At 51.2% G+C, this 255,917-nt stretch overlaps 11 protein-coding genes across 24 annotated transcripts; 4 read left to right on the top strand and 7 right to left on the bottom strand.

Moving 5' to 3' along the window:
* Nucleotides 1-18,716: 18,716 nt before the first annotated feature.
* Nucleotides 18,717-24,047, bottom strand: TRAPPC3 (trafficking protein particle complex subunit 3). Its single transcript, XM_079325615.1, has 5 exons — nt 23,876-24,047; nt 21,387-21,484; nt 21,148-21,247; nt 20,729-20,911; nt 18,717-20,309 (listed from the first exon to the last, which is right to left on the bottom strand). The coding sequence occupies exons 1-5, from the start codon at nt 23,915-23,917 to the stop codon at nt 20,190-20,192; spliced, it is 543 nt and encodes a 180-aa protein (XP_079181741.1). The 5' UTR covers nt 23,918-24,047; the 3' UTR covers nt 18,717-20,189.
* Nucleotides 24,048-26,144: 2,097 nt separating this feature from the next.
* On the top strand, nt 26,145-30,141 carry LOC306811752 (uncharacterized protein). The gene is made up of 14 exons (XM_079325734.1): nt 26,145-26,477; nt 26,546-26,706; nt 26,803-26,962; nt 27,105-27,275; nt 27,356-27,447; nt 27,537-27,694; nt 27,778-27,881; nt 27,976-28,200; nt 28,299-28,384; nt 28,570-28,706; nt 28,868-28,957; nt 29,071-29,279; nt 29,413-29,619; nt 29,737-30,141. The coding sequence occupies exons 1-14, from the start codon at nt 26,259-26,261 to the stop codon at nt 30,022-30,024; spliced, it is 2,307 nt and encodes a 768-aa protein (XP_079181860.1). The 5' UTR covers nt 26,145-26,258; the 3' UTR covers nt 30,025-30,141.
* A 3,128-nt stretch (nt 30,142-33,269) lies between these two features.
* Nucleotides 33,270-48,034, top strand: MAP7D1 (MAP7 domain containing 1). 2 transcript variants are annotated; one of them, XM_079325476.1, is made up of 18 exons: nt 33,270-33,427; nt 39,473-40,132; nt 40,232-40,300; nt 40,977-41,140; nt 41,472-41,586; nt 43,250-43,360; nt 44,741-44,863; nt 44,992-45,134; nt 45,255-45,388; nt 45,477-45,826; nt 45,903-46,077; nt 46,143-46,302; nt 46,568-46,672; nt 46,796-46,849; nt 46,938-46,995; nt 47,077-47,194; nt 47,268-47,458; nt 47,531-48,034. In XM_079325476.1, the coding sequence occupies exons 1-18, from the start codon at nt 33,376-33,378 to the stop codon at nt 47,539-47,541; spliced, it is 2,793 nt and encodes a 930-aa protein (XP_079181602.1). In that variant the 5' UTR covers nt 33,270-33,375; the 3' UTR covers nt 47,542-48,034. The 2 variants fall into 2 exon arrangements, with proteins under 2 accessions (XP_079181602.1, XP_079181603.1); XM_079325477.1 differs by lacking the exon at nt 43,250-43,360.
* A 453-nt stretch (nt 48,035-48,487) lies between these two features.
* THRAP3 (thyroid hormone receptor associated protein 3) lies at nt 48,488-74,094 on the top strand. 7 transcript variants are annotated; one of them, XM_079325473.1, is made up of 14 exons: nt 48,609-48,718; nt 53,408-53,466; nt 56,619-56,841; nt 57,124-57,223; nt 60,774-60,912; nt 63,782-64,681; nt 66,042-66,782; nt 67,333-67,505; nt 67,916-68,027; nt 68,286-68,370; nt 70,681-70,865; nt 71,426-71,618; nt 72,220-72,369; nt 72,610-74,094. In XM_079325473.1, the coding sequence occupies exons 5-14, from the start codon at nt 60,776-60,778 to the stop codon at nt 72,829-72,831; spliced, it is 2,898 nt and encodes a 965-aa protein (XP_079181599.1). In that variant the 5' UTR covers nt 48,609-48,718; nt 53,408-53,466; nt 56,619-56,841; nt 57,124-57,223; nt 60,774-60,775; the 3' UTR covers nt 72,832-74,094. The 7 variants fall into 7 exon arrangements, with proteins under 7 accessions (XP_079181601.1, XP_079181595.1, XP_079181599.1 ...); XM_079325472.1 differs by having other exon boundaries at nt 48,610-48,718; nt 57,124-57,205; nt 60,752-60,912; XM_079325475.1 differs by lacking the exon at nt 56,619-56,841 and having other exon boundaries at nt 48,488-48,718; nt 57,124-57,205; nt 60,752-60,912; nt 72,978-74,094.
* Nucleotides 74,095-75,324: 1,230 nt separating this feature from the next.
* Nucleotides 75,325-77,242, top strand: LOC306811678 (uncharacterized protein). Its single transcript, XM_079325606.1, has 6 exons — nt 75,325-75,402; nt 76,102-76,151; nt 76,291-76,402; nt 76,517-76,578; nt 76,656-76,974; nt 77,092-77,242. Exons 3-6 carry the CDS (start codon nt 76,311-76,313, stop codon nt 77,237-77,239), a joined length of 621 nt encoding a protein of 206 aa, XP_079181732.1. The 5' UTR covers nt 75,325-75,402; nt 76,102-76,151; nt 76,291-76,310; the 3' UTR covers nt 77,240-77,242.
* Nucleotides 77,243-77,423: 181 nt separating this feature from the next.
* EVA1B (eva-1 homolog B) lies at nt 77,424-80,606 on the bottom strand. The gene is made up of 3 exons (XM_079325610.1): nt 80,385-80,606; nt 78,886-79,002; nt 77,424-78,803 (listed from the first exon to the last, which is right to left on the bottom strand). Exons 1-3 carry the CDS (start codon nt 80,461-80,463, stop codon nt 78,391-78,393), a joined length of 609 nt encoding a protein of 202 aa, XP_079181736.1. The 5' UTR covers nt 80,464-80,606; the 3' UTR covers nt 77,424-78,390.
* Nucleotides 80,607-81,016: 410 nt separating this feature from the next.
* Nucleotides 81,017-102,574, bottom strand: STK40 (serine/threonine kinase 40). Of its 3 annotated transcripts, none has more exons than XM_079325563.1 (12): nt 102,428-102,574; nt 97,200-97,322; nt 95,224-95,345; nt 94,180-94,265; nt 93,611-93,754; nt 92,278-92,505; nt 91,454-91,506; nt 88,549-88,664; nt 84,524-84,668; nt 84,194-84,313; nt 83,839-83,923; nt 81,017-83,213 (listed from the first exon to the last, which is right to left on the bottom strand). In XM_079325563.1, exons 3-12 carry the CDS (start codon nt 95,333-95,335, stop codon nt 82,995-82,997), a joined length of 1,308 nt encoding a protein of 435 aa, XP_079181689.1. In that variant the 5' UTR covers nt 95,336-95,345; nt 97,200-97,322; nt 102,428-102,574; the 3' UTR covers nt 81,017-82,994. The 3 variants fall into 3 exon arrangements, with proteins under 3 accessions (XP_079181689.1, XP_079181687.1, XP_079181688.1); XM_079325561.1 differs by having other exon boundaries at nt 95,224-95,343; nt 97,210-97,322; nt 102,428-102,573; XM_079325562.1 differs by lacking the exon at nt 102,428-102,574 and adding an exon at nt 99,508-99,698 and having other exon boundaries at nt 95,224-95,343; nt 97,210-97,322.
* An 897-nt stretch (nt 102,575-103,471) lies between these two features.
* LSM10 (LSM10, U7 small nuclear RNA associated) lies at nt 103,472-105,184 on the bottom strand. Of its 3 annotated transcripts, none has more exons than XM_079325451.1 (2): nt 105,139-105,184; nt 103,472-104,059 (listed from the first exon to the last, which is right to left on the bottom strand). In XM_079325451.1, exon 2 carries the CDS (start codon nt 104,052-104,054, stop codon nt 103,683-103,685), a length of 372 nt encoding a protein of 123 aa, XP_079181577.1. In that variant the 5' UTR covers nt 104,055-104,059; nt 105,139-105,184; the 3' UTR covers nt 103,472-103,682. The 3 variants fall into 3 exon arrangements, with proteins under 3 accessions (XP_079181577.1, XP_079181576.1, XP_079181575.1); XM_079325450.1 differs by having other exon boundaries at nt 105,135-105,178; XM_079325449.1 differs by lacking the exon at nt 105,139-105,184 and adding an exon at nt 104,188-104,930 and having other exon boundaries at nt 103,472-104,127.
* Nucleotides 105,185-105,780: 596 nt separating this feature from the next.
* Nucleotides 105,781-116,650, bottom strand: OSCP1 (organic solute carrier partner 1). 2 transcript variants are annotated; one of them, XM_079325709.1, is made up of 11 exons: nt 116,470-116,650; nt 114,191-114,220; nt 110,775-110,929; nt 109,489-109,656; nt 109,039-109,119; nt 108,388-108,491; nt 107,916-108,044; nt 107,480-107,549; nt 106,865-107,004; nt 106,277-106,340; nt 105,781-105,956 (listed from the first exon to the last, which is right to left on the bottom strand). In XM_079325709.1, exons 1-11 carry the CDS (start codon nt 116,579-116,581, stop codon nt 105,840-105,842), a joined length of 1,170 nt encoding a protein of 389 aa, XP_079181835.1. In that variant the 5' UTR covers nt 116,582-116,650; the 3' UTR covers nt 105,781-105,839. The 2 variants fall into 2 exon arrangements, with proteins under 2 accessions (XP_079181835.1, XP_079181834.1); XM_079325708.1 differs by lacking the exon at nt 114,191-114,220 and having other exon boundaries at nt 116,470-116,649.
* Nucleotides 116,651-118,095: 1,445 nt separating this feature from the next.
* Nucleotides 118,096-124,189, bottom strand: MRPS15 (mitochondrial ribosomal protein S15). The gene is made up of 8 exons (XM_079325604.1): nt 124,065-124,189; nt 123,350-123,412; nt 122,673-122,748; nt 121,896-121,944; nt 121,284-121,368; nt 120,311-120,369; nt 118,994-119,185; nt 118,096-118,280 (listed from the first exon to the last, which is right to left on the bottom strand). Exons 1-8 carry the CDS (start codon nt 124,138-124,140, stop codon nt 118,140-118,142), a joined length of 741 nt encoding a protein of 246 aa, XP_079181730.1. The 5' UTR covers nt 124,141-124,189; the 3' UTR covers nt 118,096-118,139.
* A 687-nt stretch (nt 124,190-124,876) lies between these two features.
* Nucleotides 124,877-131,328, bottom strand: CSF3R (colony stimulating factor 3 receptor). 2 transcript variants are annotated; one of them, XM_079325593.1, is made up of 16 exons: nt 131,043-131,328; nt 130,162-130,328; nt 129,566-129,865; nt 129,357-129,480; nt 129,094-129,263; nt 128,248-128,402; nt 127,910-128,069; nt 127,697-127,779; nt 127,390-127,603; nt 127,018-127,206; nt 126,699-126,800; nt 126,282-126,428; nt 125,951-126,091; nt 125,734-125,824; nt 125,507-125,588; nt 124,877-125,407 (listed from the first exon to the last, which is right to left on the bottom strand). In XM_079325593.1, exons 2-16 carry the CDS (start codon nt 130,214-130,216, stop codon nt 125,030-125,032), a joined length of 2,391 nt encoding a protein of 796 aa, XP_079181719.1. In that variant the 5' UTR covers nt 130,217-130,328; nt 131,043-131,328; the 3' UTR covers nt 124,877-125,029. The 2 variants fall into 2 exon arrangements, with proteins under 2 accessions (XP_079181719.1, XP_079181718.1); XM_079325592.1 differs by having other exon boundaries at nt 130,162-130,242; nt 131,049-131,326.
* Between the last annotated feature and the right edge of the window lie 124,589 nt (nt 131,329-255,917).

Genomic DNA, 255,917 nt, shown 5'->3' with positions numbered 1-255,917 from the left:
TGGGTCTTGTAATGAAATCTGAAAGCAGGTGAATTGGCTTCAGGGCTTGTGTGTCACCACAGATGAGTGCATGGAGCAGCCTTGGCTGCTCTGGACAGCCCAATCCCTGTCTGATGGGTTCAACTATCCCACAGTGATGGGGCACAAGCAAAGCATCTTCCATCTTCTCTCAGTATCCAAGGACAGAAGAGTCTGAGTGCTGCCCAATCCCTGCAGCACTGCTGAGACCTTCCCAGCCCTGGGGGCATGGACACCACTCTGACAGCTGGGACAGGACAGGGAACACCCCAGCAATGGGATGGGCAGGACCTGCTGCCCTGCCCTGCCCTGCCCTGCCCTGCCCTGCCCTGCCCTGCCAGGAGAACGGGCATGGGGAAAGGGGTAAATCCCCGTGTGGCTGCAGGGATGGGGGCAGCTCCCTGAGGTGGTCTGGCCTCAAGGCCTTAGGTTTCGGTACAAAACAAAGTGAAGGCTCTTATTTGGCTAATGTGCCTCTGAAGAAAGGCTCTATCCTTGTTTGCTCCCACTGCTGCATTGTCTGTGGATAAAGACAGGGATAGTTCTCATCTGATACGGCAATATCATCTCGCCCATCTGGACAGGGTTCTTTACAAGACCCTGCTTTAGAATTTAGATCCCTGGGAACTTGGAAGGCAGCAGTGAAACAAAACCCTCTGCCAGAACAATAAAGAGGCTCTCAGCAGCAGCCAGAGCTCTGTGGGGCAGGCACAGGAGTGCTGCGAGGTCCCAGGGGTCCAGCATTGCCAGGCTGCTCCGGTGTGCAGCAGGTTTGCAGAAATCTGCTCATTTGAGGCAATTTCTGAGGCCACATCCTACCTGGAGAAGGCAGAACTTGGGTTGGGAGTCCTGCAAGAAATAAGGAGTCAGGTTTTTGGTGCAAAACAGCCAAGCTGGGCAAGGCATTGCACTGACTACTGCATTCATAGCAGGTGGACGTTGAAGTCATTGTCCTTCTCCCTGACTGCTCCCTGCCAAGCCTTGTCCTGGATGGAGGTGCCTGGAAGAGCCCCTGAGGACAAACATCTCCAGATGGGCCAGCAGGATGGACTCAGCCCCAGGGAAGGTCACAGAGACCAGACCTGACTGCTCTGCAGATTTTGGATGCAGTTGCTGCCTGTGATCTGGGGCTTTGCTCCATGACAATGGGGCCAGAGGCCATGGGAGCACCGGGCTGAGGGGACAGCAGACACCCTCACGCTGCCACTTTTGGTTCCTTTTTAATCCCATCCCGTTTCTGGTAGGTCTCATCTCCCACCTGCAGCCCCCAGCCAAGCTCGGGAGCGCTGCAGGGAGACTGCAGCCGCCAGGAGCTGTGGGGTCTCTGCTCCTGGGATGCTCCTGGGAGAACACGGGAGAACAGGGCAGGATGTGGCTTTGGTGCAGAGCCCAGCTCCTGCAGCTCTTTGGGGCAGAGAAACAGTGCCCAGGGGTGAGCCAGGCTTTTGGGGAGCAGAGTATCACATGGCAGCAGCCGCGCCAGCCCCGGCGCCCCTCCCGGCCCCGTGCAGATGTTCCCCGGAGCGCTGCCATCCCTCCAGCCCTTCCCGGCCGGGATGCATCCCATCGCTTTGAAGTCTGCAGCCGATGTGCAGGGTTATGCAGCCAGAGCAGACAGCCCTGGGGAAGAGCCAGGCAGCCAGGGATGTGACTCAGGAGCGGCTCCGGTGACAGGGGGAAAAGGAAAAGCGGTTTATTATGTCTGTGCCGGCGTCCAAGTCGCCAACGCAGGGAAGCAACGTGCAGCTGAGCCCTGAGCAGGAGGGGAGGGCTGGGGTGGGGTGGGTGTCACCCCTGCCTCAGCAGCCACCCTGAGGGTCCCAATCCCACTGGATTACTGCAGGACACAGCCAGGTTCCAGCAGCATCCTGCCCTGCTCCCCAAATGTCCAGGACAGAGAACCCTTGAGTGCAAGAGAGGGAATAGGCACGTGTCAATGTCATTCCCCTCTCTGCCCTTGTTAAAGCAGTTAATTACCCTCTCTAATTAGCTGTGACAAAGTGCACAGGGGACTGGGGATGCTAGAGTCCAGCACGTGCCCAACAGAGTCGATGGCCTGCACCCTCTCCCAGAGGGAAAAAGGTGGGATTGAGAAATTTAGGGAAGACTAATGCAATCTAGTGTCTTTTTATCCCTCCTCTTCTGAACTATGAGATTTTTATTGTCACAGACATTTTCTTTAGTGCAGAGAAATGGAAACTCTGCTCCTTCCTGGGCTGTGGACAAGATGAAATAGGAGAGAATAACAGAGGGGTGTGTGGGGACAGACGGGACCAGCCCCACACCCTCCCCACCGGGTTAATGCCTTTTGCAGGTGCCACTGCCCAAATCCCTTTGATCTGCTCGTCACAGAGTGTGAGGAGCCCGGCTACTGCTGGCCATGGCACCCAGGGCCCGTGGAGGAGGTTTTGTCCCTCACATCACAGATCCAGAGTGCAGACAGAGCATTAAAACCAGGCAGTTTCATCTCCACCTTCCCAGGAAGAGGCTGCACTGCCCACCAGCAGCTGAGCCCTTGGATGCACCACGCAGTGCCGGCATCCCCATGATGGATCAGCACTGAAAACAACACCCTGCTAATCTGCCTCCCCAGCAGCCATAAAACTGTCTTCCCAGTTCCTTCAGAGAGGATTTACAGTGGTTCAAAGCATCCTGGAGCAGCTGGCAGAGGCGAGAGTTCCCTGTGGGTGTTGCCCCCCACACCGTGGCATCGAGGTGATGCCCCCATATCTTGGCCCCCAGCCACTCCACTTGATTCCCCCCAAACTAATGCTCCTCAACAGGGACTTGGCAGCCCCCCAGAGCAGGTCAGTGACCCCAGGGTCATGCCTGACCCCAGAAGCCACTCACCAAGATCCCAGCACCTCCCAAAAAGGCTCCTCTCTGAGCTGTTCCTGTGCCCTGTGCTGAGGGCAAACAGGACAGGGTCTGCCCTGATGGGGACAGCTGGTGGGTAGCTGTGGTCACAGCCTTAGTGACCATCACTCGAGGGACAGCACCTTGGGGCTTTCTGCTCATGTGACCCCGAGGAGTCTGAGCTGAGACCCCCAGCACAGCCCATGCCAGGCCCCTGTGGCACCAGGAAATCTTCCAGCACTGGGCATGGGGAATGGGAGCGCTGCCCCTCTGCTCCCCCTGCTCTGTATCCAAGCGGGAAACCAAAAACCCAATGCAAGGCGAGCTGTGCTGAGCCCCTGCCAAGAGCCACGGACAGAAATATCCTTGATTTCACCAAGGTGTGAATAACTTTTGACACTTCTAGGGCTTATTGCCTTAAAAAAAATCCCCCCTCAGTCCCCATTCACACTCGGCAGGACTGTGTTTCATATGAATGGAATATATGAATCACTGCAAAGAATTTAAATGCTTCCCTGTACAAAGAAACTCTCCCTCCCCGCCTCTGTGGCCGGGCTCTGCACAGCCTAAAACAAAGGCATGGCAGGGGACGGGACAAATCCCAATCACCAAACTGCTACCTCCTTGGACAAGGGCAGCCTGGCCTCTCAATTTGCCCCAGTGAAGTGGGGCACCACCTATTTCAACCCACCACCAACTGCCCTGGCCACAGCCCTCGTGGTTTCTGAAATCCCAATGAGCCCCTGACAGCTGCTGGATTTCCATCTCTGTGTGCTGTTCGCGTTCTGGCTCTGCTCCTGTTTCTAAACCCCAGTTCTGAGATTGGAACAGGCAAAGAAAATTGCTTTATTGCCATTCCTCTGCCCAATCTGGGATCCGGGACAATCCACCGCCCCACTGCTGGGAGATGGGGTCAGCTGGGCTGGCGGAAACAGGCGAGTCTTCCTGCAAGAACCTCTCCCATTTTTTAGCAGTTTGGGTTTTGCTGCTTCTTTTCCCTTTGGACAACAGGGCAAAGAAGAAAAATGTAACTGGAAGCCTGGTGCAGCCCTGCTGCATTTCCAGCTGTGATGTTTCCCCTGGCATTGCTGCCTCGGCTCCACACACACGGTTGTGTCCAGAGCCCCAGTGGAGTGAGGAAAGCCAAGATGGGACTTCAGGCACCTGGGTTATGTTGGTCCCTAAAAGAACAGGGACAGGACAATCACCACAGCACTACCCCTGCCCAGGGAGCTCACAGCCACCAACCCTGCTGCCAGGTCTATGTCCTAAATTCGTAGGATCCGGCTCTGAAAGGAGCTGCTTTGTTTCCCAGTATCCCTCGCAGACGGATCAAAACTGCATTTTTATAGAAGCAATAAAAATCCCAGGAATTCACCGGCCTTATGATTTATTAAACATGTTCCTTATAGCAAAGCTGCCCATAGATGAGAAATATCTCCGGTAGGTTATTGCCTGGCCTGGGGCTACTGTACAGGGGGGATCTTTCCTGGCTTATTGGGAATGTTCAAAGCTGGAGAACCTGGTAGCTCAGGAGCCAATTAGCAGTAACACTCTTAAAAAAATAAGCACCTTGTGTTTCCCAAAGATTTTGTGGAAGGCGCCACAGTGCCAGGACCCGGGAATGGTGCCGGTACCCGGCTGCAGATGTTGGGAGCTGCGGGAGGGGACAAGGCAGGGCTGGAGCAGTGAGTGCCAGCAGTGGCTGTCCCAAAGGTCACGGCACTTTCCCCAAAACACTTTTGTTCTCACAAACATATTTCCTAACAGCAGAAAGTAAGAGCTGGGCACTGGGAGACGGCAGGGAGGATTCCCTGGGAACGGGACGTGACCGAGGTGGGTCAGAGCACGGAGAAAGGATGAGAAAGGTAAAGTAGAGGAAAGCGAGCTCAGACCTGCCCGAGGAGGGATGGCTGAAGCGTCCTGCGGTGTTCCTCGGGGAAAAGGCACCAGAACAGCGGGACTCGTGACTGGGAAATCCACGGGATCAACTCCTGCCCGAGCCCGGCGCAGCCCGTGGGATGCGCAGGCGAGCGGGACCGGGAGCGGCGGAGCCCCGACCCGTCCCGGCGGAGCGGCGCGGACCTTACCTCAGCTCCCGGCGGCGCGGCGGAGCGGAGCAGGGCACGGGCGGCTGCTGGCGGCAGCGGCGGGCCGGGCCGGGCCGGGCCGGGCACCCCGCGGGGCGGAGCGGGGCGGGAGGGAGGGCGGAGCGGGGCCGGGGGTGCGGGAGGTGCGGGGGTTTCGAAGCGGGATGCGGAGAGAGGGATGCGGAGCGGGGTCAGGGGTGCGGAGGATGCAGAGCGCGACCAAAGGTTGCGGAGGGTGCGGAGCGGGGCCGCGTCGGGGCGGCTGCTGCGATTTCTCTCTTTTTCCCTCTTTTTTGCTCTCTCCCCTCGGCGGTCCCAGCGCGCTGCTCGTTCCTCAGGCGCAGGAGGGAGACTGCGCGCACCGCACCCCCGAGAGCGCGGCCCCTGCCCCCGCCCCCCCCGGCCCCTCCTCGCCACCCCACGCGGGACAGGGGCCCGTGGGCACAACCCTCCTCCCCAGACCCGCCTTTTGGAGCAGGGATACCCTGTGCCCCGGGGATGCTGATACCAGCAATAGCAGCCACAGGGTGGGAAAAGAGCCCGCACTGCCCCAGAACTGGGTGCTGGGATGGGGCGCAATGCGATCCAGCCTTTTTTCCCCTTCTTGCCCCCAGGCAGCCCAGGGCTGGAGCAACGTTGTCCCCACGCTCTACCAAAAGCATCACCCACTTCCTTTGTGGACGTAGGGCCGCAGTAGGAGGCGATCCCCATTTCTACGGTTGGACAACTTCGCCACCCTGAAAATCCTGTTGCCGTGGGCAAAACATTTTGGAAATACATGCCAGCGCAGCCGGGTCCTGCTGCCTCGTGTCTTGGCACAGTTCAAAATCACACACCGGGCACGGAGGTGCCTGCAGCCCCCAGCTCCCGCTCTTCCCAGCCACCTTGCCCATGGCCAAGGCGGAGGAGCCCTGGCACCCCGCTGGCAGCCGCGTGCCAGGCACAGCCGGGACAGCGCCGGCACCGCCGCAGCTGCCGGGGTGCAGGAGCCGGGGGTGCAGGGCCCCGGTGCGCCCCGGGAGGCAGATTAGGGTTGCTCAGGCAACGGGCAGGGAGAAAACCCGTCGGGATGGAGGCCGCTGGGTGCACAAGGGTGTTTGTTTTCTGTATTAAGCGCCTGAGCAAGGGGGGCATCAGACAGTTAATCCCCCCTCAATGCCTTCCCCCGGAGAGCAGCCGCCGTGGGGCCGGACCCTGCTCCCAGGAATGCTGATGTGCTGTGCCCTGCGCGGGCAGGGCTGGGGGTCCACCCGCAGCTGGTTCTTTACAGCAGCCCCCACTGCAGGCCACGGTGGGCAGCTCAGAGCGGCCCCACGGCTGCTCCAGGCCAAGCTGAACCTCGGCACATGGTGGCCGTGCTCGGGGAGCACAGCCCCAGCGGGATGCGGGCTGCAGCAGCTGCTCTGTCATCACCTCAGCACCAAGAGCACAGTGCTCCGGCAGCACCAGCTCTCCTGGCCACGCCCTTGTCCCACCTGCAGCACCCGGGCACAGGGCAGAGCATGGAGGGGCCTCCGTTGGCACGGCAGCTCCGGCAGAAATGAACCAGCCTTGTTTAACTAGAGCTCTCACTGGCAAAGCATTTCCTCTGCTCAGAGACTCATTTGCCAGCACAGACCTTTCTCTGTCCCACAGAGCAAACCATTGGCTGCAGGCTCGCTCCGTGCTGGCCTCTGCTGCCTGTCACTGCTCCTGTGCTGGCTCGTTCCTCCCAGCCTGTCCTCTCACCAGGATGGAGCCTGGGGTGCAGCCATGCCACCTTGGCTGTGCTGTGCCACTCCTGGCCATGCACAGGCTTCTTCCTGCTGCCCAGCAATGGCCATATTTGCTCTGGAGTCTTCTAACCCCTCACTGGGTTCTTTCTTTTCTTTTATATCTTGTGGAGTTTCAGCTGCTTCTGACTGCATCCTCTGGTTTGGGTGCTGGTGCACCTGCTCACTGGCAGAGAACAAGGAACTGGAAAATATGCAGAACTTGAATAAACATTTCCAAGCACCACGTGACCCATCAATGCATTATCAATATCCTTAAAGGTAAAACCCAGGTCTGTATCAGCAGCTGGGAAAATTACTATGGAATTAACTCTATTTCCAGCCCAAAGGTATCCAAGTGTAAACTCACATCTCACAGCCCAAAGCCGCAACAATCTCAGCTCCTCGTGCTGAGCAAGGGAAGAGAACAACATCCCAACTCACCCAGGGCCATAATTCTGAGTAACTCATCCTACTTAAAATTTATTTATTTGAGCTAAACAGCTGATACCTCTGAGCACTGTGCTGAGCCACTGCTGATGGCTCTGCTTCCCAGTGGGAGAGGGAAGCCAGGCTTAGGGTGGGATTTAGGGGCTTTGCTGCCTGTATCTCCTGGCAGCCCTGCACCCACTGCTGTGCCAGGGCTTCACAGTGTCCCCAGCACTGCACTGGTCCTGCCAGGCCCACACCTGAACCAGTGAGAGCTTCAGTGCCACAGCAGCCCTGGGCATTGCTGAATCTCAGGGTCCCAGGCCTCCCAAAATCCCCGTCCCAGACATCCAGCTGCTCCACACAGGAAGAACAAGAGAGAGGGAGGAGACATAATTCAATCTAGGGCTGAAAAATGCCTTAACTTAATTTCGGTGGGTCACGGACATAATCTAATCAGCCCCGTGCATTGGAATATCGTTTCCATGTTTCCACAAAGATGGATAATTGTGCTCGGAAAACCAACCCTTGGTGCTCAGTGGGAAAATGTGCCATGGGGGTGGGAGAGGGACAGGAGCTGGGCTGGCAGTGCTGAGCAGAGCTGTGCCCGCTCAGGGTGCTGGCATGGGGTGACAAGGGCAGGCAAGGGGCTGGGGCATTGCCCTGAGTGTGCCAGAAGTGCCATGCAGGTGGAGGTGGCCCGGGCAGGAGGACAGCAGGCAGGGAGCGGCGGTGTCGGCGCAGTGCGGGGCGAGCCACGGCTCCGTGTGGAGCGTGGTGCCAGATCCCAGCCTTCGGGAACATTCAGTGATGGATTAAATGCAATCTGACTACCACTGTGGGAGGTTGGAGAGAATTACTTCATACAAATGCACTTCGGAAAGTATTTAGAGTCAAATTTTCAAAAGCCCCTGAACGATTTAAGAGCCAAAATCCCATTTTCCAAAGTCACTTAAATGAGCAAGAAAAGATCGGTTAAGAAAACACGCGAGCAGCCGGGGCCTGGGGGGACGGGCTGCGGGTGCAGCACCACGCCACCATCAGCACTGCAGCCAGGGAGAACGGGGATGCACCGGCCTCACAAAACATCCCTGTGCCTCCTCCTGAGCAATCAGCCCGGGATGGGTCGGACTGAAGGGAATGGTCCCCGCTGTGGGGCCAGCACTGCCACGCCCGGCTCCCTCCGGGGCAGGAAGGGTCCCCGGCTGTAACGGGAGAAGGCAGGGCGGCAGCTGGGAACCGCAGCGCTCCTTCCCTTACCCCACAACCGCTGCTGCCTCCTAAAAGCATCTCCAGTTCCCCGCTCAGCATCCTAATGAACCGCAAGGGCAGCTGGGACCCTTTGAGGCAGCAACCATGGAGACTCAACCCCCCCCAAAGAGCAAATCCCAAAGCAATTAGCTTTGCAAGGCTCGGCCGGGCTGGTGGAGGTTCCACATTCCTCGGTGGCTGTAAAGCTCTTTACTGGGATTGTTTTCCTGTGTGAGCCCTGCCCGGGGTACACATGGTGGCTCAGGCTCCCAGCACCTTTGGTGCATGCTCTAAAAAAACACTCTCACGTTGCCTTTGCTCGGGCTGAATCGAGTCAGTTCGTACACTTCCCCCAATGGAAAGCAAAAAGGATCTGAGACAGAATTCTTGCTCCAGGATCCTTTACAATTCCTGGAGGACATTTTTGGAAAGGGAAGGGTTGTATTTACTTTGGCAGCTGACTCTGCTCCTATATACAAATGCATGGAAAAACTGCACTCACCTACGGTTTCCAGGGCTCCCTTGTCTGGAGAGCACCAGCCCAGGTGGTAGCTGGTGGCCCCGGACCTCTCTTTGGAAATGGCACGTGGAATTGGAAGCTGAAGTTTAAATCTCTCCCCAGGGCAGCCCTTGAGGCTGCTGGCCCTTCCCAGGAGCGCTGGAGGGGATTCAGCAGCCTCGGAGCTCATCGTAGCTCAACACACCATCCCTGTGATGCCCCCATGTGCCCCCACCGCCCCCCTCTCCCCACCTGCACCTCCAGCCTTCCCGTGGCTGCTGTGATTAACTCACTGACAGTGGGGTTGGAATAAATCCACTCGTTGGCACGTTGTAAATTCATCACGTGCTGGGGACGCGCATTCCAACCCACCATAAACACCCCTGGCTATGAGCTAGTAAATCTGCCCCAGAGCTGCTGGATGAATGGAGTCCCTGCGTCCTGGGGGCTGCTCCAATCTGAGCTGGGGTGACCCCACAGCATCCAGCTGTCTCTGGAAGGAGGTGGTGCAAGAAAGGGGCTGTCAGGAGCATGCTTGCCCAGCTGCTGTCACCATCCCCGTTTGTATCTTCCCTCCCTGTGCCATTCCTGCACTGGAGGCTGGGGTGGGTGCTCCCATGAGTATTGGTGACCCATCCCATGGGATCAGGGCAGGGTGCTTCAGCCTGTCTGGGAGCTGCCCAGAGACACAGAGGAAGTTTGCTGCCCTGGTGCTCTGCCGAGCTGCTGAAACGTTTAGGCAGTAAACTAGTTGCAAAACAGAAAAAAAAAAAAAAAAAACAAAAAAAACCAACCCAAAACATTTTATTATCCACCAAACAGTTGCTGCTTCATTTTATGGGGGTCATTCTCTGAGGAGGTCAGGCTGGCAGAGCAGAGACATCAGCCCAGGTCTTGGCAGGCTCCAGGCTCCTGGCACCCCCAGCTCAGCTCCTCCAGCCCCATCCATCCCCCAGCACCAGGCTGGCACTGGGGCCACCGTGGGCACGGGCAGGGAAGGGCATGTGTGGCTGTAGGGTTTTTTCAGCTGCACTATTGTTGGGTCTGTCAGCAGGTCGCCCTGGGGAGGGGGCGTGGGGGGCTCTGCTTGGCGGGTGCTGCATCCTGAGGCACCCTGAGCTCTGTCTGCAGGGCCAGACAGTGCGTGAGCAGCTGCAGGAGGGAGGGCAGGGAGCGGGCACCAGGGCTGGTTCCCATCGCCTTCCCCGGGACAGGAAGCTGGGGCAGAGCTCAGCATCCCTTTCCCAGAGGAAACCAAGTGCTTGGGATGTGACATTGCCACAGGATGCAGGTGCCATGCACTGCACAGAGCCTGTTCCCCCTGGAGAGCTGAATGCAGGGCTGGGGGTCCCTGGGCACCACCAGGATGGTGTCCCCATGGAATGATGAGCATCACCAGACAATCATGAGGGCATGTCAGATGTTGCTCTGCTCCCTTTTCTCATTCTCCATCCCTTGTGCCTCCATGCTGGCAGGAGCTGTGTGCTCCACATGAGCCCATTTTGGGGACCCTGGGACATGGCTCGTGCCAGCACAGGGGAGGGGGGCCTGGGAGCCTGTGCCTGCCCCAGTGCAGCCCAAGAGTTCCCAGCAGCTCCAGCCCTATGAAATAATTGTTATTTTAGTTGTAAAACAGTAAGTGGCCCCTTTCCAGGAGCAGAAGGGAAAAGCCAAACAGCCCCACTCCTGCTAATGACTGAACCAGTCAGTCAGCAGGGGCAGGACTGGCATGGGAGCAGGACCTGCCTCTCCTGTGCCCCCTCTGACACTCCTGTCCCCTCTTTGAGACCCCTGTGCTCTCTCCATTGCCCTGGAGGGTCATAAGGTCAGAGCTCATGATTAATTACCAGTGCTGCCACCTCTCAGAGGAGCTGCTGTTCAGGGCCATGCTGCCACAGTGCTGCAGTGCCACAGGCTGCAGGGACACAGCTGCCTCACCATGGTGTTCATCACAGGCTGCAGTGGATCCTCTGTTTCAGAGGTGACAGTGGAGCTCCAGTACAGCATCAGTGCCCAAGCCATTCCCAGCCATGGCTGTCACCAGAATGTCCCCAGGCACAGCAGTGAGATGACAGCAGCACAGCAGTGAGGTGACAGCAGAACAGCAGTGAGGTGACAGCAGCACAGCATAAGCCAACCAAAGCTGTCACAACCTCAAACCCTTTATCCCTCATGTTGGGTGCTGGGACAAGTTTCCCCATCTGAACTTTAAAGGGGATGGGAAGCCCCAGGAGGGAGGTGGGGATGGATGGGACCGTGTTGTTCCCTAGGCCAGGTGTGGGTATCATTTGCTCTGCTCAGGGATTTGACCCCCCAGCAGAAACAGTGCCTGCTCTGGGTGCTGAGTATGGACAAAGAACCCAACAGCATTTCCTCATGGTCAATCCCAGCACTCCAGGGATCTCACAGCACTGCCAGGGCAGCCCAGAATCACTCCCAGAATCTGGCAACACCATGCAGAGGCTCCAGGGCTGTGCAGGCAACACCCCTCCCACTGTCAGGTTATAGACTCGAGTCCTCAAAAATGCAAAAAATGCACCGGGAATCAAGGTTGGCCCGAAGAGTTTTGATCTTTCGGCAATTGCTGCAGTATTGCTGTAAGTGCATCCAGATGGCTCAGACCACACAGACACAGCGCCCACCGTCACCTTCAGCCACCTGCCCCACCCCCTGCCCTGCTCGGGCACCTCGGGGGCTGTGCCAAGGGGGAGCCCTCAGGGGACACAGCAGCTCCAGCTGTGTCATTAAGGGGTGGCACTGGGGGTGATGGGTCCCTAGGGCTGGTGGTTTGTCACATAGCTGACAGCGTGGCAGGGTCATGGTCCCAGATTGTACCTGGGTGAGGAGATGTGACCTCCCATTGTTTTCTGAATGTAACAGACCTGAGCACCCCTGCAGCTGAACTTCAGAGCAGCTGTTGAGAGGTGATGCTGAACTTGTCTCACAGCCACTGGCTTTGAGAGGCTTTGTCCCTCAGATTCACTGCAATCCTGTGTGGCCCTGATGGGCTCCTCAGAGTGCCAGGTCCCTGCCTGGCTCTGTGACCTCCACCATTTCAGTGAGCTGTGCCATTGCCAAATGTCCAAGACGGGGGGAGAGGGTTGTGGTAGTGTACAGCAGGTGAATATTGTGCCTACAGGAAGCTGGGGCAGGGCAGACCTGAGCTTGTTTTAGTGCTTTGACTGCATCTCAGAGCAGTAAGGAGTGAGAGATGGAGGGAATGGAAGGATAAAAGAAGGCTGGTAGACACCCTGGCCTCAAGTTGCTCCCCAGAGATGCCTGGTTCCAGCTCTGTGCATCAGTTCTGGCCCCACTGAGGGCACTGCTGCCCATCCTCCTCTTCCTGCTCCCCAAGATCTGATGAGCAGATGATGCTAAATCAGACAAAGGCTCATTTTGACCCACCAATCACATTACTCATGCTCAGAGCCACAGTGGGAAAAGGGTTGGCAAGACAGTGCAGGTGCTTGGAGTCAGCCAGAGGTGCTGGAATGGGCAGAGTGGCACAGGCAGGGCTGGGGGTCCTTTCTGCCCAGAACACCCTGGTGCTGTTAGTGCTGACTCCTGGTCTCATTCCTTACAGAAGTGGGAATGTGTTTACCCAGAACTTGCTCCTTAGTGAGCAAACCCGCGGTGGCTTTTGTCAAAAAGCAAGAGCATTTCTAGGGAGTTTGGAATTTCCTTTCCTGAAAGCCAGTTCCCAGGAAGGAAAACATGTTTTGACCAAAAACTGATGCCCAGTTCTGTGTGGTTTAGCCAAGTACAGAAGACAAAGTGTCAGCAGTGAGAGTGCCTTGCCCAGCTCTGTTCCTCCCCACCGAGGACTCCAGGTCCCCTCATGCAGGGGACAAGAGGCTGCCCCCAGCTGGAATCACCCCAGTGCCAGCCCAGCTGCCAGCCGGGGGCTCACGAGTTACCTGCTGGGGATGCTCCCAGCATCCAGCATGTTCCTCTTCCATCACCTGGAGCAAGGTCCTGCCCATCCCTGCTGGCCTCTTCTGCCCTGGCCTCAGCTGAGCCCCCCAGGCCGGTGGCCGTGCTCCCCCTCCCCTGCACTGCCCACCAAACCGAGGAAGTCGCAACCGCAGAGCTCTTGAAAGCATTTTTTTGGTGGAGACCACCGGTACTGAGAGATTAAATTGCTGTTGTTTCTCCATTACTCAGCTTTCCTGATTATGGGGTGTAATACTCAGGGAGTGGGAATAATTAGGGGAGAACAATGGCAGGCTTGAAGGCCTTAACTACGCCTGTTGTGGTACTGCCGGCCAGGCCAGCCTGCTGTCACATTTCTCTAGGCCTCCATTTTCCACAGCCCGTGCCAAGCCCTTTCCACTACAGTACCCACTCTGGCTTCCTCATTCCTGGGCTCTGCTCTGTCCCCTCTAACACTCAGTTCCCAGGTCCAGCACCCCCAGCACAGTGCTCCGTGCCCTGCCTGGTCAGGATGGGGGACAGAGGGATGCTGAACCCTGGATAAAGGGATGCAGGAGTTCAGGGGATGTGGGAGAGCAGGAGGCTGGGGGGATGTAAGAAGCCAGGACAGCCCCCTTGCCTTTCTGTCCCCTCCAGGCTCCTCAGCACGAGGCAGGCAGAGGTCCCACCAGGTCATTCCAGTGTTCCATGCTCAAGGAAGCCGCCGAATTTCTCCCCTTGGCAGGGAACACCCTCCAGCTCCTCGGTGGCATCTTGCTCAAGAGCCTTCCCAGCAATGGCTCAGCACTGCAGGGCCTGGGGAGCAGTGACAGGCCTGGCCCAGAGCTTGGGCAAGAGGCCACAAGGCTGGTCCCAGCCCCGGGCAGCCGCTGGCTCCAGCCGGGGCACGCGGGCGGCCGTGGGGGGCTCTGTGCCTGCCATGGGACAGGGACAAGGAGCCACAGCCCAGGGCAGAGCCAGCCCAGCGCCTGGCAGCTTCTCCCTGAGCTCTTGGATGTCAGCGCTAGCACTAATTAAAATAAAATCAATATTTTTTTGCTGTAAAAAGAGACATTGTTCTGGCAAGCACTTTCCCCGAGTCAGCTCCTGTGTCTGTGTGACAGGCAGGGAGAAGCCAACGGGATCCTGGGGCTGCAAGGAACGTCTGGGGCTTTGCTTCATTCAGGGAGGGGACTGGTTTTAAATTTTCAATTTGTTTTCTCGTTTCTCTATTGACTGAACTGTTTGGAAGTCTTGAGTGCAGCCATCCCTGGCTATTCAGGCATCTGGCTCAGTCCTGCTTGTGGTGAGCCACTTGCCATGGCAGAGACAGGATGGGGTTGGGGATGGGATCAGGGTTGGGGGACAGGATTTGGATTGTCCCTGCTGCCAGGGACAACTTGGCTCATTAGGTCTCCACTTTAATTAAAGTTTTCTGGGCAGGTGGCTCCCCTTGAGCTTATCAGAAACTCGCTCTGGTCCCAGAAATTCTGATCCCTCAGGAGCTCCTGTTTTCCCTCACAAACAGCCTCAAGACTTTATTTTTCTGCTCAAAAACAGTGGAATCATATTTTAGTTATTGGACACTTCGAAGAAAATTCCCATAGCTACCAGCTGGGATTGTGGCTAGGATGGGAATTCATTGATGCCTGAAATGAGTCATCTCACAACCCTGTAACCAGTGGTCCTGAGTGACACCCTTGGAACTCTCCTGGGCTTCAGCAGCTGTGCCAGGATCTCCCTCTGAGCAGAATTCCTCTTGGAGCTCATCCCATCCGTGATACCCAGAGGACCTGGGCTGATACCACCCACCCCACAGAGCTCTACCCTTCACCACTGAGAAGATGCATCACTGTGAGTATTTTGCTGAACTCAAAGGGAATTTCTCACAGGTCTGTTCCTTTGTTCAGGCTCTTTATGTCCATGTGTGTGCACGTTATGGATGTTGCTACTTTAGATTTCTAATTCAATTACAGTGATGGTTATAGAAAATTCCATTTGAGTCATTTTGTGTGAGTTAAATTATTCAATTGATCAAGTGCTGCTATTTCTTGTTAATGAGGTATTGTTATGATTAAGTGTTGATAAATCCTTTAGACTTAATCCACTGATCCAATCTGAGGCTAAATTTAGTAACGGGATCCTCTCTGTGCCTGGTGACTCAGCTTGGGAGTGTCCTTTACCCCCTTGCATTCCTGACTTTTTCCTCCCTTCCTTTTTCTCTCCCATTTCCACCTAAATCACTGCAGACCATTTTAAATCCTATTTTTCTTGGTGTGATTTATCTACATCATAAGAAATAGAATGACAAAACAATATCAAACCTGCTTTTTGCCAGCAATTCAGCCCCAAACCCCTCATTCACCAGAGGCTCAGGGAAGGAGCGACCATTCCAGAGGCTCCCTTACCCAGAAGCCACAATTAAAACTATTTTAAAAGAAAACAAACATTTCTCATCGAAATTCCTGGCTCTCGTTGTGGGCCAAGGCTGCTCAGCACCAGCAGCTTCCCGAGCTGCCTCTGGGCAAACCCACCATGCTGGGCTCTTGGAGTTGAAATTGAAATTTTCCTGAGGAAATTCGGGAAGGCTGGAGCAGCACTGCCCTGGGGTTCCGAGGGTCCACTGAGCTCAAGGCTTTGGTGTTAAAGGTGCAAAAGCGGAGCCTGAGCTGTTCCCACCCCATTGGCACTCCCGCACAGCTTTGGGTGGATCCCAGTCCCGCAGGACACTGTCCCCGTGTCACATCCTGCACCACCGGCAGCTGAGCGGAATGGAGGTGCTGCTGGTGGGACAGCGGTGCTGTGGTTTGAATTATTGGGGTTTGGGGGTGTGGGGGAACTGGACGGTCCCACTGGGCTGGGAATGGTGGCGTGGCCGATGTCACCTTCCCTCCCTGCGGCTGGATCGCCCCTTCCCAGCTGCTGCTCCCTAAATGGCTGCAGAGGAGCAGAGCACCAAGGACACCGAGAGCACGGACCTGAGCAGGGCAGGAGCACACCGAGATGAGTCCTGTCCCTGCTGCAGCCACTCGCCATCCCTGCACGTGTTTCTGGTGGCCTGTCTGTGCTGGAGTCAGGACGATTCTCCCGAGTTTCCCTTGCCCAGGACTCAGCAGCCGCCTCCGGCGCAGCGCTGCCTTTCGCAGGGCTGGATCCGCTCCGCAGCCGGGCAGAGCGTGGGAGGAGGGTGCCGATCCCGCTTAGGAAACACAAAACAATAAAAGAGGAACAATGGAGCTTCCTTCCCGTCACCCCAAATACCAAACGCCACCAGAATGTGGCTCAGCTCCGAGCAGCGCTGCCGGGGCTGCTCCTGCGTCCCCGGAGCCGAGGGAGGAACTGCAGACACCTCCTCCTCTTCCTCGCCCTGGCAAGAGATGCTGCGGGAGGGCGGGTGCCAAGGAGCATCGCCAAAGGGCTGCCCTGACCCCGCGATGCTGCCAGAGGCATTCCCAGCTTTGGAAACTGCGTTTGGGTCAGGGCAGGGGGTGCAGCGTGGCTGTGATTTGCGAGAGGATTTTTGTCAGCTGCCTGTGCTTCCAGGGTAGCCAAACACGTGTTGCAGCCGGCCCAGGGGCCCAGGAAGGGTTATAAAAACATCCAGGTACCCAAACTCGCCAGATCATTATCAGCTAGAGAATGTTCTCATGGATTTGGTGCCCGTGTGGTGCCAAGCATAGGGAGATTCGCCAGGCAGGTCAGCCACAGCTGGACATATGGGGGAGCTGCATCCACACTGGAGTGGTACCCACGCCCCGAGTATCCCACAGCTGGATGTGCAGGTGCTTAGGGACATGGGGCCAGAGCCCCCTGAGGGGCTGGTACCTGCCTGCCCTGCTGCTCCACCCGCAGCTTGGCTGGTTGGGGCCACCAGCACCGTGCCAACCCTGCCAACGAGCCCCATCCCCAGTGCACGAGCCCTTGTGGGTGAGACATCCTTTGCATGGCCTCTGTGAGTGCCCTGGCCAAGCACATCTGGCTGAAAGCTGTGGGAGCTGCCCCAGCATGAGGACACAGCCCGGAAACACTTCTTTCCCTGAGAGATTCTCTTGTCCCATCCAGGATCCTCTCCCAGCACCATCCCTGCCCCCTCAGCTAGTGCTGGATTCTGGGGTCTGGAGAGTGCCCAGGGATTTCACTTGCCCTATTTGGGTGACAGGAGCAGGGCTGGTCTCTGCTTCCCTGGAGAGTAGAGAAAGCACCACCTGGCTCGTGGCTGGTGCAAGAGTGGGGAGTGTGGCTGGGGCTCTCCACCAGCCAAGAGCAGCAGCCAGCTTACCCAAGTTTTCCAACACTGGCCAGGTTGTCCCGACACTGGGGACATAAACTAGTTTAAACCCTCACTCTGGACCCTGTGAGTCACACATTCAGCTCCTGGCAGCATGCTCCATCAGGACACCAGCCAATGCCCCACTTTCCTGCAGGAGGGGACAAAGGCTGGAAAGCTCCTTCCACCTCTTCAGGCACTCAACCAAACAGAGCTCTTGCAGCCTGCTTCTGTGACAGCCTGGGATGTGGCTGGGACACAGTGCTGTGGCCAAAGCCATCATGGGGTGCTCAGGCTGGTGAGGGCACAGGGGGCTGGATGGGGAGCTCACCCCACAGCATCACTCATCCCCTCCCTCGACTTGTTGCTATTGTCATCTCCAATATCACGCAGGGATGTGAGAGGCTGGAAGTCTCCTCTTTTCCTGCCAGGTTAAATCTCTCACTAGGAATGTCTATTATTCCCACAAGTCAACTTTCCCCTCTGTGGTATGTGTCAGGGGTCAGGGCTGGCACCACATGAAAGCGACGGGTATTCAATAACCGAGAGCCGTGGAAAGGCTTCAGTCCAAGCCCAGCCACGTTGGGGTTTATTGATGCAGATGCCTTTCCCCATTTGTTTCCTATAAACAGCACATGGTAATATTTAGTAGGTTTCAAACAGAGCTTTTTGCATATTCTCCCTGGTCTGCAGCGAGCTGCTCAGTAGTAGACAGTTTTAATTTACTTAATGCAATTTCTGCTTTTTGTTCTTCCAGAAGGTCTGGGCTGGTTTTGACCCTGTCGCCCCAGCAAATTACTGTAATTCCCAAGGGGCTGGGGGCAGGAGTCTGGGATCCACTCACTGCAGGGGTGAGGACAAGGGATCTCACTCCCCCCAGACCCTCTGGGACAGCCTCAGGAGCCGGGAGTGTGCTGGGGCTGTTTGGGGCTGCCCTGGCTGGCTCCCACTCCTGGCCAGGATGGCAGCACGTGGTACACGCCAGCTTGAGAGAAAAAAACCCACTTTATTGCAAAAGCTGCCACTTCCCCATCCTTGGGACTGGCAGAGATCAGGGCACAACCCTGGGCACTCAGTGCCCGGGATGGAGCGTGACTGCAGGGTGACCCCAGAGCAGGGAATGTCTGTGATCACAGAGCAGGGATCCCACCAGAGCTCCTGGGGAGCACTTACACAAGAAAGGGAAGCATGAACTGCTCCTGGAGAGCAGCTCCTGCTGTTGTCTCCACACTCCTGGCAGCTGCATACATGGCTGATGCCATGGAACAGCACAGAGCTGGCAGCAGAGGAGGCTCAGATGCCTCTCCAGGTGATTTTTTGCCACTGCAAATGCCCAGTCTTGGCTCTGCAGCAGCTGCCTTGGGCTGGCAGCAGAGTCCCAGCCACTGAGCACACAGTGGATTCACAGAGCCACTCTGAGTGTCTGCCCCCAGCCCCTCCGTGTTTGGAATACTGGGCAGGTTCCTCCAGGCAGCAGCTTCCAGGCCCAACAGCAGCCAGGAATTCTTGGTGCTGTGCTACCATCACCCTGCCAGCCCTGGGCACCCTGTCACCACTGTCACCTTGCCAGCCTCAAAGTTTGAGCCCCTGATGCCACTCCCCACCAGCACCCACCACCAGAACACAGGCAAGAGACCAAAGAATTGACACCGTGATTATTTTAATGCAATTGCTTCTAAAATGCAGCTTTAAAGTGACTTGGAATGGTCAACAACGAGAAATAAGGGATGGTTTTGAGCTCTGTAATGTGACCATGTGGCACCTCTGCCACCAACAACCCACCTGCCACCACTGGGCCACCACCACACCTCTGACTGCTCTTACAGCCACTCACTGTCCCTTCACAGGGCACATGTTACACAGGGCATCCAAAGGGACTTTTAGGGGCCAAAAGAGGGACAGGGTGAGCCATCCAGTGCCAGATGACCCAACAGATTCCTCCAGAAAAGCCAAAAAACAGCAGCAGCACAAGCACTGCTCCCTCTCACCTCACATTCGGGCATCAACCGAGACAAATTCTGGAGCTCACAAAGACCTCGAGGGCTGTGCCTTCATGCTATGTAAAGTGATTTGGGAATCCAGTGCCTGACTGTGTTCTCTGGCTCTGGGGGCAGAGGAAGCTGATGTTCCAACCTCCTGCTTTTTGTTATCTAATACTTCTTTATGTATTAATTTTTCAGAGCAGCAAGTGCCACAGGTCAAGTCACTGGGAAATTCTGCTGTAGCCTGAACACCAGTGAGAACAAACCCCTGCACCACCTTCACACCATGCAGCCTTTACATCCCCCAGCAGCAGAACAGAGCCTGAAATGTCTTTAACACCTCCCAGGCCTCAGCATGAGTTTGGTTCTCACTCTGTGACTCCCCTTGCAGCCCTGGGCTGTGCCCACTGTGAAGCACTGATGCCCTTTTACCCCACTCTTTCTCCATGTAAAATAGTTCCTACTGCTCCACTGGAGTTTGACCTCCTCCCCTCCCAAGAGGGGAGTGGTGAGGCTTCTGGAAAGGCCATGGGATTCCCAGATTTCTGTGGTTCCACAGCCCCCTGAGCAGAGCAGCCCCCACCCTGGTGCCAGCACTCCAACAGCTCTCCCCAGTCACCCCTCTGGATCAAGCCTGGCATTTGCCAGTGATTTCAGAATCAAGTGCAGGAAGCCAGTTTGATCTACAGAAACACTACACACATCTCCAAATGAATTTTAAACACCTCATTTAAGAAAGGACAGGGTTTAGCAGGGAATTAGTGGGCTCTTGTAGCTTGGTCTCCAATTCTGGCCATCCAACACTGATGTGAAGGGACTGGAGCTTTCCTGGAGTCTGAGCAGTTGTTCTCACACAACCCAGGTACAATTGGAAACTGAGCATAGGAAGCCTCCAGGGGGAGGGAAAAGGACAGCACCTGATGAAAAAGCTTCAGAATGAACCTGGGAAATAAACACCAACCAGACAACCATCTTCTACAGAGGATGGAAGTGAGAGTAGAAGAAAATAACATCTGAGACAGTCAGTGAGTCAGTCTGAGTGTGCAGGGGCAGGAGATCCCTGTGGATCTGGCAGGAAAGCTAATGGCCAAACCCAGCTGGTCCCTCCAGTCCCCATGGAGCTGGGGCTGTGGCTCACTCCTCCCCAGCTGGAAGGTTGTCCTCAATCCTCCTGATGAACTTCATCCGTATTTCTGTGACGCTGTCGCCCTTCAGCGTGTCCTGGACAAACTTCACATCAACAGCCATCTGCACCTAAGTGAGGGAATAGAGAGCAGCTGGTAACTCCCTCTTCACAGCAGCTTCTCCAGGGACTGAATGATCCCAGAGCATCAGCTTAAAGGCTTTAAGGGCATGATGTGACATACAGGGTTCTATACAGTCCTAAATTTGAGACACAGCTGTTCTCTTGTCCCAGCCAATTCCCAGCTAAGGCTCACAGCAGTTGCTCACAGAGTGAGGATTTTGGAGCTTCATACAAACTCAGGGAGATGCAAGTCCTTGAAGGGGCTCAGGCACCACCTCTGGGCCTCAGCTGCCACACATGACAGCAGCTCTTCCCTTCTCCTGGGAATGCTTTTCAAGTCCAAAGGAAACCCAGAAGTCATGAACACGGACCAGATGACACCTGGCTGTCCTTACACCCATCCCAAGGGAAGAGAGTTGTGCCTCACCATTTCCAGGGCACCTCGCAGCACCCCACAGAGCAGGTTGGAGTAGATGAGGGTGGAGTGGTTGTCAGGGAGCTCCACAAAGTCCACCAAGGGATTGTTTTCTAAGATCAGGGAGAACTCATCACCCCCAGGACTCCAGTTGGTGATGCTTGGAGTGATGCCCAGGTACATCTTAAATGCAATCTGTTGTGGCAAACAGGAGAAACAAGAACAGGTGCAGCAACAACACAGCTTTGATCTTTGTAGAATTACTCAAGGGGTTTGCAAACATCTCTCCTTTCTTCCAATTCCCACCAGCCAGCAGTACTTGCACTAAAACTTTTCTTTTCCCCTCCCCAAAATCAAACTCTCAGTACAGTCCTGTGAGTAGCTAATATTCCATCCTCACATGCAAAACCCCCCAAAAATCTGACATTTACCTTTGCAATAACATCAGCAGTTTCACGGAAATCATGGCATCTCCCAACATTGGAACGAGCCAGGAAATCCTCAATGAGCCTGACACCAATATTGTAACCCCTGTGAAAGGACCAGAGCAGTATCTTTAGAATGACAACAGAAAAATCTAATCAAGTCTCAGCCTGACAGGATTTTGCTCCTGGAGCAGCACACAGGGACGTGGCTGTGATCACAGCTCTGGTGTGACAGATACACTCACATTTTGTCCAGCTGCTTGTTGACATCGTCGTCGTTCTCGTAGTCCTTGCAGAGCTGGGTCACCAGGGCTCCATAGGTGAGTGTGAACAGCTCTGAGTTCTGCACACAGGAAAAGGGATTCAGCCAACAGAACCTGCCCAGGCTCTGCTGCCTCCGTGTCCAGCACTGCCACCCTCGGCAGGCACAGGGGAACAGGGACCTGCTGTCTCAAAGGAATCTGCTGCTTAACAAGGAGAGATCCCAGATCCAACTCTGGCAACAGCTTCATTCTCCTCAGAGCAGGGCCTGGAGGAACCTGGTCTACTGAAGGTGTCCCTGCTCTTGGCAGGAGGTGGAACTGGAGGAGTTTTAAGATCCCTTTCAACCCAAACTCTTCTGGGATTTTGGGAAAGAGACAATGCCAGGGCCTTGAATTTACCTCTACCACTGGCCTAGAGCTGAGATCTGACTCAAACTCTTCCCTCTGTTTCATGAACACATTGCAAGCAGGCAGTGCCCATTAGACTCCAGTTCTGGTCCTTTTAACAGGCTCAAAATGCTCCTCCAGTCACAGATTTATGAAATTCTGTACCAAGAAAAAGGACTCATCTGGTTCTGGAAAGTTGTCCAGGCACAGAATTTGTTTTACAGATTGAAATCAGCTCCTCAGACCCAGAATAGGCTCAGGGAGGGCAAATCCAGGCCAGTTCAGCACTCAGGTGCTGTGCATGTCCACTCTGGGACTGGCCAGGACCAAAGTAATTCATGTTTTCTCTGCACAATTATCAGATTTGCTGAAAATTTGTGAAAAAAGGGAAAAGTTCTCCTCTCTCATCCACCACCTTCAAACTTCACACTTAAATGATGTCTAGGAGCATTTTTTGGGGAGCCATTAAACCAGACCAGTGATTAATGAGGTCATTACAGGCTGCAGAACAAAACTCTGCAAAAGGAAGTGTTTTGGGGAACAAACAAACCCCCAGCACTGGTTTCTGCTGTCAGTTTTGGCATGCAGAGGGATCACAGGGGCTGACCTGGGATCTGTCACCTACCATGAGCTGCAGAGAGGCAGAAGGTGAAATGAATGGCAAATACCAATACTAGAGAATGAAAGCAGCAGCAGGCAGGGAGGGAAAAGAGACAAGATCAGAGTTAAGTGACAACACAGATCACCATAAGTTCACACAAAGCCACAACAAACACACAGAGGAAACACCCCCAAACAAATAGAAACTGAGTTTGTAGAGGACACAGGGAATTCCACCTTGTCTTGTTCCTGCATTAGGAAAAAATTCTTCCCTGTGAGGGTGGTGAGTCCCTGGCACAGGGTGCCCAGAGAAGCTGTGGCTGCCCCTGGATCCTGTGAAGTGTCCAGGGCCAGGCTGGATGGGGCTTGGAACAACCTGGGATAGTGAGAGGTGTCCCTGCCCATGGCAGGGGGTGGAATGGGATGAACTTTAAGGCTTTAGGTATGAAAACAATCAATCAGGCTGGCTGGAGCTATTGCCCCACTTTGGATCTAAAGAACTGACACATTCTTTGAGGGTTTTATTTGAGAATTTGCTTTCCCCTCGGAAAGCTAAAGGTTGGGCAATTCACACCATCAGAATGACAAGGTGGAAGCTCCTTTGGCTCAGCTGGAGTCAGAGACTTGGCAGAGAATTTAACAGACATGCAGAACAGGTAGTGTTTCAAGGGTTTCAGTCGTTTTAGTAAAGACAGAAATGGAGAGGGGATGGGGATGGATGGAGGGAATCCAGCTGTCCCCAGCCAGAGGTGCTGCCACCGTGTGAGGCCATGGCAGTGTCACCTGCCACCATCAGCCCCCACACACCCAGAGCTGATCTCACTTATTGCTGAGACATTGTTATTAAACACAGCTTAAGCTGTTACAACTCTTAAATTCAAATTTGGACCTTTTTTCCCCCCCGTTTTCAGCCCATCTGAAGTGCCCAAAGCTTTCCCAGTATTTTTATTATTTGACACAGCAGAGCAGAGCAATCTTCCCACTATCCATCTGTTCAAAGGCTACGGAAGTGTCAGAACTGCAGCGAAATAACACAATTCTTCACATTGTATTTAAGGAGTTGAATCCCTAGAAAAGAATCCCCTGGGGCGAGGAGAGGCAGGAGGGAGCAGCTAAGCCCGACCCAGCCCCTCCTCACGGCCAGAGAGGGAGAAAACCCCAGGTTTTATTTTTTATTACTTATTTTGCATTAAAAATTAATGAATTCGACCCGGTTTGACCCAGCATTCGAGCTCAGCTCTGGAGCTTTGGGCTCCATCTCTCATTTCCTGACTCAGCCGGGCTGATAACGCGGAATGTGTTGGAGAGGGGAAGCGAAACGCCAGAGAAGCGTTCGGGGTGCGAACTTCCCACAAACGAGAGCGCCCGGTGCCGCTGATGGCCGCCCGGCCCCGCCGCACCGGGCCGGCCCCGATCACCGCCGCCCCGGGCCGGTTCCCCGGGTGCCCCACGCCATGCGCTCGCCGCGCTGTCCCCGCCGTTACCATTTTCTTGTTCTCGGTGCCGCGCCCGCCCTGTCGCGACATCGTGTCCGCCCGGCCCGGCCCGGCCGCTCCGTCCGCCGCGGGGCACCAAGGAACCCCCGGGACACCGCGGGGCACCACGGGACACGCAGTCCGCGCCGCGCCGCCGTCCGCACCCCGCCCGCCCGGGTGAACTACAAATCCCAGAGTGCATCGCGCGACCACAGGGTGCGCCTATCCCGCGTCACGTGACCGCCAGGCACCGACCAATCCCGCCGCGCAGAGGGGTCAGGTGACGGTCGCGGTGCCCGCCAGGGGGCGCTACCGCCCGCCGCAATGTGGCGGCGCCGCCGTCGAGGCCGCGCTGGGCCCGGGCCGGGATCGCCGCTCCCGCTCCCCTCTGCCTCACGTCCCCGGGTGTCCGCCGCCACCGTGCGGCCCCTGCCCGGCCGCTGACGGAATGGTGGGCACGGTGCTGCTCCCTCCGGTCGCTCCCGGTGCTGCCGGTTTCCTGCAGGCCGCCCCGCGGCCCCCCAGCCCCGTGTCAGTAACGCCTCAGGAGCCGTCGGCAGAGCAAGGTGTAGCCATAGGAACGAGGCCTTTCCCCGTGCGCCTGGGCTGGGCTTCTGCTCCCACCTTGGTCTCACAGTGCCACCTTGGAATCGGAACAGACTCGTGGAATATCCTGAGCTGGAAGGGACCCACAAAGATCAAGTCCTGGCCCTGCACAGAGCACCCCAACAATCCCACCATGTGCCTGAGAGCATTGTCTGAACGCTCCTTGAGGGCCAGGCCTCAAGGCAGAGGCCTGAAGACTGTTTCTGTGCCTTCCTTGCCCGTCTCCAGGGGCTCAGCAGAGGCTGATTCCTGGGAAAGGGCAGCTGGTGTCTGTGGGTGGATGAAGCAAGCCCTGTGCTGGCAGGATTGGACAGGCTCAGAGCTTTAGGCTGTGGCTCAGTGTGGAACACAAGCAGGTTTCCACCTTGTGAGGCCTGCAAATGGTCCCACAAAATTAAGGCAAAGGTGTCACAGAAACCACCCTGGCTTGGGGCTGCAGGAACTGCAGGGAATATTCTCTGGAATAACCCATCCTACCTTAACAAAGCCAGCATGGCCCCTGGTGCACCAAGTTCTGCTCCCAGACAGACTGTGCCTGGTAATTGTTACTTATTTATTTTATCTTCTGTTGTTTGTTTATTTATCCCATTATGTCCCTGTCCTGGACTTGTCACTGAGTGAGTGCTGAGCCTTGACCCAGCTGGGGTGATGTGCTGGGGGAAAGACACACTGGGCACAGGGCACTCCCCACTCCTGCTGGCTGCTCGGGAATCCAGCAGCTGGGAGCTCCCTGTCACAGCCCAGCAGGAGCGTGGGGACCAGGGGCTGCTGTCACCTGCTGGCATTGCCTTGCATGGCACCCCGGGACACTGCCAGCTCAGAGGCACCGGGCTGGCCCGGGCTGGGGGGCTGCCAGCAGCACCTCCATTGTGCCAGTCAGCTGATGGGATGTCTGTGCTCCCTGTCTGCAGCTCTGCAGTGCCTGGCCCCTCCTGCTCCAAGTCCCAAATGCTACCTTGTGCTCTCTGCCACAGTGGCACCAGTGTGCTGGTGGCCAGTGGAGATCATTGAATCCTAGAAGACTCTGAGTTAGAAGGGACCCACAAGGACCATGGAGTCCAGTTCCTAGCCCTGCAAAGGATACTCCAACAGTCCCGCCGTGTTTCTGCGAGTGTTATCCAAACGCTTCTGGAGCTCTGGCAGTCTTGGAGCTGTGGGAGCCTGGTCAGTGCCCAGCACCCTCTGGGGAAGAACCTTTTCCTGCTATTCAATCTAAGAAGACGCTGTGTCCGTGATCACCGCAGTGTCCCTCCGCTGAACTGGCGGGCACGAGTGGCACACAGCACCCGCGCTGGCACCGCTCCGTGTCCTGCCAGAACGCGCAGTGAGTGAGCACACGGAGATCCTTCCCGGGTGGAGCCGTTACTGCTCCCCGGCCCCGGGAACGGGCCGAGCCGGCCCCGCTGCAGCCGAGGGCACCGAGAGCCGGTCTGACGGCGCCGGGCGGCTCTGCCGGTTCACGCCCGCACACGGGAGATGCTCCGAGGGACGGGTGGAACCGGAACACCGAGACCTGTCCCCGCGGCGGAGCCGGGCTGCGCGGGGCTCGCCGCCCCTCGAATACAGACCCCCGGTGCACGGGGTGAATCTCGCAAATCGGCCCGGGGGGGCGGCAGGGACCGGGCAAAGCCGCCCTTCCCCGGACCCGTCCCGTCCCACCGCGCTCCGCCCCGTTCGGTGAGCGCAGGACCGGCTGCAGCGCGCTCCGCCCCGCCGCGCCCACCGCGGGGGCTTCGCAGCGCCGGAACGAGTCGTGCTGTGCAGATCCCGGGAGCCCGGCCGGGCCATGCCGTGCGGATCGCGGGGGCCGAGCCCTGCCGTGCTGCGAGGGGCTCTCCCAGCAGCGGCGCTGGGGCTGCGGGTCCTGGTGCTGAGCGCGGCGCTGGGCGCGGGGGCGGTCCGGGCTCAGCCGCCCCCCTTCCCTTTCTGGGACCCCTCGCTGCCCTGGCACCGCCGTCTCGACGACCTGCTGGGCCGGCTGAGCCCCGCCGAGCTGGTGCTGCAGGTGAGGGGGCGGCGGGACCCCCCCGGGGGCCCCCGCGGGACTCCCCGCTCAGCGCCGCTGCCCCGCAGGTGGCGAGGGGGGGAGCGATGGGGAACGGTCCCGCGCCCCCCATCCCGCGGTTGGGCATCGCGCCCTACAACTGGAACACGGAGTGTCTGCGGGGGGACGGCGAGGCGCCCGGATGGGCCACGGCTTTCCCGCAGGCGCTGGGGCTTGCCGCCGCCTTTAGGTACCAGCACCGGGGACCGGGGGTGTGGGATGGGACCTTGGGAGACAGGTCCCCCCTTGCCTACGCCGCCCTGACGCGCCTGTGCTGTCCCCACAGCCCCGAGCTGATCTACCGTGTGGCCAACGCCACGGCCACCGAGGTGAGAGCAAAGCACAACAGCTTTGCTGCTGCTGGCCGCTACAGTGACCACACCGGGCTCAGCTGCTTCAGCCCCGTCCTGAACATCATGAGGCACCCACTGTGGGGGAGGAACCAGGTGCCAGCTTGGGCGGGTGATCCCTTGCTGGGGTAGGGCCACAATGGACCATGGCTGACCAGCTGGATGTGGCCATGGCTTGCTGAGCTGTGGGGGTGTGGGGACGGGGCTCCCAGAGGTGACCTGCCTGTGCCCTGGACAGGAGACCTATGGGGAGGACCCATTCCTGAGTGGGGAGCTGGCCCGCAGCTTTGTGCAGGGGCTGCAGGGCCAGCACCCCCGTTATGTCAAGGCCAGCGCTGGCTGCAAACACTTCAGTGTGCACGGAGGCCCTGAGAACATCCCCGTCTCCAGGCTAAGCTTTGATGCCAAGGTGAGCACAGCAGGGGCAGGGGGTGTTAAGAATGCAGGGACACTGCAGGTGCTGACCCCACTCTGCCATGGTGCTTGCAGGTGCTGGAGCGGGACTGGCGCATGACCTTCCTGCCCCAGTTCCAGGCCTGTGTGCGTGCTGGCTCCTACAGCTTCATGTGCAGCTACAACAGGTGTGGAGCATGGCAGGGGCCACGTGGGCCAGGCTGCCCTGGGCATGGCCAGTGCCCCACTCTTGGCTGCCCCATCCCTTCTCCCACAGGATCAACGGCGTTCCCGCCTGTGCCAACAAGAAGCTGCTGACAGACATCCTGCGTGGCGAGTGGGGGTTTGATGGCTACGTGGTGAGCGATGAGGGGGCTGTGGAGCTCATCATGCTGGGGCACAACTACACACACAGCTTCCTGGAGACGGCCATTGGTGAGCTCACGGGCTGGGCATGGGGTCAGTCCCCAGGCATCGTGCAGCCATGATGGGAGTTCTCCTTTCTCCTGGCACGGCAGCCTCAGTGAATGCTGGCTGCAACCTGGAGCTGTCCTATGGCATTAGGAACAACGTCTTCATGCGCATCCCTCAGGCTCTGGCCATGGGCAACATCACGCTGCAGGTGAGCTGAGGGGAGTGGGACCAGGGGTGTGAGCAGAGAGCTTGGGCTGTCCCTGCCAAGCACAGCTGAGATGTTTGGGTTGGGGTCTCTACAGATGCTGCGTGACCGAGTCCGGCCCCTCTTCTACACAAGGATGCGGTTGGGGGAGTTTGACCCCCCAGCCATGAACCCCTACAGCTCCCTGGACCTGAGCGTGGTGCAGAGCCCCGAGCACCGCAACCTCTCACTGGAAGCTGCTGTCAAGAGCTTTGTGCTGCTGAAGAATGTGCGGGGGACGCTGCCCTTGCGGGCCCGGGACCTGTCCAGCCAGCGCCTCGCGGTGAGCTCCTGAAAGGTAGCAGGCAGAGGGATGTGCTGGCTCTGTACCAGGTGTCACAGGGCTGCTGGTGCTCACCCTCACCCATCTGCCCTCTGCAGGTTGTGGGTCCCTTTGCTGACAATCCTCGGGTGCTGTTTGGGGACTATGCACCAGTGCCAGAGCCTCAGTACATCTACACTCCCCGGTGAGACAGCGTGGTCCCACCAATGTCCCCTTCCTCTGGTCACTGTTCCCCTCTTCTGGCACAGTCCAAGGCTGCTGCTGGAGCTGCTTGGCCCTTGGCTGGTAGCCAGGGCAAGGGGGCTGTCCCATTATGCCCTGACCCTGAGGCACAGTTGCCCCTGTATCCTCTGCTCTCCCCTGGTGCAGGAGGGGGCTGGAGATGCTGGGAGCCAATGTCAGCTTCGCAGCGGGCTGCAGCGAGCCATGGTGCCGGCTGTACTCACGGGCACAGCTGGTGAAGGTGGTGAGGGCAGCTGATGTGGTGCTGGTCTGCCTGGGGACAGGTAGGTGGGAGCGGGAGGGCACTGGATGGGCACTGACAGGGGAAAGGGAGTGCTCTGGGAGAAGGGAGGTACCCATGAGCTGCCTCTGAGGCAGTCAGTGTCCCTCTACCCTGTCTGCCCACAGGGGTGTAAGGGGCTCTCCCTTGGCTGTCCCCACCCAGGGGTAGATGTGGAGACAGAGGCAAAAGACCGGAGTGACCTGTCCCTGCCAGGGCACCAACTGGAGCTGCTGCAGGATGCTGTGCAGGCAGGTAGGGGCTCTGTGGGACCTCAACCCACCCAGGTGTTCCCCATCCATGGGACACCCCGGGGCCATCCCAGCAGTGCCACTACAGGGCTCTCAGTGACAGCCACTTCCCTGCAGCTGCTGGGCGTCCTGTCATTCTGCTGCTGTTCAACGCGGGGCCTCTGGATGTCAGCTGGGCACAGGCACACGACGGCGTGGGGGCCATCCTGGCCTGCTTCTTCCCTGCCCAGGCCACAGGCTTGGCCATTGCCAGGGTCCTGCTGGGCGAGGCAGGAGCCAGCCCAGCTGGCCGGCTACCAGCCACTTGGCCTGCAGGCATGCACCAGGTAAGGCCAGGGCTGCTGGTTGTACCCTTAGCCTTTCCCTGCCTTGGTGGCTGGAGCAGTTGGGTGATGCAGGGCTGGTTCTTGCCTGTGCTTACCCAGCCCTGCTGTGATCCACTGGCACCTTGTCCCACAGGTGCCACCGATGGAGAACTACACCATGGAGGGACGGACATACCGGTACTATGGGCAGGAGGCCCCGCTCTACCCTTTTGGGTATGGGCTGTCCTACACAACCTTCCGCTATCGGGACCTGGTGCTGAGCCCCCCAGTGCTGCCTGTCTGTGCCAACCTCTCCGTGTCTGTGGTGCTGGAGAACACAGGGCTGCGGGACAGCGAGGAGGTGGGCACAGCTCCTCTGCCCTGAGCTGCCTGTACGGGGTACAGACACGCCCAAGCTCTCCCCTGCAAGGGGACTGCTGTGGAGTCCTGTTGTGCTGACTCCCATCCCTCTGCTCAGGTGGTGCAGCTGTACCTGCGCTGGGAGCAGTCGTCTGTGCCGGTGCCGCGCTGGCAGCTGGTGGCTTTCCGCCGTGTGGCTGTGCTGGCCGGCCGGGAGGCCAAGCTGTCCTTCCAGGTGCTGGCTGAGCAGCGCGCGGTCTGGGTGCAGGACTGGCGCCTGGAGCCCGGCACCTTCACCCTCTTTGCTGGTGGGCAGCAGCCGGGCCAGAAGACACGAGCGCCGTCGGAGGTGCTGAGTGCACGGTTCAGTGTCACCGGCACAGCCCGGCCCCTACGTGGCTGTTAGTGGCAGGGGTGGCCATGGGGTGCTGCAGAGGAAAAGGGATGCAAGGTGCTGTGTGTGCCGTGGGCAGTGTGGTGCTTCTCTGCCCTGCAATAAAGTGCTGGTGCTCCGTGGCAGCTGTGTGGGGCCTCCCCTCCATCCTCTCTCCCAGGGGCAGGACCACACTACGTTTGCCCTGCTCAGTGCTTTCACCCTCCTCCGTCTCTGTCCCACCCTTAGGTGCTGCTGCAGCCCCACACCCTGTCTGTGCCCCACACTGGCCACAGGGCAGTGGCTGCCAGGACCCACGTGTGCTGTGGCCACACGTGCCTGCGCCTCCTGCTCTATTTATAGCTGCTGGGCTGCTCCAGCACATTCCCAGTGCCGAGGGAGCGGGTGACTGGCAGCCCTGGGAGGCTCAGAAGGGCAGGGACTGGCCCTTCTCCTTCCCAGGAAGGATCCAGGCAGTGGGCAGGATGCTGCAGGGAAGGGGGCAGAGATGCAGTGGTTGGTGTGACCAAGCCCTGCACCGGCCTGAGGGACAGATCCAGCCGTGCAGCAGCTCGGGGGCTGTGGAACAGCACTGGGATGTGATTCTGGCAGCAGTGCTGGCAGGGAGCCGGAGCTGGGCAGGAACTCCTCCGGATGGTGTTGGAAGACTGTGATCTCCTCCAGCCCTGAGGCCGGAGGCCAAGGTGGGGGTGGCGGGGAGCACGTGGGGCTGCCCAGGCCTGACCCCATGACATCAGGACACTAATTACAGATGCGGCTTGGGATAATTACAGAGCAGGCACGAGCTGTGGCAGGGCAGGGCGCAGCCTGCTGTGGCTCAGCCCATTGCTGGCCCATTTGTCTGACACCCACAGGGGATTGTCCTGCAGCAACTGGGTTTACCATAGACTGGTATAGCCCCGTGGCAAGATGCTGGGGGTCTGGTTGTTATCTTGACATGCTGCTGGTGATGGGCACCTATTGCATCCATCCAGGACAGGACACAGGCACAGACACTCGTCCCCAGGATCCTGTTGGGTCATTGCCCCACGGCTAGTGGGAATCAGCTGGAGTGTTTTGGGGACAGGGATTTAGATCAGCCCTTGCAGGCACCATGTCACAGAGCAGCACAGTGGGAGCAGCCTGGGGCCAGGGCAAAGTCCAGGGGCTGAGGAGAGAGGTGGGAGCACAGGGATAGGGAGCAGGTGGAAGTGGGTGGGATGGGGTGTCCCACACGGTACTTTGCTCAGAGGTGCTGGTGGGGTTTGTTTGCCATCCTTATCCCTGTTTGCTCCCAGACTCGCACAGCATCAGCTCCTGCTGGCAGGGCTGAGCTGTGGCTGTAGTTATCCTGTGACTGGGGTGCTGATCCCTTTAGGTCCCTACAGTCGGTGTCAGGGTCAGATGCTGAGCCTCAGGGTGCAGCCCCCTGCCCAGACTGTCCCGACAGAGCCATGGCATTGTTGCACCCCATGCTGCAGGGCTGAGGAGCACAAGGAGTGCTGGGGCATGCAGCAGCCAGGGCTGGGTGCTGTGCTCATCATGAGCTCATCGGATTTTCCATCAGCTCAGGGAGGGCAGCTGTTCCCAGCACCACGAGAATGGCGGGGCTGGGCTCAGGAACCCCAACAGAGCGGGGCTGTGCCTGCAGCAGAGTGATCGATCAATCCCTGCTTGTATAAGCCCATCGACTTGGGCTGGCATGGCATTCATGAGCCCTCTCATGTTGTACTGTTGGAGCATGTCCACAAGCCCTGTACACCCACAGTTGCCCCTTCCTCACCATGCCCCCTGCTCCAGACTGACCCCACTGCAGGGAGAAGGACCATGGATGTGGCTGGATCCAGTACCAGGCTGTCCCAGAGCCTTCAGGTGCTCATCTGCTCCAGGTGATGCAAAGAGGTTTTGGAAGCCACCCATAGTCACCCTTGGAACATGTCATGGTGTGACTCCAGTCCTGCTCTGCCAGATCCCTTGTGTTCCATGGAAATATAGGACTGGGGACCTGCTTGCAGCCCCTTGGAGGCTCAGCCATGCAACACTGTGAATAGGGCTGTTCCTCTTTCTTGTCCCAGGGCATATCCTAGCTTTGTGAGTTTGCTGGACATTGCCGTCCCTGCCATCCTCGTGGGGTGCCCAGCTCCCAGAGCTGAGGCTTGGCCATGCAGCATTCCCTGGTGGGGAGTCAGCTGACAGGTGAGTTCTGACTGGGAGTTTCAGGAAGCCTCTGCTCTGTCTGAGCCAGGTGAGAGGGTGCAAGGCTGGAGGCTGTAGGAGGATGATGACTTTAGGGTGATTTGGGGTGTAGGGCTACCCCTGCAGCATCACAGAGTGGGGCCGCCCTGTCTGCTGAGGAGCTCCCCATCCGAGTCAGAGGAATGCAATTCCCAGGGAAAGGGCTCGGATTTCGGTAAACCTGTTTGCCTGGTAGGTGAGGGAGAATGAGTAGCAGGGGATCTCCTGGCCTGCGGTGACATCATCCCCAAAACAGGCACCTCTAATGGGTGCTGCCCGCAGAAAACTAATTTTGTTCATCCACACACCCAGAGCCGGGCACTCTGCGGGATGCCTGGAGCAGGCTGGCCACGTGGTGGACAAGGACATGACCCTGCCTCCCGGTGCCCCTGCAGAGCCTGGAGCTGTGTTCCTCCCACTGCTAGTGCTGCCCACTTGTCCCCCACCCTGGCCGTCCAAGCAGGGCCGGAAGGGGTTTCAGCGCTGAGCGGGGCCGCTGCTCGTGCCCGGGGAGCGGGAGCGGCCTCTGTTGTCCACCGGTTACCGGGGCAGGGTGGGATGCGGGGGGGGAGCCCCGCGAGCGGGGGCGGCTGCTGGCGGTGACTAAGGCTCACGAGTGACGGGGAGCGGGGGAGCAGCAGCTCCAAGGCCTCTCCAACAACTGAGGTGGGGCTCGGAAACGGGAAATCGGTGTCTTTTTGGGGTGCCTGAGGCTGGGGGAGCAGGTCCGGGTGGCGCTGGCTGTGCATCGCGGCGCTGCTCGCGGCGGGGCGCGTTTGCTGCGGAGCCAGCGCTTCGCGCGTGATCGGAGCATCGTAAAATGTGTGTGCGAGCCCCAAAATCTAGGGGAGCAGGGGCTGGAGGCGGGCGAGTGGCCGAGCAGAGCTGGGGGATGCTGAGCAGTGCGGGAACAGGCAGAGGGGCAGGCCCGACACGGGGGTGACGGGCGTGGGGTCCCAGCCGCGGCCGCGGGAGGAGCGGCGCCGGGTCGGGGCTGCGGGGCCGCGTCTGGAGCCGGGGCGAGGCGGAGCATCCATCCCCCGGCCGCTCCCCCCGGCCGGGGCCGCGGGGCCGGGGCGGGGAGCGCTGAGCGTCCTCCCCCGCGGGCCGGGGGGAGCGGGGCTGGGCCAGCCCCTGCGCTGCCGCGCCATGGAGCGGAGCTGCGCCGGGCGGGAGCCGCAGCCCCGGCCCCAGCCCCTCGGTAAGGATCCGCGGCGGCACCGGCGCCGGTACCGGCTCCGGGGAGCGCCGGGCCCCCTCCCGCATCGCGGGACCGCAGCGGGTCAGGGTGCGGGATGCGGCCGAGGGCTGCGGGATGCGGCCCGGGGGTGCGGAGTCTGCCGGGGGTGCGGGATGCGGCCCGCAGCGCCGGCGGAGATGCGGCAGCCGGGTCGGCGGAATGCGGCGGAGAGGAGCGGGGCGGCGGCCGGGGAGGCGGCGGAGGAGCCGGGGGGGGGCGAGGGGGGGAACGCGCTGCCGGGGCCAGGGCGGCTTCCCGGGAGGGACAAAGCCCGGGCACGGCCCTTCCATCTTGGGGAGGGCCGGAGCGGCCCCGGCCCCGCCGCCGTGGGGGGGGGTGTGTAAGGGAACTGCCCTTGGGGAGCCCCGGGGGTGGCGGCGCCGGCGCCGTCCCGGCTGGTCCCCGCCGGCTGGTGGGCTGGTGGGCTGGTGGGCTATGCCCGCTGTGGGAGGCACCCGCTGCCCCCCGCCCGCCCGGGGCCGCCCCCGCCCCGCCGCGTGGATCGCGGCTCGTCCCGGCAGCGCCGGTCTCGCTGCCCCGGGATGAACCGGGGAGGGCGGCGGCGGCGGGGCCGCGCTCGGGGCCGGGGCCGGGGTTGGTGCTGCCTCTCGGGGCTCCAGCGCAGCGCTCGCTGTGACTAAGCAGAGCTCCGCGGCGGAGCCGCTTCCCACCGCGGGAGGAAGAGGAGAGGCGGCTCCCCTCCCCCCCGGCCCCTGTGTTCCATCGCCCGGGCCCGCGGAGAGGGAGGGATGGCTGCGGCTCCCGGCGATGCTGGAAACCGGCGGCTCCTTCACCAGCCGGCCGCGGGTCCTGGCATCGCTGCCCGAACGTCGCGTTCTGTGCCAGACATGTTGTCTGAGTCCTGCTCTCTGCCTCTGCCGCCTTCCCTCCTGCCGTGGCCTGGCTTCTCGGTGCTGTCGCTGCCTGGGGACCAGGGCTGGCTGGTCCCGGCCACCCTGGGCACCCTGCACACCCGGGTGGGTCATTGGCTGCTCTACTGTGAGCACAGAATGGTGCTGAAGGAGCAGGGGCAGTTTTGCACCATGTCCTCCTTCAAGGACCCTCCCTGACCTGTCCCATGTGGGTGACCTGTGTGATTGGGCAGCCTGGGCTGCTTCTTGTCTTGCTGCCTAGAGCAGGTCAGAGCCACCAGCTGGGATTCAAGGGGCCAGGAGCCACCATGTATGGGGCAGCCAGTGGCCCTGGATGCCAGAAACTCATGAAGGGCAGCCAGGGCAGGGTGTGACCTGCAGAGCTGCCCAGGTTGGCAGAGGGATGCAGCGGACAGAGGGACGAGGGCCAAGGCAGGGAGCAGGCAGAGGTCTGTCCTTATCCAGCTTTCCCCCAGCTTCTCCAGCCCTTCTCCCTTGGCACAGCGGAGAGGGAGGCTGAGCTGGTTGCCCGCCAGTGCCTGTGTTTGGGAGCAGCAGCTCCGGAGTTCTCCCAGTGCAGGAGCCACTGCTGTGAGACCGTCAGAGCAACGTGATGCGACGTGCAGAGTGGTGATGTGACAGTCCCGTGGTGCCATGTCCAAAATAGTTAGCACAGCTTTCTCTCCTTGGAGGGCTCTGAGCAGGGTTGGGCAGCCCCACAGGCAGCCTGCTGGGAATGGAGCTGGATCCTGCACGGCCCCAGCCCTGGCAGGTGCCGCATACGTGTAGTGAGGCACAGGACCTGTTTTTTGGGGGGCACTGACGTGCTCCCCAAGGGGCTGGATGCTGGTAGGCACGGAGCCCCATGCCCTGCCTTCCAGCCAGGTTTCTGTTTCCCAGCGTGATGCTAGCAGACAGGTTTTTGGGAACGCAGCTGGGCTGGCTGCCCTGGGCACTGGTGGCGCCAGATGGGTCGCCCCAAGGACGAGGGCATCTCCTGTTGCTGCTGCCAGTGCCAGATGGATGGTGGGCAGGTGTTCCTGCCCCTGCCCTCGGGCTGTTTGGGGTTGCACTGTGACCACAGCCACAGTTTGCTGTGGGACTGCTGTGGCCAGCTGCAGCTCCAGCTCTTTCCTTTGCGTGTGTTTTAAACCCTGGAAACCCCCTGGCTCTGGCCTCGCTCTCGCCACAAGATCCCAAGTTCCCCTTGTTGCTCTGCAGCTCGGCACATCACCGCTGGCTTGGTGGTGCCGTGGGAGCTCAGTGACCTCTGCCCTGGCCCAAGGACTGGTGCAGTTCCCCCATGGCTGCCCCCCATACCCCTATCCTGGAGCCTTGGCAGGATATGAGCCCTGGAAAAGGGGGCTGGATATGCCTCTTTCTCCTTCCTGGCATCTGGTTGTGGCCTCCCCAGGGGCCCTGCTGCCTGTCCCCTCCTGCCCAGCTCCAGCCTGTCCCCTGAAGTGGGGCTGGGGGCTGTGGTGGAGCATGGTGGGCTGAAGCCCATCCAGATCCCAGCTGTGTTTCCCTGGCTCCAAGCTGGTGGGGATAGGAGCCAGCCATGGGTGACAGTGGCTGTGTGCCTGGGGACAGACTGCAGTGGCTGTCCCCATTGGGGACAGGGTGTCATTGCTGATGGCGGCTGCCAGGGTGGCACTGGGCACCCCTGAGGCAGGGTCTGCTGGCACTGCCCATGTCTCCCTGCCCAGGCACGTGAGCCAGCACTGAGGGTGCGTGTCACTGCTGTGCCTGCAGGCAGGACACAGTGGGGACGTGTTGGGAATGTGCTGTGGACGTTCCAGGGATGTGTCAGGAGCACTTGCTCATTGTCCCTGTCATCCAGGTGTGAGTGTTGCTGCAGCGACAGGGGAATCCCAGGAGCTGGGTGGGACAGGGCAGGGCTCAGCCCCAAGGCACATCTGAGTGTTGAGGTGGGGGTGGGATCAGGGGCAGCACTGGGGCTTGGAACACCCCCAGGGCGTGGAGCATCCCGAGGCTCTGGTGGCCTCAGGCAGCGTGGACACCAGCACCCACAGAGCTGTCCCTGCTCTGCAGCCACGGCTGCCTTCCTGCTCTGCACCAGGACCTGCTGGCAGCGAGAGACCCGTGCGGCTGCTGTCAGCAGGGGAGGCAGCTGGCAACAGCTGCACCAGGGAGGCTCTGAGGGTGCATTGCACACATGGACATCCCCACGGGCTGTGGGGAGCAGCCCTGCAGGGCCAGCAGCAGCTCTTTGGGCTGGCCTTAGGGTCTTGTCCTTGGCACAGCAGGGACTGATATAATGGCCAGGGTTGCTGGTGTGACACCTTTGGGTGGCTTTCCAGTGCTCACCAGTGACCTCCACTGCAGCACTAGCCCTGCTCTCCTGGTCCTCCCCGGGCAGGGCAGCCCTGGTTGGTGCCCCCTGCCCTGCTGGGCGCTGCACGCGGAGCCGCCTGTGGCTGCTGCTCTGGCTGTGCTGCGGAGCGGGAACACAAGGATACGGAGCTGGGGGGAGCTGAGGTGACATCGGGGGGTGCCCCCCCGTTCTTACGGGCAGTGCCCTGCAGGGGTGTGCGGCGGACAATTAACGAGCTGGTCCGAGCCGCGCCCGCGGGCCTCGATGTGCTCTCGCTTCACAGCACCGGGGATGTGCCTGTGCCTGCCTGAGCATCCCTGGCCATGTGCTGCCCGAGGAACTGCACTGCACCGGGCTCTGCCGGGCTGGAGGTGCCGCTGGTGCTCAGTGGCACAGGCAGCAGTGCCAAAGGGACCCATGGGAGGAGCGGGATGGGCTGGGTGATGCAGCACCGAGGGCAGCACCTCGCCCTGGGCTGGGCACAGCACTGTCCTGGTGGCAGCAGTGTGGCTCGTGCCATGCAGGCTCACTCAGGCTGGGCACAGTGCTGTCCTGGTGGCAGCAGTGTGGCTGGTGCCATGCAGGCTCACTCGGGCTGGGCACAGTGCTGTCCTGGTGGCAGCAGTGTGGCTGGTGCCATGCAGGCTCACTCAGGCTGGGCACAGTGCTGTCCTGGTGGCAGCAGTGTGGCTGGTGCCATGCAGGCTCACTCGGGCTGGGCACAGTGCTGTCCTGGTGGCAGCAGTGTGGCTGGTGCCATGCAGGCTCACTCGGGCTGGGTGCTGCAGGACAGCCATGCCTGCGTGTCTGGGGGGACGGGAGCTAATCCGTGTGGAATGCCCTGGCCGGGGGAGAGGGGACGCCTGCCCCGCCTGGGCGCAGGCAGCGTTGGGTTACAGGGCAGCTGCCGTGCTGGAGCAGCGACAGGGACAGATGGCAGCAGGGCCGGCCCTGCCCCACCTTGGGGGTCTTGGCTGGGCTGGAGGTCTTGGCCAGCCCTCCTGGCCACAGGTGCTGTTGTCTCTCTGGCTGGTGGGGCAGGGCAGATCCTGCCCAGGGCTCTGTGCCTGGCTCTGTGGGGTGGCAGGAGGCACCCACTGTCCCCTGCCAGTGCTCCCCACATGTCCAGGGCTCTCCTGAGGCATTTCCATCTGCTCAGGGGATCAGCCTGGCCTTGACTTGACTGGCTTGGCTTTCACTCAGCCCTGTGGGCAGCACTTGGCTGTGCCACCACAGTGTTCCCAGGGTCACCCCTCCCAGCATGATGGCACTCTAGATGCCATCCTGAGGTCTGGCAACTGAGGGCTGCCCAGCCCTGCTGCCAGAGCAGGGGATCCCCCAGTCCCAGTCCCAGTCCCAGTCCCCCATCAGACCGATGGTGCCTCGCAGGGCGCAGTGCTGGAGACATGGGATGTGCAGGATCGGGGCCAGGGGATGGGCCGGCTTCCTGCAGCACAAAATACCCGGAAAATCTGCGGGGGGGGCCGGGGCTTGCTGTGTCCCCTGAGTCCAGGGTGGGGGAGTCCTGTTGGCACAGCCCTGGCCTGGGGGGCTGCAGCAGCACCCCCAGCTCCTCTCTGGGGACCAGGAGACCTGGGGTGTGTCCATGCTGTCAGTGCAGGGGGGCTGGTAATGCCTTTTTGGGTAGCCTGGACTGACCTTGGCTCAGAGCGCTCCAGCATGAAGTGGATGAGAGCGTGGGGTGGGAGAGGAGCCGTGGAGTGGGATAGGAGCCATGGGGTGGGAGAGGAGCCGTGGGGTGGGAGAGGAGCCATGGGGTGGGTGAGGAGCCATGGGGTGGGTGAGGAGCGGCGCCAGCTGTGTTTGCAGAGCCCACACTTTGCCCCTTGCTGAGGGCTTGGAGAGCTCTGCAAACACGGCTGAGCCGGTGTGTGACATCAGCTGGTGGTGGGTGCTGGTCACTGGGGCTCTGCCATCCCTCCTGTAGTGGGGGCTCACTCTGCAGTGGTGCCCATGGGGCTGGACCTGTGTGTCCTGGGGTGGGTCTGGCATCATTCTGGCCAGGGGTGGTGGTGCTGCTGTGTGGGAGTTGGAGTTGGGATCCTGGCAAGTACTAAAGGGTTTGTTTGCAAAGGACTGATAATGGGGGCCGGGGGAGTCAGCACCACTGTTGTCACTGAGGACATTTCCAACACCACTTCTGCAGAGGGCACGTGCCATGGCACTGCCAGGTGCTGGCACCGTGTTGGGGTGTGCTCAGGTCTCCCTCGGGGTGCCCAGGGGCCATCCAGAATGGGGGAGATCCCCCGGGCTGCCCCACGGCCGGCCCCACGCGGGGAGGGGGCTCTGTCTGGCAGCCTCGAGTGCATTCCTGGGCCATGAGTTCATGGCTGCGGGTCCGTGGCATGGGGGCCATGGCTGTCACGGTGACGTCAGGCCGCACCCGCGCCCATCCTGCCTCTGGCTGTGCTGCGGAAGCTCTCGACATCCTCGTCCCCTCAGGGAGAGTGGCAGGGGGGTCTGTGGGTCCCTGTGCCCTTGGGGGGTCTCTGGCCCCGTGGCCCCCCACGGCAGGGCCGGGCGGCAGCTGCCAGGGGATGAAGGGCAGCTTTGTGGTGGCAGTGCCTGGTGGAGCCCGGCTGTCCCTCTGTGCATTGTGTGTCCAGCGCCTGGCACCCGCTGGGGGTGCCCCCAGGATCGGGGCAGCAGCAGGGCTGAGGTGGGGTCCCACTGCCCTCCCCAGCTTTGCTCCTGAGGACTGTGTTTGGGGAGGATGGATCTTCCACGGCCTTCCCCAACTGAGTGACCTTGTGTTCTGCTCTGCCCCTCTTGCAGGGAAGCCACCATCCCCGATGGGAGACAGCATCCCCCCGCCCTCCGTGCCACCCCCTTCGCCTGGGGATGCCCTGCAGGGAGAGCGCAGCCTCCCCCAGCGTGACCGACCCGGCCCTCCGGATGTCATCCCCTCGGAAAAGACCGTCCCACCTGTCCCTTCAGCCATCACCCCCTCAGACAAGATGGTCTCTCCTGTCCCTGCAGCTGTGCCCCCCTCCCAGCAGCCCGTCTGCCCCCCAGCTGTGATGCGCCCCTCTGAGAGCAGCCCCCCACAGCGTGACCAGCCCGGCCCTCCGGCCGTGGCACTGCCAGGACAGCCCGTGTCCCCCAGCCCTGCCACTGCGGCCCCCTCAGCACAGAGTGCTCCCCCACAGTGTGACCCGTCTCCCCCCGGACCCCCCAAGCAGCCTGGGATGGAGCCCCCCAAAGAAGAGGCATTGCCCCACACCCCTGGCCAGCCCATCCCCGTGCACGCTGCTGCCCCTCTCTCCGTGGAGACGCTGCCCCATGGCAGCCAGCCCCCAGCCCCAGCTGCCTCTGAAGGGGCCCCTCCTGATGCCAAGAGCCCCCTGGGTGCCACAGCCGGGCCCTCAAAGGACGTGACCCCCCGCAGCAGCCGCCCCTCGCTGTCTCCTGCTGCCAGCGCCCGGCCCAAGCAAGGTGGGTGCCAGGAGGTGCAGTGCTCAGTGGTGCTGCACCCTGTGGGCACCAGTCGATGCCTGATGCTGGTGCTACCCTGATGGTGTTTCCCCTCTGCAGATGCCCAGAAAGCCCAGGCAAGGCACAAGCAGGCGAAGGAGCGGCGCGAGGAACGGGCCAAGTACCTGGGTATGGGGCTGGGAGGGAAAGTGGATGTGGGGGGAGGCAGGGGCTAAGGAGCTTTGCCGGGTCATGGGCAATCCCATTAGCTGTGGTGAGCTGAGCCTGGGCGGGAACTGCAGTGCTGGCAGCTCTGCCCACCAGGCACTCAGTGATTCCCCAGGACACTGCTGACCCCTGGGCACACCGCTGAGCCCCAGACACACACCTGACCCCTAGGCATACCAGTGACCCCCCTGCACACTGTTGACCCCCAGGCAAACTGCTGACCCCCGGGCATGCTGTTCACCCCCCTGCTCACTGTTGCTCCCTGCCTTGGACACTCCCCGGGTCTGTGCAGGTGCCACCAGCCCCGGTGCCCGGCTCTGCCGTGTGCAGGCAGCCCCAGAGCCCCAGAGTGGCTCGGGGCAGCGGGCGAGCGGGGCCCCTGTGCTGCGCATGGGGCCTCCTTGTCCCCGCGCTCTTTCCACCCTCATTCCCCCATTGTTCCCCGCGCGGCTCGGCGGGCTCCCGGCGGCTCCCGGCCTCCCTTTTGTCCTGGCCCAAACCCCTCCCTCGCCGTGCTGCTGCCTGCCCCGCCAGCCCGGCCGCGTGTCCCGGCCGCAGCCAGCCGGCATGGGCACTGCCCAGGGCATGGGCACTGCCCAGGGCTGCGCCTCCGGTGCCACCCCGCTGTCCCCCGCAGCTGCCAAGAGGGTGCTGTGGCTGGAGAAGGAGGAAAAGGCCCGGCTGCTGCGGGAGAAGCAGCTGGAGGAGCGACGCAAGCGGCTGGAGGAACAGCGGCTGCGGGCGGAGAAGCGCCGGGCGGTCCTGGAGGAGCGGCAGAGGCAGAAGCTGGAGAAGAATAAGGTGAGGATGGGAAGGGGTGTCGTGGGTGCAGTGGACCGTGGGCTGGATGCAATCCCTGAGGAGTTCTCATGGCTCCAGCAGCTCTTCAGGAGATGCTTCATGAGCCGTTCAGGAGCTGCCCACTCTGCCTGTCCTCTGCTGCCCCTCCTTCATGCTGCACAGCCTGTGCTGTGCCCAGCCTCTTGGCATATGTGCCTTGGCCAGGGCAGGCATCACTGTCCTGTCTCCCTCCAAGCACCCCATCACTTTGATGGCCTCGTGCTGGGGAGCTCTGCTGGCCCCAGCCCCACTCCTGCTCCGCCAGGCTCAGCCTGTCCCTCTCCCTCGGCAGGAGCGCTATGAGGCAGCGATCCAGCGGTCGGTCAAGAAGACGTGGGCAGAGATCCGGCAGCAGCGGTGGTCCTGGGCTGGGGCCCTGCACCACGGCTCCCCTGCACACAAGGATGGTGAGTGCTGGGCTGGGCACAGGCCTTGGGACCCCGTGCCTCTGACAGCAGTGGGGGCAGCTGGGCATCGCTGTGCCAGCCCTCAAACCCAGCTCAGCCCCTCTTGGGGTCATGCTGCTGTTGCTCTGGGCTGTGCTGGGGACTGGTGGGGTCCCGTGGTTGTTCTCTGCTCCTGTGGGGCTGGGTGTAAGCTGGAGTCTGTGCGTCACAGTCCCACTCAAGAGACCTGCCTGGGGGCAGCCCTGGCTGCCTTGGCATGCTGTGGCCACTCTGCCAGGTCTCCAGCAGCCATGAAGAGCCCCTGGCCTCAGGGGCTGTGGGGCTGCACGAGGCCTCTGCAAGCTGTGGCTGGGGTCTGTGCTGTGGTGCGTCCCCTTGTCCCCCAGCTGGTTGGGGGCAGTGCTTGGCCCCTCCAGGTCCAGTATGGAGGTGACTGTGGCTGTATGTGTGGCTGCAGAAGCTGGTCCTGCTCCTTGGGGGCTTCTTGGGAACATGCACAATTCAGCACTGGGACATGTGGAGGTCTCCACTGTCTCCTGACTACTGTGCTGTGCTGGCAGGTGCTAGCACTGTCTGGCATGGATGGTGACATAGAGGAGAGAGCTGTGTCCCTGGGAACTGTTTTGCCTTCTTGTGCCATGGGGCAGCTGTGCTGGCCCTGGCTGTACCTGGCCAGGCTGTGTACGGGTTTTGTGTTCCTGGCTGTACCTGGCCAGGCTGTGTACAGGTGTTGTGTGCCAGGTTGTGTGTGCTGGCACCATGTGCCCAGTACCGTGTGTGATCAGGTGTTGGGTGCCTGGCTGTACCTGGCTGGGTGTGCAGGCTCCCTGTTCTGGGCACGTCTGTCTCAGTGCTGTGTGTGCCACTGTGGCTCGTGGCACACTCGGGGTGTCTGTGGTGCAGCACACAGCAGGATGTGGCAAGGGGACACCTTCCCCTGCCACTTCCCATCGCGATGTGCTGCTGGAGCTGCTGCCAGCTGTCACTCACAAATCTGCCTCCATCAGCCCTGAGCTTCCCTGGCTGTTTCGTCCAGAGGAACCCAGCCAGGGTGGGGAGATCCCAGCTACCTGTGGAGGTGCTGCCAGCCACCAGCACTGTCCTGGCAGTGCCATAGTGACCCAGCACCAGTGTGATGTTGTCTCTTGTCTGTCTGGACCTGCTGCCCCCACCCTGCTCCCCCAGGGTGGATGCTCACCTGGTGCTGCTGAGGTCCCCAGCCAGCTGCTCTCGATTCCCAGGACTGTGTTTGGGAAGACTGCTGGGAGCCGCCCTGGCTCTCTGAGGATGAGACCCCTGCATGATCCCAGCATGACCCTGCAGGGTTCAGACACTGCCATACTGAATGCCAGTGCTGTGTGTTGTGTCCCCAGACACCAGTATCTCCTCTGCCCCCACTCTATGCCGTGTCACTGGATTCCAGCATCTCCTGTCCCACTCTGTGCCGTGTCCCCTGACTTCAGCATCTCCTCTCACATTCTGTGTCATATCCCTGGATTCCAGCATCTCCTACTCCATTCTGTGCTGTGTCCCTGGACTCCAGCATCTCCCCTGGTCCTTCCAGTTCCGCCCCAGTGCCTTGGCACATCCGTGCATGCTGCATGTGGGGGGCCCGGCCCCAGCCCCGGGACCTTAATGCCCTTGTGTCTTTTCCCTCCTCCAGGTGCGAGCCGGTGCTCGGTGTCCGCTGTAAACCTCCCCAAACACGTCGACTCTATAATCAACAAGCGGCTCTCCAAATCCTCCGCCACCCTCTGGAACTCTCCCAGTAGAAGTAAGAGCCCTTTGCGTTTGCCCCAGCGCAGGGGGCACAGCCCAGCCCCTCCCAGTGCCAGGGTCCCCCATCCCCAGGTGCCCGCGGAGAGAGGAGAAGCCGTTTGCTGTTTGTGGGAGGAGGCTGGAACCGGCCGGTGGCTCCTTGAGGCTGTGTCGGCTGGGAGGAGAAGGAAGAGGAGGAGGAGGAGTGGCTGGGTGGTGGCAGCCCCGTGGGGCGCCAGGATGGGGATGGGAGCCTGGCTCCCTGCCCCAGGGCAGCTCTGGTGGGTGCTGTGCAGCCACAGAGGGGCTGCCTGTTGTCACTCTCCTGGGGCTGGGCACAGTGTCCATGTCCCCACAGGCTCCTGGGGCTGGGTGCCATGGAGCACCGTGCTGCTGCAAGGTCATCCTGGCTCTGGGAGTGCTGCCCAGGGCTGCAGCCATGCTGGAAGGATGTGTCCAACAGAGGGATGTGTCCAGTGCCGGGGCTGCTGTTGTGTTTTGGGGTTGCCTGGTGATGGGTGCCTTCCCGGACGGGTATAAATAGCCAGAGCAGCTGACGCCGGTGGCTGTGGTGATGCAGGCAGCTCCCACCGCCCTGTGCTGGGGCTCAGCCCAGGGACAGGCACCTGGGGGCTGTCAGCACTGCCCAGGTGGGAGCAGCATCTCCCTGAGCCTGTGCAGACCTGCCACCCTGTCCCCCTGCAGCACCCATGCCTCTGAGCTCTCCTCTCCCAGCAGCTGGTGCTGCCCCTGGCCTGATGTCCAGTGGAGAGAGGCAGAGGGACTCTGTCTCCATGGGTGTTTCCATGCGCCGTGGGGTGTTTGGTGACGTGCTGCAGGGCAGCTGTTGGCAGCTTGGCCAGCTGTGTGGCCAGGCATTGCTGTTCTGTGGGTGCTGTGAGCTTGGCCTGGCTCCTGGGGCACGCTTGGTGATTCAGCACAGCTCCCATGGGATGAGGGCACACTGTGGTGTCCCCCCAGGCAGCTGGCACGTGCCAGAGCCTTGGTCACACAGAGCAGGGGCACAGAAGGGTGCCATTGCTGGGCACAAGGAGAGGGCAGATGGGGAGGCTGCTGTCACCAGGGTGGCACCTGGCACCACTGGTACACGGTGACTGCGGTGTCCACAGGACACAAGGACACCACTGTCGTCGTGCCACAGCGCCGTCCACAGGCTCCCAGCCACTCACTCATACCTGGGCCCACATGGCCCTTCATCCTGCCCAGCCGTGTGGGGCCGTGGGGACCCCTCCCCAGCACGGCCAAGCTCTGGGCACTCCTGGAACTGTGCATGCGCCGTGGTATTGCTGCAGACACACGGCTGCTCCCTCCCAGCGGCGGCTGTGGGAGCAGGACTGGGGTTTGTGGTGCACTAATGGCCCCTCTCCCTCCCCAGACCGGAGCTTGCAGCTGAGCCCATGGGAGAGCAGCATCGTGGACCGGCTGATGACACCCACGCTGTCGTTCCTGGCGCGCAGCCGCAGCGCCGTGACGCTGGCTGGGAACGGCAAGGAGCAGGGTGAGCCCCCGGGGGTCAGGGACACGCGCTCCTGGCACAGGCAGGGGACCAGGATGAGGGAGCCTGAAGCCACTGGGGAGCTGGTGTTGGTGCTGGCTCCATCCTGACCCTGGCCACTCCTCCCCCAGTGCCCGTGTGCCCGCGCTCAGCCTCCGCCAGCCCCCTCAGCCCCTGCCACAACCACCGGCTGCCGCACCGCTGCTGGGAGCGCCGGAAGGCGGCCGCCGCCAGCCCTGACGTGACGCCGCGCCGCAGGACCGAGCCCTCGCCCGTGAGTGCCACCTCCCGCAGGGACCCTGGGGGCCAGGGCAGCTGTGGGGCACGGCGTGGCTGCTGGCCAAGCCCAGCACCCAGCGCTGACACCATCTCTGTCTGTCCTTGGCCGGAGCAGAAGAAGAAGGAGAAGAAGGAGAAGGATCGGGAGAACGCCAAGGAGCGCAGCGCCCTGTCCCGTGAGCGCAGCCTCAGGAAGCGGCAGTCGCTGCCGGCGGCACAGCCCCGGCTCCTGCCTGCAGCTGACAGCAGGTCGGGACCCCCACCTGAGGCTTCTCAGCCCCTGACCCCACCCAGGGGCTGCCCCAGCCTCACTAACACCATCTCTTGCTGTTTGCAGCCCCGGTCCCAAGAACCGTCCCTCATCCCCTGCTGCCCCCAAGAACCGTCCTTCATCTCCTGCCACCCCCAAGAACCGTCCCTCATCCCCTGCCACTCCCAAGAACCGTCCCTCATCCCCTGCCACCCCCAGGGCCCGCCCGGCGTCCCCCAGTCTGGCCCTCAGCTCTCCCCACAAGCCGCCCCTGCCTCGAAGCGCCCATTCCTCCCCCAAGGTGCGGGCCAGAACCCGGGAGGAGCGAGGGGAGCAGGAGGTCCAGGGGAAGGTGCGGGAGAGGAAGGAGGAGGAGCAGGGTCCAGCACCCCCAGCCCTTCCTGAGCTCCCCAAGATGCCCACAGAGCCAGCAGCAGGTGGGTATGGTGTGGCCAGGGAAGCCACAGGGCTGGGAGAAGCCAGCGCAGCCCTGACGCTGCCTGCCTCCCTCAGGCCCCCCAGCCCCTGTGGCCCCCAGCCCTGTGCCAGCCAGCCCCCCAGCCAGACCCTCGGCTGGCACCACGGACCGGGAGGAGGCTGCCCGGCTGTTGGCAGAGAAGCGGCGCCAGGCCCGGGAGCAGCGGGAGCGGGAGGAGCGGGAGCGCCGGGAGCAGGAGGAGCAGGAGAGGTGGGTGTTGTCCCCCTGGCCCCCAGCCCTGGCCCCCTGCCATGCTAAGGGCCCCCTCCCCGCAGGCGGGTGCAGGAGGAGCGGGCGCGGCGGGCGGCCGAGGAGCAGAGCCGGCGGGAGGCCCTGGCACGGCAGCGGGAGGAGGAGCGGCGGCTGCAGGAGGAGCAAGAGGCCCAGGAGAGAGCCCAGGCTGAGCGAGAGGAGGTGGAGCGGCTGCAGAGACAGGTTGGGATGATGGGAGTGTGGGGAAAAGGGGCTGCAGGAGATGGGGGACAAAGGCAGGGATGGAGGAGGAAGGCAGGGATGTTCTCCTGTGATTCACTCTCCACGGGGGGATGAAGAGGTGAGAACCAGGGCAGCCCCTCAAGGCCCAGAGTGGCGGAGGGAACATAGGGCAGGGCAGCACATTCCCACAGTCCCTACCCTGGTCCGTGCCCCGTGCCTTTCCTCCCTGTCCCATCTCATCCCTTCCTGCCCTGCTGTGACACAGAAGGAGGAGGCCGAGGCGCGGGCGCGCGAAGAGGCCGAGCGGCAGCGCCTGGAGCGGGAGAAGCACTTCCAGCGGGAGGAGCAGGAGCGGCTGGAGAGGAAGAAGGTGAGGGTGGGGGGCATTTCCAGGCATGGGGCACGGCAGGTTTTTCCCTGGAAGGGATCCTGCCTGGCACCAGGGGCAGGTCTGGGTGGCCAGGGCTGTGTGTGAGTCCCTCTGTGACTGCAGCGCCTGGAGGAGATCATGAAGAGGACGCGCAAGTCGGATGCAGCAGACACCAAGGTGAGCGCCTGTTCTCTGTCCTGGGGCACTCTAGACAGAGCCCTCCTGCCTCTACCTGCAGACCCTCACAGCTCTCCTGTCCCTGCAGAAAAAAGACGACAAGAAGGTGGTGAATGGGAAAGCAGCCGAGCAGGAGGATGTCCCAGGTGTGTGGGCACCCCAGAAATGCTGCCCCCAGCCATGGTCTGGCCCGACCATGGCTGAGCCAGGTTCTGCCATGTCCTCAGGCCGTGAGAAGCACCTGGGGCCAATCCCCAAGGCAGAGGAGCTCCCGGAGACAGAGACCCCGAGCGCAGGGACGCCGGGGGGAACGAAGGGCTTGGTGGGTGAGGGGCTGCAGCCAAGGTGAGCACAGGGACACCAGGAGGGGCCGGGGGACAGCGGGGCCGGGGCTGAGCCCAGCCCTTCCATCCCACAGCTCCAAGGAGGCGGCAGCCCTGGTGAACGGCGTGCAGCCTGGCAAGCACGAGAACGGCTTCTCCAGCACCGAGGGCTCCAAGGAGCTGCGGGATCTGTCCCACCACGGTGGCAGCCCCAGCAGCATCATCCCCTTCGGCGACAAGGAGCCCTTCCTCAAGCAGGCAGTGGTGAAGCCGCCGCAGGTGACAGGTGAGCAGCGTGAGGGGTGTGGGGGGCAGCACTGTGCGCAGCCCAGGCTCACGCTGCTCTCCCCACCCGCAGAGGTGCTGTGAGGGGCTGGCCGATGCTCCCACGCCCTGACCCCGGCGGCCCACGCAGAACCGTAGCTGTCGTCAGAACACGACCCTCGCTGCTCCTCCCGGGCACCCAGGGGCTGCAGGACCCCGGCGAGGACGCCTGGCTCCTCTCTTCGTTCTCGTTTTTATTTCGTTTTGTTGGGTTTTTTTTTATTTTAAATATGCACCTTATCAGACTGACAGCCCACCCTCGCAGCCTGCCGGAGCCGCCCCAGACGTGTGGTGTAATGATGTAGTTATTTAACTCGCTGGGTACAACGTCTGTGAATACTGTAAATAGAGCCGGCCGGGCGTGGGGATGCTCTGGGGGGCTCGGGGGGGCCTCGTCACAGCTCCCTGTCCCCACGTTCCCCCGCATGTCCGTGTGTCCAGTGTCCCCGGGCCCGGCCGGCACCACGCTGCTCTGTGCCCTTGTGACAGTGTTATGCATCCAGACAACCTTTGACAACAATTAAAAGTGGACAATGCCCTCGGCGTGCCTCTCTGTGTCCGGGGAGGGGACCGGGCGGGTCCGTACCCGCGCTTGGGTGCTCCGCTGGGCTGGGTCGGGTCGGGTTCTCTCCTGGCCCTCACATCAGTGGGGTTTGTCCCCGTTCGCCCCGGAGCTCCCCGCACTGCCGACTCCATCAGCTCCGTCCCGGCGATGGGGAGAATTCCCATCGCGGCGGCTCCACCCGCAAGCAGGGCGTGTCCCCTTCCCTGCCGGGCCCTCAGGAGCCGCACGTGGGACAAACCGGGAGCTTGGAGCCCGAACCATTAGGACTGGCCGGGAGAGACCCCGTCAAGCTCCTCCGGCGAGGGCCGCGCCGCGCCCTGGCCGCCCACAGGGCGGAGGAGCCGGGCCGGGCCCGCCTGGGTGGACGCGCCCCGTCACCGCCCCCGCCGCCATTTCCCGCCCGCGGTCCCGCTCCCCGCCGGAAGGGCTGCGCGCACTGCCGCGCCACGGACGGAGGTGGAAGTGACGGACTGGCGCCAGCAGCGCCCGCTGGGAGCTGTAGTGCGGCGAAGCGCCGGGCAGGCGCTGTCCTGCGTGGGCCGGACTACAGCTCCCGGCGGCTCCCGCGGGCGGGCAGAGCGCGCGCGCGGGCCGGAAGTGCGTGAGGTGGAGGTGGAGGGGGCGCCTGTGCGGAGGGGCCGCGGCGAAGCGGCGCCGGTGAGTGCAGCGGCACCGGGGGGTCCGCGGGGTCCCCGCCCCGCCCCGCCCGCCCTTACCGGGAGCTTTTCTTACTCCTCCCTTCTCCACGGGCCCTCCGCAGCCGCCTCACCCCGTCTCTGCCCACTCCCCTCTCCCACCCCTCCTGGGCCTCACTGCGGCGCTGCTCCCCCCCTTTCCCGCTGCCCTGGCCCCGCGTGTCCCCGGGCGAGGCTCGTTCGCGGCTCTCGGCACCGCTCCGGCCCGGCCCCAGCGGCGCCTCGTGGTGGGCCTGGGCCCGGCCAGGCCTTGGCGCCTCCTCGCGGCCCCGGGGCCGGTTGGGCCTGCCCGGCCCTTTCCCGGATCCGCTCGTGTTACGCCGTGATCTTCTCAGTCTATTCCTCAGTCCCATTCCCGGAGATCCCCCACCTCATCCCGCGTTTCTGGGCCGCGCCCCCTCGGTTCCCCCCGCGTCGGTCTGTCCCGGAGGGCCCGTGCCGGTGCTGGTGGCTCCCGCGCCCGCTCAGCGCCGCCCGTTTCCCGGTGCAGCAGGAAGGATCGGTGCTCTCTCATTGCCTGCTTTGCCTCTTGCTTAAACGTGAAATTTGGCTGAACTTTGGGCGATGTGGTGGAAGGGGTGGTGCAGTGGCTCAGACCCACATGTGAAGCCTGAGCCTTCATTTTCCTTGGACTGATAAAGGCTTTTTTTGCTAGTTCGTGTAGTTTTGGGAAATGAACGTGTTTGAGGTTTCTGCAAATGCATTTCAAAGCCTACCCAAGGTGATTGTCACTGTATTTCCTGCTGGATGCGTTTCTGGGTGTTTTTGTGGAAAAGTGACAGGGTAGGTTTGGAATAGGCAGTTCCATAGAATCACTGAATCATGGAATGGTTTGGTAGGATGGGACCATAAAGCTCATCCTGTCCCTGCCATGTGCAGGGACACCTTCCACTATCCCAGCTTGGACATTTCCAGGGATGGAGCAGCCACAGCTGCTCTGGGTAATCTCTGCTAGAGCCTCACCATTGTCACAGGGAGGAATTTCTCCCTAATCTTCGATCTGAACCCACTTTCAGTGTGAAACCATTCCCAGTGCCCTGCCTTGGCAGGAGCAGGTGAACTCGTGTGTGTGGTGTGTATTAAACAGCATCATCTCAGCACCTCTCACACTTGGGAGACTCCTTGATTCTTATGTGTACAATGATGTGCCAGGTGCTGTGGCACAAGAGCTTGAAATGAACAATTTAAAACCATCTGGAAGGTGGTCTGGGTTTTCTTGTAGAAGGTTTTGGAAGAGATGACCCTGCAGTAGCACAGAGGCTGCAGGGTCACATCAGCAAATGGACATTTTCAGGCTGCTTTTCCTGAGAGTGCAGTGAAATCATCCTGGAAAGATTCCTGAGGATTCCCTCTCACAGGGGGCAGAGGCTGTGTCATTACTGATGGGGTGTGACATTTGGGTGGGCTTTGCTGTGCCCTTGGTGGCTGCTGGGCTGGGAGAGCTGCTCCCAGGGATTGGGTGTCACAGCCTTGGCTCCACTCAATCAAAATGTGTTTCAGAGCTTTGCCTCTCAGGTTCCTTCAAAGGGAGTCAGCTGTAGGCACAGGAAAGCAGTGCTAGGACACAGCAGTGTCTTCTCCTGGAGACTTCTCTGGTGGCTGCTCTGTGTCCTGCTCTGGAACTTCACAGGTGCCCAGCATGGAGTGAGGAAATGGCTGGATTTGTGACCTCTCTTAGGAGTTGCACAATCTCACAGCCAATGAGAGGACAAAGCAAGACAGTTACTATACAAAGCTTCTGCAAATATACATTTTTGTGTCACAAGATCCTCTGGAGGGTCTAGGGCCTTGTGATTTTTGTCTAACATTTCTTTGGGTGCTGCTACATATTTTTGAATTGCATCCTTCCTTCAGCAGGATTAGGGAGGGCAAGTAAGAACTCCAATTGAGCAGTTTCCTGCAATGTCCTTAGGCAGCTGAAGGTTGGGAATGCTGCTCCAGTGGATGGGCCTTGGTGTCTGTTCCACATGAGTGTGATTGGGAAATGCTACAATCTGGTCACAGGGGTTTGCAGAGTTCTGGAGTCTGAGCCCTTCCCCTCCAGGGATCCTGCCCATGGGGTGAGGGAGGTGCAGGGCAGCTGAGGCCTTGCTGCCCCTTATCTCATTTTCACATTCTTTTTGTGCAGAGATCCAAAGAGGAAACCTTCTACTTGTCAGGTTGTTGCAAAGGGTGGTCAAGCTTTGGAAGGGAGGGGCTGCCCAGAGAGATTTGGAATCCCCATCCCTGGAAGTGTCCAGGGGATACCTGGATATGGCACTCAGTGCTCTGGGCTGGGTGATGGTGGACTTGATCTTAGAGGTCTTTTCCAGCCTGAATGAATCTGTAGCCATGAGCTGGCCCTGGGAAGGAGGTGCCTTTGCAAAGTGCTGTAAGAGGAGTGGTGCTCTGGCTGCAGTGCTTGCCCAGACTGTGTTGGCAGCAGCAGGTGGGAGCAGTGATGGATCCCTGCCCCTGCTCTTTGTCTGCAGGAGTCCTGCTGTGTCTCTGCTGAGCCATACCCTGGTAACTTCCTGCTGTTTCCATCCTTCCTAATTCCCTGCCTGTCTCTGGAAAACAGTTCTGCTGTCAGTGCATCAGCAAGGAAAAGGCTTTCTCAACTCCAGGATTTTGGACCAGCCATGTGCCCTGAGCTTGACTTCTAGTTCTTTTTCATGGAAGTAAGGATTTGTCATGTGTATTGTAAATAAAGTAGGTATTCTCCACATGGGGTTATAATAATAAATAAAATTTATCTGTCTGCTGCTTTCTCCAGCTCATTTAAGTTAGGAAGTGTGTAAAGTATTAAAAAAAGGTCATTTGGGTCAGGCCAGGCATGTGGGCTCACAGTGAGGTGTTTGAGGCTGCAGGAAGGCTGATGAACACTTTCTGACATGGGTGTTGCTATTAGAAAACAAAAATGTTTTAAGTGTTATAAAACACCAGCATATAGAGTAAGTGACAATCCATGCACATCAGCAGATTTAAATTAGGTTTACCTGCTCCCACTTTCTCTGCTGTCAAAGAAATGTTGCTTTGGGAGGCCTAGGCAGTGCTGAGCTGGACTGGATAAGCCTGAGGATGCTTTTCATTGTAAGGCCATGGTGTTCCTTAGTTGTATCCCTGAAGGAATAGAGTGCTTTTGCCAGAAGTTTAAGTATTTTTCAGCTCACTTGGCTTTGTCTTTGTGAAATGACAGTTTGTTAATTGTTTGAGCAGCCATGGAGCCCTTGAACTTTTTCTCCATTTCTGGAAAAGTTTACAGTATCCTGAGCTGTGTTTAATGGAATTATGGTAGTACAAGGAGTTCTTCGGTGAGGCAGGAATTTCAGGATATTTAGCCACATACTTAAGGCCATGGGCATTGGAAGAGAAAGGAATGGTGGTGGTTGCAGAAATGGTTCTGGCTCCCTGGGGAGCTTGTGCCAGGTGATGGTGCCAGGCTGGGGCAGTGGGGCTGTGCCAGTGCCCCTTGGGCTGCCCCTGATCCTGATCACGATGGTGCCTGTGATGGGCAGGCTGGCAACAAGACTAAACTGCTGTGGGATTCTATAGTGGGTTCCAAGATGAAGAAATTGTTAAATTTGGCCCTAGCAGCTCATCATGTCTTTGTTCCTGCTGGTGCCAGGACAAATCCATGCCTGGGAAGGAGCCGGTGCCATTTTGTTTCCAGGTGACAGGCTGGGTGTGAGGGTCTGGAGTCTCCTCCTGTGAAGGAAACATCCTTCCCCTCCTCACAGAGAAACTGTGTTAGGAGAGCCTGAACCTTGGAGAAGTGAAGAGTTCCTGCTTAATTTAGCTTTATCATGTCAGGGCTATGAATAGTGAAATCACAGGATCACATTTCGTGCCAGCTGGGAATGGTGTTTGCTCTGTTCACTCCATGGTAACCGGAAGCTGCCAGGCCATTAAAAAAAAAACAAAAGTGAATCTAATGGCAGCAGAGGTGGCACCCAGCTTCACTGGGGATTGTTTCCCACCCAAGGAGGGGTTTTCTGTCCATGCCTTTGCTGCTGTCACATGAGAACACAGCTTGTGCCTCTCTGGTGCCCAGGGGTGAGCCCTGAGCCCTGCTCAGGCTCCAGTGATCCCACAGTGAGTGTCCTGCTCCCAGTTTCACCTCCACATTCGTCACCCGGCCGTTTTTAGCCTGCCATGATTTACAGGCTGAGGTGGGTGTGCAAAGCCCTGCTGGGGCTGCAGGGTGCAGAGCTGGCTCCTGCTGCTGCCTGGGGTCACTCCTGCCTTTGGAGGAGTGAAAGCTGCAGAGGACAGCAAAGAGCCCCCAGGAGTGTCTGGGAACACTAAAGGTGATGGGGGACTGTGGGGTGTCAGGCTGGAATTCAGTCCTCCAGGTGCTGAGGCTCAGCATTAATGATGTTAATTAACCTGTGCCTTAACAGGGGGCTGGACATGTGATACCAGGTGGCATCATGTACATTGTAATTTACACCTGAAATAATGACACTGGTTGCTCCTGTGGGGCTGTGAGTGAGGTTGGTTTCCAGAGTTGAGACCTGTGTGTGCACTGTCTGATTAGATGAGGTTATTTTGGTGCCTTCTTTTACTGAGATGAATGGCTGAAATCACCTTCCTTTCCTGTGCTGCTAAAATAAGAGGATTTGCCATTGTCTGGTTTGGTTTAAATTTAATTTTCTCCTTTTTTATGTAGGTGAATCGCTTCTAAAGAAGCAGTGTTTAGAACCAGATTTGATGGGACACTTGTACAAGGTATGTGAACACAGCACAGAAAATTGTTCTAATAAGTTTATTCCATATGTATGAGATTCCTGTGGACAGGCATTTCCCTCTGTTTTGAAGTCTGGCAGAGTGTAGGGATGGCCTGGTCTGTTGCCTTTTCCTTATAATAATGCCATAATTAAAAAAAAAATAAAATATTTAAAGAACTTTAAATGTTATACCAGGTCATGGAAATCGTTTTTCTTTTTTTCCCCTGAGCTAGTGGGATTCCAGTTAAGGTAGAGATAAATGAAGTGCTGGCTTGAGAATGTGGGAGTAGTTCTGCTTTTTTCAGCTTTATAAATAAAATTCACTGGAGTTTATGTTTTCATAGGTTAAATGTGTGGAGAGTTGCAATCCCTCAGGAGATTCTGTTTTGGCTGTAACTGTTCTGTGTGTTGCAGGAGAAATTCCAGAGTCCCCAATCAAACAATTTTTTCTGTTACTTGCTATTTGTTTGGAAGCAGAACTTCCACGTTTCTAAGTGTGTGTGGAGGCTGCTGGGCTCCAGCTGGCAAACACCTGAGAGGATGGAAATGTCCTCAAGTTCATCCTCCCTATGTAAAGTTTGGAAAGAAAAAGCTGATGAAATAGATTTTTCTTTTTTTAATTTTTTTTTTTTTAAATTATGGATGCTTTCTTCTGCATTTAGCAGGAATTCTGGCTGCCCAGCTTCTGTAACAAAAACACCCAGATTTCTAATCAGCTTTTTCTTGGATTGTTTCCTTGAGCTCCCTGTCACTAAACTGTATTTCTAAAAACTTACAACTTTTTAAACTCAAGCATTTGTAAAATAGTGTCTTTCAAGTAGCCAGTTTCAGAAAAGTCACTGATTGGGGTTTGTAGCTGGTCAAATTATTTGGAAAGGGATTGTTCAGCACTACAATATGCAGAATCAATCCTTTCCAGAAGAACCTGCAAACACTCTTCCAGCCATTTCATAGAACCTTCTTCTAATTATCTGAACCCAGGACTGGAGCTCAGGATTAAACTTCTTTAGGGATTAGTTTATTGGTGTGAAAACCCAAATGTGCTTGAAGGAAAATCTTAATTTTGAAAGCACATAGACTAGAGAGAAATTGAAACTGCTGCTGACAAATCTGTGTTTCTCTTGCTGTGGCACAATAATTCTGGCTGCTTTCCCCTGAGTGTGTTTAGCACATGTTAGAGTAGAACAATCTGTTTTTTGGTCATTTTTTTCAGCAGTGTTGTCTGGGACATTTTTTGCTGAGGAGGTTGGTAGGTGTAGTTGTAGCTGTAGTTAATGTGTGTCATAAATCTTCTGAAAGCACACTGACATTGGATCTGGGAAGAGAAGTAATTCTGCTTTTTGTTCCCCCAATGAAATTTTATTAGAATTAACATTTTAATTTGCTCCTTCTGGCTGGCAGTAGGAACTGTGCAAGTGGCTCTTCCCTCTCCCTCAAAAGCTCTGCTAATATCAAGAACATACTTAAGGTTTGGTCTTGCACCAAAAATGAGCTTGAAAGAAAGAATCCAGTAGAAAGTGAGATGTTAAGAGTTGGGTTAACAAGGATGAGTTTGCTCTCTGCACTTCAGGGACATGGAGAGAGCTGCAGCTTATTTTTGCAGTGATATTTGTTGCCTCATTACACAGAGCACACTTTGTAAGGTGTTTTGTGGGATTATTTCTTTTTTTTTTTAGAATGCACTAATCTTGTTTGGGTTTTGGGGCTTGGGATTAGGAATTGTAGAGCTCACAGAAGGAGAATTAATTTTTTTTTTTTCTTCCCTGATAATGAAGGGTGTTGAGCAAATGAAGGAGCAGTTCAGCTGTTCCTCCCAGCTGAATGTCTGTGCTGGTGACACCAAATGGATGCCAAGAGGCTTGGGCAGAAATGTGCTCTCTAATGAGGTGCCACCTCATTTGCTTTGGGCCTCAGCAAAATAAACCACAACAGCTTTACTCAAATGCTGGCCAGTAAAAAGCAAATTTTTGTTTTCCTCCCACACTTCTAGAGAGCTTTCTACAAACGCTTCTATGAAATATTTAATATTTATGAGCTGAGTGTTTGCAAACACCGTGTTATAAACAGAAACCACTGTAAGGGATTTTCCCACTCTGTGCTTTGTGTCTGAGGCATGTACACAGAGCAGTATGATTTATTTCCAGATGTTTTGGGGTTTATGCTCAGGTATGAGCACCAACAGCTGCCTTGGCAGGGCTGTTCTGCAGCAGCTGGGGAAGGGCTGGAATCCCAGTGCAAGACCTGGAACAAAGGAGGGGAAGATGGAGAGAGTAACAAAGTAACACAGGCCAGTTGGAAACAGGGAACAAAGTCCTGAAAAAAAGCTTTTTGACAACCAGCAGTGTTTTTAATTTGACCCATGACTTGGCACGTGGAAATGTTCTTTACAGTGTTCTGGAATAAGAAACTGCTGGACTATGATTTCCACTGCAGCAGAGAGCATTGAGCATGTTTCCCAATTTCCTTTTGCTGTCTGGAAGAAAGGTTTGCTACTCCTGCCTGTTGTGTGTTGACTTGATTGCTTTTTCTGCAGTAGTGCTCTAAACACAAGAACAGTATTTTTCTCCAAAGGAGAATCCAGGTTTTGGTCTGGATGACACCTCTGGGTGTGGGATTGTAGCAAAACTTAGTGGTAACAATAGTGTTTGGGAAAAAGGCAAAAAAACCCCAAAGCCCAAGTGTTCTGTCACAAAGCAAGAAGTAATGGGTATGGCAAACTCTGTGAAAGACTAGAAGTCAAAGGTAAAAGATAAAAAAGATAAAAAAGATAAAAGATAAAAGTTGAGATTTCTTTTTATGGACATTTAGACAAGACAACAGTAAAAATAATTAAAAAGGTCTGTGGCATGTTGTTCTTTGTGGCTTCCCCCCAAGATTGGTAAGCAGGATTTAAAAATCACTAAACTTTGCACACCACCTTCCCTCTTGGGTAAGAACAGGACTTAATCACCAGTTCATAGAAAGGTTTCAAGGCTACTTGAAAACTGTGCTTTTTCAGTGAAGTAAGAACAAGAAACTAATAGCTTTATTTTATGGCTGAACACAGAGTAAATGACATTCTTGCTGTTAGATCAGAGGTTTAATGACATGCAGCAATTTCTGAGGTTGTGTTTACTGTTGTTTTCTCTTCTAAAACCTCCACCCCTCCAGCAGTGCATGGAAGGATTCTGAAATGTAACTGTAGACCTGTCAGAAAAGCTCCCAGTGGACTGGTGGCGCCCTTGGATGACGGCGATATTCTGATGGATGAATTGTCAGGAAATTCTGTTTCTGTTGGCTTGTGGATTCCTTTAACAATATGGGAAAATCCTTAGTCCTGAGCCCAGTAAGACCATTCAAATGGGCTGAGAGAAATGACTCCAGCACGGCTGTACAGGTGCACTGACAGCAGGTGGGATGGGGCAGGGGAGGTGGAGCCAGCAAGGAAGAAGACTTCAAATTGTGAAAGCATGAAGGTTCATTTTTAAAAGCTACATTTTGCATAAAAGTCCACATTAAAAAAAAAAAAAAAATCCTGGTCAGCTGTGGTGTGTGTGCTCTCTGAAACACTGGGGAGCTGATAAAGCTTTTGGGTGCAGCAGGAGCTTAGGGCAGCCAGTTCACCTCTGGTGGCAGCACAGCAGTGCATGTACAAAGGTGTCTTTTCTTCTCATTTCAGGTTTTCTTCCTGATTTCATAATTGACAAAGCTGAGACGGTGAAATCTGACAGAAGGGTGCAAGGTGTGGCCTGCTCAAGCAGGTAGGCACAGCAAAAAAAGTACTCATGAGAGGTAAAACTGCCTGGCTTGGGATTTGTAATAGATCTTCTTAAATCCCTTCTTTTCTGGGCATGCTGCAAGTCAGACTGATGGTAGAATTCTGCTTTCATTGATAATGCTGCTGTGCAAAAAATATGGAGCAGGTTTAGAAGAAAAAAATCAGCATTGTCTTGGAATGTTTAGGCTTGCCTTCCCAAGTAACTGCAAAATGTAAGGGTAGTGTAGAACAATTTAGTGAAAAAGTCCTGGATGTCCTGGAGGAAGTATTTCCAAACCTATTTTTGTTTTTTTTAATGCTGTATTGACTAATCTTTAGATTTATGTCCTGGTGATTTTTTTGGGAGAAGAGCACTGCTTCCCCCAGATACCACAACTGGCCAGATTGTTAAATGTCACACTGATCTAACTGTTAAATCCCATATATTGTCCTGTGCCCTCCTCCAGCTTTTGTTCTTTGCTTGAGCATTGCAGTGGTTTCAATCAGTGGCCTTAAAAGTTTTCTTTCACTATTGTGAGCATTTAAATTCCAGAGCTCTGGAAGCTCATGGAAGTGCATAGCTGTGAGGAATCTCAATGGTGACCTCTTTTCATTGCTGCAGAATGGAGCAGAGTTGTGCTTCTCTTTTGGGCTCTGTCAGGAGGTAAAACATTAACTTTCCTGCCACTGTTTCCTGACAGTCATTTGCCTTCTGGGCAAAGTCCATTGTGGTGCTTTAGTGGGAGCATTTGCTCCTCTGTTGTTCCCATCAGTGTTCTGCTGGATTGCCCTGAGGATTTGGGAATAGAGAAGGCAAAGTTTCTTCTATGCAGTGTGGTTTTATGACAGATGAACAAGCTGTCAGGTGTCTGTTTCCCAGGGGGTGATGCCTTACCAGAACTTCTAAACTCAGCACACAGATCACATCCAAAACCACACAGCAGATGTTTTTGGATGTGAGACTGCACTCCTTGGGAAGATCTGCTGGGCAGCTTAGAACTGGGCCTGCAGAAGAAACAAACCAAAAAACAAAAGTTGAAAATCCTTGGCAGTGCTTCCAGCAGGACATGCCCTCTGAATGAGTGTAGTCACACTTCCCTGCTGGGAGGGGAGACCTGGATCAGGCAGCAGCATCAGCCTTGTCCCTTCCCAGCTGCAGGAGGAGCTGGTGTTGGGGGTTCTGTAGCTCTAGGAAGGAAGTGGGAATCTGGCAGGGCAGATTGAGTCCCCACAGCACTGTGCAAATGCTTCTGCTTGCAGTCCCTGCTCAGGGGCAGACACAGCATCTCCAGGAGCTGTGTGCTCTAGGCACTGCTCTCTGGGCAGGGGAAAAGTAGGAATTGCAGGGGAGAGATGGGAGGTCAGCAAGCACTGCTGTTCTCAGAGTGCCTTTGCTTCACTTACATATCACCTCTTTATTTAAAACATATAAAATCCTGTTTATAAGAACAAATGCTTTCAGAGCAGAGTATTTTGCTGAACATATTTTATCTGAGTCAGGTATTCTTAACTCTAAATGTGTGTCACAGTAAGTTTACAACTGCAGTTAACTCAGGGGAGCTGACGTGACTCCAGTGTGCAGTTGGTTTAACCTTTTGAGTGCTGATAGAACATAGCAACTCTGTTTCTATCCTAGTGAGGGTTACTTCATATGTTAAGAATGAATCAACTTTAAAATGTTGGCAGAGATAAAGAATCCAAGACTGAGTGTTTGGCACACATTGCACACACCAGGGTGGTTTGGCTGGGAAGTGCTGTAGATCAAAGTGAGAGGCAAAAACTATTAAACAGATCAAAGTGGTATTTTTAAAATCTGTTTTGAGGTCTTCTGGGGATTTCCTGAGAGTTGGTGCCACATCTTCTGTATCTTGCAGCACTTCCTGTCACCATTTCTTTCTTCTCTTCCATGTTTTGGTTTCCAGTGCTCAGCGTTGGATTGTTGTGGGCAGCAGAGTAGGAAGTGTTGCAGGAAGTGGTTCAACAGACATATTCAGTGAATTAAAAGGAAATACATAAAAATTATTCTTTCCCTGTAAAATGACCAAGCACAAGAACAAACCTTTCTTCTCAGAGGCAGTATATTTTGATTTTCATCCCTGGGGCAACAGGGAATAAAACAACATTTATTGTTTCCTAATATAACAGGAACAGCAATTTTATTATTTTTTCTGCATGCTTTCTGATGGGGAATATATTCAAATACTTCAGTTGAATTGATATAATATCTTTAGTATAGTCAAAGGGAAGAACAGGAGCATGTAACTTTTTTTTTTTTGTTTTTAAATAAAAGCCAAATTCCCATTTCTAGAAATTCCCAGCACTGGTGATAAACCACCACCCACTCTCCCAGCAGCTACTCCTGTGCTAGGCATTGTGTTTTTCCTGGAAGTGCCCTGGCAGAAGTTGAAGCCTTTGGTAACCATATATGTAATTTTGGAGAGCCAGTGAAAGTGAAGGCATTGCAAGTCAGTCCTCTGGAATTTCCTTAAAATGGATATAACAGCAGCAGCCTCACTTGATCAGTTGTGTTTATGTACCTGAATGTCTCTATTTTTAATCAGTGGGTAAAAAAAAAAGATCAAGTTTGTACTAACACAGTTCCTTTTTCTTTCTGGCTCTTTTTCATTTAGTCATTTTAGGTGGGAAGTTTGTTTATAATTTATCAAATATGCAATTAATGCAAATTTCACTCATTGGTAAAGGAGAACAGATCAAGGGAGGGTGTAATTGAAATATTTGTGTGGTCAGACTATTCCCTGAACCATCTTCTAAGGGACTTTCTAACCTTTACCTGGATACATGCCTGAAAATAGCCCAGGTAATTCATAATAATGGCTATTTTGAGTCATTTAGTGCTACAGTGTAATCTCTTCTGTCTCTGAGTATTTGGAAGGACATCTGATTTATTTTGGCTGCAATGCAGCTCCTGGCTGGGTGCTCCACACTGGTGACTGATCACAGCAACTGCAGGAACTGCACAGGCAGAGAGGACAGGATTGAACCTGAGCAGAGCTGTGCAAATAGGGTCACATTCCTGTGTCTTGGACTATCAACTCTTCTTTTTTTGTTGCCTCTGAAAGTTTAGATAAAAGTGTACAGGGTGGGTAAGCTTTTTTAATGTCTTCCCTGTCCTTTGAAGCAGTGGCAGCTGGCTGCACAGGCAGGGATGTGGCTGCAATTACATGGAATTTTCACTTCCACGGGCCAGTTTGCCTCTGGAGGTTTCCTTTCCTCAGCCAGCAGCGTGGCTCTGCCTCTTCCCAGGTTTGCATTAACTTGGTGCTTTCAACTGTCACACTCTCACTTGTGATTACTCTGGGTTTACAGCCTTGTACTCCTTTTGCAGTTTTCCTTTTTAGACTGAAATAAGCCTTCTATTCTGAGCCCAGCACCATTCATCCGTTCCTAGCAGACACTTCAAACATTCCTATTTCCAGCCTTATCAAGCCCCACGTTCCTGGAGTCTGTCAGCCTGCCAGGTGCTGCCTGTCCTCTCCTACCAACCACATGCTTCATTTCTCAAACCCTTCTCTTTGCCTGTTTCCCTCAGGTGCACTGACAGGTGCTTGCAGAGATGTCTAAAACAAACAAATCCAAGTCTGGCTCTCGTTCGTCGCGCTCCAGGTCGGGCTCGAGGTCGCGCTCCCGCTCCTTCTCCAAGTCTCGCTCCCGTTCCCGCTCCATCTCCCGCTCCAGGAAGCGCAGGCTGAGGTGAGTGTGTGCTCCAGAGCCTTTTCCTCCCTTGCAGGTGGTTTTTCACTTAGCTGCTTTCCAGGGAAAGACTTGGATTAGATTACAGGAGAGATAATGTCCTGCGCCTCAGGTTGTTTCCTGCCAGCCTGTGCTGTTTGGGTGTTTTCGCTTAGGAGAATAAAGAAATAAATTAGGAGGGTAAGATGTGTGTCAACACAGTCAAGATCTTCCTTTGGAGATTTTGGCTTTTTAAAGGAGGCTTTAATGTAATGGATCCTAGACTTGAGGGGTGTTTGCAAATGTTGTGTGCTTTTCCCCTCTTGAGAAGTGAGTTCAAGCAAGTTTTAGTATCAATTGTAGATATTGCTGTGAAAGATGGAGACAGTTCTTGACATTCCTTTGCCCCTCCCCATGGCATGCAGGAATCATGTAACAGGGAAGATCCTCCTGGAGAGATCAAGTGGATAAAAGATAATTTTGCTGCATTAATTTGTGTAATAATTGTTCCTGTCTCCCTGAATTGCTTCTGAGGAGGCCAGTTACAGGCTTGTGTCTTCCCTGGATATCAATTTTTTCCTTTTCTCTTGGCTAAGCATTCTGCATCTGGCAAAGCCATTCCAGTTGGATGGGGTGTAATGGTGTTCTCCTGCCTTCTCACTCATGTGAGTAACACGTATTCTGAAAACCACTGGGCTGTGAACACATGCAAGTGTTACCAGTTAGAGATTTTTAAAATACAGAAGCTCTTGTGAATGTACAGTTGGAGAAAGAAGGACATGACAAAACTGAATTAGAGGCGGAGACTTGAGTCCAACCAAGCCCTTTGCAGAGGGAAACTGGAGTGCTGGAAGAGCTGTGCTCATTTGGGAATTCTCCTAACTGTGAAGGAGCTTTGGCAGTTGAGAAAAAGGCACCCTGTGCAGACATGATTGTTCCCTCTGTGCTGCTGCTGAAGCTACTTTTGCTTTATAAATAACTCCTTTTTTTAAAAGAAAGTCTGAATGGAGGGGGTCAGCCCAGCCCAGCCCCCCTGCCTGGCTGTGGGATGTGCTCCAAGGTAGGTCTGGTGGGATCTCAGCATAAAAAGCCATTGCTGTTTGCTTCAGGATGCACCACAAATTGTTTTATTCTTCTTTTTGTAGGTTTGCTGTTTCTTCTAAATTACAGTGCTGTGTTGGAGTCTGCCTAACATCTTCTGCTTTCTTTATGACTCTATTTCTTACTTCTTGTAAATGGTGGGGATTTAGCCCTGGAGCAGTGTAATGCCAGCAGTTGTGAGGACTGGCAGAGTTGGGGGAATTATCACTTTTGGTGTTTCTTTTACTGCGTAACTTTTACTGTACTTTTCTAAAAAGATTTCTGGTAAATAGTCTCTGCAACTTTTGGAGTGAAATCTTCCTGCTGCAGCCTCTCTAAAGCACTAGAACAGATTTTGGAAGTGGTGTACAACAGGTCCTTGCTGATAATTGATCACAGATGCAGCACTGTCTGAAAATTGAGCATCTGTGCTCCTCATGCCTTGGACTAGAGCTTGTTGTAACTGGTCCTTGCCTCCAGCCTCTGCTTTTCCTTCTGGTTGCTGTTGTTTGAATTAAGAAGTGTCTCAGCTAAGTTTTTTTTTTTTGTTGTTTGAAGGATTGAAAAATCTGTTAAAATGGTCATTAAGCTGTTCATTAGGGATGATTGGAGTATGACTAAGAGTTTCCTGCTAAACTGTGACCTTGTTTGGTAGGAGGAAGAAATTAAAACAGAACTAAAGTTCATCTCTGACTGCACATATATGCTGTGTAGGAATTCCAAAAGCATGTTGTTCTCCTTTGGTTCTGGGGGTGTGAGAGGTGAGAAGCAGCAGCAAGATCTGTGTGAGGAAGTTCATGTCCATTGGAGTACAGCCAACATGTGTGTCAGAGCCAGAGCCTGGAATGTGAGCAAGGGCTGTGCAAAGTGTTCCAATGGATGTTATTTACTAAAATTCCATTTGGAAAAATCTCTTTTCTGTTTCAACTTCCTAGTTTGGCCAGTCCTTCCTGTAGCTCTGGCATCTGAGCTATGGTGGGACCTTTAAACAGTTACACAACAGCAGCAATTTAATGGGAGAGACTGTTGGGACAATCAGCCTCTGGAATCTGTGTTTTTCCAGGGTTTGTGCATTCCTGGATTTGGGTTTTGTGGATGCAGGCGGGGGCATCCACAGCGGCACCTGGCGGTGGAGTCTGAGCACTGCCCCTGCTCCTTGGGATTGTGCCATGGGATTGTGCCATGGGATTGTGCCACGGGTCACCTTTGGCACCTTAAACCCACAGGACAGTGTGCCCTTCACCCCACTGCTGCCCTGCTGCTCTTGGGATGTAGCCATGGATTGAACTTGCCTGACAAAGAAGTGAGGTTTTCATCTGGATGATCAGAATTTTAAAGTGTATCTCAAGTTGGGACCATAGAGGGAGATTGGTTCCAGTATTCCAATAACAGTAGTTATTTGCATAAAAAATGCTTCTTTGTGAGTGAGGTAAAACCCTGACCTTGAGCTGTTAAGGGCTGGATGCTTGAGATCTGTCACTTTTTCTGAAGCTGGTTAGCAGCCATTTTCATCCCAGCAAAACAGAGAGCAATGTGTGCTTATCATGATCTCTGCAATTATCCTCAAATATTTGACAGTATCACAGGTAAAAGTTATTTCCACTTCTATTTGTTCACAGCAAAGTGTAATACCTCAATCAGATGAGGGTAAACCAAAGGAATTTCTTTTAAAAGCTTAGAAACGAGTTTTTCAAAGTATTTTTAAAACAAGTCGTAAAATAAAAAATCGTGGTAGAAAAAATAAACTCTAAAAATAAATTGCAAAAAGAAACTATAACATAAAATATCTGTGCAATTCTTTTTTTATCAGTTCTAGGTCTCGTTCAAGATCCTATTCTCCATCTCACAACAGAGAAAGGAACCATCCGCGGGTCTATCAGAACCGAGATTTCCGAGGCCATAACAGAGGATACCGGAGGCCGTATTATTTCCGTGGCCGAAACCGAGGCTTTTATCCCTGGGGCCAGTACAACCGAGGGGGGTATGGCAATTACAGATCCAACTGGCAAAACTACCGCCAGGCCTACAGCCCTCGCAGGGGCCGCTCGCGCTCCCGCTCGCCCAAGAGAAGATCTCCTTCCCCACGCTCCAGGAGTCATTCCAGGAATTCGGATAAATCATCTTCCGACCGCTCTAGGAGATCTTCCTCTTCCCGCTCCTCCTCCAATCATAGTCGGGTGGAGTCTTCCAAGCGGAAATCCGGAAAGGAGAAGAAATCATCCTCCAAGGATGCCCGGGCGTCCCAGGCAGCGGGGGATAACCAAGGAGACGAGTCCAAGGAGCAGCAGTTTGCAGGAGCGGGGGCTCAAGATGCCAAGGCGTCCGAGGGATCAAAGCCCTGGCAGGATGTGAGCGGCTATGGCACGGGCTCGGCGTCCCGAGGGTCGGAGCTGAGCCCCCGGGAGCGCAGCCCTGCCCTCAAGAGCCCGCTGCAGTCGGTGGTGGTGCGGCGGCGCTCGCCCCGGCCCAGCCCCGTGCAGAAACCCAGCCCGCCGCGCTCCAGCCCGTCCCCCATGGGCTCTGCTGCCCAGGGCGGCTCCAGCTCCTTCCAGGGGGGCTCCCACCAGAGCCCCTTCGAGCACGGCTCGGCAGGAATGAGCCCCAGCAGAAAGAGCCCGGTGTGCAAAAGCCCCACGCCCGTCACTTCGCTGTACGGTGCCGCTCCGAAGGAGGAGGGCACAGCTCCCGGGGCAGGAGCCTTCTCCAAGAGGCAAGTGATGGGTTTTGTACTGCTGGGTTATTTATTGGGTTGCTTTTGAGGAGGGGAGGTGCACGTGTGAGCTCCCTGTGAGCAGGGAGCAGCTGGGAAGCTGTTCCAGCACCCTGCCAGCTCTGGGACTGCTCCTTTCTGAATTATGGAAAAAACACAGCCCAGAGTTGTAGGAAGTTGGAATTGGTTTTCCAAGTTGCATAGTTCTAAAGATTGTATATATTCCCTGCAAAAATGTTCATAGTCCATGAACACTTGAAGTGAAGATTGCCCAAAGAGGTTTCTTGGCAGCTGGAAGCTCACATTTTCCAGCTGCATACGTGTTGGTTATAGACATTTTTAGTGTTGCCTTCTGGAATTGTTAGGAACTGTAAATTAGAAGAAATTAATTAAATCCTACTGCATATCCTGCTGCAAGCAGCCCAAGGCAGGTGCAGCTGCAGTGTTGGTTGCCTGTGTGTGGGGATAGGATAGAAACTAAAGACCAAATACATCTCTAAAATGAAGACAGCATTCCATGCAGAAGGCATCTGCTTCCATCAGTCTCTTGCAGATTGTGCCCAAAGGTGACACTTTGTTTTAAAAGACAAAGCACATTCACAAAGTGCTTTCAAATCTTTATTGTTTTTAAGGGTGATCTGACTCTATATTAAGGATGTCTGAAATTTAAAAAGAGAAAAAAACCACCCTGTGTTTCTTTGTTTGGGCTTTCCAAAGCACTGAGCTGGTGTCTGTGGGCTTTCCTGCTGCCCTACAGAGCCAGGGTTTTAATTTGTGAATGCTTCAAAACTGTTCAGATGCTATAAACCAGCTGAATTGTTCTCACCAGAAGTGTTTTATCTCTCCCTGCAGCGTATTCTCCTTTGTTAACCTGTTTGCTTTTATTTGTGTTTGCAGTCTGTCATGAAATATTTAGCTTACCTATGAAACTTGCATCCCAAATTTGAAGTAGCTTTTGAGGCTTTTATTTCCAGTGTGTTGTTTAAAGCAGAACAGCCCAATTTGAAAGGTTTGATGTGTTGTTCTCCTGAACCAGGTTTGTAAGTAAATAAATGGAGTGGGTAAGATGTTCCTCTTTTCCTTCCAATGCATCTGTGGGTCAGCTGGGTTTGATTTGTCCTTGAGCCTCATTCCATCAGTTCTGCATATCCATCTCCTTGTGCATTTGCTGAATTTAGTGAGAACAAAAGTATGAATTCAGGATGAGTAATCTGCTTGACATTTTAATTATTTTAGGGCCTAGAGGCAGTTTTCAGTACATGCATAGCTTGGTGTTCTCTGAAGTTTGACTCTTTGAACTGAAGAGTTGACCTTGTTGAGCTCTAATAAGAAACCTCCTTTAATGTCTATTTATGATCAGGTATCTGGAAGAGCAGAAGACTGAGAATGGGAAAGACAAAGACCAGAAAGTAACAAATACTGAGAAAGAAAAAAGTAAAGAAAAAGGGAATTTCTCTGAGTTGGGATCAACAGATGGAAAGGCAAAATCCGATTCATACGGATCGAAAACTGACTCGGAGAAGGGATATCGTGGCAGCCAGTCACCCAAACGCTACAAGTTCAGGGATGACTTTGACAAGCTCAAGGTCCCAGAGTTCCACAAGGAAGGTCATTATGGGAAAGATGAAACAGATGAGCAGGACAAGAAAGACAAGGCAAAGAGCCGGAAAGATTCGGAATTCGATGATGAGCCCAAATTTATGTCTAAAGTCGTAGCGACTTCGAGTAAAAGTCAAGAAGAGGATAGGTCAGGAAAATGGGAGGGTGTGGTGTTCCTACCACCTGGAAAAGAGAAGCAAAGGAAATCTGATGAAATGGAGGAGGAAAGCTATTCTGAAAGATCCAAAAAAGAAGAGAGATCAGGATCAAAGAGAGCTGAATCTGGTCACAGGGGTTTTGTACCTGAAAAGAATTTTAGAGTGACCACTTACAAGTCAAGCCAGGAAAAAAGTTCTTCCCCTCCACCAAGGAAGGCTTCTGAGGTGAAGGAGAAGCAAGGCACCAAAGTAGAGGGGCTAACTTCTGGCAAATCCTCCTTTTCCATTACACGTGAGGCCCAGGTCAATATTCGAATGGATTCCTTCGATGAGGATCTTGCACGGTAAGGATCTCTCAGCTTTTGTGCACTCTCAGTAGGGATGTTTTTTCCTGTTTTTCTTCCTGATATCCCCTTGTGTTTGCCAAGTGTGAGGAAGGCTAAGCAATATTGCATCACAGTTTGTGGTTTTGGAAGCTTGAGATTAATTTTTTCCTAACCTTTGCTATGACTGGATGTAAGATTAGTTTAGGATGCACCAGGCTCTGGGAATAGTCCCAGATGGACTCAGGTACTCAGTGGCTTCTGGCTGAGGGAAGCTGAGTTGTGCAGGGGAACTACTGTGCTGCTTAAATCCATTTGATTCTCTGCCAAGTGCTTTACTACTCTTACTCTCCATGCAGCATTAGAATAGTGACCTGAATTATAACAGTAACCTGGAGCAGTGTGTTTAGGGATATTTAAAGGAGCTCCTCGCTCTTACTTTTTAATGTCATGGGTGCCTCTCTAAGAACAATATAAACCATCAGTGAGCTCCCATCTCCTGCAGAATTAAACACCTTAAATTGCTCCCCTTCACCCCATTCTTGTGTTTCATGGGCTTTTCTTTTTACAGTCCCAGTGGCATATTGGCTCAGGAGCGCAAGCTGTGCCGGGATCTGGTGCACAGCAACAAGAAGGAGCAGGAATTCCGCTCCATTTTCCATCACATCCAGTCTGCCCAGTCCCAGAGAAGCCCTTCTGAGCTGTTTGCTCAGCACATAGTGACTATAGTCCATCATGTAAGAGGTGAGTCAGGAGTCCATGTGTCCTCAGGGAAGGTTCACTCCTCCTTTGCCCAAAATGCATTCAAAATGCCAGGAGTTGTTTTCCAGCAGATATTCCAGAGATGACAGCAGCAGCATGATCATGATCATCTTTATTAACATAAATACTCTTCTGTACAGGCAGAAGGTGTTCTTGTTTTTACCTGAGAAATATTCAGAGTCTGGGACTTGGAATTTTGTGTTTTGATAAATTGGTGACTCACTCGAAGAAATTGTGTTCATTTCACTGGAACAACAAAAATTAAAACTGTAGTTTGTCAGCAGCATTAGAGCTCATCCCCACAGTGCTCTAAGGCTGTGGGATGGGTGGGCTTTGTATTCTTACAAAACTGGCACTAATATTTTGGTCTTGTTTGTTCAAATCCCTGACAGAGCATCACTTTGGGTCTTCAGCAATGACACTGAATGAACGCTTTACCAAATATCTAAAGAAAGGAATGGAACAAGATGCAGCTAAAAACAAAAAGAGCCCTGAAATCCACAGGTGGGTGCCATTTGACACTGTCTTGACATTGCACAAGTAATCCAGATTTCATTTCTTAAATTCTGGAGTCATGCCAGAATAATTCAAGTATATAACTAGATTCAGCCAAAAAAAAAAAAGGAAAAGTATGGGGAATTTTAAATACCTTTGGAAATAGTGGTCTGCTTTAAGGGACATTTGATCTAAAATCTTCATGTTCTTCTTATGAGCAAGGTTATATCTGTGTATTTTTTTTTTTTTTTTTTTTTTTTACTTTAGGAGGATAGATATATCTCCCAGTACTTTTAGAAAACATGGATTCTCTCAAGAGGAATCGAAAAGTTCCAGAGATCCTGGCTTCAAGGTGAACTGTTACTCTGATTAGTTTAATTCAACAAAATGAGTGCATTGGGCATGAACTTAACAGTGATGTTTTTGTTTAAATTACTCTCTACTTAAGTTTGTGTTTTTCTTTTAAGGATGGGCATAATTCTAAAAATGAACTACAAAGGGTTAATTTTTATTAAAAATGTATCAACAACCTTTGTGAAGTGGTTAGACTATGGTAAATGACCCCAAAGTCAATTGAGGTGAGCTTGAGAAAAAAGAGAGGATTTTTGGAACAAGTGCCCATGATGAGAGAAGAGACTTTTTGTGATATTTTTCTGCTTGTAAGTATGATTAACTCCATTGTTACGTGCAATTTTGCCAACCATGTTTTCAAAGACATGCATGTCAAAAAGAGGAAAGTAAAACTAAATGCTGAGCTAAAGCAGATACACTATTAAGCAGATGATAAATTTTGTTCTAACAACTGACTGTACCATTTCTGTTGATTGCTGTTACTTTAACATTCAGCACTTGTCTTAAATCCAGAGCATTTGGGATTGAGTGTTTTAGCTTTGCTGAGTAGATGAATGTTAAGCCATTGCACTCACTGTAAACAATCATAAAAAAAAAAAAAAAAGGCTTAACATAAAGTGTTTGAGATTTTAACCTTTGTTTATTCACCTTCATACATATTTACATTGAAGAGATTTTAACCAGTCCTGCTGAAAACCTTACTTGTTTCATATTTGTTTTCGATTTTTTCCAAACACACTTGTGGCTTGACATGGACGATGGTGAGATGGATTTGATGGGCCTGAACTCTGAGCATCAGCTTGGCAGAGTGTGTTATAAACGTGGTTTCCAAACAGCTCGCCAGCCTTCCGTGAAACAGACGTGCCCTCCCAAACCCAAATAGGTGTTTGCTGTGCCACATAAGGGAGCTGCTGCCGATTTTGTCACTTATCTGTCATCCATCGTGTTGGGAGCAGTTTTATTCTCAGAGTAGAAATTAAAGCTCTTTGCCTGGGGAAAGTAGAAGAGCAAAATACCAAAACAAAATGCCTGCTCTCACTCCTGCGTTATTTGACATATTTATTTAAACAAAAAAGTGGTTAGAAACTCATGTAAGTAAAAAATTTAACAGCTAGAGAATTACTAATCCTTTTGTATTTAATTGAAGACGATTAATTTGATGTATGTTGCATAGCAAGTTGTACAGTTCTCCCAGGATGAGTGTTGTGTAAATGCAGTAGTAATGGCTGAGGCTGGGTGTTGGTACCAACATGGTGTAAGGCTTCCTGCAGCCCTCCTGCTGCCCAGTTACCTGTTTGTCAAACCACAGCCACTGTCACTTTGGGCAGGCAGTAGAATCTCACCCAGGTGCCACAGGACTCAAAGGAGGTGCAGGGAAAACAGCTGCTCCTTTCCCAGAGAAACTCCTAATCCCTTCTTGAAGTACCAGTTTAAATACTGCTCAAAACAAGCATTACCAGGTGTCTTTTATGCTTGCTTTTAATTAGCAATGTAAATTTAGTTTTCATTTTTCATGCAGCTGGTGGGTTTTTGTTCTGTGAGACACCAGCTTGCTTTAGCAGACTTGGCAGGATGTGGGAGACACACAGAGTGTGTCTGTCTGTGGGGCTTTGTGGCACCTGTCACACAGTGCCCTCCAGCCCAGGGGAAGGAGCTGTACTGGCATCTTCACTGAGTAAATCTTCCTGACAGATGTAGTAACTCCTCCCTATCCAGATGTTGACCTTCTCTCAGACCCCTTGGATGGTGCCTTTCACTGGCCTCCTCCTGCCCCTTGCATCACTAATCTTGGGTAGCTCCAAGCAGCAAAGAGCTTTTGCTTCTCCCAGAGTGTCACTTCTAGACCTGGGGATTAAAATCCCTCTGGCCCCTGCCCAGGTGAGACTGTCAGCAGGACCTCAGGTGCACCCATGGGCCATCAGAGAGCTCTGCCACACTGTGATCTTGTGATCCATAATCAGCTGTATGGGATTCCCAAGCTGTTCACATCCTTGCTGGCTGTGGTGTGCAATAAGTGTCAGCTTCCATGTCTCCCTCCCCTCTACCAGACTGTTTGTTTTAATGCTGTTTAAAGAGGAGATTAAAAATTTAAAAAGCAGTGATTTTAAGTGTAGGAAAATTGAATTCTGTCAAAGGCAGTCTTACTTTAATAGTGCTTTATTTGACATCTTAAAGTGGAATATTCATTAGTGCTCAGTTAAACTCCAGTTCTCCAGAAGTCTGTGCAGTCAGTAGCAAAGTAAATGGTGCTGAGCTGGGGCACTGCAGACCTTGTGTTCAACTCTGCCCTCCCTCTCCTCTGCATTTGTAGGCTGAAGGGAAATATAAGGACGACCCTGTTGATCTGCGCCTTGATATTGAACGCCGTAAAAAACATAAGGAAAGAGATCTTAAACGCGATAAATCCAGGGAGTCGGTGGACTCGAGAGATTCAAGTCACTCAAGGGAAAGATCAACTGAGAAAACGGAGAAAAGTCACAAAGGCTCAAAGAAAAAGTATGTAAGAAACCCAGTAGCCATTTCCTTGTGCCTCTCGTGTCTCTGCTGCTCAGGTTGGAGAGGACACCGTGTACAGCAGTTGTGCACACAGTTGTGACATAACTCCTCCAGTGGCCTGAGCTACCCCTCTGCGTGTGGGCTATCATTGTATCTCTCAGAAACACTAAATAATTGTAAAAGGTAGATGGGAAAGCTCCATGTGTCAGGATGGGTGAGTCACTTTTCCTTCTTGTTACTGTTGTGTCAGAGAGAAACAGCCATGTTAAAATGACGTGGCTTTGATGTTCATTTAATCCTTTTCTATTAGCTCAATTTTTGAATTGACTAAAACTCCATGGATGCATGCTAAGATGAGAGTAGATGGTGGAGCAGCAAGTTCCTTCTGGAGAGATCTTTAAAGCCAGAGCTCTTACTATGGCTTTTCCTCTTGGAGTAGGAAAAGGAGAGCATGGCATTGATAAGAAAGTGATAAAGAAGTGGTTTTGTATCAGGTGGGTCACAGCTGAGTTCCTAATGCTGTTGTGTCCCATTCCCCCCCGTTCCCATCACTGGAACAGGAAACACCGACGGGTGCGTGAGAGATCCAGGTCCAGTTCTTCGTCCTCGTGGTCCTCTCATTCAGTCAAAGCAGAGGAGTATCCCGAGGAGACTGAGGAGAGGGAGGAGAGCTCCACAGGCTTTGACAAGTCCAGGCTTGGGACTAAGGAATTCACTGGTCCAAATGAGAGAGGAAGAGCGAGAGGAACCTTTGTAAGTGTTCTCCACCCCTGCCCCAATATTCTCAACCTCTGCCCTGAGGGTTGATTCTCACAGTGGGCAGGAAGTGGCTGTTGTGTGTTGCTCCTTCAGTTAAAGCTGGCCTGGAGGAGAAGCCCCCAGGGTGATGAGCCCTAGTGGAATCTCCCCAGGTGTGGGGCATAAACCAGGCTGCTGGGGGTGTGCTGGGGCAGCACGCTCCAGTTGGGAGGAGCAGAACAGAGCCTGGAAGCTGCTGCGTGTTAGTGATGCTGAGCATCCCAATGCTTCCATTAGGGTTTGGCCACAGTCGTGTTTGCAGTCCATGTGCAGAGGGGTCTCACCTGCTTGGGGTTGCCCTTGAAATGCCTCTACATGGTCTTCATCAGCTTTACAGGAACTGTGATGTGCTGTGTGATCAGATGAACTGAAAACCCAAAACCACGAGTGCAGGGGGTGGCGTGGCCACACTAAAGCTGTGCTCTTGCTTTAGCGATAGGTTTTAAAGGTGTTTTGGATGGTCAGAGAAGGGATGTTGGGTATCTTGGGACCCCTGGGGTGGGAGGATACTGCCTCTGCAGCCGTTCTATTTTTCTCCTGTGTGTTGCTATTGCAGCAGTTCCGAGGTCGAGGGAGAGGATGGGGCAGAGGCAACTTTTCAGGCAACAACAACAGCAACAGCGGCGGCAACAACGACTTCCAGAAGCGCAGCAGAGAGGAGGAGTGGGACCCCGAGTACACACCCAAGAGCAAGAAATACTACTTGGTACGTACCTGGGTGCTGAGACACCCGTGTGCTCCAGGTGTGTCCGGTCTCAGGTGCTTGAGAGGTGAAAGCACTCGGTGTCACTGACACACCAGGTAAGGCTTCGGGCGGCGCCTCACGGGAAGCCGCCGGCTCGTGCCTAAGGAGAGCTTGTTCCCGCTCCCTGTAGCGTGGTTGCCATGAGTGGATGCCCAGGGCCGTGCCACCTGTCTCACCTGCTCTCCTTGGCTTCCCGTGCAGCACGACGACCGCGAGGGCGAGGGCACGGACAAGTGGGTGAACAGGGGCCGCGGCCGTGGCGCCTTCCCCCGGGGAAGAGGCCGCTTCATGTTCCGCAAGTCCAGCACCAGCCCCAAGTGGGCTCATGACAAGTTCAGTGGGGAAGAGGGAGAAATCGAAGACGACGAAAGCGGGACGGAAAACCGGGAGGAAAAGGACGCGCTGCAGACGACGGCCGAGTAGCCGCGGGGTCGGCGCGGTGCTGGGAGCCCCGGCAGGAGGGGAGGGGTCAGGCTGGTGCTGGGGTGTCAGGGTGATCCCCACGTGCTGAGCAGAGCCCTGGAGAGCAGCTCGGAAACCATCCCGACGTTATTTAACTGCATTTCCAGAGTTCAGCCTCCCCAAGCACGGACTGGGACTGATCCATCATTTACGCTCGGATCCGCTCCTGGAGTTTCTCTTCCCAAAGACTTCCCTTCTGGACTGGATACGGTCAAGCACTGGGTGAGACCCCAGATTTTCCCTTCTCTGTGACCTTATGGATGGTCGGTTATTTTTTGGTAACAGGCTTTGAGGACGATGTGGTTTTAGTTTGTGCCCACCCGACCCCACGTGTCCTGACATTTTGTTTCTCTTTTATAATTTGACCCAGTGACAGTCGGGGTTCACTCGCCTGCTCAAATTTTCCTCCCCTATTGTGTATTCAATTTTCTAAATTCTGCTTATTTTAGGCCTTTACATATGTAGTAGCATCAATTCAGAGATAATTTTGGAAACTATTTTTGGTTCTTATAAATAAGAAAACAATGAAGCATGTGAGTAAACATCTAAATGTTCACTTGTTGGGACCAAACTGCTATAATTTTTTTTTTTTAACTTTTTTTTTTATGTAACAGTTGAGTTTAGGGCCTTTTAAAAATGATTGTTTTCCTTTTATGTTTGAAGTTAACAAAATTAGCATGGTTTAAAAGAGAAAAAAAAAAAATACACCCTACTTCTGGCCACTCTTTGTGTTCACTATTAGGCCTGGTGTGTGCTGGACCCCAAACTGCTTGTAGCATTTGTGTCTCCTCCCTGCAGCTGGTTGTGACCCGAGTGCCCTTTCCAAGGTGACACAGTTTTCTAAGGAACTTCCGAATTCTTCTTGGGGAAAAATATAAATGGAGATGAGAATTTTTCAATATTTTTTATTAATCTTTTTATAAAACCAAAAGGCAGATTCCTCCTGAGCTGGTTGAGGACGGCCCTTAGGATGCATTTCTTTTTATCTTCTACTTTAAAGATATTCTGGAGTAGTTTGTGGAGAGTTCCCGGCCAGGTCGTGAGCCTGGGCAGGGAGGCACAGCCATGTCTGTGCTCCCCCTGTCCCTCTCCCCAGGATTGCTGTGCTGTTCCCCACACACCAGCTAGAGTTTGGTTTGTTTTGACTTGAACAGTTCCTGTTTAGCAAAGCCCCGAAGTTTGTTTATGCAAATAAAATACAATAAAATTAAGTCGTAGGTGTAACTCTGCTTGGTTTGTGTCCTGAGTTTGCAGGGGGGAGAGCCTGAAAGGACCAAGTGCCTGGAGCAACAGGGGAGCAGCTCCCTGTTGGGATTTATGCATTTAATAGATCATTTAGCCACTGTTTTGGCAGTAATTGCCTGGGGACAGTGGTGACACAGCCACAGGCCTTTTCCCCACCCTCTACCAGCAGGGATTGTGTCATCTGTGCACAGGACCAGCTCCATCCTTCCCTCACCTGAGCTCCTCCCGGGAGGTGACACGGGCCCATCCTGCTCTGCCCCTGCTGGCTGTGCAGCCTGTGCAGGAGTTCAGCTTTCCTGGCTGCTGTGGGTCATGGTGTTGGCCAAGAGCTGTTGGCCAGTGCTGGGTTAATGGCTGGTGCTTCCCTTCACCCTCAGCCTTGAGCCAGCCCGAGGAAATGGGTGCCCAGTGTTCCCAGTTCCTTGGCCTGAGTGGCCACACTGGGGGAGCACAGCCTGGTCTGCAGTGGAATCTGTTCTGCCATCCTCTGCCACAGGGCTGATTCCCAGCCCCCCTCCCTGCTCCCAGTTTGGTATTGCTGGGTCAGATGCATTTGGCCAAAACTAATATCCACACTGCTGGAGCAGGCAGTGCCCAGGATCCCTGATGTCACACTGACCCTTCAGGCCCTGTGGAGGGACAGCTGCAGCGTGGCTGCGCCGTCCCCTGCACCCTGTTCTGTGGGTTTTGGCCCCTCTGTGGTTTGGGTTTCACTTCCCCTCCAGCCGAGGGTGACAGACCCGGCTGAGTGTGAGCTGTCACCCCGGGCCAGCCGCGCTCCTGCCGGGGCCTGTCCCTGTCCCTGTCCCCGCACTGCGCTGGCCCCGCTCCCGCAGCTCTGGCACAGGGACCCCAGTGCCAGCACCCAGCCCCGGGTGGCACAGATGGCCCAGCCCTGCCCCAGGCCACAGGAGGTGGCTGGGGCTCCACGAGGGGACACACGGCTCTGTGGGGCTCTGCTGTGCCAGCAATCCCTGCCTGTGCTCCAAGTGCCCGGTGCCCTCCAGTGCCACCTTGTCCCACAGCTCTCCCGTCCCAGCACAGGGACATGGCCCTGGTGCCGAGAGCCTCAGAGTCCTGCAGGGTGCCGGGAAGGGCACGGGGCAGGTTTGGGGAGCAGGAGCTCCCGGTGGGGCACAGGGATGCGGTGTGGACCAGCACCAAGCTGCGCTCTGCCTCAACTTCCTTCCCAGCACGGAGCCCATTTCCTCCGGCATCACGTGCGCGGTGTGGGGCCGGGACAGGCTGGCACGGCACGGCTCAGCCCGGGGACAGCCCGGACTGCAGGTAGGAGCAGCCCAGGGTCCTGCATGGGGATCGTCCCAGGGGCAGCACTGTGTGGTCACACTGCTCCGGGGCTCTGCTCTCCCTGGGCTCCAGGAGAGCTGCTGGTGGGGCTGGCAGGATGCTGGGCACTTCTGGGCACCATCACCCCCGAGCCACCATAGCAAAGGAGCACTGGGGCCTTGGATGGGGGTGTGCTCATCCCTGCAGCCCGTGGGGCTTCAGCCGTGTCTTTGGGTGGGTAATGCCAGCACCATTTTTGGTGTCTGCGAGGCCTCTGTGGCAAGGGCTGTGCTGGTGGCAGCAGCAGGGACCAGGCAGCACCGTGGCTGCTGGCCAACCATGGGGACACAGGGACCCATGGCAGTGATGGTGTGGCCAGCCATGGGGACAGGGGGGCTGCCATGGGGACAGGGCAGTCCACAGGCATTGCCTGGTGTCCTGTACCTCACCGTGCCACCAGGCTTGTCCTGGTGTAACCCGGGGTTCAGCAGTGCAGGGATGCTGCTGTGCTGTGCATGGTGGTGGGATGACATCCCGTGCAGCCGAGCTGCTGCTCAGGGGAACTCTGCAGCTGCCGGCTCCGCCACAGGCAGAGGAAGCGCCGACCACAGCGGGGCCGGTGCGGGGCTGGTGCGGGGCTGGAGAGGCTGTGACAAGGATCCTTCCCAGCACCTGCCGAGCCCCTTTGCTCCCCAGCAGCTGCAACCACAGCGAAGGACAAGGAGGGCAAGGACGAGGAGCCCTCCTGGGTGAGTCCTGGAGGACAGGGAAGGGCAGGGATGTGCCTGGGACGGGCGCCATGGGCCAGGGCATGTCAAGCAGGAAGCGCTTCCTGCCCCACTCGTCAGTGCTGATCTCAGCCCCAGCCCTGCTCCTGCCTCTCCCCAGAGCTCCCAGCACCAGCGAGGATGGAGCCGACCAAGATCCCACTCACCAAGAGGGCGGCTCCTGCTCCCCCCGTTCCTGCCAAGACCAAACCAGCCCCTGTGCTGGCCACCAAGTAAGAAACACAGGGCTGTGTTAGGGTGTCCAGGGCCACTGCAGTGTCCCAGTGCCAGCACCATGCTCATGGCTGGCCCTGGCTGTGCCACTTCACACCTCTGCTGTCCCCCAGGCCCAGTGAGCCCCAGCCCAGTGCCTCAGCTGACACGGATCAGGGCAGAGTCAGTGACCCAGGTAGGATGCAGGGGCCTGTATGGGGTGGCTGGGCCCTGCCCAGCACCAGGTGCCGATTCCTGTTCTTTCTTTGGCAGATTCCAATGGCTTCAACATGGTGGCAGTTACCACAGCCAGGCTGAGCCACCCCACAGCCACACGGCCACGAATACCCGGCCAGCGGCCACCCAGCATTGTCCTGGGGAGCACGGGGGGTACCCTGGGGGGAGAACAGCCCCAGGGGCTGCCCCGTGCTGCCCTCTGTGCCCCTGTCCCCAGCACGGGACAGGTGTCTGTCCCACCATGGAGCTCAGAAGGGCTGGAGGTGTTGGAGGGGAGGTCGCTGGCCCTGGAGGATCTAAAAGCTGAGGTCCGGACCCTGCACATCCTCGTGGACCTGATGCGGGTCCAGCACCTGTGAGTGGGGATGGGGCTGTCAGGGAGTCCCCAGGGGCTGTCAGGGAGTCCCCAGTGTCTCCAGGCCATTTGCTGCTGGTTCTGGCCCCAGCTGAGCCATCCTGTCCCTCCCTGCAGGCGGGACCTGCAGGAGCTGCGGCAGGAGCTGTGCCAGGAGCGGACTCAGCGCCAGGCACTGCAGGTGAGTCCCCGGGAGGGGTTGCTGTGTCCTGGGGTCCCCTGTGCCCCCCAGCAATCACAGCCTCTCCCCACAGGCAGAGATTGAGCGAGTGAGGAAGGCTCTGCCCTGTTAGCAGGGGGGGGCTGCAGTGCCCACCCACGGCATGGGGCAGGTGGGTGGCACATGGAGCTCCCCCCAACCTCGCTGCCCCCAGCCCAGTTCTGCACCCATCGGGTACAAATGACCACTCCACACCCAGACACTGCTCCTTCAAGCATAACAGCCCCTGGACCCATAGAAATTGTTTAAAATAAACTATTTTGGGTACAGAGTGCAGTGTGGGGGCTGCTCAGGGCTCTGCTGTTGGCTGCTGTGCCCCTGAAGGGCTGGGCTGGTCCTGCCAGGCACAAAGGGTCCCACCCTGGCTCAAGGGGTCCCACCAGGGCCCGTGGCAGGGTTAGGGCAGGGCCCCCTCTTCCTCCTCCACCCCCGCACAGTTTTCCAGGCCAGCTCCAGTCCCAGCACAACCTGGCCTCCAGCCACGGGAGAACATCTGGAAAACATCTGGATCCTGCTGGCGCTGGCAGCGGGGGGGAACCAGCCTGGGAAGGAACTATTTTTATGAAGTTGCCGGGGAGGGGGCAGCGGGGCCCGGCTCCCCGCGGGGCTGGGCTGGGAGCGGGGCAGGATGCGGCTCAGCCCGGCGGGAGCTGCCGCATCCCTGGGGAGCAGCGGCCGGCCCGGAGTCCAGCGGGAACATCCGCCTTGGCCCGGCCGGAGGGCGCTGGGTCACGGCGGGCGGTGCCGGAAAAGACCCGGCTAATTTTAGTGGGGCCGGGAAGGGAATTGGCTCGGGGAGGGGCGAGACCGGCCCTGTCTGTGCCCAGAGCCCCCAAAACGCCGGACCCGCCACGCTGGGCTCTAGTTCGTGTAGAACAGCACCATGTTTGTGGGGCAGGAGCCCAAGGACAGCCCGGCCCTGCCCCACGGGGCTGCACTGCCCCTGTCCCTGTCCCTGTCCCCGCGTGTCCCGGGGCTGCTCGGCTGCTGCCAGCCGTCGTACCAATGGCTCAAAGTGCGTCGTGTCCCACAGCGAGTCCAGTGACACCGGGGTCCGGCTCTCCGCGGTGCAGGGACAGTTCAAGGCAGCTCCGCCAGCTCAGGGCCGGCGAGCAGCCCCCTGTCCTGCTGTCCCTCCTGGCACGGTGTGGGGCCAGCTGTGGGCGGGCAGGCACCGTGCCAGGGCGCTGCCGGGCTCAGTAGTAGTGGACGCGGCCCAGGGTGCCGATGGTGCCGGATCCCAGGATGTCGGGCTGCCCGTTGCGCCAGATCTCGCGGATGATGCGCTCCCGCTCCTCCAGCCGCTGCGCCCGCTCCAGCTCCTCGGCCGAGGCGAACACGTTCACGGCCAGCGCCCCGTCCCCGGGGCCGTGGCTCTCCAGCGGGATCTCGGTCACGGGCAGCAGCGACTCAGACGCTGCGCGGTCCACGGTGTCCTCTTCGTCCTCGTCCTCCTCGTCGTCATCGTCGTCCTCGCTGATGTCGCCGGGGCGCGGCGGCGGCCGCGGGGCGGGCCGGCAGGACAGGCGCAGCACCAGCAGGCACAGGGTGAGCAGCAGCCCGAAGCAGACGCCCAGCACGAAATAGAGCCCGAAGCTCTCGGGGTTGGCTGCGGGGAGGGAACGGAGGGGTGAGGGAGGGACCTGCCCGCGCCTGCCGGGGACCCGCGGTGGCCTCCCGCTCCTGCTCACCTCGGATGTGGGCGTACGCGGCCATGCTGTTGCTGAGCAGCTCCATGTCCCTCCGGCGACCCTCCATCCTGTGCCTGGCAGTTCTCAGCGGCTTCAGGGACGACACATGCTCGACATCTGTGGGACAGGAGCTGAGCAATGCTCTATAAGGGGCTGGGATCCCCCCCAAGTCCTCTGTCCCTTTCAAGGCCGTGCCTGGGTGCGCCCAGGGGCTCTTTGCGGAGCTCCAGCTGAACAGGGCATCGTGCCTGGGCTGGGCTGCTCCATCCAGGGCTGGAACCCCAGAGATGCTGAGCTGGAGCCGTCCCACTCCTACCGCCCTCCGTCCTTCCTGAGGGACCGGGACGGAAGCGGCTCCTCCTGGACACAGCATGAGGCAGATCTGTGGCACCGGGCCAGGCTTTCTGTGCCGTGCCGGGCCACGGGATGGGGCACGGGGCAGAGCAGGAACGGGGCAGAGCAGGAACAGGGCAGAACAGGGTCCCAGCACCGGGCAGAGGTGCTGCTGCAGCTGCCTGTGCTCGTGTGCACACACGTGTGCTCCACACACACACTTGGGGCAGTGTCCCTGTTCCTGACCCTGACCCTGACTCTATCACTGTCCCCCACTTTGCTCTGGCCCAGCTCCAGCCTTGGCCCTTTGCCGTGGGGCCCTGCAGTGCAGAGGCAAGGCCAGGCACAGTGCAAAGGCCACCAGGACAGGCCAGCGGTCAGGATGAGAGGCAGGACAGAGGGAAGGATGGGCAGCAGGGCAGCGGGACAGATGGGAGGCAGGACAGCGGGCAGGACAGGGCGGGAGGAAATTTGGCCCTGGCAGGGGATGAGCTCGTTCCCAGAAACGGCTCCAGGGAGGGAGGAATGAGGAAAGAAATGCAGAAAATGTGACACATCAGCAAAACCATCCCGGACGGTCCAGAGCTGAGGGTCCGCGGCACATCCCGGGGCTGGGCAGCCCCGCTAGTGTGACACCCCAAAACAAGGCCAGCAGGGTCCCTGGGAGGGCGGGTGCCCTTCTCGTGGAGCAGCACGGGCAGCCCCTGCCCCGGCTGCCGTGGGCTGGAGGGGCACAGCCCAACCACGGAACCCCAGCGATCCCCTGCCCGTGGCGGGGTGCTGAGGAGCGCCGGGCTGGCTCCAGGGCCTTGCGGGTCCCCAAGAGCCGAGCCCCGAGTCGCTCAATGCTGCGTCCCCGAGCACTATTACACCGTGTCCCCAAAGCCTCCTGCTCCGCTTCTTCAACCGCTCGGTCCCCACGGGCCGGGCTGTGTCACCGAGCCCTGTGCGCTCAGCCCCGTGTCCCTGCACGGCGCCCGCGGCCCCAGCCCCGCGTCCCCCAACGCCGGAGCCCCCGAGCCGGGACGGAGCGAGCCGGGACGGAGCGAGCCGGGATAGGACCGAGCCTCGACAGCCGCTGTGCCGTCGGGGCTGGGCGGTCGCGGGTGTTCGGTCCCTCGGTGCCCCGGCCCGAGCCGCACGCGGTGCCCGGGGCTGGTACTCACCGGCGAGGGAAGGCGGCGGCGGCAGAGCCGCTGCACTTTGGTTGGAGCGAGGGAAGAGAGAGCAAGGTCTGTTTAGCATTAACGCTGCAGCAACAGGAAATAGTTCGGAGGCGGCTGGCGGTCAGCGCTCCCGCCGGAGCCAATGGCAGCCCCGGCCGGGCTGAGCGGGGCCGGGGCTCGAACCGCTCCCCCGGGACGCCGCGCTCGGCCCTGCGCTGGAACCGCCCCGGAGCGGGGCCAGGCCCCGGCCCAGCCTTGTCCAGCGCCCATCCGGCCAGGCCCGGCCTGGCTGAGCCCGGCCTAGGCTGGGCTGGCAGTGCCGGACCCAAGGCAAGCCCGCCGGGCTGGGGGGCACAGCTCGGCTCGGCTCAGCCCCGGCGCTCGCCATGGGTTCGAGGGAGCTGCCGGGGCTGGTTTCACGCAGGGTGGCCCTGGCTCAGCCCCACTGGCCAAGGGAGCCCAAGCTCAGTGTCTGACTCAGGGCACTGAGCCGTGGGGCAGGACAGGCCTGGGGGGCCGTGGGGCGCTGTGAGCCTGGCCCCCCTCTCCTGTACCTCTACCAGAGCACATCAGTACCCCAAAACCCTCGTCCCACCCCTCCCTCCCACCCCTGCCCTGTGGGGGCGCCAGGATGTCGTATGAAGTTTTATTGCCGACATGCAGGAGTAGTTTTGATGTAGTACAAAAATAACGTCTTTATACAAATTTTTTTTTCCTTTTTTTTTTCTTTTTTTTTTTTTCTTACAACAGGCTCTGTCCCGCCGTGGCCCTGTGCCCCCCCATGCCCCCTGTACCACTCCCTTCCAGTTTGCCTTAGCACAAGTGGATTGACCGGTGCTGCCACTGCAAGATCCTGGTGTGATACAGCCTCAAGGAGTCCCAGAATATTGCTTTTTGTTTTTAACATGGGGGAAAAACTGTAAAAATAAACAGGGAATGAGGCAGGAGAACCAGGAGGAGAGAACAGGGCCCTGGTGGGGTGCTCAGGGGATTCCCTGCCCTGCTGCTGGTGGCACAGGGGGTGGTGGGACAGACCCACCATCTTCAAAATAAATAAGGCGAAAGAGTTGGGGCTACTGGCTCAGCTGGGGTGGTGCAGGAGCTGGTCTGTGTTAGTGTTCACGAGGCCCTGCCTGGCCACAGGGCCTTGGCGAGGTGCAGGCAGCACGTAATGCCCAATGTGGCCAGGGAGCTGCAGGTCCAGCCCCCTGTCCCCACAAAGCCACTGCTGGGGTGGCCCAGCTTAGACCCTGTCCCCTTCCCCAGCCCGGGGCAAGAAAAGGCAACAACACGCTACAAACATCTGCCACTCACTCCCTGCCCACGCCCACTGTGCTGCAAGAGCTGGGCCAGAGAGCAGGCCAGCCCCAAAAAGCAGGGCAGCCCCCCCAGCTCCAACCCTCCCTGCTCACAGGGATGGCAGGAGGGTGATGCCAGGGCTGGGAGCAGCCAGAGGCAGGGAAGGAGGCAAAGAAGGTGCTGCCTTGAGCAGGAGCCCTGGCCAGGGCACTGGGAGCTCTGTGTGAGAACAGTTCATCTGGCAAGACAGGCATCCAGTTCATAAATGAGGCTCAGAAACAATCGTTCCTGTTCTCAGCACAGGCCAAAGCTCTTCCAGTGGTACAAGGTGACAAACCAGGATGTCCCTCCCCTGTCTTGGCATGAGGGCAGCCCCAGGTTTGGGCTGGGATGGCAAGAAAAGCTGGGAACAAATACAGTAGAGACTTCAGCCAGCCCCTCCTATCTCTAGGCGGATTATTTTGGGAAGCTTTTCACATTATAACTCATATATTACATCTGTACCACAACTGAGGGGGGAAACACTAAATCAGAATTAATGCAACTGTAACTGCACCTGGGATATGCTACTGAAAAATAAGATTAAATCATAGATCCTTATAAACTAAAGGAATCAGTGAGAGGTGGGAGAGGGGGCAGGGGCCCTGGCAGGCCAAGTCCTGTGAAACCTTTGAAGTGGGGACAGGATCTGATCCCTGCAGGTGGTGCTGCCCAGACGACTCCTCAACTCCTGCCCGAGGCGGTGGCCGGGCTCTCCGGTCACAGCAGTGGCCCCACAGGACTGGCCAGCATGGCCAGACCAGGTGGCACGTAAGGACAGAAAGAGATTTGATGCAGATGAAGGGAAGTGGGAGGTTTCAAGAAATTCTGCCTTTCCAGAAACCCTGATAAATCCAAGCTTATTCAAACCACGTGGAGCGGGTGCCACGGGCCGGCTCCGCGCTGCACGGCCACGGCTCTGTGCCAGCAGCTTCACCCTTGGAAGTCTCCTCCTTTCCCACGGGCTTTGCTCAATCCAGAGAACAGCATGGTTAAAAAGACAAGAGAGGTAGATTACAGTCATGATTAAAAGCAGATTAGTCATCTAGGCTTCGATTTTAAAAAACAGATTCCAGAAGATGCCAAGAGGTTTGCTGCTTCCAAAACTTAGCTTTTCCAAAAGTCTTCTCCCTCCGGAGCAGGTGTGAGTGCATGTCCCTGGACAGAGCTTGGGATTGCTACATTATTCCCCGTCGTGGGACAGTGGTATTGCTGTAGGCTGGAGCAGGCAGGTGAGGGCAGGTGCAGGGTGGTGCTCGTGGGGCAGGGGAGCTACTTCCGCAGGTACCTCTGGGCCAGGATGGCCGCGTCCAAGGGGTTCATGGGCTGCGCGTCGTGGCCCAGGCGCCGCACCGGCGGGATGTTCCCGAACTGCCGCTTCTGCAGGAAGCTCTTGGCCTCATGCAAGGTGTTCTTCTCCTCAGCCAAGAGCAGCTGCTGCCTCATGTAGTTCTCGAATTCGTACTGGGAGCACTCCTCTGTCACCTTCACCTGCAGAGACCGACCTGTCAGAGCCACACCTGGCAGCCCCGCGGCTCCTCTGGTGGGCCTGAGCTACTACGGGATAACTGGGGTGCTGTGACAGGAAAGGGACCTGCTGCTGGGCACTCCTTGTGAGCTAGCAGTGCCACCAGGACACAGCTCTGGCCACCACAGCAGCTCTGTCTTCACTTGGCTCATCCCAACCCTGGCAGCACTGAGGCTGCAGCTGCCTGACCCCTGTCCCTGCGGCACCATCACAGATCCTGCATGGCTGTCCCCACGGCCAGCACTTCTAGCATGAAACAAACCGGCAGGAAAACAGGATGTTTGCTCCCATGGCAGAGCTCCCTGGGAGCCAGAGCCAACACTGCTGCCTCCTCCCAGCATTCCCAGCTGTGTGTGAGGGAGTGAGCGCTGCTGGGAGAGCAGTGAGCTGCTCTCATCAGCTCTGGGCCGAGCTCACTTCCTGGCAGCTCAGCCAGCTGGATGTGCCTCCTGGTCCCAGCAGCATCAGCCTTTCCTTCCGTTGCACAACATGAGGGACTCCCCGCCCTCCCCTTCCCAGTGGGGGGGACACAGTGGGTGCCATCACAGACAGACTGGCACAGCAGCACAGAAAAGCAGTGAAACCTACCTCCTGGGGGTTTTCAGGATTAGCCACTTGGTCATCTATGTCCGGCACCACTTGCAGAGGGCCGCTCAGCGAGGACATGGACTGCCTGGAGGAGAGCACAGCACTGGGATCCACAGCATGGCACTGGCTCACCTGCCTTTACCCAACCCCAGGGTGATCCCACTGCGATGGCCATGGCTGCCACAAGCATTTGCACAGGCCTCCAGCTGTATCCATCAGCACACAGCGATGGACACATGGGATTTAAAGGCTTACTGCAGTTCCCAAACCCTCCTCTGGTGAGTGAGCCAGCCACAGCTGGAACAACACAGCCTGTGGCCAGAGACAGTGTGTCCTGTCTCTCCCTTGCACATACCAGGACGCTATGATGGAGCTGAGGGAATCCAGCACTTCAGAAGCCGTCAGCCGCTGCTGCGGGTCCAGGACCAGCAGTTTCCGGATCAAGCACACGGTGTTTTCTGAGACCCGGCCATCCCTGGCAGAGACAACGTGTGGTGAGCCTGGGGTGGGCAGAGTGTGCTGGGAGCACAGGAGCTCCACGAGCCACCACTGCTCTGAGCCTTCCCACAAGCTGTCCCAGCCCTGCTCCCGCTGTCAGTACTGCTGTGACCCTGTGGGTGCTGAGGGGAGCCCCCCAGCTCCAGCTGGCCCCCGTGGGCAGGCAGGAAGGGCAGGCTGTACTCACTCAGGGATGGTGTACTCGGCAGCCTTGATTTTGCGGAAGAGCTCCTGAGGTATGCTGTCGTAGAAGGGGAACTGGCCATAGAGCATGGTGAACAGCACCACCCCCAGCGCCCACATATCGCTGGGCTTCCCGCGGTACGGCCGGCCTGCAGGGACAGGGCACACACAGCCTGAGCACCCTGCAGAGCACAGCCAAACCTGCCTCACCTCCCACAGCAGAGATGCTGGTAACCCCCACACGGGACCATTTTTCTAAGCATTAGCCAAAACACTTAAAGATTCCCATAACATGGCACCAAAACTCTTTGCAAGGCACATGCTCTGCGAATGAGCAAATTGTCCATCTCCACACAAGTGTCCTTCTGTTCCCTATGGAGCAGGAATATCCCTGCTGTGAAAAGGGCATCAGGTAGTTGGAACTGGGGTTGCCAGGTCAGCATCCCTCACACAGAGACATCCAGCTTGCAAGTCTGGGCCAAGGGAGAGGGAGTTCAAAGATCACAGAGCACAGGGCAGGAGGAGGCAGGAAAGAAGCCCAGGAAGGATAAGGCTGAGCCCATGGAGAAGGGACTCTGACCGTGGGATGGATCTAGCACACAGCCATGGAAGCCAGGTGTAAAGCCACTGGGTGTGCAGGAAGGTGCTTTCCTGCACAAAGACATTTAAACAAAGACACTAGACAAACTCTAACCTGTTGCAGCCCCAGGATTCATCTGATGGAAATGCTGCTTCTAAGCCCCTTTGGTCACAATAATCAGCACACAGCAGCATGGACAGGGTCACAAAATCAAACCCCATTGCTACAGCACAGCACAGGACTCAGGGAGAGACTTCCTCTGACTCACACAGTGAGTCACTGCTGCAGCATTTGGTATTTGTACTAATTATTCTTTGCTTTATATGCTCAGAAAAAGGCACCTCTCCCTCCTCCTCCAACTTTTCCTGCTGTGACATTTCAGCAGCCGTCCCTCAGCATAGACAGCTTCTCCTGGAGACCCACAACAATGATTAATTCCTCAGGCGCTCCAGCTTCCCCTGCACAGGAGCACTGGCAAGACAGAGGATGTGCCAAGCCTGAGGGTGGTGGTGATGCCTGGAATGTCCTCAAGTAACTTCCCCCTTGATACTTGAAGGGGAACTGCACACTGAGTAATTTTGGGAGAGTATTTTGGAGAGCACGGGATGGGCCCCATGGGAAGGGCTGCTGGCAGCACTGGAGCTGGGGTGCAGCACAATGGCAGTGAGAGCCAGGCTGGCAGAGCAGGATGAGCTCTGAGCTAAGGCTGCACTTTGCAGGGTCTCAAGCAGCTTCAGGTGTCAGAGATCAGCCAAGACAGCCTGTTCAGTGCCCTGGGGCAAGTTACACCACAAGAGAGCCCTTAGAAGAAACATGAGAAGGTAGTTGGAGGTCTGGATACATCAGCACCCTGGAGCAGAAAGGTGCAGCTCCTTGTAGCCTTCTTTGTCCACTTGGGCCACAACTGCTCCAAGCTCCTGCAGAGCAGTTGGCTTCTATCACCCATCTGGTCACAAGGGCCTCAGGATATCCTGCAGAGCAGGAAAGGCTTGCAAAAACCCCAGGATCCACCTCCTTGCCTGCCTCTGCTCCCTTCCTGGCCAGGAGGGAAGTGCCTCAAACCTGCCCAGCAGATCACAATGGAAGAGCACAGCAACATTTACTGCAGCTGCCTGCAAACCTGACAAAAAAAACCTCATGAGAGGAGTCTACTGGGGATGGATCTTCCAGGACTGGCTCCCTCTGAGGGCATTTCTGTAATACAGTTGCTTGGGATACCAGGAACAAGTAACTCATGCATTAATGCTTGATCTGGATCTACAAGAGGGAGAAGCCTTGTATGCACAGTCCCACCTGTACATGCACCCTTCAACACTAATCTCACCTGCATGAGAAGAAAAAACCCTAAAATGATATCTGGGTCATTACACTGACAACCAGGTCCACCTCTGCCTGCTCAAAGGCTGATACAGGAGCACAGAATCATCAGGTTGGAAAAGACCTTCAAGATCATTGAGTCCAACCCAGCCCTAACACCTCAACTAGACCATGGCACTGAGTGCCACATCCAGGCTTTTTGTAAACACATCCAGGGATGGTGACTCCACCATCTCCCCAGGCAAACCATTCCAGTACTTTATCACTCTCTGTGAAAAACATTTTCCTACTATCCAGCCTGTATCTCCCTTGGTGCAGCTTGAGACTGTGTCCTCTCATTCTGTCAGTGCTGCCTGGAGAAGGAGACCAACCCCACCTGAGCACAGCCACCCTTCAGGGAGTTACAGAGAGTGATCAGGTCACCCCTGAGTCTCCTTTTCTCCAGGCTGAACACCCCCTCACCAGTGCCAGGTACAGGGGAACAATGACCTCCCTGCTCCTGCTGGCCACACCATGCCCTTGGCCTTCTTGGCCACCAGGGCACACTGCTGGCTCATGTTCAGCTGGCTGCTCACCAGTACCCCCAGGTCCCTTCCTGCCTGGGCACTGTCCAGCCCCACCATCCCCAGCCTATAACATTCCAGGGCCTTACTGTGGCCAAAATGCAGGTCTGAGCACTTGGACTTATTAAACTTCATCCCATGGGACTGTGTTCATCCATCCAACTGCTCCAGGTCTCTCTGCAGAGCCCTCCTCACTTCCAACAGATCAACACACACTCCCAACTTAGTGTCACCTGCACATTTACCAATGAAAGGCTCAATACCCTCATCCATGTCATCAATACAACTATTGAACAGAACTGCCCCCAGCACAGCCCCCTGGGGGACACCACTGGTGACTGATCCCAGCTGGATGCAGCACTGCTCACCAGCACCCTCTGCCATCCAGCCAGTTATTAACCCAGCACAGAGTGCTCCTGCCCAAGCCCTGGGCTGCAACTTTTCCAGGGAATGCTGTGGGAGACAGTGTCCAAGGCCTTGCTGAAGTCCAGGTACACACACCCACAGCCCTCCCTGCATCCACCAGGCATGCACCTGATCATAAAAGATCAGGTTGGTCAAACACAACCTTCCCCTCCTAAACCCATGTTGGCTGGGTTTGATACCCTAGCCATCCTGTAAGTGCTGTGTGATGGCACTCAGTGTAAATTGTTCCATAACCAGGTACTGAGGTACTATAATTACCAGGATCCTCCTTCCCACCCCTTTTGTGAATGGGGGTCACACTGGCTAGCTTCCAATCATCTAGAACCTCACCAGTGAGCCTGGACTATAGGTAAATGATGGAGAGAGGCTTCACAAGCTCATCTGCCAGTTCCCTCATCCCCCTGGGATGATCCCATCTGGTGCCATAGATTTATGAACACAGCAGAGATGAGAACACATGGAGAGAAACCTCCTGAAGCAACTGGACAGAAAGCACAGCTGTTCCCAATGGTCCCATGCACTGGGAACAGTTAAAAGCAAGAGGACACCAGGGAAAGCTGCTCTGTGCTAGAGCCAGACTCTGCTCAAAGCCTCTGCTGGAGACAAGGCACAGGCCAGACTGCTGGAGGGGGAATCCAGCCCAGACTGCTCTGTCCTGCTGTCATCATTCCTTAAATTTTAAGTAACTCCTCTCTGTTGGTCCAGAAGCTGCCCAGAGGGTCAGTAGTTCCCTCCTGGAAGCAAGCAGCAGCTGGAGGAACTGGTGCTCTTAGTGCACAGCTGGAATACACTGACATCCATGTGGGATCTGGACTGGCTGCCCTTGGGCCCAGGGTTACACCTGCAGCTTAAGGGAAGCCTCAGGAACTGAATCCTGACACTGGAAACAGAACTTGCTATCTGCAGATAGACTCAGCTTGGAACAGCCAGATTTGAATTAGCTTTGAAGTTCAGACAAGCCTTAAGAAAATAGTTAGGCTCACTCCTTCCCTCCAACATTCCCAGCTGGAAAACCAGCCCAAGTCTCCTAACTGGACCTTAACTAAGAGGCTCTCATGAAGGTACAAATGGGAACACAGCAGCTGGTTTTGTTTATTTCAGGAGGCACAAAGGAGTGAAATGAGTGCCAAGGGGAATTCCTACCACTGAGCACGTCTGGGCTGATATAGGCAGGGCTCCCACGCTGGTCCTTCAGCAGGTCATCCTCACTCACCAGGTGCTTCCCCAGGCAGAAGTTGGTGATGGTGATCCGGTGAGTCCTGGGGACAAGCACAAGGGGTCAGGGAGCACAGGCATCCTGCAAGGGCCATGCAGCAGACAGCAAGCTGACTCCAGAACAGACTGTGCCTGTGGGGCTTTCTGGGGAGCTGGAAGTGCTGGAGAAGACACACAGAGCTGTAAAATGAACTCCATCCCAAAGGGGAGGGATTCCATGCCTGCCAGCAAGGCACTCAGAGGGGCAGTAACAGGGTGTGTGACAGCTGTGACAATGTCTGGGTGGCCTGTGCCAGTGTGGCTGTACCTGGCTCATCTTGCAGCCACACTGTGCCTTGGCCAATGTCCCAGCCTGCAGCACCAGAGCTGCAGGATCTGCCCCAGGTGCTGCCTGACCACTGGAGGGCATGAGTGTCAACAAAACTGAGGTTTATTTTGGCTGCTGATTCTGCCCTGCATTTCCCAGCTGCCATCTTCTCCTCCCAGCATTTTCTGGGAGCTAAAAGAAACACCCTGTGGAAGCTGCCCTGTGCCTGGCCCCCCATCACTCTGTGTTTACAGTCACCAGAGGAGCTGCAGGAGCTGTGATCAGACTCAGCACAGCCACAGCTGTGTCACTCAAGAGTGCCACACAGGAGTCTGGTGGCAGCTCCACCTGATGCACAGGACTGCTCTTCACACACAGGTGTGCACAACACAAAGCCTGAACAACACCCAAAAACCTCACACAGAAAAGGGAGAGCTGAAGGTACACACAATTTCTTCATTAGTTCACCCCTACTTCCCTATGGTACTGCCAACTCCCATTAATGATTTTTTCCATGCATGTGAGCTAATTACAAAACTATTGTTCCATTAATCTTCCCTGTCATTCAGGTAATTTGGATTTTCATTTATAATGTCAAGGTGTGAATACAAAAACACTGTCTGGAAGATTTCTTGGAAAGTATTTCACAACTAGAGCCTGAGAGAATGGATTAAGTCAGTCACAATAACCAAGAAACATTTCCAGCCAGTCTCACAGACAAATGAAATACAACCAAGTGTGGGTTGGCCATGGAGAGATGGTTATTAAAACAGACAGACTTGTGTTTAACAAGTGTTAGCTTCAACTGTCAGGGGACTTCCCTGGCTGAATAACAAGCTGCAGGATTTGTTAAGGATTTAAAAGACTAAGTGTTCTATAGGACACTAAAATATTCAGGGTTGCTTGGTTCTATTTAGTCCCTGAAATTTGATCTAATCTGTAATCACCCAACTCCTCCTGGACTGACTAATGGGGAACCTGAGAGGTTTTAATGTCAGTGGGGAGGTCTGAGGGAGCCCCAGCTGGGAGGTGCCTGCCAGGTCCTTGCAGTGCCACACTGTTCCCTTCATCCCCTGTCCTGAGAAGGGACCTGGCTCTTGGTGAGCACAAAAGGTTCTGCTCAGCCCCAGCAGCTGCTCCTCTCCATGGAGATGGCTCTGACACCTCTCCCACCCTTCCCTGTGACTCACTGCTGCACAGGCTGCAGCTTTCCCTCACCAACGCTCAGCAAAAAGCAAAAGCAGAGATGTAACACAAAGAGTGACTCTGGCAAGTCTGTTCAAAGCTTCAAATACCTCCCCCTGCTAGTGGGATCCTGGGGGTAGCCCCATCAGTGGGGTGCTCCCCTGCACCAGAAAAAAGGAAAAGAAGGGAAGTTCTGCACAGATCCTTCAAAGCACCAACCTTTGTCTGCCTCTTGCAGCAAAGAGGAGAATCAAAGCAGCAAGCAGAAGAGATTTATCTTACAGCAGCTCTACAGAAACAACTTGAAACAACTTAGAGGTGGCCCTGAGAAGCAGCAGCTGCTGTGTGTATGTGGGGAGGAACCAAGAAGTTCAAGCTCTGTAGATAAAACCTGGTTCCTTTCAGTGTTAGGGAGGAGAAAGCAGCAAGCTGTGAGCCCAGCAAACCTGCAAGCTTTGTAGACTTAAAGCCTGCAGAACTCCAGCCTTCCCACTTTTTATTCATTCCACAGAAACCCAGACAGTGTGAAAAGGATGAATTCCACTCATTCTTCAAGTTAGTGCAAAATATTTAGTCAGTAATGTAATCTTGGAGGAGAGAGCAGAGGATCTGAGCTGAACTAGGCTGCCAGCTAAAGAACACAGACCCCAAGGCACTGAGCAGCTCCAAAGAGCCACCAAGCAGAGCCAGACCACCACCCCCTGCCCTGAGCTCCTGCCCCTCTCTGGGCTGGTCCCTGCACCAGCATCCAGCACCTGCCAGGCTCAGGAGGCTCCTGTCAAACCAGCAATGGAACAAGGGAGCCATTTCATACACAAATACACACTGGACAGAAGTGCTTTTGTTTAGATGAGTCAATATTTCACTGCTAGCAAAAACACAGCAGGGCAGCAGTCAGATCTAACACTGCTGTGATTGTAGGACAGCCAGCAGGGCTGGGAATGCCTTTAGCATGATGAGGGTGAATGATGGGAACAGAACCAACCACCATGGCTTTTTTGTTCCTTTTAATATATATAATATCAGTACTTCTCTTGCAGGTTACTAAATTACTATAAAATTCAGTTTTCAGCAGTTAGAATCCAAACAAAAGTCCTGACAAGGGGCCACTAAGATGGGTGGGAAAAGTGAACTACTTAGGTGAGGCTAAATTAATTTCTGGAGATTAATTTATATAACTTTGAGCTGGATTTGTATTTTTGCACAGCCTGCTTCCCTTTCCTTCACCCTCTTGCACAAGAGCACTCAACAAGTGCTGCCTTTGGCTGTGTTTGTATTAGAAATCTGCTTCAAGGAAGAAACAAGACTACTGCCAGGCCAGCAGCTCTCCAGCACACTTACCTTTTGTTTAGCACCATGTTTCCTAGTTTCAAGTCTCTGTGCACAATATTTTTCTGCAAAAAATATAGGAGTATTACATGACCAAAGTATAAATTTCATACTTGCACAAGAGCACTAAAAAGAAATCATGGTATCTGTACTCTCTGAAATAACCCGGGTCAAGATTTCAGGTCAGGTTCCACCCTGAGTACTTTCTGCCCTTCACTTTTGATTGTGATCAGGACAGAACAAACAAATTTGCTACTTTGAACACAGACTTAGTGTACCCAAGAAACCTGAAACTGAAGTGTCCAGGTTTGGTTAGAGCCATCTGATGAAGATTCCTTTACCAGACCCAGGCCCCACTGCCCTGCCAAGGCAGGACACATGTCCAGTGTCACAGGGGATAGAGTCAAAGATCAGCAGAATCCATTTTTATTACAATAGTTTCTACTTCATTGATCTCAAAAATTGTAGCTGGATGTTGTGATCTCCAATCAATTCTTACATTGTGATTTACTTTGCAAGGAAGCAGTTTCTGTTTCCTGTGTTTGATGAGGCTCTGCTCTCCTCTTTGACTGCCCCTGCCTGAGGTTACCACACTGTGGTTCACCTGGCCTGCCCTCAGCCCAGCTGGCCCCTCTCCACAGCCCACAAACACCACATTATCACCCAGAAACGTGAGGAGCAGGGAGGGAGGGACTGCACTTCAGGCCTTGGGGCACAAGGTCTTATGATCCATGCCCTGTCAGCTGGTCACTGCCTGCCCCAGGAAGATTTGAAGCATCAAAATTGGGAAAGCTGCCCCCCAGCCCTGGAAGAGAGCTCTGCTTCCAAGCTCTCACCTTGTGTAATGCTTCTACCACTCGTACCACATCATAAAATATCACCACAGTCTCCCTCTCACTGAGTCTCTTCTCTTTAATGACATAATGCTGCAGATTGATCAGATCTGCTGTTTTGTCACTGAAATCATGAGCACAGAGACAGTCCAACACCAGGCAAATGCGTTTCTTCATCTTTCTGACCATCCTGTTGGCTTCCAGATCTTCTATGATTTCACAAGCTCGGTCCTGTGGGGAGGCAAACACAGCAGCAACCCCTCAGGGGAGCTCCAGGGTACATGCACAGAGCCTGGCACAATAAATAACTGGATAACTGGGAGGTGAGCTCAAAATAAGCAAATGCAATCACAGTGTTTGGTCTTTGTCCCGAGGCAGCATTTCAAAAAGACACAGTTAACAATTCACAGAATCCCAGACTGGTTTGGGCTAGAGAGAACGTGAAGTTCATCTCACTCCATCCTTTGCCATGGGCAGGGACACCTTGCACTATTCCAGACTGCTCCAAGCCCTGGCCTTGAACACTGACAGGGATGGAGCAGCACAGCTCCTCTGGGCAGCCTGTGCCAGAGCCTCCCCACCCTCACTGGGAAGAACTTTTCCTAGGAGGAGGAGTGGAGAAGGCAGGGGAAGTCTCTGCTGTGTGGCTCTTTATGCACACACACCTTGAGCTGAACCCAGGACAGCTCTGCAGTGAAGCAGCCTCTGGGAACAGAGGGATCCAACACACCCTGTTCATAAGAACAGAAATCTCAAGGCACAATTAACAGTTCTTCCATGACAGCAAACAAGACACAGCTGAGCTGGATGTTTGGCTTATTTAGGATTTAGTACAGATGGTCTCAAGTGAAAAGTGTGTTGGCAAAATGCAACCAGCAAGTCAGGCAATACCAACACCCAAAGCAGTAATTGCTATCAGCCCCTCACATCAGTGAACAACACAATCCACTCATACAAAAACTGGCCAGCACAGTGACTGGTTTAACTTGCTGAAACAGTCTCTTGGTTATTTGTCCCCTCTTACAAGTTATACCCAGTACAAAGACCAGAAAGCACAAATTTAATTCTAAAAGGTGCTAATTAATTTGTCAATGAAATAGCTGTTCTGTCTGGAGGGGGAGTGCTGAGTGCCTGTCCCATCTGTGAATATTCTCACATTTCCCAAAATCCTAATGTCCTCTCCAGAGCTCCTGTCTGAAGCAGCACTGGTTAACCTCAGAGTGCTGCAACTTGGACACACAAGAGCAGGGTCAGCACAAACTGTACATTACACAAAAGCAGCTCAATCCATCAGCAGTCCCTGGCATTGTCCCAGCCTGGATGGTGCCAAAAGTACCTGGAAGAGCCCGTGATGATGGACCACTCCTTCCTGGTTGTGGAGCAGGGAGAGAAGAGAATACTCTGTGTGCAGCAGCATCTTGCCCTGTCGCTCCTCCTGGGTTTCTATTCCTTTATCACCTCTTTCTTCTAAGGTGAGAATCTTCAGGAAAAGGGAAAATGCCTTTACAGTTCTCAGAGGCACACAGATGCCCCCAGCCCTCTCTCATTTTGGGCACTCCCATGTGTTGGACAGCTGGTGGTACTGCTCTGATGGTTGTGTCCTTGCCACAGCCTGTCTGAACTTAGAACCACTCGTGCAGAATGCACAGCAGCAGCTTCATTAACATGGAAAGGTGGCTGTTTGCAAATATCCCAGGTGCTTTTCCCCTCCTGGAGCTGCTCCCTTCAGGCACAGACCTGAGGGCTCTGGGAGAGCAGCACAGGTCTCATCTCAGGGCTGATCTGGGCACTGGTCTGTGCCTGGCAGCACTGCCCTGCTTCAGCCCACACCACTCCCTCACTGCCCAAGTGCTTCTGTATGAGAGCTGGAGAGCCCTGAAGGTCTGGGAGCTGCAGTTTGCTTACCTTCAGCTGATAAAAGTCATCTGTCCCATCCTTTCTTGCCAAACACTGAACAATACTTGGCACAGGGGAGTTACCTAAACGTGGACCTACAGCACAAAGCAGAAACAGACTTGTTTTCCCTCCAGCAGCAGTGACTAACCCGGGTTACATCAGCTGTCACCTTTTTTGGTTTGCTTGCACCAAGTTCCCTTTTTTTGCAGGAACTTGAGTGCATTTTCACAAACCTAAAGCCAACAAAGAAAAAGGTCTTGAACTCTGAAACCTTTTGGGATAACGTTTCATTTGTTCCTGGAGAAACATTTATCAAAGCCCACACATGGCCCAGCTGTTTGCAGAAATCCTAATTTCTGCATGCCTGAACCACACAGCTCTTACATTCACAGCAACACCCATGGCAACTGTTACTGCCACACCTGGGAACACAGCTGCCACCTCTGCAGGGATGGCTCAGGGGTGTCCAAATTAGCCCACATTTCAAGTTAACATACAGTCACCAGTCCTAACTTTTAATCAATCAGCTCCAGTTGATTTCCCATTATTTTCCAATGTGAAGTCTATGATTTTTGACAATTTATATAAGCAGTTCTGAACCAACAACTATTCTAGCAACTCCTCAGGCCTGGCAGAGTGGCCTTGTCTTGGCACATACTACTTTGAGTGATCACTACTGAATTATTAAGTTGCCCCATGCTGATGTGACAACACATTCCAAGTCAGCAGGGTCGAACATCTCCCCACAGCTCTAATCATGAATTTGGTATTTAACAAAGTTGAAGAACAGAGTTAAAAAAATAATAAAATAACCAACAAAAATACCCAAGGTGGTAAAATCAAGATGCCACATGTCTCCCCCAAGCCCTGCCTGCCTTGCTGCATTGGCATCCCAGGTCTCCTCAGCCTGGCCAGCAGCAGGAGCTCCAGCGACCTGCACTCTCAGGGAAGACACTGAGTTACACACCTGCTTTCCCTCATTGCACAGCACCTTTTATCTCCAGTTTTGCCACCAGCAGGCACCCTGCCCAGTGCAGAGCCCTCCCTGCTTACCCAGGATGAAAGGACCTGCTCTCTTGGCGTTACTCCCGGCAATCCCGGCGCACAGAGCCTTTGCTTTCGCCGATGTTTCCCCAGCTCCTCTGTCTGATGCTCGCCGCTTCATCCTCGGCTCTTCAAGACAAGACACATCACTCTGATCAGCCACCAAGTTGTTTTATCCCTGATTTCTACTGGAAGATGCACTGTTGGCTCTGCCTACTTGTGTGTCTCCACACAGCCCTGGCTCCCTGCTGACAGACCAGGGGTGGGCTGCAGGCTCAGAGCAGCTCTCAAGGCATAAATCAGCCTCGTTATTCAGGGCAACGTTTCCTACAACAGTTGTTTGAGAGACATAGTGGGAACGAGTCAAGATAATTAAAGCTTGTTTTACAGCAAAAACAAGTTTGCAAATTAACATATTCCCAAAGCTCTGAAAGAAGATGCCCAAGTTAGCCCTGTGTATGGGTGTCTGCTGCTGTTGAAGCCTTTTGGGGGTTCCTCCACAGAGGATCCACTCCAGGCATCACAGCCACCCACTGAGTCCCTCAGAGGCTGCAGTGTGTTCCTCAAACAGCCAAGAATGCACAAAACTGACCACAAAAATTAATATCTTTCACCTTTCCCAACAAGGGCATAGAAAACAAGCACAATAGTTATTGTGAGATTCAGTTGATTTTTTCAAAAATGTATTTTTAGCCTTGAAAAAAGTCTCCTCTCTCTTTGTACCTTGTCAGGCTCTGACCTTATTACATCTCCATCTACCTACATCCAGTGCAGCTGGAATTTGGAGTCCAGCACACAAAACCCTGTCAATTCAGCCTCCATGTGCAGGAATCAATGCTGTATTTAGAACTAACTCACTATTAAATGCTCCAATGGACATTCTGGTGACAACATGTGTCTTCCAACATGATCACTATGGGCAAAAATCCATTTGATCTATTAAACATGAATTGCATGGTTTGCATCCAGGAATTTATTCAAGATCCACACATCATCACTACTGAGCACCAACAACTAAAAACTCAACTACCTCCTCCTTATTCAGGTGCAGAAAGTCTGGTTTCCAATGTCCATTTCCTACTGCTCAGAAATCTAAAGAGCATTTGGGTCAGAATTGCACAACCAAAACCTAAAAGGACAAATGAATTCAAGGTTTATGACTAAAACACTTCCTTCTCTAAAGAAAAGTCTTATTTCAGCTTAGCTGGAAAAGCACTTCTCAGGTGAGCTGCTGGGTGTGGTGTGAGCTCTCCAGCCAATGGAAGCTTTGCTCCCCTGTCCAACCCCTCTTCATCTCTAGCTTTTGGAAAATAGCTTCAAAGACTTTCACAATCATCTACACATTTAATGTTTGTGTTCTCACTTTTTAAAGATACTCTGGGGGGGTAGGTGAGAACAGGAACCAAGCACAGCTCCATATCCTTACTCAAACCCAGTCCTAGGAGTTTTTCCCAAAGAGATTGCTGGAACAGGGTAAAATATTTTTTGGGTTGTACATATTTGCTTTAGAAGATCCTGGGTGTTTCACCACGTAAGAGATTGATAAATCACCTCCCTGTGAGTGAAGTTCACCCTCTGGCAGTCCCACCCTTTCTGTGGACACAGGCTGATCTCACTGCATTGATTCATCCAGCAGCACCTGTCCAGGAGCAGCCACAGCCAGGAGGTGAAGGGAGGAGTCTTGCAGCAGACTTTGCATCCCTGCCCTCCTGACTCCCAGCACCTTCACACCTCCACAGAGCAGTGTCACCATCCCAGTGAGCTGAACAGGACACCATTCTGACTCCCATGTGCTCCTTGCTCATTCTGCATCCCTGACCCAACATCCTTATGAACTCCTCCTCTCCTGGTACATCACCACCTCTGCTGGAAACATATGAGTAACATTTCCACTGGAGAAACCGCCTGCACAGGAGCTCTGAGATAAACTCATTGTGCAATCTGGCTTGCTGGTGCAAATGGAGTTCTTGTAATCAAAACAAGCTGAGGACTCACGTAGTTCAGCATCAACTGTATCGTTACTCTTCTTCCAAACTAGGTTTTCCAACGTCTCAGGAGGCAGGAGTCATCACCTTGGAGAAGGCTGGATGGACAAAAGGTCGAGGACTCTGTAATGTGGAATGAGATACATCTGATGCTGCAGTTCTGGATTATTCTGATTATGATAACACAGGATGCACTGAAGCTTTAGGGCCCCCAACATCTCTGTTTGTTTGGGCTCAGAAAAGGACTGAAGCTGCTGTTATCATGTGAAAGAATAAAATGGCTCTGGAAGTTCAGTCCTTCCACTGCAGGACAAACTCCCACATCACTCATCTCCAAACTGATGCAGGACAGGCTTTGGAGCAGGGACAAACACAGGCACTAAGGACACAACACGAGCTCAGTAGAGGTTATTGGGAAACCCAAAAGTGCTTGACCCTGCTGCTGTGATGAGCTGATTGTGGTGAATAAGGCAGTGGATGAGCTGGGAACCAGCAGCAGGTGACAGAGCCCAAGAGCACCTGCTGGAAATTCAAGACTGCTGAGAAGGAGCTCACACCATTCCAGGGACCTGCCCCTGGAGCCCACAGATGGGAGACATCCCTCCACCCACTGCAGCAGCATTCCTGTCCAGTGTTCCCTCCTGAAGCCAAAAGCTGTAGCATTTGGGATAAGGCTGGAGAGCTGCTCCACAGGTTTTGTCCCTCTCTGTGCAGCCTTGATGTTTGCAAAAATTAAGCTAAAAAATGAAATCCCATGAGCAGCATCAGGCTGCACCTTTTCCCACCCAAACACCACAGTGGACAGTATTTATCAGTGCCAGTTAATCCAAGGTCACATTTAAGCCTGACTCCTGGGAAACTGGACATGACCTAAAAACCTCCACGAACAAAACATTAAATGGGTAAAAGCTTCCCACATGGAACAGCAGCAGGTTGGTGTCACTGCAGGGAGCAGTGATCCCAGTGTTGCCTCACTCCTTCCCGGGCAAACCCAGCCAGGGACAGCTCAGAGCAGAGTCATCAGCACTCCCAGGGACAGAGGCTCAGCTCTCATTGGAAAAGATTCCCTGAGAACAGGCGGAGTTTGGATCAGGCAGCTGCGGAGGAGTCACTGGCTGGGGGATTAAAGGGAATGTTTGTGTGTCAGATCCCAAGGAAAGCAGGCTGTTGCATTAAGTGTATGAAATATGGTCAAAAACACACCCCTTGTGTCCCAGCTGCTCCTCAGAGACCAGGAGCACATCCAGAAACCTCGAAGGCTAAGAAGACATCATCCCACCTGGGAGCAGGGAGAGGAAAGTCACCCATCAAGTGTCTTCAAGGACTTTTTACCTTTTTTGCCTCCTCAAAAGGCAGAATTTCTGCCCCCCTCATCCACAGCCCACCCTTATCCTCTTCCTCCCATATCACACACAGAATGATCTAGGGGGGAAATTGAGCAAGACAGTCATGTGTGGTAGCATGTACTTCATTAAGCTAATATGGATTTTAATATTTAAATGACCCTTAATTAGGCAAAATTTAGGTTCTGAACACAGTGTCCTTCAAAGTTTCAGTCACTTCAGGACTTTTGTTTTGTTCTTCAGGGCCAAACCAGGCCCATCCTGTCTGTGCTGTCCCTCCTCCTGCACCTCAGCCTTCTCAACATCAGCCAGGAACAATTTCATCCCCAAAGATAATGTCAAATGCCCAGGAGAAGCCTCAGCCCTTCCCTGGCTCCTCGCTCATCATCTCACATGGACATGTGGGGATATCAGGGTGGGCTGCACTCCTCTCCCTCTGCACAGCAGGGGGAAGATTCCCAATGCAGCAATGTTAACACCACTGAAGGCTCTGGGAGTTGAACGGTTCTCTAGGAGAAGTAATAACATATATATAAAAAAAGCCCATTGGATGACTCAGTCCAGCCTGTGTTCCGCTGCGCTGCCCTTCCGGGAAGGGAAGCCTGCTCCCGAAACGGAGCCCTGACTCACAGGCTTCTTGGAACTGAGCAGAGACTCATTCAACTTCTTCCCTAAGCAAGAAGTTTGCTCAAAACCAGGCACAGAGTTTCTCTGCCCACAGGAGCAGGATGGATCCTGGGGCACTGGTGCAGCATGAGGGGCTGGGACAGCCCTGTGCTGTCCCAAGGCACCCAGGGAAGTTTGGACTCGCTGAGCTCTACAAGCAGGGAGACAGGAACACCTCTGGTAACCTCAGCTGAACCACCCCACTGGAGATGCTCCTTCCTCAGCCCAACATGCAGATCAGCTGAATCCCAGGCACAGCCAGCACCTGGGAGCCCCTAGGGGAGCTCAGCACACCTTACCTCCACCCACATCCAGCTGTGGTCAGTCTCCAGCTCTTCAGGGACAAAAAAGGCTTCCACAGGCCAAGTCACACATCAGGGAAAGCAAATTCCAGCCCAGCTGCAGCCCCAGCAGCCGGGGAAACTCTGAAGCACAGGGTTCCAGTGCGTAATTACGGCGCGAGCAACAAGCCAGGCTTTCTTCAAGCCTTCTGATGCATCAACACATGAGATAGCCAAGGACTCATCTCTGGGAGTTCCCTCTTTGGTTACATAAACACCAACCTCAGCTTAACCCTTTCGTGCTGAAGCACAGGAATATCCAGCAGGATTTTTTCCCATTTCAGCCCAACACCCTCACAGCAGGAGCCTGGAAATGCAGCTGCAGCACCTGAGGCTGCACTGCTGCCCCAGCATGAGTCCCTGACCTGGTCAGTGCCTTCAGTCAGACTGTGCCCACCTTCCAAAGCCCACCAGGAGTGAGGGGTGGGTTGTATTACAAGGTTTTATTTCTAATTTATTGCTTCTGACACTATCAATATGTCACAAGCCCCTGAGCAGGACCTCTGTGTGTGCACAGAGTACAGTGTGACCCACACACGTGCTGACACTTCCCAGCGAGGTGTGGCTGCAGTTTCTCACAGCAGTGACTCACCAGGCCCTACCTGGAGACAAAGGTGTTGAAGTTACCTGCACACACTGCCAGCCTATGCTACTGAGGTTTGCAGTGTGACAACACACTGACAGCAACTGCACAACTCAAGAAAAAAATATTAACCAAAATAGCCTGTTTCACACAGAAAATGACCATGGATACACAGTGCCTACACTGTCCAGCAAGAGCTCCCAGGCAGGAAGGAGACACACTCTGTACCTGCCCAGAGCACCTGGAGCCTCTGCACAGGTAACAACCCCCTGAGCTCAGGCACAATCCCCAGGGCTGTCCCTGTCCATAGTCACAGAACAGTTTGGGTTGGGAGGGACCTTAAAGACCCTTCCACCCTCCTGCCACGGGCAGAGACTTTTCACTATTCCAGGTTGCTCCTAGCCTTGTCCAACTTGGCCTGGAACATTTTCAGGGATGAGGCAGCCACAGCTTCTCTGTGTGACCTGTGCCAGGGCCTGCCCACCCTCACAGGGAGGAATTTCTCCCTAATATCCCATCTAACCCTGCCCTCTGCCAGTGGAAAACCATTCCCTCTTGTCCTGTCACTCCAGGCTCTTGTAAATAGTCTCTGTCCATCTTTTTTGTAGCCCATCCAGGTACTGGAAGGGGCAGTTATGTCACCCTGAAGGCTTCTCCTCTCCAGGCTCAACAACTCCAATTCTCTCCTAGCAGAAGTGCTCCAGCCCTCTGATCATCTGGTGCCTCCTCTGGACTCACTCCAACAGGTCAATGTCCTTTCTGTGCTCAATCACAGCACAGCTCAGTGGCTATGAGGCTTCTCTTGCCTGTTCCAATTTCTGTAACATCTTGAGGGTCACAGCCCACAGCTGAACTTTGCTTTTAAGGAATACAATGATGTGATCAAACCCTCAGCATAGTTACCACAGAGAAACAATCAAAGGATGCAGCAGCATGAGCCCTCCAGCAACAGGGAAATGTGTCCTGAATCCTGACTGCTGTTAGCCCAGGGCTCCATGCCACAGGTGAGTGTTCCTGTGCTGTCCCTTGGGTCATGCCTCACCTGTGCCCCACTGTGTCCCTGCTGCCTCAGAGGAGCTGGCTGTCCCACAGCACATGGCAGAGGGGTGGTGGCTCAGCCCCACATCAGGCAATGGCCTCTGCTCTGACTTCTCCAGCTCCCTCTGGACATGGGATTGCAGCCCAACAGCCCCAGCACACTGTTCATACCAGCAGGTGTTACTGAGCCCATACACTGAGGCTCTGTACTAGCAAAGCACTGAATCCCCAGCACTGGAGCAGCACATTTCAGCACAGCCTGGGCAGGTGGGAGCAGCTGGCCGGGCACACAAGGAACCCTAAACCCCTGTGTAAGGGGGTGGAGATGCTGTCCCATGGGGTACCCCCCACAAGTGAGACCTTTCTCACTCTCAATACTGCACAGGCAGCAGGGCTCCCAAAGGCCACAACCAGAGAGGGACAGCACCTGGTTCTGAGGGTGGGAGGTCCCCCAGCCCCCTCAGGTGAGCTCCCATGTGAGTGCAGGGCAGGGCTCGTCCCTGCTTCCAACACCTGCTGATGTTACTCACCCTCACTCAGAGGCACAGCCCTCACCTACTCACTGCTGAGGCACACGAGGCTCCTCCTCGGCACAGGAGTCTACATTCAACTGTTCCTGCCCAAACTGGGGGCAAAACCAGCCCCAATCACGGGCTGTGCCTCCTTCGGCCCCCCGGCCCCGCCGCTGTGCCGGGACGAAGCGATTCACCAAGGGGCCTTTTCAAACCCGCCCCCCAGCCTGGAGAACACCGGCACCGAGCCGGTACCTGGGGGGCTCCCACGGCCCGGCCCCGCGGAACGATCGGTACCAGCGGCGCGTCCCCGCAGCGCCCGGCCCGGCCCGGCCCAAGGCGGATCCGGTGCCCGACCGCCCGGACCGGGATGGTGGCGGGTCCCGGGGCCGTGTCCCCCACGCTCAACCCTGATCCCTGCTTCCCCCTCACCTCGTCTCTCACCCGGATCCATGGCCCCGATCCCGCTTCCCGCCGCTCTCTCATTCTCCCCACTCAGTCACGGCCCCGGTCCCGGTTTCTCTCTCACCCCTCACTCCCCCATGGCCGATCCCACTCCCCCCGCTCTCTCACCCCTCACTCCCCCATGGCCGATCCCACTCCTCCCGCTCTCTCTCACTCACCCATGGCCCGATCCCCGCTCTCTCTCACCCCTCACTCACCCATGGCCGATCCCACTCCCCCCGCTCTCTCACCCCTCACTCCCCCATGGCCGATCCCACTCCCCCCGCTCTCTCTCACTCACCCATGGCCCCGGGCCCGGCCCGGCCCGGCCTCGCTCCGCTCCGGCGGCCGCCAGGCACCGGAAGTGACGCGCCGCCACCGCCCCCCGCCGCCAGCCCGCCCCCTGCCGGCCGCTGCCGGGACGGGGAAACGGCGGCGCTGATTGGGCGATGGCGACAGCGCGGGCGGTGATTGGAGCAGAGCGCGGAGGCCGGACCGGGTTTTGCGGCGGGCTCTGATTGGTTGAGGCGCGCAGAAAGAGGCTCCCTCAGCGGAGGCTGATTGGCTGTGGTGCGATGAACCCGCCGCTGATTGGCTCAGAACGGGGCCAGGAGCCCCGGGAGGGTTGGTGAGCACGCGGGAGAGATGAACGCGGCGTGATTGGCCAAGGGGCGGGGCCTGTCGGGATGGCTCCGCCCACAGAGCCCCGCCCAGCGGCACTGGGACCCCCTGGGTTGTGTCCCCCCGACTGGGACTCCCCGGACTGGACTCCCCCGTGCTCTGAGCCCCGGGCTGGAACCGGCGGGGTCGGAAACCTTCGGGCTGGGCCCCCACTCTGCTGCCCAGCCCCAGGCCCGTGCAAACAAACACCCCCCGGGCTCAGCCCCCAGCTCCACTCGCAAAGGCCACACAGCTCCGTGTCCCGAGGGGTCCCTGTGGGAACAGGTTATGGGGGGCTGCAGACTTTGGTAGCACCGCAGTTTATGGTGATGGAGGGGCAGGAAGCAGAGGCAGCAGTACCAGCATTCTGTGTTCTGGGTAAAGCACGTTCCTGCTTTTTGGGGCAGACGGTGCTGCCCCTTCCCCTGCATCTTCACTCCCCTCCATCTTGCTCTCTTCTCCTTGAACTCCTCCAGTGTTCCAGAACCAGCCCCTGCCCAGCTCAGCACCAGTGACTCCAGCTCCCAGGGTACCCATGCTGGTGAAAGCAAATGCTTTGCTCTGTGGGCAGGGAAAGGCTGAGCCAGGGGCAGTGGGATGGCAGCTCTGGTCAAGGCTCCTTTGGCCATTGGAGGAGGGACATGAGCAGCTGCAAACGGAACAGGAAATGAGCAGGGAGACCAGAGAGCATTTAAGTGGTGTTATTCACTACAAAAAACAGTCCTGCTCCTCTGCAGGCACCGGTGGGAGGAACAGCAGAGCCCCAAGTCCCTTGAGGAAAATGTTCCTGGGGGGATGGCGTTGGGCAGGATGACTGGCATGGAAGGAGCTGGCACTCCATCAAAGGGACATGTCCATCTCAGGTCCATCCTGGCTGCTGTGGCAGCAGCAGGTCCTCACTTGTGCTTGGCATGCAGGAACTCCCTGCGGCCCTTGTCTCGGCCCCCGAAGTAGCGCACCCTGTGGATGGCCCGCAGCTGCTCCTCGATGGTGGCCTGGATGTTCACCTCGTCAGGGATGTGCACGTAGCGGATGTTCCTGCCGGTGACAAAGAGCTCGTCCAGGTGGGACACGGCTCCCTTCCTGTCCGTGAAGGTCACCTCGGCCAGGCGCACGTTCATGAAGGCGTCCACGCTGGTGACGCGCCCCGCGGCCGCGCTCTCGTCGCGCAGCTCCACGGTGGTGACGCGGCCGCACAGGCCCTGCAGCAGGATCACCAGGCTGTTCTCGGCGATGGTGCGCTCCTTCAGCGAGTGGCTCACCTCCATGGCGGCTGCGGGGGGACACAGCACGTTCTGGGGCTGGGGACACCCGCCCGCTGTGCCTCACACGGAGCAGAACCTTGCCGGGGGCCAGCTACTGCATGCCCACCTGCCCAAGGACCAACCCCTGCACAAACACCTGCCCACGGACCAACCCCTGCACAAACACCTGCCCATGGACCAACCCCTGCACAAACACCTGCCCATGGACCAATTCCTGCACAAACACCTGCCCACGGACCAACCCCTGCACAAACACCTGCCCACGGACCAACCCCTGCACAAACACCTGCCCATGGACCAATTCCTGCAACAACCTGCCCACGGACCAACCCCTGCACAAACACCTGCCCAAGGACCAACCCCTGCACAAACACCTGCCCATGGACCAACCCCTGCACAAACACCTGCCCAAGGACCAACCCCTGCACAAACACCTGTCCATGGACCAATACTTGCACATTCACCTGCCCATGGACCAACTCCTGCACATTCACCTGCCCATGGACCAACCCCTGCACAAACACCTGCCCAAGGACCAACCCCTACCCACGGACCAACCCCTGCACATTCATCTGCCCAAGGACCAACCCCTGCACAAACATCTGCCCAAGGACCAACCCCTGCACAAACACCTGCCCATGGACCAACTCCTGCCCATGGACGAACCCTGCAGGCTCACCTATGCATGGAGCAGCCCCTGAACATGGCCCTGCACACGGACCAAGCCCTGCACACTGTACCAAACCTCAAACACCCACCTGCACGCACACACACCGCCCCTTGCACTCTCACCTCCACACGTATCACCTGTCACACGGACACGACCTCTTTCACGCTTACCTGCACATTCACCTGCACTCCCACCGCCCCTCGTGCACTCCCCGCACGCCGCCCCTCTCCCCACTCACTCCCATTCTCCTCGCCCACCCCCCTGGCACACCTGCCCCCCCCTCCACGCACACCGGGGTGCTCCGTGTCCCTCTCGCACTCTCCCTGCCCTCACCCCCCCTCCACACTCGCTGTCCCTCTCCCGGGTCCCCGCAATGTCCCCGTAACCCCCCTCTCCCCCCCCCACGCACTCACGCACCGGCGCTTCCCGCGCGCTCGCCCGCGCCCCTCGCGCACGCGCGGCCCCGCCCCTCGCCCCACCCACGGCTGGAAGGGGCGGGGCGGCACGCGCGGTGTCCGCACGTCCGTCTGTCCCATTGTCTCGGTGTCCGAGTGTCCCGCTATCCCCAAGGCCACACCTCGAGTGCTGTGTCCAGTTCTGTCCCCGCAGTTTAGGGAGGACCTTGAGACGCTTGAGCGCGTCCAGAGGAGGCGACGAGGCTGGTGAGGGGCTTGGAACACAAACCCTGTGAGGAGCTGAGGGAGCTGGGGGTGTTCAGCCTGGAGAAAAGGAGACTCGGGGTGACCTGGTCACTCTCTTTAACTCCCTGAAGGGTGGCTGTGCTCAGGTGGGGTTGGTCTCCTTCTCCAGACAGCACTGACAGAATGAGAGGACACAGCCTAAAGCTGCACCAAAGGAAATACAGGTTGGATAGTAGGAAAAAGTATTTCATGTTAAGAGTGATAAAGTACTGGAATGGTCTGCCCAGGGAGATGGTGGAGTCACCATCTTTGGATGTGTTTACAAAAAGACTGGATGTGGTGCCGTGGTCTAGTTGAGGTGTTAGGGCTGGGCTGGACTCTGCTCTTGAAGGTCTCTCCCAACCCGGGGATTCTGTGTGTGTGTCCTGCTGTCCGTGTGTCCCGCTGTCCCCACGTCCCGGTGTCCGTGTGTCCTGCTCAGAGCCCGTCCATCAGTGCCAGCAGGTCCTCGCCCTTCTCGGCGCTGCCCGGGCGCGGCTCCTCCACCTCCAGCTCGCCCAGGATGCGGGACAGCTCCGCCCTCCGCCCCGGCTCCTGCGGGACACACACCGAGCTCAGTCCCGCCGGATCCCCGCGCTGCTACCGGGGCTGGGCTGGGCTGGGCTGGGCTGGGCTGCAACGTGCCCTTTATACACCCAAGTCAGCTAAAAACTTGCTCTGGTATTTGTCAGGGTTCAAGTTTTCTTAGTAAATATTCACCAGTTCCACTGTCTTGGCAGAAAATTGGATATTACTTAGTTACGAGTTTAAGTGAAATGGGAAAAAATGTATTTTTAAATCACTACTCTGGGTGAAACACAGTCCTTAGCAAGGCAGGGATGGTGAGAACAAGTGATATGAAATATGTTATGTACCTGTGTGGCTTCAATGTTGATAATCTTGTAGGACAACTCCTCTGGTCTGGTCTGTGCAGCGTGTCTTGATTAAAATAATGAAAAGAGTGGTTAATCCCATGAAGATGTATAAAGAAATAATAAAAATCAGACTTCATAAGGCTCCTGTAGGCACAAATGATGCTCAGAGGATGCTCACAGGGCCAGACTGGATGGGGCTTGAAGCAACCTGGCCTACTGGAAGGTGTCCCTTCACATGGCAGAGTAGAATTAGAGGAACCTTAAGGTCCCTTTCAACCCAAACCATTCTGGAATTCTATGAAGTTTGGACAATGTCTCTGTTCCTGCTTGGCAAATTAATGTATTCACCCCAGTTTGAAGGCTTATCCCTGTCCTGGATACTTTTGTTAAGTGTAGAAGAGCAGGAATATTCCTGTACCAAGATTAAAAGCAGATAGAAACATCCTGCTAAAATGATTCCTGTCTGTGGCATTGGGAGCAAGGTTGCATCACAGGAAACATCCTGGAGCAGGATAACAAAAGCCAGCTTTGATCTCTAGGGTTTCCACAGGGCACCCCAACCCCAAAGCAAGAAGAACTCCAGCATACTCTTCCTCCTCATCGCTTGTGAACAGATTGAGCCGAAATCCCGTCTCGCCACCAGCAGGTTTCTGGATGTCCAAACCTCCCAGCAGCCGGGCCAGAAAGTTCAGCTCCTCTTTAGCAAAAGGGTTGGGGGCTATGTTCTCCTGCAGGAAACAACAAGGGCCATTACCTGGGAGATTGGGGCTGCAAGGAGCTTTGATATTCCATATATGTCCTTCATATATTTCTGATATTCCATCCATGTCCTTCAGAGGGATATAAACACACCTGCCTGTTATTCCTGGGACAGATTGTGCAGATAACCAGTAATCACCAGCTTGATACTGGAAATGGTTGCTTAAATTTATAGCATGAGATACTTTTCCAGCTAAACTGGATAGATGAGAAATCTGTAAAGCCAACTTTTTGTTTTCTGAGGAGATTAAAATGAAAGCAAACACATCCTTGCATGAGTATGTGGATTCTTTTGGAAAATGTGCACTTCCCCTGGCTTCAAAGGACTGGGGAGAATTGGATGAGGCTTTGAGAACAACTGAAAAGCTTCCCTGAACTTATCCCATATCTAGAGACTAAGAATTTGGCCAGTTTAAGCAGTGACAGGAACAGGACAACACTGACCTTTGCCTGGGATGCCAGGGTTTTGGATGATCCTGACATGTGTGTCTCCACTGGCCTGGACACACTGTACCTAAAGGGAAAGCACACAGGGAAGAACAGCTTGTTCTGGGATGAGGCACAGCAATTTTAGGATATTTTTCTGAAGATTGAACAATTGCAATGAGAAGTTACAGCTCAGTGTGGTGCAATATTGAGACAATAAGGCATGTGAGGGACAAAGCTGTGAGAAGGAACATAAGATCTCTTTGGATGGAAAATGTACATTAAAACAAATATGGAGAATAAAGAGGATTTCCTAACTATGGTTACATTAAATTACATTGCAACCTGATAATTAATAGCAAAGGAGGCCAAAACCATGCCAGGCTGAAGATGTGTTTCTGAACAATCCATCAGCATTTGGTTCAGGTTTCTACATAGAACAAAAATTACTTACATATTTGTTCCAAGTTTGAGGACTCTGTCTCCATAAAGCTCAAATGATCCTTCTCTTTGTGGAGTAACATAATTTCCAGCAGTGGTGAACTCAGCTCTTTTAACTTCCACTCCTTTGTGATTGAATATCCTTTAAAATGAGGCATTATTAAAACATTTAGCAGTTTCAGTCCTGATTTTAGTACCTAGCTCCTCTGCATTTAGCATGAGGGGAATAAAACTCTATTCTGTACATTGCTAAATGTCTCTGTTATGGGATAAATTGCTAACAGCTAATTTACTGGGGTAGAAAACTCCAAAAGCAGCTCAGCATTTCATTGATGGCTGAATTAGTTCCAAGTCCTGCCCTTTAAATGGTATTTACTGGAGGTTCAGCTATCCATGCAACAGGAATGGCAGTTTGAGCTGAATTTCTGAGCCCCCTGGCATGAAATTCTCCTCCCTGAGCAGCCTCACACACAGCACCAGCTCACCTGATGAGCCCTGGCACCTCTGTGCCCCATGGGACAGGCCCTGAGATTGGCAGCACAAAGTGACCATTGGAGTTTTGCACTTTATCCTTCAGGAAGAGGGAGACCTGCAAAAGGACAGCACAAACATCACACCCTGGGGAAATTCTCCATGGACCTCCCCATCCAAATTCCCTGAAATCTGAGCTTGAGCCTCTCTGCCTGCACTGGGAAAGGTTTCCCAGAGCTCTTGTTGTCTGTATACAGGGATGTATTTACAAAGCCAGTGATGTAGAATTGTAGTCCAGAGGATGGGCACACTGATCTAACATTAAAAAAATCATATTAAAAATTATGTCCTGTTTGTGCATGTGAGTGTGACCAATTTGTTTAGAGAAAGGTTTCCTTTCAAGTTTCTTCTAAAAGGAAAAACAGATTTATCAATCAGCAAATCACACTAGTACAGATTTTTTTTTCATCATATTGTAGAATTATTCAGCATTATTGCAGTATATGTGCTCAATTTGTGAAACTTGAGTGCAATTACAAATACACCAAGATGACTGAAAGGCACAAGCAGCAATCCCAAACCTGCAGTGTTTATAAGCAGATCTCTTTGTATTCCAGCCCCAAATTCCCTGTCATTCTCCCTGCCTAGTTGGATTGGGCTCTTACCCTGATGTGCATGTCCTGGAAGAAAATGAGAAGTGTTTGCCTGATGAGCTGGAATTCACCATCAGAGAGACAGGTGTAGGTCTGGAAAAGGAAAATCATCATGCAAGGGTTTATAGATGTTCCATGTCCCACCCAGGGAAAGAAGGAACAAGTACAGCTGAATATTCTGATCCACTTGCAGGGGCAGCAGAGATGCTCTAAGGGGGCTGCTGGTCATTATCAGTAATTATTGTCTGTGACTACAAGTCTGATTTAGTTTCTGCTGAAATCAGTGGAGACTTAAATCAGGCTGAATAAGCAATATATTGATTTAAACTGGCCCAGTAGAAAAACATCACTTGACTCACAGCCCTCTCCAAAGTAGAAATTAATCTCTGAGAGGTAAAAACCAATAAAATAATACTAAAATCAATCCCCAGAGTGTCCCACCCCTTTGCTGAGGATTCTTACTTCAATCAGCCTCCGGAAGGTCTCATCCACCTGGTTCAGAATGCCAAGGGAGTCAGAGATGAAATCCTTGATGGCATCCAGGTGGTTGAATGTGACCAGCAGAATGTCCCTGGGCCGAGGGCACAGCAGCACCTGGTACTTGAAGGCCATGGTCATGAGGTCGTAGAGCTGCAAAGGAACAGGGGAACATTGCTCCTGCCACAGAGGAAACCTCCCTGGCATGGAGAGAGGGATTCAGCCAGGCCAGCACCTGCCTATGGCACAAGGAACAAAGCTTTGGTTTCCTAAAAAAACCAAAACCTCTGCAGTCCCATCCCCAGCCTTCCTGCTGGGTCCCCAGTGTCACCAGTGCTCAGTGAGGTCACACCTCCAGTGCTGGGTCAGTTCTCAGCCCCTCAGTGCAAAAGACTTTGAGGGTCTGGAGGGTGTCTAGAGAAGGAGCTGGGGAAGGGGCTGGAGCACCTGAAGCAGAAGAGGGGGCTCAGACTGGAGGAAAAGAGGCTCAGGGGGGACCTTCTGGCTCTGCACAACTCTCTGACAGGAGGGGGCAGCCAGGGTGGGTCAGGCTCTGCTCCAAGGAACAGGGACAGGAGGAGAAGGAATGGCCTCAGGCTGTGCCAGGGGATGGTCATGTTGGATATCAAGAATAATTTCTGCATGGAAATGTTGATTAAACATTGGAAGGGGCTGCCCAGGGAGGTGGTGAAGCCCCCATCCCTGGAGGTGCCCAAGGAATGACTGGATGTGGATCTCAGTGCTCTGAGCTGGAGACAAGGTGGGAATTTGGTACACATTGGTCTCTATGCTCTTGGAGAGCTTTTCCAATCTCATCATTCTGTGAATTTCAGCACCTAGGTGGAGGGCTCTCTGCTAATCCTACCATTCCTCCAATTTTTTCCTAAATTGGCTGTGGACACACTGTTTGCAGGCAATAACTCTAACACCTGCAGCTGCAAGAGAGTGGGTGTCAGTACAGAATTACAGACATTTATCCAAACCCATATACCATAGATGTGTATCTTTTTAATATGTATGAAAACAACTAATAAACTAAAGGAATGCTTAGTGAACTTATTCAAATCAAACATTTCTTTTCAAGCAGAAACACTCAGTTCTGAAGCAGCTGACACCACCACGGATTTTCTCAGCCGAGAACCATTTTCACAAGGAAAGCTGTTCCCAAATGCTTCAAAATGGTAAAGCCAAGGGTTAAATATTGCAACAGAAACTGCTGAGAGGCAGCTGGGGAGTGCAGCAGAGGCAGCTGGGCAGCAGGGCTGTGTTACCTTGTCCATGCTGGCCTGGTTCAGTCTCATGATGGAGGCGTGAGCCAGCCGGTCGTACACGGTGCGCAGCGCTTTCTTGGAGTACAGATCCTGGGGTTTGAACAGCTCCTCCATGAATTTTTGGTTGAACATGGTGCTGATGATGTCATTCATAACTGCAAAAACAAAGAGGCTCTGTGGTTTGCTCCAGAACTGCCTCAGTTGAGCCAGCTGATGTCCCCCAGGGCACAAATGCCACCTGAGCTGAAGGCAGCAGTCCCTGTTTCCCAGTGGGAATAAGGCTGGCTTTGTTGCCCTGGTTTTACAGCTACAGTTGGCACTTTTCACTTCTAAATAATATTGTTCTGATGTGTTATTATCTAAAAAAGCTGCAGTTCTGCTTCCTAAGGAGAGTGTTTTGCACTGTGGTAGATCTCTGCAGATTGCAGCTGCCTGGCTGTGCCTGCTCCTTGACACCCTCTGACACCATCAGTCTATTTTTTAACTTCTCAACAGAAGCTCCTGCAGGGCTCTCTGTAATCTTTTTTTCCAAATGGATTAACACTGGCAGGTATTTAATAAAGCATTTATATCCCTGGGATTAATATCAACCCATTCAGGGCTCTCACAGCTGAAACACCTGCAGGCCTTGGAGTGTCAAATGCAGAACTCCAAACTTCCTTACTTCTAGTTAATTTTTTAAATTTGTGAACTTAGCCATGGAACTGTTTTATTACTGAAGAATTCTTAGAGCTCAGGAGTGCTGAGTGTGAGGGCTGTGCTCTGCTTAGTGAGCTTTTAATGCAAACAAGATGGAAAACATTGTGCAGTGGTTCAGGCAGATGCAGCATCTGAGCTTTTGTGCTGGATTTTTATTATCTCCCTGATACACTCTAAAGAGTTATCATCAATAAACATTTATTCCTCTATTATAAAGGTAAATTAATACATCAGGTCACAGATTACTGTACAAGCATGGATTTTCCTAAGCAGATGACTGTTAGGAAGCTCATAATGCCAGACAATTCTTGTGGATTAGAAAAATCTCAGAATAAATAATAAAAAAAAAAAATAAAAAAGGAAAAAGAAAAAGCAAACATGCAGAGAATGGTAGTGACCAGTGGTTTGAATTATTGCCCTAATGATTCCCTGGGGGGGGTCAGACACCTGGCTTTTCACACCTATCCCACACCAACAGATAGAACAAAGGTAATTTCCCTGTCACTTCATCTCTTCCTAGAGGATAAATCCCTGGGGACTGCTGGGAGCCTGGGCAGGCAGAGCTGTGTTCCCAGGGCAGAGGACAGAGCAGTGATTCCTCTCTAAACCTGCTGGTTACAGGTTCCTCATGCACTGGTCACACACAGCTCAGCAGCCCCAGTGCTGAACCTGACAGTCCTGGATTAAAACTCCCAAAACCACAGACAGGTCTCAGCTCCTGAGCACTCTGGACTATGAATACACCTAATTACAAACAGGAAAAAAGTTCCTCCTTCCTCCCTTCCTTTCAAATAAACTGGCAATAAAACAATCCCTACTTGTAATCTCAGGCAGAAATCCCCTATTTTTTGTGGAGAAAATAAAATATATTAGTACTAGTAGATATTAGTATTTAGTTAATTTTGCAGGGAATCAATTATGACAAAAATAAGAACTGCTTTATATTGCTATTAAGGAAAATATTTTTAAGGCTGCTTGTGTGTGCTGCCCTGACAAAGACTTCTTCTGTGTTTGGAGAGTCATAAACAACCCAAACCACCAGGAGACAGCTCCCAGTACACTGATTTTTCAACAGAATCAAAGGTCTGTGTGAACCACAGATATAAATTATCTTCTGAAATTAAAACCTCTTGTGTGGGCTATAAAAAGAACTGAGAAAGACATAAAAAGAAAATCATGGTAAAGGGCAAATTGATAATAAATCTCTCACATGTTTGATAATGACACAGAAAGGTCTCAGGGGGGCCCTGGAGTGGCCATGGCAGGTGACACAGGAGCACTGGCCCAGGGACATGGCACAAGCAACACAAAAAGCAACTGAGCAGAGAGAGAAGATCATCAACTGGGATGAGAGGAGGGAAACCAGCACAGCCAGCAATGGACAGGACTGAAGCTGGGGGTGGTGGCAGCTTTCACCTCCCCGTGCCAAGTCTGTGGTGACAAAGAGCACGTGTCACTGGCATGGCTGGGATGCATGGCATGAGACTGCAGCTGTGCCTGGGTGATGCTGGTGATTCCTGGAGGATGTTTGGGCCAGCAGAAGGAACATTCTGAGTTCTGGACAGTCACCCTGTGTGGCTTGTGGTTCCTCAGGGAACCTCATCACAGCTCAATCAGTGACAGCTCCAGGACCCTCCTGAGATCCCCTGGAGCACTGAGCACAGCAAAGTGTTCTCTGTCACAGGAGAAGTGATGGGTCAGCCAGGGACATGCCCCAGAGCCACCCCTGGCTTGCTGTGTCACAGCTCTGGGCAGCTCCTTGTTGTTTGGGATGGGATGGAATCTGTTGCTGCACTGCTGAGTGAAAGGCTGAGAAAAGGGTGTGCTTGGAAACAGGATAGAATGGTAAGAAAACAGCTGGAGCAAACTCCAGGACATCAGCATTTACCTTCAGTAAATATAAAAACCTACTAAAATGATGCTTATTTTGCAAAACATCAATCATAACCTTGATCCCTCTCTAAAAAGGGCTGCTCAGAAGGACCCTGCAAGTTCTGCTCATGCTCACTGAGCAAAACCCTGAGATTCAAGTGATTCATTTCCTCATTCCTTAGCACAGCCCTTGCTGCAGATTCCTGTTCCAGGGCAGATTCCAGAGGGAAAGGTGTTCACACCTTGGCCACTCCCCTGCAGCATCCAGGGACTCAATCCCACCCTCAGGACTGCTCCAGTCAGGATGAGCTTGGCTGAAGTGTGGGCACCTGCTCCTTTGGGATCACTCTGCTAGGTGTGACCACCAGCACAGGTGGGCAAAGCAGCTGGGATGGGAATGCCTTGGATCATCCCTGGAGTTCACCTGTCCAAACCCTGAGCAATGAATTAGATAAAACCTTAGAACAATGGAATATACCAAATATTCCTGCATTGAAGCAGAAAAACAACCTGCACAATGCTCACACAATTACATGCTTGCATGAAAACAGTGGTAAAGAAACACAAATACCATTTTTGCAGGCAAGACCAGCAGGATAAAAACTTTCGATCCATTTACAGTCTTGCTTAAATTAACAGCTGATTTTTGAGGCCATGTGACTGTAAGATATGGTCTGTTTTTTCACTGATTTACAGTCAAAAGGGCATTTAAGGACCAGGTGAGTGTTACAGTTGATTTGTGACACTGACTGAAGGCTGCAGAACAGCCTCAGGTGTTCAGGCACGATGAGCCCCAGGTGTGCACGTGGGGTTGGACTGGTGCATGCAGCCAGCAGTTACTGTACCTCGTTTCCTGTCCACATCTGTCCATTCATCTACACGAAGCATATAAAACAAAACAGCAGTTCAAGATGTAAGAACAGGAGTTGCAAGGAGAAGAAAAGAAATAATAAGAAATAAACTTAAAAGAAAAAGCTAACTAATGGATTTTTGCCTCTTCTCATCAGCATTCAGCACTGAATGAGAACCTCACCCTCCCCTTGGATAAAATCCTGCTGCTTCAGTGCACATCAAATTTTACCCTTTGCATGAGCTTGGGTAGTTTTCAGCTGTATTTTGCACTTACAAGTAACCAACATTTGAGTGAACAGCTTTAAGCATCAACAAACACCTCAGTGTGGATGAACCACATATCAGTTAAATTAACACAGTTTTTTAGAAGAAAAAAAATCCATGTGTGGACAAACTGAAACAGCTCAATTCTCCAGCTGAGATACTCCACCAAGATTTAATTTAGCTAAAATCCTAAACTCGTGCCTGTATGAACAGCAGTAAACTTCTGTTAGATCATTCCCTCATCAGGACACACATTAATAATTAAACAATACAATTAATACACAGTGAACTCTTTGTTGTTTAGCACTTCATAAAGGACAGGCAGAAGGGATAACAACACCAAGTTGATTTTTTTATTTAAACATTACAGAACTTCCCGAGGCACATTCCCCATCCCCTGTGCAAGGATGTGTAAAGCAAAGCTTTCATTTGAAGTGGTAAATACAGAGGTGCTTGGCTGTGAGCTGGAGTTTCAAGCCCCCCATGAAGGCACGAGGCTCTGTTTGCACAAGGATTTTGGCCAGATGAGATTGTATAAAAACCAGACAAGGGTTTCAAGAGCTGTACTGATATTTGAATTTCATCCAATTGACCATGCTGTGTCTGCACAAGATTTACAAATTTATTCCTGGAAACTCCTTCCCATTGCAAAGCAACCTGGCCAGCCCCAAACAGCCCAGAACTGGGCTGACATAACCAAATCCTGATTCCAAAAGTGCATTTCTGAAGCTTTAGCCCCCAAACTGAGCACAGAAACACCGACACGGGCTCCACGTTCCCCTTGTGTGTGAGACCCTCCCAAACCAATCTCAGCAACACCTTTGGGCTGTTCTTACCACAGGAACTCAGCGAGCTGATCAACCCAACGGGCTGTGCTTCCCAGTGGGGACCACACAACGCTGAGGGTTGATTTCTGTGATAATTACTCTGGTAATTACTGGGATGGAGCCCTGAAATCCCAAAGAAACTCGTGGCCCGGGCCAGCAGTGATGCTGTCAGTTCACAGCATCCTCTGGTGACAGCACAGCATGTCCCTGAGTGTCCTGGTGCGACATGTGACAGGAGAGGACACAGCCTTAAGCTGCGCCAAGGGAAGTTTAAATTAGAAAAAAAAAATCTTCACTGAAAGAGTGAATGGGCAATGGAATCGTCTGCCCCCCTGGTGGAGTCACCATCTCTGGATGCGTTTAAAAGGGACTGGGCATGCACAGTGCCCTGGTTGAGCTGATGAGGAGGTGCTGGGTCACAGGCTGGGCTAGGTGAGCCTAAAGGGCTTTTCCAGCCTGGTTCATTCTGTGGGAACCGGCACGGCCGGGGGAGCAGCTGAGCCGCTATCGGGGGCAGAGCCCGGCCCGGGGACACCGGCAGTGTCACCAGCCCCGCACCGGCACTGCCACCATCCCCACACCGGCAGTGTCACCATCCCCACACCGGCACTGCCACCATCCCCACACCGACACTGCCACCGGCCCCACACCGGCAGTGTCACCATCCCCACACCGGCAGTGTCACCATCCCCACACCGACAGTGTCACCACCATCCCCACACCGGCAGCGCCGCCATACCCACACCGACACTGCCGCCATTCCCACACCGGCACTGCCACCAACCCCACACCGGCACTGCCACCGGCCCCACACCGGCAGTGTCACCATCCCCACACTGGCACTGCCACCATCCCCACACCGGCAGTGTCACCATCCCCACACCGGCAGTGTCACCATCCCCACACTGGCACTGCCACCATCCCCACACCGGCAGTGTCACCATCCCCACACTGGCACTGCCACCATCCCCACACCGGCAGTGTCACCATCCCCACACTGGCACTGCCGCCATCCCCACACCGGCACTGCCACCAACCCCACACCGGCAGTGCCATCGGCCCCACACCGGCATTGCCACCATCCCCACACCGGCAGTGTCACCATCCCCACACCGGCAGCGGCTCCCGGGCGCTCCGCTGGCACCGGAGGGAGGCGCGCCCGGCCCGCTCCCGCCGCTCACCTTTGCGCGCCTTCTCTCCGGGGATGCTCTGGGCGCGCAGCCGCTGGTCCAGGATGTAGAGCATCTCCCCGCCCAGGTTCAGGAACAGCAGCGGCAGCGTTCGCGCCGACATGGCCCCGGCACGGCCACACTCCCCGGTACAGCGCTGTTCCCGGCACGGGCCCGCTCCCGCTCCCGCTCCCGCTGCCCGCGCCGCCGCCGCCGTTGCCGGGCACCCGCGGGGCCAATCGGAGCGCGCCGTCTTGCCCGGTCGGGCCGCGCGTGCGCATCGTCCTCCAGCCGGGTGCGCGCATCGTCGCAGTCTGAGTGCGCGCATCATCTGGGTCTGAGTGCGCGCATCGATCCCTGTCCGCATCATCTGGGTCTGAGTGCGCGCATCGTTCCCTGTCCGCATCATCTGGGTCTGAGTGCGCGCATCGATCCCTGTCCGCATCATCCTGGGCCGTGTGCGCACATCAATCCCTGTCCGCATCATCTGAGTGCGCGCATCATCCCAGTCTGTGGAGGACAATAAGCCCTCAGCACAGGAACACCCTGCGCTGAGGAGGAGCGAGGCCTGAGGGCCAGAAGCATCTAAAACACTCCTCAGAGATTTACCTCCCAAACGAGGCCGCTTAGAGTTGATGGAGAAGAAAGCTACCCCTCACCGTGCTCTGTTTCTTTATGTTAACAGCCTGTACCCTGTTGGTCTCTCCCTTGTTTTCCATTTGTCCTGTTGCTCCACCCTGCCCCGTGCCTTCCCCATATAATCCTGTTTCTCCCCAGTTCGGGGCAGCTCTTGTTCCTGGCACCCTTCACAGAGTGTTCTGCTATAGTAAAGGCTTTGTGGAATGCTGTACAAGGCTCCTGTGCTTTATCCCTGCATTGCCTGAAGAGTGACTACACAGGAGAGCTAGAAATCATTAGAGCTGAAATCAGCTCTGAGCTGCTAAGGGTCGTGCCTGTGTCCCTTGGGATGTCCCCTGCTGGATGCCTCTCCAGAAAGGTCAGTGCACCCCGGGAAGAACAGCATGGGACCCCCAGACTGCAGCAGCAATCCATGTGTGCACCATCTCAGCCTGAGTGTGCCATCATGCCTGTCCATGTGAGGAGCATTCCCATCCATGTACACGCTGTCCCAGCCCCTGTGTGGATCATCCTGGTGCACAAGCACGGCCCCAGCACATGTGAAGAATGGTTTGGGTTGGAAGGGACCTTAGAGCCCATCTCATCTTGGGCAGGGACACCTTCCACTGTCCCACATTGATCCAAGCCCCAGTGTCCATTCTGGCCTTGGACACTTTCAGGGATCCAGGGACAGCTACAGCTTTTCTGGGCAGCCTGTGCCAGGACCTCTCCACCCTCACAGGGAACAATTTATCCATAATGTCCAATCTAAATGTTTTAAGTTTCAGTTTATAAATATCCAAGAAAATGTGACAGTGCAAACCTCTCGACTGGCTGTGCTGACAGGACATAGACAGCCCTGGAGCTGTTCCCACTGACAGACCTGCTGGAGCCCCCAGGTCCTCTCAAAGACAATTTGCCCAGCACACAGCCTGAAATTAAACTTTTAAACCACTTAAACCACCCACTGCACTTCCCAGGTGGTCAGAACGGCAGAGACAAGAGCAAAGAGGCTTGAGGTCTTTGGGCAGGTGTTTATTGTCAGCCTGTCTGTGCCAGTGCCACTACACAGGTGTCCCCTCCTGTGCCTGCTTCTCCTGCACCTGCTTCTCCTGCTGTTCCCGTGCAGCCCTTGCTCTCGCCTGCCACTCTCTCCTCTGCTTTAGTCTCTCAGCTGCCTTGAGCTTCTGCTTCTCCTCAAACACCTGTGGAAGCAGAAGGGAGAGAAAGTTGCCTGCAGAGCTGCTCCCCAGGCTGTCTGCTGCTGGCAGAGCAGTTCCAGCAAGAACTAGATCAAATCTTCCCTCTGTGCCTTCCTTGCTCCAGGGAACCATCTGAGATTATTTTGTTACAGCCACCCAGTCAATCACTGAATCATTCAGGCTGGAAAAGACTTCTGAGACCACTGAGTCCAACCTGTGACCAATCCCCACCTTGTCAACCAAACCAGAGCAGCACTGAGTGCCATGTCTAGTCATTCCTTGGACACCTTTGGTCCAGTCCTTTGGTTTTAATTTAATTGCACTGAAATTTAGCATTTACAAATCTAAGGCACGTTCAGCTTTTGGTTCAGCTCAGTTATACCAAAATCTACTGCACACAGCAGTTAAACTCTCATATTCTGAGCAAATCAGGACAGACAGTGGGTGCACCCACATTTCTGTTCCAAACTGCCATCAAATTTTCTCACTTATTGGTGATCTGAGAAAAGGATCTGAGAAAAAAGCTGGTTTGAATAACTACTTTTTGAGCACACCACTCCAGCATGTGTCAATGCCTGTGACATAAATATCCCCCACAGAGCTCTTAGCTGAGCTCAGACAACCCTCCACAGCCAGGATCAAAGTCAAAACTTTGCTTAAGAGAACTCAGCTACCAGCCAGTTGTAACTTCCAGAGGGATTTTCCCTGCTCCATACCTTGATGCACAAAGCCTTCTTGACCAGCCAGCGCTTGGTGAGGCGGCGGCTGTAGGGCTGTGGGGGGCTGTACTGGATGCCCAGCTCCCTGCAGGTGTTCTCAAAGGTGCTGTGGTTGACCCTCCGCAGGTAGCCCAGCATCTTCCTCCGCCGGTCCACGGCCATCAGCAGCAACCGCCGGTTCTTTTTGTCCTGCAAAGCACCTGAGCTTCACCCCACTGCAGGCACAGGGTCCTGCCACTCCCAGAAACTGCTGAGAGTGCTCCAGGGTTTGGCTGAAAGGGAACAGTCAGGTTAAGGACAGTCTTAGAACAACTTCTGTTGGCAGGTGCTGCGAGTACATCAGGTCAGCACAAGCTGATCCAAGGAGATGTAATTTGCTTTGCACTGGAATTGCTTTCTCTCTTCCATACAGCTTCACCTTCCCTGAAGACTGTTTTCAGCTTATGTACAGTTTCAGGCTGTGCCAAAGCTGCAGGGAAGGTCTTCTGATCAAAACCTGCTTCTCTTGAAGCCTCAGAATAACACAAGCATTTACCTTTTTTTTTTTGCCAGAAATGAAATATGAAAATAATCTGTGACTTGGCTCTGACTGTCTGGCTGTTCTTTGGAAGGGCTCAAGGGTAGCAATCCCTCACAGGAGACATCTCCCTGTCCTAGATGAGTGATTTGTATAAAGAACAGGCTTCAGCCAAGGAATTCCAAAAGGTCCAACTTCACTGCAATACTTGGTACAGCTTCTGGCCTGTCATAAAAAGCTCAGTTCTGTTCTCTTGTACCCTTCATGTTTTCACAAGTAACAATTACACACTTCTTTCAAATGTAGTTATCAATCCACTTCCCACTTTTTGCCCTGCATAAAGAATCTTTGATATCTGTTTTATGAACATAAATTCAGTTAAGATGTCTCCAATTTGGGCAGGCAGGGGAGTGGGACATTCATCCACCAAACACTGCCATGAGCAGAACAAGCACAGACTTTGCTGTTTGTTTGTTACTGCAGCTGCATTCGTTAATTAGTGAAAACTAAGTGGTGAAGCCACATCTGCAGTGAGGAGAAATGGAGCTCAACTCTGCCCACAGGAATCTGCTCAGCCATTTCCTCCACTACAGTAACAAACCAGAACACAGAGCAGAGTGGGTGAGAATCCAGCTGTGCCTGAGCCAGCAGCTCCTCACACTGGCACCAGGGAACAGCTGTAACTATTTTTAAACCTCCTTAGGAAAGCCATAATCCCCAGGATTACAATCCTTTTGTTATAAACTGAGAAAACCACCTGAGCAGCTGCTGTGTGTGGGCTCAGACCCCCGAGTTACCTTGGGATGCTTCTGGAGATGCTCCTCGAGCGTGCGGATCCTGGCAGTCAGAATAGCAACTGGAAAGGACAGAGAGAGCAGCTGTGTCAGAGCAGCAGCTTTCCCAGGTGACCCAGGATCATCTGCCTTGTCTCAAGCTGCCAGCTGAGCACTGCTGCCCCTGCAGGTACCCACAGCAGCATGGCAGGGACTGACCATGGTAAAGCACTGCCCACAGGAAACACTGTCCACAGCAAACACTGCCCACAGCCCTGCACGGGGCACAACAGACAGGAACACACAACCTGCAGAGCTGTGACTGTTGTAAGGCTGCTGAATTAGAGGGTAAGATTTTAGCAACACTTCATATAAATTTATCTGTGAATTTATTCCTCTTGCACTCATCCAATTCCCAGTGATTTTGCATTTATTTCACCTCACGGGATTTAAGCTCTGGGGAAACAGACAGCAATAAAGGTTGGGTTTTTATTTCTCAAGGGCAGCAGCAAGGTCTTTGGGGTTTGGGGCTCTGGAGGGAGGGGCTGGTGGCATCCTGAGGAACTGAAGGGCTTTACTGATGACAAAGAAGTCACCAGTGATGGTCAGTGCAACATGACCCTGCACTGTCTTCACTGTGCTGCAGCAACAGCTCTTTGATGCAGAGAAAAATGTGGGTTCTGTGGCTGATTTGGCTCATTTTGGTAAGAGCTGCAGCTCAGTGCTTCATGTCACAGAAGCACTCCAAGCAGAATCATGCACACACTGCCTTTGGAGGGTGGATGTGGAGCATCCAGTGAAGTGCCCCAGCAGCCTCTGCAATTCCAGACCTGCAGCAGTCCTGCAGGGCAGCCTGCAGGGTACCTGCCTCTCAGCAGCTCTCCTGGAGGAGATTCTCCTGAATTATCCAGCAAACTGGAAGTGCTGGGGTGGGAACAGCTGAATAGAAGCAGAGATGTTTCATCTGCCAACAATACCCTTTCCTTTTTTAACTTGCCTTGCACCTCAAAGGAGCCATTGTCATTGGAAGACCTCCTGACCTTCTCCACCAGCTGCTGTATCTTTACTTTCATCTTCTCCTTCTGTGGGTCACAGAAAAGAGGTTGTCACTGTCTCAGAACAGAGGTCAGAGACACTCAGCTCTCTTCCCAAACACCCAGAGAAGGGCTTTGCAATTCAGACCTTTAGTCAGTGCTTTTATATCTTTTTAAGCTGAAGTGGCAAGCATAGAGGAATGGCATAGAGATCTTTGTGCCACTTTCCTACCTGTTTGTTTTCTGGGCACATGGAAAGTAAAAATAACTTGAAGGACATCTGCTGTCCAGTGCAATGGCTCCTAGAACCCAGGGGGTCAGCCAGAGCAGCAACAGAACAGCTCATTGCCCTGTCACCCCTGAATACTTTATTCTCTCATTTTAATATGCAATTGTTACCACTTCAGTGTGATAAATTTTAAGAGCAAACCAGAACTTATCACTGTATTTCATCACCCCAATATTTTCAGTCACTTAAAATACAGTAAATGAAAGATATTTAACAACACAGACAAATCTCACATTAAGGTGTTCATTAAATCTGTTTTTTTTCAAGCAAGCAGAATGACACTGACCTGACTTGCCATTTCCAAGGACAGCAGCCTTTTCACTACATCATCCACACTGCAAGGAGATGGCAAATTAGCTTATAAACAAACTAGAAACAAGTCTATTTAACAACAAAAATGAACTCAGGTTCTCAGAACACACTCACTTTTCTCAGGTTTAATTTACTCTACAAATTTACAGGGACTCTCCTCCCCTCCCAAACCTGGCAGCCATAAACTGGTGCTCACTTTCCTAAGCAAAATCATGGCTCAGATTACAGGAGTACTGAGTAGTTTTGCTGCAGAAATCTTTAATTTTAAGAGTGGTTCCTTCAGAGAGCAGTGACAGTCACAGTCAGGCCACTGGGGGCCCTCCCTGCACCACACATGAGCAGTTCTGCATCAGAGCACAGCAGTGCTTAGAGCCCAAATTCAGCAGCAGCTGAACTCATGTTGAGTTGTTTAAGGACATCCTCCATCACCTGAGCTCAAGACACAGAGGCACAGATTATTTGCAAGATGAGTGTTTCTAGTATTTCAAAATTATTTAGTTGTTTGGTTTTTTTTTTATGGACTTCAAAGCCCACAGAGGACTTGGGCAACCAGCACTCCATCTCACATGGAGTGAACAATCAAGCCCTGACCTCTGTATCTGTAAATTTGCTTTCAAACTGACTTTGCAATTTTTGTGCACACAGAGCATTAATAATTAATTAGTGAGCAGGTGAAAGCTTCCACTTATTATGGTTATATGTAAGATACAAACTCCTGGAGAGAGCAGCCAGTCCCTCTCCCTGTTCATACCTGTTCATTATTGGGAGCTTGGCATAATCCTTCTTCAGCATGGTGGGAGGAAGGTCATCCAGATGGCTGGGGATGTCTACAAAAAGATAAACATTTGAGGAAGAGCAGGACAAAGTCAGAGCTCTGACCTTGCAAACCAGACCAGAGGAAATGTTCTGAAGGAAACTGGCTGTGTGCTCCAAACTGAGCAGATCCAGTCAAAAGGGCAGGAACTGAGTGAAAAAAGAACAGGTTCAGCCTTTTCCCTTCAGCACTCTGGGTTTAAAATATGATGTACATGTACTCACAACAATCCACCAAGCTCACAGATCACAGAATACCAAAATAGTTTGTGCTGGAAGGGATTTTAAAGCCCATCTGATTCCACTCCCTGCCATGAGCAGGGTCACTTTCCACTATCCCAGCCCCATCCAACCTGGCCTTGGACACTTCCAGGGATCCAGGGGCAGCCACAGCTTCTCTGGGCACCCTGTGCCAGGCCCTCACCATCCTCACAGACCTCCTGTCTCACAGGATCTACTGACAATTGTTTATTTCCCCACACTCAGGAGGAGGGGAATCTCCTGAGTAACTCCTGAGCTTGCAAGGAACTATTTCTGGAATGATTTCTGTGCCATGAGGGTACAGCTCTGAGCATGTCAACAGTAAAACATCTGGTCCTGTGGATCCTGACATACCTTTCTTCTTCTTTGTTACAGCTTTGGCATAACCCCTGGTTGCCTGGAGCACAGGACAGCAGGCTGGGGGGAGAAACAGAAAAATATCAGACTTGAGTGCACTTCTCCAGCTCTGTACTCATCAATACTGCTTGGTGTGCTTGGAGTCAGAGCACTGAGACTCTGGGGTGACCAGTGACCAGGCAGGGATTTAACCCCAGAGTGTGAGATAGTTCAGTACCTCTCACATGGTGCTAAAAGCAAGCAAGCTGTGCTGCTTGAGAGTGAGCAAACAGGACAGACTGCACGCCCTGAGCAGTGAGGAGATGGGGCCATTCCGAGGGTTTAAACTGCTGAATTAACTCAGTCTCATCAGCGATGTGGAGAGGCTGCTCTGAGCCGCGTCAGACACAGCTCGGTGCACACACCAATATTCAGCATCAGCCGGGACTTTGTCCTTTTTTGACCTTTCGAGAACAAACTCTCCAGCTGCTCTTTCAGGCCCGTGCTGCTGCCCGCGCCCCGGGTACCCCCAAAGTCACCCGGCCCCGTCGCATTCCCGGTGGGACAGAGCACGAGAACCCCCTGAGCACCCCCGGGCCACCCCCGACCCCCAGCCCGCCCCTCTCCCCTCAGCTCCCACCGCGGCCGCGGCGCCTCCCCCGTTCCTCCAGCGGGGTTCTCTTCCCTTTTCACCTTCCCCTACCCGGCCTCCCGAGCCCCCCGTGCCCCTCACCGGGCTCTGCCCTGCCCAGCACGGCGGCCCCGGCGCGGGCCGGCCCGGCCAGGCCGCGGCCCAGCAGCGCCAGCATGGCCCGGGCTCACCGACACGCCGCCATGGGCGCCGCCATCTTGCGCAGGCGCGGCAGCGAGTGCCGGGGCAGGGCGGGCAGCGAGCGCCGAGCGCGTCGATGGCGGCCCCGCATCCTGCTGCTCTCCCGTCCCGGAACCTCTGACTGTCCCCATCCTTGTCCCGGTCCTGTCCCCATCCCCATCTCCATCCCCGTCACGATCGCGTCCCCGTCCTGGTCCCGTCCCCTCCTCTGTTTCGTCCCCTACCTTTCCCCGTCCTCATCCTTGTCCTCGTCCCGGTCCCGATCCCCGTCCAAGTTCCCGTCTCGGTCCCGTCCCCATTCCCATCCCCATCCCCGACTCTATCCCGTCCCCGTCCTGGTCCCGTCCCCTCCTCTGTTTAGTCCCCTGCCTTTCCCCGTCCTCATCCTTGTCCTCGTCCCGGTCCCGATCCCCGTCCAAGTTCCCGTCTCGGTCCCGTCCCCATCCCCATCCCCGACTCTATCCCGTCCCCTACCTATCCTCGTCCCCCATCCTCATCCTTGTCCTCGTCCCTGTCCCGATCTCTGTCCCGTCCCCATCCCCATTCCCCATCCGCGTCTCGGTCCCGTCTCTATCCCCATCTCCATCCCTGTCTCGGTCCCGTCCCCGTCCTGGTCGTGTCCCGGTCCTGTTCCTGGTTCCCATCCTGTCCCCGTCCCCATCCCCGTTCCCATCCCCTTCCCGCAGAGGAGCAGGCTTGTTATCATCACGTCCCCGTTTATTTCGGAGGGAGACGGTCGGGAGGGGACGCACACACAGAGCGGGGTGGAGCCGGGCAGCGCCCCGGGGCGCGGCTGGAGCCCCGCGGGTGGATCCCGCATCCCGGGCTTCCCGCAGCCAGGTGTGGCTGCCCGGCTCCATCCCGCGCTAGTCCGCCCGGCACTCGTGCAGCTCCTCGGCGCCGCCGATGCGGAGCCCCTGCAGCAGCGGGAAGGTGGCGGGGGGCTCCTCGAGGAACCCCCAGTCACCCGCGCCGCCGCCGCCGCCTCGCAGGTTCTCGTAGAAGCGGGGAGCGGGCTCGGGGAGCAGCCGCTGGCCCCGGTAGCCCGCACCCCCCACCCGCGCGTACTGCACGGGCTCCCCGGGTCCCTCCTGCCGCACGTAGGGCCGGGACAGCGCCGGGAGGGCGGCGGGCAGGGCGGGGTGCTCCTTCCCCGGCTGCTTCCCCGCTTCCCCTTCCAGCACAGTGACCGTGGAGATAGCGGCCGGGCCGGGCTCCCTCGTGGCGAGGACTTGGAGCGGCTCCTGGGGACCAGCGGGAGGTCACAGCCGGTGCCACCTGCCCCTGCTGTCCCCACAGTGGGGACGTGTGCTGGGTGGGGACTGGGGAGCAGCCGGTCTCACCTGCGGCACCGCTGCCGGCACCCACTTGCCCAGGCTGCTGTTGGCGGGGTCGGGGACACTGGGCCAGAGCTGCTCCTTCATCCTGGGGACCGCGGGGATGGGGGGACTCAGCGGGGCGGGCTGGAACGGGTGGCCTCAGTGCTGGACTGGGGCCAAGCTCCCGCGGGATGTCATCCCTCAAGGCCACCCTGTCCCAGCCCAGCTTGGGGCAGGGTGCTGGTACTCACCGCTCGTTCTTCTGGAAGCAGATGAGCAACGCCACTAGCACGACAAAGACCAGCCCCAGGGTCAGGAAGAGGAACTGGATCTCGGTGTCATCTGGGAAGCCGGACAGGGTCACAGGGAGCTGCAGCGGGCACCGCCAGCTCTGCTGTGCTGTAAGGTCGGAGCAGCACCGAGGGTTGCAGGTCCCCTCCCATTTCCCCCTTCCCCTGCAGCCCTCACCCAGGACTCTGGTCACCAGCGTCAGGCTGGTGCCGTTGGTGCTGCCGGCGGCCGTGGATGCCATGATGTGCACCTTGTACAGGGTCGATGGCTTCAGCCCACGGATGACAAAGGAGCTGAGGGAAGGATTCACAGTGGCACCTGGGGACACACGGGGCTGGTGGTGAGGCAGAATCCCCCCATCAGCACAGCCCCTCGGGTCTCTGCTGGCAGGGAGCCCATAAAACCCCCTGACCCTCTCTGAGAAGATCTCAGGGTCTCCTGATATCTCCACCCAACACACTGAGATGGGACACAGGGCGAGGTCAGTGGTGCTGCAGGCAGGACTCACTGGCCCCATTGGTGATGCTGTTGGCCCAGAAGATGGTGTAGGTGGTGATGAAACCGTTCTGCATCTCCACTGGCAGCGGCTCCCAGCACAGCTCAGCCTCTGACTTGCTGATCCTCTTCAGGTGAAGCTTTGGGGCATGGGATGGTGCTGGAAAAAGCAGGACAAGGAGGGGACAAAGTGCTGAGCAGAGCCACTGCCTGGGGTGGAAACTGATGGGGGGGGTCCCACTCCCAAGGTGTGGGTGCCAGGACCTGCCCATGCTGTAGGGGAGTTGAGAGCACATTCAGAGATGAGACAAATCCAGCCCCCCAAGCTGAGCTTTTTGGTACAGCCCCTGGATTAGGGGTACATGGGGAAGGGGTTGTTGCTCCTTTTGGAAGGGCAAGGTCTTGGTGGTGGGGCACCCTTCCCACGTACCCTTCTGCTGGGAGTAGGCAGTGGTGTGGACGGGCACCCCGACAGTGTCCTCATAGAGGGGGTACAGTGAGATGATGTACCGCTGGAAAGGCTCGATGCCATCTACAATGGAGAGCAGAGGGAGTTCAGGGCACTGGCTACTGCTTTCCCCCCTGCCCCACGGCACCAGCCCAACGACCCTGGGGGTGGATCCAGGGGGAAGGAGGAAGGGTGGGAAGTGAGCTGGGGGCAGGGCTTGGTCCTGGATTGGTCAGGATGGGTGCAAGCCCCCTGGGACAAGTGACCAGGGGGTCAGGGCCCCCTGGCAGCCCCCACCTACCCTGGATAAGGGCTGTGGTGGCTGCCCCGTCACGCTCCATCTGCCAGCACGCACTGCAGCGCTCAGGCTCTGCTGTCACCCGCTGCCACTCCAGCACGTAGGCGACCACTGGGGCCAGCGGCGCCTCCCAGTGCACCCAGAGGCTGCGCTCGCCCCCGGGCACGGCCCGGAGCCCGTCCAGGGGCTGACCTGCATGGAACAAGCAGCCGGGATGGAGGGAGAGGGGAGCACCTCTCCCACATCCCACATCAGCCCCTGTGCACCCGGGTTGGGAGTCTGCCCTCTCCTCGCCCTGGCTGTGCGCCCCATGGCACCTGCTCGGGGGGAGCAGAGCCCCGGGATGCAGGCGGAGGTTTTGGGCGCTGCTCTCACCTTTCCTCTCCAGGAGCGCGACCTCGGTCGGTGCCGACTCGCCGGCGCTGTTGTAGGCTGAGAGATAGACCCTTCTGGTCCCCGCGGGCACCGAGAAGTTGCACTGGGTGTAGGTGGTGTTGCAGAGGGTGGGGGGGTCCCTGCCCCTCCTCCGGGGGCTCAGGGTGACACGGTAGCCCAGCACTCGCCCGTTGGCCTCCCGCTGCCGTGGGGCCTGGGTGCGGGCAGGGTGTGCGGGTGTCAGTCCCTGCGGGGATCTCAGGCAGTGCCCCGGCAGCTCCCGCGCCCCCCGCCCGCCCCTGCTCACCTTCCAGCGGAGCTGCACCTCCAGCCGCTCCCCTGTCCCGGCCGGCTGAGCCCCCCACCACGCGTCCAGCTTCCCTGTGGGGGCTGCAACGGGAGAGGGGTGGGAGAGACTGAGAGGAGACCGTGTGGTTGTGCCACCAGCGCTGTGCCCGGTGTCCCCAGCGCTGTGCCGCCTGCTCGGGCAGAGGTGACCCCCTGAGTGACTCACGCTCACCTTTCTCGTGCGTGGTGTAGTTCCTGCCCGGGCTCCACTCGCTCCAGTAAGCCAGCGCCGATGCTGAGTTCCGCCGGCACCGCATCTGGAAGTGGTACTGCGTGCCGAAGAGGAAGCCGCAGCGCTGCGCGGTGCCGGCCCGGCCCAAGATGCCGCTGACCTGGTGGCAGCCGGAACGAGAGCTGTGCCGGCTCCTGCCTCGGGCAGGGGCTGGCCCTGGTGTGGCGCGGGGGGATACATTGCTGTCCCACCCACATGGGGGCCCTTCCTCTCCAACTGCTTGGAGCAGAGGGAGGGTCCCGGCTCCTGCCCGGTCCCACCGCACCAGCAGCACTCACCAGGGCCCAGGCAGGGTCCTCGTGAGCCCGGTAGCGCAGCTCACACTGCAGCTCCATGTGCTCTGTGCCCCACGCTGCATCCCAGGCCAGGGCAATGCAGTCGGTCTGGAAAGGGATGGACTGGATGCTCTGCAGGGTTGGGGGGTCCAGTTTGGCTGTAGAAAGAGCAGGGAAGAGTTGGAAAGGTGTGTGGTGAGCAGTGCCCAGAGCCACGACCTCACATGTGCCTGTTATTAATGCCAGGAGCTGCAGCCAGGGTGCTGCAGCAAGAAATGGGGTCAAACCACCCCTAAACATTTAGAAGAATGGCTGGTGGCAAGGGACAGGAGCTAGTGTGTGTCCCTGCTTGGGATGGAGTAATGCTCACAAGCACAACACAGGCCCAGCTCTGAAGAGAAAACAGATTCCATGGGGCCTGGTGTCTGGAACTCCCCACATTTGCTTGGGAGCAAGAGTGTGGCACAGCCATGGGACGGCTCAGCTGATTCCTGGCCAGCCCTTCCCCAGCTCCAGATCAGGGAGGATAAGTCTCTCCATCTGGGAAGGCTCCTTTTATAAATAGTTTATAGGCACTGGATCCATTATTAATAGACCTGCTGAATAAATGGGTAATCAATTGCTGCAGGAGCTGTGGAGTGCAGCAGGTCAACTGGCAGCTCATAACCTGCCGCACACGGCGCTCGCTCCGTAATGCGGCGCTGGCAGCGATTCATCCCAGCAGCACATTCATCATGGCACCTGCCCGGAAAATGTGACCTCAAGGCCCGACGTGCTTTAATGCCACTCTAATACCCCTGTCACTGCTGACGAGCTTCCCTGGCCCCTGACCTGCGTGTTGTCACTCACCCACGTCCATGGGGTCGATGTGGAGGTGCTCTGACTCGGCTGTGCCCAGGGCGTTGGTGGCAGACACCCAGATCTCCATCTGCCGGTACAGCTGGAGCAGCCGGCGTGGCACGGTGCAGTGGCTGTGCCCTCCCCGTGGGGTGCAGCCTGTCACTGCCTGCCCTCTGCTCCTACAGCAGGCAGAGCAGTGGGCTTGGGGTCCTTCTGGCAGAGGATGAGGCTTGCTATGGGGTTTGGCAGGGCACCACAGTCCCGGGACTTACCCCGTGCACTTCAGCACGATGCTGGTGGGGAGGTGGCTGTCAGCTCCCTGCTCCCATTGGCACGTCAGCCCGTAGTCACTGAGGTTCAGGGCACAGCTGAGGTTGAGGGGCTTCGCAGGAGGGTCTGGGGAAGAGCAACCAGGAAAGAGCCTGAGCAAGTGCCCATCCCTGCTGGGGAGGAGGGTGACCTGTAGTGGCATCAGACTTACAGCCCGCCCTGATCTCAGCCATGCTAAGGCGCTGCTTGGTCCCATTCCACTCCACACAGCACCACAGCCTGGCGTGTGTGTGGTTGAAGCGGGGCAGGGTGAGGTTGGACACCTCTGTGCCCCCCGGACCCTGGTGCTGGCTCCCAGCCACAAGTTTGTTGTCCAGCATCCATCTGATCCGGACCTTGTCCTGCTCCAAACCGCGGCAGAGCTCTCTCTGGATGGTGCAGGACGCCGTGACAGCCGAGCCCAGGGGCACAATGGGGGGGTGCACAATCACCGAGGCGCAGCCCAGTGTCCCTGCGGGCAGGAAAAACATGTCGCAACCTGGGCACAGCCGTGACAAAGCCACCTCAGCTCCTCAGTGCCCAGGCAGGACACAGAGACGAGCTCTTCCCTTAGACGGGCCCCCCGTCTCTGGAGAGGAAGAGCCGAGCGTTGGGCAAGCCACCGGCACGTGCCAGGCCCCATCCTGCCCGTGCCCGCTGCGCTGCCGCCGTTCCTGCCGCCCCCCGGCCCGGCCAGCCCGGGTGGGCGCAGGGTGCTGGGGATGGTGTGGCTGTGGGACAGGACAGGGCAGGAGGGAGCGCACTCACCGCCCAAGTGCAGGAGCAGGAGCAGGAGGGGTGTCCCAGCACCGCGCCTGGCCATGGTCTCCTCCGTGCCTTTGGCATCACCTGGAACGCAGAAAGCGGCTCGTCCTGGGGGTCGGCAAGGGCTGGGGACGAGGTGGGCTGAAGGAGCCGGGCTCCATTGTCACCGGCTTCCTGGAGCAGAATGTCCTTTCGCTGTCAGCGTCAGCCCTTCCCGCAGCCCTTCTGACACCTCCGCCCCCGGCTCGGCGCCCGCGCCGCCACAGCCGCCGGCGTGGGAAGCGCAGGGTGGAAACCCAGGAGTGCGGGTCCTTCCGCAGCGCCGGCACCGTCCGGGCCCCGCGCCCCATCCCGGGCACAGCACCCTGTGCCCGGCCGTACGCACGGACTGATTTTATCTCCACTATCTCCAGCCGCTGCCGGGCAGAGATTTGCGGTCTGAGGGCGGCGGAGGGCGATAAGCTGCGAGAGGGAAGCGGATGGCCGACAGCAGCAGAGCGGGACTGGCCGGAGCTGCGGGGTCCTGCCCACGCCCCTCCCGGCTGCCCCTCTCAGCTGCATCCCCTTCCTGCCGCTGGGAATGCCCTGGGAGCGCTGCTGCCTCTGCCCGTGCCCGGATCCTGTGTCCCTGATGGGTCACAGACACTTTGGTGGCCCAGGAGGGGCTGCTCACAGTGTGCCCAGCTCCGGGTGCGCACAGCTCCTCACCCCCCAGGCCAACATCCAGAGGGAGACAAAGCACTCGAGTGTGGGAAGTGGGACAGCGGCCACCCATGAGCACTCGGCACATGCGGCTGTCCCGGCAGGGGATGGGGTAGAGCAGCCAGAGCAGACACTGCTCAGTGCGACCTGAGCACCACGATCCACCCCTGCCTCCCCTCCACCCCTACCTCGCCTCCATCCCTGCCTCTCCTCTGTGTGTCCGGCTCACTGTCCGCTCTGAGTGCCGGGCTCCAGCTGCCGGCTGGCCGTGCTCCGTCTGTTTGCTAACATGCTGCTTTCCCCGTTAGTTCCTCAAAACCAGGGCCGTTAGTTGCTGTGACGCTCTGAAGAAGGTGATTGCAAAACACTTCCCTGAAGTCTGCGACCCCCTCGCTCGCCGCAGGCAGGAAAGCCCAGGGGACGCGGACACCCCGAGCAGCGCCCAGCCTCCACCCTGCCCGCTGCAGGGCCAGGTTTGGCACAGCCGGGATGTGGCACAGACAGTTCCTCACTGCAGCTGCCCTGGGGCCGCCAGGCTGGGCTGGGGGACACGGCAGAAGAGCGTGAACTGGGGAAAGTGGCAGGAGGCCGTGGGCCAGGGAATGAGCAACTCAAGGGGCAGGAGGAAAGCCCAGCTGTGGCTGCCAGCACAGTGAGATGCCACCTGGAAGCAGCTCACATTCCCAAGCCTGTGTCCTTGTCCATGCCCACAATGTCCAGCTTGCCCCAGAGTGAGTGGCCAGCAAGATGCCCAATATGATATGATGTTCCCGCCAGTATCTCCCAGTACTGACCATTAACCCATGTTATTTCAACAGCTCTTTTCCTGGGGCCGTGCTGAGCTGCTGTGCCCACCCGTGCCAGGCTGGAGCACAGCCCGGGCAGGGAATCCCGTGTCTGGCAGGATGGGGCTGGCATGGGCGGTAAACAGAGGGTTGCTCAACCCTCCACACACACTCACCGCCTTCGCAACCCCGGCGGCTGTTGTGCAAAGTGCTGTTTACTCTTGGGATTGGGGCGGTGTTTCATCTGCACAGCACCCTAGAGTGCTCACAGTGCCAAAACTGGGGGGGGGACGTAGCAGCCCCTGGGAGCAGGGTGTCTCGGTGTGGTGGGAGACCAGCCCGGGGTGATCTGGCTTTGCCTCCAGCAGAGCTGGGCACTGGCTGGAGGGGATGGTTTGGGGCTCTCACCACCGATCTCACAAGCCCAACAGTACGAGCAAAGGCACTTTTCCCCCAAATATGCCCTGCTTGTAACGGGTCAGGCTCCTGGTGGGGCTTGGGGTGGGGGCTCAGCACCCTGGGCTGGGCCAGGGGCCGGTGCCCACTGCCTGCCGGGGCCGGGGGAGCTGCCCTCGCAACATTTCCCTGGGGTGTAGCAACCCGCAGCGCTGGGGGACGGAAGCCGGTGCCGTGCGGGCTGTTTACCAGCAGGAATACCCGTGGGTAGCCATGGCGACCTGGGCATCGCCGTGGGAACCGAGGGCGCAGCGCTGCAAACACCCAGCTGGACACCGGCAAGCGCCGCCGCCGCCGCTGGGGTCGGGGTGAAGAGGGGACCCCGCATCCCACACCAGCCTGTCCTCGGGCTCACCTCGCCCGGGAAAGGGCTCGTCCCCGCGGGCTCCGAGCCGGCCCAGCCCAGCGGGGATGGAGCAGACGTGCCCCCTGACAGCGCTCTCGGTTCCCCTTCGGCGCTGAGTCACGCTCACAAGCTCACAGATCCCATCCCTGGGATGGGACCGGAATACGGGGAGAGTGCAGGGTGCCAACCCTGCAGAGATGCTGAGCCACGGGTCCCGGCCAGCTTGGCAGAGGGGCTGGGGCAGCAGGATGCGTGGGGAGGGGGCTGCTGGGGTGTGAGAGCCAGCTGGGTGGCAGAGGGTCCCAGCGTGCAGTGACAGGGGGTGACACAGGCCATGGTGCAGGGCAGCAACGGCAGCACAGCTCGGAAAGAGGGGGGATGCTCACGAAGCAGGATTTGGGGTGAGTGATGGGACAGCAGCTCCCAGTTCGTGACACAAGAGCTTCCCAAGCCTGAGGCCATCAGGCAAGGGGGAAGGGGGAAAGGGGAAGCAGCTGCAGGGTTTTTCCTGGGTGCAGTGCGTGGGATGGGCACCAGTGCATTGGGCAGCAGCCTGTGGGCATGGCCAGACCCTGCGGGCAGCTCTGCTTCCAGTCCACAGGCAGCAGCCCCACATTCGGTGCCTGGGAGCTCTCAGCTACATTTTTGTTCCTAGCACCTCTGTTTCCATCCCTGCTGGGTGGATCATTGCTCTTAAACAGAATCAAGTACATTCCTGGTGTGTATCAGCTCCATAAGCAACAAATCCTGACTCCACTGAAGGGATTTCCCCTTTCTTCTTTTCATTCCCTAAAAAATAGAGTATTGCCAGTCACACAAGACATAAGATCTATGTGCAAAAACTTCTGCAGTCTCTAATGGGTGAGGGGAGCTGGTTAATTGGTGCCCAATGTAATTAATTCAGACCTGCTCAGCCATCAGCAATGAGGAGGGAGCAGAGGGATCCCCATCAAGTCACTTTTGTGAGGCAGAGGTGGTCAGGAGAGGACCCTTGGCTCCTGATGGCATCACCAGGGGACAGGGGGACATCAGCAGTCTGCCAGCATGGAGCCACTCCTGGGACAGAAACCCATCCAGGACCCTCCTGTGTCTGCAGGCTCTGGTCACCCAAACACCAGAGATGTCCCAGTGCTTGTCTCTGCTGTGCCACTGCCACTCCTCCCCATCGAGGCAGCTGCAAATTGGAGAGGATTGATGGCAGGGGTCCTAGAGGCTGACCTTGAACAGCTCCCGACACACTCCTGCAATTAATGAGGCAGGAGGATTAATTTCTGTGTGGCAGATCCAGGGAGGCCCTGATGGGCATGGGCAGGGGGAGGAGGGGTGGGGTGTGCTGCCATTATTCATCTCTACTCTTTGAGATGCCAAAATGGTGCCAAGGGGCCACAGCTCCAGCTCTGCAGAGGGTTTGACAGGGTGGATGGGCAAGAGGGAGAGATCCTCCATGAGACCACCTAGAACTTGCCTGTCACTAAATTCCTGCCTATTTGCACAGGTCTGTGGCAGAGGAACCTCCCCATGTGCCTGTACCAGCCTCTCACCCCTCATACTCCTGAAAACTCCTGCTCTTTTCTGCTGATTTCACTTGTGAAGCATCTTCTCCTTCTGCCACTGCTGGAAAGAAATTTCCCTTTGATGCTGCTTCCCATCAAACCACCTGGGCAGGGGCTTCTCACCTGCCCAGCACAGCCCCTCAAGACCCTGTGCCTGTGGTGCCAGGCACCATGTCTGAGTCTGATCCCAGCTGTCGGGGCTGCCTGGCCACTCCTGACACTTCCCAGCAATCAGGCTGCAAGCAAAGCACTATTATTTTTCTGCTCTAATAAACACCTCTGACAATAATAGAAAAAAGCCAGCTTTTATCAGGAGAAAAGGATACCTGGGGATTATTTACTCAGAGTCAATAGTTGCAGGTAGGGGCTGCCAGCCCAGGCAGACACTGACAGCTGCTCGTGGCTGGAGTGGCTGGAGCATTGCATGGAAAAGGGGCAAAGCTCTCCCAGCTGTTCTCTCCTTTTTCCTGCTGTATGAACCCCTCACTCTTGGCTGTGCTGCCCAGGGAGACCCCCTTCATTTCCCATAATTATCACTCTGGAGCACACTGCCAGTGCCAGGCCCCTGGAAGGCACAGGGGGACTCCAGGTGCTCGAGCTGTGGGCTGGGAATGTGACTTGGAGTTGGCACTTCTCCTCTTCCAAGGGCTCAGATCTGTGAGAGCAAAAAATCCATGGTCAATTGAGCTAATCACAAAGGTAATGAAATGTCTTTGGGAGGTTATAAACATCCTCGCTTGAACCCAGTGACACAGGGAAATAGGAATCCAACCAAGCAGCCTCCAAAAGTGCTTTATTCCCCATTATTTTCATTAGCTGCCTTGTAATTTGATTTGTCCCTCTCCTGCTGCTGGCTTTTTCCATGGCCAAGAGGAGTGACAAATGAAACACCCACAAATGAGCCTGACAGTGTCCAGGGGGGTCAGGAGTGATGCAGCTCCCCTGGCTCCTGGGAAATGTCTGTGCCCTGGAGATGGCACTGAAGGTTGGGGTGCCTGCAGCACCCTGGTGGCTCTGATACTGCCCAAATCTCCTGGCCAAGATTCCCTGGGGCTCAGGGGGCTCCCAGTGCCATCAGTGCCCTTCCTGGGTGGTCCTGTGCCCCCTGCTCCACACTGACATCCTGTCCCCATTATTTGCAATTTCCTTGGAAGCTGTCAGACATCAAAGGGGGCCCCTTTGCAAATGAAGAGAGGAGGAAACAACCTGGTCTGCATTTATCCCACTAGAAATTAATCCCCCCTTCTTATTTAAAGGTATCAGTGAATGAGGCCAAGTTGTTAAGTGACAAAAGAAAAATGATTCTTGCCTTCCAGGGTTATTAAAATCATGTTCTACAATTTTAGCAGCCACAAGGAAGCCCAGATAATGACAGATGATGATAATCCATCTCCAGCACAGCCTGGTCTATAATGATACTGCCCATATCTCTTGTATTACCACCAATTACTCAGTGTATAATGAAAATGTACATCCATTCTGGGGAGCTGCATTTGCTGCCTCTGAATCCAATTTCTCCCTCTCCTTCCCCCAGTACAGCTGGAGCCCCCACCATGCCTGGCTCTGGGATCTGGCTTTGGGGGTCCAGCTGGCCCTGGCAGGGATCTGTGCCTGTGAGGGCTGTGAGTGCCACTCACCTTGGCCTTGAACTCCTGTGGCTGCACAAAGCATTTCTGGGGACACAGGCAGGACAGGAGAGGCTTTGAAATGCAAATTTGCAGGGAGAGCCTAAGGAGATACAAAGCAAAGTGAATGCTCTATGCTGGCTGAGGTGGCAGCTCAGGCCCACCCAGCCTGGACTGCTCCCACTGTGAGCTCTGGGCAGCTGCTCCTGCTGCCAAAATCTGGGTGGAAGTGCCTGTGCAAATGCTGAGGAGGCACAGTCCTGCTGGGCACAGCAACATCCCACTGGGCAGAACAGGATCCTGCTCATCACAGCATCATCCCACTGGGCAGAACAGAATCCTGCTCAGCACAGCATCATCCTCCTCATCACAGCATCATCCCACTGGGCAGAACAGAATCCTGCTCAGCACAGCAACATCCCACTGGGCAGAACAGAATCCTGCTCAGCACAGCATCATCCCCTCATCACAGCATCATCCTGCTCAGCACAGCATCATCCCACTGGGCAGAACAGAATCCTGCTCAGCACAGCATCATCCTCCTCATCACAGCATCATCCCACTGGGCAGAACAGAATCCTGCTCAGCACAGCAACATCCCACTGGGCAGAACAGAATCCTGCTCAGCACAGCATCATCCTCCTCATCACAGCATCATCCCACTAGGCAGAACAGAATCCTGCTCAGCACAGCAACATCCCACTGGGCAGAACAGAATCCTGTCCAGCACAGCATCATCCCCCTCATCACAGCATCATCCCCTCATCACAGCATCATCCTGCCCAGCACAGCATCATCCTGCCCAGCACAGCACTATTCTGCCCAGCCTGGAGCAGAGATTCTGTGACCACCCCACTGTCACCTTCTAACATCTGGAGGTGACAGGGTCACACCCTCCCCTGCCATGGGTGTTTCTCAGGGAAAATGGAACCCTGAGCTTTTCCACCACCTTCCCAGGGTAAAGCTGAGCTGCCTGCACTGGGACCAGCTGTATTTCACAGCAGCACTTAATGCTGTTAAATCAGAGTGGGAATCACTCAGACCCAGGTGTGCATCTGATTGCAACTGGATCTGCTCCTGCTGCAGCACCTGGAAGCAGTGTGAGGCTGTGTGAGATTAATGTAGATATATATTTCATCTGGGTTCTATAATCTTTCACTTTATTCGGGTCAAAAAGCAGGAGACAACATCTTTTAAGATGAAAACATAATATTTCAGAAAATTGAAAATACAGATCATTGTTTGGGCAGCAGATGACCTCAGCCTGCACTGGGGGCACCTGCATGGGGGTCCCTGGAGCCAAGGAGCATCTTTTGCTCATGGAGAGGAGCTGGGGCCGGGAAAGCTCCCAGAAAACATCATGTGTGTGTATGCACACCATATGTGCCCTGCCTGTCCTTCTCAAAACCCACCCTGGTGAGCACCAAATCTCCCACATAAAGAACGAGCTCACCACAATGGGGCCAGGCCCCCTGTAAATGTTTTTCCTTGGAGCAGAGCTCCACAGCCAGATGCCTTGTTAACATGGCTCTCCAAGTAGCAGAAAGCCTCGTTATTTCTTGAATTAAATGCCTTTATTTTTCATAACTTTGTGTAATAAATCTGTGTGTGTTTAATACATAATTAAGGGCTCCTCCTGCTCTGAGCTGCTCTGAGCAGAACGCCCGGTGCTGCCTTCCCCAGCACAACTTTACATGAGTTATTAAAGAACAGAGGTGCATCTATTAATTATTTCATAAATATTAACAAGCCCTTAATGGCTGGAATCCTGGAATAACAAGTTCCCAGGGAGTTCAGTTTTAAAAAGGTTGTTAACTCCACTGACCACTGGGCTCTGGGAGCTCACAGGATCCAAACTATGGGCAATGGCAGCAGGAGCAGTGCCAGTGCCAGCTGCTGTGCTTGGATCCCTTGGCAAGTCAGCCCTGAACTGAGGATGGAGCTGGGGTCACCAGAAATATGGTTTTAAATTGAAGGGCAATAGGTTTAGACTAGATATTGGGAAAAAATATATATCCTGGAAGGGGGTGAGGCTCTGGCACAGGTTTCCCAGAGAAGCTGTGGCTGCCCCATCACTCAAGGTCAGGTTGGATGGGGCTTGGAGCACCCTGGGATAGTCCTGGAAGGTGGAAGGTGTCCCTGGGGTTGGCTTTAAAGCTCCTTCTGACCCAAACCAGTCTGTGGTCCTACAGGCAATGCTTCAGGTGGGTGTCATCTGTGAAAACAAAGTGAGTCCAGGCTCCCTCACCCAGCAGATTGGCACCTTTCAGAGAGCTCAGCTCAGGGCAGCCCCTGCACAGCTCCTTGAACCACTGTGAGCCTGTTCTACTCGTTACCACCCCTCTGCAGCAGCAGCAAAGGATGGAAGATTATCCCATGTTAGCTGCACTTCTCACAGCCTGCAATGCCAGTGGTGTCCCTGTGGCTCCCCAGCCCTGCTCATCCCATGCTTCCCTCCCTGGAGATATGGAGATCCTGCTCTTGGGTCCAGGAGAAGTTATGGGGACAAACTGGGGAGCCAAAGCTGGCCCTGCACAGGACTGAGGTGCACTCACTGAGGATTTGGGAGGAGGATTCACTGCTGCCTGTTTGGCAATGCTTTTGGAAACACATCCCCGGCCCAGGCTGCCAACAGGGCTGATGTGCAGTGGCGATGAAAGCCTGGGATGACACTGATTCATTGGGGCAATTAAAACTCTTTCCGGCCTTTCCTCAGTGGCATTTTGGCATTTGATTCCTCATGAGTTACAGCGCCTTCCTCGCGTGGAGACATTTATAGCCATGAATTTTGCAGAGCCCGGTGGAGGATAATTACCTTGTGAGGAGAGGCAGGAGATCCGGCAGCCCCTCCAGGCAGGAGCATTCCAGCCAGAATTCCCACGGGCTGGCACTTCTGAAAGTGAGAATCACCGAGCCAAAGCCGGGGGGGTTTGGCGTGTTTTCACTGCACCCCGAAAATTCTCTTTTGCTGAGAGAAGATCCCACGGACCAAGCAGGAATTCGCTACGGAGCATCACTCCAGGATGGAGATCTGGCAGCATCCCTGATTTTCTTCAGGCTGGGGGTAGAGAAGGGGATGCCAGGAGGGCAAGCACCCCCAGATCCCCCCTGTACCCCGCGGCTCCTTCTCCTCGGGGCCGCCAGCAGCAGCAGCCGGGCTCGGGCACACCCCGCATGAATATTGATGGATTCTGGATGCGGGGAACGCGCTAATTTAATCAGGGTGACAGCAGCGGGGCTCCCCGGAGGCGCCGCGCTGACATTAATGTTACTTTATGTCACAAGGCATTTTTTAATGTATCTTGCCAGTAAAATAATCAGCCTTCTCCCGGGCACAGAGGCGCTTGTTTCTCATCCATTATGATACAGACGTCGCTCCTCAGCTGTCATTAGCGAGCAAGAGGAGAGTCGGGGCAACACGTCTGGTATTTTTAGAAGTATGACATGGATGAGAAACATATTCTTGCCTTTCAAAGGCAATAAACAACCTCTGTCGTGCGGCTTCCCTCGGGGCATACAGAGGTGCTACAGAGCATCCCCTCAAACCCACGGTCTGTCCTTGGGGAGCAGAGGCTGATCCCAGGTCTCAGCTGGGGGAGCAGTGGGATTTGGGGGGGTCTGGGCAATCCCTGTTTCAGTCCCTGAGAGCTCAGTGATCTGTGGGAGCAATAGGATTTGGGGAAAGGTCTGGGGAATCCCTTTTAAGTCCCTAAAAGTTCAGTGACCTGCAGGATCAGTGGGATTTGAGAGATTCTGGAGGATCCCTGTTTTTGTTCCTGAGAGCTCAGTGAACTACAGGAGCAGTGGGATTTGAGAGGTTCTGGAGGATCCCTGTTTCTGTTCCTGAGAGCTCAGTGACCTGCAGGAGCAGTGGGATTTGGGGAGCCCTGGGGGATCCCTGTTTCTCTTCCTGAGAGCTCAGTGACCTGCAGGATCAGTGGGATTTGGGGAGCCCTGGGGGATCCCTGTTTCTGTTCCTGAGAGCTCAGTGACCTGCAGGAGGGCACTGGCAAGGACACCTTGGAGCAGAGCAGCCCCAGGGGCTCCCCAGGCACCCACCTGCAGCTCAGGCTGACATAAGCCAGGGCTCAGGGCTGGGGGCCACCCCAAAGCACCCCCAGCACAGCCAGGTTTGCAGCTGGCTGCCTGTGCTCTCCTGACCAGAGATCTGAGGCACTTTATCAATTTATGTAGTGAGTTTTCAGCTCACCTTCAAAGCCCCCGACTCCTTGGTGAGCAACCCTGCTCGTTCTGCTCATGCATCTTTAATCTCAAGTGAAAAACGAGGGTTTTTTTCCCTTTTTCTTTTCACTATTTGGCTTCAGAGACTGGGATAACAACATCAAATCTCCTCCTCGACCAGACCCAGAGGGACTTTCTGTTCCCCCAAAAACCCCACATTTCCTGGCTGCATCATGCCCAGCAGCACGAGGGGGGCACAGAATGACCAAATCTGGGGGAGCAGGAGCCAGGCAGCTCTGAGGAGTGAGGATGAACCCCCCATCACGGTCATTTAGGCACGAAGCACCAAGAGGAGCCAGCCAGGCACTTGAACAGCATTAAACCCACTGATGGGTCAAAATGCAACATCTCCTGCCCCAGCAGGGTCCAGCTGAGACTCTGGGGGATCAGCAGGAGAGCAGCAGCTCCTGGTGGGAGCACAGGGATGTGTCAGCTTGTTTTCAGTTTATTCTATTACCCTTTTTTATTTTTTTTTTTTTCCAGGAGGAAAAAATCGCTATGGCAACTTGTGCAACCGCTGTGCTCCTGGGAGACTGACTGCGAGTGAGACTTGCCACTCATCATCTGACAATGTTAATCTGCCAGATTTACATAGTAATTAATGTCAAGAGGCAATCTACGACTTGAGCAATCAGGGGTTCTGTGCATTAAGTCAGACTCTGAAGACAGCAATACATAATTGTGTGTGAGAAGGGCATTTAACCCCTCGTGGGCTTTCCCCAGGGGCAGGAGGGTCAGCCAGCTCTCCCCATGGTGCATGGGACATCTTTACTGACCCTGCTCAGTTTGGGGCTCTCTGGGCCACACTGGCTGCACCTCCCAAATCCTGCCAAATCCTCTTTGCCCTTGAACTTCACCAGCTGTTGCCTGAGCAGACAATTCCTGCCCAGGTCCAGCTTTTCCTGCCCAAGCCACACTGTGTTTTCCCTGGAAGCATCATTGATTCAGCACCTGCAGGACCTGTCTGTAACCCACCTGCCATCAGACCTCTCTGCAATCACCCACCTCCCCCAGCAGCCCCAGAGTCACCCCCAGCTTTGTTGCCCCAGCCCCAAGCATTCCCTGCATCCCCCTTCCCATCCACACTTCTGGGAAAGCCACAGTCAGTATGGGGTAAAGGGCTTTGGGAAGGGGTGCTGGAACACCTGGAATTTGGCCCTGGAGGAGAGAATGAGGGGATTGAGGGAGAGCAGGGAAGCTTTTCTGCCACACAACCAACCTGGTGCTGAGGGGATGCTCACATCTTCCTCTGCATCCTGGGACAGGGCTCAGTCCCTGCCTCCCAAAAACCCTCCAAATCCCTGCCTCAAGCTGTTCCTGCAGCCTCCTCTGTAAAGAATAAAGCTCTGCTGAATCCCAGCATCCTTTCTTCCTCCATCATTTTGGCTGGATCAAAAAACTTCAGAGGAGGAATAAAAAAAAAAAATCTAATTGATTTCTTCCGTATTAACAAGTCAATCATTAGGGTGGGATTTTTTTTTAATGACTCATAAGCAAGCTTGACGTGTCTGTTAATTAAATAGCCATCCCAGCTCTAATCTGCTGCAAGTTAATCATTTGGGGAGTTAAAAGGTGCCAGTGCTGAATACCTCATTATTGTAAGTGCTCGCCTGCCCTTGCTGCTGCGAGGAGCTGGAGTGAGGATGGGACTGAGCCCTCAGCAGGTTTGAGCCCCAAACACCCCAAACCTGCTTTCCTGCCCCCCTCAGCTGCCCCAGACCACCTACCCATGTTTCCCCTACCAAGCCCACCCAGCTCCCCAACACCCATTATCCCAAGGTGATCTGAGCCATGCTCCTATCATGGACTGATGGAATGGGACAATTTCAGGGGTGAAAAAATGGTCTGTTTTAATTTTGAGAGCAGGGTTGGTGCCTCTGGTCAGGCTCTTTTTAGTATCATCAAAATTGATATTGATGAAGCCACAATTTAATTTATTGGCTCAGTGCACAACCCCGTGACCAGCCACGTGCAGGAGCTGATGGGTGAGTGATGGGATGGGCTGGAAGTGGCTCCTTCCTGCCCTCATGGGGGAAAAAAAAAACAGTGGAAAGCAATTTAAGAGAAATTCCTCCTTCTGTCTTGTCGTGGTTCAAGAACTTCAGGTTTAAAATCCCTTCTGCAGTTGTCAGCAGGCCACAGGCTGCACTGGTCACACAGAGGATTTACAAGCTCCTGTATTAAATCTTAATTACAAATTCCTCAAAGCCACTTCTGCCTCCAGAAGATCCTGGCCCAGCCCTATTGCTCCTTTGCCTTCCCAGCTGCTCATCCAACAGTAAATACTGATTCCCTGTATCTCCTGCCTTTCTCACTGCTTTATGAAGGTAAACAACAAGAGTGCAAACAGGATAACTCTGGTGGTGAGTGAAGGATGCAGCTTCATGTTGTGTGAACTGTATCAATCACTTGGTGACAGGCTGGCTACTGGCCTGATGCAAGATAATGAGAGGTAATTAGCTGCTAAAATTAGGAGGTGGGCAGGTTGCCAGTTGTTTACAGGTGCCATGGTGATGGGGGCAGCCAGGAGAATTGCCTTTTCCAAGGGTTTAAAGCTTATTTTAAAATATTTGGTTCAATTATGGGCCAAAGGCTGAGCTCTGAGTGTGAATCAAATGTCTGCAGGTGTCTGCCCCAGCTACAGTGGGAGTGTTGGAGTGTGGATGGGATGTGTATCCACCAGGGAATATTTGAATGTGCCCTGAGCCCCCCCAGCCCCTCAGAGTGCTGGAGCATTCCCAGACACTGAGATCAGAGGGGGTGTGCAGGAAAGAAGAGCTGGTGGCCACTCTCCTGCCCCCACCCCGAGGGGCAGCCCTGCTCCAGTGCCTCTCTGGAGGATGTTCCCACCTGCAGGAAACATTTCCTCCCCACATCCCTGTGCCCAGCACTCACTGGCACTGCAGCCTCCCCATGGCTGGGGCAGGAGGAAGAGAAGGCAGCAAGGGCAGCTCAGGGGAAACCTTGAACCTCTTAAGAGCAGAATTTAAATTTTTCCCCCCCCACCCATTCAGGTGTTTCACTGGTGTGAGCTGCAGCACTGTGCTCAGTGAAAGAGGCTGATGGCTTGAAGTGAACATCCTGCTGTGGGTGGTTCCTGCTCTCAGTGAGGTTATTCTTGTCACACCAACACGAGCATGGCAGGCTGCACTGGCCATTGGCTGGCAAAGTGGTGACCAAAGGGCCAAGAAAGGTGTGAACACATGGAGCTGAGCTCTTGTCTTTGGCCACCTGAGATCCCCAGGTGTCACAGGTGGAGCAAAGCCCAGCTGGTCACAACACACAAGGTGGCCACAGTGTCCCTGGGGTGCCAGTGGCAGTGCCAGGCTTTGGCTGTGCCACAGCCACACGTGCCTGGCCCTGTGTGCAGGGCACATGTGGCACCAGCAGGGCCAGGAAACCTCCTCTCCCCTTCACATGCACTGGAACAACAGCCACGGGAAACATTCGATATTTTCCCCTTGCAGACACAACTGATGTGGGCAGAAAATATCAGCTGCCACTTGGCGAGGGGTGCAGAGGCCAACTCCATTAAAGCTGCTGGAATTGGTACATTTGACACGACACTGGCTATAACTTAAAGCCAGAGTATGAATAATAGAGCTCTGCACTCAGACCTGCAAGAGAAATATATCTGATTGTTGGATCGCCTGCTGCTCAGAAACAATCCCAAATCAATTCCTGCGTGTCTGGAGCGCGGGCAGAGCAGCCTCCCCTCCCTCCTCCGCAGCTGCTGCCCCCCGAATAAAGAGCCACTAGCTCCCCTTACAGACGTGTTGAGCCCTGATCGATCGCTGAGCCCTAAGCCAATTTGCACATCATTAAAAGTAATGAAGTGGGGGGCAGGAGGCAGAGCTGGAGCAGTGCCCCTGCAGGGCCGGGGGATGGGGCAGAGAGGGATGGATCCTTCTGGGGACCAGGGGCCGGGGACTGCACCTGAGGGGTGACAGTTTGTAGCAGGAAGGATTAATGTGGGGACAGCCCACGGCTTTAGATTTTGGAGTCTGCAGGTGTTTTCAGTGTCCTGGAGAAAAAGGTGAGCAAAGGTGTCCTGCCCACGGGTGCTGCCCCTTCCATCCCCTCCCCACTGGGCTGGAAAATGCTCATGATCAGGGGCTCGGCAGGGACAGCAGGAGCATCCTCCTGCGGGGGAGGAGGACCAGCATAACGACAGGGAGATGCGGGAGGGAATTCCAGCCGGGATTCCGCAGGCTCAGCCATGGCACAGAGCCATGGCACATCCCTGGTTTATCCTCTCATTGCCGAGGTGCTTAAGGAGGGATTACAGCGCTGGGTTTGTGGCGAGCTCCTGTCAGTGTGGCAGTGGCCGGGGAGCCCCATTCTCGCGGTGAGGGGTTCCCTGCGGTCAGGGGCTCCTGTGTGCTGCCCTCGATCATCCTCGCTGGGTTTTACAGAGGCAGACAGGACTGATCCATCTTGTAAAATGCCATTGTCAGACGAGCCGGGAAGGTTTTGGCTGTGAGGGTGGAATCAGAAGGGACCAGAAATCTGGAAGGTGCCAGAGGATTGGGACACCCCGGCGGTGACAGCCGAGCCTCGAACATCACCTCCAGGACAAGGGACAGCCACAGCCCTGCCGCTCTCTGCCCAGGGCTCACAGCAGGGGTGCGGGACAGCTCTGCCCGTGTTCCCCATGACACACAGCTCGTGTTCTGCCCGAGGGACTGGGCACAAACCCCCCTCCATCCCCTGTCTGGGGGTGCCCATCGGCGGCATCCTCAGCCCGCACAGGGTCCAGCTCCAGTGGTGGCCCTGGACTGGTCCATGATCTGCAAAGCCGAAATGGGAACCCCCAGCCCCTCTCAGCCCCTCGCAGCCCCTCTGTGCTCCGTGCAGCCCGGCAGCTGCAGGGCTCGGAGCGGCAGCCAGGGAGCACAATTGCCGCGTTCAGCTGCTCCTCGCCCGTCTGGCTGCGCTGGGGATGGAGCACAGGAGATGAGCCCGGAGTGCCTCATCCCGGCTCATCCCGGCCCATCCCGGCTCGTCCCGGCTCATCCCGGCTTGTCCCGGCTCATCCCGGGGCCAGTGGGGCTCTCTCAGTGCTGGACCCCCCGAAAGGAGGTGTCCCTGTGAGGCTGGGAAACGGCGGAAGAACACAGCAACACGACTGCTTCCAAGCAGCAAGGAGAGATTTATTGAAAAGCCATGGCATTTATTTAAGGGAGATAATGAAAAACAAAGTAGAAAAGACTCCTTGGTCCAAAAAAGGCAACACCTCTTTGAAAACATGCTCTATGCAAAATATCACAGGACATTCACACGGCTCTGTGGCCAACACCAGGTGTCTGTCTGTGTTTTCTTTTTACCTTCCCTTGTTTTGTCTCTGAGAAAAATCCCCAGCCTGGGAAAGATCCAAGCTGGAGCTGAGAAAAGTCAAAAATCTGGGAAAACCCAGATTAGGTTCCCCACGAGCCTCCAGCAGTGTCCACAAGGAGGAGCCAGGACAGGGTGACACCAACCGGAGCAAGGACAGGGTGACATTCAACCTCCCGACCGCCCCCGGCCCCTGCACCCCTCCCAGCCCCTTCCAGGGAAATTCTTCAGGAGTAATTGCAAAATCCTCTGGTGCATCACACGCAGCGTGCGATGTGATTAACTCGGCAGCCAGGAGCTGGCAGGAAAGCAATCGGGCTGTTTCCCCAAGACTGAGCCGGGGATAATTGAGTTGAATGGGAAGGAATTGCTGCTCTTTGTTAGATGATCTTCCAGCCCTTCCGTACTGATCTCATTCTGGGTTATTCAAACAGACTTTTGAATTAGGAGATAAAGTTGTTTCAGGGCATTATGAAGCTCTTAGAAAAACTTGGAAATTCTTCCTGTTTACACACAACCCTTCTCCTGGGCTTAAGCATCATCTGGGGGTGTCTCAGCCCTGAGAGGTGAAACACAAATTGTCCATCCCATCCTGTCCCTCTGTCCTGCTGCACTGGGGGCAGCCCCATCCCAGGGAGGGGTCTGTGGAGTTCAAGTTGTGGAAAGTACAGCGAGCTGGCAGAAAATCAATGCTGAAATATGGCCAGCTGCACTCCCTCCCTTAACTAGCTCCTTTAAAACTGTTTTAAGATGCAATTATTTAAGGTCAGCGAGGTCAAGTACACAGCACAATAGTGCTGAAAATTAACTACACCATGTAATAGTGCTGAAAATTAACTACACAGTGTAATACTGCTGAAAATTTCCCTGTTTGAGCACTTTTGCCCAAATAATGGAGACTCCTCCCTGGCATTTGTCTGACCTGTGTACTAGCTCATCCTAAATACAGGAGAATCCAGGGGTCTCCTTCTTTCCAGGCTCTGAGACATGCAAAAATCCACAAAAATCTGCTCCACTTGGAGTAAATCCAAGGGAGATGGCAGTGCTGGCATTTTGGCCTGTGCTTCAAAGGATCAAAAAACATCAGATGGGTAGAACCGATAATCTTATAAAAACACAGGTATTTCTTTATAAATTCATCCAGGCTGGAGTGGAATAGGGCTCTGCAGGAGGAGGGGGAGCCATCAGCTGAGTGTTTTGATTGATTAAGATACCAATCACAGCAGGGTAACAGCTCCTGCCAGTGCAAATGAAACCCCTCCAACAACAATGTTTGTGCAAGATGAAGCTCCCTGAGTGATCCCTCAGTTCCCCTCCCCAAATGCCCCTCAAAACACCTGCAGCCAGGTGAGACCTTGAGAGGAACTGGGGGGTTCAGAGGCTCCATGAGTCAGGCCTGGGGTGCTGATAACAGCAGGTGAATGTTTGGGCTGGAAAACAACCTGAAAACAGCAATTGATTAGAAGAAATATGATTTTGAGGCAGCACAGGACCAGAAAGGGTTAAATGTGGAGAGTGAAGGTGTTGGACCCACTCACACCAAACCAGCAGTGACTCCCTGCTGCCAGCACTGACAGCCCAGAGCTGATGGAAACAGAGCATTTATACTGAGTTTATTAATTTTTCTACATAAAGGGATGCTGCTGGAATAACAGGCTCTTCCTCCCACTAATAATAAAATCCATATTCAGGAAGTTTGGAATTAATTTCTGTGAATTTGCACCTTGAGCTGTCTGCAAAAATCAGGTTGTAAATGGGAATTGGCCGTGCCAGGATTTCCTGAGGGGCTGTGGGGACTCCAAGGGAAATCTGTGCTGGGAAAAGCCAGGGCAAAGCCCCCCTGCCCTTTCTCTGAGATGAGGGACCCTCACTTGTGATGACTTTTTGTCTGTAAAAAGAAATTATTGCCCCTTTTGATGTGGAGCCCCAGGGGGGGGATCCCCAGAACAGGAGTTCAGCCCCTGGTTCATCCCAGGGTTGGTGTTTTCCACATCCTCCTTTGCTCTAATTAAATTAGCTCATCTCTAATTAGAGATCAATAAAATTTTTCAATGACAAAAAATAGTAAAAATCTTGTCAGAAACAAGTATCTGTCCTTGAAGAGGTGCCAAATCCTAGAAACCACCTGCCCAACCTACTCTCTGACACCCATTTCCCTTCTGGTGTCTCTCCATGCTACTCCTTGTCATGATTTCCATCCCAGCCCTGCTCCCCTGGCTCTTCTGCTGTAGTAAGAGGCTCTTTATCCCCAAAACTGCCTGATTTTGTGGTGCCAGGAGAACCCTCAGCTACTCTGGGACCTCCACAGCCTCCTGCAAAATCAATGGCAACAAAGCTTGGTTGAATTAATTTTCCTTCAAATAAAAAAAAAAAAAAAACTTGCAAGAAAAAAGAATTAATTATTCACTAAGCTCTTAAGATAATAAAGATAAAAATTAAGCTTGGATTTCAAGACAGAAAATAGTTCCTCTCCTGTTCAAATATAAATTAGGAGTGCAGATAAATGCTACACAACTCAAAATTAATTTTAATTTCTGAGCAGCTACACAATATTCACAGGCACAGAAGTGATTCCCTGTCTCAGCCCTGAGAAAACTGTGTTGGCACCGTGGGCAAACAGCTCCTGAAACTCACCTGCATCAGGGGAAGGCTGCACAGCCCCTTCTGGATGGGAGGCTCCATCTGACAGGATAAATCACAGAATCACTTGAGCAGGAAAAAAAACCATTAAAATCATCGAGTCCAACCATTCCCTCAGCACTGCCCATCCAGCACGTGTCCCCAAGTGCCACATCCACATGTCCCCGAGTGCCACATCCACATGTCTGTTAAACCCTGCCTGGCTGGGGTCCCTGCTGGCACCCAGGCACTGAGGCTTTGGAAAAACAGAAGGAATTATTGGATGCTGGAGTTTTATATCACTTGACAGCTGTTGCCTCTCTCAGTATTTGCAGGGCTCGACTGAGCTGTCCCTTGCCCTGCCAGGACCTTTTGCTGCCTGTGGAGATTCCAGTGCCTGCCCCTGGCTCACGGTGGCCCCAGACCCAGTGGGAGCAGCAGCTCCAGCCAGGGACTTTTCATCTTCCAGCACCCAGACAAAGGTTTATCCCATTATCCCAGCCTCTGAAATGGGCTGGAGCAGGGGATTTATCCCAATTGCAGCCCGGGTGTTTCCCTCTGCAGCAGGATGGAGAGGAAATCAGCTGGGCAGGCTGGGAGTATTGGGAGCACTGGGGGCACTGGGAGAGCACTGGGGGCACTGGGGGCACTGGGGGCACTGGGAGCACTGGGGGCACTGGGAGCACTGGGGGCACTGGGGGCACTGGGAGCACTGGGGCAGTAATGGGGACACTGGGAGTACTGGGAGCACTGGGAGCACTGGGGGCACTGGGAGCACTGGGGGCACTGGGGACACTGAGAGCACTGGGGCAGCAATGGGGACACTGGGAGTACTGGGAGCATTGGGAGCACTGGGGGCACTGGGGCAGCAATGGGAACACTGGGGGCACTGGGGGCACTGGGGGCACTGGGGGCAATGGGGGCAATGGGGGCACTGAGAGCACTGGGAGCACTGGGAGACTGGGGGGCACTGGGGGGTACTGGGAGCACTGGGGCAGCAATGGGGACACTGGGGGCACTGGGAACACTGGTTTATTGGTGGATTTCCAGATCAATGGTCTGGCTGTCAGCGCCTTGGAATGCTCCAATCACAGAGTCATTAAAGTTGGAAAAACCCTCCAATATCACCAGATTCAACCACCAAACAAACACCCCGTGCCCATGAAACTGTCACCAAGTGCCACCTTTGGGTGCTGCAGCGTTTTGTCCCTGGTACAGCACGAATACAAGAGGAGGGGATAAAAAAATCTGCATTTTTGCCACGTATTTTTGTAAGTGTTGTGCACTAAATGTGTGCTGAACAAATTAGTCTGTGGTGAGACAGTCGCCGCTGGAATGTTCGGCTGCAGATAGAGCAGGGAAAGCTTTTGAAAGCCAAAGCCCAGCTGCACCGACAAGGAGATCGCCGTAAATGCTGCTCAGAACAATTTAAACAATTAATTTCAGCATTTAATGGCCACTTGCACTATCTGCTGGAGCAGAAATGAGAACGTGTCTTTCATTACCTGCCACACTTCCCCAGTTCCTCATCTCACCACCATTCCCTGGGGGCAAAACAAGGCATATGGTAATTGAAATTGCAGCACAGCTGCAAAAAGAGGGGAAAAAAAAAAAAAAAGAAAAGGTGGATTTCAGGTTTTTGTCGACCCTGGCTTCCACAGTTTCCACAGGGGGAATGTGATACTCGACTATTTACAAGCAGAAAAGTGTCAGGGGATGCAGAGGCTGTTGGAGAATGAAAACAAACAAAATGCATGTGCTGCCAATGGAGGTGGAAAGTGAACCGGGATTATTTTGGGCTGTTAATCAGTGTAAATTGGTCCCTTGTCTATGGAGAGAAGGGGAATGGGCAGCAAAACCTCCACTGTGCCTTTCTCCCTGTGCTGCCCTTTTGCTGAGCCATGTCACACCTGCAGCTCCTGGGGATGATCCAGGGGCTCCTGGTGCTCCAGTCAAGATTTGGGGCTGGAAGGTGTCAGCTTGGGGCTGAACCATCACCCCCTGCCCCTGCCTGCTATGACATCCCCACCTACACTGTCCTATACTGTCCCTCCCTGGTCCCCTCTGCCCCTCCCTGGTCCCCTCTGTCCTTGTCTGGTCCCCCCTACCCTCCCTCTGCACCTCCTGTTCCCTATAGTCCATTCTGTCACTAACTTGTCCCTGGTGTCCCTCCCTTTCCCCCCCCTGCACCTCTCTTGTGTTTCCTGTGCCCACTGGTGCCCACTGTCCCTCCCTGGCCCCCCCTGCCCTTCCCTGGTCCCCTCTGTCCCTCCCTGGTCCCTTCTGTCCTTGCCTGGTCCCCCCTACCCTCCCTCTGCACCTCCTGTTCCCTATTGTCCATTCTGTCACTAACTTGCCCCTGGTGTCCCTCCCTGGTGTTTCTTGTGCCCACTGTCCCTCCCTGGTCCCCTCTGCCCCTCCCTGGTCCCCTCTGCCCCTCCTCGGTCCCCTCTGTCCCTGTCTGGTCCCTGCTGCCCTCCCCCTGCACCTCCTGTTCCCTTTAGTCCACTCCGTCACTAACTTGTCCCTGGTGTCCCTCCTTTTTCCCCCTGCACCTCTCTTGTGTTTCCTGTGCCCACTGGTGCCCACTGTCCCTCCCTGATCCCTGCAGTCCCTCTCTGGTGCCCACTGTCCCTCCCTGGTCCCTCCTGTCCCTCCCTGATCCCTTCGTCCTTTCCTGGTTCCCCCTGCCCTCCCCCTGCACCTCCTGTTCCCTACTGTCCACTGTGTCCCTAACTTGCCCCTGGTGTCCCTCCCTGGTGTTTACTGTGCCCACTGGTGCCCACTGTCCCTCCCTGGTCCCCTCTGTCCCTGTCTGGTCCCTCGTGTCCCTCCCTGGTCCATCCTGCCTCTCCCTGGTCTGCTGTGCCTCAGAGCTGCCTGGGGACACTCGGAGCAAGAGCTGCCCATGGCCCTGTGGATAAAAACCTGGGCTGGAAAACGGCTCCTGGCCCTGGGCAGGGGGCTGGGAGGGTCTCTGGGACAAGGTGAGCAGCTCAGAGGGGCAAAAAGCCAAATGTTAGTTTTCTGTTCAACAGCAATTGCCTTAATTTTCTTCTTTCAGTAACAAGGGGCAGGCTCAGGAGCCCTTTTGCTCCTGCCATTTGCTCACTATCAAGATAGCAAAGCCTCCTCGGCCTGAAAATGATTATTTTTCTTGACAAATCCTCCTGCTGCTGCTTTTTCTATTAATCTCCCTCTGTCTCTTCAGAGCAAAGAGAATTACAGCGGCTGCTCAGAGCCCATTGCTCGTCTGTCCTTGAACCTGCCTGGCAGCCTGCTGTTAGCAGAACTGAGCAAATAGCAGCAAAAGGAATTCCTACAAATATTCTCTCAGATTTGAAAGGAAATTTCCATCCAGCAGCACGAGCATCTCCTTTGTGGTCTTGTCCCAGGAACTCTGGAGCGTTTGCCCTGAGCAAGCAGAAACACAGGAAGCACAACTCACTCTTCTGTCGACTCAAACAGAAAGTGTTGTTCTGACTAAAAATACTGGCTTTGAGCAACGATTAGCTGGTGATTGGTTTCGTTGTGTGAGGAAGGGGGTGGAGGTGGCCGTGTGCCTCAAGTGCCACCCCAGCACTAGCCCTGAGGTCCTTGTCAGGGTCAGCTGCCAGGACACACCTTGGGCATCTTTGTCACCACACCACTGGCCCCAGCACTCCACAAGATCCTTATGAAACAGAGCTCTTTGGCAATCCAGACAAGTCAGGCATCCAGACTCTGGGATCCAGGTTTAAAACCCCTATTACTTTCAACTGAGCACTTAGGAGAGCCTAATCCAATTGGCCATATGGTCCTGGGCTCCCTCCAATCTAATTCACCCATCCCTTGGGCATATTGAAGGGAAAAGGGGAAGGGGGGTGGGAATTGGAAAAATGTAAATCACATTTTAATAGACTCATAAAAATACACAAAGTGATGACCGAGAAAACTTATCAGATTTTATGGGCATGTGGGTTGCTTGACAGAATATGGAAATGCCACTCAAACAGCAGAGCTGTCCTCATTGGGAACTTCACAACATAATCCAATTTGTGCTGTTCACTAGACAGAGCAGCCAGACTGATTCAAGTCCTGTGCATCACTGTCACCTCTGCTTCCCTCTTGTGCCACTCAGGGCAGTGGGAGCAGCTCTGCACAGCTTGGTGCAGCTCAGCCTTCCCCTTTGGCCACGTGGCTGTTGGCAGCAAGTGAACCCCAGGGTGGTGGGTCTGACTGCTCCCCACACCCCAGAATCCTGGGGGTCTCCAAATTCTGGCATCCTGGGGTCACAGAATCATTTAGGTTGGGAGAAATCTCTGAGACGGTCAAACCCAGCCTGTGGCTGATCTCCACCTTGTCACACAGCTCAGAACACTGAGTGCCACATCCAGCTGTTCCTTAGACACCTCCAGGGATGGGTCCCCACGTCCCAGCACCCCAGGGATCAGTCCAGGCACAGTGCAGGGTGGGAGGGAGAATGGGAATGGTGTCAGGGTTCTCTGGTGACAGCAATGGCATCTCAGAATCACAGAAGCATGGAAAATCTCAGGCTGGAAGGGACACAACGAGGACAACAATCCCACCATGTCCCTGAGAGTGCTGTCCACATGCTCCTTGACCATTTTCCTGGGGAGTCTGTTCACCCTCTGGGTGAAAAACCTTTTCCCAGTACCCAGAGCCTGCTCATGAGAGCCAAGGGGAGGCAAGGAAGGAGTTGGAACAAACATGCAGAGAGTTTATCTCAGGGCTGCAGGGCCCTGAGCATCCATGGAGGAGAACAAAGATTTCCTGATGCCAAAAACTGGTACCCCTGGAGCTGTCACTGAGGGTGGGGACAGCAGCTGCTCTGGCAGGTGACATCAGCCCCTCTCCTCAATGAGCACTGCCCAGCTGGATGCTCTCCCCACTGGCACACTGGTGTTTGCAAAGCTCAAGGCAGACTTGAGTATTATCAACATGGCCAATGCTCAGAGGTGCAAATCATTTCTCCTGGGAGAGCCCATGGGGAGAACAATTTTTCTAAGAAGTGCAGGATTCAGCCAGAAATGAGTATTTGCCTTTGGCAAATGCTTTGAGACACCATTCCCAAATTCCTGCTGGCTGTGTGGCTGCACAGTGCTCTTGCTGATGGTAATTCAGCCAGTGACTGTTGTTTGGAGAAAGGAAATATGTGAAGCCCTGACAGATGATTGTAGAGGAGAAAATAGGTGTTATGCAGGTGAGCAGCTGAAGTTCACCCCTCTAATTGCTCTGTAATTGTGCTGCCTCACAGAGGAGCTCTCTCCCAAGCCTGGTTTGCTCAAACATGCCTGCAAAGAGCTATTTTGTTGGAAGAATTTAATTTTTGCCATTATGTTGTCCAGCACAGTCCAGCTCTGGGTACTTACCACCAATTATCCGTCTGGTATAAAGCTAATGTTGACACAGAGGTCCTCGATGCATCGACTCTGGGAATCTGCCAGGAAGGCTGGTTTCAAGCAGAATAATTAGTGGGCATGGATATCCATGTAAGATGCCCTTGAACTGATGGACTGTCTTTATTCACTGGGATGTGATCAATCCTGAGGTTTTTCTTTTAGACAAGCCCCTGAATTTAATTCCATTCTGTACAGTCAGGATTTCTTGTCTGAAATTCACTTTGCATCAGGAGAGTCCTGTCTGAGCTCCCCCATTAGTTATTCCTTCCCCTCATTGCAGAGTCTTAAAGCACTTTACATGGATTAACTAATTAGCTCTCTTCATAACCCAGGCTTTAAGTTAATTTCCCTGTGTGCATTATAAGGACAGTGCCAAGGAACACATCTCCCTTCCCCCAGCATTTTTCACCTCCCACTGCTGCAGGTAACTCTGAGCTGGTTTGGGTTAGGGAGAAAGGAGCCCAAAATCTCAGGGGAAGGTGTCATGACACCAAGGATGCCTGAATCCCATGTTCCTGTCCCACCCTGTGTGTCCAGAGCCCCAGGGAAGGGAGAGAAAAAACCAGGATAAACCCAGGGACAAACATGCAAAGGATCTGGCAAAAAAGCAGTAGGAAAAACCCAAGGGCAGTGTGAGAAATGAGGGGAGAGGAGGGAGATCCAGACAAATTGGGGCATTTAGGCAGATCCTGTGCATGGCCAGGAGATTTCACAGCTGCAGGAATAAAGGATTTTCTAACAACAAATTAATGTGTTTATGTAGAAATTATTTTATCGTGTATTTGATATTTTATTTATATATTTTAAATTACTGTTTATGTGATTACGTGTTTTTTGATGGGTGTTTTTATTTTGTTTATGCACTTTGCAGGAAATATGATTGGTTACAGTTAATTGTTTTATTGTTTACTTTTATTTTGGTTCTTTTAATTTTGGTTTTCTGCTTTTTAGCTTCTTCTCTCCTAGTCTAGCATAATTTATGTTTCAGTAGCCTTGGTGAATTCCAGAATATTTGATAAAAGGACTGAAAACCAGATAAAAATGGCTTGGCTGGTGCACCTGGTATAAACTATGGCCTAAATTATTCAAATATTTTGCTACAGACAGCTCTGACTGCCACTGCTGTGGGGACACTGCAGTGACACCAGGGGTGTGTGGTTTCAAGGATGGGTTTGAAAACAAAAATTGAAAGTAGAAATAAATCTGTCTAAAGAGCAAAACCATGACATGGGGGGTGGGACAGGCAGGGGCTGCCTCCTCCTTGAGATGGTTCATGATGAAAGGAATGAGGGATTGGTCTTTACAAACAAACTGTGGGTCTGGTAGTAGATAAAAAACAGCATTGAGAGATAAAAAAACAACGGGAAGGATTCCACTGATTGATAAATAGAATGAGAGATCTGTCTTTACAAACAAACTGCAGGTCTGCTGATAAATAAAATTGGATACTGAGAGATGAAGGAAACAATGGGAAGAACCATAAATTCCATGGGAACTCCACTGATTGACACAAAGAAAAGAAAAAGGGGGCAGCACACATTCAAAGGGGGTCTGTATTAGCAATTCCCTGCTCTGGGCAGAATCAGGGTGAGCACACAGCAAGGGGGGACACCCCAGCCTGGGTTTTCTGAGGAGGACCTCCCAGAGCCCAGTAATTTGGGCTTTTAAATTTTATTTTGATCCTGCTGTCATTCACACTCTTGGTGCAAGCCAAGGAAAAAAACTTGTCTTGTCTCTCTCTTCCCAAGGGCTGTGATTTCAGGTTTGTTTAGAGATAATTTCAGCAGCCCCTGAGTTTACCAAGTGCTCTGTCTCCCTGTACAGGGCAGGTCACTGTGTTGTGTATATGGAGGGCTCTTTGCAGCTGCTGATAAACTCCAGAGGCAACAGCAACAGCCACTGCCATATATTAAATGCTGCAGTGTAAAATAGGAGGAGATTAATCTTTTATTTCTCTCCCTTTATAAGCTCCTACTTGTGTTCTATTGCTGTTCTTGTAAGTTATGAAAAGGTTTATTTTTTAGTAAGCATGTTCTGTTGTAGCACCAGAAAAAAGAGCAGTACATAAAGTGAGGATAAAATTCCTCCTGGCAGAAGCTGGGCATGAGGATGGGGAGAGATTTATCTGAAGGAGGAAGGGAGTGAAATTAAGAGATGGGATTTACACTAAACAGCAGGGAAATGTGTGAGCAGGGGGAGCCCTCAGGCACAGAAGAGCTTCCAAAGACAAGGGCTGCCATGCTAGGATGGCAATATTTGGGAAAATATTGTGGAGTGTGGGAAGCTGGCAGGGATTTTGGATCCCAAACTGCAGGAGGTTTCATTTGCAATAAATATTGGGAGCAAGCAGAGCCCTGTCTCCTTCATATCCCTTTTTCCTCTTGGCTTCAAAGCTCTGGATTTAGGAAGTTCCTGGAAGAGGGGAGCAATGACACGAATCCCTGAGCTCCTGAGGGTCTCTCATGGGTCACAGGGAAGTTAATTCTCCCCTGATTGGTGATGGTCTCTGCTCTGGGCTCAGTGCAGGTGGAGCCCAGCAGGTGGCTTGGTCACAGCCTCATAATTTGTGTCTCCAAAAAGTGACCTTTCCCCACCTGGACTGAGTGACAGCACGGGGCTGATGGCAGCTGTAAATCTTGGCCCAAGAACGAGTCAGAGATGGAAATTCATTGCTGCACCTTCAGCAGGTGGTAAAACCCATTGTAAATCTCTGAAAGGCTTGTCAGGACTCTAATGGATTGATGCTTAAATTTCACAGCTTCCAGTTCTCCTGAAATGTCACCTGGAGGACTCTGCAGAAGGACAAGGGGACAGAAGAGAGCCCCTTTGGCCTCTGGTGAGCTCTGGCACTGGAAAGGAGAGATGGGGGCTGGTTTCCAAGGCTCAGCTCCTGCTCCAGCCTCAGCCAACACAGGACAGCCAATTTTGGTCCCCCCCTCCACTGCCTGGGTGCACACATCCCCCAGGTCCCTTCCTGGATCCAAGTGCATCCCAGTCTACCCCTCTGCTGCTCTCCCCTCCCTGTGCTGCCTTTGGGATCCAGGACAGGGCTTCTCCCAACTCCAGCCCCACACCTGGGGCAGCTGCTGGTGATCAGACCTCACCACACCCCTCCCAGCACTCACCCTGTGGATCCAGCAGCACAATGAGTGAAAAACAAAACTCTGCCTGCCTTGGCTGCCTGCAGCACAGGGAAGGTGTTGAGGCTGACCTGGAACCCAGCAGGAGACAAATGGGCTGGGGTGAGTGGCATTAATGTACCTGTGGTGGCATTAATTGTGCCTCTGCCTTGCCCAGGTGAGCAGTGCTGTGGCAGCACCTCCCCGAGTGGAGGAATGATGATCCCTATTTATCTTGTCTGATGTCTCAGCTCTGGAAGCATTTTTAATTCAGTTTCTCCATTTTCCCCTCTTTTTGTCTTCCTGGATGTGAGTCCCATTAAAATCTGTCTTGTTGGCTGCTTTGTTGAGCTGGGCAGTGGCAGGCAGGGGAGAGAGATTTCAGGTATTTCTCTTCTGAAGGTCTGTCCTGACTCAGAGCTAGTTAACCCATTGCTATTTCTAAGCTACTCTTATTGTATTTTCTTTTTTTTTTATTTTGAGTTAAAAAGGCAAAGGAAGATTCTGCTCTTGTGACAATCCTGAGTCAGTACTGGATTATGGGGGGCAGGTGCCAGGTTGCTGGGGGGACACATGGCTTGGTCCAGGACATGGAAGAGGGAACAAACACAGTACAGAAATTTAGAATAAGGAAACATTTCCCCTAAGCTGGTTCTAAGCAGGAGCCCCAATTCCTGCCTTTCTGCCCCTCCCCATGGCTCATGCTGATGGCAGGCACTGCCCTAAAAGTGCATTTTACAGCACTAATGCCACTGTTAAACTGCTGCCAGCTGGGAACTTGCAGTGCATGAACTGGCTCTGGTGGGACTGTCAGGATCTGCAGTGAGCAAACAATAGGAAACAACATTTTTCAACAATCTTCTCTAATTTCAACATCATGCCATTGATTTTGAGTCCCTTGGGCTGCAGCAGTTGAACCATTCTAGGTTTGTGTCATTAAGGACTGGGGCAGGGGAACTGTGTGAATCCCTGAGGCAAGGGAGTAAATATTAGGGCTGGTTTTTCTTTTTGTATTTTAATGTCTTCTTTTCCAATAAACTGCTACACCACAGGAGGCCCCAATCAATTAAAATAAAGTAAATTAAGAGTGGAAAAATATTAGGTGGAAAGACACAAACTGGAGGGATTTGCGGATGGTGGCGGTGGGAAGCTCTGGAGCAGCACTGGCACTTCGCCCTTTTCCCAGATTTTGGTGATGTCTCAGCCCTGCCAGGGGGGATTAGCAGCTGCATTTAGGATCAGAGCAGATTCTGGGCAGCACAAAGATATCCCACCATGGGAAGCAGCCCAAACCACAGCACAAATCCAGGCAGCAGAAAGCACCCACTCCCTGCCATGGGGCTATGGTGGTGTGAACATCCCCTTTCCAGCTGTCCCTAAACTCCCCCAGCCTTCCCCAGCATGGACAGGGCCACAACACCCAGAAGAAAACCCTGAGGGGCAGCAGGAGCCTTGCTGGAGCAATAGGAACATCACCTGGGCTGGGACATCACGTTCAGCCAGGGTGCAAACAAGCTGCCAGCAGTGAATGGATGCTGGTGCTCAGGTTGCCTCCTGCACAAAAGGAATATCATAGCATGCAAATGTCGTTTGTATTGTGATCATTAGCTCGAGCTGTGGGAGGTGCCTTATATCAGTTAAATTCTTCCAGAGGCTCCCACAGAGCTGCAGAGAACTTCTTAAGTGCACAGTGGCATTTAAGAGATTGCTGCCTGCTCGGAGCAGATGTTCCATGGATTAGACAGCTCAGTGTGCAAGACAGCTTCAAATTAAAACAAAAAAAGATGCAATATTTATGGGCTGCTCTGCATGTGCTGGAAATCCGAGAGGAACACATCGTGTCTGGTGGTAAAGGTACAACCAGAAATGTACCTGAAAACATCCAGAGTTTGGCTTCAAAGGCAGAGGAGCAGCAGTGGAGGTGCAGGGATGGGTGAATTAGCATTTCTTGAATATTTACAGTAATTTACACAGTTCTTTGCTGTGAGGGTGGGAAGGCCCTGGCATAGGTTGCCCACAAAATCTGTGGCTGCCCCTGGATCCCTGGAAGTGTCCAAGGCCAGGTTGGACAGGGTTTGGAGGAACCTGGGACAGTGGAAAGTGTCCCTGCCCACAGCAGGGGATGTATGTTTTCAACCCAAAACATTCTGTGGTTCTGTGATTCTCTGATTTCATTTATCTGGACAGTGATCAGCAGCTTTGCATCCACAGCAAGGGTGGCAGAGCAGGGGCTGCTCACAGAGCCAGATTTTCAGAGATTTGTCTTTGTCTTTCTCCTTGGCAGCACAGACCCAGTCAGAGGTGCCTGCCCTTCCCTGAGCCAGCCTTCCTGGAGTGTTCACCAGCACATCCCCAGCCTGGCCAGAGCCCAGCCTGGCACCGGGGAAGGGCAGCAGCACAGACACTGCCCTTCCCTCCATCACTGAGCCAATCCAAGCCTCAGGGAAGAGGCTGATGCTGCCCTTTTGTACCTCAGCACTCCTCACCCACACCTGCTCCTCTTCCTTGTGCTTCCCCTGTAATCTGCCGCCTGCAGAGCTGCCCTCTCCTTCCTTGGGTGAATTTTCCTGTTCTATCCTTTACCCTTTCTGCAGGGGCTGAGCCTTGAGCTCCAGGGGTCACCAGGATCTGCTGGGGATGCTGCAGGAGCTCTGCCGGGGATGCTGCGGGCTTGGCACAGCCGAGCCCTGCGCTCAGATCTGGCTATGGAGAGCAGCAAATCCCGTTCTGTGCTCCCTGCAAATCCTGTCCAGAGGCTGCTGCCCGAGTGCGGAGCCCAGGTGCGGCCCCGGGAGCTGCTTGCTGCCGCACAGCCGCTATAGGTGGCAGCATTGCCGAGCCAGAGGCTCCTCGGCGGCGCCGACTGCGAGAATTCGGGAACAGAACAACAGAAGATGCGATCCAGGTAATCCCGAGCACAAAACACTGCCCTCGATGGAGCTGCCCCCCAAGGCTGGGCTTTCCATCAGGAGCAGCTGGGAACTGATGCTCCGGGGATGCTGCAGCTCCTCCGAGGTTTGGGTCACTGTCACCTCCCGCAGGAAGCTTTTCTCACCCAAAATCCTTCCCCGGGTGAAGGGATGCTGCACGGAGCATGGATAGCGAGGTTTCCCCCCAAGCCCTCGTGGCTCCAATATTTATAGTGACTGACGGTAACTCAAGCACGGTTTGTGGCTCGCCCTGATGAACCCGAAGCCCTAAATCACACGAATTCCAAGTGAAGCACTTTAACCTCTGCCCTCGCCACCATAAACAGTGCGGCTCCGGTGCGGCTCCCGGAGCGTTTAATGAACTACCCGCTGCCGCCAGCAGAATCATTAATGCTCCCTGTCCCTCCTCTGCAAGTCCCTGTCCCTTCCCCGAGCTTTCCAAAATGTTCTCCTGTAATTATCGCCCTTCTGCCGGGCAGGCGATGGGCTCGTTAAGCGGCACTTCCATGGTTATGGCCGGGAGAGCTGGGATGTGCCCAGCAGGGCAGGGCAGGTTCCTTGGTTCCCCAGGTTTTGGAAGGGAAAAGGGGCCAGAGAAAGACCAGTGACTCTTTGGGGATCAGAAACTGATTTGTGTCCCACAGGGGGAGGCTGCTGAGCCACAACAGGCACAGACAGCTTCCCAAAATGGATAAGGGAATCCAGTGCCTCCTGAGGGCATGGACTGTGAGAACAGGGCTGTGCAAAATCCCATCCAAACCCTCCGTTATCTCAACAAGTTCCCTATTTATTTTTCCAGGCACAACACATTCTGTAACCTGTTTTACTCAGAAGGGAAACCCCCTTTATTTATTTATTTATATTTTTTAATTGAGAACCCTGGTGGAAAACAAGCTTTGCTTCCAGAAACAATTACATTCCATCTCTTAACTGGATTAGGTACCATGATAAAACTCCAGTGGAAAAATATTTGCTCATATTTAATCATTTGTTGACTTGGCACCTCACGAAATAAAGGAAAATTAAATAAAAATGTGTAAAGGGCAATCCACTTGCTGATAAATCCAGCCCACTCCAAGCAGTTTATTACAGGAGCAACGATCCATTAGCTCACACATAAATTAGAATCGTGCATCCGGTTTATGGAGTTGCAAATTGTTGGCTGCTGCTGTTGTGTCAAAAATAGGCTGTGCCAGGAATGAATCATGGTTGTTGTCTGGGCTGCCTGCCCTCAGCAGTTTAGGGTTAGGCAGGATGAAAAGCAAAAGGAATTCAAGCCCTTTGTTTAATTTCATAGAATAACATAGAATCAAAGAATGTCCTGAGGGGGAAGGGACCCACAAGGATCATGCAGTTCAACCCCTGGCCCTGCACAGACACCCCAACAATCCCACCCTGGCCCTGAGAGTGTTCTCCAAATGCTCCTGGAGCTCTGGGGTAGTGCCCATTCCCTGGGGAGCCTGGGCAGTGCCCAAACACACTCTGGGGGAAGAAACTTTTTTCCTAATATCTAATCAAAACCTCTCCCTCCAGACACAGCCACTCCCTTGGGACCTGTCTCTGCCACAGAGAGCAGAGATTGGTGCCTCATTTTTTTTTGTGCTGCTTGTACAAACAAAGCAATCAGCATGTTTGCATGGTAACAGGGTCTGCAGCTGTGGAATGAATGCTCTGCTGGTGCCCTGAAAACCAACCCCATCCATCTATCGATCACAGCCCTGTGTTATCCGTGCCCACGTGTGGGAATGCAGCCCCTGAAACGAGATCCAGCCATCAATATTCTGCCCAGGTGTACCTGCTGCTGTGCTCCTTATTGCAGGTCAGATCACCTCCTGAGGAGTTTCCCATTATTTCTCAACCCAAGAAGAGAGAACACTGCCTGACACAGCCACTGCTACCTGTGTGCTGCTAACAGGGAAATGAGAGGTTCTGAGGTTACCTGGGCTTCCCAGGTGATTATTATACAGCTCCAGTGGCAGGAAAACAATTGGTCTGGGGGGAAATTACAGCAGGAATCGGTTTAGCCAAATGTTGGCATCATTAACCCTGACAAGGCTTGCTGATGTGCAGCTGGGCTGAGGCTTCAGCCTGGATTTCCAGAAGCATCAAAATCAGCAGCAGGTGAGTCAATCCCAGGAAAAGCACATCCTGCAGTGATGAGCTTGGCCAGCCTCTGCCTTCCTCCTCCTCCTCCAGAGCACCTGGTGCAGCCCCCAGCAGAGCCCAGACCCCCAGCTCCTGTTTGGACACAGACTTTGGGATGTGATCCAGCTGAGGGGATGTGCTCCTACAGCACATCTGTTACACATGGACCTGCAGTGCTGTCATGGTTTTGGAAGCAAAACCAGTGAGAGACTCCAAGTCAGAAATACAATTTAATAGGAAAAAAGAGAAAAATAAAATATATGCAATAGTACAAAAGAAAAAAAATTAGAAAGGCAAAACACCACTGACAGAATACAATCTGACACCCTGCTAGTCAGGGTGGTGGTAGCAGTCTAGATGAAGTGGACTTGTTGAAGCAGTGATCCTGTAGAAAGGTCTGGTAGCTCTTGTCCCCTGGAAACCAGTAGGTAAGGGCTGCTTTGGTGCTCCAAGTCTCACATTTTATCTGGGTAGGAAATGTTTGACTCCTCCCCCTGGGTGGAGCATCTCCCAGTGGGATGATGGAATTTTATCAGTCATGCACTGGGACTCACTGGCCATGAACAGGAGATATCTCCTGGAGGGAGGATGGGCTGTGTAAAAGATAAAGATGATTGTCCCAGCTGATTTAAAGATGGCCCATTAGCAGATAATGTGTGCCAGGAGATAAAGATCACTGCCACACCCAGTTTTAAACAATGGCCCATTAACAGGAGATGATTCCCCCAGAGACAAGAATCACTGCCACACCCAGTTTTAAACAATGGCCCATTAACAGGAGATATCTCCAGGAGAGAGGGTGGACTGTGGAAAGATAAAGATGATTGCCCCAGCTGGTTTAAAGATGGCCCATTAGCAGAGGATATCTCCCATGGAGATAAGGGTCACTGCCCCACCTGGTTTAACAGATGGAGATAGAATATAAACTTTTGGGCATATTGTAACCTAGGACAAGTGCTCAGCACAGGGTCCCAGTGCCTTTGGGTGGGATTTTTGCTGTTGCCAGGTGGCCTAAAGCCCATTCCACTCCTGCCTTTTTTGGGAGTTCAGCTCACACAAAAGGGGGGTCAATGCCTGGGGTTCCCCCAAAAAACTGCAATTTCTTTGCTAAAACTGTGAAGAGCAGTGTTTGGGAAACTGTAGTTTTGTATTTCCTGAGATTCCAAAGGGCTCTGAGGATGAGCCTGTGCCGTGTCCTGTGTGTGTTGTCAGTGCTGTGTCCCCTCCATGCCCGTGTAGCTGCAGAGGTGTCAGATCACCACAGATCTGGCACAGGTTCCCCTGGCTGGGCCATTGCTCCAGCTGAGGCTCTGCAGAGTTAAAGATCAGGAGAGGGCAGAGCTGCAGGGAAGAATTGCACAGGTTATTTTGTGTTCTTTGCCCCCACACTTTCAGTGCTGTGTTTAATCTCCCCCCAGGCCCCAACACCCCCATTCTGGGGGCTCAGCTCTCCCTTTGCTGGTGGCTGCAGCTGCTCAGTGTCCATGGAGAGCCAGGGCTGGGTGACCCTCTCCTTCCAGATGTGCTGATTTAAGCAGTGGTTAATAACCCCTGATCACCTGCACAGCCAGAAGGAACGAAATAGAAGAGGTTCTGCTTTATTTATTCTTCTTAATATGAAATTCATGCCCTGATTGCCTTTCCTCTCTCCAGCCAGGCTTCTGGGAGGTAAGAGATTCAGTTCATGAATCTGAATTTGGGGTAGCTTCATCTTTTGAGCTTTCTGTTCAGGGAAAGTTACTTGATAGCCACAGAGCCAAGGGGGAAATACATTATTGAAAGAAAAGCTTCCTTTTTAATCTAAAATTCAGCAGGATCTTTGAGATGAAAAAGGTTATTTCCAAGAGTCTGTCCAGCATATCTTGAGGGCTTCTCCTTCCCATACAATAAGTAGTGAGTGGGAGGCAGGGAGAAAAGAGCCTCAGTCAGAAACAGGCTGGTGTTCTCTCTCAATTACACCAGCATCCCATCTCCTGACAAGGGAATAGCAATTCCCCTTGCAAAGAAGTGCTTGGAGGCTGGCTGGAGAAAGAGGAGAAAGTAATTATGGCTAAACTGTGCAAACAGGGACTCCTGGGAGCAACCTGGCAGTGTGTAGGGGCTACTCACAGGAATAAAATATGAGTTAGAACATTTCCACCCAGGAAAAGTGCTTAAATAGGAGCCTTGGTCCCTTTGAACTCAATTTATTGAATACTGGTTAAGAGTATCTTGAAGCCCAGAAAAGGGAATTACGGGATTTCTGTGGACAGGTGGATGCTGTGGGGTTCACACTCCAGGGGACTGTGGCTGGTTACCAAAACCTCCCTGACAGAGACACACGATTTTGGGAGCTTTGGTGCCTTCTGCTGCTTTGCTGTCCAAGAGCTTTGCAGCAAGATCAGGTTCCTCTGAGACCCCACTCCCATCACCCTGCAGGACTGGGGTGGATGCTGAAACTGGTCCCCATGTGAGGCAGCAAGAAAAAATCTTGCCAGAGTCAGACCCATCCTTGGGAGAAACTTATTTTTCTCTCTGACCTGGAAAGGCTCCAGGTTTGCTTCTGCTCCCAATTTAAAACCATTCTCTTGCCACGGTCAATCATTTAAAATCCTGTCCCTGGACAGTGCTGTGCTGGAGGAGCTGTGTGTGTCTGCATAGGGAAACAGGGAGGGACAGCTCTGGCTCCTCTCTGGGGATGCCATTAGGTGGGATTTGTGTTTGGGATGGAAATGCAGCAGCTCTGCTGTCAGCAGTTTTCTCCACAGCCATACTCCTCTCCACCCCTCTGGGTGGATTTTGGGGCTTGCTGTGCTAAAGGGAAGCTTTAATTATTCCACTTAGATGACAAACACCAAACGAGACACTTGTTCCAGAAGTTGCCTGAGCCACATCTCCCTGCATCACATCCTGGCTCTGCTGTGCTCTTACCCAGCCCTGAGCACCCACATCTCAAAATCCCAGTTCTCACAGAATCACAGAGTCACTGAGACTGGAAAAGCCCTCCAAGACCACCAAGTGCAGCCTGTGACTGATCCCCACCTTTTCACCCAGCCCAGAGCACTGAGTGCCATGTCCAGTCCATCCGGGGATGGATGTGGACTCCCCCTCCCAGTCCCAACCCTTCTCATGCAGGCTCAATTCCAATTATTTTGAAATGCCATTAGTCTAGCAGGAAATGTAAACCCCTCTGTGGGTGCCAGAGAAACAGAATTGCACCAATAATGTGCTCAAAGCAAATTATCTCTGCTACCTGTTTTTGCTGGGAACAAAATCTCAGCCATGGGATTCCTACCCCCTGGCAAAGCTAATTATAAGATACTCATAAATTTAAAATATTAGTTAGGCAAAAAAGTTTCTAAGTAATATTGTTGTTGTTCTTTCCTGGGTAAACAAGAAGTTCTAAAACTTTTTTTGGGGCAGTGCTCCCACGTATTCCCTTTATTCCAGTGTTCCCTACATCTCTGGATCTCAGGGAGCTGCAGGTGGATTCCCCCAACACCCATCCTGCTTTTGCACCTTCTCCTTGCTCTGTGAGTGTGTGCAGTCATGTTCCAGGTCACTTTCTGCCTCATTTGTTTTCCACCCTGCAGGGTGATTCCAGCTCAGGAGCTCGGAGCTGCTGCTCATCCATCCACAGGGCAGACAGCACATTATTATTTTATAATAATAATTCAGGACAGTTGTTCCCATTTGCTCAGCTGGCAGGACACACCACAGGGCAGCTGTGGGAAGAGGGATTTACTCAGGGATCTGTGCCCTTCTCTGCTTTCCCCCTGTCCTCACACCAACACACTCTGCTCCAAAGAGCTCCACCTCTGGAGTGGGGACACCTGGAATTTTGGACAAAGAGTTCCCTTCCATGTCTTCTCATGCAGTCCTTTCCCTGCCTCACACAATGTAAAGTGTTTTTATTCCTAAAGTCATCACCCAACAAACCTGCCAAAGCATTTTATGTGAGGGGAGGTCTCAGTTAATATTGGTTAAAACAGTTTTGTCTGAGGACAGAATATTGCTTTTTTTTTTTTTTTTTTTAACACCTAAACTGCAAAGTGATGCCTTCAAGATGAGATTAGTTCATTATTTATAAAAGCAAAATCCCTCAGAATGTATTAAATATGAAAACATTGTATCAGGGTGTAAGATTTGGGAGGATTAGGCTCTGAAGTCTAGACATTTATCTCTGACTGCATCACATTTGCATTCATTACGTGTCCTGCTGTACCTCTAAACAGAAAACTGATCTGCAGAACGGATGATCAAAGCAGGGAAATGCAGATCAGAAAACACGCTGTGTTCACTTAGGAACGAAAAATGGTGTTAAAAAAAAATAAAATTGTCTGATATTCTGGTACATGAGGCTCTACCAGGCCCCCAGCAGCGAGGGGGGACTCAGGAGCAGCTGCTGTTGGGTTTGGGGATGCTGCTGGTGGGGCTGATGTTTGGACAAAGCTCCTTGGTGGGGATGGGTGTGGGGGATGCCCCACAGGGCAGGTCCTGGGGTGATCCAGCCTCTGGCACTGCCCACAGGGCCCTGGGCACATCCCCTGTGCACCCATCCCCAGCACCTCACATCCCCACGGTGAGAGCAGCAGCTGGCTGCAGCTACAGGCTGCTTCAGCCCACCCCAGAGCTCCTCAAAATCATGTCATCACTTCTTAGTTTTTCACTAATCGAGACCTTTCCACTCCTTGCACTGCCTGGATGATGCACTAATAGACACAGCACAGCTCTATTCCCTCACCTTCCCTTTTCCAGCCCAGCTGTGGCATCCATCTCCCTCCAAGCTTCTGAACTTTAAAAAGTCCTCTGAGATTTATGCAAAAAATAAAAAATCTGTATGATCCATTCAGAACCCTCTTTGGCCAGGCCTTCAGCAACTTGCTCACCAGCTCTCCAAATCAATTTAACATTGTTTTTAACATTACTGATTGCTGTTGAACATTTCCCTGAGCTCTTGTTGGATGGAGGTTTGTCAGCACCCCAGTATGAACCACTGGCACTAGGACACATTCTCCTAAAGAAATCCAGGAAGATTTCAGTATTTCCACCTTTTCTGTGGGAACACTGCATCAGACTCAAAAATGGCCAAGAAGTTTGAAGCTAAACCCTTGAAAATGGGTGTAATTTCAGGTGAAATTCATCTAATTTTCAAGGCGCTTTTATTCTACACTGGGACTAATGCCAGGTCTTCTGGAAATATTCCCAAGGTTCATGAAACATTCCAGCGAGTTTGGAATCACTTTAGGATGATTTATATGTTTGGAAAGGGACCAGGCTCCCAGGCTCCCTCTGCCTTTGACCCGGACACTGCTCCAGCCTTGATTTATCCCTTGATTTATAATGTGTGGGGTTTTTTTTGCATTATTTCAAATCAGAATAAAATTTGAGTCCACAAAACCGTGTGAAGACTGACAGCCTGGTCTACAGCAATCCCTTCTGGATGATTCATCTGCCTTATCTCCCCAGTGTGCTCATTTCCCAGCCCAAATGCTTCCAAATCCCAAATCAGAGGTTCCATTGTTTCCAGGCTCTGTCTGCTCTGACAAAGGAAAGCTCATTATGCCCAGAGTCTCCATATCTGCTTAGTGTGACAACAGAACCATTGGAGCACTGTCACAGCTCGTGCTAACTGGTCCCAAACTCTGCTGTTAAATCAGAATTCCCTTTCTTAATAGAAATTTTAAGTGACAAATCCGTGGAATGAATCTGGTATTCATTGTTTGCAAGAGAGAAGAGAGGAGATTTAAATGAAGGGGATATTCTGTGAGGAGCCTCAGGAAATCATTTACCAGCTCCAGTGAGAGGGGAGCTGTGTTATCAGCAGAATTTACATGTTACATTAGCCAGGAGTAGGAAAGCTCATCTTTCTATCCAAAATCTGTGTGCAAAATTAGTGGAATACTGTTGCTTTAATGCTTTTTTCTTGTCACCAACAGTGTAAATCTTCTCCCCTTTGCTGGGAGCCAGAGAAATTAAATTTGTTAACTACTGTCCATTCCCCAAATCACACTGCAACAGGAGCAGAGGCTTCAAGGTTAAAAATGATGAAAGTTGCAAAAAAAAAAGAGGCATTTTTAGCCTTTAAGAACTGCTCACACAGCGAGTGCCAGAGAAACAACTCGTGTTCTGTCCTGCTGCTGCTCCATCTGGATCTGGAACGTGAGCACAGAGAAACCTGAGGTTTGGCTCTGCTTTTCCCTGGAAACAGGACTGGGATGGACAAACCAAGGTGGGTTTGGTTGGTCAGGGTCCATCAGGTCATGGGCACCTGCAGAGACTTTTCTGAAAGTTTCAAAGTTAAATGGTAAATGAGTGGAAATATTTTCTCCCATCTCTTTTATTACAAAGCTCGTTGCTTTTAACTCTGTTGGGCCAAAAGCAGAACTATCACAACCCACACATAAATCTGAGCAGGTGAGTGTCAGCATGGAATTCAGTGGAGCTAAAGATGTTCCTGTGTTTGAGATGCCCTTGCAACCAAGGAATCATTAAAATTGGAAAAGAGCTCACAGATAACTCTAAATCCCTTCCTGCACTGCAGCCCGGGTGCTAAGATTTCTCACACTCAAAAAACTCACTGTGAATTTTCACTTAATGGAAAAAAAAAACTGGGAAAAGACCCCCACTACTCCCTGCTTAGACTGCTTTTTTCTCAACACTAAATCCCTGCTTGGCAAGGCAGGGGCAGGAAGTTCCAGTGGGAAAGCCTGAGTGTCCATCCAGCACAGCTGTAAACAGGATTTTTCATGAAGGCAGCTGGGAATGTCTCCTATGCAGCTCAGCCCAAAGTGGTTTTTTTTATCCCTAAACAACAACATCTGGAGTTAGGACAGCCAGGAGTGAGGCAGAGAGGGGGGTGCTGCACCCCCAGTGTGCCACAGGGTCGTGGGACTCTGTCCCCTGTGCTCTGGGTAGTGTAATGCCATTCAGAAGAGCTTTATGCTTGGATTAAAAAGGCCTAATTGAGTGTCCTGGTAGGATAAGACACAGCTTCTGGTGCCCTGGAACAGAGGCAAATCTGGACCATGAAATATGCTCAAACCTGATTTTCCTCTGTAGCAAACCACTGCCCTGAAACCTCTTTATTCCCTCTCACAAAGCCTGAAAGCTATTTCCTGGCACCAGATCCCCCAAATTTCCAGTTAATAAGCAGGCTTTGTGCTGTTGACCTTACACACGCTGGCACAGCCAGATTTTTCCAGCAGAAACGAGAGGCCAGCAGCCAGCTCATGCTGCATTTTGAAGCTGTGCAGCTTGGAGAGGGAAGGGAAATGATCCAGGGGGCTGCAGGCTCGGCACGGTGACTGGCACCCTCGGCGCGGCGCCGTGGCACCGGGACACGCTGCTGAAATTACTTTTGGATGCTCTGTCAAGCACAAGATATAAATTGCACAATGTTTTTAAATGTTTTGGAGAGATTGCCTTTTGAGTGGCACCCTCCATTCCGGTGTGTCCAGTAAGGTGTAGAGAATTCATTTGCATTTTTCATTTTTATCGGCGTCTTTTAGCCAGGCTGGACCAGGAGAGTGAATCCAGCTGTGTGGAGGATGCCAGAAACAGCTCAGCCTCCATCTGCTCAAAGATACAAATTTGATTTCCCCTCATCTTTATTTTCATGTCAAAAATTTTCTCCACTTTTTCAATATCCTTTTTCTTCCTCTTTTATCCCTGGTGTAAATCCTGACTATCAAATGAAATGAAATGGAAGGGAATGGACTGCCTGAAGCTATTCACGGCACGGGAACTCACTACACCTCCTAATAAGCCATTCCCAATCTTATTTTTAGCAGCATACCATCCCTATCTTTCCTGTTACTGTTGAATACTCAAGTGCTGCTGCTGCTAAACATTATGACTTTCTTTCCTTTGCTTAATTACGTGCCAATCAGTGGAGAGCAGAGCGTGCTCTCAGCTGGTTGCTGGATAAATATTGAGTGCAACGTGATTCCAGCCATTACTATGGAAATGGGCATTTCCAAACCTCACATTATTGAAGTCCTGGTGGAAGTGTGTGCCAGCCCTGTCTTGGGGGGCAGCTCATGGGTCTGCCATGGGCAATTTGGAGATTTCCAACTTGGGCTTAGAAGAGAGTGTGATGATTTTTGAATCCGGTAATGAACCCCCCATATTTTGGTACCTAGTTGTCCAGTTTTCACAGAATTCACAGAGTTCCAGTTTTCAGCTGGTCCATGTATTTTTACCAGTTCAGTCAGGAAGGTGAGCATGCCCTGCATAACCTGCCTTGCCCTTAGCCATTTCTGTAAATAAATCCCAGGTTCCAAGAGGTGCCCAATTTGCAGCAGCTGCCCCCAGTGATCCCTACAGTGGAACTGCCTGGGGACCCACACAGGAGAAACAAATCAGCCTTTTTCCTGCATGTGAATTTTATTTATCTATTTAATTTTTTTTGGTCTCTTCTGGTGTCTTTACTCTACTCTTTGTTGTTGTTTTAACATAGCTGAAAATATAATGTGTGCTGCTAATGAATAGCACAGGAACCATACTCTTCCAAGGCTCTGGGGTCGTGCCGAGGCGGCTGCTGCTCCTCGTGTACTGCTGGGATATATTTGCCAGCATTTCAATTAGATCATCAATAACCCAGTGCAGCTGCTGAGAGAAGAACTCAGATGTTCATAAATGTTATAGTCCATTAAGTTCAGATACTTCAAAGGCAGTTTGGAAAGAAAGTCATTTGTTAGGCTGAGTGTCAGTATAGCGGAATGCAAATCATGCTGGATGCCAAAGAAAGGGATTAAAAATCGAGTTTAAAGGTCAAATTAACTTAATTTGACCACTTCTGACACATAATGTTACTCCCTGACTTTTAAAAATATTGCAGCCATAAGGATTCCTCTGGAAGGATGCAAGCCCTGGGTGCAGGATGCTCAGGGGCACCCCAGTAGCTGGGGGGTGTGAGAGGTGTGTGTGGGGATGTGAGAGGGGTGTATATGTGTGTAATTTCCTCACTCAAAATCCCTGTGATATTTCCTGCCCTCTAAACTCTGAAAAGCAAGTCAGTGCTTCAAGCACAGCAAATATTGAAAGAACTGATTAACATCGTGCGAGATTTTCCCATTTTAAAATTATTTCCCTTTGGAGCGGGCAGAGAACCAAAGCTCCTTTCCCAGGATGTTTTCCTGCAGCCTCCCTCTCCCCTCGGGTGTGTGCAGGAGGGAGAAGCAGAGTGATTTGTGATGCTTTGGAAGGAGAGAGGAATGCAAACATCAGGGTGAATTAACAGCTGATGGAAAACGCGGCCAGCTCACCTCGGAGGAGGGATGGCATGACAGGGAGAGAGAGGAAAACACTACATCACCCTGGAACTGCCAAACTGCAGCTGAGATTCAGCAGCAGAAGAAATCTGGGCATGGCATCTGCTTTCAGCAAGTGGAGCTGCATCCCAGGAATGGAGCAGATTGGCACCAACCAGGGGGAGCAGCGTGACTGATCCTGCCCCAGGAACACAGCCAGCATGTCCAGGAGCTGGAAAGGCTTTTCTGCAAAGGTGGGAGCTTCAGGAGGAATAACAAATGCTTTCCCCACCTGGCAAGGGCAGGGACATGTGGATAACCAGGGAAATCTGTCCTTGGTACCATGTCCTTCATGACAATGCACATATGGCCAGGCAGGGTCACCCAGCCTGTTCCCAGATGCTGCTGTCCCACTGTCCTCTGCAGAAACTTGGGATTTGGGATGGATAAAGCATTTCTGCGACTGCCTGGCTGAAATATTAGGTTTTTTTATTTAACAGGCACTTTCCCAGCAAATACTTGCTGCTATGGAAAAAGTTCTGTAGCACATTTGTGGCTGGTGAACCAGTTACATGAAATGTCTTTGCCAGATTTTGACCTCACATGGAATAGTTTTAAAAATTTCTTTAAAAATCAGGGCAGCATCTCTCAAAATGCTGCTCCAGCTTTGCCCAAAGCTTCTGAGCCTTTCCATGTCCATCTGCAAGGAAGGGGACAGCACACACCCAAACCCCACGAGGTCAGTGGGTTTGGGGGGGGTTTCAGTCCCCATTAGCAGTGCCAGGACTGTCCTGGTGGAAGCAGCAGGAGCCAGGGAGGGTTTGTGGCACTGAAGAGCTGGTGATGAGGATCTCCAATGGGACATGTGTTCAACCTCATGAAAACTCAGCAGAGAGGAAGGCAGTGGTTCTCCTCTTGGGAAGAATCTGTTTTTACCTCAAGCCAGCTTCTTTCAGACAGCACAGAGGGAAGCTCTGTGTCGTGTTCTCACTGCCTTCTCCCTCCTAGAAGCCCCAGCTGCCTCCTCTGGGAGATCCCAAAGGATTTCTCTGGAAGAGCTCCAGAAATGCCTCTAAGACATTCCCAGAAATGCCTCAAAGGCACCCCCAGGGATGCCTCCAGGCAGCCTCTGGCTCTCTCCTCCTGCAGGGACCCACAGAGTTGAAGTCCATGCTAAGTTTTGGTTTAGAGTCCCAAACAGAAGCAGAAGCTGCTCCTGAAGGTCCCAGCAGGGCTGATGTTGCTGCAGCAGCTCTTGTCTTTTCTGGGTGATGATGATGGCAGTGAGGAGAGCAGGAACAAAAGGCAAAAGGCAGAAGCAAAAAGGCAAAAAGCACCCACCTCTCCCCAGTGCATAGATTGTTATATACAGACTTCCCAACAAGCTAAAGACACAAACTCAAACCACCACTTCTTAACCTATTAGAATTTTAGTTTCTTAGCAGGTCAGGTATAAACTATGCACATGATCTATCTTGTTCTATCTGAAAAATGTAAGCAATATTCTTACTATAGCTTTATTATGTCTAAAACTACATTCCTGGAGCCTCCACAGAAACACCAGTATCTAGGACTATGTTTTTCAACCTTCACTAGAACTCACACTTCTACACTGGGATCTGAGATCTTTACTCTCTAAAGTACTTAAAACTTATTCTTACTTACTTACTTGTTCTAGAACTTAAACTTACATCTATACTTTATGTGTGAGTGGCTTAATATACTCCAATCCATCCAAAGGTTTAATTCAATCCCTGCACTCTGATTTCTCTCTGAAGGATTCTGAGAGACTCTTGACTTACAGACTCCAACATGTGCCTGGCACTTGGAGCTGCCAGGACCTGCTGGGGTCTCCCCTCGTCCTCACTGTGTTTTTGAGTCAAGCAGGGTGGCAGGAAAAGTCCCTCCTGGAAAGATGATCTAAATATCTGGTTCATCATTGTCACTGGTGATGCTGTCTGTGAGTAATTAGGGGAAAGGAGGAGGGAGGCAAGGAAACCTGGGAAGTGACACATTAGCAGGATGTTAATGAAGCTGCAGATCATGGTGACTTGCCTGGTCACCTCTGTGCCCTGTGACAGCTCAGAGAAGGGCAGTGGGGTCACTGTGGCAGATTTGGAAAACTCCCAGATGGAACAGGATTGGATCTCAGCAGGTACAGGAAGCAAAACAAATGCAGAAACTCCTGGATGCTGAACCAGCTGTGGCATCCAAATTTCCCGTGGCTCTTGCAGTGAGTGGCACTGCTGAGCTCTGTCACTGCTGATCTTCCATCAGCAAAGCTCTGGGAGAATTCAGATCCAGTTATCAATTCCATCAGAGTCGGGAGACAGGAGGGAAATTTGATAAGCGCCTGCGACGGCTGATTAAGATGGAGAGAAGAGGAGCCTCTGGTTTAACTCCCACCTGACCTTTCAAGAAGGAGGCAGAGTGTTGAAAAATGCCATTTGCAGCTCTTAAAGGTTTTATGCCCCTGAACACCTCAGAGCTGTTTAAGGAGAATGATATTCAGCTTGCTCAGGCCCTGCCAGCTCCTGCTTCCCCTCACAGCAGCGGCTGCCCCAGTGGGAGGCTGAGAAGGATTTATGAAAGGTCAATATTTGAATGTGCAAAACTTACTAAGTCTATCAGAGCATGGGGGGAGATTCTGCATCAGCTCACTGAAAATCAGCCTAAATTTCCACTCAAGTAGGAGAGCAGCTGGAAAAACTCTCCATGGCTCCATTGGTCTGGCTTTGGTCAGCTGTGAACCAGCAGCTCCATGAATTCCCATTCTCTGCTGTCCTGCAGAACAGGACAGAAGGAACAAAGTCTGTCCCACTGTCTTCAAAACCCCTGAGATCTCTATTCCTTCTCTCAGTGCCTGTTGCTCTCCTTGGCAAGTTCCTACCAGGAGCTGCTGCAGAACTAGGATATTCCCAGTGGATAGGGAGGAGCATTCCCAGTCTGTCCAGGCTGGGAACACTTTGTCAGTGCTGACCATTTATACTGGGCAGGTGACACCTCACAACTTCCTCTCCCAAACTGCAGATATGGAAAGCAAAGCTGGAAAGCAAACTCAGCTCTGAATTGCAATGCCAGGGAATGTTATTCCATGTTTTCAGGATCACAGCAGCTGCAACTTTCACAGATTTTGTGGGAAAAGAAGCAAATTTCACTGAAGCAGAAGAATGAACCCAGAGCAGGGGAGCTGCTGTAGCCATTGACATCTGCTGCAAAGCCAGTGTGAATATTTCATATCACACAATATCAAAAGTTTGCTCATGTCTCCCAGATGGGTCTGGGTGGTGATGTGTAACCGAGGGGTAGCAGTGGTTCAGCAGGAACATATGACATGAATTTGTTCCAGATTTCAGGATTCTTAGCTGTTATTTTATTCTCATTCAGTGATTTGACAGGCAGCCAGTTAAATTTCAACACAAGACAGAAAGTGAGAAAAGGCTCCTATTCCTTGGGCTCAGTCAGAGAGGAAGATGCTTCCCATTTTGGTGGCACTTCTGGTCCCAGGTCAGGACCGTGTGCCTGAACAGGGAGATTCCAAACCCTCCAGGCAGGGCTGGGCAGGTGCTGCTGCCTCCAGCACAGGCAGCTTTTCACTTTTTTTACTCTGGAGCCACAGAGATTTTAGAATCCCCCAAATGAAATGCAAATATTTTTGCATCTGGTTTGCAGCAGGAACCGAATCTGTGTGGGGTGATGAGATGTGGGGCTCAGGGGAGATTGGGATCCTGTCTGGCTGAATTCAGGGGCTCCCCACTACTTCCCAACACTTACAAATATTAGCCAATCCCTCAGTACTTAAACTCCTTTCAAGAGCTGAAGTGTCGTTAAGTCTCCCATTTTGCCACAATTTACAATTAGTTTACCTCATTAAGCATTGTAAAAGCTGTCGGGAAGCACCTTGGATGTTATCTATCACCCTTACTGCTCCTGCTGCTGGCTCTGCAGAGCAGGAGGCTCCTGGGGGACCCGGGATGAACACGGGGGTGACAACTCCGGGGTGACAGCACCAAATCCCCGTGTGGCACCTGCAGCACCTGGGGCCAGAGCTGAGCTCCTCTGCTGAACCCTTGAGCATAAGCCCAAATTAAAATTAAAATTAATAAAATTAAATTAATAAAACCCAGTTATATTTATTGAAGGGACGTCAGGTACTTTTTGGGCAGAAAAAAACCCTCAGAGGCTGCACCCAAAATGGGCAATGGTTCACAACTTTTCACACTTTGGTCCATTTGCATTTTGGGGGTTAATCTTCCAATTCCAGCTTCAGGTAATGAAGTAATTTACCACAAGTTTGCTCCCCCCCCATCACACTTTTGTTTCCATCTCTCAGGGCCTGAGGCAGTGAGGTGTCCTTGATTTCCAGCCTGGAGAGGAATTGTTGTGTCTGAAAAAATGGGAGAGCAGCAGCTCACACTGGATATGGAGTCTGGAGTTATACACTAGGGTATACAGGATATGCAGGGTTACAAACAGATGAAAAATATAAAAGCTAAAATCCTGAGGCATCACTTGCATATTCCTTGTTTGCAAGCCTGACACTTGGATAACTAGAGAAGCAGAAGGAAGCAATGTGCTCTGCACAGCACAAATGAAAGCAGCAGAAGTGAAAAAGCTGTGTTTTACCAAATCCTGTGTAATAGCAGCCCAATATCAGCATGAGACTGGAGCTGCATTTTAGGAGAACAATCTCTGTTCTGCATGTAAGGAGCTCTTATCCCTTCCAGCAATCCTGGATCTGTCCTGGCACTCTTCCTCTTGTCTTCTGCCAGTACTTGCAATTTCTAGTGAGTAGTTAAATTTGACCAAAAGATAAAGCTCACATTTTGTAAGCACTGCCTGAGGACAGAGTTTGAGTCCAGAGATGGGTCCTTGCTTAGCTGATGTAACTCAAACAACTCAATTCTCTTGGGAACAGGTGTGATCCTCAGCTCTGGAGACCAAACAGTTCTACTGAGTCACTGAAATAAGAGAAAGAAGTTTTATTTTAAATAATTGGACTAGAATAATTTGGGTCATGTTACCCAAAGCAGAACTTGCACATTGGCAGCAGGGATGTTTAAATTACTCACTCACCTGTGTCTGTGCCCCTTCGGGAATATTTCTTATGAGCATGTTGGGTTTTTTTTCAGATTTCCAACAATGATGCAAATTGCTCTACAGGTTGTCTGACAGGCCTGTTTTAGGTTCCAGTCCAGGGAAAATAGGGGGGACGCTCAGTGAAAGCCACCAGAATTTCCTGGTGACATTGTTACCCTAATTCATGTAAAAAATCCTCATATCAGCAGTGGATATTTGGGATTTAATTGTTTTGATAAGCACAGGGCACTTTGCCAAAGAATCAATTGAACAAAACTGTGGCAATTAGCAGAGAAGTTGTCCCTGCAGAATTGCAATCCTTAAGCTCTGTTCCTATTTACAAATGAGATTGGATGAGTGGGGATGTCCATGCTGATCCCTTCCTCACCCCCCCTGCTCCCAAAGCTGGGTCTGTCCCAGCTCTGTGCTTTGCTGAGTGCTCTGACCTCCCATCTGAGTATTTCTGGTGATATTTACACACACACAGAGAACAATATACACACATAGAGAGAACAAAAGATGGTTTACCCAGTCAAGTGAGGATTACATTTTGTAGAGAAGTTCCCACTAGACGTGTATCTCAGTTTGTCTCCAGTGTGGAATTCACTTTTTCATCGTGAAATATTAGTTTACAGAGTCACCTCACCTCCCAAAATCCCACCTGGAGGTCCAAGAAAAGGGCTCATTTACTCAGAGCTGCCCATCCTGGAGCTCTGCAAGGGAACTTTTTCTCCCAGTCAAACCCATCTACAGGAAAACTGAAATCAGGAAACCGCTTCTTTGGGTTTATTGCCTTTGCTTTTGGGAAAGAAAAAAAAAAAAAAAAAAAAGAAAAAAAAGAAAAAAAGAAAAAGGAGAGATGCTTTGTTTCCTCCAAGAGGAGCTGTGATTATTAGAGATCTGTCTGTGCTCATTTTCCTGCTCTCCTCACAGGGGCCTGGTGTGACAGTGCTGCTATCGATGAGCGCTCAGAGATCGATGCAGGTGCTGGGTCAAAGCTCTGACATTAATGAATGGGCAGCCCCCAGCACCTGCAGAGTCCCCACTGAGCCCAGCCCTTTGGAAAAGGCCAGAGAGGGAAAATCTCTGCCTGCAGGTACTTGCTGGTGTCCCACAAGGCAGAGCAGGGCTTTAGAGCTGGGGTGTGACTCTGTTATGAGTTCAGGACAATCCCCTTTGCCAGGTGACTTCCCTGAGCTGGTTTTACACTGCCTCAGTGTGGCTCAGCTGGAGATGGGCAACTTCTTCCTGGACACATTTTTTTTTTGCCCCAGGATAGATGAGGAGCCAGGGGAGAGAGCAAGGAGGCTGCTCTAATTCACTTATGGTTTTAATGTGGCTTTAGTATAGGATGTGACCAGAGCCCAGCATTTCCTAATTCCCTTGGCTGGCAGCAGGTGTTCACAGCAAAATCACTGTTTCAACAACCTGCCTGGCTCTGTGGTGCACAATCTCCACATGGCAGCAATTGTGGCTGTCACATCCCCTGTGATAACCCCTGCAGGGCCCCTGGGGCTGATAAAGTTGCTGTTGATGTGTAACACACTGGGCCAGTCAAACCAGCTCAAGCACTGCCACTTGCTTTGCTAATTAATTTTATCTTCTGCTTAAACCCAGGCAATCCTCAGCCTTGTAGAATTGATTTCAGGGCAAAGGAGGGATATTTGCATCTTACAAAGCCACTCCAGTTACAAATCTGAAGCTCTTGCTCCCTGTTATTTGCATCAGCATGTTCTAAAGTAGGACACAGCGCTTGGACTGTTTCTATTCTGGTAACTTACAATGTATTTTTATAATGTCTTTTTCCTTCTCCTCCCATCTCTTTTCTTTTCTCGGAGACAAACAGCAGCTGTGTTGTTGGCACAGTGCTGAGAAAGGGAAGCAGGAGGTCAGCAAGGGCATGGAGATAAGCAGTTCTGGTGTAAATCAGATCCTTCACAAAGCTGAGATTAGAAATTGTTCCTAGCCTACAAATAAGTGATGATTTCTTGCCCTCCCTGTACGTGCAGACACTTTGATTTTCCATTCAGATGGTTTCTGAACACTTCATTTTGGAGTGGGAAAGGCAAGGATCAAGCCTCCACTCGTCTGCAGGAGGACAGAGCCTGGTTCTTTTCTCAGTGCAGGGGCAGCATACAGACACATACAGACACAGCCTGCCCTGATGCCATCACTAAAGCAAGGCTGAAGCAGCAAACCTGGCCCACTGACCCTGTGCTGGCCACCAGAAAGCTCCAGCTGGGTGCTGGGCCAAACCTAGAGATTGCAACTTAACACTTCAGAGAGCTCTGTATGGGCTGCCAGGGCCACTGAAGGGCCAAAAAAATTCCTGGACCCATAAATCAGGTACAAGCCAGGCCCAGCTCAGGATATGGGGCAGCTGGGATCTTTGCTGCTCCAGAGCCACATCTCTAATCCACAGCACCCTGAGACCCTCTGGAGAGGCTGGGCAGGATGCTCCATCCCTGTGTTCAGAGGTTTTGGACAGGGATTGCTCAGCAGAGATCACATGCTTGGCTTCTCGGAAAGCTGAAGGGTGATCAATAGTTGATTAATCTAGTGAAGAAATTAATGTATTAAAAGCAGTGACTGATGTCAAATACATTCTCTCTTGCTCATCGATTTCCTTATTTTTAACCCGCATGTGCCAAAGTTCTGAAGCCCAATTCTAGTGTGCAGCTGGCACATCCATCTCTTTAATTTCATATGGATATAAGATACTGAGCAATGTATTTGATTGAGTAAATGTGGTGCCATTGATTTTGTGGCTGAATTATCTGATTTGATTGGCACCATGTCCCATTTAATAGAGAAAGCAACCAATTCAATAAGTAATGTTAGTAATTGGGTAGTTGTTCTCTGAAGAAAGATTACTTGAGTTTACAGGACTGATGTTTCTCGGTGGCAGCGTAAACCGGATAAATTTCTACACGAGATGAACATGATAACATTTATCCGTGTAATAACAAAGCTCTGGGCTCTCTAATGCAGCATCAAGGGCTCCTGGGCAGCCCCCACTGAGCAGCTCCCACGCTGTTTATACACTAATACAAAGCTCAGGCATCAGGGACATTAATTAATTAACCCTCAAAAGGCACTGAGAAATGCTGTGTGTGTTGGGTGTGTTCTAAAAAACACACTGATGATGCTCTGTAGTAACACTGACTGTGGGCTCAGGGGTTTGGAGTGGGAGCACGAGCAGCCCTGGCACCAGTGGGGCTGAATCAAAATCCCAGAATCATTTAGGCTGGAAAAGAACTCCATTGAGTCCAACCTGCAATCAATCCTCACCGTGTCACCCAGCCCAGAGCAGTGAGAGCCACATCCAATTCCTTGGACACCTCTAGGGATGAGGACTCCACTGTGGACACTGCTGAAGGCTCAGGGAAAATCTCAACTCGGATTTTTCCCAGGCTAGAGACTTTTCTCAGAGATTAAACAAGAGAAGGAAGAATTAATAACATAGATTAATACCTGGTGTTGATCACAGAGCTGTGCGTGTGCTGCATGATGTTTTGCAGAAAGCATGTTTTCAAAGAGGTGTTGCCTTCTTGAGCCAATGAGCCTTTTCTATTCTGTGCTGCACAATCTATTCTATATAAGTGCAGTGGCCTCTCAATAAATGGCTTATTCTTACTGCCTTGGAAGAAGTTGTGTGTGTGTGTGTGTTGCTATTTCACCGTTCCTCGTCTGACAGCAACACTCCACCACTTTTGGTTGTCTGACTACACAACCAAGGGTCTGCTCCTTTCCCAAAGCACCTTCCCAAACCTGAATCTGAGATGGCTGATTTTATTCAAGGTGGTGTTCAGTACTAAGAGGAAAGATATTTAATTAAATGTTATACTCGACAAATTTGATACCAACAATCATCTCATGTAAAGCTGATAGTAATAAAAGCAGAACGACTCATATACTGATTTTTCAGCCTATGCTGTATTACTTTCAAAAGAGAAATCAGCACACAACAATTGGATTCTATGCTGATATATTACAAAATACAATCTAACCATAACACTGATGTGACAGCCAAAAGCAGATATTAGCCGAAGAAAGTGGTTTTTTTTTTTATATTATACAATTTTATCAGTGGATGGAAATTTCAGGACTTAAATTTGCCATCACATCCACATCTGAACCTGAATATCTGGGAGGTCATTTACTCCACTGCACAATAAAAGGGAGTCAGACAAGGTAATGCATAATGGAAATCAAAGTGGAGCTTCCATTTGCGAGGCTGCTGCACATGAACTATCAGCTGCGGGATCTAAATTACGAGGAGATTCACTCTCTGGTGATGAATGTGGAACACAACGAGTGGGGAAGGACAGACCCTGAGGGAGGAGGAATGTGCCACTTCTAGAGGTGTTTATCAAAACAGAGATATGCTTCTGTATCTTAAAATGTTATTTTTCTCTAAATTTATTTCAGATACTGATAAGCAAGACCTGTTTATTTATTTTGTGGCAATTACAGCGTTGCTCAGAACTGCCTGTTCTGGCAGATTTTCCCCACAGAAAAGGCTTTTTGCTGAGCATTTCATGGCTTTGCTTCTAAAAATTCAGAACTTCAAAACCATTTTTAAATGTAGAAATATTCAGTTTGTTTTTTATTCTGTTCCAGAGGCTGGATCTTTCAAATTCCTGACTTCTTAAAAAAGGAAAGATGTTTCAGGCTCTAGAAGAGCAAAGAATATTTTGTTTTCCTCAGGGTGCTGCAGGGCAGGAGCCCCGTGGGTACCTCCACCCCAGGGATGCTCCTGCTGCCAGCCCTGATGTGCTGCTGTCTTCATCTGACACACCAGATTTACCCAGCAAATACAGTCCTGGCCATAGAAAGTGGGTGAAATAGATAGAGAACTGCTCTGTGTTAGGTTTCCTCAGCTTTTCAGAGGAGACACTAAGCATTCAGCCTCTTCTGCCTCTCCTAAACTGGCTTTGTGTGAGAGCTGGAATGGAAAACAGCAATGACTCCAGTTTTATCTGCCCTTAATTAAATGTTGAAGTGCTTGTGTGTAGTGGTGGGATTGTGTTGTGGTGAAACCCGAACCCCGTGAATGGGGTAATTATAAGCTGAGGGATTTTGCTAATACCAGACTTCCCCTCATTTTCATGCAGTAATTAGAACACAGCAAATAAATCAGTGTGCAGTTGACTTAAACAATCTGCCACTGGAAGAATTGCTTGCTGATGACTTCCCTGGCCAATCACATCCCTACTGCTGCCTCATATCAAATAAATTGTTTTTGTTTCTTTATGTTAAAGGCATTTCTTCCAGCTGGCAGATTCCCATCCTTTCCTGCTCCAGGACAGGACAGGATCATTGTTGGAGGGAGGTGTAAGACATGAGGTGCTCAGAGTCCTGGTGCTCAAACCTGAGACCCATAAACTGTGGACACTGCTGAAGGCTCCAATCTGGACTTTTCCCAGGCTGCTGGCTTTCTCAGCTTCAGCTTGGACCTTTCCCAGGCTGGGGATTTTTCTCAGAGACAAAACAAGAGAAGGAAGAAACAACAACACAGATAAACACCTGGTGTTGACCACTGAGCTGTGTGAGTGTCTCATGATATTTTGCAGAGGGCATGTTTTCAAAGAGGTGTTGCCTTCTTGGACCAATGAGTCTTCTCTGCTTTGTTTTTCATGATCCATCTTATATAAATGCCATGTCTTTTCAATAAATTGCTCCTTCTTGCTGCTTGGAAGAGGAGTCATGTGTTGCTGCATTATCCACTGTTCCTAATCAGACAGTGACAATAAATGTCTAAATTCAGAGTGGGGACATCGGTTTGAAAGCAAGATACTGGTGTCTAAATGACTGGCAGAAAGAGAGGTCTCCAGAATAAACCCCAGGAAGTCTGCCTGATTTCTGGCCAGCAGGACCAGATCCTCCTCAGGACCAGATCCTCCTCAGGGTCTCACATCATCTGTCCCAGTCTGGAGTGTATGGAACCCACACCAGCCTCTTGTCCCTCTGAACCATGGGCTCTAAGTCGGTGCAATACACAGCCCTGAAAACTTGAAAAGCTGAAAGTTGAAGCATCAATTTCACTGACCAGGATCACTACCATATACTTGCAAGAGCTGTAGTAGATCTGAGCTCTCCTGACCCACCTCCTGCTCCCTGAACCTCACAGGGCAGAAGGATCCTGCTGTCCATGAAACCAGCCCGGCTTTCCCACACTTTGCCCATTTCAGTGACACATCCTTACAGAAGCAGCCGTTTTTTTCCCCAGCTCTGAGGCTGTAAAAGCCCTGGCAGTGTGTATCAGAGCAGGATCTTTGTTTACCAGCTGTCAGCTAATAACAGGAGGCGTTATCCCAGCCCTGAGACCCATCGCCAGCGCGAGCAGGAGCTTACAAGCTAAGCTGGCTGATTTACTGACTGCTCACGCCTGCCTTGCATGAGCTGGTGTGAATGTAATCTACTCAAAACACCCCGGTGGGACCCATAAACTTTATATAAGGAGCCTTAACTCAAACAGTAAGAGGCTCCTAGGGCCTTTGGAGAATGGCTCAAATGCTGCTGTGGATGGATTTTTTAATGCGTTTTGTTTTTTGCTTCTGCAGTCACAAGGGCTGTTTTCTGTTTATTTTGCAAAATAAAAGCAATACCCCCTCCTCAAAGTGTCCCCCAATCTCTTGTGCCACAAGCACAGGAAAGGCAGGAATGGTGTGCCAGCTCCTTGTCATCCACCCAGACTTGGATGGGAAAACAGGTGAGCAACCTTTCCTGGTCCTTGTCCTCAGCAGGGACTTGTGAAAAGAATTATTGATGTTATTTGATGGGATATTTACCCTCTCAATGCAGCAGGGAAGTTTAACAGGAATGTAAAAGTGCAATTTCACTGTGGTAAAACCTTGACCCTGGGTTGAGCTGTGCCAGGGCTGTGCTGTTGGTGCCATGGCAGGAGCAGATGCTCTGTCCAGGTGACATTCCCAGACAGCCAGAGCTCCTCCTGCTGCTGCTGCTGTGCTCAGCAGCACAACTACAAAAACCCTTCTGATCCCATCTTCCACCCATTTCTTCCCAGAGAAAGAAATCTCTGTTTTTTAGACTGGAGAAAATTAGGCTCAGGGAGGACCTTGACCCTGACAGGAAGGGACAGCCAAGCAGGGGTTGGGCTCTGCTCCAGGGAACAGGGACAGCAGCAGAGGAAATGGCCTCAAATTGCACCAGTGCAGGCTCAGGATGGACACCAGGAGGAATTTCTCCATGGAAAGTGTGGTCAGGCTTTGGAACTGCCCAGGGAAATTTTGATCCCCATCCCTGAGGTGTCCAAGGAATTCCTGGATGTGGCACTCAGTGCTCTGGGCTGGGGACAAGGTGGGGATTGGGCACAGCTTGCACTGGATGGCTTTGGAAATCCTTTCTAACTTCAATGATTCATGTTTCTATGATTCTACCAGAAAGAGTCATTTGAATGTCCACAAACAATGGGCCATTACCTCTCTGAACTCAACACAAATAAGGATCTGGCTGCTTGGCACCATTTTGAGATAATTGTTTCTAAGGGTCTGAATAAAGAAAATACTTTAAAAGCAACTTTAAAATCAATAGCTCTTTTAATTTGCAACTTGCAGCTCACTTTGACAAATAACCCAAAAAGAGAGGATAAATAATGCAGCTTCAATTATATTTCTGTACAAAATTTGTCTTATTTTGTGTAGTGTACCACTGAGCTAATTCAATTTTCTGCTGCCAGCCCATGCTTGTTTCCCTTTCACTTGTAATATATAACTTTATGAAGAGGGACTAAATCTTCCTACGTGAATGGCACTTTATCCTCCAACGTGAATGTTTCTGGAAAATAAGAGAAAATAAACCAACAACAATACTCTTCATAAAACTAAGAAAAGCCACACAGCTGAGTTATTTTTCATCAGGGACAAAAGATACACAATAGAGGAAAGCAGGTGGCAGCTGGAAAACATCCAGAAACCCCCAGAGGCTTCTGGTTTTACAGCTGGAATTCAAGACCTGATACCCCCTGCTTGAACACACTCCTTTGAATTCTCCCTGCTCTTCCTGCTGCTTGTTTGAAGGGTGCACCAAACTCTGTGAAATAAAAAATGGTGATTCCTGGCCCCAAGAGAGGAAAATTTAAATTTTTTTTAGATCTTGGGGCTAGAAATTTCGAATTCTGTTTATTTAAACTTGGGCCTGTTTTAGTGGTGTCACTGTGCTGGTGCCTGGCACAGGCCAGGGGTGGAAATGTTCTTGTGAAGTGACATGGGACATGTGGTGGCAATGCCCACAGGACAGAGGAAAGGGACACTAAAACTTTTACCCATTGCTCACTTACTGACATTTCCATGACTTTTGCATCCTCATGATCTGCCGTTGGAGCTATTTCTGCTCCTATCCCAACACCTTTAATTTCTTTTTTTTCTCTAAATTGCTGCCTCTGGAGGGGGAAAACAAGCCACAGGCAACTCATTTCATGTCTAAAGGCAAAATGCCAGCCACACTCTGCCTGTCCCTCATGTCCCAGGATCCCAGTGTGATCAGCCTGGCTGCTGGGAGTGAGTAAAGAGAGGAACTCTTCAGCTAAAGGCTGGGAATTGTTTGCAGCAAACCAACAGATGTTTATGGTTCATGAGTACATTCCCAAAAGGACAATGTTAGCAGCCTGAAAAAATGGGAGGGCGGAAAGATGGAGGAATTGATTTAACATCTGTGTTTTTCTTGAAAATCTGCTCTCTCAGGGATGTTGGGAAGCTGACATTTTCACAAGGTAGGAGTGGAGTTCAGGGCTAATTGTGGTCCTGGTAGTGAAACAGCAGAGCATCCAAAGGAAAGATTTGGAGGTTTCAGCATCTCCTTCATAGCTCCTCCACCACTGGAGTAATGGCAATGAGAAAATACAGGCTCACTACAACTTTGTCCTCTTGGCTTCTTCCAGACATTCCTCAAAAAGTGATGGTTTTGCAGCCTGTCCCTTGTCTCAGCCACCACACAGCCTGGAGGGAGCACCACTGCTCCAGAAATCTGCTGGGAGAGAGCTCTGCCCTCAGCTCCCTGCCTGTCCCTCTGCCTCCCTGCTCTGCTGAGAGCCCTGCTGCTCTGCAGGCTCTCCCATGCAGCACTTTGATTATATTTTAATTTTCCATTCTGATCCCACACAGCAGCAATGGCAGGAGGGGTGTGAGCTGAATCCCAGCAGCAATAACCCTGCCCATGCCCCCAGAACCAGGAGTTATGAGATCCACCTTGCACTTCTCTGCATTTCAGCCTGCTTGGAGTTAATTTTAGATTCACAAGTTCCTAGTTTGGAGCTGGAAATGCAGCTGATAACTGATTAACAACTGTTGCTGTGCCTTCCCCTAGCAGTGGCCAGCAGCATCCCTGTGTGTATTGCTGCTGGACTGCCAGGTTTGTCACAGCTCTTCCCAAAATGCTGAAGCCATGGGCACCTTGGTACTGCCCTCCCCGCTAGTCTGGCTGGATTATTAAACAAAATTGAGGCTATTTCTGCTGCTGGCAATGTGAATTTTGCATGCTGGGTGAGGCTGTGGGCCCTGGCATTGCTCATCTCTGCCCTGGCTGTCAGAGAGCACCAGGGGCCCTGGACACTCTGCTGGATGGGGACACTTTGGGAGCAGGGAGAAGGATGTAGGGTGTGCACTGAGGATGTGCAGGACTCCTTCCCTCACCTAGCTGGTGCTAGGTGCTGTCTCCTTTGATGGATCAGGCTCCTCGTGGAGCCTCTGGTGATGCTCCAGCTCTGGTCCTCACTGGGAGCTACAGAGGCTTCTAAAACACACTGATGAAGTTTTGGGGGATCCCAGCTCTGGACCTGCAGGAAAAAACAGAAGCTGCAAGTTCTCTGGCACATCTTCTCAACCAGAGGTGTGAAGCTGCACACCCCAAAACTGGGTTTCAATGATCAGGGTGCACAAGGGAAGTCACAGATCTCCAGGACACAGCAGTGCCAGAAATCCAGATGAGTCAGGAGCAGAATCAGCTGAAGATGTGGATTTGTCCTTATTTTCAAAGTAATAAACTCTGTAATTAACCATGGCTTAATAAGTCATCAATCTTATGTTAAAAAAGGAATAATGAACTAATTAACTAGAATGCATTTCCCAGTGTAGACAATCAATGCCTTATCTTAATGCTGGGTATCTCTGGAGGGGAAGGAGGGAAGTTAGAAACAGTAAAGATACTAAATATTGAGAGAGAGAATGATTTGATTTTCCCCATAAAAGGAAATGGATTAAGAGACAAACTCCGATGTTTGAAACCCAGGACACTTTTTCTCTGTTTTAATTCTCAGAGAAGATACAGACTAAGAGCTACCCTTGGTATTCCATGAGTAACTGTTTAATGTATAAGAGAAGAACCACAAGACTGGCAAACCTCCTTTAGATCACCCTCCTTCCCCCTCCCCAAGTTTAAAGAAATGTAAATTGCCATTCCAGAGGCAGTGCCTTCAAAAAGAAGGAGTTTGCATTTCTGTGAGATTTTGGAATGTGTCTTTCTAATCTTCCAGTCTCACAGATATTTATTCCAGTGATTCCCTTTGCTTCCTCTTGTCAGACTGAAGTTAATTCAAGTCATTTTATACTCCAAAAGCAAGTCTTTTCTTGTATGTTTAAAATACAGTTTGAACCTCTCCCAGTTCAATAGAGTCACTTGGGCTGTGAGCAACTACTGAAGCAATTTCTGCTTCTTCCCTCCAGAATATTACATTCTCTGGTGCTCACAACAAAGCCATCACGAGTGTTAATATTGTTGTCATGGTGACTGACAGCTGCTGCAAACATGGCTGATATAAAGTTAAATTACTGCACTTTGCAAGCAGCACAAAGCTTTGAGCATCGCTGGGGGATCTGTTACACCCTCCTGGGGAAAGCTGAGAGCTGAGACCTTCCATCAAAGCCAACAAAAAAACCCCTGCACACACCTGTCTGCAGGTGAGAGACACCAAGAGAGACAGCAAGGGGCTCCTCCAGCCCAGGGGAAGGGGATGTGGGTGCTGGTGACAGCCAGGGAAAGAAGCACCTTGGATTTTCTCAGGCTGCTCAAGGAAAACATAAATGAAAGAATTATAACAGTGATGAGTGAGCTAGGTGATATTTTCATGAAAGGATATTTACCAGGGGTGTCACCTGCTTTGCATCAATGAAATTGCTTCTGCCCTTGCTATATATAAGTGTGATTTGATTCTTCAATAAAGGGCTTTTTACCTCTCTTCTGCATGAAGGAAGTGTTGCTGCTGCATCCTTTCCTCTGCTCCCCTAGCCTGGCAGCAGCAAGGGGAGATCTCTGTCAGCAACAGCTGGTCCATGAAGGAACAAAAAAAGCTCCCACACCCAGCCCTGGTGGCCACAACCCAGCTGAGCTCACAGGGATGTGAACTTCCCCACTGAGCTGGAGGATGTGCAAACTCACAGCCAGCTGGGCTGGGGGGTTCACTGAGCACAAACACCTGAGGGCTCACCAGAAGCCAACACCTGCACCAGGATGCCCCTGCTCTGTTTATTCCCTTCTATTCCATGGTGATATTATCTTCCTGAGCCTGTGGGATGGGCATCTGGATGGAGAAATGTTTAGTTTCTATCATGTCTTAAGCTCAAATTAATATTTTCTGTTCCCAGAAGTGTTTTCTGCAAGGAAAACCCAATCATTCCCTCCATGGCAGTTCAGTTATTTTCCATCTCACTCTTTGGACAGCTCCTGGATTGCAGATAAGGATCTTCTGCTTGAATGCTGAGGGAAGAGGTGGCAAAGAATATGTCAGAGGCAAATACCCCCATACCTGCCTGAGGTCAAGATCTTTTGAGAGGGCAGCTGGTTCAAACTGGGTTTAATGCACTTACAGATTTAGACAGACACAGCAGACACGTCAGGATGAGCTCCCACCAGTGACAGGTTTAATTTTCACATCAGCTCCTGGTCCAAACTCCCAGCAAGGTCCTGCTGGAGGAGTCAATGCACCTGCCAACAGGTGAGCACCACCTGGGCTCAGCCACTGCCTCCCACCAACTCCCTGAAGGTTTCAAGACTCCACCAAGGAATAAAACCCACAGTGGAGTTAGAGGGAGAATCAAATAGAGGGAGGATCAATCAAATAGGTGGAAGTGTGGGAGTGGAGTTTAAGAAAAACCGATTTCGAACCTCATTTTTAATTAAATTGGGGGGATTTTTTTGACTGATAAAAACATCTTTAGTTGGACTTAATGGCATTTAGCTGCTTTAATTGGGATGTCTATATTTGGTGTTTGTAGACAGAAACAGATAATAAGGCAACAAAAACAGATCACAGGGGCTTAAAATCCTGGCATTTGCATAACCCAATTGTTCACATTATGAAACAGAAACCCTGTTATCAGCTTGCATAAAACAGCTTGTTTTGGTAGATTGCAAATACTGTGTTTAATTAACCAAGCTTCAGGGACAGTGAATCTTATTGTTACAAGATACCACTCTGTGGAAATAAAGGCGTTTTCATTTAAATAAAACAAAAGGGGATGTTTATCAGGATGTTACTTAATTGTCAGCATTTCTAAAGAGTTTTGTTCCTGCTACAATTTATGATCTGGAATTGATCAGTGAAGCAGGGAACCAGACTCCTTTGTCCTGTACAATTAAAGTTCTGTCATCTTAAATCCTGGCATTAATGATGCCAGCAGCCAAGAGGAAACAGGGAAAAATAATCTGCAAGTGCATTGGAAATCCTGGGCTGTGCATGAAATTCAGTTTGAACCAGCTGCCCTCTCAAAAGATTTTGACCTTGGTAAAATTTACCTCTGGCTGTTCCACAAAGTTCATTCCAATATCACTGAGGTCCCCTCCTGTTCCCCACCAAAGAGCAGAGGAGGAAGCTGGGCAGGTATGGGGGTATTTGCCTCTGACACATTCTTTGCCACCTCTTCCCTCAGCATTCAAGCAGAAGATCCTTATCTGCAATCCAGGAGCAGTCCACAGAGTGAGATGGAAAATAACTGAACTGCCATGGAGGGAATGATTGGATTTTCCTTGCAGAAAACACTTCTGGGAACAGAAAATATTCATTTTGAGCTTAAGACATGATGAAAACTAAACATTTCTCTATGTAGATGTGTATTCACATTTCCAGTATGTCAGAAATGATTTTTCATTAGGGGGAAAAACCCTCCCCAGACATCTCCAGAGGTGTTGTTTGCTGTGCTGCAGCCTTGCTGAGAACCTGCCTGAGGCCACACCTGGGTGCACCTGTGCCCCAGGGGCATGGCAGGAGCATCCCCCACCCTGGAGCAGCCAAACTCTGGGAAAAGCAAAAGGGAAGGGAAGAGGATGCTGTGTACACAGAGGAACAGTCCCTGTCCACATGAGCACGAATGCAAAATACAGGGTGTTTCTCTGAAATATGTAATTGTGTTTGAAAGGACACAAAAGCTGCAGTTGCTGAGCTGCTTCCAGCAAAAAAATGTATTCCATGGCCTGAAACAAAATCTTATATATGTGCTATGCTTTCCTGTGATTGCTTAATTATGCTTATCACACTGGTCTTCTTGCCGTGCAAGACCACTGAATTCCTTCTGTTCTGATGTGACAATGTGCAACATCTGATTTCTAACCACAGCCAGACCCCTCAAACACCTGGAGGCAGAGGGGAAATCCTGCCCATGAGAATGTGCAATATCTGATTTCTAACCACAGCCAGACCCCCCAAACAACTGGAGGCAATGGGGAGAGTTCAGCCAGGGCAGAAGCTGCTGATGAACCCAGTACAGCAAAGAATCAAAGACATGTGCTGGAGTAATTGGAGGGGAGAGCAGATGCTGCTGGCAATGAAAGCCTGTGAGAAACCCAGCTGAGAAGCCAACTGTGAGACCCACAGGGGCAAACTTCCCTGTGGTAGGACAAAAGAGACCCAGCAAGTGAATAGTGGAAAAATCTATCGCAAGGTGCCCATTATCAGGCAGCAGTGAAGCTGCAAAAAGTGGCAAATTGGATTTGAGGAGGGAAGGGAAGCAGGCACCCTGCAGACACAATTACAGAGCCAGCTCAGGAATTGCAGGGTGAGTAAATGCAGGAGCAGCAGAAGGGAGAGGTCTGAGGATGCACTGGAAAACCTCTCCCCACGTGTGCCCAGGAAATGTTCAGCTCCTGCTCCTGTCCCTCCAGCTCCTCTCCCACCTTGGCAGCTCCATCCCCTCCATCCCCTAGTGCTGTGCTGTGCTGTGCCAGCAGCAGGGCATGAACCCACCAACACTCTGGGATTCTGCTCCTCATCCAGCTGGGGTCCAGCACTGCCCTACCCTGGCCCTGGAACCTCCCAGGAAAACTTCCCAGCAGCCAGACTGCTCTTGGAAAAGGTGAGTCTGGTGCTTGAAAGGCACTGAATCCTTTAATCCTTGCAGCCACTTTAACCCTTGGCCTCCAGAGCCTCGCTGAAGGATCTGAAAGCTTGCTGAAATCCCAGAGTATCACAAGGATCATTGTACATCCTTAAATAAACCTCCTTTCTTTAGCTCTCTCCCTTTGTGAGGATTTATGCTGCGAGGCACAGCTGCTCCTGAGGAAATGGCTGAGGTTCCAAACCCCCTCCTGGTTTTTCAGCTCTTGCCTCTTGAGGGTTAACAATCCTCAGGAGAGAAGAGCAGCCTGTCTATCCACTTTGGTAATTGAAATCAATTTCTCTGCCTTATCTGTAGGAAACCTATATAGTCAAGACACTAATCTGCTGGCTCTGGCATCTCTTAAACGAAAACCTATTTTAAAAAAGAAAAAAGCTCTTTCCTTTCCCTGCCTGCTGGTGCTCCTTTGTCCAGCTTCTGAGGGTAGGGACAGACAAAACTCCAGGCCCTAAACTTATTTTAGGAGCTGACATGCTGGCCAAGGGGACATGTAGTGGGAGAAGGATGCCAAGAGCATTTGGGAGAGGGGTTTTCAGCTGGATTTCTCCCTGCTGCAGCTCCTTGGCTTGCCCTGCAGCTCCCCCCAGGCTCTGTTCCTGACTCCTGTTGACAGCAGGCTGCTGCAGAAGGGTCACAAAATCAGGATGCCACAAGCACAGCCACAGGCAGGGATGTAGGAGATAAACCCCCCCAGCCTGCTCTGATGGGATCAGTGCCTTCCTTCACAAACCTCGTTAATCTCCAGTTACCCAAACCCAATCCTGCAGAGAAAGAGCAGCCCCAAACCATGTTCCCTCCTAATCCTGGTCATTAAGAGTCCAGCCAAGCCAATAGATTTCTATTTTGCAGTCAATCAGGCTTGAAATCCCTGCGGGTTTGATTGTAATTACACAGATCAAGTAATCAATAGAGAATCACACCTTCCTGAGCCTAAAAGAGGAGAATGAGAACCCAGGAGCAGAGCAGGGAATGGGGGACAGAACAGAACTGATGGCCAGACCAGGAACTGGGGCTCCCACATGAAGCAAAAGCTGAAAGATGAGTTATTACTGACCCAAAAGCTTTCTGTGTGCTTCTCTCCACTGACCCTTCCCACTGCTGGCTGCAGAAGGGACCAGCTCCATTCTCTAGTGAGAAATGTGCATTTCCCAAAAGTTAACAATTTGTAGTTTCCTTCAAACTAAGTGCACTTTTTGAGCAAGACAGTATAATTAAATGAGGCACATTAATATCGTGAGATAAGCATCACTGACCACATTTATGACAATATTAAAGGAATTCACAGAGAAAAGGGACTTATACCCTATAAATCAAAGCATTTTGGTGCATAAAATTTGGGAACTCGAGTCTATGAATTGTAATAGAGCATGACGAAGTCTCATCAGCAGAAGTAAATATTAAGCCCCTGATGACAAAGTGACACACACATCCTATCTGAATGTTTTTTCAATTTAAAGCAGTTCCCTGAATCTTATTCTCTTAATTGAGGTAATTTGCTTTAAGTGTCCCTTGCAGCTGAGAAATTACAATTGCCCCTTTAATATTCTGGTAATACTAACTGCATTTTTCCCATCTGATGCTAATCCTCATGTTCCTCTGAGGAGGAATCCTCTTTGGGTGAAAAAAGCTTGATAAGAGGCCAACATGCACATCAGAAAATGAAATGTCTGACAGTGATTTGACTGCATAAGGGTAGAGGAGGGAAGGGCCATTTCCCTGGCCTGGCTTCCCCAGCCAGTTATCCATTATGGGAAATTGCCATTATATTCCTTTCAGCTCCCTGGGAAGTCAATAGAACATAATGAAGTTATCACAAGATGCAGCTTCCTGAGCTAATTTGGTGATGGCAATATAAACCAGCTCTGGGTAAAGGTGGGGAGGAACTTTGTTTGCAGAAGGGAACATGAGAATAGGAGTTTCTTCCATCTTCCTCTCCCTTTCACACAAGAATTTTTATAAAATGTCAGAAATGTTTTAGTCCTCAATGTCACAGCAATAGGAACCTGAAAGATCAATATAACTACAAGCTGCTCTTGCCTCTGCCCATTCAATGTTTTAAGCAAATTTTGTTCCATTTCTCCAGGAACTTTGATAAGGTCTTGCAGGAAAGCTCAATACATAGGTGTTGTTTTTCTCAGCAGAAGTAACACCAAAAGAATGAGAATCACAGGGTGGTTTGAGTTTGAAAGGACCTTAAAGCTCAACTTGTTCCAACCCCCCTTCCATGGGCAGGGACACTTTTCAGTGGACCAGGGGCTGAATGCTGTGCTCATCATCCAAAAACCCTTCTGAGGCCCAGCTTGGCTGATTTTCCTCATTTGTAGACAAATGATGGGTGAGAGGTCCTGGAAGGATTCAGGCACAGCACCTGTCATGCAGCCACTGCTGAGCACTGACAATACACCAAATACAGTCTGAGTCTACCACAGCCTGAAAATCCACTTGCTTAGGAGCAAGTATAGGAACACTCTTGGGATTGATGGCAAACTCCATACTGAGCACAGAGCATATTTCTGGCTTCTTGGGGAAAACACAACCACATTTCAGCAGCAGATCTGCCTCCTGTTCACCTGGGCCCAGGTGAGCCCTCCCAACAACACAGGTGCTGGTTCCATGCAGCTGGAGCTGCCACTGCCAAAGGCACTCTTTTTGATTTACCAAACCAGTTTAGGAACCAGAAATACCTTAGATACCTATTAATTAACCTATTTATTCTGCTGCTTGTAGGAATATTTACCCTGTCAACCAGTTTTAGGATTGCAATAGTTCCTCTGTTAATCTGTAGTGTACTGAGCAGGGGCTCATTGTGGGAAGGAACTTTGGGGGAACATTGCACACATGTTTTGGGGAATATGGCACTGAAGAATACTCCCACAGCTGTTACTGCATTCACACACCATTAATTGCTCACTAAAGGAGTGGCTACAAAACATGCAGGGAGTAACTCTGGCTGCTGGCCTTGGAGACTGAGAGGAAGTGAAAATTAAGTGAAATATTTCACAGACTGTGGCTCCAGGGCTGCATCCCCATGGGATGCTCTTCTGCTGTGGAGGGGGTTGCTGGGCACACCCTCCCCAGGACTGGCAGGAACAGGGACCCCACAGAGCCCAGGGAGGATGAGCAGCTGAGCAAGGAGTGGATTGGGACAAAAGTTTTCAGACTGGAAATTTTGACCACAAGCCCTTCTGGCTGAGGATCCCTAGAGCCTGTGTTATTTAATTATTCCTAACTTCTGTGTACAAGCACCACTGGGACAGATTTTTCAGCCTCTTGCTTTACCAAGTCATCAAGGAAGGAGGGGGGTGTTTAGTTTGGTTTCTGCAAGAAGAATTGACAGAATGAAGGTCAAGGAGCAGCCTGGGCTGACCTGTACAGATCTGGCATTTTTACTCCTGTCTCCAAGCACCATGATAAACCACTCTGAACACAAACCTACCTCCAAATGAATCACCTAGTGCTCCACAGAGCAGGAAATTGCAAGGGGACACTGTGAGCCCTGGGCATAGAGAACAGTTGTTCTCTCAGCATTTCCACCAATTTTCCTTCCCCCTCAAATTTCAATAAGCCATGTCTAATTATTGACTGACACGTGTTCCCCCTATTACCAGACCACGTCAGCTTGTGTCAGTCCACAGAATTAGCAGCCATAATTGGACCCTTTTAACAAGGTACACAACACATTTTAAATTAAATTGCATTCCATAAATCAGGTTAACCTTTTCAACATTGCTCTAAGAAAATTAATTACTCATATCGAAGCACATGACCTTTTCACAGTGCTTGGGATTAGCTTCCACATTTCTTTTATTTTCCTTTCTCTCTGCTCCTCCCTCCTCTCTCCCTTAGCCCAGACTTCTTTCTTGACTTAAAAGCATCAAAGCCCAAAAAGCATCAAGGCTAAGCACCTTGCTTCAGCTCTCATAGCTTCAGCCTAGCATAAATTTATTTTTTTATCTCCTCTGCTAAGCAAGCTGCCCCTCTTCCCCTCCCCTCTCTCCCGGCAGGTGAGACCAGGGTTGCCAGTGCCAACACTCAGCTTTACCATCAGACCCTTTACTTGTGTTCCACGTTGGCTCAAAACACCAGGGAACCTTGTTGTGTGAAGATCTCAACTGGGAATATTTCCACTTTATTAGTCTCAGAACCATAAAAATAGTGTGGATTAGTGCCAAAGAAACACAGAGGGAAGAAAAGGGAAAAGTGTTTTGTGTTATCAAACTTTCCACAACATTTCTGCAGGGTTAATGGGAATAAACATCAGCAGAGTCCCAGAAGCATCAGGGCACCCTCTGACCAAAACAAGTGGGAGAAACCCAAACAGATTCAGTCCCACCATCCCCCCTTTATCCTGCCTGTATCTTCCATGTGATTTGGGTTCTGTGAGCTTCCTTCCACCTTCTCAGTGAGTTCCAAAGCTGCATTAGCAATTCTTACAAGTAACAAATCTCAGTTGCAGTGGGGAGAATGAGACAACTCTCAGGGAGCAGCAGCAGTTTGGGTGAGATCACCCTGTCCACAGCTGTACACCTGCCCCAAAATCCTGCAAGTTCTTACAAGGCTTTCCTCCTTGCAGTAGTACTGGGATATTCAGTGGGAGATAAATAAACTAAATGCTCACTCTGGAGCAAGAGTGAGTGCCTGGATCCCTTCAACCCTGGGGCCTCTTCCCAGAATCTCCTTTGGGATAAAACCATGAGTTTTGATCATCCTCCTTGGTAAGGTACCACATTCATAATTTACTCTTAACTTGCACCACTTTGCAGACATCTTTCTGCAGGAAATCCCTCCAGAATGGAGGGGTAAATTTAGGATAGGGAGCATTCCTTGGGCACCTTTCAGGAGCTCACAGTTTACCATGCCAGTTTTGTTTGGCAGCCACACCCACTGTTAGCTGCTCAAACAGGTCTGGTGCATCATTTCCTTGGTCAGGGGGCTCCTCTCCAGGATTGGGTGGCTTCCAATTGGGAATTAAAAAAAGCCACAAAGGACTGGCAGGGCAGTGCCTGGAGAAAACTCTGACAGGATAAGCTTGGGAGCTGTGAACTGATCATTCTGAGGTCTGTGATGGAGCCCCTGTTGCACAGAATGAAGTAGGGTGGAAAAGAACTTTAGGATCACCCAGCCCAGCCTGTGACTTAACACCTCCTCAACTAAACCATGGCACTGTGCACACCCAGTCCTTTTTAAACACATTCAGAGATGGTGACTCCACCACTCTGGACAGACAATTCCATTGCCCAATCACTCTTTCAGTGAATAATTAATTTTTCTAACATATAACCCAAACCTGCTTAGGTTCAGCTTAAGGCTCTGTTGAGTGATGGGCACGGATCCATGGCTGGGGTTCAGGTGGGGCTGATGATTCCCATGTTCTAGAGATGGACAGGTGGATAGAAAGATCCCCAGACCTCTCCAATGTGTATTTCCAGAGGGTTCCTCTGTGTCCTGGCTCATGGGAACAGCACAAGGAGAGGTTCTGTGGGTCTGGTAAGATCAAAGCACTTGGGGGTTTGGGTGTTCACAGCAGCTGCACTTTTCAGCATAATCTGCACCTTCCATTTGCTGCAGTGAGGCTCCTGCCCCCTCTCTGTGCCTGCTTTCCACAGCTGAATGAGTCCCAGGTGTTGGTGTCTCTGTCCTGTGGGACACACTGGTGAGGACTGGTGTCAAACTCCACACAAATGTGTGACTTATGGAAGATCCTCAGAAGTTAAGAACATCTGTTGTGCTGTTTCTCCCCTGAAATAGGATAATCTATGTAGTTTTACTATAGACTGTATTTCCCAGCTGCCTTAATTTCTTTAAATTGCTCTGTGAGTTGCTGAAGTCATCAGCAGAAATGCTGGAGTCAGCTGGATTTTAAACATTTAAAATGATATAGTACCATTTTCCTTCAGAAAGAATCTTAAAAAATTTAATTATTCTTTTTCTTTTTTCCTATTTCTTTCCTTTTCATTTAATGATGGGGTTGTTGAAACCTCTCATTAAACGTGCCATAAAATAAAACAGACAAAAAAGCTTAGAGCAGAATCTTAGAATGTGACAAAGTTTTGTTGAAAACATCAGGCATTTGCTGCTGCTGCTACTTTAGTGCCTTTTTTTTAACACAGAAGCAAGGAATGAGGAGGAGGGGGGTGCTTGAAGGTGGCTCTTATGTTTTATGCTCAACTTGATGTTTCATAAGCAACATTGCAGTGTGGTACCTGCTCCTTGGAAACCAGATATATGAATAGATAAGCATGTTAATAACCTAAACACAATTAAAAAGCTGTTACAGCCTGGCCAGGCCCATCTGGCCTCAGGGTGAGGGTGGGGATTTCTCTGAGCAGTGTAGACCTAAGGATGGTGATGAAGGACTAAATCCTTGCCCCTTAAACTTACTGCCAAAACTTGCTATAATTTCCCAATTAATTAGGCTGGTTCAGCTGAGTTTAAATGATATAAATGATTCCAGAGCTGTAAGTTGGAGACAAAGGCAAAACTAAGAGCTCATTTGGAATGAGGAAACAAACACAGGTTTTCCCCTTGTAGTGTGCTTAAACTGTGTTTATTTTTGTTCCTGTGTACCCAGACACACATTAAAAAGATTGAACATAATAAGTTAATTGTTTGCCTAATCCTTAATGAAGATTGCTATTTCCTCTTCAGAATTGCTGCTTGAAGTAAGATGCATTAAAGCTCCCTTGGAAGCATTGGGAATGTTGGGAGGAGGTTTTTGTCTTACTGCTCTGAGTCCCCTCTCAGCAGGGGGATCCTGTTCCTCAAAGGCAGCTTCTACAAAAGCTGCAAAATTTTTATTTTTGCAAAATCCAGGCAACATTAAAATAATCCCATTGGTTCAGTGTCCTGCAGCAATTATCCAAGATCATCTCAAGGGTCATTTTTGGGCAAATACCTGTAGTAAATGTTTGCTGGTTGGTTGTAATAGTGAGGAGCTCCTGAGGGTGGGTGAGGGGTCTGGGGGCTATTTTCTGTCCCTTGTTTCTACAAAAAATGGAATTTTTGAAGTTGTTCTGAAGGCCTTTTTCTGTGGTTGGTTCTCTTCTCCAGTGCTGGCTACCCCAGGCTTCCTGTCATTTATAATTATGACGGTTTTGTTCAAGTGATTTTGCATCAATCCATCCATCCCTGCCCTCCAGTTGTAATTATGCTTTTTGATGCCATTGAATTGCAAAGATCTGGGGGAAAATGCTTTCAACATCTTTGATAGCAAAATGTGATACATCACTCAGCTGTGCTGGGGCAGTGGCTCCTCCAGCTTGCTCCAAGCATTAAATGAGATATTTTGATGGTGAGTGACAGAGCCATGGAAATGTCTCCTTGTAGATTAACTGGACCCCTCAAAGTGAGGAGTTAATACTAAAACAAAGCCAGAGCCCTGTCCATGACACAGTGGTGCTGATGACTGAGCAAAGAGTGTGAACTCAAACAACCCACACCAGCACCAAATCAAACAGAAGCAGATTTGCTTCTGAGAGATGTATTTTGCCCTAAAGTTTCATTTGTTGCATTTCACTTGTTTCAGATGTTGCTCCAGTAGCTCCTTCATTACAGCAAATCAAATAAACAAATGAAAAATTAAAGCTATTGTTATCCAGCTGCTCCCTGGGGGAGTGTGTGGCTCTTTGCATATTTATGATGCTTTTTGGGCTGTGTGTGGGATGAGAACAGATGGCTGATGGCTCCCTCTGACTTACCTGCTCCAGCAAACTGGCAGGTGTCCACACCTCCAGCAAATGAAAACCCACAGAGCAGGTCTGGGAAGAGAAGTACATTGTAGTCATTGAAAGCTGCTTCCAATTGCTTATTGTGTTTCTTTTTTTCTTGTGGTCTCTTCTCCTGTGCTGTTCATTAGCCCTCCTGGAATTTAAATGGCACATTTTATGGATGAGATTTAACTCGGTTTGCCAGATAGAATTGCTGCATTGCCATTGCCTCTGTGCATGGATATAGAGATGTGGACACTGATAGGAATGCAAGTCACTTGAAATGTTCTGACTACTAGAATATTTCTTTTCCCTTCTTATTTAATTTTGCTGTTTGGAGTGAAAGGAACACATTTAAATAATAAAAAAGAACCACAATGTGCCTGCTGCTCTATTCAGGGAGTTTTTCTAATTTCAGTCCTTTCTGCAGAACTGCTATAAATACTCTGACATGAGAATGCCTGAGAAATAGGTCACAACGAAAACTGCTAATATGTATATTTGATAGAAGTCCTTCCAAAGTTGATTTCTCTCAGAGTGTTTCATAAAGCAAATAATGTGAAGATAAGGGTGGAGTTTTCAAGAACACCTGTCTGAGAGTGGGAACCAGATGAACATTGCTCTGCTTCTTTTCAGCCCCAGACATGCTCTGAATCCAGATCTCATGAGAGACAGGTAAAACTGCTGCAGGCTGGAGCAAGAGCATCAGTGATGTGTTGCTTACTTAGGAATGGTGAATATAGAAATACACATACACACATGATTTTTTTCTAAGGCAGTGAGAAGAAGCAGTTCATGGAAAGGTTACTGTACTTATATAGGATAGTTTGTGTAATATGGAATAGAAAAGGTTTATTGGTTTAAGGAAACAACACTTTTTGAAAACATGCTTTTAGCTAAACATTATGTAGTACATGTGCTGTTTTGTTATCAACACTAGATGTTAATCTATGCTATTTATTTATTTTTTGTTTTTTTTTGAGAAAGTCCCCAGCCTGAGAAAGATCCAAGCTGGAGCTTAGAAAGCCAACAACCTGGAAAAAAAAATCTGAGTTGGATTTTCCCCTGAGCCTTCAGCAGTGTCCACAATGTGATTATCTTTTCTTAGGCCAGTTTGGTTTTTGAAATGAGCACAATTTGGCAGATGTTTGGTTTTTGAAATGAGCACAATTTGGCAGATGATGCTCCTCCAAGGGCTGGTTATGGGGTGTCCCTGCAGGGTGCACCCAGGAGAGCTGCACTTGGTGCAGCAGAGTCCTCTTCACTTAGGGAAAAATCTGCATCACCTTTGCTCAGAGAAAGAGGGAACAAAACCAGCAGCAACCTGCTGACTGTCAGAGTGGGCAGCAGTGGGGAGAAGCTCCTGAGTGCAGGAGGGTGGAAGCAGGGATGTGTTTGTGGCACATCCCATGTGCTCTCAGAGCAAACCTGGCTCACAGGGCTGGGCTACCTGGCTGCTGGAGCAGCCTTATCTTTTGTTACAGAGCTTTTCAGTTCTGCTTTATCAGCTTGTCCCTGTGTGTGTTAGCTTCCCCCAGGGGCTGCTGTCACCTCTCTGGGAGCAGAGCAGGGCTCAAGCACTGGACAAAACAAAAAATATTCTGGAAGCGACTGATTTCTGTAAGCAAAGCAAAAAAAAAAAAAAGGCATTTAAGTTCTCCTGACTGAATGTGTGACATAATAAAATTCTAAACTGGCTTTGGCATTGGACTAAGTGGAATTTTTGGCTGGGACTCTGGAGGTTTTGGCAGCCAGGCTGGAGCTCCAGAGGTGGGTGGTGGGCACTAAACAGGGATCAAAGCCCAGTGTGTTGGCTGCATTTTGGCAAAAGAATTGAAATGCTGAAAATCTCTTTTTAAGCTTTCCTCCCAGGGCCTGGGAGCTGGATCTTTTAAGAGACACGATGCACACTGGGCTCAATCTGATTTATTTTTTTTCCCCCCAGCAGTTTGGAGGAACTTCAGATAATCATCAGAATGTGTGGACACTTATTTAAACTGAACAGAACTTTAAGCTGTGGAAAGATGCTTAGAAAAGCTCTTTTGGGAGGAAGAGTAATCTTAAAAGACAGAATGGAAATATACATTTTATTTTGCAAAATTCTTTGCTGTCTTCTAAGTATTTTGGATGATGAGGGAATTCATGGGCATGGTTGAACCTGAGTAGAAAATTGAGGCTGAACTTAAATGTTTTCAGATGATGTATTACACAATATCAAATTAAGTTTTAGATTCTCATTAAGGTAATCTGTGTATTTTATTTACACTAATATAAATTAAGTGCTTTGATCTGAGATGGTTAATAAATCAAATATGTCCTGGGGTCCTCCAAAGGGATAACAAGCCTGCTATGCTTTTGGGCACTTGGATTTAATAAATCTGGAAGCATTGAATAAGGGAGGAAAACATGATGCAAACAGAATACACTAAATATTTATTGTGGCAGCATAAATCAATGTTTGGAATGTTGGAGCCTGAATTTGAGGCAGTGACTGGTAAGGCAACCCAGTAGGAAAAAAAAACAGATAATGGCAGAATGGAAAAATTTAAAATTTCATTCCAGCACTAGAAGCAGTGATACAACAGCAATTGTTTTTCATGGGGGCTGATCTCCTGGGATGCTGGTGACCTCCCCACCAGGATTAGGGGAGGCTGAAGGGTTCCCAAGCTTCTGTTGGTATTTTCTGGGGGTACTGGGCTCCCCCTCTGTGGCCCCTGCTCCTGCCCAGCCCAGGTGTGGAGAGAAGTGCTCTGGCAGCAGAGTGGGCACAGCCATTTGCTGTTTAATTACTGCTCTGCTGCTGTTAATTCTTAATATATTCTCAGCAATGATCTACTCTAGCCAGGCTCTCAATGTTTATCATTAATAGAGAATGAACTGACATAAAAGCTTAAGTATCTTTTTCCCCTCCTGTAGTGAGTAAAAACTTGATTTCCTTAACTAATAGATTGTTGTCAGTGTAACAGGAATGGAGTTTCCAGTCTGTAGTTAATAAAAAAAAAAATCACTTGCTCCATTTACTTCATATAGCAGGAAAAAAAAAAAAAAAGCAACAAAAAACCAACCCCAGAACACTGAAGAGCTCGTGCTTTGTGTGTGAAAAATCCTGTGTTTTGGAGGCAGGGATGGCATTAACATTCTAATGGTGGCTGCTTAAGTGCAATCAATGTATTGCAGGTGTTCAGCAGATCCCGGGGATGGAATGCTCCTTGTCTGAAGGTGGAATTGGCTGCCTGCCTTCTGCTCTCTGGGGGCTGATTCAGTTTGTCTGTTTGCTCATATTTTACAGTAAATTAGAGACCTGTGACCATCATATTAATACTTAAAATAAAAGCCTTCGAGTGCTTTTATCTTTAGAGTAAATTATACTGACTCGAATTAAGAGACATTTTGAATTTTCCTGATGAACTAGGAATGTCAGCAGAAGGAATATGTAAGTCTCTTTTGTTATTCTCTTGATGTCAAAGCCTGAAATCCAGGACCAGGGATATATGTCCAGACTTGGACAAAGCACCAATGGCTGTTCTGTTGCATCTCTTTGGAATAAGATATATTTTTTATATTGTTTTAGTACAGCTGCAGGAGTGCTCCTGGCTGGGCTTTCCTGAGGTCTTATACCAGCACACAGCTCATAAGAATATCCAGGCTGCCCTGAGATGCAAATCTTGGAATCAGCCAGACAAAATGCTGATCCTTCCCTACCTTGGAGCTGCATTTTCTCAGTAGAAATGGTCCCAGCTGGAGTCAAATTTAGTGACCAGAATGATACTGGGCTGGAGCTGGGGCTCATGGATAAATGATTTATACCACTGGCTTGTGGGTTGTCTTTTGTAGTTTGTCTCCCTTGGGCATTCATGGCCTTATTTTCAAGGGTGTTGGTCCCTTTACACAACTGTTAATGAAACTGGGTTATAAAGAGAAAAGGAAAGCTGCACTTTCTCTGTAGATTTTAAAGATGACCATGTGGATTTTGGGGTCTGGTCCAGAGCTGCAGTCAGGGGAGTCCTTCAAGTGATTGAGCTGAGCAGTGAGTAGATCCACAGAAGAACAGATCTTGGCACAGCAGCAGAGAACCCCAAACTCTGAGCTCACTGTGGGCACTCAGCTGAGGACAAAGCTTTTGGCAAACCAGCAGAGCTGGGGGTGGCTGGGGGGCAGTGGCACCCCCAGGGAAAGCAGAACAGGAATTTTAGAGAATGGATGTGTTCTTTCCAATCTGACAGTCTCTGTGGACCTAGAGAATAAAGAGCAATCTCATTGTAAAATATTCATAGACAGCTGCTCTATAGCATTTATCCCTGTGTTACTTCAGTCTTGAGCTAGTCTATAATTAAAGCATTTATGTTTCAGATGCTTAACAGGGTGTTTTAAAATGTTTAGGTCTTGTAAATGATGTTTATTTATGGTTAGCTAATTAAGCCAGCAGAGTTCAGCTTGGTCTCCAATCCAGCCCAAACCATGAGCAGTGACATTCCCTGTTATTTTGGAAGCAGCTGATCCAAAAGGGATTTCCCTCCCTCATTCCTTGAGCAGCTCTGGGCATGGAGCTGCCATGTGTTGGCCACTTGAGTGGGCTGTCTGTGTTCTGGCCCTCTTGGCCAGGAAATGGGATGCACAGGAATCCAAAATCTGTTAAAATAAACCCTTGTCCTGCTGTCCTGGGTGCTGACAGGCTGGGACTGTTGGGTCCTTGGTGTCACCCACCCCTCCAGCCTCTCACTGCTCTGTTGGGTGGCCAAGGCTCCTCTTGGCCACCTCCCTGAGCAAGGAGGTTTTGGTGGCAGCTTTGCTGCTGTGGAGGGGAGAGTAAAAGTGTCAGGTGAGTGCTGGATGCTTGTGGGAGGAGCAGAAACCCTGACAGGGCCTCCCTGGAAAATAATCCCTTAGATAAGAAATTGCTCCTTAGAATGATTAATGCTAGAAATATTTCACCCCCTGTGCAGACCCCTGCTTTATCTCTTTGTGATTTAATTGGTCAATTTCTGATCCCTTAGGTGATAGGTCACTTTTTACCTAAAATCCCTAATAGTTGGTCAGTCTCACAATCCCCTATGCTATTGGTCTCTTTTTAAGGCACCCTGACCCTACAAAAGCCCCTTAGCACTTTATTTGGATTGCTGCCTGGACCCCTTTGTGGAAGAAATAAATTGTCTGTGGAACCTCCATGCAGCTTTTTGGTCTCTTTCTCTGCTGGCCAAGAAGAAACTTTGCAACTTGAGCAGAAATCACAATGAGCTGATGGCCTAAACTCCAGGCATTGCTTACATCCAAGTGCCTTGTGGCTGAAATCTGCCTGGGACACCAGGAGAAACTGCTCCTTATGGGACATCTTATCCAGCCCAAGCAGTCACAGCTGCTCACTGGAGCAAGGTGAGCTTTGGGAAAGCCCCTGGACTGGAGGGGGACAGTGTCCAGCTGTGTCCAGCTGTGTCCAGCTGTGTCCTGCTGTGTCCTGTTGTGTCCAGCTGTGTCCTGCTGTGTCCTGCTCTGTCCTGCTGTGTCCTGCTGTGTCCTGCTGTGTCCTGCTGCTGCTTGGCCCTGGGATGAAATGGAGTTTGGGTTCTCCAAATGAAAGGGAAAATTTGCAACAAGACCACTGGCGGTGAGCCTGGTTTGGGGCCACCCCTGTGTTCCAGAGTGATGCAGAGCTCAGCTTTTCCAGCCTAGAGAGCAAACCTGGTGCCAGCACTGAGCTGGGTGCTGTGGGCTCCACTCTCCAAACACACCTGAGCGTTTCTCTAGTGAACAGTTAATTATCTTTCCTCTTTTTGTGAGTGTGAACTCTGGCTTCCAGGGCAGGAATTGTGTCCCTGCTGCTGGCTGGGTGCTGAGCCCTGCTGGCTGCTGTGGGTCTCAGGGCTATTGTGATGCAAATACCAATAACACAAGGGAAGGGGAAGGTAAAGAGCTGTTGGCACCAGCTGGCAGGCTTGGATGAGTTTTGTTTCCACCAGATAATCCTGCAGAGCTGTGATACTCTGTCACTATTTCTCAATTTCTTTTTTTATGCAGTATTACTGTGAGGGGTTGCCCTTTAGCATCCTTAAATTCTTGCTTTTAATCTTTGACTTCTTCTATTCATGTAATTATTTCCATCTTCTTTGTCCCCACTGTGAAGTTTTGCTTTCAGAAGAATTCTGCCTTAAAAGCAGCAACTAAATGAGGTCAAAAAGTGCATATATGGAAAGAATATCTTGTCTAAAACATGCAAGTTATGGTTCATCAGCCTCTTGGCTGTGTTCAAGAGGATATTAGCAATAGCATGTGTAACCTCCCGTTGCTTTACTACCCTTGTTTTTTACTTTATGCTTTATCCACCAATGCAAAAGCCTCTGCTCAATGAGGTTTGCTGATGGACTGGTCCTATAAAAAAATTCCTGGTGGTGATCAAAGCATAGCTCAGACATTGCCCCTGAGGCTGTGATGCCCTGTGTACTCTTCACAGGGGCCAGATGGTTGGTACGTGTGCCAAATGCCACATATAAATTCATGGCATCTCTGTGGTGAACCAGCACATTTTAGTTAGTGTAAATCAAAACACAGCCCCAAATTACTTCTTAACCAAATTGTAACACTTTAATATAACTGCTCCCAGGCCAGCTCGAGTGGGGTTTGCTTTTGTTCATTTCGGGAACCATCTGTGCCTGCGAGCACAGCTCCAGTGCAATAAAAATAACCCCAGAAAGCAGAGTGAACATACAAAGTGGGCTAAATCGAGTTAAATTAGCTTCAATAGAAAAACTGGTAGAATTCCTCTCTTCAGTGCTGCCTGAAGGAGAAATGTGTGCAGTGCTGGGTCATCCAAACCCTGCTCCCTTCAGGTGGGCACAGGGGGAGGAGGAAGGCAGGTGGGACTGATCCACCTGAGCAGGGTCTCCCCCAAGAGCTGTAGGACAGACAGACAGACAGCACAGACACCACCAGGGTTATTAACCAGGGATAAATTCTCCAGTGCTGCACAGGAGAGGGAGTTCTGGGAGCAATGCAATTCGGATTGGAGCTGTGATTCAGCTCCTGAAATTCACTGGAGAAGCAGGTCTAAAGCTGAACAATTTTACCTGGATCTATGCAAATTTATGGCATAATATAACATGGAAATATATGTAAATGTTGTCAATTATTGTAAAGCAAAGAAGCACATAGATGGAATATTCCATAAAATGTTTTATACAGCATTTTTTGAATTTCTAAAAGAGGAAATCTGAGAAATAGCAAATGAACTGGAATTGAGTGTGGATGTTCCAAGCCCATTACACTGGGACATTTTCTTTGAACTGCTTATTAATCTCACCTTCCGTGCAGGTTTTCAAGAGCTCACTTCTCTCCACTGCTACATTATACCTTTACAAATCAGGGAAATGTCAACTCGTGATTTACTGACAAAGCAGACAACTGACATAATTTATCTCACTTGAGATCAGTTCATCAAACTTGGGAACATCTTGGCTGCTGTAAAATCCAGGCATTTGATACAATCGCTGCTGCTTAAAATGCAAAGGCTAACCTACATTTTTAAAATGCTGTAAAAAGAACAAGAAGTGATGCCAGGATGAAAATTTATGAGGCACGGAGCTGGGATCTGAATTTAGCGTTTGCTGCGTTTGGAGTGTTGTTACTATCTTGTTTGCACAGTTGAAAACGAGTGTTAATGGGAGGATGGAGAGAGGGGGCTCAGCTTTAACATTCCAGTCCAACCTTTAACATCCCAGCTCTGACCAGGTGCTGTGCAGGAATTTTAAATGCTCATCCTTGATTTAATACAACATTGTTTGATAGCAGTGGCTCCTTGTTAGTGAAGCTCTGATTAGAGCAGCACGTTTGAGCTCTTGCTGCATTCAAATTCAGAGATAAACCTATGAAAACACAGATGAAAGTGGAGGAATATAGTTTAATATCAACTACTCTGATAATATGAAAATGGAATTAGCTTTTTGTGCATTCAGAAGATGTTCTGTTTAACATGCCAGCGTTGTAAGGTTTTGGGGGTGTAAGGTTTGTTTTGGGTGTTTGCACAATGAGTGTTCTGACAAACAACTGCTCCTGCAGTTCTCAGCACTGGGGGAAGAGATTTCCTAGGATATTAAAACACAGAGCTTCAGATTAAAACTTGATTCCTGTTATCTCCAAGAGTCTCAGTAATGGCCAAGCTATTGGGTACAAATTGGTACAGATTCCTCTGCAGGGACTGAAAAAAGAATAACTGCTGTGGGAGATGGAAAACTGAGTGTTGTAAAACAACTTTGGGGAGCACTTGGCTCTTAAATATTCATGACCAAGCCATCAACTGATGTGCCAAGAGCAGTGTTGACACAAAACCTGATCCAAGGGTAAGCCAAGGCTCAGCCTCAATGTGCAGCTCAAACCCTCTGCAGGATTTTGCACCCCAAATATGTTGGATGCTTCTGATCTCTTTTTGCTGAGCCTGGGAAGAGCAGGGCTGGGAGTGTCTGGGGGTTTCTGCAGCTCTGCCCGGTGATGTGTGTCCTGGTGACACTGCAGAGAGGATCTGCAGGTTATAAGGGAAAGCAAAACTTGGGTTAACATTTATCTCAGCTGTCATCGCTATTTGCAACACTAAATCTTCCTCATAAATAAGTGCAGAAATCTTTGCTTCAAAGTGAAAAATTCATGCTTCAGTTAAACCTCAATTATATTTCCAAACAATATTTATCAGATTTTCGGATGTGTGCTTAGTGCAGTTCAATTTTGTGCTATCAGTCAGAAGTGGCAGGGCTTGAGAAGGGGGGTGGGAGGTGTTTTTCAGGTGGGAAATGGAGCGTGCAGAGAGGAGGCAGAGCTGCCAGGGCAGGTGAGAGGGGCCCATGGCTTGGGTCCATTTTTAATAAAATATCAGTACATTAAAAAAAAAAAAAAAAAAAAAAGTCACTGTTTCTCCCTGCAGAGCAAAGGAAGCGGATCTGAATTCTAAAGTCTATTCCAGGGGCTTGGAATGGGAAGCTATTTTTTCCATTCCATAATTCTGGGGAGGTAAAAACCAAGCACCTCTAATTTCACGACTCTCTGAATTTATTTCACCTAATCTTTTTTTCTACAGCCATTTACCACATTAATTTAGCAAAAAACCTGACAAGTGTGCATATGCAAAACTTAAGCTCTGTCCTTAGGAACACATTAAGTAAAGATTTAAGGTTTGAAATATAAGATTAATTCAACTCTTGCTTACAGCTGCATTGCAAAACTGTTGATTATCTAGAAACTCATGTTTCTCGTTCATGTGAATTTGGCCATGTGTAATACATTCTATGTATAGGGCTAACACTTATGAGCAGAGAAGTAAAATCTTGAGCTGAATGGGAACGAAGTGTGTGTTTTGAGGCTGCAACATGGAAGTGTTGAACAGATTCTTCTCAAAGTTTTGAGAGGAAACTTGTGGGCTGGAGCTGTGACAGCCTGCATACGTGAGGTGCTGGCTCTCAGCTCGAGTTTTAGGCAGCATCCCCAAATCTGGTGCCTCCCTGAATGTTCCTACTCCCACTCACCCACCCATTTACACCTGGAGCTGCTTCTTGAAGTCGTTTGTGCTTCTTCCATTGATGTACTAAAATTGGGCTGCTCCCTTTGTTCTAAGGGAGCTTATTCTTCAGTCCTGTCCTCAAGGCAGGAATTAAACATTCATTTCAGTCCTGGGCAGGGAGAACTTTGTTTCAAAAGGGATTTGCTTTGGGGCATGGGTAAATCTGATTCTTTGTAGGTTTGTGGGAGCACAAATTACAGCTCCCTGAAAGGAGAAATGGTAGGATGTTCCAGAAAGTCTCTGAACATGCAAGGCACATATTGTTGTTTATCTCAGATCTATGCCTTAGAACGGGGCATTTTATATAGAAAAGAAGGGACCAAGACAAGTGTTGGAAAAAACCACCAGTACCCAGTGACCAGATTCCAAGATTCCCATTTCAGATACATAATAAGAGGGGAGCTATAGCAGTATCATTCAAATGTGACAGCAGTCACTCCAACCTTTGCTATTACAGCACAAAATTACATGTTCTTGCCAGAGAAATAGGAAGGGCTGATAGGGACGACAGCTGGGATTTGCTTTCTTATCTATATTTTCCACACATGCTCTTTCATTTCCCTCTCTCTCCCTCTTTTCCAGAATCCAGGCTGGCTCTTAGAGCTGCTGTTAGTTTGCAAACAATGGGACAGCTTTGTATCCTTTGGTTCTCAGCCCTATAGATCCAGGCTGAAAATTAAATTACTTAATTCCTGTGCTTTGTAATTGGTAGCATTAAGAGTGAAGCTCTGTCTGCAATGGGCTGTTTGTCCTGAAATGTCTCCAGAGGTCTTTCCTGAGCTGTGGGTGAGGGATCCAGTCCTGGGGAATTGATGTGTGGTGGGTTTGACTTGGCTGTAAGCAAATAGGAATGGGAATGGGAATGGGAATGGAATCTCAGCCTGCACTGCTTCATGGCAAATGGAGAGAAAATGCTGAGCTGAAAATCCCCAGCAGAACAGATTCTGGGAGTTGCATGACCTTGCTCTGCTGGAGTTAATGGCAGCTATTACTTACTACTAATAGCTCATCAAAGCACTTTAAATTATCTGTCTCTGGGGTGCATATTATAGATTCTATAAGTTGCAAGATTTGTAGGACCCTCTTGTCTCTGCCTTTCTGCTTCTTTCCTTGATTTCTGCAGCACTCATGGGTTCACCCACCAGTACCACGGGGAAGTCCATTCCCACATTTCCATCCCAGATTGCAGAGGGATTTCTGCAGTGGGAGACCCGAGTACCAGGGTTGTGCAAACTGAGGGTTGTGCAAAAGGTGACCCAGCAGTCACTCCTGCATGGATTTGCAGCAGCCACCCTGGAGAGGGGTGATTCTGAGTGATATTAAATGCAAAACCAAAGCAAGATGAGCGGCTGATTTGATGGATTAATAGAAAAGTTAATTGGCCTTCCCCAGAATAATTGTCATTAACAAAACGCAGCTGCTGACCTGCCAGAACCAATCTGTGAGGACAGGGTTTGGGGGTTTCCTTAGGCTGGCTCATCACTACTTGGCTCATCACTACTTGGGATAAAGGTACTTTTTCCAATCTTTACATTCTCTGCTGACAGAAATTGGTGTGGGCTGTTCCAGTGGTGCTCTGCAGTGGCAGTGGGTGAGCTCCAGCTCTGAGGATGGACACAGAGCTGGATCCCTGCCCGTGCTTAAGGAAACTTGATCTGACAAGCACTGTGGGCTGGCTGTGAGGGTGCAGGGAAGTTTTCTGTGCCAAGTCAGTTCCATTAATCTCGGGGCTGTGACATGTCTGTGCTCTTATTGATTTCCCAGCAGGCTGATCATCACCAGTCTGATCACGTCAGGAGCCAATATGGAGAAGGCACAGGGGGGAAATGGGGCTGGTGTGTTTATCTCTAGGGCACAGGATGCTCATAATCAATGCCACTTGGAGACAAAGCCAGATGGGTTGAGATAATTGATGAAAAGTGCCTCTAAGTAGGAGAGGTTCTACATAACTTACAGGGAGGGGGGCTTGGAATGTTTTTTTAAGGACAGCAGATATCTGTGTAGCCCTGATAGTGAGAGATGGTTCAGGCAGGCACTGACCACACCTGGCCAGGTGGACACTTGTGCCCATGGGGAAGGTTTCTTTCCAGGGTGTGGAGGGCTGGACAGAGCTGCAAAGGGTAAATAAACAGGAGCAGCAAGTCTGTCCCAATGCCATGAACCACCACAGAACCAACCTCAGGTCCCTGCAGATCTGGCAGGGCTTGTGCAAGGCTCTTGCTGTGCCAAAATACACAAACTCCCCCCCAAGTCCTTCATTTGGTCTCTGAAACTCTCCTCAAAGCAGTCACAAAATGCTATTTTTCAGGAACTTCATTATTTCTTCTCTACTCAATCAATAATGAGCTATCCCAGTCAAGCCCTACATATTAAGTTGTTTTCTTGTTGTTCTTTGAGACAGCTGCTTGGAATTAAAATAGCTCTTAGGCAAATCTTAGAGAAACAATTAAAAGCCTGGTGCTTGGGAGATTTTTGCAATTATTAACTGATCATGGTTTGCTCCTGGAAAGACTTGTGCCTCTGGCACTGGTGGATGGGAGCTGTGTGCAGAGATAAGCACAGGGATATTTTTTTTTCCTTGATTGTGGTCTGAATGCAAACTTGGAGTTGCTGTTTGTTTATTTAGTATCACTTAATTTATCTCATTGTCTGTTTTGCATCCTGGAGTGGCTTTTGGCTGGTGGAGTGAGGACTGGGACAGGCCAGTCCTTGGCAGAGCTGCCTCTCTGACCTGTGTTCTGCAGAGGACAAGGCTGATGGTTAACCTTGGCCTTTATCTGCAAGGAAATTACAGCCCAAACCTGAAAACTCTTGCCCTGAAGAGCCCAAGGAGGGTGAGCTGCAATCCCAGGTGTGCACTGGCCCAGCAGAAGCTCAGGTTGAACTCTGCACCCTTGGCTGCCCCAGAGCCTTGCAGGGAAGGGTAGGAGAGGCAGGCTGTGAGTGCCTGAGTTGGAATTCTTGTCTCTCTCCAGCTATTGTTTAAAAGGAACAAAGATTGAACAGCACCACCAAAAAATATCAAGAAAAAATCCCAAAATATTTGTGTATATAAAATCCCAGAGCCCAGACTGGGTTGGGAGGGGAATTAAAGCTCATCCAGTTCCACCCCCTGCCCTGGGCAAGGACACCTTCCACTGTCCCAGGCTGCTCCAAGCCCCAATTTCCAGCCTGGCTTTGAACATTTTCAGGGATGGAGCAGCCCCAGATTCTCTGGGCACTCTGTGCCAGGGCTTCACCATCCTCACAGGGAACAACTTGTTCCCCTCCAACCCTGCCCTCTGGCAGTGTGAAGCCATTCCCTGTGTCCTGTCATTATATATCTATAGATATATCTATATATATCTATCTCTCTCTATATATACACACACATATATACATGCATATTTGACCTCACCTTGCTGATGGGAGCCAGAAACTTGAAATAACAGAGCAGGTTCCATTTTCAAAATTAAATTATTGTCTGGGTTTTATAGCAATTTATTGTTTCATGTTTCTGGATATCAAAGAGCTTTTTCTACCTACACAGAGTAGAGGGAAAAAAAAAATCTAATTTATTTTCTGTAGCTCATAAAAGGAAGCTCCTTTCCCCATGGCAGGACTTCTCCTGTCAGTTAATAAGCTCCTACAGCCAAACCTATTAGGAGCACTTTTAAGTGGTTGCCAGCACAGTTTAATTTGCAGCACCCCAGTGTCTGCTCCCACCCTCTGACAACTTCAGGTTGACACAATTGTTAAACCTCTAAGCTGCAAATAATTACAGTTAGTGTCTGATCAGGGACACATTTATACATCATCAATATCAAAAGTCTGTTCCATGGGGAGCAGCTGAGGGAGCTGGGAAGGGGCTCAGCCTGGAGAAGAGGAGGCTCAGGTGGGACCTTGGCTGTGAATAACCCCAGGACAGGGGGGAACAGCCAGGGGGGATTTGGGATCTGCTCCCAGTGATGCCTCAGGATTTCAGATTTTATATTTTTCATATATTTATAACCCTGCAATTCTTTAGTGTATAACTCCAAATCCATATCCAGTGTGAGCTGCTGCTCTCCCATTTTGGGCAGACACAACAATTCTTCTCCAGGCTGGAAATCAAGGACACCTCACTGCCTCAGATTCCAGAGATGGAAACAAAAGTGAGTTGGGGGAGCAAACTTGGGGTAAATTACTTCATTACTTGGAGCTGTAATTGGAAGATTAACCCCCAATATGCAAATGGACCAAACATATAAAAGTCTGAAAACCCATGACTTGTCATCCATTTCTTGGGTGTAGCACCTTAGTCTGCCCTAAATGTACCTGAAGACCCTTCAATAAATAGAACTGCTTTTTTTTTACCCTTAATTTTTTTCTGGCCTCTGTTTTTAGGTTGTCCTAGAAAAGCATCACCAGGGAACAGGGACAGGAGGAGAGGGAACAGCTTCAGTCTATGCCAGAGGAGAGTCAGGCTCGACATCAGCAGGAATTTTCCATGGAAAGGGACATCAGGCATTGGAGCTGCCCAGGGAGGTTTGGGGTCCCACATCTGGGAACATCTGGACACAACACTCAGTGCTCTGGGCTGGAGATCAGGCACAGACTGGACTCCATTCTCTTGGAGGACTTTTCCAACCTTAATGATTCTGTGATTTCGTGCACCTTGGAGAGAAATAACACTGTAAATTCTGTCATCCCTACCCAGTGACAGAGCTTAGGAGAGAGAGCTCTGTAATTAATGTATTTCTTTCCCAGATGTATTTCTTTTCTTTCCCTTTTTATAAAAGAATGTCGTTCCCAAGGTGGGCACAGCAAAAGTGGGTTTATAATGTGTCATTAGAAGCTTTAGACCTTGTGCCTTGCAGGCTGTTATTACTGTTCAGTGTGGGAGAACAGATGCTATTTTACTGAAAAAGCAAAACTGCATTAAATTGACAGGACTTTAATTTTTCATGGTAGCAGCAAGAATTCTTATTTCCTATTTTATTTGCATTTTTATTACTGAGGAGCACGGTGACTGAGCTACCTGGTGGTTTTGTCAGTGCTGCTCTGACCATCCAAGTAGCAGCTGGACTAGGAATATGTATCATTTATTCATATGACAAATTTTTGGAACAGGATGCTGAATAGATGGAGGCTTCCTGCAGTTAGTGACCTGGAGAGCAGAGGGCAAAATGAAGTGTTTTGGAGTGGAACACTCCATCAAGGCATTCATTGTCACCTAGAAGTGATTCTTTTGTTGTTGACATTCTTTCCCGGACCATTATTTTCTGTTTTTGAAGTTTAGGCTGTGTTTGGGATACAGGCTTGTGCTGATATGGATTATTGAAATTGAAGATGCTGCATTGAAAACCACCAAGATTCTGGTGTTTTTCTGGCATTCTCCAGCTAGGTGTCCTGTTAGGCTTCAGAAAACTCAGGGATTTTACTTTTCCTTTTTAGATTCAGCTTGCATTAAAAGTTACTGAGGTATCTGATGCCCTCTGACCCCCTTCCCACAGAGGGACATAGAGCTGATTTATATATAAAGGTCAAAAATATTGCTCAGTCTAGAAAAGTTTGACTGGAATGTTCTTCAAATGTGCAAAAAACCTCCCAAACAAACCCAAACAACTCCTCAAACTATAGAGGGGAAAATTCTCTTGTGTGTTCTAGATTGGGGTAGAAGAAAGAGTGTTAAATAGCAAGATGGAGGTTTAATTAGTCTTCTGCAAAAGATTAATGATGAACCAAGTGAAGCATGGGGTTGTCATGGCTGGGGAGCACAGAGTGCCTGGCACTGGGGGCTCTTTAAGAAAGTTGAACAGGGATTTGCTTGAAATTCTTCCCTGTGGGGGTAGTTACTCTTTCCTACACGGATATGTATAGCTGTGTAGTTATTTATAGCCAGAATGTCTGTCCTCCTGTGAAATTGTGACAGGAGTCAGTAAAAATAGAAAAAAAAAACCAACTTGTGATGCTTGAGGGCTGCATCGAGAAAGAAGTCTGGAAAACAAGGAGTGTGATCCCTCACTTGGGTGAGCACCATGTGGAAGGGGTCAGTGCCACTTCTCCTGAGTGCCTGGCTGCTTTCAGGAGGGGCAGGTGGGTGAACTGCAGCAGCTCAGGACTAAATAATTGAACTGTCTCATGGCCTTAAACTCTGTGAACCTGTGAAGGATTCAATTTGCTGCTGATGGGAGCCCCAGTGCTCTGGAGATGTTCATCCCTGTGCCTGGAGGCTGCCCAGGCAGTTCCAGCCCCTTGGTCTCTTTGCTACAATTATTTATATTTATAAAAAGAGTGAAGTGCCTGCAGCACTTTGCCTAAAATGGTAATAAACACTCCTCAACAATGCAAAAGACTTTCTTTTGATAAGATCATTTTAAAAGGTAACTGCTTATGATAATACAATTTATTCGTAATGGCTTGAGGGCAAGCTAGGATGGAAATGAAGCATGTCTTCCATTAGAACCATACAGAAACAAACTAATAGGCTGCAGAGAGAACCATTTGTAATGTTACTATAATTCACATGATTCATTAAACTGAAATGGAAAATGATAGCATTTCCCCCTGAAAAAAAATCCGTATGGAATTACATGCTGAGATCACTTAGCTGAACTATTTTATTGACTAAGCATCTTGTTGTGCTGATGTGGAGATTATAGAGGCCTGCAGCCATTTATTTTTCTGATTGCTAAAATTAGAACTCCTTTTTCTTATGGGATTGTTGGGATGTGTTTCCCCTCTGGCTGTGGCTGCTGGCCATGCCAGGGGCTGCTCTTGGGGCTTTTCCTGGCAGTGGGAATTACTGGATCCTTGGAAATGTGCTCTGGTGCTCACTCTCCCAGGTCACTGCAGGGAAGTGAAGGATTGAAGGGCTGGGAGGCAGCAAAAGGCACAGGAGTGATGGAGTTTAGCAGCCAGAGATAAAAACACAGTTGCTTTCCAGGTGATTCATGTCTTTGGGATCTGGAGAAGTTTCTCTTGACATGCACACTCAGCCCTCCCTAGAATGTCACCCGTGATTAATGTCAGCAAACACGCTGTGCCATTTAAAGGATTTTTGGAAAACAGCACATTGAGCAGGTTTTAATGCTGATTTTTTGACAGCCTTCACATTTGGCCCTGACATCCTGCAGAGGAGACTCTGTCTTCCACTGGCCATTTATCAGAAGTATCAGAGGACAGAGAAAGAATATTTTAAATGAGCTCAGGATGACCTCAGAGTGGATTAATATATTTGGGAGGACTGATCAACCTGACAATCTCACATTCATCAGTGTGAAATCAATCTGAAAGGTACAATGGATTATATCTACTTAACTGTTGATAGAGGATGCCAGAACTGACAGAATAACCTGGCACTTGCTATTTATTGTGTAGGGATGCAGAATACTTGCTTGTGTACATAAACATCTCTTCCCTCTTTTGCAACATATTGAACAGCAAGAAAAACTAATGGCAGTGCGGGATAACTGGGCATTTTTTGACAGACTCACACATCTCTTCAGTCATCTGTAATTCCAGTAAATTCCCATATCATGCAACAAAGGAAAGCAGGAGCTAGAGAGTTGGAATGTAACTCTAGTGCCAGTGTCATTTACATTTTGCTTTATTAGACAAAAGTCAAGTAATTAATCAGTTGATTGCTTAATTCAAAATTCAGTCGATTGCAGTTGAGGCTTTATCACTCTGCTTTCCACATGATGAGATCAGGTTGATAAATTTGATTTTGTTTTGGTTGCCTGGCTCTAAATAAAGTAAGTTTGGGTACAGGCAAGCCAGAGGCTTCAGGTTGTGTGTGTGGGTAGAAATTAAAAAATTGGGCTGTGAGCAACATTGCACAGGGAGGTTTTCAGACAACCCAGTTGGGTTTCAGAATGTGCACTCAGGGTTGTGTTTTCAGAAATGCTGAGCTGATGCTGGAGGGAGGGAATCTCATCAATCCATGAAAACATCTCCAAGGGGTGCCAAGAGGATGGTGCCAGGCTCTTTTCAGTGGTGCCAGTGACAGGATGAGGAGCAATGGCCATAAATGAAAACACAACTTTTCATCTCAACATGAGGAAGAATTTCTTTCCATGGGGTGTGGCTGAGCACTGGAACAGTGTCCAGGGAAGACATGGAGTGTCCCTTTCCAGAGCATTGCAACCCCACCTGGACACTGCTCTGGGTTCCTGTGGTCATGTCTTGGCAAGGGATTAAATTTGGTTGGATTGGACTGGATTGGGTTTGGATTGGCTTGGACTGGATTGGATTGGGATGGATTAGATTGGATTGAGTTGGGATTAATTGGATTGGGTTGGGTTGGATTGGATCAGGATGGATTGGATTGGATTGAGTTGGGATGAATTGGATTGGGTTGGATTGAGTTGGGATGAATTGGATTGGATTGGATTGGGTTGGGATGGATTGGATTGAGTTGGGATGAATGGGATTGGGTTGGGTTGGGTTGGATTGGATGGATTGGATTGAGTTGGGTTGGATTGGATGGATTGGATTGGGTTGGGTTGGATTGGATGATCTCCAGGGGTTCCTTCCAACCCCAGCTATTCTGTGATTGTGTTTGCTCCTTCTTTCAGCTCAGTTTGGGTGCATTTACCTTTGGAAGGTCAGATCCTGTATTCCCAAGTGGGTAAAGCTTCCCTGCTCTAGACAACGCCCACACATTATAAAATGCACCCCAGCTCCTGTTCAGTCCCACAGGGGGGGAATCAGGGCTCTCATCCAGAGCTATTTCTGGGCAGGACAATTTCCCCTTGGAGCCAGTGCCCAGAGGTGCAGAGCCTCGTGCTGCACAAGCCTTGTGCAGTGGAGGAGAGCACTGGGAACATGAGGGTTTAGGGAGAGGTGAGCATGAGAGAGGCTGTGAATTCCATGATCTGCTGGGTCCCTCTCCAGCAGTAACTCGGCCATCAGTGCCTCTGAGCAGCCCTGGAGCAAGAGCAGTACAGATGAGACCTGAATTCCTGCTAGAGCAGAGACCTGAATTCCTGCTTTCAAGTAAATTGAAGTATGAGTACAAAGAACAACCAAACGTGTGGCTTTGGAGATGCTCAGCTCCCTGTGAAGAATGTGCATGCAGTGATCTCCTACCTGCAAAGTCATAAATCTGCACTCCAGCCTGGATTCCCCCTGCAAGCTGGAGCAGAAGCTGTCCTTTCTTATTGTCTAAACAATTTACAGCTGCCTTAAAAGGGTGTCTCAGCAATCTTGACATCTCGACTCGATCATAAATTCAGAGCTATGGTTGAAGGAAATGCTTTTCCCTTTAGATGTGGAAATCTCCCCAGCCTGAGCTGCAGGAGAGTGGCTGTGTCTGCCCCATGCCCCTTCCCTGGGCTCTGCAGTGCCAGGATTGTCCCCTTCCCTCAGCCAGGGGCAGGTACAGCAATGCTGTTCTACCAGCAAGAATTTCATTATCAGCTTGTATTGCTTTAAGAAACTCTCCACAGTGGAATTGTAATCGGGTAAACCTGGGGCCCATGAAATGAGATTTTCAGTTCTGTGAGTTAGCAATAGGTGTGATACATTAAAGCAGATTTACTCCCCACGTGAGGGAGATTTTTATGAGAAATCTGATAAATTAAGCACAGAGATTTCTGGTACAGAGCACAGCTCACCTGCTGACCCACTACCCTCGTTTGGCTTTTTCATCTGCTTGCTGTGTTTGAGGGAGTGCTCCACAAATAAAATTAGCCATAACATTACCAATACTTTTCTGCAGTGGCAAGGCCAGGGAATTTATTCTTGAAGATGTGTGAGGTTGTAAGAAGGTGAAACTGCAAGGATGTGTTCCCAGTGCTCATTCCAGGAATAAAAATGGGGATCTGGAGCATCCAGCTGACACCAGGAACATCTGCTTGGCACTGTAGAGCAATTCATTCTGGATCCCTGATGCTTCCACAGCCCTGCCCCTATTTCCAGGAGCCTGTGTGGAGGCAGGGGAGGTGCCAGGTGTGCCAGGGCTGTGGTGCAGGGAGCAGCTGTGACCTTGCCCTGATGCTGCTGGTGCAGTGCCAGCCCATGTGTGGCTGTGTCCCCAATGCCAGCCCTGTCCTGCTGCTCCTCTGGGGACACTGATGCCTTTTCTGGCTGCCTAAAAACAGAGGCCAGGCAAAATAAAGGGAATAAAAAGCATTTATATTTATTGAAGGGCCTTCATGTACATTTTGGGCAGACAAAATGTACAAATGTACTACACTCAAAAATGGAAAACGGATCATGTTTTCACACTTTTTAAAGTTTGGTCCATTTGCATATTGGAGGTTAATCTTCCAATTACAGCTTCAGGTAATGAAGTCATTTACCCCAAGTTTGCTCCCCCAACTCACTTTTGTTTCCATCTCTCAGGGCCTGAGGCAGTGAGGTGTCCTTGATTCCCAGCCTGGAGAGGAATTGTTGTGTCTGCCCAAAATGGGAGAGCAGCAGCTCACACTGGATATGGATTTGGAGTTATACACTAAAGAATTGCAGGGTTACAAATGACAAAGCTAAAATCCTAAGGCCTCACAGCCAGGCACACTTGGCACCAGGACTGGCACTGCAAAGGGTTAGTGACATTGAATTTCTGCTCATCTTCCTAAAAACCACTGGGCTTTCTGCATTTCCACCATTTTGTTTTTCTTCTTTCCTTTGCTGTTATTACAAATTTTCTTCTTTATTATAGTTTTTCTCTCTCTTAGCCTTGCTGAGCCCTTGTGCCCTTTGCCAGGTTTCTCCTGGGGGGGACCCTGTTGGGGGTCACAAGGGTTCAGTGTCCAGCAGTTGGGGTCAGGCCAAGCCCATCTCAGATTTGCTGCTGTTGATCTCTGGTGTGAAACCATAAAGACAACACCAATGTTTACCTGCCAGCCTGTTCAGCCCTGCAACAGCTGAAATAAAGGGTCAGGAGGAGTGAAGTGACAGTTTTGTGCTCTCTTGGCAGGCATGGACCTTGCAGGAGGGTGCCTGTCCTGTGGCAGGGCAGAGTTTGGTGTGGAATTCCTCTGTGCACAGAGAACCCAATGGGAATCTCCAGCTGCACTGGGCTTCATGCAGACAATAAATTCTATTTCTGTGAGGGGTTTTCACAGCCCTCTGGGTGAGATTCAGGAGGTGTGGCAGCAAATGCAGAAGGAAACAGGATGGTGCAATATTGAGCACAGTGACAAGTGTCACTAGGGAGAGCTGGCAGGGGTGTGACAATGGAAAAGGTATGGAAAACCCCTGAAACCACTTCTGTGTGATTCCAGAGGGAGAAATGAACCTTGTTGTGTGTCTGTGAGCTGGGTACATGGGTACCTGTAATTACCCTGTGCAGGTGGGGGTGTGGCACAGCTCTGAGTGTTGATACTACACACAGATCACTCCAGCTATATTAATTTATTCATTTTTTTAAATAAAATGTAATTGGAAAGGACTTATACAAGATCTGCATGTTGATTTGACATTTAGGGATATGATTTAGTGAAAGCTGCTGAGGTCATTGCTTGACTAAATTGGCTTAATGAATGTTGATTACACTGTACAAGTTAATTTAATCTACTGAGATTTTTATCTTCTCGACTGGGTATCACCTTCTGTTCAGTTATTGATTGAAATATGGGAGAATGCCAGAGCTGGTTCTGAGTTGATAGGTCACTGCAGCCCTGGCTGCTCAGAGTGCCTGGGAGCATGAGCTGTGTGCTGTTCTCACTCTCTGCATTCCTTTTTCTCCCCACTGATGGCAAAAATCCCTCTAGGACAAGGAAGGGCTGATGCAACGCTCAGCTCCTCCCAGGAGCTGCCCACGCAGAGGTTTTTGGGCTGTGCTTGGTGTGTGTGTCACTGATGTGTGGCTGCCTTTGGACAGCTGTGAGAGCACTGTGGCCAGAGCTGCCTCTGCTCACACAAAGTTTTCTGGCTCGTGGGTGGGAATCTGTCTGTGGAAGGGATGAGGAGAATAAAGTCGCCTCCTCAAAAAGGCTGCAGAAAACTGAAGCATGAGGAGAATAACTTGTCTGAGTGTGTTTTGTGTGAGGCTGTGAGTGCTGCCCTGGACACTTTCAGGGTGGTGAGGCTGGAGCTTTGCTGGCTGGTGTTTTGGGCAGGAGGGATGGGAGAGATTTCTTTCCCTCCATCCCTTTGTATCCCCACGTTTCTGGAGCTCCACCCTGGATGGCAAAGGAGCCCAGAGAGCCCTTGTTGTCTGGGCTGTGATGCTGCCAAGCAGCCCCTGCCCACCCCAGGCATGGGGAGATGTGCTGCTGCCTTTGGAGAGAGCAGCTCCCGAGGGAGCCCTGCTCCATATGCAATGTTTCAGTGCCATATGCTGTTAATCCTGTGTGCTGAATTATTCAGCACTTCAGAATAATGAATCACTGAGCAAAGGCTGGCTGTGCAGCCCCATGGGCTGCCTGGTGCAGCAATCCTGGCCAGTGCTGCTGGGTGGGAGCTCTGCAGCTCAATGCGTGGCTGTGATTCCAGGGAGCTTTTTTGGGCCATGGCTTGTGGCTGCTGGAGCAGCACCTTCCAGCTGGCTGCCCAGGAAAACTCGGTGCAGCAGCCTGAGCCAGAGCTCTCCACAAAGTAGATCTGATAGAGGGTTGCTTGGTTGGAAAAAACATCCAATATTGAGTCCAACCATTTCTCCCTGCACTGCCAAGGCCACACTAACACGTCCCCAGGTGCCACATCCACATGTCATAAATCCCTCAAGGGTTGGGGAGTCGATTCTGGGCAACCTATGCCAGGGCTTAACAATCCTCTGAGTGAAGAAATTTCCCAATAATAGTCCCCAGTATCCAGTCTGAACTCCAAAGGTACAGCATGAGGCCATTTGCTCATGTCCTGTCCCTTGTCCCCTGGTAGCAGAGCCCAGTTTCCCCGGGCTGTCCCCTCCTGTCAGGGAGTTTTGCAGAGCCTGAAGGTCCCTCCTGAGCCTCCTTTTCTCCAGGCTGAGCCCCTCAAGTTCTGCCCATGTTTTCAGAATGATTTACTCTATGGCAGTATCATCATTCTTGTGATTTTTTTAAGATTCCTGTAATCCTACTGCTCATGATCTTGATTTGGCATTCCTGCCCACACCCCAGCTCTGGTGTCACAGGGCTGGAACCTCACTGTGAATTTCTGGAGGCTCAGGGGTTGCCACAGGATGGGTGAGGAGGGCAGGCAGCCCCTGCTGCAGGGTGCCCTGCTCCTGCCCTGCCCTAAACCCTTGTCCTTGATTCTGCTCCTGACAGAATGGATGGCTCATGTTTGTGATCAGAATTCCTTTCTCACTTGCAGCAGGTCTGAGCTCTGCTCCAGTGCTGGTCATTGCTGCTGGCTCTGCTTCCCCCACACACGACCCGCAGAGCTGGAGGGAAATGCTCAGGGTGATGATTAAATTTAGATTTTTATCCAAGTGAAAACTTTGTCATCTCAGCAGATGTTACGTGATCCAAAGCAGTAAAATCTCTGTTATTCATTGGAGAGAAGAGGAAAATGGATCTTCTAATCTCTGTTCAGAGCTGAGCAATACACTTTGTCTTCAGTTAATATCAGGCTAACTTTCTAGGCAAAAGGAAAACTCGTTGAGTTTGGCTAAAAGTTGACCTCAAAAGTGTGAACTGCCTTAAAGGTTGAACTGTTTTACTTTGTTTGAAAAATTATGTTTAACAAGTAATTTTGGCCTTTTTGTAACAAGATTTCTCATTTCAGAAATGCGTATATTATGATATTACTGCATTTTTCTTTAAATTTCAGTAGCATTTAAAAATGAGTGTTTAAAAAAAAGTATAGTGTTATTTAATATCTTTCCAGTTGATTTCCAAGTTGGTTTCCAAGTTGTTTAGCTCCAGTGGTTAAGAACTGGTATCAATTGCTGAACATTAGATTGCTCAGTGTAAAAAATATTGGAGGTCTCAGGGGTGCTTGAGCCAAAGTGTGAACAACAGTTAAAAATGCTTAAAGACCAACCATCCTGGAACTTCTTGGGATGGTGCTCTGACATTGCCTGACGTCTGCACTGAGAGGTCTCATCACCCACCACAACCCCTGACCCTGCAGTCACAGACTGTGTGTGAAATGGAGAGGAAAAAAAACCCCAGAGAATGTTGGGCCACAATTCATAATAACTCCCAAAATAAATTAAAGTCCCAGAGCAACCCATTTAATGAGCAACTGAGCTGAAATACACTACAGTGGAATTGCTGACGTTCTGATGTTGTTCCCACAGAGCCCATTAAACCTCTTTATGTAACATTGCTGCAGCCACACATTGCTGAAGATTTCCTCATTGTGCATTTCCTTCGATGGTTTCACGTATTTTAATAATTCTTCTTCTTGTCCTTTCCATTTATAAAAGGGAAAATCACAGTTCAACAGCTTAATAAGGGGCAAACGAAATGTCTCATTTCTTTTGAAGGCAAGTTCTGGTTTTAGCAGTGCAATTCCATCCCAGAAAATAAAAAGCAGTGTTTGTTGCCAGCCCTGAGAACCTGAGCAATAAGAAAACTGTCAAAAGGAAAACATTCAGCACAGCATTCCCCAGCAAGCCTATAAAAGTTGCCACTGCCTGTTTATTGAAAGGAATCGGTTTAGCTTTGCACTGGTGCATGGCAAAGTGGTGGCCATGGCTCTCTGGGAGAGATTTTGAATGGGAAAATCGAAGGCCATGTTTCCTTAGAGGGATTTTGGATGGAAACTGTGGCTCTTTGGGTGGGATTTTAACAGGCAGAATTGCTGTGTGCTGCCCCCCAGAAGGCTGGAGGGGTGGGTGGTGTGTGGGAGCTCTGCTGCCTTTGAGCACCCCAATAACACATCAGTGCTGCTGCTGGAGGTGGGGACTGGTGCACAGTTTATTAATCACTCTCTGACAAACACTGTTAAGCCTCATTAATGCAAATTACCAGATGATCTATTTTTTTGCAGAGTCTCAGTCCCATCATTTGAACTTACACTACACAGCAGCCTTAGAAAAAACAATTTTTAGTCCTTACTACAAATTGATTTATGGCTTTTTCTGCTTGGAGCTGCTGGGGCCTCAAGCCCTGATCAGCCAGGGCGTACATTCCTCTATGTACCACCATGGGGCAGGGGGGGAACACTGAAATGGGAAAGTGTCTCTAAATGAAAATTAGACTTGAGAATTCTTTCTGAAAGGGGTGTAAAATCTTACAGAATCAGGGTTGGAGAAGCCCCCTAAGGCCATTGAGTCCAGCTGTTCCTCCAGCACTGCCAAGGCCACAAATTGACCCAAGTGCCACATCCACATGGATTTTAATTCCTCCCCAGGAACTTAATTTAATTTTAATTCCCTCCTTTTAATTCCCCCCCAGGGATGGGGACTCCACCACTGCCCTGGATGAAGAAATGTTTCCAAATATCCAGAGGATCAAAAAGCAGGTAAGGATTTGTGGTGGTCATGTTTGAATACTCTGCAATCCTTTCCTTGAAGTGTTAGAGTAAAAATGTTCACATTAGTGACTGGTTTGGTTACATCCCTGATGCCTCATGGTTATCTTGGTGACAAGAATCCTGGACTGGAGGTAGGAAATCACAATCACTTCACTTGAAGGTGGCGTGGTCTCCTGGGCTCTGACCAAGTAATTACTTGTAATTCATTTCAAACTTGAAATGAAATGTCTTCCTTGAAATGAGAATTTAAATGAATTAGCTGCATCTCTTGGCAGGTGCTGGTTTAATTTAAACTCCAGGTATAGTCCTGGCTTGGCACACAGAACTTAACTGCAGTCACTTATAACAACAAACAAAATCAAGGGGAGAGCAGAGCCTGGCTGAGGCTGTGCTGGGGTTTGAAGTTTCTCACAACTATTGAAATTGCTCTCTAATTAATTAACCCTGACCTAATGGTTTGCCTGTTGAAGGATGTTCACTTGGTGCCACAAAGTTGTCATTTACCTCTCAAATCTGAGCCATCAAGGCAGGGCTGAGGGAGCTCCTTCACTCTGCTTGGCAAGGTGGGGTTTGATCACAGGTTGGACTCAATGGTATTGGCTGATTCTGGGAGGCTGCAGAACTCTCTGCTGTGGGGGAGGCTGTCCTGGTGCTGGTTTTGGGGTGTAAGTGTTGGTATTTCCCCCAGGGAAAGGTGGCAGGAGGGCTGGGATGGCAGCAGCCTTGAGCAGGATGGGATCTGGGAATGGCCCTCTCTGTGATGGGGCAGGGTGGAGTGACTGGGACAGTGCAGTCAGCATAAAAATAAGTGCATTGCAATATTGGAAATGTTTTTAAATGTACTGTACCCCTAAAAGAAAGGGAAGATGACACCCCTGATGACAAAGCCACAAGAGCAATTTAATTTTCCTCCTCCTAACATGATATTGTTGGGGGAACACCATGGAGCTTCCAGAAGAGAACTCTTAGCTAATCATGAACTCATTTGTTGATACACCTCCTAATTTCACGTCTGATATTTATTTAGCAGCCTAAAATGTTTTTGTCAGGTCCTGGAAGCCACCTCATTAGCCCTGTTATTTGTCCCATTAGCGCCGTTGATCACACGGCGTTTGTGGCTGGGGCTGGCGTGGAGGCAGATGTGCTCCACAGGCCTGACTACGAGCTGGAGCTGGCAAAACAGGGAGTGATTTAATGAAGTTTTGATACAGCTCATCAGATACTGAAATGGGAAGATGCAATATTAATTTAGAAACACATTATCATTTCAATTGTAGTCGTTCAGGAGAGTATTAATAACAGGGGAGCTTGTGGCGGTTTGGGAAGATGATGTATTATTCTAAAGGCAAAAATATTCTTCAGAATTATGTTTCATTTGACACCTAAACATCTAGCATATTCCTATTATCACTGTGTAATCAATTTTTTTTTTTTTTTGCTGTGTCTTCTGTGCTTACAAACATAATCACTGGAGGCATTTCAGGCGCTGCACGGGAGGTGCTGGAGGGGGAGGCAGGATGAGCTTGAAACACCAGGCTGACAACTTCTATCTTTTAATCCTCAATTCTTCTGTGGATTTAAATGACTTGAAATTCTTTTTGACAGCAGGAAGTCCTTTTGCTGTCACAAGCAAAAGAAAGAAAGATGCAAATGTCATCTAAAACTAGTTCCATCTGTGTCAGATCAGGCTGTGTCCCATGGGAGGGAGTGACCACCTCTGGAAGCTTTGACCCTTCTTACAGGGGATTTGCTGGACCGTGGGATGAATGAGGGGTGTCCCAGTCTGCTGAAACAGACTTGGCTCAACCAGAGCAGCATCCCTGGTGATGAGAGACATAGAAAACATATCCTGATTTTTCTGACTTGTCCTGGTTTGGAGGATAGGTGTCTGCCAATAAAGGCAGAAGCTTCTCTTTGAAAGGGAGAATGCAAACCCCCTCCCTCCAAATTATTATAATTATGAAATTAAGGGGCTCTCAGGAAAAGATATGGGAAATAGGAATAACAGTTCTTTACTAGGAAAATTAAAATAGAAATGCAGTATTGCAAAGAACAATCCCAACCCTGCCAGAGTCAGAATCCAAGCTGGCACCCATCAGTCAGTCAGGGTGGTGGCAGCAGTCCCATTCAATGGTGGCTGCATCCTCCTGCAGTGGCAGATGTGGTTCATCTGGAGCAGTGCTCCTGGAGAAGGTGCAGTTTCCTCTGAAGCTCCAGGGATGATGTGGGAAGGTCTGGCTTTCCTCTGGAATCCAGTGGAAAGAAGGTGCCTTGGTGTCCAAAATCTCAGTTTTTCTCTGGGTAGGAAAGGATTGGCTCCTGCCCTGGCTGGAGCATCTCCCAGTGGGATGATGGAATTTTATCAGTCATGCACTGGGACTCAATGGCCATTACCAGGAGATATCTCCTGGAGGGAGGATGGGCTGTGGAAAGATAAAGATGATTGCCCCAGCTGGTTTAAAGATGGCCCATTAGCAGATAATGTGTGCCAGGAGATAAAGATCACTGCCACACCCAGTTTTAAACAATGGCCCATTAACAGGAGATAATTCCCACAGAGATAAGAATCACTGCCACACCCAGTTTTAAAGAATGACCCATTAACAGGAGATATCTCCTGGAGGGAGGATGGGCTGTGGGACAGATAAAGATGATTGCCCAGCTGGTTTAAAGATAGATAGAATACACATTCCTAGTCACATCCTGTATTGCAACCCAAGGCAGACTTCAGGACATTTGACAAGGCTGATTTGGACAAACCTGAATTAACTGTTGCTTGGTAATCTATGAAACCACCTTCCTTTTTACTGTGACACTTGTCCAGGGCATAGCCCCACTGTAAGGGCCCAGTCTGAAGTTCTCATGGAACCAAAGACCTTGAGGATCATTGAATCCAACCATGAATTGTGTTGTGTTAATGGTGAGCTGGAGAACAGTCAGGAAGGGATGTGCTTCCCCAGTAAAAGTCTGGTTGGGCATGTCCCTCCTGCTCTGCCTGCCCCTGTAGCATGTCCCTGCTCCTCAGCTTTCTGAGATGAGATAAAAATGAATGTTCTGGAAAAGACTTAGATGGCTTGACTTTGCATTGTACTGTTGAAGCATGGCAAGATTTAAATGGCTCTTCACTCTCATAAGTAGGAGTCCTGCCATCCTGCATTTGAATAACCCAGATCCTCCAAAGCCATCAGTGTCATCAGTTCCTGCTCCCTCGTGGACCCATCCCAGTGGGGCAGCTCTGGAGCCTGTGAACAATTTGGGGTTCCCTCTGTGTCTTGGGCTGTAAACAAGACCTATTCACATCCTTATGGTGCTTTGGGAAAACAGGCAGGTTCTGTCATAAAACCCTGCTCATGGATTGGGTGATCTCCAGCCCAAAAAACCACTTAATTACCACAATATCCTGGCACTGGTGTACAAGCAAATTCCCATCTAACTGCACAACAAAGCAATATTTTGTGTTTATTCATAGCCACAGCCATTTAATCTGTGAATTCTTGAAATCCTCAAATGAGTTTTCTGCAAGGCAGCTCCTCCCTGAAGCTTCACAGTGAATTCCAGCCTGCTGCCTTCTGTCCAAGGAGCAGGGCTGGATCCTGGGCTGCTCCAGGCTGGTCTGGCTCGGAGGCTCTGGGCTTGGGGCAGCTGTCCAGCAGCCACAGCAGCTCTGCACAGCAGGAACTGCATCCACAGGGCTTCCCAAAGGGCTGATCTCACACCAGATGTCATCTTCTGGTTTCCAACTGGTCCTGAAGATGCCTTTCTGGCAGTGTCCCAGGAAGTTTCTGAGGATCTCACTGGGTCTCTGGACTTCAGCTTTTCTGCCTGGGTTTTAATAAACCCGTTACTGCTGCCTAGCTGGATGCTTGGCAGCTCTGCTGGGCTCCAGCTGCTCAGACTGCAATGCCTTCCATAATTTTCCTGATACAGGCAGCAAAACAACCTTGGCTGGCTTCTCCCAGCCTGTGGGACCTGTCATTTCCCCAAGAAGGCTCTCAGAGCCTGCTGACTATATTTTTTTTTTTTTTTTTTTTTTAATCCAGACACAGCTCTGGTGGGGACAGGCAGGTGATGGATGAGCAGTGTTCCCTCAGGTGTGCAAGCAGCAGTGCATCATCTCAGCAGGCAGAGACAGCTGGGCACGAGGCAGCTCTTTGCTCAGAGCACACTCAGCCTCAGAAATGTGTTTGCTGGACACTGTTCCCCCAGGGAGAATGCTGGAATTGAGCTTTTCTTGAGGAACTGTGAGCCTGCTCTTACAGGCAGGGTTAGTCTTTCCTGACACTTTTTTAGTAGAAACACCATCTTGGTGTTTGCCTGGTGCTTCTGGGACTGTCACTGTGGGGGCTCAGCTTCACTGCTGTGCCCAAGAATTGCCATGGTGGGCACTGCTGGTGACAGATTTTGGGCTCCATGGAAAAGCAGGCATTTCAAACAGACAGAGAGCAGGCTTAGATTAAATATTAGGAAGAAATTCTTCCCTGTGAAGTGTCCAGGGCCAGGTTGGATGGGGCTTGAAGCAACCTGGGCCAGTGGAAGGTGTCCCTGGCCATGGCAGGGGTGGCACTGGATGATCTTTAAGGTCCCTCCAAATCCAAACCATTCTGGGATTCTCTGTCTATCAGTCTGTGCTTAGGCCTGTGTGGTTATGAAGGACAAAGTCACCTCTGGGGATGCTGTGGGTCAAGCCAGGATGGGAGCATGGCTGGAGGATCTCACACACCTGCTCCAGGAAGATGAGAAAGTTGCTTTGATGGTTTTATGCAGAAGTTCAGAGGCAGCAGCCAGAAACATGTGTTGTTGCCTCCATCTCACAGAATAAGGTACCTGTTGGTTAAAAAGAACCAGATGCTCCAACAGCTGTCAGCAGACACCTCCTCCTCCTCCTCTCAGGGTGTCTGCTCATGAAACAAGGATTTTACCTTGTTATGTGCATATATAGATTAAAAGTAACCAAGGATGAGCAAAGGCAAATTTGCCACTTCAAATGAAATAACTGAATTCAAATTTAAGGGAATGTTTCTGTTAGGTAGAGATGTTGAACAATAATTTCCTCCATAATTTCTTTACTTGATTGCTAAACCAGGGCAAAGTAATGGGCTCAAACATCAGCTTTTCCAGGGGTTTTCCTCACAGGGGACTGTGTTGTAGCTGCCCTCTGAGTTGGACTTTGAGCCTTACTTGCGTTTCAAATCTTCTGCACACTTGGCTGCTCCAAGTGCTCCATCACACAGTGCTGGAGTCACCACAGGTTACTGTGGCCTTGGGGACAGCTTTTGGCATGTTCTATTGAATCAAATCTATATAAATAAATCCTTGTGTTAGACTGCTGGTTTCACAATAATTTAAATCAACAAAGGCCTGAGTTCCCTCTCCAGTGGCTGCTGCTCTTGCCATGTAATGGGGGAAGACAAATAACAAGGCAATATTTTACTCCTCAGGCTCTGCCACTGGCAAATGCTTCCAAACATGCTCTGTGAATTTATGCTGCTGGTGGCAGACTTCCCTGGCAATCCTGGTAATTAATCACTCTGTTTAACAATGAGGAACATTTCACTGCTCTGATTAGCACCAGGTGAAGTGATGAGCACGATTAATCAAGTGCAGGGAAGGACTGGCATTGGATTTGGGCAGAGAAAGTTCAGTTTGAAACCAAAGAGTTTCCTGTGTCTGGTGTGAGAAGAGCCTTGGCACTCAGTTGTCCCCCAGTCTGGGGAACCAGTGCTGGGGACAAGGGTAGAATAAAGAGCATTTGGGAAAAAATATCTCAAATATGGCACCAGGTCCATCATTCAGGGAATCTGGGGTGGCCAAGTGACTCACATGAGCTACTCTTTGTACGTACCCCTAGGAGAAACCCAGAAAGTTCCACAAGTCCGAAAATACTTCCTAAAAATACATTCTTTAAAGATACTTCTATTCTTTTTGCTGTTTATATCAGCTTTCCACTGCCTGCTCTTTGACTAGAAGACTCCAACACACTGGTGAATATTTCATGTGGCTCAGCTCACAGCAGCTGCTCTGCAGAGCCCTGAAGGAGCTGGTTGTACCTGTCACTGCTGGGCCAGGTGATGTGACAGCCCCTCCCACGCAGCTCTGCCTTAGTGCACAGCTCCTGTCCCATCCTCACCTTCAGAATTTGTCTTGGATTGCCATACAGGATGTGGCCAGCAATGTGCATTCTGTCCCCATCTGCTGCAGCCGGGTGGGGCAGTGACCCTGATCTCCATGGAGATATCTCCTGTTAATGGGCCATTCTTTAAAACTGGGTGTGGCAGTGACTCTTATCTCTGGAGGAGATATTTCCTGTTAATGGGCCATTGCTTAAAACTGGATGTGGCAGTGATCTTTATCTCCTGGCACACATTATCTGCTAATGGGTCGTCTTTAAACCAGCTGGGGCAATCATCTTTATCTTTCCACAGCCCATCCTCCCTCCAGGAGATATCTCCTGGTAATGGCCATTGGGTTCCAGTGCATGACTGATAAAATTCCATCATCCCACTGGGAGATGCTCCAGCCAGGGGAGGAGCCAAGCCTTTCCTACCCAGATAAAATCTGAGATTTTGGACACCAAGGGACCTTCTTTCCACTGGATTCCAGAGGAAAATTGGACCCTTCCCCATCATCCCTGGACATTCAGAGAAAACTGCACCTTCTCCAGGAGCACTGCTCCAGCTGAACCACATCTGCCACTGCAGGAGGATGCTGCCACCACCCTGACTGACTGTGTCAGCTTGGATTCTGACTCTGGCAGTGTTTTGGGATTGTCCTTGTAGTACTGCATTTCTATTTTAATTTTCCTAGTAAAGAACTGTTATTCCTAATTCCTATCTCTTTGCCTGAGAACTCCTTAATTTCAAAATTATAATAATTTGGAGGGAGGGCGTTTACATTCTTCATTTCAAAGAGAAGTTCCTGCCTTTCTTGGCAGACACCTGTCCTCCAAACCAGGACAGAATTCCTGCTGCAGCCACAGTGTGCATGTGCAGGGTTTGAATTGCAGCTCTGGGTCTGTTTCTGTGCCACTCAGGCTCAGGATTTTTGTGGTTGTAGCTCAGGGTGTGTGATTGAACAGCCTCAGGGAACCACTGTCAGAACCAAGAGGCTCCTGGCAATGATTTGAATCTGTTGGTGAATTACAACATCTATTTTTCAGATGTTCATGGATTTATCCATTCCCATGGTGTATGTTTCCTTTGGAGATACATATTGATGAATTACCATTGCGGGCAATGGAGAGAGACAAGTTTTCTTTGAGCCAGGTGATGTGGGCAGGCTTCAGAATCCCTGAATATAACAGAACAACTTGTAAACAATGAGAAATACCTTCATCTGTGCTTATTTTCTTACCCTGTGTCACCATGAAGCTTTTTAACACGTTCCCAAAGCTGGGCTGGCAGCACAGGGGTCTGTCAGTGAATTTCAAGAGGTGGAATCATAGAATCCTGGAAAAGACCTTTCAGACATCAAATCCAACTATCAACCCATATTCACCACAAACCCAAATCCTCAAGTGCCACATCCACGTTTTTTGAACACTTCCAGGGATGGAGATTCTACCACTGCCCTGAGCTGCCTGTGCCAATGTTTTATGACCCCTTCTGTGAAAAAAAGTTTTCTACCCACATCTACCTGTTGTTACTGGTCCCCTCTGGAGCTCTCCCAGGAGGAGGCAGCAGCAAGTGGCAGAGGGGACCTCAGATATGGACAGGGTGATTAATCTGGATTACAGCAGGAAACATGTTTTCCTGTGTCAGATCCATCTTATGAATCCCAAGGCAGCTGCTGCTCTTCATCAGAGCTCTTTGCTTAAATTAAACAGTCCAGTGACAAGAGAGATGCAGGAAATGGCTCTCATTCCCTTTAAGCTGACTGCTCACATTCCTTGCTTCCTCTGTTTGCCTTTTCCAAAGGTAAGGCCAACCATTAATTTAGTAATTTGTGGGCCCGACAGACTCAGAGGCTTTCAAAGGTTATTGCTCACACAGCCTCGTCTCCCAGCCCTCTGGGACGTGCTCTGTGAAGTGGTGGAAATGGTGCATGATGAGGGGGATGCCCTTTGGAAAAGGTTAAGTCTGTGAGCAGGGAGGAGCTGGTGGGAAATCAGGGAAATCAGGGGGAGGCAGAGGAGCCCTGCTGCCAGGAGAGAGCCCAGGCATGAGGTGCATGTATGGAATTTGGATGGATGCTTCAGGATTTTGGCTTTTTTTATTTTTTATCTATTTGTAATCCTGCAATTCTTTAATGTATAACTCCAAACTCCATATCCAGTGTGAGCTGCTGCTTTCCCATTTTGGGCAGACACAACAATTCCTCTCCAGGCTGGGAATCAAGGACACCTCACTGCCTCAGAGATGGAAACAAAAGTGAGTTGGGGGAACAAACTTGGAATAAATGACTTCATTACCTAAAGCTGTAATTGGATGATTAACCTCCAATATGCAAATGGACCAAACTTATAAAAGTGTGAAAACCCATGACCCTTTGTCCATTTTGGATGCAGCCCCTGGGGGGCTTTGCCCTAAATGTACCTGAGGCCCTTCAATAAACAGAACTGCTTTTTCTTCCCCTAATTTTGTCTGGCCTTTGTTTTTGGGTAGCTAGAGAAGGCATCAGGATGAGTGGGATCAGATCTACCCTGCTGCATTTCAGCTCTCAGCAATGTCCTATGAGAGGATTTAATGTCATTGTGGCAGGAGCTTCTCCAGCATCCCCAGCACCAATGGAGTGCTGCTGATTTTAGCTCTGCCCTGTTGGTAACCAACCAGCCAAATGCTCTGCTCATGCCTGTGGCTGTGCTTGGTTTCATGGTTGTTTTCTTTAATGCAGAAAATCACAGAATCATTGGAAAAGGCCTCCAAGGTCATGGAGTCCAACTGCTGGCCAATTCCCAAAACATGTTCAGTCCTTCCTTGGACACCTCCAGGGGTGGGGACTCCACCCTGGGCAGCCCATTTCAATGCCCTACCACCCTTTCCATGGAAAAAATCTTCCAGGATATATATAATTCTGCATTTGGAAGTAAAAGAGGGCATAGACACATCTTGGGCAACTGGAAGGAATGAGAACAGGAGCTGATATTTAGCTGTGGAAATTTTATACTCCAGCATTGTACACTTAATATTTTCATTATTGCTGCTCCCAAGTGCCTCCATTACACCACAACTGCAAAACTGCTTTAAGTCTGTGGTTTTGGATTAATTCTGTTTATTCCTGTTTCCATGTACTTGCTTTTCTTTCAAATCAGGAGAGCTGAAACCTCCCAGCTGCTGACACAAGGAGAAACCTGAACAGGAAAACCCAGAATTTGCAACCTGATCCAGGGAGATGAGCTGTGTTTGCAGCAGGGAATCCTGCAGGTTCCCTCTCCACAGCCTGCACTGGGAGGGAAACACTCCTGCAGATTTTTCAGCTCCATTAGGTCCCACAGCTGAGATGGATGGAGCTAATGAACTTGTGCACAAGCTGGATGGGTCAGGAGCTGGAGAACCTGGGAACAAGTGAGGCAGAATTAGGCAAGTAAAGAACCTGGTTGTTTATCAGGTGATAAAAGACTGGTGTGAATTGCAGGAGACACTGGAAATTTGGAAGATATGTTGATCTAAATGGGTACATTTGTTCCAATTAAATGAGGGTAAAGGAACAGAATACCTGTTCAGAAGCATCACAGACAGAGGTTTTCATCTTATTTACTCTGATTCCTGGAAGAACAATTAATGGAAATGGTGCTGAGACTGGAAAATCCCATGGTGCTGGTTAAAGCCTCACATGTCCTTGAGCAGGGAAGTGATGGCAAACCAAGGTGACATGAAAACCCTTCTGAGATTTTATTTTTAGTGAATCTGAACCTTCCCCTTTGCTATGAGGCTTGGTTTTCTCTCTGTAAAGTTTTCTTTGGTTTTTAAAACAAATTTTAATTGGGAAGTTTACCGGGTTCATTTCCAAGCTGGTATTGCTTTTTTTCCAATTACACGTGTTTTTCCTGCAGCCTTTGGAAAACACAATATTTCTGTGAAGGTTTTGGGAAGCATCTCAAAGAAAATTTTGATTAAAACCCTGCAAACTGAAGCATGTGAGAAGTGTGTTGTTACAGGCAGCCTCCCCAAAGTAATCTATTTTTATGAAAAACTGGAATGTGCTCATTTACACCCATTGCCCTGAGGGCACAGACCTCTCTTGGGAGGAGGGGGAAGAATATTTCCAGAGGTTTTGATACAGAGAGAAAACTCAACCCCTGAATTTCTCTTCTTTCTGTCCCATCTTGAAGCTCCTGCTGTTCCTGTGACCCCTGTCCTGTCACAGCTGCTGTGCAGAATGTAAACACAGCAATTCCCCAACCCCAGAGCCCCTGGAAAATCTGTCAGGTTCATGCAGCCAATGCTTGGCACCTTCCTCCCATTCAGGGCTTAGGATTACTGTGGCATTGATTGAACAGGAAATTCATGGAGGAAAATTAAGCCTCCAAAAGATACAATAATTTAAGTAATTGGCAATTTTGTGTGTGTGTGTGAGAACATGAGAAATGCAGCGTGTTCATTCACTGTCAGCTCCTCCAGGACTGCATTACAAGAGCAGATGAATTCTTATGAAACAAAGATTCTATTTTCATGCAAATATCCCTCAGTAATAAAATACCCAGGGAATAAAATGACAGGAAAATGTATGAGGTACAAGCAGAGCTGTTTCCAGAGCTGTGTGTTTCCCACAGTGGCTCCTCACACCCTGGGCTGTGGTGGGACAAGGTGCTGTGCAGGATCAGGATCAGGGAGCATCTATTGCTCAGAGAACCATCCAGGGAGGAAAAGATGCTGCTCCTGAGCTGTAATTTCTGTGCAGAAATGATCTTTTCTGTGATATTGTGACAGGGAAACCCCTTTGTACCAGAGGCTGCATGAACTACTGGGAAGGGAGGTTTTCAGAGTTACAAATTTGAAGTTTTTCTTCCTTCTACTTTAAATAATTTTAAATTATTCTATCAAAGCAAAAATCCTTTGTTCAGGATTCCTTTGATTGCCAAAGCTGTTAACGAATTCTCAGCACTTCTGCTGTGAAGGTGTGAGGAATTCAGCTGGAATGGCAGCTGGATTTACCTGGATGTGGGGCAGGCTCAGCCTGTCCATGCTTGGGTGGTTCCCAAAGCTCATTCCTGAATAATTGATCCTTTCTGTCCCTTCCCTTTGGGTCCATCTCCTGGGATGCTGAGTGTCCTGTCAGTCTGTTGCAACATTAATCAGTTTTTATTCTTCTGTATCTTGGGCCTTCTAAGCATGGATTTAAACATTAGATGAAGCTAAATTAATCAATGTATAAATTAATTACCAAAAATGACTTCGCCTTAGAGGCTGAAGCAGGGATGAGAGAGAGAAACCTAAATGCTGAAATTAAAATCTCGATCAAATTTTGAAAATAATGGATAATTACAGGGCCTTTTTTTTTTAATGTTCAGATTAAATTGTAAGAAATTATTAGATATTTAACTGACATTTATCCAGATAGCCCACAGCAAGTTAGGTAGTGCTTACATGCTGTAATAAATGTCACCATTTAAAAATTAATTGCTGTGCTATCTAACTTGCTGTGGGCTGCCTCGTTAAATATTAATGGGATGTCTAAAAATATGTTATGAGCTGAAAGGATTATTTGGATACGGGATTGTGGAGTTCTGAGGCCTAGAGGGGAAAGCTGTGTTTGAGCATCAGCAGCTCCTTGGGATTGCTGCCTGGTGAGGCAGCTCTGGCTGTGTCCTCTCAGCAGGAATGGGCTCTGGAGAGCCCAGGGCTGTGTGCAGAGCTGGGCTGTGGGACAAATCCTTCCTGAGAGGGTGGGGAGGTTCTTAGAAAAGCCTCTGGATCCCTGGAAATGTTCCAGGATAGGTTGGACAGGGCTTGGAGCAACCTGGGGTAGTGGAATGTGTCCCTGCCATGGCAGGGGTGGAATGGGATGGGCTTTAAGGTCCTTTCAACCCAAACCATTCTGGGATTTTGTGATCTTTCAGCTCCTTTGATAATGCATTGAAGGAAACAAATCCTTACAGAGATTGATCAGTTCCTCAGCAAGGAAATAGATTTTCCCCCCTGTGCCCCTGGAGAAGAATCAGGAGCTGTGGGTGCCCTGCTGGTGCAGGAAGAGCCAAGCAGTTCACACCTGACCCAGCTCTGCTGATCCCCTGAGTGCAGGAATGGGATTCTGAGGGAGGAAATACCAGAAAATCAGAGGTTAAGGCCTGGTTGTGCCTGTTGCACCCACTCTGAAGAAAACTCAGGGCTGCTGTTTCACATCTCTGCTGCTCTCCAGGGTGGGGATGGCCCTTGTGCTCAGGCTGGGGAGGAGGGGGAGAAGGAAAAAAGTCTGAGCTGGCCTTGTCTGCTCCCTGCCAGGAGTGATAACACATGGTGGGGAAGAGGAGGGAGTGAGGTCCTGTCCAACACGAGTACTGCTATTTATTATTTATTTTGAGCAAACCGTGCCAAGTGCTTTGCAGAGAACACACAGCCAAGCATGTGAGGGGTTTAAAGAGCAGAGCAAGCACCAGGAGGGAAAAGTCTTTTGCAGCTCAGTGATAAACTGAAGGGATATTTCTGTCCTGAGTCAGTCTCCCCCATGAATTATGCATGCTGGCCTCCCAGAAACACGGGGTAATCAGGAATACATGCCCGTGGTAAACACGATGCATGTTCCTGTAATAGACCTAAAGACCATTCCCAGCCACTCTTAATATTAAAGCTAAGAAATGTGCAGTGTTTTCCCACTCAGCCACCACTTTAACTCCAATGCTTTGCTATTCCCCAAGCACTAATAAAGTGTTTAGAGTGAGTGAGAGCTCCTGCATTCAGAGGAAAGGCTGCTGGGTCAGACTGTGGGGTGGTTCTTCACAGGCTGCAGGGTTTGGAGACACTACAGGGAGCTGGTGGGGTTCCCTGGTGAGCTCCTCCCATGAGGGATCATTCACAAGTTAACTGTAAAACCAAGGAACTCCCTGTGCCCTGGGTCCCTGTGCTGATTTCCCTGAAAAGATGCAACTGATGAGTAGCTGAAAACCTTTTCTGTGGGGCTATAAGGGGACTGTGACTACACTAAAATTCCTTTAAACTGTGAAATATACTTAGGGAGGTTTAAGTGCTTAAAAAGAAGACCTTTTTGCTTTGAGGAAATGGGGCTCAATGTTTTGGGACTGGAAATATGGACAGAGACATTTAATAGAAAAAGAGATGAAGAGAATTTTGTCTTTCAGCAGGCTGCCTTTAAAAGTGGTACCCCAAGTGTGTAACATAACCCATAGCACAGCTCTGGAAGGACTGTGAAAATGAGAGGAAATTCATAGTTTGCAGTTATTGCCAGGGTGGGCACAAATTGTGAAGGTGAAGCCACCCCCTAAGCCTGAATCAAGAAAGGGACTTTTCTCTCTAGAGTGAACTGAAATCATTATTTAAGTAGATAACTGACTGAAGTGTTTTCTCTATGTTGTTGTTAAGAAATGTGGAATGAAGAGAGGGGGAGGAAGAAACAATCTAGGAATCTTATTCTGAATTATTTTTGTGTTATTAATAAATTTCTTCTTATACCCTTTTAAGTTTTAAGCCTGCCTTGTCTCTGCTCCTATCTCTAAGAAAAACTAAATATATTAAAATTGGCAAAACCCAAGTCACACTCAGCCAGGCTGGCAGGGAGTGGGGATCCATCCCAGAGGAGGATCTGTGTGTGCCCCAGGTGCAGGTGCCATAGCCTGGTGGGGTGACCTCAGGGGCTGCATCACCCTTCTCTGCCTCCGTTTCACTTATTTTGTTTTAGTCCCTGTCAAAGTCCAACAAAATTTGGTGATCTTGGAGGTCTTTTCCAACCTAAATGGTTCTGTGATTCCCTGATTTTGTAGCCTCTGAGACAAAATCCACCGTGATGTAGTTTTTCAGGCAGCTGAAGCACGTGGAACAGGCCTGCGTGGATTTTGGAGAAGTGGCATCTTGGAAATAGAAATAGTGGGATTGCTGCAGGAATACCTGTGGGCACTGCTAAAGGCTCTTGGAAAAATCCAATCTGGACTTTTCCCAGGCTGCTGGCTTTCTCAACTCCAGCTCAGACCTTTCCCAGGCTGGGGATTTTTCTCAGAAACAAAACAAGAGAAGGAAGAAACAACAACACAGATAAACACCTGGTGTTGACCATAGAGCTGTGTGAGTGTCTCATGATATTTTGCAGAGAGCATGTTTTCAAAGAGGTGTTGCCTTCTTGGACCAATGAGTCTTTTTTACTTTGTTTTGCATGATCTATCTTATATATATGCCATGGCTTTTCAATAAATCACTTCTTCTTGCTGCTTGGAAGAAGCTGGGTGTGTGTGTTGCTGCAATATTCACTGGTCCTCATCAGACAGCAACAAATACCTGCTGAGCCCTCTGCCCACCTTGAGCAGAGGAAGACAATGCATGTCCTGCACAATTTCTGTCCTTTCCAGCCTCCATCTGTTACCAACATGCTCTGGAATTCCCACATGGAGTAGAACATTCTCTGCAGACACTCAGCCTGGGTGGTGCTTGTCCAGCATGTTGACTATGATTCAACTAAAAACAGCAGAGAATTGAATTGAAGATGATTCAGAATTCCCACTTCCTTTCCCCTGAACAGGCTAAGGAATGTGATTTCATTCATTGTATACTCAGTTCAAAGCACCATTTACCACTAAAGGATTGAGCAAATATAATTTTAAATTCCACTGTGCATGTGACAGATTTAATTAGTGTACTTGGGAGCTCGAAGTTACTCAGAAAGTATTTGTTTGCATAAAACCAGGCTATGTCTGCAATTTAAGCTGGAATAAAGTAATGCAGTTAGGAAGGATTTAATGAGTTGTTGCATAAACACCATCCTGGATGGGGAATTTGATTAGGAAATAAAACTGGGTTAGTAAGTGCACCCAAACCCAGCCTGCCACGCTCTCCTGCCCAGGGAGGCTGTTAATGGCACTCAGTTAACGTGGATGGAATTGTGTGGCTGTGGGAGGAGCTGGAGTGAGGATCCCTCGTGCTTGTTATCCCATCTCTGGAGCATCACTCCTGTGGCTGGGAGTGACAGTGATCCTGTGGGACCAGGCCAGCTCCTTGGCAGGAGGAAATCCCCACAGATAACTCCATCCCTTGTGGGGTCTGTAAGTTTGTCCTAAAACACCACAAGAATTTTGTGCAGAGTTGTCAGGAAAGGGTTTTGGCTGGGAGGCTGAGGCAGAGACAGAGCCTGGTCTGTTGCTGTTGTCCACCACACTCAGGGGTTGGGCTACCTGCCTGTGAGGCTGCTGAGGATCCAGGCTGGAGGGAAATGTGATGCCACAGTCCAGATTTTTTTTGTGTGTGTGTTTTTTTGTTTTTGTTTTTGTTTTTGTTTTTGTTTTTGTTTTTGTTTTTGTTTTTGTTTTATTATTTTGTTTTGGGTTTTTTGTGGTTTTGTTTTGTTTTTGTTTTTTTTTCAGGAGCAGTGAAAATGGCTCACAAGGCACTGATGCTGCTGTGGGGAGTGAGGGTCACAGGATGAGCAGAGCTCTGCTGGGAGGAACCTTCAGGAATTGATTAAAGCCAGCACAAGTTGCAGGTTCTGATGGTTCTCTCTGCCTGATCCCCAATGGAATTTCCATCTTTGATATAAACCCATTATCTCCTACAGCTCAGAGCTGCAGTGATGAAACTGGGGGAGTGAACTCTTGTTTCTGACTCAAGAAAGTTCAGTTGTTACCTGGTACCTCTGGAGGTCACTATAACAAAGAAAAATACAGATACTGGAAGAGGTTTTTAAGGTTTTTATTTGACTGTTTGCTCTCAAAGTTAGTTTTTTATGTTACAGCATGTGCATGTGTGAAATCTGATCAACTAATGTGGGTGTTTACATAAATAAATAAATAAATAAATAAATAAATTTGATTAATTTATCTGTGGAAAGTTCTCAATCCTGAAAGATTTGGATTAATCTGTCCTGTTACCTACAGCAGTCATTGCCTGCTGTGCCTTCCCAGTTTGAAGACTTTCCCACTGGTCAGAAATGGAAAACCCAACCTGACAATCCACATCCTGCTAATCTGTGTGGACCCCCCAACACTCTGGACTTTCCCTGAGGTGTGAGGAGGGTTTGATGTAATTTAATGTTTTTCACACTGATGCCAGCACTGCAACATGGGCTTCTTAAGAGACAGAGTTTTAAATGAGAATAGTTTTAAGGCAAATTAACTCAAACAGCACCTAATCACATGTCTAGTAGGTCACATTTCACCACTGGGCTATCAGCTGGTCCTTCTTAATTAAGCAAAAAGCTTTATTACATAATGAATAATAAAGGTGACAAACTGCAGTGAAATTTAACAGCTGCTAATTGTCTTTTTTTTGTGATATGCACCAAACCAAGAAAGGAACCAACACTCTCAGAATTCTGCTTCTGTAAACTGCAAAGTGGTCAAAAAGAGCAAAAACAGCAGAGGAGTAGGAGCCACCCACATCCCTCCTCATTCCATCCCACATCCCTCCTTACCCCATCCTGCATCCCTCCTAACCTGGTCCCCATCCCTCCTCACCCACTCCCTGTCCCCTGGGGGTTTTCTGCTGTTTGCTGGAAGCTCAGAGCACAGGCTGAAGGATCCCACCCTGTAGAGCTGCTGCTCACTCTCCTCCCTCTCCTGACTCAAGGAATTGGTTGTGACAAGAGTTTGGCATCTGCACTGTGCTGGATGTGGCAGAAACAGGCCAGGAAATGAAGGGGTTACTGCAGGAAGAGTGAATAAAACCAGACTCCCATGAGGCAGTGTTACCTTGCTCCCTTTTTCCCTTAGCAGAAAAAAATAGTACAGAGGGCCCTGCAAGGAGCCACCCAGCCCTGGCTCTCATATCTCTGCTGCTGACAGTGCAAATGGCCTGAAGTTTGGGGGAAAAAAAATAGAAATATCTGTAAAAAGACAATTTCTGTTAGTGTTACCATTTAAAACATCTTTTGTTTGATAGAAAGATGCTGATGGAGCTATTCCCATTGGTTTCTGTCCAACAGGTTCTTAGTCCTTGCTGGTAGAGCTGAGTGCTCATATCAGACATTCACACCCCGTGTTGTGTCTTTATTTCAGGGAAGACAATTGCAGCATCACTCACAAGATGTTATTTGGGAACTTTCCAGGAGAAATAAGAATTTTTCATCTTGGTGATATGCAGCATGACCTTCAACTCTGAACACCCTAAAATAAAGCTTGTCTGAACTTTCCCATTGATGTATGCAGGCTGCAGGATAAAGCCTGGAGGTTTCTCCTGCTCAGAAGCTTGTGCTCTCCAGTAGTTTATCACCTGGAAAGTACAATGTCTATTCCCTGATATGTCAGGATAGAGACACTATTTTTTGTTTGATGGCTCAGCTTGACTTTTCAATGACTAAAATTTACATGGTGGGGTTTCAATCATCTGAGTTAGTTCTTAGCCAAACTTCAAATGCCTTTGATTGCTGCCCATGGGTTAACTGCTCTGAGGAGTCTCAAAACTGTTGGTATTGTTAAACAGACAACATATTTTTCTTTTGATTAGACACCGAGGCCAGCAACACTGTCTGCTGTGCAGAGTTATCTGAGCAGTCTTCTCAAGTGCTGCAAGTTTACCCTTGAATATGACAGATATAAACCACCTTTTCTGTGTCTGTGTATCTTTCAGTCAAGTGATTGATCTGCCACATTAGTGTGAGCTCCAGCTTTGTCACCCTGGCACTTGCAGGCTGAGCTATATATTCTGCAAGGGGAGATTGCCAAGGACACTCCTAGGATGGAGTAATCACCAGAAGAAACCTTTGCATCATTTGCAAATATATGAATTTGGTTTGTATACTAACAGGCACAGAATGTCCCCAACAGAAATGGCTTTCAAGGACAAGCAGAGAGCCCAGAGAAGATATTCCTGCAGCTTCCAGCCTCAGTCACTTCACTAAACATCTCCATTAACTTTTCAGAGGTGCTACCAACCACTGGTTATAAACCTCTGCTGATACCATTTCAGCAGATCTGTAAGGACATACAGGAAGGATATGAGGACTGTGATATGAGCAGTGTTTCATGATTTGTCTTTAAATTAATTTTTGAAAATGAATGCAAAAAAAAAAAAAATGAAGATACATTGCAGAAGTGGGACAGAGCATGGCAAATTCAATCACTTTATTCAGGACACGGATAATTCCTAATGACAGTAGGCAGGAGAGCAAGGCCCTATCAATTAGTGCCAATCAGGTGCTAAGTGTAGCTTCTGTTCCAGAGTAAATGTGGGCAGGAGGTGAAGCAGCCTCCTTGGTTTTGCTGGAGGAGCTGTTGGAGGAGCTGCGTGTTCTCAGTGCTGTCTTGTCCAAAATTCAAGCAGGAAAAAGCCCCTTGTCTCACCCCTAGGGCTGAGCTTCCTGAATTTCAAGGGCTTTAAGTGTGAAGTAACTTCCTTTGGTAAGAACATGCACAGTACAGAGTGAGCAGGATGCATTCAGTGGGGCAGAGAAAGTCTCTTGCTCTGCCTTGCAATCTCTCCATGCAGAAAAAAAGAAGGAAAAAGAGCTCAGTAAAAGTTAAACAACGTTTTTAACACATGCAAAGTTAGGAAATTGTAAATAGCAATTATAACTTTAAAAGGATGAGTTTTACAGCGGCTTTGGAAAGTGATTTTTTTTTTTTAATGAACATTTAAGAGAAGCTAAACTTACTGTGTGGTAATGGAAAATGAATGTTGTACAAGAATCAGCATCTGTGACTTGATGAACTGAGCAGCAGCAGGTCCAGAGCTTCATTCCCTCAGCCCTGCCCATGCAGAGTCTGGTCCTGGCAGGACTGTGACATTCCTTTGGGATCTTTCCTCTCCTGTGCTGCTGGTGCCACAGCCGTGGGTGGCATTGACCTGTGGGGAGCTCAGCAGAGTGAGAACTGTCAGATGAAATTGGGGATAAAAGTTCCCTTGGAAGTTTGAATGGCAGCTGTCAAATGTGCAGCTGAGGCCAACCTCTGTTTAATTTGCCTCAAGAGATGAGAGATTCCTTGGTGACATTTAGTTCTGTGTCCAGAGGTGGAGAGGTGAGGGGTTCTGGAGACCACTTCTCTGAAGTGCTGCAGAATAAGTATTCAGTTCTCTTTTCTCCTAAGAGACTCTGGGCATCCTGTTGAAATACCAAGAAGAGAAAGGTAGAAAGACATAAAAAGGTCGTTAGAAAAATTTAAGAAAGTGGCATTTAGCAGATGTAACGATGGCTGCAGTGCCAGCCTTCACACTAATTGTGGCTCAGAAAATCACCAGGCAGGGTTTTCAGAGGAATCTCAGAGAAATGGTCCCAGTCTCGTTTGTCAAAAGACAAACTGAGGGACTGTTGGTGGAGTAGAACTGAAAGCAACACAGGATGGTTGGAGTAAGTGACCCTCTTGAAGTTACAACAGGAATTGCAAAAACCAACGTGTTGCATGTCCCAGCTCATTTTTGGGCAGTGCCAGTGGGGATGTGGAGCCCTGACCTGAAAGAGTGAACAGCTGGACTTTGCCTGCAGTGGAATAATGAATTGTAGAATGGCCTGGGTGTGAAGGGAATTAAAAATCATGTAATTCCATGTCCCTGATGTGGGCAGGGACACCTTCCACTAGAGCAGGTTGTTGACAGCCCCCTCCAGCCTGCCTTGAATGATCCTGGGGATGGGGCAGTTCTTGGAATAATGGAGATTTTGGGGTTTTGTTTATTTGCTTTCAGAATAATTGAATTTTTTGTAAAGAAGCCAAACAGGTATTAAAAGGAATTTAGTTGAATTTTTTGTCTGATTTTTTTTTTTTTTTTAAATTTGAATTTTAGCATGAATACCCCCCATCCCATGCTGAGTCCAGACTCTCTGTCCAGGGGGGATTTTTCCCTGGTGCTGATGTTCTGACTGACTGGGAGGAAAGCTTGTTAAGAGGATTTTTCCCCAGTTCCTCCAGCTCTCCTCGTTGCCTTATTTGATGTGGGCAATCTGATATGAAGGCAAATGCACCTTCAAGTGCTCAGGAAGTGCCAGGATCTGTGGAGATAATGAATTAAAACGCTGCCACGGAACTCGTTCCACCTCTGATGTGATGTTTAATTATGTGACAGGTTTTGATAGAAAGTACAATGTTTAAGTGTCTGTAAATTCCAAGCATCCGGTTTGATGAACTGATCTTTATGTATTCCTGCCTCATAAATGGCTTTGAATACACTTCTAACAAGGGACTGGATTAGGCATAATAGGACAGGGACAGCACGGGGAGAACGTTTCAATTGGCATCTAAAAGGCATCAGCTTCTGTGTGGGGTGAGAGTGTGAAAGTGCCTTTTAGAATAACCCGTGAAAAATGCAGGAGATGAGTTAAATGTGAACCCAGGAGGAAGGTCTTGAAGATTGTGCTGGCAGCAAAAATGTGATCAATGGGGAGCGCGGAGCGAAACAATGCGGGGCTGCCGGCGAAGTAGGTCACCCGTTAACGAGGCACTGCTCACGCAGGGGGAGAATTTAATTTTTAAACACCAAACCCTGCATTTGCCTGAAATAAAGCGTATCTAGGAATTTAGCAGTTGGCCGAATAAGAAAAAGGAAATAAATTCCGTTTCGTTCGGCTGCGTTCGGTTTTTTATTAAATTTATTTATATAGGGATTGAATAACTTTTAAGGTTTAAGTCTTGATTAGATGTGACTCCTTTGTGTTGCTGCTGTTCCTGCAGCTCAGGACTCTCATGAACCAGGAGTTGTTGGGGTGGTGCAGGGATAAAGCTGTGCTTTACTTGCACTTATGCTATGGGAAGTTGATAAATTCAAGTTCTTTGTGCGCTGTCTGTTCAGAGAAATAATATAAAAATGTATGTGTGGGTATGAAAACCACCAAACCTTGCTGTTGGTGTATCCTTTACATAACTCCAGGTCTGTATAAAGTGTGAGTGAAGTGACAAAATTCAGACCAGAATATTTGCTCTCCATGAGCAGCCCATAATTTAACACCTTGCTGTTCCTCCAAGAGCTGCTCCACATTCACTCCAGCCCCTTCCTGTTGTAATTAGTATTTTATCTCATTGATTAATGGAGAAAGATCTATAAGGCCAGTCTTAAAATCATTTAGCAGTAAAACACTGGGCAATAATAGTGTCTCTGTAATGCCTTTAATAATGACACAAAGAAGTTATTATTTCTTCTCAGGTGCCCACACTGTATTTATGTCAGTGAGAGGGAAATTCCTTGTAGATCAGTGTGGTCAGAGGCTGCAGGTTTGGAGTCCCAGACCTGAGCAGCTGAGCTGTGTGCAGCCAATGCTCAGAGAGTTTAATAAATGCTGATAAACCACTAATTTATAATATTTAGCCCTTTTGCCTTCTTTTATCTGCTACATTTTTATGTTAATGGAAAAATATCCCGTTTCATGCCTGTGAATTTTCTGTAGAGGAAAATGTTTTCTACAGTGCTGTTTTTAATTTTGCCATCTGTATTTTCTGGTTTGCAGAGGGTCTGGAGCAGTCCCTTGGGCTGGGGAAGGGGAGGCTGGGGAGTGCCCAGAGCCCTTTGTCAGGGTGAGCTGTTCCAAACCAGTGCACTGGAGGCAGGATGCTCCACTTTTGGTCACACACCAAGTGCCTTTTTATTTTTTGGTCCCAACTGAGCTGAGTTAAGCCCACATCATCCCATTTTAAAGAGAGCATAAAATATCCACATGAAGCCGTGCCCCGATTTAATGAGAATAGCTTTTCTGAGCTGCAGAATTCTACATTGCAGCTGGTGACTAAAGGTGGAATTTTTTGCCATTGTGCTTGGGCTCCTACATTATCCAGAGCAACTCATCCTCACGAGGTTTTTAAAAGCATCCTTGAGAAATGAGCACAAATTCTAGACAATGGCTAACCTTCAGCTGGCAGGAAAATGTTTGAAAAGGGAGGTTTGAACCTTCCCCAAGCTTCATTAGGGGATGAGCTACCTGAAGAAAACTTTAGTGGAAGGAACGAAACAGGAATTGGGATTAAAACAAAAGCAGAGTAATTGCCCTTTTCTCACCGAGAATAATTTTCCTCCAGAGCCAAACCTGCTCTCTCCTTGGAGCAATGATGCTCCTTTGGACCATGGCAAAGGTTAAGAGAGGGACTAAAGGGATTTGGGGGGAGTCTCTGTGCCTTCATTTCTGGTGGGTGTTTTTACAGCTGTCTGCTCCCAGGCATTGGTCTAACATAATGAAATGCATATGTATTTTTAGAGGTGATGTGAATTTTGGATTAATTAAGAATGTAAGTCCCAGGCTCCTTCTTTAGATGTTAGGTCTTATTAATATTTATAAAAAACCAATTCCATATTAATACATTCATAATACATCAGATATGTGGCACTACCTGGTTTAATAGATTTTTTTTAGAACATCATTGTAACTGTGAGGATGTTCTCCTCTGTCCTTCCCCGAGTTGAAAGAGTATTCATATGGATTTTTCTCCCAATGTTTAGACAGGATTTTTCTGAAAAGCCTCCTTTTTAATTACCTCTCCAGTCCATCAATAAAGGGCCCTAGGCAATGTAATTTCAGCAGCGAGCAGAGGTATAAACTGCAATGGGAACAGAATTGCTGCAGGTATGGATTGGATCAAACCCAACACCTGGCAGTGGTGCTGGGAATGTGAATGGAGGTGGCACTGGGGGTTTGGGGCCCCCAGCCCTGCTCTGTGGTGTGTCCCAGCTGTGTCCTCCTGCTGGTGCCCTCTGAGGGCTGTCCTGGGTCACCTGGGGCTGTGACACACCACAGGGACCCCACAGGGCACAAGGGGTGCCCAGCTATAAACCTCAAACTGTGTGCCAGAAATTGCTGGGAATGAGGCACATGCAGGAAGGAGCAGCTGCTGGTTTTGAGTCATTCACAGAGCTGCAGAATCGTGGAATAATTTGCAGATTAATGGAATGGTTTGGTTTGAAAGGGACCTTAAGGATCATCCAGTGTCACTCTCTGCCATGGGCAGGGACACCTTCCATTGTCCCAGGTTGCTCCAAGTCTTACCCAGCCTGGCCTTGGACACTTCCAGGGATCCAGGGGCAGCCACAGTTTCTCTGGGCACCTGTGCCAGGGTCTCCCCACCCTCTCAATGAAGAATTTCACCCCAGTATCCCATCTAACCCTGGCAAGCCACTGCCCCTTGTCCAGGCTATGGAAACATCCACTCTCCATCTTTCCTGCAGCTCCCTTCAGCCACAATTAGATCACCCAAAAGCTTCTCTCCTCCAGGCTGATCAACCCCACCTCTCCCAGCCTTTCCTCATGGCAGAGATGCTCCAGCCCTCTGCTCCCCTTGTTTTTAACCATAAAGCAGTGAAGGTGTGGCTCTTGTGTCACTGTTTCTTTGCTCTTTTGTGCTGCTGTTGGGTTAAACTTCCCCCAGCTCCTTCCTCTGCAGTAATTAGGATTCCATATTTTTTTAAAAAATCTTTTTAACATTCCTCATTTCAAAGTTAATTTGCTTTGAGAACAACCCAATTAGAGGTGAATCACTCTCTATATGTGCAATTCTGCACTAATTGCTTTATTTGATCATTTTATATTTATAAGCTAAATGCCTTATTTTCTTTAGGAGGGAGCTCTGGCTGCCTCCCACCTCTCACAGCTCAAGGTCTTTTCCATTTGTGGGTGGTTGTTGGCAATAAAGAACAATGTTATTATACGGTTGTTCAGAGAATTATGTCATTTACAAAAGGATCACAGTGCAGACCCTGTGAGGGGAGGCTTTGTGGGGGCTCAGGGGAGCAGCTTGTCCTCATTGACAGCCTTGGTGGCTTGGATTGAATCCCTGGCCAAGGAGCTGGGAAAATTCTCCCAAAATTCAGGGCAGTGGCTCTGAGGAGATCTGGTAGCTCATCATGCCCACAGTTACTGAGGGTTCATGCTGAAATTTAACCACACATGATCCCATCGTGGTGATGACTTAGGATTTTAGATTTTGTATTTTTCATCTATTTGTAGCCCTGCAATTTTTTGGTGTATAAATCCAAATCCATATCCAGTGTGAGCTGCTGCTCTCCCATTTTGGGCAGACACAACAATTCCTCTCCAGGCTGGAAATCAAGGACACCTCACTGGCTCAGGCCCTGAGAGATGGAAACAAAAGTGAGCTGGGGGAGCAAACTTGGGGTAAATGACTTCATTACCTGAAGCTGTAATTAGAAGATTAACCCTCAATATGCAAATGCCCCAAACTTATAAAAGTGTGAAAACCCATGACTTGTCATCCATTTTTTTGGGTGTAGCCCCTGGGGGGACATCATCTACCCTAAATGTACCTGAAGTCCCTTCAATAAATATAACTGCGTTTTATTCTCTTAATTTTGCCTGGCCTCTGTTTTAGGTGAGCCCAAAAAGGCATCACTGGAATGTTGATTTTTTGGGTTGAATTGGGTGTCTCCAAGTTTGTGGTAAAGATAAATCAATAGTTATCATTCATTTTGTTACATGGGTTTAGGGTTGATTCTGAATTAATGGTCTTTAAATAAAAGTAGCTGTAAGATATTTTGCTGTCAGCAGGAGTGTGAAGCCAGGCCTGGCTGAGCCAGCTCAGGGTAGCAGCTCCAGCTGCTCACAGCACTTCAGCCTGAGTTCATGTCCATCAATCCTCACTGCCAAATCAACCCAACATTTGCACTTGGGTGTTTATTACATAGGTTCCAGCAATCTTATTGGGAAATGGGAATTTTCCCAGTCCTGGTTTTCCCTTGGAGAGGATTTTCCTGACTTTGTACCCATCACTGTCATCCAAATCCATCAAATCAAAAAAAGACTGAGTGTGCTGTATGTACAGATCTAGCAACAGAGAAAATCTGAATCTAAAATATTGAGGAGGAGGGGAAAGGTGAAATGGAGAATGGGTGTAATTCCAGATTGAGCAGTGGGAGCAGCTCATGAACCAGACCTGACAAGAGCCAGATGACTGTGCCAACCCCTATTTATGTGGCATTAAAAATACTTATCTCCTTAAAAAAAAATAAAAAAAACACAGTAAGAGATGATGCCATGTTTTGAAGCCTGGAGAAAATTTTCAAGGCAGCAAAATAAAGTTCTGTTTGTTAGTTTTTTTTTAATGTAATGAATAAATCAATATTTAGGTGTGCTTCCTGGTGATATTTACAACTCTGACATATGAACTTTTGGTTTATTTATAATTCCAAGGATCCTGTATCCAACTTAGTAATATAAATATTGCCACCTTGTCCCATTTCAGAGCTGCAGGCAGCTCTCTCCATCCCCTGCAGAATCCCATCTACCAACCCAGCACCAGGGAAAGAAATCACCAACTCAATTTATTCAGGCTGGAAATAAGATTGGGAAATACCATCACCTTAATTCATTATTATTTTCACTACATGACTTGTAATCTTGTCATTATCCTTTATGCCAGCCTTAAGATCATTCTGTTCTCCAGGGAGTTTCAGGTGTTTCTTGCCAGGTAGCAGTGCTGGAACTCTGTGTTCTCATCTGGCACAGAGCCCTGGGGGAAATCAGGGGGAATTCAGAGCCCAGGGAGAGGCTGGAGAAGGTGCTGTGCCCCTTGTGCCACCCAGGAGCTGCTCCTGGTTTTCCACAGGTGTGTGTGAGACCAGGCTGGTTGTTAATTGATGGAGTCAGTGAGTTGGGGGTCTCTGAATTTTTCAGAGAGAAATCAGAATGCAGGGATTGAATTAAAGCCTTTGGATGGATTGAAGTATATTAAGCCCTCACACATAAGGTATAGGTGTAAGTTTAAATTTTAGGATGTCAGTAAGTTTTAGTATGAGCTCTAATACTTTTAGCAAGCAAAAAGTTTAGATACCAAAGTAGAAGTGCAAGTTCTAGTGAAGGTTGAAAAACATATTAATGTTTTTAGTAGAGGCTCCAGGACCACAGTTGTAGACAGTACTTAGACATAACAGAGCTATAGTAAGAATATTGTTTACATTTTTCAGATTGAACAAGACAGATTGTATGTGTAGTCCATATGTAACCTGGCGTGTTAGGAAACTGGAATTCTAATAAGTTAAGGAGTGGTGGTTCAAATTTGCATCTTAGCTTGTTGGGAAGATTCTATATAAGAGTATGCATTGAGAAGAGTTTGTGCTTTTTGCCATTTGCTTTTTGCCATGGCTTTTTCTGCTTTTCTGCCATTGCTTTTTTGCTTTTGTTCACCATCAACACCCGAGAAGAAGACAGGAGCTGCCACACCAGGACCTCCAGAAACAGCTTCTGCTTCTATTTGGGGTTCTAAACCAAAACTTAGCATGGACTTTGATGTCTGTGACTGTGCCTTTTGAGAGTGATGTGCTTCTGCAATAAATAACCTTTTAGCAGCTATTAGCTGCTTTGCTCATTTTGTAAGATAACCTGAAAAAGTTGGTGCCCAGAGCCTGGAGGTTGTAACCTCACATTTGGTGTCTCCTGTCTGGTACCTCACTCATAACCTCACAGTTAATTCCTTTGTGTCCCTAACAATCACAGCTCAGGGCACAGAAATCCCCAGGGATATGTTTAGGCTACAAATGTGCTTCTTTACCACTGGCTGTGTTTGAAATAAGGAACTCTTGTGGGTAATTTCCAAACCCACTGGACCAAACAGAGCCAGGACAGCTGGAGGAACTCATTGGGAATGCTGGATCTTGATCCAGTGAAGTTGTGTGTGTTAACTGGGAGGACTGGGACAGAGTTTTTGCCCCTGGCTGGGGCAGGAGCTCTGGGTGGAACCTGCCTGCCCTGAGCAATCCCTGGCAGTTCTGCCCTACTTTCAGTATCCTTGGGAGTTCTGTCCTGCCCCCAGCACCCCTGGCTGTTCTATCCCAGCCCCCTGATCAGGAGGCAGACAACAGCAGGATGGAGAACCTGTGCTGATATATAGGACAAAATCCCTGTAATGCAGAGGGAAAATAAACCAATCCCTGAGAGGTGCAGGTGCCTCTCCTGTGGCTGCCCTGAGTCCCCAGCAGCTGCCTCAGCCCCAGCAAACACGGAACTCCTGCATCCTGCAGGCCATAAAATCCATGATGGGGAATATCTGCAGGAGCATCAATCTTGGTGAGTGAGGAGAGGATGGAGCAGGGGAGTCACGAGTGAGTTATCCTGTCACTCCTGACAAATGGAGATAAATCGTGTGACACTGGCTATTTATTTATACACTTTGCTGGGTTTGCATATGGGTGTGAGCAGGAGGAACAGCATCCTGCCACTGCTGCTGCAAAGGGCTTTGCTCAGGATGAGTTTTGGGTGTTTTTCACTGTGCATGGTCACAGCAGGCAAGGACTGAACTCCACAGAGAGAGATCAGAAAAGAGCTTTTCCAGCTGATGCTGCCTGGGCTGGATCCCTTTGTTTCCTGGAGCCCACAGTGGTGTGAAGATGGAAATCTGTAATTTTGAGAGCTCTGTGTTGTTGGAACAAGGCCCTGGTGGAGGTAATCCCTGATGTTCTGCAGTGCTTGCAGCACACGCCTGGCGGGATGTGCATCACGGGCTTCGCATTCTCAGAAATGCAAATTTATTTTCATATTAACCCTCAGATCAGTGCAATCCTGCTAATCCTTTCACAAAGGCATGAACTACTAATCCAAGTGCTGCACAGGTCTTGCAGATCTCTGAACAGTTTCCCAGATTCCTCTCCATGTTGAAAAGAAAATTTGCATTATTTGATTATTTGGATCAAGAGTGCAGCTGAAATTGGGGGTAACTTTTGCTTCTCTGGAGAGATTTCCTGGTATGAAACTTTCCTTCCAAGCTGCCTGAAACAGAGGGATGTTGCAGCTTAGTCCTGCTTCTCCTGGAACTCCTTCTAATGGAATTGGACTAATACAAAATGACAAATAATCAGACAAACTGGCACTGAATTTAGGGGGCTGTAGAAACCCCTATTGCCTGTACTGGGCCTTATTAAGGACCAGGAAGTTTGAACAGGTTTAAAGGTTTGTTCTTTCAGTGATTGATTCATGAGCTGGATTCTTTGCTGAAAAAAAAAATTTTTGTTTTGGAATAAATTCAGTACACACAAGTGTAATCACACAGAAAAATATTTACTGTGACCAGCACAATCACTTCCCTGACCCCTTTGTCTTTATAAAATCACCCAGCAAGGCTGCTTTATAATATACTATTGTTTTATTAATTTTATCTCACTGTTCTTTCAGCAATCATTCCTGTCACAGTCAGGGATTTGTGATCCAAGCCAGCCAGCCAAAAACCCAAACCAGTTTGTAAACACCCAAACAGGAAGAGGCCAGAGCTGTGTTGTACATGCATTTTTGGTGTCTCAACATTGCTGCCAGCCCCATTGTGGGGGAACCACCTTGGATGCTGAGGGTCCTGCAGGGCTGGATGTGCCTCAGTTTCCCCTCAGAGCCTCTGATTTACTGTGAGTGAGACATAAAGGGTCCCATGAGTCAGGGAATGCTGCTTTGGGATGAGAGGGAAGGAACTCACTGCCAGCATAACAAAATTGCTGCCCCTCCTGCCAATCCTCCCCTCACTCTGTGCATCAAGGGTTTCTCTAACATTTCTGGCTGGAGGGTGTGTGTGTTCAGATTTCTTTATTTATTTGATATTCCACGGACACATGAGATGAGACCAAGCTGTATAATTTTCTTCCCACTCCCTGTGTGCAGCCACTGAATTCGTCTTAATTTCCTGCACCAGTGCCCATGGACTGGGAGCTGGCTCTGCCCCCCCTGCAGTGAATGATGCTGTTCAGGAGCTCAGGTGATTAAAATGGGCAGACTCCAGCTAGGCACAGGAAAGGGCATTTTCTCATGTGTGATGTAATGCAGCAAAAAGCTGAGGGGTTGTGGGTTGATGCAGAGGGGTGGAGAGTGACTTCAGGTGCCACCAGCCTTTTGTTCTGTCACCACATGGAGTCATGGCAAAGCTGAGCCCCAGAGACCCCCCTACAAACCACAGCCTCCCCCCTCTGGCTGTACTTGAGTTTTCGATTTTGCACCCCCTATTTTCATGCTCTGATTGTGTATTTGTGGGGACTCCCTGGGTGTTTTGTGTAGGAAGCCAGAACAAGGCTGCTGCAACCCTTGCACACTGAAAATATGTGTTGGCACATTGTGGTTCACAGCAGGGGAGGGATGCAGGGAGAGAGAACATTTTCTATTAAAGGAGGATCTTTGGTTCCTTCTGCATTCCCTCTTCACATCCATGGGCTGCTCCTGCACAAACCTCCCCTTGGAATGCCTGGACCCTCGGGCACTGAGCTGCTGTCTCCTGTGTAGAGTTAGAATTTCATAGAACCACAGAATCATGGAATGGTTTGGGTTGGAAGGGCCTCAAAGCTCATGGCAGGGACACCTCCCACTGTCCCAGGTTGCTCAAAGCCCCATGAACCTGGCCTGGAATATTTCCAGGGATGAAGCAGTCACAGCTTCTCTGTATGACCTGTGCCAGGGCCTCCCCACCCTCATAGGGAAGAATTTCTCCCTAATATCCCATCTAAACCTGCCCTCTGTCAGTGTGAAGCCATTCCCCCTTGTCCTGTCATTGCATTCTCTTGTAAAAAAAAATTAATAGAAATAAATAACATAAAAAAAGAGTGTTTCATGGGTGGCTGAAACATCAACAGAGGTCACACCGTGTGACTGCTGATTCTCAAACATCCTTTTCTGGCTTCTTGCTAATCCCCAGACAGAAAAGCCACAAGTGCAGGAGTTGTGTCTGTGCTGCCCCATGGGGCAGGACCTGTCCCTGCTGTAACCAGCCCAATGCTCCCGCCCGCTGCAGGGGATAATTTTTTGTTTATAGAAAAATCCATAAGGTTTGAGTTATCAAAAGCTGTGTGCACTAGTGGGAAGGACACAAAATCAATGCTGAAATATTGTCTTACTTAATGGCTGCTGTAAATAGCTCTGTTATGATTCTTTAGTAGCAGTGAATTATGGAACGGGGTGGGGGGAGGCAAGTGGGGTGGACTCAGAGCCCCTCGAGCCCCACCTGAAGCTGGGGGACCTGACAGGAGGCTGTGACAGAAAGGGGGAAGGATTTCCACTGCCAGAGGGCAGGCTTAGATGGCATATTGAGTAGAAATTGCTCCCTGTAAGGGTGGGGAGGCCCTGGCACAGGGTGCCCAGAGAAGCTGTGGCTGTCTGTGTTGGGTTGATGTGGTCAGAAATGTGTATTCTGTCCCCATCTGTTAAACCAGGTGTGCCAGTGACCCTCATCTCCATGGGAGATATCATCTGCTAATGGGCCATCTTTAAACCAGCTGGGGCAATCATCTTTATCTTTCCACAGTCCATCCTCCCTCCAGGAGATATCTCCTGTTAATGGGTCATTGTTAAAACTGGGTGTGGCAGTGACTCTTACCTCTGTGGGAATTATCTCCTGTTAATGGGCCATTGTTTAAAACTGGGTGTGGCAGTGATCTTTATCTCCTGGCACACATTATCTGCTAATGGGCCATCTTTAAACCAGCTGGGGCAATCATCTTTATCTTCCCACAGCCCATCCTCCCTCCAGGAGATATCTCCTGTTCATGGCCATTGAGTCCCGGTGCATGACTGATGAAATTCCATCATCCCACTGGGAGATGCTCCAGCCAGGGGAGGAGCCAAGCCTTTCCTACCCAGAGAAAAACCGAGATTTTGGACAGCAAATTATCTTCTTTCCACTGGATTCCAGAGGAAAGCCAGACCTTCCCACATCATCCCTGGAGCTTCAGAGGAAACTGCACCTTCTCCAGGAGCACTGCTCCAGCTGAACCACATCTGCCACTGCAGGAGGATGCAGCCACCATTGAATGGGACTGCTGCCACCACCCTGACTGACTGACTGTGTCAGCTTGGATTCTGACTCTGGCAGTGTTTTTGGGATTGTTCTTTGTAATACTGCATTTCTATTTTAATTTTCCTAGTAAAGAACTGTTATTCCTAATTCACATCTCTTTGCCTGAGAGCCCTGTATTTTCAGAATTACAATTCAGAGGGAGGGGGTTTACATTCTCGATTTCAAAAAGAAACTTCTGCCTTTATTGACTGACTCCTGTCATCCAAACCAGGACACTGCCCCTGGATGCCCAAAGCCAGGTTTGGCAGGGCTTGGAGCAACCTGGGATAGTGGAAGGTCCCTGCCCATGGCAGGGGATGGAATGGGATTGGCCCTAAGGTGTCTTCCAACCCAAGCCATCCTGTGATTCTGTTATCTTAGTTCATAGGAATGAGTTTAGTAGAATCACAAATGACACTTTTCACTAGACCTGGCTGTTCCAAGCCCCATCCAACCCAGACTGGAACAGGGATGGGGAGCAGAGATACCCAAGGGCTGCAGCATCCATAACTTTTCTGGACAACCTGTGGCAGTGCCTCACATGTGTCTTCTCCCCTTCTCCTTTTGTAAGATATGTTTTTAGAAACATCACTGAGGCTTATAAATGAGGCTTTAAAAACCCTTTAAATACCTGTCATATTTATGGTTTATTTCCATGTCATTGAAAGCAATTATCTGCAGGAGAAGCTCTTTCTAGCATGTATTCAGGTAATTTGGAAAACACTGGTATTTCCCCCCCTTTCTGGAAAGGCCTGGGGTCTGGGCTGAGGTTACTGGAGTAACCCAGCTGTATTTCCAGCAGCAACAGAAATCACTAGCAGTGAGAAGAAAATAATATTGCAGAATTCTTTGCTTGGAAGTCAGAAGGAATTAGGAAATCCTGCTCTGCATCGCTCCTTGAAGGTCAGGCAGGCATTGCTCAGTCCAATCACATGTGCAAACTCCAGCATCTGAGGGCTCACAGAAGCTGATAAAGAGTTTTCCCTGAAGTCCTGCTGCAGCCAGTGGGATCGTGCCAGCAGCACCTCTGTCAATATTTAACTCTGGGTCAATACAGCTTGATGTTTGGCTTAACAGAACTTAATATCTGCCGAATGTCAGCCAAGTTTTTGCAAGTGCAGGAGCTGCCTGGTTCTGTGGAGGGGCTCCTGGCTGAGCAGCCGGAGTGGTGGGGAAGCACCCCAGCTCTGCTCACAGTGAGGGGCTCCTGCTGCTCTCCAGCAGGCAGGGCTGCTAACCCAGAGTGGGTTACTGGAGCAGGGATTGGATTTCAGAGGATGAGCCTGTCACTGGTGCACAGCACAGACACCAGGCAGGGCTGCAGCTCGAGCAGCAGCTTCTCAAGGCATCTGTCCCTTTCTGTGTGAGCTGCTGGGGTTCATGGAGCTCCATCTGGCACAGAGGATGCACAGGATAGGATTGTAGAATGGCTTGGGCTGGAAGGGACTTAAAATCCCCTTGTTCTAATGCCCTTCCACTTGACCAGTTACTCCAGTAGAGACCCTCTGGTCCCACCAACATCCCCAACATATTGTGAGTGTTGCTGTTTTGCCATTTTCTTTTCTTTTTTTTTTTCCTCCTGAGTTTTTCCCTTTACCTGCCCAGCAGTGATGCCCTGAGGCTGCTGCAGTAAAGCCACCACTACTCCTCTGCTCTCTCCTCAGCCTGGCACCATCCCCTCCTCCCCACAGTCTCCTTGGGCAGCAGTTAGCCAGTGCCAGGGGTTTCTTTTTATCATGGTTTTAATATTCATGACACATGCAAATTAGGGGAAAAAAGGTAATTGTCCCAATTAACACTAAATAGGTTTTTCTCACACATCTTGAATAATTCGATGCTTCTGCTTATCTCATAAAAAGTTTCCTGGTGGAACTGCCTCAGCCTCGGTGTTCATACAAGAGCCTGCTGAGCCTTGGTAATTAAGCTGTGATTAGCCAGCTATAAATACGTGGAGTGGAATTCTGCATTGCACTGGCAGGGCACCCGGAGATGATAATAAAGTGATCAGATCACTGAGCACCTTGGGCACAGCAGCAGTGGTGGGAGAGAGCTTTTGCTGTTAATGGCAGGTCAGCTCCTCTGGGCTCCAAGCTGTGGTTGAGTCTGGACCAAGGCTGTTACTGGGAAATCACTTACACTGGGAGAGTCCCTGTCCCAGCAGCATTTCTTCACAGAAAAGGTTGTCAGGCATTGGAATGGATTGTCCAGGGAGGTTTGGAGTCCCCAATCCCAGGAGGTGACCAAGGAATTACTGGACATGGCACTCAGTGACGTGGTCTGAGTGACAAGGTGAGCACTGGGCACAGGTTGGACTCGATGACCCTGGAGGTCTCCTCCAGGGTCAGTGCTTCTGGGATTCTGTCATTGCCATGAACACAGTGGTGGTGAATTGGATTTTTGAGGAGGTGGTTCTTCTGTTCTCCCTGCCCCTGGGGTCTGGGCTCCAGAGATGTGATGAAGGTTCCAATGAGTGAGATCCTCCTCCCACCCAGAGCAGAGAATGATTCTTGTTCTTGAAAGGGAACACGAGCTTGTGT

The sequence above is a fragment of the Erithacus rubecula genome (genome assembly GCF_903797595.1).
Source record: "Erithacus rubecula genome assembly, chromosome: 23".
Taxonomy (NCBI): Eukaryota; Metazoa; Chordata; class Aves; order Passeriformes; family Muscicapidae; genus Erithacus; species Erithacus rubecula.
This window is presented reverse-complemented; position numbering and strand designations above follow the sequence as displayed.

Coding starts and splice junctions, on each gene's coding strand:
- STK40 (XM_079325563.1), bottom strand. CDS start 95,335: ATGAAGCGGCGAGCATCAGACAGAGGAGCTGGGGAAACATCGGCGAAA. Junction 88,665..91,453: donor AACATGGTGCTAAACAAAAG/GTAAGTGTGCTG, acceptor GCTTGTCCCCAG/GACTCACCGGATCACCATCA. Junction 83,214..83,838: donor ATCCTGAAAACCCCCAGGAG/GTAGGTTTCACT, acceptor CGGTCTCTGCAG/GTGAAGGTGACAGAGGAGTG.
- OSCP1 (XM_079325709.1), bottom strand. CDS start 116,581: ATGTCGGCGCGAACGCTGCCGCTGCTGTTCCTGAACCTGGGCGGGGAG. Junction 108,492..109,038: donor TCCAGGACATGCACATCAGG/GTAAGAGCCCAA, acceptor GTCCTTTTGCAG/GTCTCCCTCTTCCTGAAGGA. Junction 107,005..107,479: donor CCCTGGCATCCCAGGCAAAG/GTCAGTGTTGTC, acceptor TGTTTCCTGCAG/GAGAACATAGCCCCCAACCC.
- THRAP3 (XM_079325469.1), top strand. CDS start 60,776: ATGTCTAAAACAAACAAATCCAAGTCTGGCTCTCGTTCGTCGCGCTCC. Junction 68,028..68,285: donor AAGAGCCCTGAAATCCACAG/GTGGGTGCCATT, acceptor TTTTTACTTTAG/GAGGATAGATATATCTCCCA. Junction 72,370..72,609: donor AGAGCAAGAAATACTACTTG/GTACGTACCTGG, acceptor CTTCCCGTGCAG/CACGACGACCGCGAGGGCGA.
- MAP7D1 (XM_079325476.1), top strand. CDS start 33,376: ATGGAGCGGAGCTGCGCCGGGCGGGAGCCGCAGCCCCGGCCCCAGCCC. Junction 40,301..40,976: donor GGAACGGGCCAAGTACCTGG/GTATGGGGCTGG, acceptor TGTCCCCCGCAG/CTGCCAAGAGGGTGCTGTGG. Junction 46,673..46,795: donor AGCGGCTGGAGAGGAAGAAG/GTGAGGGTGGGG, acceptor CTGTGACTGCAG/CGCCTGGAGGAGATCATGAA.
- MRPS15 (XM_079325604.1), bottom strand. CDS start 124,140: ATGCTGGCGCTGCTGGGCCGCGGCCTGGCCGGGCCGGCCCGCGCCGGG. Junction 122,749..123,349: donor TGTAACAAAGAAGAAGAAAG/GTATGTCAGGAT, acceptor ATCTTTTTGTAG/ACATCCCCAGCCATCTGGAT. Junction 118,281..118,993: donor AGAAGGCTTTGTGCATCAAG/GTATGGAGCAGG, acceptor CTGCTTCCACAG/GTGTTTGAGGAGAAGCAGAA.
- CSF3R (XM_079325593.1), bottom strand. CDS start 130,216: ATGGCCAGGCGCGGTGCTGGGACACCCCTCCTGCTCCTGCTCCTGCAC. Junction 129,264..129,356: donor ATCGTGCTGAAGTGCACGGG/GTAAGTCCCGGG, acceptor TGCCTGCTGTAG/GAGCAGAGGGCAGGCAGTGA. Junction 125,825..125,950: donor GCTGGTGACCAGAGTCCTGG/GTGAGGGCTGCA, acceptor CCGGCTTCCCAG/ATGACACCGAGATCCAGTTC.
- LSM10 (XM_079325451.1), bottom strand. CDS start 104,054: ATGGAGGTGAGCCACTCGCTGAAGGAGCGCACCATCGCCGAGAACAGC.
- LOC306811678 (XM_079325606.1), top strand. CDS start 76,311: ATGGAGCCGACCAAGATCCCACTCACCAAGAGGGCGGCTCCTGCTCCC. Junction 76,403..76,516: donor GCCCCTGTGCTGGCCACCAA/GTAAGAAACACA, acceptor GCTGTCCCCCAG/GCCCAGTGAGCCCCAGCCCA. Junction 76,579..76,655: donor GGGCAGAGTCAGTGACCCAG/GTAGGATGCAGG, acceptor TTTCTTTGGCAG/ATTCCAATGGCTTCAACATG.
- TRAPPC3 (XM_079325615.1), bottom strand. CDS start 23,917: ATGTCGCGACAGGGCGGGCGCGGCACCGAGAACAAGAAAATG. Junction 21,248..21,386: donor AACAAGCAGCTGGACAAAAT/GTGAGTGTATCT, acceptor GTCCTTTCACAG/GGGTTACAATATTGGTGTCA. Junction 20,310..20,728: donor TGCGAGGTGCCCTGGAAATG/GTGAGGCACAAC, acceptor TCCCTCACTTAG/GTGCAGATGGCTGTTGATGT.
- LOC306811752 (XM_079325734.1), top strand. CDS start 26,259: ATGCCGTGCGGATCGCGGGGGCCGAGCCCTGCCGTGCTGCGAGGGGCT. Junction 27,276..27,355: donor GGCTAAGCTTTGATGCCAAG/GTGAGCACAGCA, acceptor TGGTGCTTGCAG/GTGCTGGAGCGGGACTGGCG. Junction 28,385..28,569: donor CAGTACATCTACACTCCCCG/GTGAGACAGCGT, acceptor CCCCTGGTGCAG/GAGGGGGCTGGAGATGCTGG.
- EVA1B (XM_079325610.1), bottom strand. CDS start 80,463: ATGCTAAACAGACCTTGCTCTCTCTTCCCTCGCTCCAACCAAAGTGCA. Junction 79,003..80,384: donor GCCGCCGCCTTCCCTCGCCG/GTGAGTACCAGC, acceptor CCTGTCCCACAG/ATGTCGAGCATGTGTCGTCC. Junction 78,804..78,885: donor CGCGTACGCCCACATCCGAG/GTGAGCAGGAGC, acceptor CCCTCCCCGCAG/CCAACCCCGAGAGCTTCGGG.